Source organism: Sphaerodactylus townsendi, linkage group LG07, assembly GCF_021028975.2.
Source record: "Sphaerodactylus townsendi isolate TG3544 linkage group LG07, MPM_Stown_v2.3, whole genome shotgun sequence".
In the NCBI taxonomy this organism is placed as follows: Eukaryota; Metazoa; Chordata; class Lepidosauria; order Squamata; family Sphaerodactylidae; genus Sphaerodactylus; species Sphaerodactylus townsendi.
In genome coordinates this window covers 73,780,784-73,995,208 of record NC_059431.1, presented here as the reverse complement: position 1 = coordinate 73,995,208, position 214,425 = coordinate 73,780,784, and the positions used below count along the sequence as shown (strand labels likewise).

The 214,425-nt window shown below is 43.8% G+C and overlaps 1 protein-coding gene and 1 long non-coding RNA gene across 2 annotated transcripts; one reads left to right on the top strand and one right to left on the bottom strand.

Annotated features, from left to right (window-relative positions):
- Positions 1–54,929: 54,929 nt before the first annotated feature.
- LOC125437164 lies at positions 54,930–56,900 on the bottom strand. The gene is made up of 2 exons (XR_007245144.1): positions 56,163–56,900; positions 54,930–55,099 (listed from the first exon to the last, which is right to left on the bottom strand). It is a non-coding gene; the product is annotated as an uncharacterized LOC125437164 (long non-coding RNA).
- A 120-nt stretch (positions 56,901–57,020) lies between these two features.
- On the top strand, positions 57,021–208,756 carry VPS13A (vacuolar protein sorting 13 homolog A). Its single transcript, XM_048504374.1, has 69 exons — positions 57,021–57,253; positions 63,415–63,458; positions 66,014–66,056; positions 68,689–68,784; positions 69,503–69,604; positions 70,514–70,620; positions 71,430–71,489; positions 73,861–73,920; positions 76,164–76,244; positions 77,342–77,399; positions 78,618–78,745; positions 82,156–82,262; positions 82,707–82,878; positions 88,475–88,537; positions 89,031–89,160; positions 89,900–89,994; positions 92,976–93,118; positions 99,945–100,146; positions 100,272–100,386; positions 100,726–100,862; positions 101,407–101,539; positions 103,818–103,935; positions 105,453–105,588; positions 106,672–106,759; positions 109,509–109,678; positions 112,461–112,617; positions 114,181–114,260; positions 114,579–114,638; positions 114,726–114,876; positions 120,462–120,578; positions 120,675–120,778; positions 121,090–121,257; positions 122,481–122,788; positions 123,123–123,270; positions 125,812–125,962; positions 128,105–128,232; positions 129,376–129,545; positions 131,395–131,621; positions 132,769–133,001; positions 134,699–134,791; positions 136,196–136,552; positions 138,036–138,137; positions 141,278–141,436; positions 141,551–141,804; positions 143,915–144,083; positions 144,252–144,308; positions 156,081–156,176; positions 156,819–156,872; positions 159,163–159,293; positions 159,539–159,668; positions 160,683–160,915; positions 162,314–162,467; positions 163,879–164,025; positions 164,538–164,619; positions 166,280–166,349; positions 167,335–167,443; positions 168,804–168,917; positions 174,003–174,148; positions 174,556–174,637; positions 181,502–181,615; positions 182,553–182,628; positions 182,724–182,887; positions 183,750–183,795; positions 184,523–184,646; positions 184,957–185,071; positions 197,696–197,781; positions 202,271–202,394; positions 203,335–203,409; positions 207,203–208,756. Exons 1-69 carry the CDS (start codon positions 57,154–57,156, stop codon positions 207,248–207,250), a joined length of 8,601 nt encoding a protein of 2,866 aa, XP_048360331.1. The 5' UTR covers positions 57,021–57,153; the 3' UTR covers positions 207,251–208,756.
- Positions 208,757–214,425: the final 5,669 nt, after the last annotated feature.

Below are 214,425 nucleotides of genomic sequence, written 5' to 3'. Positions count from 1 at the left end.
ACTTAGGAGCAGACATCCCGGCCCTCCCACCTTGCAGAAGATTCGAATTTTCCGAAGGCATGAAAGACTGGGAAGCCCATGGCTTGTCACCCGCTCGGTCTCCGACGTCGCTTGCCCCAGAAGACGCCGGACTGACTGTTGTCGAACAAGACTTCGATCGGGCTGAAGACCGCGGCTCACAAGGCAACGTCCCTTGCAGCCTTCAATCCGGCAGCGAGTCCAAGAAACAGGACAGGAGGAGCCCCTCGGGGGTGTCTGCCTCCTCCCAGATATTCACAGCCATCTACACACACACACACACACACACACACACACACACACACACACACACACACACACACACACACAGAGAGAGAGAGAGTGTTACAATTCACATGGGGGTGGGGGGGCTGGCAAGCAGGATGCCGCCTGGTTGTACCGCTGACCTGTGATGGAGCCGTCTCGGCTTTCCCCTCCCTGCGGCTGCAAGTCGCTCCGCGCCGCCGTCTGCCGCCTGGTGGCCCCTAATCCCTGGCTTGGCCGGCCTCCCGACACACCAGCGCCCGAGCGCGCAGGATGCGCAGCCAGGACGGCACCACCAGAGAGCTGGGGCCGCCGCCCCCCCCCCCGACACGCGCAAGCCCCTCTGGCTCCAGGTGCGCGCCCAGGCACCCTGCGGGAGCTGCCAACCTGGCCCTTGGGGGAGGGGGGAGTTTCCCAGCCACCGCTGGGGCGGGAGACAGAGTTTTGCCCGGGGGCGCCGGGAGGGCAGGGAGGGGGATCGGGCGCTAACTGACCGAGGCCAGGAGGGGCACAGCCCATCTTTGGAGAAAGCCCTCTAAATTGGAGAAAGCCGTCTTTGGAGAAAGCCCTGACATCTGAAGCGGGATGCGGCTGATGCCAGCGGGAGAGGCTGGCCTGCCGAGTGGTTTCCTGGCGGGTTCCCGCCGCAGCCCAGACAGACCCCGCTCCCACAGACCTCCTCCGAGCGCCAGCCGCCAGCCCCGACCTCGCCTTCGCGGGGACGCACATTCAAACACCCGCCAGGACCACTAATGTGTGGTCATATTTACAGCACTTCGGACAAAACGCCGTGCAATGCAGGAGGTGTTTGAAGGGGGCAATCCTCGGAGAGCGAAACCGCCCATCTAGGGTTTGACATTGCATTAGCTGTTCAGGGAAAAAAACTGCCCAAGGTCATCGTGTGGGTCACTTTCGGTGTCGCGTCCTGTGTATGAACACGTTATTTATTTGACAGCACTAATGTCTCCTTTATGACTCTGCATAACTCTGCAGTGTCAGTCAGAAAGTGACCAAAGCTGTATAACTGCCTTGCGTGGTATTGTTTTTTTTAAATCTTAGACGTGCTTGCATACTAGTTTCATATTCTCCCCAAGTCTTTTGGGCTATATTCACTTCCTCGATTTCTTTATGATCTTTAAACAACTTGCCAGTGTGTCAGTAATGTCTCTCTTTCTCTCTCCCTCTGTTTCTCTCTGCCACCAAACCACGATAGATGATGTTTGAACCCGTTCGTTCTCTTTTGTGTAAAGGTTTGCAAAACCCAAGCACAACGCAGCGGAGCTTGGTCGCACAGGAACCGGATTCCGTCTAGGGAGTTTATGTTTATGAGCCCCAGTAGAATATTTTCAACTAGAAGTCAGAGAACTTATCCTGGGCTCATTCCGCACATGCAAAATAATGCACTTTCAAACTGCTTTCAGTGCTCTTTGAAGCTGTGCGGAATGGCAAAATCCACTTGCAAACAGTTGTGAAAGTGGTTTGAAAACGCATTATTTTGTGTGTGCAGAAGGGGCCCTGCTTTCAACGGGAGTTGCCTGCAATACCGTCTCTGGGTCAAATCAGCGGCTCACCTAGTACAACGATATATCCCAAGAAGACCTATTAAGAAGCAAAACTTTGCCCCTCCCCCCTCCCCAAGCACTGGCATTCAAAGAATTGCTGTCTCTGGAAATGGAGGTTCCATTTATTCACCCTGGCTAGCAGTCCCTAATCAGTCTGTCTGACGGTGATGGAAAGTGTCCTGAAGTCGCAGCCCACTTAGGGAGACCCCGTAGGGTTTTGCAGCCTGCAGGCAAGTGACGGACAGAGTTGGTTTTCACTTTTAAAACCATCTGAACCACTCCTACTCATCAAATCATGCAGACGATGAATTCCACAAGTTAATTGCTCTTTGCATCAAAAGGGCTCCCTCCCTTTGATCTGGTCTGTCCTGCATTTACTTGCCCTTCAATCACATTGTGGGTCAGTCAGGCCTAACCTTATGTGAGGGGAGGTTCTCTCTGGCCAGTTGACGCTCAACGCCTCACTGTGTAAAGCACTACCAAGTCCAGCTTCACGCTTCAGTCGTTTTTCTTCCAAAAGGAAAAGTAGACATACCTTAGCCTTCGGGAAGCTGCCCCCACCCCCACCCCCTTCGCCTTTTAGGTCGTTCCTTTCTGCGTCTTCTCCAGGGCTGCTTTCTCCTTCCGGCTTCCGGAGAAGGGATGCTCAAAACTGTAAGGATCCCTTACTAAGGGATATCCCAGGGGTCTGCAACCTGCGGCTCTCCAAATATTCATGGACCACAAATCCCATCAGCCCCTGCCAGCCCCTGCCAGGGGCTATGGGAATTGTAGTCCATGAACATCTGGAGAGCCGCAGGTTGCAGACCCCTGGGATATCCCAACACAAAACTTTGCAAAGGCAAGATGATGTTTGGAAATTCCATCCCTTTCCTTCTCACCTGGCTGTAGCCCAGTTGTTGCAAACCCACCAGGCTTTTAAATCGAACTATCCACCGGTCAGTTGGAGCCCTTCCTTCGCCCTTCGCATGCTGGGTGGTGCGTGGAAAGGGCGATCACCTCGCAACCGATTTAGGGCAATCCTGTAGATTTCCCGAAGCAAGAGACTAATCTTGCCTGCCTTTCCCGAGCGGCCCTGGATTTCCTTGGTGATGTCCCATCCCAAACACGACCCAGAGCCGACCCTGCTCAGCTTCTGAAACTGAAGGTCAGGCTAGCCTACTTGGGCCGATCACCCTGGAATCCCACCGCTCTGGGCGGGACGCATTGAACTGTTGATCCAGACAGGATCCGCCCGACACCTGGGGCTGGGCTCTTATAGGTCAAAGAATGCGCCAGGCTCGGTCTATCAGGAGATTGTCCCCCGTCTCAGCCATGAGTCTGACTCATTTCCCCCCCTCCCCTTCTACGCGAGAGCAAGAATCAACGCCTGGCCCTGGCCCGAGAGCGGGGGAAGAAACGGGTCCCAGGACAGCCAACACGAGCGCGCCCCGCTCCGCTTTGTGGCCATGACGGAGTGGCCGGCGGAGAAGAAGCGGGATTTAACCCCCGCCCCACTCCACCCCCGGCCTGCGAGTCTCACGCGGTGCTAAGAAGGGGGGGGGGGGGAGAGAGAGAGACTGGTCTCGCACAGCGAGGGTCACTTTCGCTGTCGGCTCCTCAGCGCGCAGCATCCCAGGCGCTCTTCTCAACGGCCGCATACAGGGGAAGGACGAAAGTGGGGAAAGGCCTGTGGGTAAGACTGCGGGTAAAGATCCGTGGATCCTATGAGCACAATGAACAGTTAATGAACAGTTATGTGATGGCAGAAGAACAGGTGGTCTGGCAGTGGTAGTACCCATTAGGGCCGTTAAGACAGCCCCCTTTGGGCTTCTGACAACGCTTCAGATGCTTTTCATAGTCTGTTTCAACAAGAGTGAAGACCAAGCTGCCTGATCAGTTATTGTGTGTGTAAAGTGCTGTCAAGTTGCAGCCTACCTATGACAGTCCTGCAGGGTTTCCAAGAGACTAAAGGAAGTGGTTTGCCATTGCCTTCCTCTGAATAGTGACCCTGGTCTCCCATCGAAGTACTAACCAGGGCCCAGTCTGCTTATCTTCCCAGATCTGACCACATCCAGCTAGCCTGGGCTGTTCAGTTCAGGGTGGTTAGTTATTAGAAGCCCATAAATACACATCCATTTGCCATCATTTACTGTGTAGATAAGATTGCATGGAACTGAATGCCCCCAAAGAATCTTGTTAGCCTAACTTTAAGCACAGCAGCTTCAAGTTTAGGTCTTTTTCATAGAAGCTCAGGATTAGACTTCAGTAATGCTTTACTAAAATTCTAGGTGGGTTTCAAAGCTATTTTTTAAAAATAAAAGATCACAATATTATGATAAAAATCAATACACGACAACAAGATCTGAAGCACAAAGCAACAGTTTAAAAGCATAAACAGTGGAGGGGAAACAATAGAGATCCAAGGTACCATGAAACAGCCCACACTATCAAAGGCTGGAAAACAAAATAAAGACTGAATTCAGCACTTGGCAATAAAATTCAGTAGCGTATGGATGGATTCAACCACTACTGGGAGCATTCTCCTCTGGAAGACTGAGAAGTGAAGGGACCCGGCAAACACCTTAGGGCAGAAGTGGTCTGTGGGCAAGGCAAGCAGTATTTAAAATTCTTTCTGAACTAAACCTGACTGAATATCATCATTGTTTCTTAAAATATTAGAGAGTGATAGTTCTATTTTTTCCAAAGATCAGGTAAAAATGCAGCATTGTCTAGGGAGAACATAGGCATTTTAATCTGATGAAGAGCATAGCAACAAAAGCTAAAAATGTGCTGCTTTTGCTGAATAATTCAATGAAAGTATGTAATAATTTTACTACGTACAGAGCCTGGTTCTCTTTCTGGTACACGTACTGCTATACTGAATAGTCCCAGAACCTTGAAGCAGCTAATAATATAGGTCACAAAATGTGAAAGAAGCAAATAGATTCACCAAAAAATGGAGTCTTACTCATTCCGCACATGCAGAATAATGCACTTTCAAACTGCTTTCAGTGCTCTTCAAAGCTGTGCAGAATGGCAAAATCCACTTGCAAACAGTTGTGAAAGTGGTTTGAAAACGCATTATTTTGCGTGTGCGGAAGGGGCCTTATACTACCTTAAAAGCTAAGAGATATAGTGGCACATACCCACCTCATCAAACATATTTTCAGTTGGCAGACACAGACCGCACAATTATAAAGAAAATATCAGAAGCTGGGTCAAATATCATGAAACACAAAAACTACCGGGTGCAACTTTCTTCTGTTAAACACAAGTGTATTTATAGTAAGCACAGTGACAATGGGAGAATGTTGATAGGTATTGGAGCGACTTGAACAGGAGTTTTCAGCACCCTGGTTCCCAACTATATCTCCAGTTATATCATTTACCACCACAGATGCATTTCTGACACATTTCAATGTTTTTCAACGTGCCACCAAGTTTGTGATACACATTTGTTTAACATTCTCTTGGCTTAAGATAACTATTAAACCTTACAAAACTCTATCATCAAAGTGCGACTTCCAGCCTGCTATATTCTGAACTGACTCTGTAACTTCATTAAACTTAAAGAGGTTTTTTTAGTTCTAAAATTTTAGCAAATATTAACCTTGTTTCATAATATTTCCTGGAAGAGGCAGGATTCATTCATTCAAGGATTCATGTAGTCCTAAACATGTTTTTATTAGGTAATAGATGCCATTGAATTCATTAGGATTTACAATCAAGGACACACTTTTGGGATCTGACAGAGAGGATAGTCAAACAGAACTATATTTTGGGACAAAAGTTAATAATGTTATTTAGATTTGTCTTGTTCTTCTCACCACTATCTTTTAGGTACTTTATACACACATATTATAATCTTCAATCTTAATTAATTGTGCCAATGAATATCTGTTGTGTTTCCTGACAAAGAGCTGGAGGCATGAGTTTTGTTTTGCTGTCAAGACACAGCTGACTTATGGTGACCACATTAGGTTTTCAAGGCAAGAGACTAATGGTTTGCCTTTGCCTGCCTCTGCATCATGACCCTGGCATTCCTTGGTGGTCTCCCATTCAAATACTGACCAAGGCTGACCCTGCTTAGCTTCCAAGATTTGTGATGATATGAGGCTAGCCTGAGCTATCCAGGTCAGAGCTGGGTATGAGTTTAGCTGATAGGATATATGAAAAAGCTCTCTCTTAATTTCCCTGAATGGCTACAATGAGCCATTTGTGATTTTTAATTGAAGAAGAAAAGTTTGGACATATCCCACTTTTCTCAACAGTAAGAAGTCCCTTTATCTCCCCACAACAGTCACTCTGTGTCAGGTAGGTAGAGCTGAGAGAGTTCTTAGAGAACTGTGACTAGCCCAAAGTCACCCAGCAGGCTTCATGTGGAGGAGTGGGGAAACAAACCTGGTTCACCAAATTACAGTCTGCCTCTCTTAACCACCATACCACACAGGTTCTGATTAATTCCCTTAATTCAGCCTGTCATCCCATTGTTAAACTCTAAAGACTACATTAGTAGGAAATACTACTAATCAGGAGTTTTCTCTTTCTCTCACTGGCTCTGCAGTTCAAAGCAGGAAATCATATCCAATGGCATTAAACTTGTCTGCCCTCAATAGCTACTGAATATTGTCCAAGGGAACTGTCTAGAAGTTGCTGATAGCTATCTCAGGTTCATCTGAGGAAAATGCATTCGGCATTTTCCTATGATGGAAGAAGTTGTCATTTCAGGACACAAGTAGAGATATGAAGGTTCCAGGACAAGAAGGGCTTTGTAAGTGATTGCCATTACCTTGAATTGAGCTCAGAAATTGATGGGCAGCCAATGGAGTGACTGCAGAATAGCTATTTTAGATGTACTTCCCCTAGTTTCCAATAATAACCAAGCAGCACTCTACACTGAGTCTCCAACTTCATTTTAAGCTGAGACCTTTGAGGGGAAAGTGCATTACAGTAGTTTCAGTTGCATAGATCCAGGTGGCCTCATTGGCTGAGTCCACATAACAGCCAGATTCTGACTAAAATAAAGATGTTTAGAAAGTCTTTTGCAGTATTTGGACTGAGGGATATAGCACAGTGATGACGATATCCAGGTCCAAAGCTAGGAATAATTTCTCCTAAAGACTTTATACCAAGGTTAAATAACCCCTACAGGACCTCTTCCACAATGAAGACAACAGGTTTCCAATGGCAACCCTTTGAGTCTGATCTTATTTAGCATTTGCTACAAAAAGTATACATTTTTGACAGTTTTGGATAGAAGATGGGAACGTAAAAGCAGCATGTACACAGGAGCTGCTGTGAGTTTGTGCTATAGCTCCTTGGCAGAATTTCCAAGAACAGCACTTTGTGAAAACTGTTAGGACCTGAATGGAAACAAAGGGTAGGGTGGGACCACCCAGGTCTCCAAAGGATTTTCAAGGGCCTTTTGCTAGATTAAAGTTGTTCCTCTTTAAAGACTTTCAGAAAACCTTCTATAAGTGCTTATCCAATGTCATCTAGTGACAAAATCCTCTTTCTCTAGTCTTTCAAAGTAGTTCAACGTAATTGCTTTGTGGTGTAAAAGTTCCAGCTCTCCCCTTAACCTTAAAAGAGAAAGAAAAGGAATCCTGCCTATATGATTAAGTTCACAAAACTGTTCAGTCATGGTGTTAAATCCATTAAAAAATTTCCTTTCACTGTTTGAGAAGTTTTTAGAATCAGAACAAATTCCTTATTTTTTATCACTCACACAAATGGAGGAAACATTATAATCACATTATGTGGTAATGAATTTATCAATATAACTGGTGGACTGGGTGCCAACAGCTCAGATTTTAATGTCACATGTTGAGAATGTCAATGTAACAATTACATTTTTCTCAAAAAAGCAAATCAAGCCAATTCAAATAAAGATTAGAATAAACACTATTCATAGCAGTGGTTTTTCATGACTTCAAACATGGACATTAATCAAGTTTTTATCTCCTTACATAATCCTGCCTTTGATGTCAATAGACTGAAGCCTCTCAGAATAAAATGAGAACACTATGAAAAGAAGCCAAGTTAATTTATACATTTAAGTACTGCTGTTCTAATTCGCCTGGGTAGCATTTTCATTGTTTTCTCCTTTGCACCCTAAACGCAGGCTTAGATCCAGCACTTTTGATTGGCCTCCTTGAACAAATAATTGAAATTCAGAAGTAGTGGGATATAGTTAAAAATATCAGAATTGGACGTGTGAGGTCAGACATAATCCCAGTGGCATTATGAATTGTAGAATATCCTTTTCCTTTGACCCAGAGTAGGTATATTTGTCTTGCATTAGCTTTATAGTAACAACCGATCAGCTAAGCTACATGATCAAGAGAGCAAGAACAGAGTATTATCATTTCTCTTCTTCCACACTGTCCCGTCTAAACACCCCAGGCCTATATCATCCTTGCATAAGAACTATGCAGAAAGTTATGTATAAGAGTATTTTTCACACTGGTAGATATTTGCAATATTTAATTAATGGTATGCTTACAAGATTCACTCCTGCTCAGCTTTTCCGTAGATATTTAGAGTTACAAATTACTTGAACCCAAAGTTGTGATGTAAGTATTTGTGAATGGGCTCAAATAGGAGGAAAGGAAGAAGCTATGTCATGGACTTGTGCAGAAAGAAAAAGTTGAAAGGAGGAAAAAAAATCAGAAGTAGAGTCTTTTGAAATTATATTTCACAGTTAAAATAATTTATTCTGCTGTTACGCAGTTGGCAAAAAACACAGTTAAACAATATTTTTTTCTGAGAAAGGAGGTTTTTAAAGAAAGTATTTATTGAACTACAGAAGCAGTAGGTTAGAGGCAGCCATCCAGGTTCTGCCACTCCCCCCCCCCCAGCACGTGTTATTTCAGAACCTGAAAGGAAGCAGACTTTTTGAAAAAACATGCGGCCAATCTGGAGCGGTGGGGAAGTTGGGGGGGGGGGTGAATCCAGATTTGGACTCCTGCCCTTGCGAGTGACGTGGAGCCTCCCATCCAATCAGGCCACGGCGGGCTGTGTGCGATGCGCACACAGCCCTTTAAAAAAATTTTCTCGGAACAAAGATCTATGTCGATCTGAAGCGACGTGGGGCCGGTTTCCTCACTAAAGAAATACACAGCAAGGCAGCAGTAAACCTTACATTTACTTTAAAACAAATCCACATGGCTACATTTCCCTGTTTCCACTCATGCAGGGAGACTTAAGTAGCATTTTTCCCAGATTAAGCCAGCAGTGCCTCTATGGCACAGTTGATTAAGTGTTCAGCTGCTGGGCAAAAGGTTGCTGGTTCAAATTCAGCATCGGACACATTGTTTTAATGAAATACATAGCAAATGAAATACACAGCAACACAGGGAGACTTAAGTAGCATTTTTCCCAGCCTTAAGCCAGCAGTGCCTCTATGGCATAGTTGAATGTGCATTCGGCTGCTGGGCAAAGGTTGCTGGTTCAAGTCCAGCTGGGGACAAGTTGTTTTAATGAAATGGGGAATCCGTGTATGCTTGTGTCTACCTTGCATTCACTGTCTTAAACGATTACAGACGAAGGCACGTCGAAACTGGGCTTTGTTCTAAATGCCCTTCCCTATGTAGCTGTTCTGTGCCTGCTCGCGGAGACGTGGATCCATCCATTCAAAGATTAAACAAATTCCCGCCCCAGCACAATGCAGCAGCCAATCAGGATAGCCCATGAGTGGATCGTGTGTTTGATTTGCCGGCAGTGGGGAATCCTGCGTGGCTGCCACGTTTCTAAAGCAAGGGGGTAGAAGCTGCAGTGGAGAGCATGAATCCGTGCTCAAAAGCTCCCGATTTTTTTCAAACCAGTTTGAATCAGGTTCCATTTTTGAAGTGGGGAATCAACCACTGTTTGCCTGCCTGCCTGCCTGTCTATTTGATTTGTATCACACTCTCCCTGCCAAGGCAGGCTCAGAGAGGATTCAAAACTGTTCTTTTGCCAATGCTATATGGAGTTGAATGCTATACAGAGCATTCTACTACTAGTCAAGGACAGCTGGGCACTTTTTGGGCCAGGGATCACCGGTAGGTTGTTGTTCACAAAGCATAGTGCTCTTTGAGGGCTATATTTTTTTTCAGTCCAGAGACAAGAAGTGTTTTGAGAGGTAACAAAGGCTGATTCTGTACAGCACAAATGAAATGTTTTCAGGATAGAAAAAAGTGTTTTGGGGAGAAACTCCACACAGTTTTTCTCTCAACATGTCTTGAAAACTGTCTATTTCAGGACCTTCCATGGAAAATTGCACTTTGAACAGATTAGCCTTTGGGAGCTCTCTGCAACACATTATTTGAAAGGAGCAATTGCTGGATAATTGCTGTCTTTAGGACAGACATTCTTACCCTCTCCAACAACTTCTGGGAACTGGTGAACTGGTTTGGGTCTTCTTTTTTTTACCCACTAGCTCTAATACAGCCCAGGATCAGTAATGTGTGTGTCAATCATTTGGCTTTTAGAAGCTGCCTTTCTGTTTTTTCACCCTCTGTTCCTAAGATTTTTACTTTCACTTTTTCTGGATGCTCTCTTTTTCGGATTTTTGTATTTTTATATTATCATTCTCTTTTTTGTTTTCTTTTTTTTCTACTCTCTGGTGCTATGTTGTTATGCTTTGTAAAAAATTATATATGTAAAAAGAAAATGGTCTAGCAACTTTTTTCACCAAGATGGTTTTAAGATGTCTCCTGCTTGCTGTGCAGAGAGCAGGAAATGTTTTATTTTTTCTTCCTGAGTTTAAAGTTTTTGTTTTCACGCGCACCTGCCCTTTTATGTCGCTTCAGAATTTTCCGTACTCTCTGACATTTACCGAATGTTTTCCATGGACCTTTTCTCAGCTGGCATTCTCAAATGGCTACCTGCCATTTCAGTGACTTAGCTACGTGACTAAACTCAGTATTGCCTGCTGATTACACAAACGTAACTTTTTACCTTTTTATTTTCTGTGAGCTATTTTTGAAGCTATGGAGACATAATGTGAGCATCAGTAATACACATAGATTTTAAGTCTTAATACCGCTGTAGCATCAAAGATACGTTACAGAAAATTAAAAAACCCAGAAAGAACCATTGTTAGAAATGCTTTATTTTACTGCACTATGTAGACAAAAAAGTCAACATGTTCTCATGATGTTTGCAAGACATTTTATTTTAAGACATTTTATTTGTGCTATGCAGCAAAAGTCAATATATTTATTTATATACATAAACATACTCAGCTTTTCTCTCAATGGGAATCTGGTGTAGCTTCCATCATTCTCCACTTATCTATTTTATACTCAGAACAACAATTCTATGAGGCAGGTTACGCTGAGAGACGGTGCCTGGCCCAAGTTACACCCAGCAAGCTTCCACAATAAAGTGGTGATTCAAACCAGAGATTCCCAAATCCTAGCGTAAAACTATGGTTCTTTTATATCTCACATATTTCTCCCATCAAGTTGTCAATTCTGTTGAATTTTTGTGGCAGTCATAGATTATTTAGTCAAATATTATTGATATTATGGTGATTATTTGCTAGATTAGAAATTAATGTGAAAATCACTGCACCTTACTTTTTACAGGGTTCTTCATAGATTAAAAATGATATGAGAAAGAAGGTTTATATTACACATTCTTTCCATTGCTTACAGGTTCTCCAATAGCTATATTTTTTTCATTTACAGAAATGAGCCACTTTTTCTTGCTCTCCAGTGGGAGATTAACAAACTTCTTGCTTTATGTTTAATAAATGTTAATATTCTTGATTGTATTCTTGGGAAAACATTGCTGGTTTCTAGGACTGGCCATAAAACAAATATTGAATAAAAGCAGCTGTCCATGAGTCATTGGAGTCTGAATTGTTACTGGTGTTCTGTCTTCTATATTTTATTGTTTGGCAGCCAACTGCCAACCCATCCTTTATGTGCCTTTGCACACACACATACTTTTTGCTCTCTTTCATGAATATGAAATTTGTATGGCAGATTAAAAACACACTCTACCTGTAACCATTGTATAAATAATTGTGCGGATGATACAGTCTTATTGATCCATCTGGAGCTTTCATTATTGGACTGAGGCAATACTTTTGGAGGATTTAGCATGAGTTGCAGGACATCTCTTGGGTGTTTTTTTCTAGTAAGGAAGTTCCAGAGCACAAGAGAGGTATTTCCAGGACCTTCTCTATAGTAAGCTGCATTTTATTCCCTGTTCAATATATATTGAAGCTCTAGCAAAGGAATTTGGTACAATAAACAATAGTGCCTGGTTTGAAAGGGACTCGTAGCTACAGTGGATTTAAATTCTATTTCTAAAGCTGAGGCAGTCTGTCCCTGACTGATGTCATTAATGTATAGCTGCACATATACTGCTTTGAGGTCTCCTTAAAGGAAAGGGATATAACTATAATCAAGTTATTAATAAATCTGATAATTTAACTGAGAGAATATCAAATCAAAACAGTTATCAGGTTCCTCAAGAAGGTAATGTCGTGACTTTGGACATAATCTGTAGGCTTTTCTTAGAAGAACTAGACACTGTCATAAATATGATAAAGGGTGACTCTCAAAAGGGCAGACCCATTAAGTCAGTGGCGGAGACTGCTGAATGAAATAACTTATAAGTGCCTCTTACACTCTTAAACATATGACCTTGAGTACCAATGGGAAATCATCATTAAAATGCACAATATGAAATCTTTCCCAAGATACAAAGAATGTTTATTTCATATTTAGGATAGATTTCAGTACTGAGTGCAATCTGTTACCAGTCATAATGAAAATCAAGAGAAAGAAGCTGGATTTTGAATTACAAAAATAATTAAAATATTTATTCTCATGAAAAGTTAACTGCATTATAAGAAATAATTTTGTAATTCTTTTAGGGAAAACTCTACATTTAGATAATTTTTCTTTACAAAAAAATCTGCTTGAACTATTAGTGTCAGAATCCGTATATATATATATATATATACACACACACACACACACACACACACGCATATATATACACATATGTATGTAATATTTTAGTAGATTTTGCAAATATTGAAGCAAATATGTACATTTTAAAATAACAACTTGATACAGCCTTTTCACTGACATTACTTTGAAAACAGCATTTACAAAAAAGAGAAAGTATTATAAAAATGAATGTTCTTATAAAGTTCAAGATTGGTGCACGGCTACCAAGGGAACATCTCAAGAATCATGTTGTGAGTCACTACTACTACTCTGCAGTAAGTTGCCAGTTTCCAGGTGGGTCCTGGGGATCTCCCAGAACTACAGCTGATCTCCAAACTGCAAAACATCAGTTCGCCAGGAGAAAAAGGCTACTGATAGACTCTACAGTATTATTTGCTACTGAGGTCCCTTCTCTCTCCTAATCCTGCCTTCCCCAGTTTTGTGATTGGCTGAACACACAGGAGTCTTTGGTTACAGTGGTTTGCTAAGAACAGGCAGAGAGTATAAAAAGCTCACTTTCACTTCTGGGGAAAGCAAGGGGTATATGTTGAGCAAAAACAGATTAATCCGGTCTGGGTCCACAAAGCCAAATCTTCAGTCCGAGAGCAGGCATTACAGAAACTAACAGGCTGTTTTACAAAGTTGCTCCTGCAATGCTTGCTGTTCGCAGCTGTTTCTTATATGCCTGCATATTTGCTCAGTCTGAGTCCTGTGCTAGCCAGGGGAACTGTCTGCCCCAACTTCTTGCTCTTGGCTTGGGCCAGCACTGTCCTCCACCTGTGTAACTGCTGGCTGCTCACAGGACTTAACCAACTGTGGCTCTGGATATTGAGACTCTGGATATTGAGACCAGTTGAGACTCTGATGGAGCTGGATCATCATGCCAGTATTCCTCATCTGAGGAATCTTGGCTGGCTGCTGGGGACTCCATGACACCCATGCTCCATGAATTCCCCAGCCCAGAGTTGCTCAAGGCAACTCTGCTCAAGGTACAGCATTCTTTACTTACAGTTCATGGTTGCACAAATTCTTGCTACACCATATCACTACGTATTGCTACATCATAATCTGAAATGTATTCATATGTGTTTCTGTAATAAAATTTGGTGTGTGAGTTATCTAGGTAAAATAAGACTAGAAAGGAATGTTAAACAAACAGTCCAGTCTAGACTCCTGGGGCAGCCAGGGATGACGCCACTGTGGTGCCGCCCTGTCGCCTCTATGGGGCTTTTTGGTGGTACAGAAAGGTAAAAAAGGGGGCTTCCTAGCTGCCAAAAGGCTACCCATTTGGTGGCCTTATGCCTTATGCCACCAAAAAGGGGGTAGAGGGCTATGGCCCAGACCACCACATGTGCAGAATGTCCTGTGGCACTCAGTGCCACATCAGGGGGTTCCAGGAGGCCACAACAGCCATCCACTGATGGATTTGCCCCTCCACAGGGATAAGTGAAAATGAGGGGTTTGATCCTTTTAAAAAAATTAACCATTATTATAGTGAGGATCTGCTTGTACAATTCCTATTTTTTCATTGTTGCAAAACTGCACTATCTATGGAAAGTAGTCATCAAATTGCTGAACTTTTTCTACTTTACAGGATATACAACTATAAGTTGTTGATGGGAATACAGAAGTTTCTACAGCATGTCATGAGTAAAATACACTTAAAACTTTTAAAATCAATGTTACAGTTTAAGAGCCTGTTAAATATGAATGTTCAAATGAATAAAATATATCACATCCATAAATCACCCTGTTTTTGTGAACTATGACTGTAAAATAGAAGTTTGCATTTGTTCTCAATAGGTGAATGGCGATGGAATTCAAGATAAGATATTAATCATAATTAGAGTGGCTATGACAGGTCTGCAGCAACAAATTCTTAACAATGAGAAATAATGCTAATCCATAATGAACTGCTTAATACATTAATTTCATCATTAAAATGGGCCCTGTTTTGATAGGTTCAAGACAAAGTTGATATAAGTATATATTTGTGTTCTGTATTTTTATCAGTTTCCACTTAAGTGATATGTTATTCAGAAAATTAAACAAATCATTAAAACATATAATGACATGTATATATTCATACAGTTAATTCCCCAAACAATTTTATAGTTATACATTGCCAGTATGCATATTAATTCATCATAGTGACTAAGCCATGTTCATTTATTTTGTAGTAGCCCTTGGAAAAACACATTTAAAAACACATGCTGCCCTTCTTTGAAAGTGCAAGAAGGGCAAGCAGAATATTCCAATTGGCTCCCTGCTGTTTATCAGGAGTTGAAAATTATTAATTACTGTTTTAAGTGACTTAATGTGTTTGTATGCATGACTATTTATGAATAATGTTAACTGCTTCATAAAATAATACTCTATATGACTAATTGGTTTGCATGTATAAAACAAAAATAAATAGAAATAGAAATATATATGTATATAGAAAAGGTTATTTATTGTTTTGGTTTAGGATAACTCATGCATATATGAGTACACTCATAACCTGCAACTAAATGTTTGAATTTCCATTAAAAAGTATTTGTAAGTGCCAACACAAAACAAGAAGGGAAGAATTTCCCCAATTTCTCCTTTCCATTGCAATTCCTGTGCCGTATCCTGTTCTGTTGTTGAGGACCCCCTGACCCTCTGGAGCTGCTGAGGTAAAGTGTGGAAAAAGGAATTGTCAAAGATCTTTTCCACAGATGCCATCCCTCTGTTAATTATTCACTGAATTCAGGCCATGTAGAGATACTATGCCAGCCCTGGCTGTCACAGGACCTGCCAACCCTGCTTATAACGTTTCCCAGCAGGCTGTTCCTCTGCAGCCCAGTCCCAGGTTGCAAGCTAGGAGGAGATTAGCGGCAAAGCTCCCAGGGGGCAGTGGGGTGCACCATGCACCAGGTGCACAGATTTGGGTCACGTGGGGTGCCAAATTCCCCCTGCCCCTCCCTCCGCGCGCCCCCCCACGGTGCCCCCCATACTTTCTTTAGGAAACCGAGCAGGCTAGAGAACAGGGCTTCCTGTTCTGGTGGGAACTGCATTTCCAAGGGTCTCCTGGGAAATGTAGTTCCCACCAGAACAGGAAGGTCTGTTCTCTAGCCTGCTCGGTTTTCTAAAGTAAGTGTGGGGAGGGGCGCTGTGGGGGGTGTGGGTGTGATTCCCCCCAGTGCCCCCTGCAGTGCCCCCCCACTCACTTTAGGAAACCCTGGGAAATGTAGTTCCCACCAGAACAGGAAGGCCTGTTCTCTAGCCTTCTCGGTTTCCTAAAGTAAGTGGGGGGTGCTGTGGGGGGGGTGCAGGCATGATTTCCCCCCATAGCGCCCCCCTGCAGTGCCCCCCCACTTACTTTAGGAAACCGAGCAGGCTAGAGTACAGGCCTTCCTGTTCTGGTAGGAACTACATTTCCCAGGAGACCCTGGGAAATGTAGTTCCCACCAGAACAGGAAGGCCTGTTCTGCAGTCTGCTCGGTTTCCTAAAGTAAGGGGGGTGCCGCAGATGGGGGGTGCCGCAGATGGGGGGTACCGCCGATTGGTGGGTGGGCATGATTTCCCCCTCACAGTGCCTCCCCTGCGGCACCCCCACACACACTTACTTTAGGAAACCGAGCAGACTGGAGAACAGGCCTGCCTGTGTGGGAAATGTAGTTCCCACCAGAACAGGCCTCCAGTCTGCTCGGTTTCCTAAAGTAAGTGGTGGGTGATGGTGGGGGGGGGGCGTCGTGGGAGAGGGGCGCGAAAAAGCCAGAGTGCACACCGGGCGCACTCTGGCCCAGCTACACCTCTGGAGGAGACTGAGGTCACCATTGGGTAGCCACTCCTAACATGGCAGCACCAGGGACAGATGAAGTTAGAGGTGGGGTAGCCATGGACATACAGCATAGCCTCAAGACATGGAGTGTTGGGGGCTATTTTGTAAGCAGTTGGACCCCTCTTCCCATTAAGGACTGCCATGGAGGAAGATGGTTGGTCACTGATCTTTTACCTTAGCCCTAAGACTGTCTGGCTGGACAATGGGGCTAGCTAATCCCACTGTGTCACCAGAAGGAGATTTAATCAGTGCTCCAAGCAGACCATTACTTATCCTACCTGCACCCATCTCAGCAATCAATCTGTATTCAAGAGAACAGCCCAGGCATGCTCTTGGGTCTTGAAGACTCATCAAGCCTCTCCTGAATTTTTGTTGAAGCCCTGGAAAGGCAACCAATTTTCTGACTTTGGCTTTCCTGCCAGCTTGCCTCCTACTGCCTCAGGAGCCATTTGAGCTATAAATATTGGTCCACTGATCATTTATAGTGTGTGTGGGGAGACCTGTGAATACACCCCCACTTTTGTGTAGACTCTTCCCTAGACTTCCCTTTCAAAACTGGTAACTATCACTCATCCCTGAAACCCTAGCTAATTTCCTTCCTTTACTCTTATAGAACAATCCTATGCAGACTTACTCCATTGTAAGACCACTGAAATGAATAGGCTTAGACTAGAATAACTCTCCTAAGGAGTGCGTGTTAGTCAGCTTTTGTATTTATTTATTTGTTTGTTTGTTTATTACATTTGTATACTGCCCTCCCCCGAAGGGCTCAGGGTGGTGAACACAGAGTATACAGTCAGAGCACAAAGTAAAATCAACAAACAACCAGGAATAATTAAATTATGGCTCTGTACATATTAAAACTAAACCCTGTTAAAACACAGTGTTCTAATTACAAACACAATAGATGGCATCCCACATCCTAAACACCTTAAGGGGGGGGGGGCGGCAGGGTCTACTGATGTTATGAAGAAGGGGGGGCAATCAGTGACCAGCCTCCCCAAAAGCCTGGTGGAACAGCTCAGTTTTACAGGCCCTGCGGAACTCACTAAGATCCCGCAGGGCCCGGACAGCTGGAGGAAGAAAGGCCCTGGCCAGAGTGGAGGTCAGCCGCATCATTGAGGGGGTGGGGACCACCCCCTCAATGCTTTGTATGTGTATTTACTACTTAAAATATATTTCTTGTTTTACTAATTTTTTGTTAATAAAAACCAGTTTTAATTATACAACTGCATGTGAGGTGCCTTCATGGGGATGGACCAGAAGTACTGCTGTTGCACTGACTTCTGGATGTCTCTTTCAAGGTAACTCTCAGGATTGGGCTTTTAGCAACTGTATTTCAGATCTACTGTTAATAATAATCAAACCATGTTTGCTAACATGAAATCTAGAATTAATTTTCTGAAACTGAGCACAGCAACTTTAAAGAAACAATTACTCACGATCCAGGAAATATTTGTAAAGCATAAACTGCTAAGAAATTAGCAAACAGATTCATAAGTTTTGAGTTTCACAATATGAAATGCAATTGCTTTTTTTTAAGCAATAGAACATTTTAGGCAATAGAACACTTTAGGCTAGGGTCCCTAGGACAAAATCTGCTTGTCAGAAACAAAACGCTCCACTATCTTGTCCAGGAGCTCCTACCACTGAATGTTAATTGGTGAGATATGCTCTGGTGTGGTTAGAGGCAAGGACACATAGTTTATAAATATCTCAGGTATTTTCTGTAAATTGAAGGTCATTGCCATAAGATGTTAAGATAATAAATCTAGCTTATCAACATATTCTCTTGGTACTAAGCACATAGCCTCCTGAGATCATTTGTCTCCAGTTCATTATCTTGTCTGCATTATTCAGCAGCCCCACTCATGCTCAATTGGGTTTGAATAGCTTTTAGCTGTTGAAGTCTTCTCCAATTTTGACATAATCTTTTACTTGTTCTTAAATAAGAAGTTGAGATGTACTTTAATCGCTATCTAGATAATTGAATGGATGTCAGTATTATTTGTTCCTTGCTTATGAATCCCCTGTGTCATTGTTAATCATTTCGTATTATCGGCAGGGTTCCAAACAAGTTTGCATTTAACTAGTATTACAGTTTATGTGTATACTAAAAATCATAAATGGTATCCTCTATAATTGAGGAAAAGGAGAATGATGGAAAGACAAAACTAGCCTACATAAAAGGTATGAACACTTGGAAGGTTCACCTACAAATAAGAAAGGAGAAAAGTTCAGCTGCAGAGCAATTCACTCCCTATTTTTCAAAACAGATTTTCAATAAATGCTGCACTGATAAGGCAGGGAGTATTGCTTTACTGGATGGGAGAAAATAACTGATTTCAGAAACATTTATAAATATTTGAGGAATTTTAACATTGATTCCACAAATATAAGGATCTAATTCTTCTGAATCTGGTCATTAGGAAGTTTTTCAAGTTTCTATGAACATAAATACTTTACCCTGAGATCCTCATTCCAAAGGAAGTCACAAGTTACTACTTTTTTCACTTTAGGAGGTGACTAGGTGTACACATATAAGGTGTACACATATAATGAAACATTTCTCCCAGAATATCAATATTAACAATTCTGATTAACAATCCTGATTTTAATGTTGGAGGAAGAAATACCACAACCCTTTGGAAAATGAACATCACTCTACTAAAAGTTTTTAAAGGTATTGAAACTTGCAAAAGTAATTTTTCTGGAAAAAATCCATTTTAAAATCTAAATTTCCCCTGATTTTGGAGAAATGAAAATGTATGATATTTTTAATGTCAAAAAATCTTTCAGTGAAAAAATGTGATAGAAGTTCATTGCTTCTCTCTGATGTTAAATGTATTCACCTTTATTGCAGTGGTAATGAATATCATGGACATTTGCAAAAAAAATTATTGGGATCTGCAGCTGCCAATGAAAATTAGCATCCGATCCCCAGTCATTTGGTCTGATGATGGCAAATCCTGTCTGTGACACCTTCTATGGCTGTCTGGTAGGTAGCTACATGCAAGAGAAGAGAGGACTAGAAGCATGTAATACCGTTGTTGCTCCACAATGTTTTTTCTTTCTCTGAAAGGGAGGAAAAGGTTACAATAATGGTCAACCCTGACTCCCATCAATGTCTCTGATGGCAGAAAGAAAATGTCTTTCAACATGCTATGACAATACAGAAACTCCAATTATGGCTAAGGTGATTAAGGGCAACAGGTAGTCAACAGTCAATTTTAATTAATTCTCACTTATAATGTAGATTTGTAGGCAGCCACAGTAAAACTAACTTGAGTAAATCTGATTTGGCAAAAATTGTGATTATCACTGATTATATCAATCTTTAGTACTGGAATATATCATATGGGGATTTTTTGTGTTGGTATGGGCACTGTGTACATCAATGTCCTGTTGATCTCCAGAATGAGGAAATGACTCAGTTACCATGATCACTCCTAGGAGACCAGGCAGCCCCTTCTGCTACAGAGGAGCTGTGGACAATGAAAAGACAATGGAGACAGCTGTGGAAAAAGGCTTGTGACGAATCTGATTTTAAACAGGTTAGAGCTTATTTGAAAGCCTGTTCCAGTGTTGACAGCAGCAAACAAACAATATTTCTGTGCCACCATTTGCATCTGCACAGTATAGAGCTGCAGAACTTTTTTGGGTGGCCATGTACCTTCTGGGAGGAAGTAGACTGCCTCACAGCCCAATAGCTTCACTATTTTGAACAATATTTTTCAGATAAAATCTACATTAGCAGTGTCAGGATCAAATGGTTCCTGAAAGTTGACTTATCAAGTTGTATGAAGTACCTCTCAGCTTCTTGAGTTTGAGGATGAAGACAGGATTTTTGGAAATTTGAGACCTATCACCTACTTGTTGGATCCTTGACCCTCCTGGCTACTTAAACCTGCTAGAGAAGGGGCTGACTAAGCTACGTTCAATTCCTGAGTCTTTCTCTCACTTCATCCAGCTCTAGTCTGTCCAATTATGCAATGCTCTCGGCTGCTTACTATACTATCCAGTTTAAAAGTGCATCAAGCCACAGTGATCACAGCTAGCAGTGACATCAAATAAGCATTACCATTTAACAAACAAAAAATGTGAGTGAAGGGAAAGCTCTTCTCTAGAATTTCTGCAAATCCCTTCTATCACCTCAAAACTGTATTATATTATACATCATTAAGAAGTTGCCCAGATGTTTTCACATTTTTGAAATTATCATTCTCAAGGTGTCTAACAGATTAAAAACATAAACAATGAAAACAGATAGTAAAAACCATTACAGCTAAACAAAAAGGCATAATTAAAACAATTAAAATTAAAGCTAAAAGACATACAAAAACATAAACAACAATTTAAATGTGGGGCATGGAGCAACACTCTTTAGCAAAATGAGCTTGTTTTAGGCTCTGCTTAGTTAATTCATAAACATTATTTTTGCAACACCGAAGTACCTCCTTTTTCTTAAGTAACACCAGCAATAGTTTTGCTTATAACAATGAAGAAAGTCCAAGCAGATGCACTGATAAAAATGCAATCACACAAAGCATTATTAGCTTTCTGAATTGAGGAGCCTTGACACTACTTGACATTCATTCTCAATTACCAAGTTCAGGTTTTACTTCTTCACTGAACAGCACTATAGACTACCTCAGAAAATGTGTGGTTACTATGCACTCATGAGAGCATAAGCAGCATGTTCCACTTCTTCGAAGAACTTGGGTCAGCTGATTGCAGAAAGGCTATTAGGAATGTAACTTGCTTTTTATTTTTTCAGATATTTATAATTACACAGCACACTCTTTTATCTCAATAAGAAAGTATTTTCTAATCATTTATTTTTATAAGACTCCTCTATTATATACAACAGAAGGGGACAGTGTGAGGGACGGACCTTCATAGTTCCCTGTTGCTACTGTGGCTGCCTATGGCTTCCACATGGCAAGTTTCCCCAAAGCCTCCCTGCCCAGCCCCCTTGCAGGAGCACCCACACGTTCTCCCTTGTGCCACCAGTTTTTTTAAAAATCAGAGCCTGACTAACAATATAAGAATCTATGCATGAGGTTCTATTTCATTTAAAGGAAAAGGTAAGTCTCTAGCTTCTTGTGTTGCCAAGATATGTCTTTCCTCTTATCACTCTCAAGTGAAAGAAGCTACAGACTTATTTTTTAAAAAAATGCATGATGGAAGTTCTGAGAAATTCTAACCCCCCTAACCCCTAACCAGATATACAGATATAGAATGATATTCAGTTGCTGATTTTAAAAAATCTAATGACAGGGGGAGGATCTGGACATTATGGGAGCAGGGACAAAAATAATGGCTGCTGTGTGGAAGGAAGCAGGATAATTCAATCTTTCCTGCCCACATAGTAGTAATCCAAACTTTTCTGTAATCTTTCCCAAAACCTCACAGCAAAGCAGGTTTGGGAAAGATCTCAGAAAACTGGGAGATACTGTTCCTTTTCAGGAACATAATTAGAGATAAATGATAAATATGGGACAGAATTAAACAACTTTCATTCACAAACTAGGTACTAATGTGGAGAATGAGAGCTATGCACAGTGCTGCATTGGTACATTTCACATTTGCTCATCTTGGAATAATCAATTACAGCATTAATATAATGGCAGCTGGGGAGGGGATGACAACTCTCCCTACTATTCAGGTATTCATAGCCATAGAAAAGTTGTACAAATGGGGGCTAACATGCTGGTGCAGTGGTTAATTTCTAAAACATTAAATTGTCATGCCCTGCTCATGTCTGGAACTTATAACATCTGTCCTGAGAACACAACCTTGCTTTCTGAGTTTATATGTGCTAAGATTGGTTGTATGACTTTATAACAGAATGAAACTATAGTCTACTGCAATGATTGTTTTAGGTATCATCTTGCTTTTACTGCATTACCTTTTACCTTGCAAGTCTCCTTCTGCTTCATTGATGGCAGGAGTCCCCAACCCTTTTGAGCCTGCAGACACTTTCAGAATTCTGACAAAGGGCAGTAAGGTACAACCACAAAATGCCATTGGCTGCCATAGGAGGTGGAGCCAGTCCCAAAATGTCAGGGTGTGAAGTTATGCATAACATTGACAGTCAGTCTTCAAAATTTCACTGACATAAATTCTGTTTAATTGGACAGTGTGAAACAAGGCTAAGCCTTATGCTGCGTGGATCCTGCTTGGTTTGCACAAAAGACACTCAAAGCCAGAAAAAATTATCATAAAAAGTCTTTTTTGTTTATTAAGAGGCAAATAGCCCTTAAAGACATCTATATTGGCATTTGCAAATGATACAGAAAAGAAGCTGGGTTAAAACCAAAACAAATATAAAATTAAAATCAAAATAATAAAATTCAAATAATCCATATTTTGTGTAGCCTTACATTTCGTGTAGCAAGCAAATCAGGAAAAATCATTCTCAGGTGCAAAAGCTAGCTGGCATGGAGTAGTTTCCAGAAAGATTAGGAAAAAGGGTTATTATTATTATTTATTAAATTTAATAGACTGCCCTACCCCCGAAGGGCTCAGGGCATTGTACAATAAAACCCAACAACAAACAAAATAAACATAATATAACAGTATAAATCAGAAGGTATGTTAAAATCCATTTAAATCAGTAGCAGTATCATAACTCACATAAGCCCATTTGTACAGAGGTGGCACCCAAACCCCAACTCTGTGCTCCATACCACCCCGGGAGAGGATCGACAGATCACCGTGAATGATATGCCCAGATGGTACATAGGGCATCAGGAGGAGGCAGCAAACGATCTGCAGCCAGCCTCCCCAAAGGCCCGGTGGAACAGCTCAGTTTTACAGTTTTACAGGCCCTGCGGAACTCACCAAGGTTGATTCATTACAATTATTAAAGACAGTTATAGAACAAGCTTACCATCAGGTGATAGCTACAAGCCAATGAAATCATTTTGCCAATTAGGTACAAACTTCAGACATTATCACTTAACAATTATCAGGTAGTAGAAGCTTCAAAGTATAGTGTAATGTGGCTGTTACAATTATCTCATTCTGCAGGGCAGAGTGACCTTGGCTAATAAGCAGAGTTCTCACAGCTGCAGAGGCTAAAGGAAAAAACAAAAAATTACAGATGTGTATTTTGAGAAGAAAGAGATCTCTCAGACATGGCTGCGGTTAGGCCAACATAGACAATTTTTCTACAGATAGCTTTAAAAAAATTAACACATTTTCTTGCATTTACACAAAATGTGTACATTTTCTTAGCTTTCTAAGAAACCTAATGCAGCAGTATCTGTCTTCATTTTGCAGATATGCAAAGGGCAAAGGAAAAATGCTTCTTTGCCTAGCTATCTGTTCACACAAGCCCAGCTGCTTTTAACTTACACTATTACTTGTAACAACAAAAGGTGGTGCTGAAGGGCTAGTTAATGCTCCTTACACAACAGTACAATGTGTCTGTGGTGCTGCAGGGGCAAATGTCTGCCACAGCAAGATTTCTTCCTCAAGTCTCACTTTCACTTTCCATTCTCTCCACTGCAAGCAACACTTCTAGCATGATTTTAACTTGCTTTGCTGCCAGAGCAAGGCAGATTTGCCAGTGAGCACAGCTTTGCCCCGGACATCTTCCTTCTGCCTACAGCCAGCCTACCTAGCTTCACCTTTCCTACTCCCTTGCACTACTATCCATGTCTTCCCCCTCACTCCCCCTTCCATATTGCCGGCTCATTCCTGCTTCCTACTCATTCTGCCGGCATCTTTTGGTAGCCAGCAAATGGAAGCCAAAGAAAAGAAGCTCAACCATAATAACAGGGAGTGTTTGTTTATTAAGAGGCAAATAACCCTTAAAGACATTAACCCTTAAATAACCCTTAACCCTCAACACACCCAATGTTCCTATGTACTCAGCCCCCCTCCCTTTTCCAAGGATGGCGTGAATCCTCCCCCATGCACTAGGGGGGTGGCAGGGAGCAAATATGGGTGTTTTACAGTGCTCATTTACATTCCAGGGACAAATTGGCATAAGCAGAGAGACTGGCTCCACCCCACCTCTTCTACTCTACTTACATCCTCTTTAAGAGGGCTCTTTAAAACTTTATTCCAACTTTAAGCATTTAGATTAGATCCATCGAAGTAATAATAGCAGTGTGTGATTCAGGGAACTGCTTTTCCTCTTTCATTTAGGGGGATTATTTTGGAAAGGGGCAATAATATTGATGTAATTTCAACAGCTGCAATATCGATATAACAGTTATATAAAAGTTTTTACAAAGCCAGCAATCTTGAGCCTATGATCAGATCTGTGCCTTTAAGAGTTAGTTGATGGTCGGAGTCAAGAGAACCAGGAAAAGTAGGTCCAGAAGAGTTCAGCAGACATTTTAGCAGACAAGAAATCCGAGGAGACCCCACTACAAGCCCACTGAACAATGACCAGCCCCGAGGTAAGCATTCTATGCATAACAGGTCTAAGAGAAAGATTCTGGCCAGATTTTGATAGGAACATAAATAATTTTTGAAAGTGAACAAAACTTGACATTACAAAAATACATAGGCTATTTATGCATGTACTACTTACCCCATAGCTGTTTGCTTTGCAGTAGGGTTTTCCGCTGTTTTTTGTTTGCACAAGGATTCTCCTCCTGCCAAGTGCTGCAAGCTAAGGTGATCTGACATTTCACTCATACCTCACTTCTTCGTTATTGCTGTGCAACCTCCATTTGGGGTAGTTGCCTCTTGCCTCCCCCACCCCGCCAATTGTCTTTAGTCTACATTAGTTCTCCAAATCATTTCAATTTCTTGTCAATTTCACTTCAGCATGAACATTTTTTAAAAGCCCTTCTGATTCTCTTGAAAAGGTAGCCTGAAGTGTGGATGAACTGCTGTGGTATGGGCAGGGAAAGGCCCTGCTTAGCCTTGACTGAGAAAACTTGAAGAATGAGGAGGACTGAGAAAACCTAAAGAAAGTTACAAGACATGCTCATCTCCTTCATTTTCCCTGTGAAGGGAGAGGAAAGGTCACACTTTCAGAGCTTTCAGAAACTGTGGGGAATTCTTGCTCTGAAAGTGGGGTGACTGCTGAAGAGGGGAAATATGGGCCATTATACTTTGCTGTCTTTAATACTTAACCCAGGGCTCTTTGCTGTGCACTGGAGTTGTACTGGGGTCTCCTCATGTTTCTCCATTTACATGCGAAGAGGCACTCCACTGCCTACTAGGCAGTATGCTTGCTGAGCTCTCTTGGCTAAGCAAGGCCTCTCCAAAGCTCTGCTTTTCCTGGATCTCCTAACTCCACCCATCAACTGATTCTTAAAGGCAAGATTGCCAGTTTTGTTAAAGCCCTTTAAATTGCTGTTATATCAATATTGTTGTTATTGCAGTTATATCGCTATTGTAGCCCTTTTTCAAAAATAATCCCACCCAAATGAAAGAGGCAAAGTAATTCCCTTGAACACACGCTGCTGAAGGGGCCATGTCCTAGAACTGATATTCTCTCCCCCCTACACACACACACGCTTACTACTGCTATTGATGATAAGGGAGGAGAGAGAGGCTTGTTATTTTGATATTCCTTGGTATTTTGATATTCCTGTATTAGATCTATCATTATTTTGATAGATCTAATCTGGCACAAATGCTTAGAGTTGAAATAACATTTTTCAAAGTCCTCCTGAGTGCACAGGAACATTGTGTGTATGGCTGGATCAAGCATTCCCCTTATTATTATATCCAGATATTGATATGTATCGAAGATATATATCTGATTACTTTAGTAGAAGTTCTTGTTAAATCCATTAAGCATTTTAATTGTGCAGTCCAATTGTGTTTAATACGAATCAAGCTCCAGTGTTTTTAGAATATCACTCTGCCATTGGCACAGATAGTGTACTGTGCTATACATAAGGCCACAGTCACTATACTATAAACATCAAAAAAGTCACAAGCACTATCTGGTCCTGCCCACTTTCTAGAAATACTTGGCAGGTGCCAGAGGGAGTTATGGCACCCATGGGCCATATGGTGTATAAATTATTGGGGTGGTGGGGGTGGGGGTGGGGGTGGTGTTATTTTGTAATCCTCCTTGATTTTCAAAGAGAAAGGCAGGCTATAAATAAAGAAAATATATAAAATTAGTAAGTTATTTTAAAATTAAAACTGATCATTTTTAAGATCAGTGCACAGACAACTGTAACTATTTTGACATGGTAGTAGTTACTATATGCTAAAATGCTCCTGTTGCCGTGGGTTACCATCCAGACTGAACACCATTATCCATGAGACTCACAAAGAACTACTATGTATTTTGTTACTTCTGCTTTCTGTCTTACAAAGGACTGATATGTTCTACACAGTGCTAGAGACAGGTGTGGATTACTGCTTGCTTTTACATTTTCAAAAGGTGAACATTCATTGCTTGATTTTCTGTTCCAGAGAATTGGAAACCCGTTTTGTACTTAGCACAATCTAACCTAATCAAGTCTGCATAACACTTACTGTTCTCCATTTCAGGACAATTAAAGTCAAATTGCATGCTATTGAGCTTTTCTTCTTTGCCACAACATTTCTTTTAGTTTCTTCGACACACTTAATTCTGTTCACTAAATATCTAGTCTAAAGAAGAGTTCTGGAAATCACAAAAGCTTGCTCACCATATTGCAATATTTTAGTTGGTCCCAGTAAAAGGTATTTATATTAATATTACTTATAGAAATTCTAGCTATCTGTGATGGCAAAGAAAATCACAAACCTACCCAGCATACATAGCCATCATGTGTCACAAATTAAACAGACTCCAAAGACTGTTATACTGGTGCCTGGATCATATTCATCCATTAATTGATTACAAATTTATAATAAGTTCCTGTGGTTTTGTATCACTTTGTTCATTCAGCTCTATTGACTGGCTCTACACTATTTAATGATGATAATTTTTGCAAAGGGATAAAAATGATCAGCCTTTCGTTTTTCTAGGTATGGATATTGCACTATTGATGCAAACTGAAACCACTTTTTTTGTTAATGTCAATATTCAAAACAATTGCTTGCATTTCAAAGGATAGTCTTTTGCTCTGATGGTGTGAAGTGTCTCAAAGATAAATACAATTCAACATTTACTGCCATCTCCTGGCTATATGAAAAAATACAAGTATTTATTTTTAAAATGTACAAACATATTTTCCTTAGAACACAATAGAATAGAATAGAATAACTTTAATGTCATTGTGCGCACACATTGTGCCTTGTGTCCACACAATGAAAACACAAAACAACGAAAATACAAAACATCCCCCGATAAACATCTCTGCAATCCGCACACCCCAACTTACAGCCATCCCTACACAGCCATCTCTACACAGCCACCATCACATCAACACATCGCCATGGAGCTTAACATAGCCACAGCTCTAGGATAGAAGCTGTCTCTGAGCCTAGTTGTCCTGGTTTTCATGATCCTGTATCGTCTGCCAGATGATAATAGTTCAAAAAAAGAATATGCAGGGTGAGACGGGTCCTTCAGAATATACTGAACATTTTTTAAGCAGCAAGAGTTATAAAGGTCTTCTAAAGAGTGGAGAGGGCATCTAATAATTCTCTGGGCAGTAGTAATCACCCAATGGAGTGCCTTCCTATCTGCCACTGTGCAACTGGCAAACCATGCACAGATGCAGTATGTCAGGACACTCTCTATAGCACAGCAGTAGAAGGTCACCAGCAGTTTTTCATGCAATTGTTGTTTTCTCAAAAGTCTCAAATAATACAATCTCTGCTGGGCCTTCTTAACCACCTTCTTAAACAAATTACTATGATAAATTAATAAAACTTATTGAAAATTCAGTTACAGCAAAAATTCTGTTGTGAAGTACCATAATTTCTTCTTTCATGAAGTTTTTGTCTGCTAATATAAATGAACAGAAGATTTTTTAACAGAAATAATAAGCTTTTTAAACTGGAACAACTTATACGACTGCTGCATTCTGTTTTGAAGCATGATGATCAAGTAACAGTCTACAGAAATATTGACTGCCTTTCATTATGTATTTATGCTTACCGCTATACCAGCAATTGTTTTTTAATTCTTTGTCATCCTTAAACCTGGTTTAGACTTCAACCCCAAAGACACATTCCTGGGTGTGTGTCCTATTGAATAACATGGGACTTCTGAATAGATCTGCTCAATATTGCTTCCTTATCCTCTAATTTCTCTCAGTTGAGGCACATGAGCATATATGAACTTAGACACAGACATTTAAAATAATATTTCTATAAACTGGTCATCATATTATAGTACAGTATAATATCAAGCAAGAATATAAATGAATGATCTGCTCAGTTTACTTACTGAATGTATTTATTATGAGATGTTTATACTGTCCTTCCCTTATTCAGGCCTCCAAAGTTCACACCACAATAACTCAACAGCTTCTGTTATTTACATACCCTAAGAGACAATTTATATCATCCCTTGTTATACCAACCCACACTTGTTTATCATTAGCAATATTGTGTTAGTAGGATGAAGATAATAATTGAGCTGTGATGTAGTAGTTAAGGTGCTGAACTGGGATCTGGGAAACCCAAGTTTAGATTCCAACTAGTGCTATGGAAGCTTGCTGGGTGAACTTAGGTTGGTTACAGAATCTCAGTACTGACCTTGGCTAGTATTTGGCTGGGAGATCTCCAAGGAATATTAAGGTCATGATCTGTCAGCAGTGAAAAAACAAGATATTCCCTGCAACCAGGTTATCTCCTAATGATGGCAGCTATCTAGGGAAAAGGGTTGGGAAAAACTGCTCAGTATAACAGGACCAGTCTGAATCCAGACAGTGCTTCTTCCCTCCACCAACTCCAGAATAATTAAATAATCAACAATTTGCTACCATTAAATGGCATTCCAAATCTGTCACTTGAACAGTCATATCACTTTTCACTATGGTTTCACAAGATGAACATAAGTATAATTCTGAAATGGAAACCAAAATCAATAACTTTAAGAATGCAATTGGGGGCAGGGTCTGAAGCCATATTGGAAGCAATGGGAGCCCTACACTGACGTCAGTGCCCACTGCACTGTACAAAGTAGTATGAATGCTGGCGCTAGGCTACTTACTTTAGCATTGGGCCACTGGGCAGATTCATGGCAGCCAAATTTAGAAGCTGGATTGTGGGCAGTGCACCTCCACCGCAACTGCCTATGTTGGTGTCATGGGAGGAGGTGGAGTCAGTGTTAGTCAGCTCCTAGTATACTTTCAGGCTGGGAACACCTCCTCCCAGCGGGGCAGAATAACACCACAAAAAGTGTGGAATAAGTCACCCTGGGCAATGGGCTTTCCTGGGGGAGAGGTTCTCCTTTCTCCCCTGGTGCCTGTGCAACTTTGGAGGCAGAACAACAGCACCATCCCTGGCCACCATTCTACTGCTCCCCCTCCTTTGGATTGGACTGTATGTTTTTGTTGTTATCCTTCAACATGCAAAAGCACCAGGGTGGGGGGAACAATTTTGGGAACAACATCCAGAGGGATAGCTATTTTAATTTCTTGATGGAAAAACAAACTTAGGAATGATTTGTTAGCAATAACAATTAACATTTTTTTCCTAGTGCCCAAGTTATTTTTCCCATAGATTCCAGTGGTCTTTAGTTCTCAGTAAAATGTTTTGATTTATTCTCTAAACAATACTCAGTTTATTTCCAATATCCAATAATCTCTGACATAGATATTGCAGAAATCTCCAGCAGTTTTGTGCAAGCTTGCATAAAAGGCATTACTTGCTGTCCAAGTTCAGAGAGAAAAATTCAAACAGGACTTGCATGTTATATGAGTTCGCATGAATTGGAATAAGTAAAACATTAAATGCTTTATTTTCCTCCAAGATAAATTAGTTCATTGGAGAGAATAATTATTGTAGCCAGTCTAGTATAAGCACCACTTTGTTTAAAGGGCGCAGGTGGTTTCAGAAACAAAAACAAGTGGCAAGGGACAATGCTCAGACAAGCTGTATGTCTAATCCTTGCTCCTTGTAGGTGGGTGGGCCTCTGTTGCACCATTTTCCTTCACTGCATTTCCCTCATGATCTTTAGCATCTTTCATCTTTCATATAAGTGATGACAGGCATCATGCCCCTTTGGTATTTATAACAATTTCTACCTACACTATTTCTTTTTAAAACTTCTTTGTATGTTGCTCTCACATGGGCTAAGTGTTTGTAATTATAATACAAGTCAGGTACACATTTATTTTAATACCTGTGCTAGTCATTTTAGGCAAGGTGAGTTGCTTTGCCATGTGGGTTTTAATTACACAGATCGATCACTTTATTGTACTGGGAAACAATTGCCCATCTGCTCTATTCCTGTGCTTGGCTGAGGAAATGAATGAATGAAAAAACTGTATTATCCTGTATTTTTCTGCCGTTTAACAATTTACCCTCAAATAGACTCAGTTACCTCTGGAATAACTAATGAGAAATAATGGTCTAATTTGTAATAATTTATTGATATAGGTACCCTGGAATAAGGAATGCATATATAACATTAAACAAATGCAGAAAGAATCTAGTTGATGCAAAAGCTTAGTTTCCACCTATGCCCATAGGCATTTAATGCTCTGCTCATACCAACATACCCATTAATTAATAAATTAATTTCTTGGACTTGTAGCTTGCTCTCTTCAGTCATGATAGTCTCAGTGTTGCTAACATCAACATTATCAAATTCCAATAAAATAAAACACATCAAGATAACAGTAAAAACCTGGTGTCTTAAAAATACAATATGCCACAAAGGAGGAACCACTACAATTACAGTGTTATCCCCATATTATCAATGATCAATCATTAACAATGATCAGTGATCAAACCCGGTTCTCCAGATTAGAGTGCACCTGCTCTTAACCACTACACCATGCTGAACTGACGATCAAAAAGAACACATATTAATGAACTGACAACAAAAAAGAACTGAAATAAAAAAGAACACATATTTCTTAAAAGTAAGGGAGAACAGATTACTATGGTTGTCTGCATACAAGTAGACCAAACCTGGAGAGGTAGTGTCAAGAAAGCTAAAGCTCAAAATAAGCCAAGGATGTTAAAAGCAACAAAAAAAAATGCCTGAAATCCCATCATATATATATATATACTAGCAGGGTATCCGCACTTCGCTATGGGGAGTGGGAAAAGTAGAACGCAGAAATGCAAATACTCCACCTGTAAGAAATGCAAAGAACTCCACCTGTAAGACGGTTGTGGCAAGTAATATCTTGGAGCGTCCTATTTATGGGCTCGAAACCTCATGTGTGAGCCATGGTGCAGTCATGGTACTGGGATCCCGCCATGAGGCTTCCTATCCTGTGATCACAGCGTCTGTATGAAGTTGTTGAGTCACCCTGTAGCGGGTGCCGCAGAAAGAACAGGTTGCTATGTGTTGAGGAGCGTGGTGTTGGATAGTAGGGCACCCGTGGCTCGGTACGTGTTGGTAAGCTTCTGGGTGAACTTCGGGGTGACAGTCTCTGTGAACTTTGGAGTGACAGTCAGCATACTTCTGTACAGGGTGGTTGTGAACTGAGGGTCACATGCAGAATATTTCCTCACAGCCTACCTGTGGAGTGACGGGGTGGGTTTTGCATATGTTGCAGCAGCTTCTTGGCGCTGTCTGTGTGTAATACAATGGGTAAGTTGATGTGTGTATGTAAGGCATGTTCTCCCTTTAGCAGTTTCAGTGGAAGGAACAGGTTCCTGTGTGCTGAGGAGCGCAGTGTTAGACAGGGCCCCTGTGATTCGCAACGTGTTGGTGATCACAGTGTCTGTATGAATTTGTTGAGTCACCCTGTAGCAGTTGCAGAAGAAGGAACAGGTTGCTGTGCATGGAGGAGCGTCGTGTCGGATAGCAGGGCATCCATGGTTCGCTATGTGTTGGTGAGAGCGGTGTCTATATGAATGTCAGGGTGACAGGCAGCATGCTTCTTTGCAGTGTGTTTGTGAACTGAGGGGTGACATGCAGCGTGTTTCCTCACAGCGTGCCTATGGTGTGGCAGGGTGGGTTTTGCATGGTTTGCAGCAGCTTTCTGGTGCTGTCTGTGTGTAATGCAATCTGTAAGTTGCTGTGTGTATGTAAGGCATCGCACCAGTGGATCAAGCATGTCTGTTGTTTGGTAGGCAGTACCACAGCTTGTCGATTTGGATAGTGGAGTTAGAGCAGCAATGTGGCCATCACTGAAAAGTCCTGTGACATGAAGTTGTATATGTAAATGCGGAATACCAATCACTGTTAGAGTGAGCGGCTCATCAAAGGAACTGGGAAGCTGTTCCATTGGTGGGTATTCTCAGTGGGTTGTACCATTCTTCAATTACCGGAGGCAGGAGGGAGAACCCTGGAAGGGACCCCTTCCTCCAGGAAATAATTCTGATTACCCCTGGGACATCCCTTTATAGACTTTCTTTGCAGTTGTCCAGTTGGATCCTCAGCGTCCACTGGATGCTGCAAATTTAATGCATTTATAGTTTTTGTAATTAGTAGAGATAAATCCTCCCCTTTAAAAAATCTGGGAGTCTGTTCTATGTCCTCTGTGAGTGGATCGTCTGTATCTGAAAATTGAGTTTCCTCCTGTAAGCATTCACCCTCACTTAGATCCTCTATACCAGGGGTAGGGAACCTGCGGTTCTCCAGATGTTCAGGAACTACAATTCCCATCCGCCCCTATCAGCATGGTCAATTGGCCATGCTGGCAGGGCTGATGGGAATTGTAGTTCCTGAACATCTGGAGAGCAGCAGGTTCCCTACCCCTGCTCTATACCCAAGGGACTGTGTTGAAAGAAGCTAAATGGTCCAGGATCTAATGGAACAGCTCCCTCTGCTGGCTGTTGTGGCCATTGTCTGGTATTCTGGGAAGGCTGAAGTGCTCAACTGTCATCCACGGAATGTTCGGGCAGATGGGCAGAGATTAATAGGAAAAACAGAAAATAGCTAATAACTCGAGTTGACTTTAATATTTTTGGAAATCCTTTCTTATTGAGTGCCTCGGGCACATGAGGAACCGGCGTGCCAAATTTCAAGTGTGTAGGTTGAAGCCCAGTTTCCTGAGTTTCGTTAGGCTAGTGCTTGGAGTCAGTGAGTGGAATTCGCTTGCATGCTATATATATATATATATATATATATATATATATATATATATATATATCTCTGATATATATATATATATACATATATGCTCTCTCTATATCACTCCTCTTTAGGAGTGACAGATATATATATATATATATATATATATATATATATATATATATATATATATATATATATATATATATATATATATATATATATATATATATATATATATATATATATATATATATATATATATATATATATATATATATATATATATATATATAGCTCTTAGCCTTCATAAAAGATGAACTTTGCTTTTAGAATGAAGGACAATTCTGTTCTGAATATGAATTTACCTTCATGAAACACACACAGCTTCTTTTAATCAGAGCTGCTACTTTCTCTCCATTTCTGACAGATATGAGTATAATTAAAAACTTTTCTCAAAGGGAGGGCGAAAGCATACTAAGGACTAACATTAGCTATCAAGTGAGGAATTCATGAGTGATAGAAGGACTAATTCAGGTATTTACTTAAAAAGAGACTTATGAGATAACAAGGCAAAGATAACAAGGAGCAGCTATTCCTTCTTCCAGGTTATCTTATAGATTGTTGGAAAAAATATTTCTTTATTGTTATTTTGGTTTGGAACTCCTTAAAATTACATCTATTAGCTATTGTATCTCAATATTTCATATATATAGAAGACATCATTAGGTGAAAAGATGATGGGTGTGGCTAATGGCTTCTCAATAACCTGATGACAGCTGTCATTCCTCTTCTTTTTCCTGCCCAGAGTTGAGGATGCCACAGCCTTTGTTTCCCCATCCATTTGGGTACTAAATGAATCCCTCAGACACCTCTTGTTAATTAACAGAATGTGAATGGCATAGTGTCAGAATCAGTGAAATGAACTATGCTGATAGTACAGGGCTCCAGGGCTGGGGGTGGACTCCTAAAAATGAGCAACTGTGAAATTTTTCCTAGCACAAGACACCACCCAAAGAACTTCCCATGATTTTTCTGCTGCACCAGGATTTCCAGCAGGAAGAAAGATTCTGAGATGAAAACTCAATCTGGACATAAAATCTACCCAAGGTTGGGCTGACAACTGAAGAATGAGGCAAACTGGCAGAGACAAGATGGTTTTTATGTTAAAACTGAACAGGATGCTTTTTCAAAAATTAAAAATTGAGGTAAATATAGGTTTTAAACACTTCATTCCAGGAAAAATAAACCTTTCCATGCAGACTTAACTTTTTCTTATACTCCATCTAAAATTACTATTCCATCATACCCAGGTGTAATTCAATAATTCCAGGACAGTTCTAGTTTCAGGACACTGTCCTTAGATTGCTATGTTATTCCATGAATTCTTTTACCAACTCCCTTTTCCATAACCCAGCTTCCAACTGACTAAAAAACCCCAACTGTTAATTTTTCCACTTCTTAGCTCCAGCTTCCATTTGTTGTTGGAGCCACTGTCTCCTTGGGTTCTCTTTGTTGCTGGTTCGTTTTTCTCCTCATTCTTTCCCTGGCTCCACCTTCCATCACTTGGAGCCAGTAGCATACTGCCCTAGGGACATGGGGGTCACCCATGTCCCCAACGCATGTCTTTCAGTCACATAAGGGGCACCGAGGAGATGGCTTGCAGGGAAGGAAGGGGCACAGGACTGCGCCCCTGTGCTTGGGGGTGTGGCTCAGGGGCACTGAGCCCCATCCCCCTACAGATCAGCTTTCAAAAGCCAGCCTGCACAGAGGCTGGGGATCGGCACCCCCAAGCCCCACCCAGTGCGGGGGCACAGCCCCGTCCTCAAGTCATGCCTCTGGCCTCAGTGCAGGCCAGGGCATGGCTTGACACCCCTGAGCCCCACCCCTGAGTCCTGCCCCCGAGCAGGGGGCACCTGGAGAAGGAGTTGCCCCGGGCATCAGTTCCCCACCATACACCTCTGCTTGGAGCGGCCTAATGTATTCTTCCATCCAATCCTATCGAATAGTCACTTGAAGGAAAAAGTGAAGAAAAGTATGAAAAGACAAACACCACTTTGACACAAATTTTAGAGCGGCACAAAGGCCCTGCTCTCCAAGAACAAAGAGCTAAAAAACCCTGAAAGGATTATTCATTGCAGAAGGGCTTCAACATAATTTAGCCCTGCTGCCTGTTCTGCTGCTTGCTGATTGACAATTGAACAAATTAGCAACTTCTATGTGGGAAGAAATGATTTCTGAGATACCCAATGTAAAGAATGTCTTATGTGAAAATAATGCTTCTGGAAAACTTCAATCAACAAAGGTCAAGAATAAATATCTTTAACAAATATTTGGAGCCCAAGAACAAGTAAAAGCCATAAGGGTAACTTTCACATCAGCACAACAAATTGTGTTTGTATGTTAAGTTCATTCAAGTCACTTCAGACTCATGGTGACCCTAGGAATTAATGTCCTCCAAAATGTTAACAGCCTTGCTCAGGCGCTGCAGACTGAGGGCTCTGGCTTCCTTTATAGAGTCAATCCATCTCATGTTGGAACTTTCTCTTTTCCTGCTGATGTCAATGTTTCCTTTCATTACTTTAGCTTTTAGGGAAAGTTCAGGCTTGATTTTATCTACAATCAATTGATTCATCTTCTTGGCAGTCCATGGTATCTGTAAATAAGAACATAAGAACATAAGAACAAGCCAGCTGGATCAGACCAAAGTCCATCTAGTCCAGCTCTCTGCTACTCGCAGTGGCCCACCAGGTGCCTTTGGGATCTCACATGCAGGATGTGAAAGCAATGTCCTTCTTCGGCTGTTGCTCCCGAGCACCTGGTCTGTTAAGGCATTTGCAATCTCAGATCAAAGAGGATCAAGATTGGTAGCCATAAATCGACTTCTCCTCCATAAATCTGTCCAAGCCCCTTTTAAAGCTATCCAGGTTAGTGGCCATCACCACCTCCTGTGGCAGCATATTCCAAACATCAATCACACGTTGCGTGAAGAAGTGTTTCCTTTTATTAGTCCTAATTCTTCCCCCCAGCATTTTCAATGAATGCCCCCTGGTTCTAGTATTGTGAGAAAGAGAGAAAAATTCTCTCTCTGTCCAGCGTTCTTCTACCCATGCATGTGGTGGCAGACTTCAATCATATCCCCCCTCAGCCGCCTCCTCTCCAGAACTAAAGGAGTCCCAAACGCTGCAGCCTCTCCTCCATATAGGGAAGGTGCTCCAGTCCCTCAATCATCCTTGTTGCCCTTCTCTGCACTTTTCTATCTCCTCAATATCCTTTTTTTTGAGATCGCGGCGACCAGGAACTGGACACAGTACTCCAAGTCACGGTCACACCACTGCTTTATATAAGGGCATGACAATCTTTGCAGTTTTATTCTCAATTCCTTTTCTAATGATCCCCCCCCAGCATAGAAGTTTGCCTTTTTCACGCGAAAGCTGCCATTGCCACATTGAGTTGGACATTCCCATGTGGAACTATCAACTTCAGACAGCCTAAATCCCTTTCCTGGTCTGTGACTGATAGCGCACTGACCCCTGTAGCCTGATGTGGCAATGTGAAGTTTGGATTTTTTGCCCTATGTGCATCACTTCACATTTTTTGTTACATTGAGACTGCATTTGCCATTTCTGAGCCCACTCACCCCTAATTTATCCAAGGTCCGGCTTGGAGCTCGCCTTCGCAATCCTTTGTGGTTCTCACCACCCTACATAATTTGGTTATCATCCTGCAAACTTGGCCACCACGCTACCCACCCCTACTTCCAGGTCATTTATGAATAGGTTAAAGAGCACTGGTCCCCAAAGCGGATCGCTTGGGGGACACCACTCCGACATCTCTCCATTGTGAGAACTTCCCATTTACACTTACTCTTTGTTTCCTGTTTCTCAACCGGTTTTTTGTAATCCATGGGAGGGACTTCCCCTCTTATTCCTAAACTTCATTGCTGGAGTTTTCTCCGAAAGCAGTCTCTGAGGTGAGGAACTTTGTCAAAAGCCTTTTAGGAAATCCAAAGTAGACAATGTCCACCCGGTTCACCCCTAATGTCCACATATGCCTGTTTACACCCTCAAAAGAACTCTAGTAAGTTTGTAAAGACAGGATTTGCCTCTGCACCAAAGCCATGCTGACTCTTTCTCAGCAGGTCTTGCTTTTTCTACATGTTTTTATAATTTTATCTTTAATGATAGATTCCTATTAATGAATTTACCAGGAACAGATGTCAAACTGGACTGGCCTGTAATTTCCGGGTCCCCCCCTAGATCCTTTCTTAAAAGATTGGTGGTGATATTGGCCATCTTCCAGTAACTTCAGGGGATGGAGCCTGATTTCAGGGATAAGTTGCATATTAAAGAGTGAGAAGATCAGCAATTTCATGCTTGAGCTCTTTAAGAACTCTTAAGGTGTGAATGCAATCTGGGCCAGGGGATTTGGTAACATGCCTAGATTTATCCAATGGCTGCATAGAACTTCTTCCTTGTCCTATCACTATCTTAAGCTAGTTCCTCGGTTCGCCTCCCTAAGAAGCTTGGTTCAGGTGCAGGAATGTTCCTCACCTCACCTCTTGGAGTGAAGACAGATGCAAAAGAATTCACATTCAGCTTCCTCTGCAATCTCCCTCGCCATCTTTTAGCATACACCCTTTGTTCCTTTGTCATCCTAACGGGCCTACTGGCTTCCCTTGCTTTGGCTTCCTGCTTTTGATGTACTTGAAAAGAGACTGTTTGTGTTGCTGGTCTTGATGTTCAAGGACCATCGTTCCCTCATAATCCTTTTTTGCCTCCCCTTACAGCTAACTTGCTTCCTCTTTTGCCACCATTTGTGTTCCCTCTCATATTCTTCATCCAGTCAAACTGGACTTCCATTTTCTAAAGAGACATTTTTTTTCTTTTTTCTGATAATGTTCCTCCAACCTCTCTTGGTATCCATGAGGTGAGCGCTTTCTTTTGGACTGGAGTGCGCCTTTTCTAACCTGTGGAACACATTCCAGCTGAGCTTTTATTACTGTGTTTTTTCAAATAAATAACCTCCAAGCATCCTGGACAGTTTGACTCTCTTGATTTGATTCTCCCTTTCAGCTTCCTAAGCACTATCCCCCCTCATCTTTGAAATTTCCCTTTCTAGGCCCGAATGTAACTACATTGAGTGGATTTGCCACTTGTTAGCATGCTGAGATCTACCCTGAATCTGACAGCAGCATTGTGGTAAGCTGTTCCCCTATCGGCTCAACAACACTTTTGACTTCACCTGCACCAGGTCCTGGGTCCCACATAGAATTAGATCTAGGATCACCTCTCCCCTGGTTGGTTCCACAACCATCTGCTCTAAGCCACAGTCATTTAGCATATCCAGGAATGCTCTCTCCTTACTATGACCTGAACATGCATTTTTCCAGTTTATATGGGGATAGTTAAAATCACCCATTACCACTACATTTTTGTTTTTGTTGGCCTCTCTAATTTCTTTTTCCATCTCAGCTCAGTAAAGTTCTCCTCCTACACCACATTTCAAAGGAATTTACTTTCTTCCTGTCAGCTTCCTTCTTTATCCAACTTTCATACCCATACATACCAATGGGGAATACTATGATATTATCTATATCTATACTATGATATAAAATAACTTGATCTTGGTTACCAGCAATACATCCTTACACTTAACAGTCTTTTCTAGTTTCTTCATAGTAGTCCCAGTATCATTTTCCTTATGATTTCTTGGTTGCAGTCTCCCTTTTGGTTAATGATGGAGCCAAGAAACAGAAAAGCTTAAACAATTTCTTTTTTTTTCACTGTAAGCCTTAAAGTTCTGTAATTTTTAAGTACTAATTACTTTTATCTTTTTGCTGTAATCCTGATTCGGCATTGTCTGTTTTAATCTTTATCAGCAGATGTTTTAAGTTTTTGCTATTTTCTGCCAGTAAGGTGTTGTCATCTGCATATCTCAAATTATCAACATTCCTTCCACCAGTTTGCATTCCGTCTTTATCTAAAGTTAATCCAGTTTTCCTTATATGTTCTACATACAGATTGAACAGACAGTGAGATAAAATACATCATTATCTGACATCTTTGACTTTTGGAAACCATTCTGTTTCTCCATATTCTGTACTAACAGTACCCTCTTGTCCAAAATACAGGTTGTGCATCAAAACAATCAGATATTGTGGCATACCCATTTCTGTTAAAACTATAGTTTTCTGTTAAAAATAGTTTTTCATGATTCACACAGTCAAAAGCTTTGCTGTAATCTATGAAGTCCAATCTGATTTTCTTCTGAAATTTTCTTATATGCTACAGTAACTACCATACATTTACAATATGAACGATAGTGTCTATTTCCTTCCTGAGACCAGTTTGAACACCTGGCATTTCTCATTCCATATATAGTAAAAGTCTGTTGTAACATTTTGAACTCACTTTACTTACATGATAAATTTGTGCAATGGTCTGATAATTGCAGCAGTCTTTGGCATCTCCTTTTTCAGAACTGGAATGTATGATTGTTTCCAGTCTGCGGGTGACTATTATGTTTTCCATATTCTTTGGCATATTTTTGTTACGATTCTGATAGACTCCAGTTCTGTGGCTTGGATTAGCTCTACTGATATCCCATTTTGTTGATGTGTTCCTCCCAGTTGATCTCAATGCTGTGATTCCCCATGGCATGTGCACTTTAAGCTTTGAAGATTTAATTCCCCCCTCAAAAAAATAAAAAAGAACAGACAAAATTAAGAGGTGAGACAATTGAGTGAGCTCAGAAAATGGTGTTGAGGAGGAATTCCAGGGACTGCAGACAGACATGGGAAATGTCTTAAAGAGATAGCACAGAAAAATAAAATGTTTTTGAAAATATTTTCAGCAGAAGAATTGAGAATGCATTTAAAACATTTTCAGGCTGGAAATAAAATGTTTTGGGTAAAAACTATGTGGAATTCCTCAGAGAAAATGTTTTATTTCCTGCCTCAACATTTTATTTTGGTTGTGTGGAAAGGGTCAACTATGGAGGGCAATCAAAATGGATGCTCTCTTTTGTCACTCTCCCAGTAAAGTTCATCAATAATAACAACTATTGCTGTTTCCATCCCAAATCCAGACCCAATCTGATTGCAAAGGGTCACGACTATCCATCTTTCCAGGGCTATTTTAAGTTATCTGGCCAGTACCCACACCAGTGCCCTCCACTACACAGTCATTATTTTGGTCATTGAAGTTCAGGGATGTCTTCACAGGAAGAGTCACATAACTAGCTCTTCAAAGCAGTTGAAACTACACCCACTACAATCTGACTTTTATCCATGAAATCATTATACAAAAATAAATATTTTTCTGTTTAAAGAAAATGGTGTGTAGTATGTCGTCAGTGCAGACATACATACCACACTGTTACCCCACTGGATGTCTTCTTTCTGCTTTTTTGGTTTATAGTTTTTCAGGAAAATCGGCACCAAGAATGGAACTGGAGGGAAGATGGAGGCGCCTCCCTGGGTCATGTGACAATTTGGGTGGAAAGGAACCATCACAGGCGATGCAGGGAGGAGAGCACCCCCTCCTGTTGCGAAAGGCTAAAAGAAATCTGCGAAGGCAGCTGACCTCTGCAGGCACAGTCCCCAGTGTGGGGCTGCACTGAAACCATGCATGAATCTTTTTATAACTGTTCAATTTCATGTACATGTGTAATATATGTAGAATGTGGAATTGGACAGTTGTCTTGTGGCCTTGTTTGGGATGGTGATGGGGCCCCCACACCTTCAGATAACTCACTCAGTTTGGTTGGTTATAATGTCTAATAAGGTAATACCACCAGAGTGTGGTTGGGTTTTGATGGACTGGCTTGCAGCTTTGTCTGAGCTGACAAAAGTGTCTATTTTGGTGTTCTAGTGATGTGTGTCTATGTTGTACTGTCTTTGGTTCTGTTAGACTTTGGTGGGTTCTGCACAGGCCAAAATCAGCAGTGTGAAGACAGTAAAAACACGGTTTGGAGGGAGGACTTCGCACAACTACCGCTGCTGAAGTGAAGCCACAATGTCCAATTTTCCCCAAACTGGCATATATCTGACTCACTAAATTAGTGAGTCTTTTCAAAAATGCCATTCTGCAACCGGCGCTGAGCAAACGGCTGGACAGGAGGTGCACAAGGTCGTATCCAGGTCTTGTCAGCATGGTTGCTTAGCAGGAATGGACACCCAAAAAAACCCCAAACCTGCCAAGCCTCTGTGCGAAGGCCCGCAACCCATCTGATTTGCATGCTGACCACGGGATGCCCGGCCCTGTAAATGCCCTGGGGCAGCTGCATTGCTGTTTATGCTGACTGCACTCCGCTGTTTTTGGCCCGTGCAGAATCCATTTTTGTAATGCAGTGGTTGGCAATGCATGCCATAGTTCTGTAAGTTTGGCTGCTTCTGATGTGTTTCTGCTGTGTTAGTGTTGATTAATGGGGTGGGGAGCATGAATCTGACATTGCCCACAGGACTGCCTCTTTGCTTTTCCCCAGGAGTTAAAAATGCTATTTCCCCCCTGCTCTTCCCCTGGAGAAAGAACATGCTACTTTTTTCCTTCATTGGAAACAGTGAGGTGATTGTGTGTGTGTGGGGGGGGGGGGTATTGTTTTGCTCCAAATGCTTTGTGCTGAAGATTTTGGAAGGGCTCCAAGGGGCTTTTATTCTATTTAGGGGCACCATATTTGTAGCATAGCTGCAGTGACTCTCCTTAGAAGAATCCCCAAGTTTGGTGACATTTGGTGTTTGCTTAAGGGGGTCTAATTTTATGGGCCCCCAAAGGGTGTGCCCCATCTTCCATTGTTTCCAAGGCAAGTAGAAGAGTAATGAGAATTGTAGTCAACCCATGGGTCATTAGCTAGGAATAGGCCCGAGACTAGCGGAGGAGGTTTCTCATCTGGCCGGAGAAGCGTCAACCCAACAGAGCCTTGAGTTGCATTGATCCTGACAACTCTCTGCCTGTGCTGTCTCTGCACAATAGGGTTTCATTGTGAAGTGTAAAGGGAGGTGGGTAGGAGATGAAGCGGGAGACGAGCCTGGAGATCATCATGTGATACATGATCTCACCCTAGCTTCTACGATGTGGAGTGGGCGTGGCGTCTGAGCCTAATCACCTGGGGGGCAAGACCATTGTCCCTAACGCTTCGGTGACTGAACAGTTCATGACCAGTGACTCAGGGGATGAGAGTGGGGGGGAGTGCGGTGCGACCAGCAAGGCCGTGGGTCGTTGGCGTCCCAACGTTCTACCCGCGGTGCTGCTGGGTCAGCAGTTGCATTACTACATCTCCTCCCTTGCACATTTTAGAAAAGGGGGGGACCGAGAAATGCTGGGGAAGCGATTTAAAGGGCGCTTGTCCTCATGCGTCTGGTCAAGCCCGGTAACGTGGCAACATTAGAACTTGGCTGCGGGTAAAGAAGAAGGGGAAATTCGAGAGAGCTTCTTGCACACGTTACAGGCAATATTAGACACACACATTGAGCGAAACAAGATCCGATCTTGAGGCGCACAATTGACAATGCCAGAGGCTGTACAATAGCACTCAACCATCCTACTCCCGGCGTAGCTCCAGAGGGCTGACTACCAATAGAGGCAAAACATCATACTTCAGATTAGATACAACTTCTTGCAGCTCCGTACTCATATGAATCAATTGGGAATTATCAGAAGATTAAACAACACATATTACATTCTCACAACCTTGGTGATGTAACAATAAGTAATCCAATGGCGGCTTTGCGATTGTCTAGAATTAAACAGCCCAGTTCCTGCTGCTGCGGAGACCCAGGCGTCCCAGAGCAGCGGAGGTAAGTGATGGGCTTAGCAGGGGGCACAGGCCAACCCGGCCAATAGTCTTAGTGTTACAGGAAACAAGTCCGGGCACAAAGGGGGATTCTGCAGGGGAGACAGGCTCCCGCCTTGGAGAGAGCCGACAGCGTGCGTTTAGAACAGGAGGGATCGAAGGCAAGGCCCGGGCGTCCGGGCTCAGGGTGGAGCCTGGGGTAGCAAGAGAGTTCCGGTGAGCAGACCTTGAAGTAGGAAATGCAGCAATAATAACAAATAACATAACTTCAAAAATTAGGGCATGCAATAGAAATTTAAACAATAAAACAGCTAAATATGATGATACATAGGCTGGATGATGGAAGGGGAAGGCAACCCGTGGTTGCATAATTGTCCAATGCATGGCTCTTGCTGTTTGACTAAGCTACAGAAAGCTGATGGCGTTAGAGTCCATGGATTTCTCCAAAGGCGGTAGGAGGCACTGATGATCTTGGTGCAGGTTCAGTGATTCTCCACGAGCAAGGTTGTGAAGCGTGTTCCAACAATATTCAATGACTGAGAACAGCGGAGGTTCAGGGTTAATCATAAGGAATGTTCCTGGCTGCAATTCAGTTTTGTAGGGGAGAGAATGGCGTAGATGAGAACAGCGACACACAGCGTCAGCCTTGAGCCATAGCTGGCCCAGGCTGCCATTCCCACAGGGCAGCGAGTTCCGTGGAGAATGGATATTACTGGTTCCAGAGGTCCCTCCCATCTTGGCCCAGGCTGGGGTGTCGGGCTCTCTCTCAACAGGCCAGTGGGATCCTCCAGGAGGCCCAGCTCCTTCTCAGGATAGGGCTGCTGGCATGGCAGGCTGGACTCCTGTATAGAAGAGAAAAGACAAATACTTGCTTTCCCAGGGTTTTAAGTGCTGGCTGAGTTGAATCCCTTATAGACTGACAATGGAGGCTCGAGCCCCTGAGTGGAAATGAACTTGGTACCGTAGAGAATAGAGAAGAGTACTTTTACAGATATATGGTCTGCTGGATGGAGACCTTGATTGGGTCAATGGAGACTACTCCCCTTTCTTTCGTTTGTTTAGCCAAACTTTAGTTAAGAGCAGTTGGCCCATTCCATTAGCGATCTTGCAACATTCAAAGGCGTTAAAGAGTACGAGCAGGGAATTGCGAGAGCTTAGGAGAAGGAGAGGTCACGCCAGGTGGATGTTTTGTTTGTAAAAACAATCCCAATCACACGTCTAAGGTGTGGGTTTTACAAAACAACTTGAGCAATTCACAATTATAGTCATATCGTATATAGCATCTATAGGAAAGATTTAGAAAGATGCAAAGAAAACAGTTCCTGGGCTTGAGGTTTGATCACAGGAGCAAATTGAGAGGGTTTGCAAAAAACCCTTTATCAGATCCTAGATCTAGGGTGGGGTCGTCAGCCCATTTAGAAAGAGGGAGAGGTGTGCAGAAGAAGGAGAGGAGGGGGGAAGGGTTTGGAAGTCAGCTCTCTACCTTCCCCTCCCGTCAAGAAGGTTTGGCGGTTGGGCGCTACCTTCCTGGCGGAGGCTGTGAATGGAGTGTGGCTGGGGAGCCCCCAGCACTGTGACTAGCCAGGGGCTCAGCAGAGAATGTGGGAACATGAAAAGTTTGCTTCATATGTAAACTTGCATGCATGTGTGGCAGTGTAGGCTCAGATGAATGAAGGAAAAAAGGTTCTCAAGGAGGTTTGAAGAAAAGTTTTTGAAGGTTTAAACTAAGATGGAAGTGACTTGACTGAGTCCATCGGTATCCTGAAATTACTTGCAGTATGTCCCGTTTAAAGCCGGATGCTGTATGACTAAGTGAAACACTGAGAACATTGTACATAATCCAGAAGGAAAAACTTTAATTGAAACACAAGAGCATAGCTTAGAAGCAATGGAAAAAAAATCCCCTATGAGAGAAAACTTTGAGGGTCTCTTAAGAAGGGGGCAAGACATACAGAACATACATGGGCATACAGGTATATAAAGTAGGGGATTGCAACTCTGATTTGAGATTTTGCTCTCTCTGAGGTGCTGACTGATTTTGCTGCACTGGGAGCTTTGAGCTTAGGGCTGCACAGGCTCAGAGGCTATGAGATCTGGTTTGAGCCTTTACAGCTGGAGAACAGGGGCCACCTTCCTGCAGAGAAAGGACTTTGGCTTAAGGCCATTGTCTTGAACATCTTCCCCTTTCAATACCTCATTGTCCCTGTAGATTGGCTATGGGGCATTCTGAGGAGAGCTCAAAGCGAGCAGTCCTCTTCATCCCAGCATTCCTTTCTGCTGCAATTCAGTGAGCTGTGGACTCTGCAGAGATTTTGAAATCACGTGCCATTCTGGGGTACTGGCTGGAGAGCATGGGCGACTTTGGAAGTAGAAGGGGTTATCAAAGCAGGAAGTATAGACGTAGGGGGGGGGGCAAGCTGGCAAGACCAGCCCAATGGTCTCAGTGGTGATGGGATCACTATACTGAGCTGGGGCAGCGAAGATCTCATGGGGAGCTCGGGGAGAGGTTGAGGTCTGCTTGGATGCCCAGTTCCGAACTGGGGAGATGCCGAGGCTGAACCCCTCCCAGCCAGACGTGGGGCGCCAGTCTTGGGCGACTTTCCCTGGGGGGTCTTAAGCCCTCTGAGAGAGAACCCTCTCCGTCAGGGTTGAAGCCCCCGCCCGGGCAGCCTACAATTCCTCCGAAATGTCCTAGCTTACCCATAGTGGGAACCTTTCGTCCTGGGGGCTGTCTCTTGGCAGCCAGTGGCGGCTAGAGAGCTGGCTTGATGGGTGAAAAGACCAGGCTCTCCCACAAGCTTTGAGCATGTCCCGGCTGGCTGAGGTTCCTTCCTGACCCTGTGATCACTGCGAGCACCTCCAGTGGAGGCGTTCTCCTTAGCTTAGGCGCTTAAGGAGTTAGCCTGGGCACTCGTTGTCATGCCACCTCTTGAGGGCCTCCTGGAACCCTGTTCACAAACTCAGCATAGAGGGCTCTGAGGCTTCTGCAGTGCTAGAAAAACTTTGGTTGGCTGTCCCGGTTGGGGACTTTCAAAAGCATGCTTGAGGCATTCAGAAGCGACCGTGGGAGTGGCCACCCGGCAGAACGATCTGGTTGTTGGGGTTACTGAAGGCATGAAGCCGTGAAAGCTGTCTGCCAGTGCGCCAGACTGCCCTGCTAAAACGTACTGGCGGAACTAGCTCTCCCCAGATCACAAATTGTGCAGGCTCAGGAGCATCACGGGAGAGGTGGTCTTGGTCGTCGGGAACCATTAAGTGATTCTCGCGACCGCCTCGCGTACCTCTCACATAGGGGCTGAGTGGCTCCCCCGTCCCACTTGTCGCTTTCTGAACTCAGTGAGGATGTGCATAGCTTAAGAGTGATTTTCGACAACCCGCCCGAGATAGCGCCATCCTCCCCTCGGTATCTATTATGGGCCGGAGCCTGTCACGAGAGCTCTCGGCATCGTCTTGCTTCCGTCAGGAGTTTCTTTCCTTGCAGATCGGTGGCTATCATCCCGCAGTTTCGAAACCAGCGCCATTCGTGGCTAATGAGGTCACAATTAGCCCGAGAAAATGAAGCCCGAAGACAAAGGGGGGGGCTGAGCGAAGAGTTTAGCGATAGGCGAAGAGCAAGGGGGCAGAAGGAGGGACAGTCCAATTGTGAGGATAGAAAATTCGGGGTTGAAATTGAAGGTGAAAGATCGAAGGAGGCTGACCTACAGCAAGGGAGCCATAGGTCTACGGAGCTGATGGCGACAAAACATTATCTCCACGTCAGTAGCAGTGACATGTGTAGAGCTCTGTCGCGAAAGTCTGCGCCGATGTTTTCCCAGTCAACAGATTCAATGTCCCCCCCTCTGGGTACCATGGACACTGACTTCAATCCTCCTCAACCAATTTGCGCAGCTCCCTTCTCTTCACGGGGACCCTGCCGCATTTAGCTAAGCTTTCAGTTGCGTCCAGCGTGCTTGTCATAAGCCCCTGCTGCAAGCTCCCCATACCAGTGTTCGTCCCGGACCCAGAGAGAGTGTCCCTAGGGCGTGTCTCTGGTCATGATCCAGCCGGACTGGTGCTCAGCCTCCAAACGGTGTGAGCAGATTGGAGGTTGAGGATTCCCGGGTTTTGACACCAGCTTGTAGTCAACCCGCAGGTCGTGCAGCTAGGAGTGGGGCCTTGAGGAGGTTCATCTGGTGAGGAGGCGTCAGCAACAGGGAGCCCAGCGGGTTCGTGATCCTGACAACTCTGCCCATGCTGGTCTCTTGCACCTTTATTAGGGTTTCATTGTGAGTGTAAAGGAGGTGGGTAGGGAGATGAGGCGGGAGACGGAGACCTGGAGATCATCATGCTGATGCATGATCTCACACCCACAGCTACGATCTTGCGGAGTGGGCGTAAGCGTCTGAGCTAATCCTCACCTGGGGGCAGACCATTGTCCTAAGCCCGGTGACTGAGCCAGACAGTTCATGACCCGTGACTCATAGGAGATGAGGAGTGGGGGGTCTTGATGCATTCAACAAGGCACATTATTAGGTCCAGGTTGGGCGTCCCAACGTTCTACCACGGTGCTGCTGGGTCAGCAGTGCATTACTACAGAGAATATATAATAGATGTTTTCTCTTCACTCTATTGAAGACAAAGATGTAAAAAAGTAGAAGATGCAGCATAATGATTTCGAACAGAGAAAACCTGTTTTCTTCCATGTAAAATATGAGACCCACCCTCTTAGTTCTGTATGAAACAAGAAGTTTCAGGGAATTATAGTAAGAGAATGAGCCATTGTGTGTAATGGCGAATGTGTACAATGGTTAAAGTCTCAATCTAGGATCTGGAAGACCCAAGTTTGAATCCCCAATCTAACATGGAAGCTTTCTGGGTGACTCTATGCCTATTCTTACCAGGTTTGCAACTTACTGCCCTTGCCTAGTGGAGAAGTGAGGGGAGCGGGAAAATCATATGGTGTTCTGGACATTCCCCTAATTTACGTGATTTTTGTCAGAGAGACTGGGGGGGGGGGGAGATGCCTAGAGTGTTAAGTAATGCAGTTTTCCCAACCTTCACCCCCAAATGCTCCCACCCCACCAATGTTCCTGGCTAGCAATCCTACGTTAGGCCAGTCATTTTCTCTCAGTCTAACCTACCAGACAGGGTGCTGTTGTAAGGATAAGAAAGAAGGTGGGTGGGGCATGACAATGCTGTAAGCTGCTTTGGAGAGAAAATGAAATATAATTCTCTAAATAAAAATGAGTTTAGACTAATATTGGTCACTAGTTTTAAGTATTTTGCTTTAACTAGATATCCATGGAAATACAGACTCAAATTGCTTGGTCCCTTATGAACAGGAAAATCTGGATCTAGTCCCTTTAAAAACTTTTCCACTTCTCTCTGCCAAACATAAAAATAGCACACAGAAAGCATAGGACATGGCTTCTCTAGAACTGGATATCATTGATTCTTTGAAAACTAAAAATAGGTACAGAATCATGGATTGTAAACATGAGTTTTATAAGAACGTCTACTTCTCCTGGAGTGAACATCAGTGTATATTCGGCCTTCTGAGCAGAACTATGCAACCAACCAGACTTTAGCAACTATGTTCTTTTAGGTCTTGTAAAGTACATAGGCATAAAAAACATTCAGTCATAATAGAAAACATACATGATTCTCCCTTTTTTCTTGTATTTTATCTGATACACAGCCTGACCTAGAGATCTTTGAGTGTGCTCAGATGCATATATAATTTCCTTATAATTGAATTATATGTAATTATATATAATTCATTAATTTCAAAGGAAGAAGTTGATACATGTATGAACTGATCCTTTCCATTGAAATTAATGAAGAAGATGATTTCAGCAGAAAATCTCCATGGGTTCTTATCACTCCCATCTGAGCAGTGGCATAACACCCATTGAGCAAAGTGGCCAGTGGCCCAGAGCGCCCCTTGTGGCGGGTGCCAAAAATGCAGGGTCTGTTTGTGGTTTTTTGGGTATTTTAGTGGGTTTTCCATTTTTGGCCTGCAGGGGTGCAGTTTCGGGAGACTCTCCTGATGCCATCACCCAGGTTTGGTGAGGTTTGGTTCAGGAAGTCCAAAGTTATGGACTCCCAAAAGGGGTGCCCCATCCCCCACTGTTTCCAATTGGAACTAATAGGAGATGGGGGATACACCTTTGAGGGTCCATAACTTTGGACCACCTGAACCAAACTTCACCAAACCTGGGTGGTATCATTAGGAGAGTCTCCTAAAGATACCCCTGAAAGTTTAGTGCTGCTAGCTTAACAATTGACAGCAGGCACCCCCCCAAATTTCCCCAGATTTTCCTTTTAAATCCCCCCCTTTTGGCAAGGATTTAAAGGGAGAATCTGAGGTCCCCAGTTTAAACTTTGAAAGTGATGCTGTTTCAGGGTGGGGGAGAATCAACCCCAAGATAGCATCACTTTCAATGTTGTTTAAACTGGGAACCCCAGATTCTCCCTTTAAGGTGGATTTAAAAGGAGAATCTGGGCTCCCTAGTTTAAACACCATTGAAAATGATGCTGTTTGGGGGTGGATTCCAGCATCACTTGTTTAAACTAGGGAGCCCAGATTCTCCTTTTAAGTCCACTTTAAAGGGAGAATCTGGGGTTCCCAGTTTAAATAACATTGAAAGTGATGCTGTTTCCCCCAATTGGAGGGACTGGATACAGCACCATAAAATGTTTTCATAACAGTAATAAAACGTTTTGAAAGCATTTTGAAAATGTTTTCAAAAATTATTTCTGCTGTGTGGCATGGCCTATTGCTGTGTTCAGATTTGTGAGTTGGGGTATGTTCTATAATGTGATGGTGACTTTGAAACGACCTGGTGAAAAAATCATTGTTTGGTCACGGTGGGGGAGGGCGGCTGCCCATGGGGGAAGTGCCAAACTCCAGTTTGCCTAGATACACCACTGGGTGTAGCTACAAGTGGGCCGGGGGTGGGTGCGTGTTGCACCAGGCACACGCAGGGTGGGGCGTCAAACTCAGGTTTTGCCCAGAGCTCCAGTTTGCCTAGTCACACTACTGCAGCTGAGATAAGTTTATCAGTCAAATCACAACATGTAACACGCTATCCCTCCAAACAGCCATATAAAATAAAATACAGCCCATGTATTTATTACACCATAGCATGTTTGTTCAAGGGAAGCTAGAATTTAGGCACTGCAAAATTACAAATATCTGCTTGTGAACATCCAAACATACAACCAGACCACGGTTACAGACCTACCTCACCCCACTCCCATGAACTCAGAAATACAGCATTACAGAAGTAACATGAAACAGCAGCATATGAGGACAGAAAAGTGAGTGGGCTGAGGGAGGGAAGAAAAAAGAGAGAGAAGCATTTTTAAATAAAAGTTCCTTAAAGGAATCAGTGCCATCAGTCTCTAAAGATCTAGGAAGTGTCCAGAAATCTCCTTCTATACATGTATGTATGTATGTATGTATGTATGTATGTATGTATGTATGTATGTATGTATGTATGTATGTATGTATATATGTATGTATGTAACTAACTAACTAACTAACTAACAAACTAACTAATTATTGGATTTCATAAACCACCTCATCCTCGAAGGGGTTATGAAAATCTATTTCTATTAAACCTACTTCTATGAACAAGGCAGAATCAGCACTGAATGTAAATAAAAAAAATCTTGTTCAATATTGTTTTTGTTGTGTTTAATTATTAGCATTTCAATATTTTTGAATGAACTTTTGCAATGCAACCAATATGAAAGTTGCGTTCATCATGTATCAGTAACGTTTTCCTGTTATTTAGAATCAGAGAAGTACAGTAACTCATTTATTACATTTTTACTCTGTTTTTATTGCAAAGTACCACCTTCGTAATTGCAAGTGATCTATGGACAAGTGGAAAGTAGGGGTGGGTAGCGTGGTGGCCAAGTTTACAGATGATTCCAAATTATGTAGGGTGGTGAGAACCGTAAAGGATTGTGAAGAGCTCCGAGCGGACCATGATAAATTAGGTGATTGGGCTAAGAAATGCCAAATGCAGTTCAATGTAGCAAAATGTAAAGTGATGCACATAGGGGCAAAAAATCCAAACTTCACATACACACTACAAGGGTCAGTGCTATCAGTCACAGACCAGGAAAGGGATTTGGGCATCTTAGTTGATAGTTCCATGAGAATGTCAACTCAATGCATGGCAGCTGTGAAAAAGGCAAACTCTATGCTGGGGATCATTAGAAAAGGAATTGAGAATAAAACTGCAAAGATTGTCATGCCCTTATATAAAGCAGTGGTGCGACCGCACTTGGAGTACTGTGTTTAGTTCTGGTCGCCACATCTCAAAAAGGATATTGAAGAGATAGAAAAAGTGCAGAGAAGGGCAACGAGGATGATTGAGGGACTGGAGCACTTTCCTTATGAGGAGAGGCTGCAGTGTTTGGGACTCTTTAGTTTGGAGAGGAGACGTCTGAGGCGGGATATGATTGAAGTCTATAAAATTATGCATGGGATAGAAAATGTTGACAGAGAGAAATTTTTCTCTCTTTCTCACAATACTAGAACCAGTGAGCATACATTGAAAATGCTGGGGGGAAGAATTAGGACTAATAAAAGGAAACACTTCTTCACGCAACGTGTGATTGGTGTTTGGAATATGCTGCCACAGGAGGTGATGGCCACTAACCTGGATAGCTTTAAAAGGAGCTTGGACAGATTTATGGAGGAGAAGTCAATTTATGGCTACCAATCTTGATCCTCTTTGATCTGAGATTGCAAATGCCTTAACAGACCAGGTGCTCGGGAGCAACAGCCGCAGAAGGCCATTGCTTTCACATCCTGCATGTGAGCTCCCAATGGTGAGCTCCCAATGGCACCTGGTGGGCCACTGCGAGTAGCAGAGAGCTGGACTAGATGGACTTTGGTCTGATCCAGCTGGCTTGTTCTTATGAAAGGACTGGACTGCCAAAGCCTCCTACTGTGTGCTAAAATTCATAGTGCAAACTGTGGATCATAACTTCTGTACTTGCTCTAGTGGTTCACTTGTTTCACAACAAAGCACAAATCTTCAGTATGAACCTTGACCTCTAAAATGTGGAATGCAGCAAGACATGGTTGGAAAGGTATGCATATGGCTGACTATTTCAAAAAAGTATTCTATCTTATGGCAAAAAGTGATCAAGAAGTCTTTAACATCCAAAATGTAAACAATTCACTATATCAGAAATTAACTATATTCAATAATTCACTATAATCAGAAAACAAAAATGTTAACCTTTAATATGAATAAACAAGATCTAGTGCAATTTGAAACAAAGACTGAATTTACAATTGAAAGAAAAATTAAATATTTGGGAATGGAAATGTCTAATAAAATAATACCCCAGTTAATAATAACTATTAAAAAATTGGAGTGATGAGGGCAAACAGGTGGAGCCAATTGCAGCTGTTTCTCTTGGGTAGAATTGCTGCAATAAAAATGAATGTCTTGCTTTTATTTCAATCAATACCTATAATAATCTCTGAGAAAATATTTGATTGGCAAAAGGAGTTAGCAAAATTCATATGGTAGGGAAGGAAACCAAGATTAAAACTTTGAAATTTACACGCTAGCGAGGAAAGAGGTGGTCTAAGGCTGCCTAATTTAGAATTATATTATGGCACCACTAGTTTAGTTTGGATTAAGGACTGGTAAACATTAAGACATATTTTAAATCTTGAAGGCAATGATGTTACATATGGCTGTCATGCATATTTATGGTACGGGAAAATTGGGGCACAACAAAAACATTATATAAGACTAACAGCAAAGCCCATTACAGGGGAGATGCCATGGGCCCTAGAAAGGGTGCAAGAGAGAGCATCTCCCCCTGCGGTGGATTTTAGTGGGGCTGTATGTTTAGGATGTATGCTGTACAGAGTGTGGATAAAATATAAAACTAAATTATGTCCTAGGATTCCAAAGTGGTTATCCCGTTGAAGCAATCGTGAATTTATGAGTGAAGCAATATACAATGATTATGTCAGATGTTGCATTGAAATGATTGTAAAAGCAATATTCTGTGACTATCAGTTACTTACTTTACTTATATGTTAATTCTGTTATTCTCTCCTTTTGATTAAATGAACTATGAGAACCAGTATGGTGAAGTGACTGAGAGCAGGTGGACTCTAATCTGGAGACCTGGGTTTGATTCCCCACTCTTCCACATGAGCGACAGAATCTAATTGGGTGAACTGGATTTGTTTTCCCGCTCCTACATATGAAGCTAGCTGGAGCACTTCAGCTAATCCCAGTTCTTCAGAACTCTCTTAGCCCCACCTACCTCACAAGGTGTCTGTTGTGGGGTGAGGAAAGGAATGAATTTGTAAGCCACTCCTTATGGTTGAAAAAAGTGGGGTATAAATCCAAAACTCTTCATCTAGGCAACACAATCACCTACTACCACTGCTCAAGGCACACTGGCAGTTGGCTGAATGATGACTCATCACTAGGGATTGCAAGCCACTTTTTATTGCACCCTTTGAAATTCCATCTCGCATCCTTTGCGGGGTGCGGACACCACAGGTTTGGATCCCCTGGTTTAATTTATGTCTTTAAACTAATCTACCAGTTACACATCAAAATGTAATGAACAAGAACTGGCTTCTCAGTTCCAGAACCAAGTACTATAAATGAAAATCAATCTTTTAATAATCTTAAAAGTATCTTAATAGAAACTTAATTTAGTTGGACTTTAAAGGTCTAGCTACAGATTTAAAATCAATGTCCAATAAAATTGACTTTTAAAAACAGTGTATCTTTTATCTTTTACTTTGGATACATTATAGTCATTTCAGTTTAGTCCTACTTTAATGATTTTGGCAAAATGCCTTTTTAAAATAGAGAACATGGAAACTTTAGTGCAGTATCAAGTGTGTCTTGATAAATTTCAGTCTTTTCCACAAGTGTCCCAGTTTCAATGCTACTGAGAATTTTTTTTCTGCTTCTCCAAAACATCATGTTTCTCTCACGTTATCCATGGTTTTTAACAGATCTTTTCCAAACTTGCTTTGTGACAGAGGCTCTTTGAAGCTGTGCGGAATAGCAAAATCCACTTGCAAACAGTTGTGAAAGTGGTTGCGTGTGCGGAAGGGGCCAAAGATTAAAGCAAAACTTGCATGGCTGCTGTGTGAGTAGAAATGTTCAGATTTTCCTGGCCCCACCCACACAACAGTCATTTTCCCTTCCATGTCAGTGTTCATTTGATGCCAATGAAGTTTTTTTGTGTTTTTTAATTGGCAATTGAATATTATCATAATACAGGGATGAGCTTGTAGGATTTCCTTGGTACTGGTATGGCTGCTAATATCAATGTCAATGAGTCTCCCACATGGCATGTTTTCCACAATTTTCCTGCATCAGTCCCTCTGCAGTACCCTCCTCCCCTCCTGGGGGCAATGGGCCTTCTCTATTTTTTTTTAAAAAAATAATGAATATTGTTATATCAGAAAAACACTCTAACAATATGTGTAACAGGTTCTCAAAATTCCCACTTTATTTTTTTTTAAGTCTGTAGTCCAGGATTTCACAACATAATGCTCTTGGGTGCCATGGAACTCACTCAGCTTTTCAGAAAGTGGGTGGAGCCATTGTAAGGCAGAACTTGCTATTAGCTTCATCATCCAGATTTAAAGGGTTATCTGTTGGAAAAGCAGGAGGATCAGTAAAAGTCTGGGATTTCTGTAATCTCTGTTTCTGCTTGCCTTTACAATTGCTTTACAATTTTATTCTTCTTGGGAAGTATATCATTTTGCTCTGCCTTTTGGGCTTGGTTCTCTCTCCTATGGTAACCATTTTGAGGTGTTGCTCTCTCACAATTCCAAAGATGCTTGCAGCATCAAAAGGAGACCCTTGTTTAAGGCCCTTTTCTTGCCTTTCTCCTTATATCTCAGTGACAAAAAGAGCTCAAATAACTTTTTAAATAGAATTAAAAATAGTATTATTACTTCTGCTATTAAAATGGAACCTAGTATTTTAAAGCAAGCAAACACATACACATAACTATCTAAAGATGCAGATGTCCACAAGACCTTGATTCTATAAAGTCTTCACTATACATTTTAAAAATTATGCAGTGACAAAATATTCAGTCATTCTTTTTTGCTTTTATGGTAATAATTTATGTTGGAAAATTCTCATTGAAAGCTATTCAGTCAACAGGCAAAGAACCAGAATATATTTAGTGTAAATTGTTTGAAATTGATAATACTGTAAACTACTTTTTTCATTATTTGGGTAATTATGGACATTTGACTAAATGATCCCACGATGGCCATTTTTACCTTTATAAACATATGGAAGCTAAAAGTACTGATCAAGTGAGATAGTGTTATTGAACAAATACGAGCATTCCAGATACAAATCTTTTTTACTGATAAAGGTTTAAAAGCAAAAATAATATTGATGACGTATCATAGTTATTTTGGCATCACTAAGTGTAAACTGAGTGGCATTTGTAAAGAACAATTGGATCAATAGTGGTACCTACATATTACCAGGCAGGGAGCCAAGGTGGCACCTTTCAATGAAAATTCCTTATTAAGGATTGTTTTCTCTTTACAGTTAAGAGCACCCACTAAAACCTAGGCAGCGTCCAGATATGATCCTACTTTGTACAAGACTTTAAGGGCAAGTGGTACCTGTGAATAATAAAACAAATAGATTCTCACATCAATTGAACAAACTGCTAAATTAAATACTTACAGAAAGCTATTCACGTCTCATTATTGTTCAAAATCTATGCCAGCACTAGTAGTTATTCCACAACTCTAGACACCCTTCTGAATTTTCCACTCACTTTGCACTGAAGTGTCACTGCAATTTTTTAAATCCCGAAAATGAAAGGATTATTATGGCGTTATGGGATCGCAGTGAATTCTCGCATGAATGGTAGGACACGAGCAGAGCAACTAAGACAACTCTGCTTTTATGCAGGGCGGTGTGTGTGTGTGTGTGTGTCTACCTGTGGGGTTTTCAGGGCAAGAGGCGTACACAGGCGGGTTTCGCCATTGCCTGGCTGTGTGCCGAGATCCTGGACTTCCCTGTTGGTCTCCGATTAAAACAGCGACCAGGGATGACTCTGCTTTTGCGTTCGGCAGTTTCCCTTATTTGTGGAGGCGTTACGTGGACAGCGACAATCCTGCTCCACGAAGAACTGAGCTGTAAGGCTAGAGATGTGTTCGTCGACTGGGACCCGCGCCTCACACTCTTGTACCAGCCAAGGAACTAGGCGACTTGTAGCCATTTTGAGATTAAGTCATGAGGCGGAAAGAAAGAGACTATGACACGCAAGGCTCGTGAGGAAAAAAACCCTCAGCCTCCTTCGAAAGCATGGCTGCCCTGTGGTGAAGTGACAGGAGGGACAGTTACACCGACGTTACAGTCTCGCGCGACGGAGAACACAGGCGCCGTCCCGTTCCAGCCCGCCCATCTAACGCCCTCTCTCGCCGCTCCCTTGCTGGGGACGAGGAAGAAACAGAAGAGAGCGGATTCGCTAGTCGAGGCTCCCCTTGTGCGCCTGCGCGAAAGGGAGGGCGCGTCTGAGTCTCACGCGCCGAGCCAGCGGGCGACCAGCCGTCACCACCCTGCTCAGCAAACGGTGGTGTGGCGGGGCGGGGGAGGTCCGGCGTCCCTTTGGGGAGCCTGGTGGCCGTAGGCGTCGCTGCCAGTCCGAGTGTGGAGAGACTCAGCGAGGATGGTGTTCGAGTCGGTGGTCGTGGACGTCCTGAATCGGTTTCTGGGAGATTATGTTGTGAATTTGGACAGTTCTCAGCTCTCTCTCGGCATCTGGGGAGGTAACGAGACGCCACAGGCAGTCTTGCTGTAACCCGCTTCACACGCACCCCCCCCCCCCGCGTTTTTGGAGGCGGCTGCCAGGCTCCTCCCTCTTGGCGTGTCACTGTCCGCCCGTGTGTCTGTGCGACGTGGGGAATATAAATGATCGTGCGTGAGAGAGGCTGAGTAGAGTAACCCTTTGCGCTGGTATATTTCAGGCGGGCGTGGGGACCTTCTGCCCTTCGCGGGCTGCCTTCCTCCCTTAGTGGGGCCCCTCTGCCCCAACCCACTCGCCGACTGGCTTGCACTTGGGTGTCCTCCTGCCCACACCCGGCCCTGTCACATGAGCAGCGCCTTGCATGCCTTCCCGTCTTACCTGCTCCCTTTGGAAGTCGCACTAGAACAAAATACTTCCCACTTGTAGGTCAAGTAGAAGCATTTTCCTTGCCCAGCTAACTCATTTATTCCCCACCGTCCTATCTCGTCAGAAGGAGTTCTGTTGTGAATGTATGTCTCTCCTCCTTAAACTTCAGGTCAGAGCACTCATTTTGTAGACTCAACTCATTGGGTTGGTGCAAAACACATTTTATTTATCTCACTCAGCCCCAGTCTTTTTCAATTTGGAATGCAATCCTAAAAACACTTTCCTGGGAACAAACCCCACCACTTAGACTTGAATAGGATTCTGAGTAGACCTGTTCTGGATTGTTCACTTAGTTATAAATGTTTTGACATTTATTTTGTGCATTAATGTAGCTTTTATTTTTTGGAGAACAATTGTTGTGGAGTTATTTGATGGCAGCCAGAGGTGTAATTTTATGTTGTTAATTCTGTATTAATTCAGTTGATTGAGAATGCCTCCGGTGAGTGACAGGGTTTGGTTGGGCCTTTGCTTTACTTCAGTTTTGTCTTTCTGGACCTAAAATTATTTACAGAAGGCTTATGACTATCTTAACAAATACACATAAAGTCTGTATTGTGTCTCCATCAAAAATATCACCTTTAATACAATTATGATTATATTTAACAACTGGATGTACACTAGACAGGTAGACAGGTATATGCCATTCAAATAAATATGTGCAGCTGCTTCAGATGTTGCAGTTTTAGTGGTTGTATGCTGCAGGTTTGATGCTCAAAGCAGGCTAGTGAATAGTGGAGCATAACACAGAATTTCTTTGTTCTCTCTCTATATTTCATCTTTATGTTTTTCACATGTAATTTGTTTTATTTAAAAATACTCCTTAGCACTGCTTAAAGAACTGGCAATTGTTGTGAAACAGAACTGCGTACATTAACAACGGTCCAAAACAGTTACAGCCTTGAAGTCAAAGGATTAGATGGGTGTAACTCTGTTTAGGATCACAAGGTTAATGTGTAAACCTAGAACAAATATTTATAACAGTTTTAAATATAGACTGCCTTAAGTATGTAGTCTGTGTCCAGTGGTTTTCCACAGAACTTGTTAGACAGTTGTGTGTGTTCAGGTGTTTGTAAAATTATGTTTGTGGAACTTATAATGAAAATAACCTTTCTGAGACCAGGAAAAAAGAACTATTGATGGAATGAAACTGATGACTCCGACCTCTCCTCACATTTCACAAGGAGACATTTGTGTTTTTCTGATATTCTGTTAAGTTTGAATGATAACAGCTTTATACCACCTCAAAAACATTGCCAACAAAGATGTCGGTTAATTGTTTCAGAATATAATGGTTAGAAGTTTTAGCTCTTACAGTTATTAGGAATATATTAAATGTCCTGTAGTAACTCTTTATATACACCACAGAGATTAGCCAAAGTAGTAAGGGGGGAAAAACTGGTGGAAAACATTTCTACTCTTGATAGGTTTGGAATTAAATTTAAACACTAAAAACAAAAAATCATTCTAAAAATTTTATACTCTTGTCTCTTATTCTACTACCCCTGTTTCCCCAAAAATAAGACATCCCCTGAAAATAAGACGTAGTAGAGGTTTTGCTGAAGTGCTAAATATAAAGCATTCCCCAAAAGTAAGACATAGCAAAGTTTTTCTTTGGAAGCATGCCCGTCGACCAGAACATGCAGCTGTGGAGCGGAAAAATAAGACATCCTCTGAAAATAAGACATAGCGCTTCTTTGGGAACAAAAAATAATATAAGACACTGGCTCATTCCGCACATGCAGAATAATGCACTTTCAAACTGCTTTCAGTGCTCTTTGAAGCTGTGCGGAATAGCAAAATCCACTTGCAAACAGTTGTCAAAGTGGTTTGAAAACGCATTATTTTGCGTGTGCGGAAGGGGCCACTGTCTTATTTTCGGGGAAACAGGGTATTGAAAGTTTGACTGCAGTAACTCATTGTCACTACTGATATTTTGGTATACTATATTATTAATTGTATTCATATTCCTTTATTCTTCCATCATAGAATTCACAGTGGTTACAACGGAGTCCCAAGAGGTCTCCCATCCAGGCTCTGATCAGAGTCTTACAACAATTTTGAAATGTACCTTTCAATCATACAGTTGGATTAACACTGTGAACCAAATGCCTTTTACTTTGTGATTGCTTTTTGTTTTAATTTGTGGAATATAAAAATTATTATCCATTTTAATTGCCATTTGACCTTGCCACCAATCTGCATTTTTTTGATTAACTCAAGAACACTGAGTACAGGCAAAACAATAAAAAACTAATTGTCCAGTATTATACATTTGTTAGTAATAGATAAGTTGAAGGAACAGACATTTACTGGTACAGGTTTCCCTATTGAGGAAGCAATAGTTACCAACATTCCCCCACCCACCACTCCAAAAAAGAACAATTCTCCAATGTGGGATAGATCTATAATCTATGATACTTGATACAGAATGAATTTTCTGTGATATCCTTTCAGACAAAGAGGAACCACAATGTTTTTTTACACAATTGGTCTATTAAATGTGCTCCTTTTTGCTCACCACATTTGGGCAAACCTTCTACTTCAAAAGAGTTTGTTGTGGCTTCAGTTTTGCTCATAAACCATTCCTGCATTCTCTTACATTTACTGGTATCTATGGAATACATTCTGTTATTATAGTTCAAAATTATTTTCAAATATCAGGGGGGAGTTTGAGCTTTACTCTCTTTCAATTTCCTTTTGACTAATCTCATTTTTGAAAAGTTTCTTCTTTTAAAATCAGATGCAGTAGTGTTGGATTAAGGGGGTGGGGGCAAACTTCCATTTACATTAATGCTGAACAAAATAGCATTGGTTTGCTGTTCTCAGCATTTTACCAGGTCCTGAGCAGAACTCAGGGTTAAGTCCTTCCTTCCTTCCTTCCTTCCTTCCTTCCTTCCTTCCTTCCTTCCTTCCTTCCTTCCTTCCTTCCTTCCTTCCTTCCTTCCTTCCTTCCTTCCTTCCTTCCTTCCTTCCTTCCTTCCTTCCTTCCTTCCTTCCTTCCTTCCTTCCTTCCTTCCTTCCTTCCTTCCCAATACCTAAAATAAGAGACTCGGTGCCAGGTGAACCTCAAGGAAAGGACATCCTATCTAGGCAGGGTGCCCCCAGTGAAAAAGCCCATTCTCTGGTCACTGTTCACCTCATCTCTGAAGGTAGGATCATGGAGAGAACAGGGCCTGTGAGAAAGATCTTAACTGACAGGTTGGACAGTACAAGAGCCTGTTTTCTAACTATCTAAAAATTTGTGTCGTTATCTAAACAAATTGGCCTACTTAGTGTGAGGTAGTTGAATAGCAGTCATTATTCCCTACCTGTTGTCTTTGTTGCAGAAACTGTTCTTAAAGTAAGAGATTGCACAGTGCTTATTGGCATCTAGGACCTGGATTGGTTATTTTAATTTATTTTTCTATATTTATTAATATTATTTATAGTCCACATTTATCACAGGGACTTGATGGATTACACAGTGTGAGTCAATACAGTCAACAAAATGGGACATTCGAAAAACAGTGCATTGGGATTGCAGAAGTCTGGAACCAACCAAAAATCTAAAAGATAGAACTGAAGCCTAGCATCAGTATTAATATGACATATTAAATAATGCAAAATTGACATAATAGGACCCTACTTATAATAAACTGTGTATAATTGTATAGCCTACTGTCCTAATAATTTATCCAAGAAATGTACTTTCAGAAATGTTGAGGAGAAGTGTGTGTGGACAATAGTCTCAAGTTTTTTGGCCTTTCCCTTGTTATGATTAAGAACATGCTATCAGGAAGTGTTGGGGATGATCAAGGGAAGGATAATACAGGTCTTGACAAATCCCAGGTACCTAGAAATTTCATTGCGGTGCTTGGTATTTTCAGCAATGATTTTATTATACCGTCTCAGCAGTTTTCAGTAGAAATATGAAAGGATAGATCCAAATAGTTTTTCACTGATGAAAAAGGGAAGACACCAAAAAGGCTATATTTAGGATCAGGGGACTATGTGGAATGGAAAAGGTAAAAAGGACAGTTTTGGACTGGGTTGTCATCAGTATGCAGATGACACAACACTGCATCTGCTGACTGACAGACAGCCAGGCACCATCCCAAATACATTGACCAGGTGTTCAGAGGGAGTGGTCAAGTTGTTCAAACAGAGTTAGCTGAAGCTGGATGTATTCAAGACAGAGGTTCTGTGACTAGGGGGATGGGATTCAGGTTTCAGGTTTGATTTTGGATGGTGAGCAGCTAACACCATATTCAACTGCTAGGATCCCGAGTGTGATCCTGGATGCCTCCCCCCCACCCCCAGTGGAGGCATAGGTCACAAATGTAGCCAGAGTGGCATTTTTCCTGATGCCCTACATGTCTTGCCTTGGCTTAGCCACGGTGATCTATGCAATGGTCACCTCCAGGTTAGACTACTGTAACTCACTCTGTGCAAGCCTACCTTTGAAGCTGCTCCAGAAACTTCAACTGGTCCAGAATGTGGCAGCACGATTCTTTATAGGAACTCATGGAAAGTACATATATGACCTGTGCTTTGCAGGCTGCACTGGCTACAGGGTGCACTGGATCAGGTTTAAGGTTTAGTACTAACCTTTAAAGTCCCAAATGGTCTGGGACTACTTTGGGACCACATCTCCCAATACACCTACCAAGGAGCACTACATTCAGCTGGCAACAACTTACTGATGGTCCCTGACCCTAGGAGTTTCTGACTGTTTGCTATCAGAGCCTTCTCAGCTCTGGCCCTGGCCTGGTGAAACTCTTTATCAAGTGAGACCCAGACTCTGCAGGGCCTTCTCAGTTCCACAGAGCCTGTAATACTGAGATGTTCTGGCACGTCTACAGTTGAGGACTGCTTCATTTTAGCTAGCCTTCCTACCCACAGCCCTTATCTTGCTCCTTGTTTCTTGTTTCTCTGTTTCTTTCCCTTTCCTATTTTATCTCCCCCATCCTTGACTGGTTCTCCACTTATTTTTATTAATGTTTAAGGGCAAATTATGTAATTTTAAGGTTAGCAAGGATTTTAAATATAATTTATATGTTACATATTATACTGTTTTAATCTGTGGTATTTTGGGTTGTTAACTGCGCTGAGCCTGACTTTGGTTGAGAAATGGCAGGATAGAAATTGAATCAATGAAATAGAATGAAATTGGCCAGGAGTGACCAAAAGGCTGGGTGGATTCATCCCAAAGCTCATAATAGGCAAAAGAGTGATCAACCTTTCATGATTATTGATGGTGATTAGGAGAAGGAAAGCTGCATTTTGAAAACCCTGTTAGAACCAATAAAACATGGCCCAGAAATTGTGTATGCATGTGTGCAAAAGTGCAGGAAATTGATACAGTTGAGTGGGAATCAGAAGACCCAGCTCAAGCTGCAAGAAATAAAATTTATTTTCCCCCTCACATAACTCATGAGATTTTATGTCTATCTGTTTGTGTATATATAGGATGAGCTTTTGTTTCTCTTGCAAATTTGTAACAGGGTGCTTGAAATTATGTGTGTCCCTTGGTTAGCTCAGCCTTGACTGCCAGTGTATTAAATCGAGTAAAACTTGTTCAAAAGAAAGATACAGAATGCATGCAAAAATCCTGTTACATATTTCTGTAACAATATATAGTTGAGTCTGGAAAATATCTGACTTTAAGCAGGTTTCTGTTTCAGACAGTTGCAAACACAATGTAGGAAGAATTCTTCTTTGAGGTTTGTGAATTAAAATTGTTATAATTGTAATTGTTAAATATCTTTTTCATAACAGGAGCTGTAGCACTTAAGAATCTTGAAATAAAGGAAAATGCGCTGGTAAGTTCAAAATAAGCAAAATAAAATGTAAATGTTGTCAAAATTTTATTGAGACACAAAATTTCATTGAGACACAAGGCTGATTAGAGTATAGAAAGATGTAATCATATATTAGAGTATAGAAAAATGTAATCATATATAGCACATTGAATAAATAATGCAATAGAACTAGGAATATAAAAATAAATGGCAGTGTAAACAACAAACTAGCACAGTGCAAGCAATGTGGAATGTATGATGTACAAAGGTACAAGGCAATGCAGTATGAACTCCAAAGTAAAAGAACTTACCCAATAAAACTGTGTTAAAGCAAGTCATCATATATATAATTCAGCATTTTGTAAAGTTTTCAGTTTGCCTTCCTTCAAACAAATCAACCAACAAAATAAAATATAATCTATAAGAATAGATCAGGGATTTGTAACTTCTGGAGAACCATGAGCAGGGCGTAAAACCAGGCCTCTATGTGGCAATCCTAGACTTCTTTGGTGGTCTCCTGTCTAATTCTAACCAGAGGTTATCCTGCTTAGCTTCCAAAACCTGACTAGGTTAGGCTAACTTGGGCTGTTTCAGACTAGTTGCTATAATAATGCTCAGTACTTGTGCATGTTCAGAGGTAGGTAGGAAAGGAAATAGCATGTATTTATAAGCATGGAATCAAAGTTGGCATTTGACCAGGAACTAATCTGGCAGATCTACAAATTGTTCTTTGGAGGGGGTCTCTAACTTTCATCAGATTATCAAAGGGGTCCATGACCCAACAGAGTCTCAGAACCTCAGATATAGATGAAATGTGTACCACAAGAACTAATATGAACTAAATAAGAATTTAAGAAAGATTGTAGTGGTACTTTTACAAATTATGTGTACCAAAACAAATTCATACTGTGTTTTAGCAAGAGCAAAAGCAAAACATACTTCCATGAAGAACAACTTTCTTTTCAAGATATCAATAAGTTTGATGTTCAGTTATTGATCTGATGCAGAACTGACGGATCTGATACAGAACTGACTGATACAGGAGGATCCCTGCCTACAGGCCTGTCTCCGTGACAGCCCCAGAAAAACTGATTCCTCCTCCTTTGTATATGTTCCACTAGGACTTTTCCTCCTTGCCTACCTTTGATAAGTCTGCTTTCTACCATTTGCCCACTTGTGTGAATAGCAATGGCAGTCAGAAAAAAATTGCAGTCAATCAAAGGGAGGTAGCAGCAACTTCTGGATACCATTGCCACTTACTTATTCATTCAGGTGGATGAGTGTTGACACAGCAATGGCTATAGCAGGTTCTTCCACTTATTGTCCAGTACAGAGGCATACAGCCTACAGGAACATGGGGTCCCCCTGCTCAGGAGCTGGCCTGTGGGGAGGCGGGGCCACCCCACAAGCCCAACTCCTCCCCAGGCCCTGCTGGCCTGCACAGAAGCTGGGGGTGGGGAGACTCGGCCTGCATGAAAGCAGGGGAAGGGGCTTAGGGTGGGCGGCCCCACCCCCCTGAGCTCCGCCCCTGGCCTCCCAGGACCTGCCGCCTGCATGGAGGCGGGGGGGGGGACCTTGGTGTGGAAACCTCTGCACACAATTTTAATTTTCCCATACATTTTAATTTAATCAATTTCATATAAGAATAGAAAATGTCCAGACAGTATCAGCCTTGCATTTCAAAGCTTTCAAACAAAACTTAACTATTCAACACTTACTTACATGATAATACACTTCTTTTAAACCTGTCACGTATACTTAGAACACAAACCAGAGGTAATGGGAAACCCACAGTGGAAAGATTTGATCCAGGTAATTAGAGGTTCTACAGCTGGTTTAGTGTATCTGAGAAACTTTTAACTTCTGAAGTATGTATTTTGTTCATTTATTTACAATTGTTATAGTTGGCTTTCTCCCGAATGAAACCCACAACATTTAAAACAATCATAATAAAAAGAACCCTCCCCCCACAAACACAGAAATAATCAAAGTTGCCCTGTTCATACTCAAAAAGCCCTCCTTTATGACTTTGTTTCAGCGGGCCACAAAGACATTCCAGATAATCTTAGAAAGGCCATTCCACAGCATTGCTGGAAGCTCTCACCAAAATACAGGGATTAAAGATGCCCAAATGACAAGAAAAGGTAGAACAGTCCTTTAGCTGAAACAAAGATATTATTTTAAAAGTATCTCCAAGGAGTCTGAACTGCTCTACATCTGGAATCTTTCTGTTTGACTACATCCCATAGCAAGGATTGCGAAGTCTGCTGCAAGCAATGTACATCATCCTAATATGGCAGTAAATCTCATTTCCAGCACAGATTATGACATGATGCTATGTGTACCTACAAGGCTCAGCATTAAAAGCTGAGTTCAATTCACCCACTATCAGAAATGTGTATTTTGCTTCTTTTAACTCTGTAGTGTTAGTTTCTTCTTTGTACAGAATTATAAAGTAGTATTTTCATGCTAAAATTAATAAGAATTAAGGTGTTTTGTGCACATGTAAAACTTTGTACAGAAATTTGTTACTAATTTATTGCTGAAATAACATTGAAATAACATTTTCTTTACAGTATCAGTTTGATGTACCATTCAAAGTTAAAGCTGGTCACATTGGTAAGGGTTTTTTTAACAATCTTTTATTACAACTTTTTCCTTGTATTCATATTTATTAAAATCTTGTTCTTAGTTCTTGGAGCTTGGTTGGTTCTGATTTCTCCTAATTTTATAATTCCATTTGATTGTGGGTTTTTTGCAGACTGTATATTTAATTCTATTTTATTGCAAGCAATAAGGTTTTCCAAAAGCCTTATTAGGATTTCAACATTTAGCTGATTAATCAGTTACATATTTGGTTAAAAATTACTCATAATCTATTCTGTAGTGTGGCAGCAGAAAAGGATTGCTTTTAATGGAAGTAAATAAACTGTAGATGGCAGATGTAGTTTTATAAGATAAATTTTCTCATGGAAAGAAACACCTCTTCTATTGTCTATGTCCCAGGGTGGGGAACCAATCAGTAAGTGTTCCCCACCCTGGGACATGGACAATATATATCCCACTAAAACATTCCCTTCTCACTGGACACAGTGTGTAACAGACTTCTTTCTGTGATACACCTCTGAAGATGCCAGCCACAGATGCAGGCGAAACGTAAGGAATAAGATCTACCAGACCATGGCCACACAGCCTGGAAAACCCACAACAACCACCTCTTCTAAAGTTACACCTGATACTACATCTGTAGGCATTATTTAAGATTAGTGTTCTTTTTATTTAGAATTTGTTCCTTGCACTGATTTAGGCAGTGTTAAATAAAACCAATATGTTTCTTTAACTGGATGACAACCCATAATCATCTCATCTTCTACTTAACTAACTGGTCTCTCTTTTTATCATGAAGGCTGCACAGTGAGGCCTTTCCCCACACAAGATTTCAATATTGCTTTCTAGCTTAGAATCATAGTGTTGGAAAGGGCCATACAGCCCATCTAGTTCAACCCCTTGTCTAATGCAGGATCATGCTGAAGTTGTACTTGTCTGACTGTTGCTTTCCAGTGAGGCAGCTGGTTCCACTTCTGAACCAATGTAATTTTTTCCTAATATCTAGCTTATACCTTTCTTCCATAATTTATGCCCATTATTGTGAGTCCTTTCCTTTGTTGCCAATAAAAACAGCTCCCTGCCCTCCTGTAAGTGACAGCCCTTTAAATACTTTAAGAGAGCAATGATGTCCCCCCCACCCCGCCCTCAACCTCCTCTTCTCCAGACTGAACATTCCCAAGTCCCTCAGCTTTTCCCCATAGGGCTTGATCTCCACACTCCTGATCTTTCTTATCTCTCTCCTCTTCACCTGCTTGTTCTCTCTATTAGTAATGTTTGTGGTTGAGTGTCTTGTCAGGAAGACAGTGAAGTGTGGCAAGTTGAAGACAAGGTAGGAATTTCTGGAGACGCTCCAGGAATATATAAAAATCCTACTTATTACAAATGGAACCATTCTGTCCTACGAGTGCCCTGATGAGAACTCTATGTGATTGTTCTATAGAGAACAGTCAAGAATCAATTGAAATGATGGGGGAGAGGGAAGAAAAGAAAATACATTGGGAATATTGCCTTGGGTGTATCCAGGACTATATTTTAGGGGGGTTTGGTTAAGATGAATTTCCCATTGTTTCTTGCCTTTTCCAGTGATCCCTCTTGACCTGTCAGCTCATAAACAGTTTATTGCAATTTTTGCATGCTGAGTAAGTTCAGCTCTTCATTTGTAGATGTATTAGATTAGCTAATAGCTCATTTTTTCCTTGTATTTTTATTAACATGACCATAGCCCTTGCACTCAAATTTTATTAGTGCTTAAAAGAATATTGCCTTCTCTTGCCAGCTTGGGAGATTACTTGTCTTGCCAACTAATTTATTTCATCAGGCCAAAATAACGAGACCTGATTGGTCACCTGCATGATCAAATCACTTTAGACTATGTCATGTTTATCTTTCTGGTGAAATTCAGAAGTTGTAGTATAGATCATACAGTGTTGTTCAGTACACTTACTGTTGAAATTGGGCACATGCATTAGTTTGCAACTTTGTTTGTGCCTTCCTAGAAACAGCTTTGTTAGCAAACATTGTTTATGTGGTAATGCCAGTTCCATCTGCCCTGTTATGAAAATCTGCCACTGTTTGACAGTTTCATTTGGTAGCAAAGACTGTTGAATGAAGATCTGTGTTTATTATCAACTTGTTTTGTAATATAAAGTTTGCTAATTGCTGTCATGTCCTTAGATAGACACAAATTGTTAGCTAATCTGTCTGTGGAATCAGCTTTTAGTGGGAATCTTGAATTTAATAATGTGGAGTTTGGAGACACTTCTGCACAAATGGTTACAAATTTACTTTGTCTGTGAAAGGAACTTTGTGGATGTGTCAGTGGCCTTAGCATTCTATGCCATGATTACATGCCTTCTTTTTAACTTGAATTACATCCAATATGTTGGTACCCCCACGATGGCTAAAACTGCAGCAGAAAAGAGAAGAGATTGAAGACCTGTCACTCTTGCCAGGCTCTGTTAATACTTTCTGCTTATTTTAATTCTGAAGATGAAAACAAATAAATTGTGAAATGAGTTTAATTAGAATAACTATTTAAATGTATTTTGGAAATATTTAAGTAAAAAATAGTTGACACAACAGGTTGTTAAATGTTTTCAGTATTTGCAAATATAATAGACTTGTCTTGAATCTGTATTTATAGGTCAGCTGAATTTGCAAATTCCTTGGCAAAACCTTTACACTCAACCAGTGGAAGCTGTTCTTGATGGTGTTTACTTGCTTATAGTGCCTACAGCCAGTAAGTGTGAATAAACCTCCCCTTCCCTCCCCTCCCTTGCATGCCACTCCTTCCTCCGCTCCCTCCCTCCCTCTCTCCCCTTCCCTTTCATGGTACCCCTCCTTCCCTCTTCCTCTGCTGGGCCATGTCCAGATGTCAGGCCCTTCCCCTTCTCCCCCCTCCCTTGCATGCCACCTCTCACTCACTCCCCTTCCCTTGCATGGCACCCCTCCCCCTCCCTCCTCTCCCCTCCCCCTCCCTCTGTTGGTCAAAGCGGAACTTTCTTTTTTCAATGGTGGCTGCAGCCTTTAATGTAATTCATAGTACAGAGTTATTCCCTTCTAATGCCATTGAAGATAACAGACTTAAAGGCTGTAACTCCACTGAATTCAGTGGACTTAAAAGCATGTAACTGGATTTAGGATTTAGGTAATTTGCAATTCTGAGAGACCTCCAGCCCCAACTGGAGGTGGGCAGCCCTACAAACAAAGAATAGTACAAAGTATATGTTCAGAATTAGTTCAGAAATATATTAAGTATATGCTTATTAAGAAATATTATTGTTCCAAACTCCTTATGGATACCTAAATATATGTTTAATTTCATTGCTTTCAAAGGCCTAACTCACACATATTGCTTTCATTGCTTTCAAAGGCAAAGCTCACACATATTTTTCCTGTTAACAGCTTGTCTTTAGTATGGTTTTCAGGTGATAATTGGTGTTAAAATCTTTTGTCAGGTATTGAATATGATGCTGAAAAAGAAGAAAAACAACAGTTGGAAGCAAAGCAGAGGGAACTTCAAAGGATAGAAGAGGCAAAGCAGAAGATTGCTGATCAAAGTAAATAAAAATCAAGCATTTTCTTTGTGGGAATAGAAGAGTTAAATCTATCAGAGTCACACTCAGTTTATCTTACAATGCAATTAAAGCAAAAAAAGTGTAAGATTGAGAGAAGACTGAATAAAAATTTGTTTTAGGCAACCTGCAGGGCCCTGGACCTTTCACTGTGATCTTCAGTATGTATGGCTGGTTGATGGTCCTCTTTTGAAGCGCGTATACTTTTTGAATTGGGTTGTTCATTGAGATTTGGATAATGAATGAAAAAAATGCTAACTAATAGACTTTAAAGAGCTGAAGGCTATAGGTGGCATCTTATGAATAGCTGGTTTTTATGGTTGCTTGCGGTTGTACATACTAAATTATAATATATTTTAGACTGTTTTCTGAGGGATTTCTAATGCACCATTTTTTAAAAACTGTGGTAGATGTATTTACCAAAGGCTAAATGTGCCATGTTTGGCCACTCATTGTTTAAGAGGTATGGTTTCCCACTTGGTCAATTATTTAGGAAGCCATAAACTCTGTGCTGCTGATGGCAATTCATCACTGACAAGCATAGTTCTGTTTTCCCATAAAAGGATTGAGTGATGAGAGAGATCTCAGAATCAGGAGAGTCAGAGTAAACATCCTTAATAGATAGACTAGTAGTTTCAGCATGTATCTGTCATAAGTTGGAATTGCTTTTCCAAAAGTGTATTTCTAAATCTTGATGTAGTTTATTACTTACTACGTGGTAAGCATGGTACAGAACAAAACCAGTCTGATTCAGTGTCTCTATATTCCTCATGCTAAGGTGTATAACATTACAACTGGTTAAGGTGTATAACATTCAACTGTTAAAGCTTGCTAACTAGACCCATTGTTTTAGAGTCTGTATGCTTAATAACATGGGATTGTACTTTAATTTAGATAAAACACAAGAGAAGCAAGACACTTTCGTAGAAAAGCTAGTAACTCAAGTCATCAAAAATCTTCAGCTAAAAATTTCCAACATTCATATTCGATATGAGGATGATGTGAGTATTTGAGTATGGAATGCTTTTAAACAGTTGTTGTAGGCAGAAACAATTTTTTGTTCACATTTTTTGCCTTATAAGGAAATTGAAAATATTGCTTCAGTGATTCAGGCTGTGATGTATTTATGTATGTTGTATGATTGCAGACTGAACTTTCTGTAAATAGTGGGATTTATGAATACTGGGTTTGATTTTCCTGTGTAGATTTTCATTTTTATCTTGTTTTTCAAATTCTGACTTTCTGCTGTGGAGCTTTCTGGGCAGAAAATTTAGAAGTTATCTCTCTGTTAACTCCAGGGCTTGTAGCTTAAGAAATGTAATTATTCTTTTCTGTAGCATTAATTAGTCTCTGTAAACCAGTTAAAATAAAGGCCCTTCTCTCGGGTCTGAAAGGCAGACGAGAGAAAAGGAAAGGCTTGGATCCCAGTGGAATGGGAATTCTTACCTCCTACCCAAAATGCTGCTGCTGGGCACATGGGACTCTTTAGTGTATCGGTGTGCAGTGGGAGGCAGGAATAGCTAAAAATCGCCCACACCCTTCCTTTAGGAGAAATGTATCACAGAGTTAAAGACAATAGATAATAGTGGAGAAGGGCGATGAATTTGACAGTGTGAAAATCTGCTGATATATAAACCAAACTGAGACTAGACATCACTTGGTATATAACCTCTGTGAAAGGGGCAGGACATTTTTATGCAGGACAGTTGGCAGCTATCTTATTTTTTAAAACTTATATATTCCATGGAGTGCAAAATTTTAACTACATTTGTAATTAATGTAATATTTTTGGTTGGCTTATTTTTTTCAGATAACTAACAAAGATATTCCATTGTCATTTGGTGTCTCACTCCAGAATCTTAGTTTACAGGTATTTCATTTTAAGCATTTATTTCATAATCCCATTTTTAATTTGAAAAAAAATCACTTTACAAACTTCATGTGGATTTTTCTGGGGGTTGGGAATGTATACAGAATTAAATTTGTAGCACACTTTACTGGAAAGACTGTAGCATGGAAACACTAAGTAGGAACAAGGAACCAGGGACGTAGGTATAGATTTTTTATGGGGGAGGTTCGGGGGTGGGGCCACATCCCCACCCGCCCCTAGGACATGGCCACACCTCCCCAAGCCACGCCCCTGGCCTAGCGCTTATAAAAGCAGCTCTCCGAGGTCGGGGATGGCAGACTGCCCTGCCCTGCCCTGCCCTCCCCTTCCCCTCCCCTCTGGGCAGAGGCATAGAGGGAAAATGGAGCCCGGTGCAAAATCTGAGTTTTGCCTTCCCCGCAGCAGCCGCTGTGATGCTGGAATCCACCCCCAAACAGCATCACTTTCAATGGTGTTTAAACTAAAGAGCCCAAATTCTCCTTTTAAATCCACCTTAAAGGGAGAATCTGGGGTCCCTAGTTAAATAATATTGAAAGTGATGCTGTTTTGGGGTGGATTATCCCCCACCGTGAAACAGCATCACTTTCAATGTGGCGTAGTGGTTAAGAGCAGGTGCATTCTAATCTGGAGGAACCGGGTTTGATTCCCTGCTCTGCCGCTTGAGCTGTGGAGGCTTATCTGGGGAATTCAGATTAGCCTGTGCACTCCCACACACGCCAGTTGAGTGACCTTGGGCTAGTCACAGCTTTTCGGAGCTCTCTCAGCCCCACCCACCTCACAGGGTGTTTGTTGTGAGGGAGCAAGGGCAAGGAGATTGTAAGGCCCTTTGAGTCTCCTACAGGAGAGAAAGAGGGGATGTAAATCCAAACTCTTCTTCTTCTTCTAAACTGAGGACCTCAGATTCTCCCTTTAAATCCACGCCGAAGGGGGTGGATTTAAAAGGAGAATCTGGGGAAATTTGGGAGGTGCCTGCTGTCAGGGGTGCAATGGTTAAGCTAGAAGCACCAAACTTTCAGGGTATCTTTAGGAGTCTCTCCTAATGATAGCACCCAGGTTTGGTGAAGTTTGGTTCAGGGGATCCAAAGTTATGGACCCTCAAAGGTGTAGCCCCCATCTCCTATTAGCTCCCATTGGAAACAATGGGGGATGGGGGCACCCCCTTTGGGAGTCCATAGCTTTGGACTCCCTGGACCAAACTTCAAAAAACCTGGGTGGTACCAATAAGAGACTCTCATGATAATACATCCCAGGTTTGGTGAAGTTTGGTTCAGGATGTCCAAAGTTATGGACCCTCAAAGATGTAGCCTTCATCTTCTATTAGCTCCCAGTGAAAACAATGGGGAATGGGGCACTCCCTTTGGGAGTCCATAGCTTTGGACCCCCTGGACCAAACTTCACAAAACCTGGGTGGTATCAATAAGAGACTATCCTGATGATATCACCCAGGTTTGGTGAAGTTTGGTTGAGGGGGTCCAAAGTTATGGACCCTCAAAGGTGTAGCCCCCATCTTCTGTTAGCTCCCATTGGAAACAATGGAGGATGGGGGCACCCCCTTTGGGAGTCCATAACTTTGAACCCCCTGAACCAAACGTGCAAACGGCAGCAGCTGGAAGGCGCCATCCCTCCCCCTGTGACCGGTCGACCTACTTACTCTGCAGCCATCCGGCGCGTTGCCGAGGCCTGGGGACATGCCCCCCCTGCCCTGCGACGCGCGCAGGGCAGGGGGGGCATGTCCCCTGGCCTCGGCAACGCGCTGGACGGTGCGGAAATGGCCTCAGATTATTCTTTTGGCATTTAAGTAGTGTTAGATTGAATCCAGTACACTAATCTCATGTAATTAAGTAATTTTGGTGTGGGAAATTGCCTTCTTATTACTTTGAACTTGTACCTTGAACTAAGTTGTACCTAGAACTAAGTTATTTTTTCTGAATACAACCATTTAAACTGGTCACAAAATATCATCCAGTGTGGTTGCAAGACATTGTTTAATTTGAAAGTTCTTCCCTGGAGATATAGTACAATGGGAGGATAATAAAGGAATCTGAAAAATGAGATTTCATTGTCTTCATAGTACTGACAGTTATGAGAATGGGGAGGGGAAGGGGTGGGTGTGTATCATTCTTTACCATGGGTTACATAGACAGTAGTGTTCACTATGTGCCTGTAACATTTGTGTAACCACAGGTGTAGTAGAATGGGGTGGGTAAGAGAAAATTTTGCTGTGAAAATTTCCAGTAGAGATAAACTTCAAACTATTTACCTGTCCTTTTGCTTTTGTGATATATTTATAGTAAAGATAAACTCAGGAGCTTATTCTATAGTTATGTTTTCAGATAATCTATTTTTCTTTCAGACTTCAGATCAAAACTGGAATCCATGTATTCAAAATGAAACTGCTAAGTTGTTTTACAAGGTAAAGTTCTAGATAGAATACTTGCTATATAAACTTTATTTTGGGAAGTTACCATGGTATCTACATGTAACAGTGGTTCCTGGTAATCATTCTATTTAAATATTATTGTTGGAATTGCATCTTTTTCTGTTCCACAAATGTTATTTTTTTCCTATCCTATACTTCTGTTACTCATGATTGATTGAGTGTTGGTTAAATACAAAGAGTGGCCTCAAGACCATTTTAGTTTAAAGGTTATCTCTTTATTTAAAGTGCTTTCCTGTGTGTTTCTTTTGAAACATCAGCTGGGGATCATAAATAAAAATATACAAACAAAACAGTACAAAAAGCTAAAAATTCAAAATATAACTTGCAGTCCTGAAGCTATGATTAACAATGACACATCAGAAACTCAGTACTAAAAGCCAATAAAACACTCATTGAAACAGTCAATTATTGAATCATTGGTGAAGAAAAAAAATGTTTCATTCCAGGGAATCCATTCAGTGGCCATCTTTTTTCAGAATATAAAAATTTGTATGAACTGATAGAAGGGAGGAACTAAGATTGGCGGGGGTGGTGGTGGTGGTCTGGAAGAGCGTTCCAAGTTCTTCATGCCACAGTTCAGAATGGCCTCTCCTTTGCCCTTGTTCAAAATATGGACGAGATGCACTCATGTATTCATTTTTCTACCTCCCCCCTTGACTCTCCCTTGTGAGTGAGCGAAGGTGTAGAATACATGAGAGTGGGGATGTTTTGACACCTTTAAAGAAAGCCTTCCCCACCCCACAAGCACCGTTCCACCGTTAGGCTGCCACCAACCAGAGCTTGTATTCCCCTCCCCAGCTCCCTGCATGCCTTTGTTTTTCACAGTGTGTGTGAGTGAACAAGAGCATGTACAAGGCCATACTCTGTCTGTCTGTTGACCCATACTGTCTTTCTGTTCTTGACTAGGTCTTGGTATTATTGAATGGAAAAGCAAGTAGGCAATTGGGATGAAACTAAAAGGCAGCCAGAGCCCAGCAAGGATCTGTAACATGGAAGATCTTTAACAATTACACATAAACAATGGCAACCAAAACACATATGCATAGAAATTAATAACAAAGTTAGATATATTGCAGATTACAGAAAGAAAGTATCATACGTCAGTATTTCTCTCCTGGAAAGTGACTGAAGGAAATCAGAGCTTCACCAAGACTGTTCTCTTGATCTTGACAGAGACTTCAGTCCTTGAACAGATGTTTCTCCCTTGCCACATGCTGCCAAAACAGACTGACAATTTTAACCCCTTGTCTCTACCCAAAGAATATCTGTAGCGACACATTTGGACTTTTTTGTGGGCTTGGCTAAACACTTCCCAGCAAGCCATTGTTGACTAATCATCTTAAAAACCACCCAGCTTGTTTCTTAAACAGTTTGACCAAAAAGTGAATTCAACATCCCAGAATCCATTCTCCCACCCCATCTGTCATTCAAACTGTCTGTCTCTCCCTCTCTGGCAGATTTCTTAATTGCCCCTCATCTCAAGGCATATTTTTCCCTCTTCAGATTCAACCAGGAGTGGCACTATATGACAACATTCTTTTTTTGTTTTTTAAAGAACTACATGTTACAGAAATCATTTCACAGTTGCTGTCATTTTGTAAATTAGTTGTGTTAGCACATAAATCACCTTTGCAGTGTCATTTTTTAAAAAAAGTGATGATAGGGTTGGATTTTGTGGGAAGAAGGAGCTCGTAAAGGTGGTTCTTTCCTTCCTCCAGTGCCCTGAACATTTTCTGCTGAAAATTTAGGGAGTCTTGCACAAGGAGCTGAATTGTGGAATATTTGGAGTATTTAATTTATTTTTATTATTATTTATACTGAGTAAGAAATAGTTTAGATTGTTGGTTCTATTAAAATGCCTTTACCATCCCAGCATATACCATCTTTTTCTTGTATTGGTTTATAAAAAATTAATATTGTGTTGACAATAGGAGTTTTAATAATCAAAATAAATGGGCATAGCTCTGTTTTTTGGGAGTACCAGTTTGTTCAGAGCTATAAACATGGGTGGATTTTGACCTTTAGGATTCTGTGGAAAAATGATATCCTGAGTTGAAGATATAACATTATATAAAATGTATAAACTAAACATAGTTTGCTGTATACTCACATCAGAGCTGTAGTATTGAAATGTATGCTTATTTAACAGCTAGGTATAATTGTAAGTATTGAAATATGGCAATGCAGTTGATTTCTATTTAATCTTTTGATTTTAGCTTGTTCGGTTGGACAACTTCTTTGCATACTGGAATGTGAAGTCTGAAATGTTTTATCATGGTGTTTGTAATGAATCTTTGGTGAGTGATGGCATACACCCAAAGTTTTTAAAAGAACTCTGATGTGAAATGGGTAATATTCAAGCCAAATATATGTAGCTTGTTTATAAAATTGTCCTCTATATTGTAATATTTAGTGTAACTTTTAATAAGCTATCCAGATAGATAGAGGATATTATAGAATGTCTGTTTTTGGTAATTTAGGCAAAATTGTTATTAGGCTGTTAACCACATGCAGGAACACATCATTCTGAGGAAAACAGTCACTGTGGCTTCTGCAAAGAGAAGTCCTGCCTCACCTGCCTTTTGGAGTCCTTTTAGAGTCCAAACTAACTGGAATTGTGTGTGAACAGTGTAGTAGCCAAGTTTGCAGATGGTACCAAATTATTCAGCATAGTGAAAATCAAACTGGGTGAGTGGACAAAATGTTTCAAAGTAAGATTAATGTTGATATGTGCAATGTGATGCACATTGGATGTACATTGCTTCTGTGAGTTCATGTCCTGGGACAAATGCCTTAACTGTCTGAACAGCGTTATATAAACTGGATCATTAAATGATCTTGACATGTCTGAGATTAGTCCAGACATCTAATTCTTCACTTCCATTTCTAATTCCAACATTTATTGGGGATTTTTCCTACCTAGATGACCATGTACTTCAAATGCATTCTTTATACCTGAACCAGAGGCAGAGGCAGAGCAAAAGGAAACTGCGCCTGGGGTGCGCACGCGCCCTGTGTCTGTGCCGCGGCATTGCCCACCCCGCCCTGCCCTGTAATGCCCCTGGAACACCCCCACCAACCCTCTTGACAGCCCGGCCACACTTCCACAACTGCTCTGCCTGGAGCGTCGCGCCCCCCCGTCCCATGGGCGCTACACCACTGACGAACATTTCTAACCTCATTGCAGTTTATCCATATACTTAAGCTAGCCTTTTCGTAGCTCATTTTGTATTAATATATCATTATAAAACTATTAATGGTGAATGCAGACCAATTTAAGAACATTGTTTCATTTTATCATCTCTTTTTTTCTCTTGTGTATATACTCTGTAAGTTAATCTGAAGTTTTAAAGGTTCATTTTTTTAAAAAACAAAACTTTATTTTCCCTAAAAGAATAACTTAAAGCATGGAGTTGCAGGCGCTAATGTGATCCCAGAAGGCTACGGTTTTGGTAAGCTCTAGATTACTTTTTCTCGAATGCTGGCTCTTGAAACATGACATAAAATGCTTTCTCCTTGCCATCGCTGGGAGACCCAAGTTTGAATTCCTGCTCTGCTGTGGAAGCTTGCTTGATACTGGGCCAGTTACATACTCTTAGCCTAATGCATGTCCCAAGGTTTTGTGAAGATAAAAGGAAGAAGAGGAGCCAATGTGGATTAGATGTAAATGATGCTGTAAATTTCTTTTTCTAAATTTGAAACTAAGTGGTTTCTTATGTACATTTTGTACCATTTTTTTCTACTTATATTTGGAAAATTTACAAATGTACAGAAAATTATAACCAAAGCAAAACACAAGAGTACTATAAAACTTTCAGCTCATTAAGTAATAATTTTAGACTATGCATGCCAAGTAGTGCCCTGAAATAAACATTTGCAATTAAAATTCAGAGTTGAACTTCAATTGTGGCTGAGTTCCTTTAGTGGACCATGATGTATAATTAATAGTTAAATAAAAGTTAAGGCCTTAATAGCACAGTCAAAGGCAAACCCAAGGTTACAGTCCAGGGTCAGGTTACAAATTCTAAAAGGAGAATCAAAAGTAATCCAAGCTCAGGTAACAGGAATAGATGGAAGGTAACTGTTGGAGTAGTCAGCAAGAGGTTATCCCTTTTATCATAAAAAAACTGCAGTACTGTTGGTTTAAGTTTAAAAATATGTGTCCAAGGTCCAAGATGATATCACCAAGCTTCCTCCATGAGTGAAATTGAAACTGTGCCTCCCTTGTGCATGTCCAAACCATAGGTGTCTGCTTCGGTTTAATAACAACTAACAGGCCCCAGCTAGGATGATTGTGGCTTGGATGTTTTGTCATTTTACAAGAGTGCATCAGACACAACCTCCTAAGTTCATTGCTGAAAGGATTATAGGAGAACCATGTTACCCTTGAGAGTGCTGTTGAAGTAGTCCACACTCACAGCACAACACTCTCTATAACTGGGCAAACAGTCATTGAGACCCAGCCTGCAGTCCACTGAGTGCTGGGGAATCCTGCCAGAAGGGAGGAGAAGATCACCAACTTTATCCATGGAATTGAAATTGTAATGGGAAGACGGGGTGCTGAACACTCAGCTAGTTGGGCTGTTCTTTTCTCATGTTTTCACAACACATTGAGGAAAAAAAGATTGACTTGTTCCTTGAATAATTTAGTCTAAAATTCTCTTTTCTAGTGTTCCGTCCAATTTCAGCTAAAGCCAAGCTCCGTATGAATCCACGATCTGATGTTGACTTTTCTGCACCAAAACTAGATCTCGATGTAAATCTTCAGGATATAGTCATAGAACTTAATAAACCTCAGGTAAATTTCTTACAGATACATAGAAATTCTGCTTATTTCATAAGCTTTTTTTGAAGGTTGACAGTCTGATACTTTTCCTGCTGTAGACCCACACTTTTCAGTCATCAGTGGAATAGTTTCCTCAGTGAGATTTGTCTCCCAGACAGTCCCTGCTTTCCCACATCACAATTTATTAATAAAAATGTCAATTTTCTACTTTCCTATTAATCATTATAATTGATTAATTGAGGAAATCTGTATTCCATCTGTCCAGAGATTTTCTTTCCTACCCATTTGTTTTAGAAGCTGACACAAAGAGTGAGATAAACACTTCCTGCCCAGGGAAATTACTGAGATTTTATTCTCATTCAGTTTGCAGGCTATTTTGTTTTTCAAGCTTTTCTCCACTTGAGGCAGGAGTGGGGGAGCACTAGTGTATTCCAACATTAGGAGTGGGGGAGCACTAGTTAATATTCCTACCTTTCTCCTGACAGTTCGAGACCTAAAGTGAGTATCAACAGAAATATAAGATACAGTAAAGCGTTTTCCATTCTAAGGCCCCTTCCGCACACGCAAAATAATGCCTTTTCAAACCACTTTCACAACTGTTTGCAAGTGGATTTTGCCATTCCGCACAGTTTCAAAGAGCACTGAAAGCAGTTTGAAAGTGCATTATTCTGCATGTGTGGAATGAGCCAAACATTACAAATACATTAAAATGATATTAAAATAACCAGTGTAAATCTGTTTTCATCTAGGAAAGCATCACCTTTTGCCCATACGAAGGGGGCGTATGACTCTGTTAATTTTCCTTGACCTCAGCAGCCTTTGATACCTCCATCACTGTGTCCTTCTGAACTGCCTTTTGAGGCTGGGACTCAGAGGCACTGTTTTATGGTGGCTTCAGTCCTACCTTGTATGGTTCTGGAGGACTGCGGCTGCACCCTTGGCCTTGAGCCTGCAGGGCCCCACGAGGGTTTCCCATACTTTGCAACATCTGTGTACAACTTCTGAGAGAAATCATGCAAAAATTTGGAATGAGTTGCTACCCATTATATATTTGACACTTAGCTCTATCGTGCGCTTCCAGCAAATCCTAGGAATGCTGTGGGAAACTGCTCAGATACCTAGTGTGGGATGAATGGCTAACATACTGAAACTTTATTGCAACCAAACAGAAGGTTTTCTGGTATGTGTGTGTATGGGGGGGGGGGGCATGGGTGGGTGGTGAGATTGAACCAGGAATTAGGATATCTCCTGTTCTGAATGGGGTTGCACTTCCCCTAAAAGAGCAGGTTCACAGCTTGGGAGTGCTGCTAGATCCGAGCCTTCTGCTGAATAAACAGGCAGCAGCAGTGGCCAGGGGTGCCTTTTACCATCTTTGGCCAGTGAGCCAACTTCAGAGCTTCCTGGGCAAGAAAGCTCTTGCTGCTGTGCCACATGCTCCTGTAATATATAGATTATGGCAATGCATTCTACATTGGACTGCCCTAGAAGGCTGTCCAGAAGCAGTAGATGGTACAGAATGCTGCAGCCAGAGTGTTGACTGGAGAGGGTTGTAGGGACCATATCACTCCTGTCTTGTTCCATCTACACTGGCTTCCAGCTTGTTTTTGGGTGCAATTCGAATGAACGCTGGCATTGACCTTTAAAGCCCTATGCAGCTTGGAGCCAGGATCACCTCCAATATGAATCTACTGTCCACTCGCATCATCACTAGAGGCACTGCTTTGGGTGCCCCATCATTTGATGGTAGATAGTGGGCAATTCGAGAAAGAACACTGTCTATGTTCCTAAAATTTTGAAACTCCCTCCCCAGTAAAATTAGTCTGGCTCCCTCTGTTGTTGTCTTCTGCCAACAGGTGAAGGCTTTTATGTTCGTTTAGGTGTACCCCCTGTAATTGTTGTTGCTCTCTTCCCTATTTGTGTAATGAGTGTTTTATTTGTTTTTAATGAATTGCTTGTTTTCCATGAACTTTATTTTAAACTATTTTAATATTCAAAGATTTTGATATTTGCCATCTTGGGGATCCTGTTTGGGTGGTAAGACAACATAGGAATTCTTTGAATAAAATAAATTCTGGAACAGTTTATTTGCAGTATATCATATGCTGGCCACTATTTAAGTGTCATTCTTGTACCTGAAAAAGCTGTTGTTCCTAAGACATGACAAAGATGACATATCTGGGTCTCCTATTATAGGCATTACTTTTGTGCTTGGCTGCAGTTTAATCCATTTGGAGATAAATATCACAGCAAAGTTTCTTTAGAATCTAGCACTTTTGTCATATATTCCTTGCTGGTCTCTAAGAAGTATTCTGCAAACTGTGGGTACACCACTTGCTGCAAAGGCATTTGCTAGATGAAATAAATACAAGCAGCTGTTCTCAAGATGAGTAGGATTCCTGTCATACATCATAAAGGCTGCTGAGGACTGCTGTTGTAAATGGGCAGAGTTTTCAAAGCCCACAGAAAAGATAAATGCACGCAAAGAATGAATGTTTAGGAAAATTGCCTGAGCTGCTTTTCTGAGCTAATTAAAACATCAGGAAAGAAGTTCACTCAGAAAATTAATTTCCTGGTTTTAGTGCTGTAATTGCAAAGAGTGCTTTGGACAAAGGCCCTGGCAGCTATAGTGAATTTTGTATCTTCTATGCTGATTAAGCAACCCTGTAACTAAACCCATGGTTTTGTTTTGAAAGTGTACACTGTGAGTTATGAAGAATTAATCCCCCCCCCATTTTTTTGTTCAAACTAATGTAGTTTCAGAGCAAATGCTCACCAAAGTTCTACTTCAATAGAATGTTACTGTTCAAAATAATCACGAGCTACTTCTGTTTTTCTTTTCTCACCTGAGCGCTCTAGAAAGAAGTGTCAAAATCTAAATTATAAGATTTGCATAAAGGTCAGAGAACATTCATATGCTAATTGACTACTGTTCCACTGCAGTATTAGTTGCATCAGTATTACATACTGCAGCATGAAAGGATATTTGCCATTATAAATTTCATTTATCTTTTAGAACAGAGTATTGCAACACATGTAGCCAGCTTACTCAGTCAAGAAGTTAAATTCGTTTTCTGAGACGAACACTGATCATTAACTTTCTAGTGTGTGGACCTTTGCTGAGTAAGAGAGAAATTGTTTTGCCCAGTCTTACTTATACAGTGGAAAGAATGTAGCTGGTCCCATCCAGTTGTCAGCTTGACATTAATTACTTGGGCTTTCCTGGGAATGTCCTAGCATTCTCCTCTTTACTCTGAGGAAATGTTATTTGCTATCTGAAGTATTGGATGGCAGTTATAGGCATAATAAAATGAAAGTTCTACAAGGTTTAATCTTTGGAGTAATGATAGTGTGATTTTTAAATCAGTTGAATTAATTTTGTTGTGTGTGACTGGTAAGAGTTCTTCTGTTGTGTTTTTTGATAGTATTTCAGTATTATGGAGCTCCTTGAGTCAATTGATATGATGACTAGAAATTTGCCATATAGGAAGTATAGACCTAATGTTCCTGTGCACAACAATGCCAAGGAATGGTAATGTACTGAATTATTTTAAAAATCTTACTAATTAAGATCTTGTGGGGGAATGTTTTGGTGTAACTGTCACTGAATTCCAGGGGAATAATTTACATTCAATTTTAGGACCGCTTTCCTGGGAATAATCACTGGACAGAATGAAACTTAATTTGTAGTAGACATGCATAGGATGAATTCTGTTATCAGATATTTTCTAGCAGATTGGGTATTTGAACTTAATGCTTCTATATTGATTGAAGAATCTTCAATCCTATGTATACATAGGATCCATTTTTAAAGTCAGTGATAGTGTTTGTATACAATCCAAAACATTTATTTTTTAGAAAAAAAGCTGTACAAATGATAAGCAGTAATACTGGGAAATAGTGCTTACCTGATAGTTATGGAATTGTTTGTTTACATTAAAAGAGCCCAAAATATTTTAATTTGTTTTTCTGTTAGGTGGGAGTATGCTATAAATGGCATTCTTGAAGTAAATGTTAAACCAAAGCAGCAAATGTGGTGTTGGGATCATATTTGTCACCATAGGAACAATGTGAAGAACTATAAAGATCTGTATAAAATAAAAATAACAACAAAGAAACCTGATGAGGAACTTTTGAAGAAGCTGGAGGTTAGTTGTTTTATTTATTTTGAACTTTTATTCCAGGTACTTAAAATAATGATTACTTCATAATGTTTTTCCAAAATATAGTTGTCCCAAGATGGCAGCCAGACCCACCACTTGGGATGACTCTGTGGCTCCTGGAAACATCCTAGGAATTCCCTCCTCTCCCGGAGTCAGTTGCAGGCACCATGCATCTCCCAAGAGCAGTGCCGTGCAACCTTTCCCCACTCCTGCACATCAGGGATGACTGGGTCTATTTACTGTGGAGTAACAGGGCAGCACGCAGAGCTGGTGGGTCAAGACGTCTGAGTTGGGGAAGCAGCTGCAGCCTGGCTGATGCTTGGAGGATGGGCCTCAGGAAAGGTATAGGATAGAGTGGACCCCAGCCCGGAGAGACAGGCAAGACAGCCCATAGGGCCAAGGAAGGGCGGGTTTGGCCCTGGCCCAGAGGCCTTGCTTGGAGGGATTGGCACTCAGGGTGAGAACCTCTATAAAAGTAGGGAGGAGCAGAGGCTAAGAAGGAAGCTGGGTGTTCCCATAGAGCTGGGGAACTGTCCAGACCATGAAGGAGAAGCAGCCAGTGAGTCCTCCTCTCTCATTTCTGAGGCCTCAGGGAATAAAAGGGAACTAGAAACTCTAGCCTCAGGAGAGGCTAACCAGGGGTCCCCAAGAACAGGAGGCACCACAGAAGTGTTGCATATTTCTTTAAGCAGTAGGAAATACTTGTTTGCACTCTGAGGCCTTTTCTGCACGGGCAGGAAAGAGCGCCCCAGGGACACTAAAAACAGCGTCCCTGGGGAGGGGTTCGCATGGCCGCCGCTGCTGCATTGCAGCAGCGCCGGCCTCACAACCCCCGAGCAGTGAAAAGACGCTGCTTCCAAACCTCGCTCCCTGAGCGAGGTTTTTCAGAAGCAGCGCCTTCCAACAGCTGCTGTGCAAACAGCAGCAGCTGGAAGGCGCCATTTCCCCCACACCGTCCCCAAACACCTACCTCGTCTCCTGGCTTCCGGCTCGTCGCAGAGGCCAGGGAAACCACTCCCCCCCCCAGCCTGCTACTCCAGAGCCATCGCTCCAGGCTGTGGGGGCGTGTCCCCTGGCCTCTGTGACGAGCCGGAAGCCAGGAGACAAAGTAGGCGTTCAGCGACGGTGCAGCCTGTGCGAAGGCTGTGCCGCCGCCTGCTGCCCTCCCGGGACTGTCCATGCGAACGGTCCCGGGGGGCATGTCAGCATTGTTTATGCCAATGCACCCCCGCACCATTGCGGTGCGGAAAGGGCCTTAGCTAGAATTGGAGATAAGCAATTAATGTTGAGCATATGTTCACTGAAATTTACTGGCTTGAATCCAAGATCTATTTTATGTGGATAACAAAAACTAGAGAGTTAGGGTTGCTACTTTGGAGTGGGACGAGACCTGGAGGCTGGAGCCTCAATTGATGCAGCTCCTTTCTAAAAGAGAGACATTGGGTTTTGTGGTGGATGGAAGCCGTCTCTCCATATGACAGTTCTTCAGAATTCATTTCTACAATTTTAGTTTCCATCCCCAAATGCTGTTTCTTTCCAGGATGTTCCTTTTCGGAAGTGATGCTGACCCCAAAAGCATCTAGTCCTTATGTTGTTTTGGATGCAAGGGGAAGGGCAGGGGGGTTGTTCGTTGTGAGAATTTGGATGGCAGCTTGAGGAAACAGGATAGTGGATTAGGTAGCCCTTTGATCTGATCTTGCAAGGTTGTGTTGCCTGTGCATGTCAGATGGAGAGGTGGTCTCTCAATATGCTGAGTAAAAATCAGCCTGGTTTTGGCTGGGAACCAAGCTGATGTTAAAATAATCTTGCAACTGTTATAGCAACGCAGCATGGTGAGGCGCCAGGAGGTGTGGAAAGAGAATCCTTAAGATATGAACTCTTGGTGTTTTTATTTAAATGTTTATTAATTCAAGAATAGTTTCCACAATATAAAGAGAATACAGGTTTGTGACTTTAGCTTTATTACAAGAGAAGTTATTTTGTAAACACTGAGTTCATGTTAGTGAGTTCCTTATATTGTCAGTATTAAAATTAAATGTGTGCAACTGCTGTGAAAAAACATGACTTCAAATTTGCCCCTGTCCTTTCCCTCCCTCTCTCCTTTCCTTCCTGGTTCTGTGCTGTGTTTCCAATCCTGGGGGGCAGTTGGGGATGCTGAATATAACACCATTAAATGTTTTCACAGCAGCAATAAAACATTTTGAAAGCATTTTAAGTCATGACACTTAAAACACTTTAAAGTGTTATAACAGTTGTTAAACATTTTGAAAGCATTTTGAATATGTTAAAAATTTATTTTCTGCTGTGTGGCATGGACCATTGTTGTGTTCAGATTTGTGAGTTGGGGCATGTTCTGTAATGTGCTGGTGACTTTGAGATGACCTGGTGCAAAAAATTGTTCTTTGGTCATAGTGGGGGAGACCAGCCTTCGGTCGTTGTGGGGAATGGCGGTTGCCCATGCAGGGTGTGGAGGAGCACAAAACTCAGATTTTGCCCCAGGCTCCATTTTTCCTAGCTATGCCTCTGTTACTAACTCACGGGGTGATGTCGCATCTCAACATTTACTAGGCAGTATGCTGTACTCATGACAAAAAGGTGCCTAATGCCAGTAGTCATCACTCAGCTCTTTCATCTATAGGCTATATGCAGGGGTCTTTAATATGGTTCTCATCAGGTGTTTTTAGAAAGTGAGTGGTGCCAGATGGGGATCTTGCCCATCAGACTTTCTGATTGGCCACTGGAGATCTGGCTAGTTGTGCAAATTATAATGTTGTTTTAGCAGTTTCTGCCACCACAATGGTGGTTTTATTTTCTTGCACTCAGTGTATTTTGTAAGTTACCCCACTTCTTCCCTGCACTGGGGCTTTCTCTGTGGATGTGGCTCTCCCTCCTGTGCCAGCCATTTTGTAGAGGGCTCCACCTTCTGCAGCAGCCATTTTATACTTGTGCTTCCACCCTGTTCAGAAATTCCAAGGCTGTCCACAGTCTTAAAATAGTTGGGGAACTCTTGGTTATGGAGACAGTCTCACTAGATCAGAGAGGCATGGGGAATGTATTTCTCAAACTTCCTAGTCTCCCAAGCAAAATGTTCGGCTTTTCCTGGTCTGACATGCTTAAGTTTGTCAAAAGCTTGGGTTTCCTCTTCTGCATCTTAAGTTCCACAGTGGCTATAAAACAACTGTCAGTTTATGGTACAAATATCTGATAAATGCTTGTCTTAATATGATAGTTTTATCATACAGGGTTTTTTTTCATCTCAGCAAACAGCATTATCATTATCTGGTGTTGGGCTCTGTATACCCAGAATGTACTTAGAATGTAGATTACAGCAGTGCTCTACTTCAGGAACAGATAATATGTATTTATATTATCGGAGTGATAATTGAGGTAGTGTCATGAGATAGAACCATATGCAGCACATGCATAACAATAGACTGTATCACTTGGCATGGCTTCTGATCAGTAAAGGTCTGCTCCAACCACTACCGTATAATATCTATGGGTGATACTGAATATGTTGGGACAGAAGAATGTCTGTAGAGGGAAACCAGACTGATAGTGTTAATATAACTGTATCAAAACAAAGGAGTTCAGTTCATATCAGGATTCTGTCCAGACTCCAAGGTTCCATAATTTTTAAGTACTGGTGTCATTCTCTGGGCACATTAGTGTTTCCCCTTCACATGATTGAAGACAACGCTATCACTTTGTTAGGATACTATATCATCTTGTTACCTCCTTGACCTGTTGAAATAATAAAAGGACAGCACCAAGTAGAACAAAATGGGATAAATTTGGCTTTGGGAGGGTCTGTATAGAGGGGCTTGGAGTCAGCCCAGGAAACTTAGATCCAACACATTTCACTTCATAAAGTTGTAACTTGATATGTTTACTGCTAGACAATAATAAAAATATTAAGAAATTCTTCAGCATACTTAGGGTTCCACTGGCAACATTTTTCTTATCTCATGAGTGACACAGGGGCTCCTTTGCATTTTTCATCTATTTCCAATTCTAGTAAGTTGGTTGAAGCTCCAAGAAGAACCATTGGTATTCCTCATAGGACCTCTTTGACTTTTCAGACCCTCATTTCCCAAAATATGAAATGAGATGCCTCTCAAGCTTTAGGCATTTCTGCATCTTCTAGTACAGTGATTAGCACTCCTCTTCAGTACTTCTGCGTTGAGTGTCTAGGGTTCTCTCACAACGTTTTCAGCATTTATGATAGATCTAAGCATGGTACTTACTTTAAAAACAGCAAAGACTAATAAACATATTGTGGCATTGGAAGTATCCTGACTGTTATGTCGTCTTTGGAACAAGCCACCATTAGATGGTATAATGCAAAGTGAAGCCCTTTTCCATTGTAAAAGAATCATAAGTTTTGTCCACTTAAAGATTGATGTCTGTATCAATCCTGTCTGATTAGTATATAAGCTCGAGATTGGGCTTTTCTCAATGTGAGCTTGAAACTTAAAGTAATTTCTGGGAGAGTGATTCTTCAAATGTAATTTGCCCTCATTTGGTCAGCATATACTGGAGAGCAATTGCAGTTTCTACCCCTTTCTAGGACATATGTTGTTTTATTTGTTGTTAATTGTAAAATAAATAGGCCAAAAGGCTTCCATAAATATTGGGTTTTTTACTTTGATATAATATTTGCCATAACCTACTCTTCCTTAGCATGTCACGTTCATTAAAGTGATTAAGTTGTAATGAAAATCCACCTGTTTCTCAGGTTTTCTTGAATGAACCATGCTTGATTCATCTTGACTTCAGCAGCTGTTTTTCTGTCTGGCCTTCCTGGATAATCCCTCAGTTCTTTCACTTCATCCGGAGCTTCAGTTCTCCTATCGTGTGGAATTTATGATGCCCTTTTCTGTTTCCTACAATATTTTGTCTACATCCAACACCAGCTCTTTTTCTTTCTCTTTATAGCTCTTTGCTGTTTTTCTGTTTTTCATAGCATCATTCCTCATGTCCTATCAGTTGCTCCTACTCTTCCTCCAGGAAACTTGCAGTGCCATTATGACTCTCCTAACTTCAATTTATTCTTGTCATAGTCCTGTGAGTAAATTAAGTTGAGGTGATGACAGGTTCACCCAGTGAGCTTTGTGATTGATAAGAGTTTTTAATACAGGTCTCTCTATCCACTGGGCTGACTCTTGAATCCTTACTACCTATTCTTATTCTAATATACTCAGTTGCCATTGGGTGTCCTGCTTTCCTTAACAATTCCACCCATTCTCCCTTTGTATCCTGTTAGACCTGAAACTACCTCTCAGAAAACCTTTCTGATTCCATTTATCTTTTCCTATAATTTCTCCCCTTTTATGTAAAGCCACTACATACCACAATACACAACCAGCCTTCATTCCACTCTGCAACAATGTCTGAGGACATGTAAAGCACATGTAACTTCCTTTCTTCTTTTTTCACCCTACTATCAAGTTTAGATTTTAAGTTTGCTATCATTTTGTTAAAACCCCTAAGATTAATAATAATGAATTGTAAGCATGAAAGCATTAACTTGATTCTGTGATATGTCGTGTGGCACAAACTATTTTACTTTCTCTTATAGAGAATAGAGAAGATCTTGGATGTATTCAACATTACTCTGGCAAGACAACAGGCAGAGGTTCAGGTAAATGTTTATATACAATGCAGCTGTTGTTTTGAATTTGCTTTTTTGGAATGCATGATTTTCTTTCACTTTTTTGTGTTAAAACCAAATCCTTACCCAAAACAACAACAAAGTCAAGCTTCAGTGCAATAATTTGCGAATACGCATTTAAAATGGTTTCACTGGGCATACAATTTATCAGTGTTGGCATATGACCTTGTCAAGTTTATTGTATTTAATGTCACCCATCATTTTTGCTGGTTTATAGAGTTTGCATTAAGTAGTGTAGCTAAGGTACCATTTTTATTGCACTGCTAGTCATTCTTCTACTTTTCAGCACAAATTTAGGCAGGAGTTATCTTGCTCCAGAAGTCCTGTACTCTGCTGGACTTCTCAGGCCTCACCCAATTTCTTTTTGCATTTGTTCTTCTTACACTTTCACATAACTTCTCTATTAAAACTAAATGCTAAATGTTGAAGAGTAATAATAATTGTATCTTGTTATTTTTAAAAGGCAGCTAAGGCTGGATTGAGAATATACCGGCCAGGGGCTAAACAAGATGAAGAGGAGTCTAAAGGCTGGTTTAGTTGGATGTGGGGTTGGACTGGTGGCAGCAGACCAAAAAAAGTACATGAACCAAAAGGTACAGATATATTTTTTGGCTTAGCATTATTTCAGGACTATACATTTTCTGGAAAAAAAACACCTTGTATGACACCTTGTATGTTATAACGGACAGTGCATTTGAGTTCATTTTCTCCTATTTGTGACTAACCAGATTCAGATAAAATAAACCATTTTCATAGATACAGAAAGTCAGTAGTAAGTTTTGTTCAATCAGTTTTTGTAATATTGGTTATGATTTCGCATACCTTATCTTTCAGATGCTTATGTGGAGCAGTTTGTTTCAATACAGTTACTGTATATATGGGGGGAAAGTTTATGTACGTACTCATAAAAATACCTGAATGGGTGATCAGCCAACAAAATATTTTCTCAAAATTCAGTGAGTGCAGTTCAGTCTTACCATACTAAAGTAACATGAACATAACAAGACACTGTTTTATAACAAGTCAAACCTTCAATTTACCTAGTCCTCTGTTATGTAACCTGAGCAGTAATAACTATAAAATCTCAGGAAGAGTTTTCTCTCTGTGATACACGTCTGAAGATGCCAGCCACAGATGCAGGCGAAACGTTAGGAACAAGATCCACCAGACCACAGCCACACAGCCCGGAAAACCCACCACAACCTGTCTTTAAATTGTATATAGAAAGTTATTGGGTGTGTATAATTGTGTAATTAATGTGATGGCTGGCAATATGACAGCCAAACTTTTGTTTTTAATTGAATTAAGTAATATTGATGGGTAATTTGGTAGGTCTTGAACAACTGATGACTCCACAGGAGAAGGATAAACTCTATGCAGCAATCGGTTATAGTGAAACAGCTGTTGATCCTACATTACCCAAAGCGGTGAGTGTGATTTGGTTTATAATACTAGTTTGTAGGTATTTGACTATATGCTGATGCCATACAATGGGAGGTGGAGTGATTCTCAATCATTTAGACTTGAATAATCCTTAATCCAGTTAAATATGACACATGAAGATATGTCTCCTCTTTACGGGATAATAATTAGCCATGTACACAGTCAGAAAACAAATGTAGTCCAATCTGTCTTTATATAGTTCTAAAAAAGACGCAAGTCATGCTCATGCCATGCTTCATGCATTGTTCAAAATGTTGCTTGAAAATGTTGCTGATTTTTGTATGAGTAGACCTGGCAATGACTGTCCCAATACAATAGATACAGGAGAGGAAGAAAATGAGAGCGACAACTTTGCCTTCATGAGAGTAAAGGAATTATGCTTGCTGACTGAGGGGAGGATGGGAGTCTTGGGCATGCAAATCAAAACAGTGGACAGCAGAATATGATAATAAAATTGGCTACAGTCTGATTTATATTGATTGTAGGCTAAGGAAGCCAGGGCTCAGCATAGGGGGCAGATCCCAACACAGGGCAGCACGCTTGCTAAACCCATGAAATGCCTTCCCGCAACCCAAGTACTGGGGGAACTAGAGCAGCAAATTGATCCTACCCATTTGGATGCTGATTGCTAGATGGATCCTCCCTTCTGCCTGAGGGTGCGGGCCATTTGACAGTCCACCACTTGGGCATATGGCAGTAAGATTCACCCCACCCCCCAAAGGCCCTTCAGGGGGCTCCTTGCCAATGGGGAGGCAGGCACGCAGCTCAGCCTCCCCAAGAAAGATCTATCCCTATGTACAACCCACCAAATGAGCAAGGACCTGCCCTGTCCTCCCCATACACCCAGTGGTTACCCACTCAATTGTCTGACAAGTCACTGAAGCCAAGGATCCTAACACTCCCTGTGTGATCAGCCACTGCTGGTGTGTGGACATCTGGTTCCTCAGCATCTGGCAAGCATTGTATGACTGGCTGAGGACTTAGGACATTTAGCCGGGAGCAAGCATCCACCCAAACATCCAATTTACAATGGAAACTGAAAAAGAAGGAAAACTGCCTTTTTAAGATGTCTTGGTCTTTTGCAGACCCAACCAGAACAAGCTCGTACGGCTGCCAGGCGCTTCCAGCCCTGCCACAAAGGCCCTTGAATGTGACCCCTAACAAACATTGCACACATATTTGAACCTGCATTTTGTCCTGCGACAACTGCCCTAATTAATCTCCCAACATACCTGCCTTGACCACTTCTGCCTGGTAGAAAACTGCTGCTTGTCAGGGCTGCCCTGTGACTTGGTATATGGGTGTACTATCACCATACATGTCTGATCATGGGTTAAGTACCAACAAGTCGTTTCCTTGTGGGAGGGGCTTTTCCTAAAGGTCTATTGTGGAGTAGCCATTAGCCTCCAGAGCCCAGTCTAGATGATTGATTTCATCAGGGAGGAGGTGAGGTCCACAAATTCGTTTTGCACGATCTGTCAGAGTTTTGATTATGCCCCTTTTCTGTTGTGGATAGTGATTGGAGTTTTTATGTAGATACCGGTCTGTGTGTGTTGGTTTTCTGTATACTGTGTGGCCCAATTGGTGGTTGGGTCTGCAAAGACCAAGACATCAAAAAAAGGCAGTTTTCCTTCTTTTTCAGTTTCCATGGTAAATTGGATGTTTGGGTAGATGCTGTTAAGGTGGTCCAGAAAGTTCAGCAGTTCCTCCTCACCATCGCTCCAGATTGTAAAAGTGTCATCCACAAATCGGAACCAAGTTGCGGGTTTCTTGGGTGCTGTTTTGAGGGCTTGTTTCTCAAAATGTTCCATGTAAAAATTGGATGACAATTCACACGTGTGCAATGGGCTGAGTGCTCACATCACCACAGGGTATGCTGTGCTGGTGTGAGCTCTCAGCCCATTGCACATATGTGAATTGAGATGTCATCTCTGGCCAGGGTACACTGCAGACACCAGGGCTAAGTATTTGCCAAACTCTTACAGCTGGTTATCCAAGGTGCACTCCACACCCCTTGCCCTGGAGTTTTTTTATAGAGGAGAGCTGCTTTTATAAACACTGGGGCTGGGGAAGGCGTGGCCCCGCCCCTGGGGCAGGTGGGGGTGTGCCCCCCAAACCCACTCCATAAAAAATCTATACCTATGTCACTGAACAGCCTGGTTGTCGGAGACCATGTGATTGGCACGGAGGATGGCCTCATCTCCCACCTCCTTCAGGCAACAATAGCAGAACTGGATGGGTCCTATGCCACTCTCTGAGTTTCACTGTTATAGTATCCCAAATAACAGAGTTGCATTTGATTTAAAAACCAGTAAAGAGTTATGGCTTAGCATGAGCACATAGGCTAATAATTGTGAACTGTTTACCAAGGTGCTTTAATTTTCAACCTTAGCAGAAGAAGCCCCATCCTAGAGAGAGTTTTTCATAGTTTGAATGTGGACTGACATTACAATCACATTTTAAATGGCAGAGGAGGAGCAAGAGGTAACTGCATCCAGGGCATGTGCGCGCCCTGAACCCCTGCCGCCGTTGCGCCAACCCTGGAACACCCCCGTCACGCCTCCTCCACGGCCCAGCCAAGCCTCAGCATCTTGCCCCCCTCACCCTATTGGCACTACGCCACCGTTAAATGGAGTTTATAAGAGTTTTCAAAGATCAAAAAGGTCCTCAAAGTACAGTTCTTCATCATGTTTGAAAGGTCAGATGAATTATCCTAAAAAAACACTTTCCTAGGAGTAAGACCCTTTAAGTAGATGTGAGAAGTCTTTTGAGAATACCTGCTTAGAATTGCTTTCTTAATGGATTATCAGAACTATTATCAGTCAAATAACAATATGGAATATTTTACGTATTGATCAGATAAATATTTCAGTTTACTCTGAACTTCACATTTTAAAAGTTGTAATTATTCAAGCATATATTTGTAAAAAAATTGAGCATTTTGACATGTTTTTAATTTATGCAGTATGAAGCCATGAAGCTATATGTAAAGCTGTTGAGCATGAAGGTGTCAATAAGAGAAAACATGGACAAGCCTGAGCTGATAAAACTTGCATTGCTTGATTTACGTACAACAGTAACTCAGCGACCTGGTGCTGAAGCAATAAGGTAATAAGCAATAAGGTTGAATCTAATGCTTGTTTCTTTGCACGCATGGGCATGTCTTTGCCACAGCTGTTTGCAGTCATTCTTGGAAAGTTCCTGAAGTGAATCTTCTACCCTGCAGCATGAGCTTTCTGAATATAGGAGTTCAGAATCTTTCCTACCATCTGTTCAGTTAAGTCAGGGGTCCCCATAATGGTGCCTGCTGAGCCCTTTTCTGGTACCTACCACGTGTTTTACAAGAGCCCTTTCCGCACACACAAAATAATGCGTTTTCAAACCACTTTCACAACTGTTTGCAAGTGGATTTTGCCATTCCGCACAGCTTCAAAGAGCCCTGAAAGCAGTTTGAAAGTGCATTATTCTGCATGTGCGGAATGAGCCAAAGTGAGTGGGTCAGGTGGGTTTCTGGTTGGCCATTGGAGATCTGATTGGCTGTGCAGATTTTTAAAACATTGCAGCTGCAGCAGTTGCTAGTATAAGGATCTTTATTGTGTAATTGAAAGTAAGTATTGTATATGTAAGAAGATATTTGAAACAAAATGTGTGATTTTAAAAGGCACCATATTACACAGAGCTTCTGCCTGAAATGTAGAAGGCAACTATAATTATGCATGATCTCACTCCCTCACAATTTGTGGTTGGCTCCACCACTTGTTGCAGCCATTGTGTGGTTGTTCCCACCACCCTATATTAGAATTCGAAAGATGTCCAGTCTCCATACGTTTGGGGACCTCTGACTTAAGTGATGAGTCATCCTCTCAGCTCATCCTTACATTTATTTGTGTGGATGTTCCATTCAAGGCCTCAGAAAAAGACCTGCATTTTTGAGAACAGAAATTTGCAGTCTAGATTTTCTCCTCCCATTATCCAGTCCAGATTTGCAGTCCAGATTTTCTCCGCACATTATCCTCACAGTTCAGGTTTCTTTAGTTAGAGTTTCATCAGCATTACTACTTTTAACTTCTATTAGTTCTGCATGGTAATTCATAGATTTCTGTACTGCCAATTGAAGGCTTAATCTTTTTCTTTTCTTTTTTGTTGATTGTACATGTGATAAGCTGGATGTAGTTTTGTTCTGAACAACTAGATTGTGTCTTGGAACTCTAGCTCAAAACTGAGTTTTCAGGCTTTAATTGCTATGTGTGTAGTGGAGTTGGAGTGTCATTGATGAGTACCAGGGGGTGGAGCCAATCAGCTTTTCTGTTGGAGAAATAGAAAGGGGAGGTTCTCTTTCACCATCAAAAAAGGTTATTCTGGAGATCATGGAATTTATGTTTACAAAAGCTATGGAGACTATCATAATGGGGCAGAAGGGTGAGATGGAAACTAATAACGAGGCCAAAATGATGACATTGAGTATAAAAAGCTGGCAGTATTCAACCTATTGCTTCTTATTTTTCTTGTTTCGGTGCTATTTTGAAGAGCCCTAGAAAAATCTCATTGTTTCAGTGTGTTGAAAAGACAACTCTGAAACTTTAGCTGACAAAAAGTATTTCTAACCTTTGTACTGGGCAGCTCAACTTGAGCATATACAACCTGCTTTGCAACAGTTACACTGGCTGGCAGTTTTTAATGGTCCTGATTCAAGATATAGATGTTAATTTTTTAAACCTTCCTTGAGTTGGAATGTACCTAGAGGCCTGCTTCTCCCATTATATGTCCACGTGCAAGCTAAATTTGTGTCTGCAAGCTTTTGCTGACTTACCCATCGGGTAAGATTAATAGCAGTGAGAGTTTGGGTCTTCTCCATTGTGATGCCTGCTGCTTCGAATTTTGTCCTGAAGGAAGTTGGAAAAACCATCTTTCCTTTTTGTCTTTTCAAAAGAGATGTTCATTTGGCTTTTGACTGATATGACTATTAAAAGATTGGTTGGTTATAACAAGTATTTCTGTGGTTCTTTAATGTAATTATGATGTAGCCCACATATGGCTTGTAGGATTTTGTTTGTTTTATTTTGTGGGATTTGTAAATTGCTTTTGAGCAAAGAGAAATATGACAAAATTATACACACTACAGTGCAGCTATCAATAAAGTTACTACTTTCTATGTCCATTAAAGTCAGTTGGTTTAGTGTAACTCTGCTGAGGGTTGCAGTGCTAGATGGGTTTATAGATCCTAGTCAAGTGACAATACTGCTGTTTATGTTGATAATAAAGGCCCAGTTACATTAGAACTATAAAAATTCCTTATGGTGACCAAGGGATTTACCCTCATTCTTCTGGCTCCTCTGTGTTAGGGAGGGCAAGGCAATAGAGCTGCCAGGATTTAAAACCAGTAAACAAAATATCTTGTTCTTCACTTGAGGATATTGTATTTCCCTTTTGTATTGTGACCATGTTCTCCTAGAGTTTGTTATACAGTGAAATGGGAATGCATGATGTTTCTTAAAAGTGATAAGAGTTTCTTAAAAGTGAGATCTTGAAGGCACAGTTTCATACAGTTCCAGTGAGGAGAAAAAATGGGAAGTGTCTAAGGAAACCAGGATGGATGTTTAAAGAACTTTCAACTGAACTGAGATTTAAAAGGGACTTGTACAAGAAATGGGAAAAGGGGAAATTACCAAAGAATTCAAACAAATAGCTAGGACACATATGGAGAAAGTCAGAAAAGTTAAAGCTCAGAATGAGCTCAGGCTTTCCAGAGAAGTTAAAAACAACAAAAAAAGGCTTTTCTGTTTATGTCCACAGCAAAAGAGGGGGAAAGGATGTGATAGGGTCACTGCATGGAGAAGATGGCAAAATGCTAACAGGGGACAAAGAAAAGGCAGAACTACTCAACACCTTCTTTACCTCGGTCTTCTCGCAAAATGAAAACCAAAAGGCGAAAATGGAACAGAAGATGCTGTAGGGGAAATTCAGCTCTGAATGAAGAGGAATGCCTGACTACTTAAGTAGTCAGGAATGCCTGACTCCTTTAAATGAATTCAAGTCCCAAGGGCCTGATGAACTACATCCCAGAGTATTAAAAGAACTGGCAGAAGTTATCTTAGAATCATTTTCTATAATCTTTGAGAACACCTGGAGAACAGGAGAAGTCCCAGCAGACTGGAGGTGGACCAATGTTGTCCCCATCTTCAAAAAGGGGAACTAAGAAGACCCAAACAGTTGCCGCCCAGTCAGCCTGACATCAAAACCAGGAAAGATTCAAGAGCAGATCATTAAATGACAGTCTCTAAGCACTTAGAAGGGAATACTATGATTGCTAAAAGTCAACATGGATTTCTCAAACACAAGTCATGCCAGACTAATCTTATCTCTTTTTTTGATAGAGTGACAAGCTTGGTAGACAGAGGGCATACCTTGATTTTAGTAAGATCTTTGACAAGGTGCCCCATGATATTCTTACAAGCAGGCTAGTAAAATGTGGGCTAGACAATGCTAATGTTAGATGGATTTGTAATTGGTTGACTGACTGAACCCAAAGGGTGCTCACCAAGGGCTCATCTTCATCCTGGAGAGAAGTGACTAGTGGGGGACCACAGGATTCTGTCCTGGGCCCAGTTCTATTCAAGATTTTTATCAAGGACTTGGATGATGGAATAGAGAACATGTTAATCAGATTTGCAGATGACACCAAAGTGATAGCCAGAGGATAGGGTCAGAATTCAAAATGACTTTGACAGATTGGAGAGCCATGTTTAATATTTGAAGGGATGTCATGCTGAAGAGGGAGCCAGGTTTTTTTTTTCTGCTTCTCCAAAGATTAGGACAGGAGTAATAGATTCAAGTTTCAGGAAGAGAGATTCCTCCTAAACGTTAGGAAGAACTTCTTGCTGTTCAACAGTGGAATACACTGCCTTGGAGTGTAGTAGAGTCTCCTTCTTTGGAAGTTTTTAAATAGAGGCTGGATGGCAATCTGTCAGGACTGCTTTGATTGCTTATTCCTACATGGCAAGGGTTTGGCTTGATTGCCCTTGTGGTCTCTTCCAATTCTATGATTCTAAACATGTACATCAAATGAGCAAGTTCAACACAACTCAGCTTTATTTCTTGTCAAGGTACACTCATTACATGCTTGTAAATGGAGATTGTGGATACTGTATTTCCATTTTGCATTGGAAGATTTTACAAGTAAAAATTAAATATGTAAGCACCAGCAGTAAGTTCCATCGTGCTGAACAATACAATGGATTCTACACAGCTATTGGTGGGTTAACAGCGCTCATCAGAGGGGCCAAATCTCACCTATCTTTCCTCCCTCTTGGCTACTTTTTTTGTCTTCTCTTCCCCTTCTTCTTTGCTGTCACACTCCATCCTGCTATCCTTCATAGGCACGCACACCCCTGCACACAAAGCTGGATCCCAGCTTTGGCAGGTGCAGGGAGGGGGAGCCAGCAGGGTGCTGCAAGCTGTGAGAATAGGGAGGGTTCTCTTCATCTCCATACCTCTGCCCTGTTTGCAAAGCTGGATCTTGGCTTTATAAAGGGGGGAGGGAAGGAGGCCACCTGGCCAGTGCACTTCTAACCTGCCCCAGAGTTGCACCGGTTCCTTGGTGTGTGTGCGTGTGCATATGTGCTTGCTTGCGTGTGTGATAAATTGGCAATCCGGTCAACAGGGTTCTGCAGCATTTCCCAGTCTTTGCCAGGGCATATAGCAGTTGTCACAATAAAAAGGAAAAAAATGAGGGCAACACAGAGGCTGTCCCTTTCCATACTCTCAAGCTTTTGTTCCTCATCCTTGGCAGCTCAAGTTAGCAAGCTGGTGGTTAGCAAACTACTTCCTTCCCTCTTTCCCTCTTTCCCTCATCCTCTTTCTCTCTCTGGTATGTAGAGGCCTTGCTCCACACCCTTATCCCCCCTGCCCCTGCATTTGCTGTCAGGAACACCCGGCCCTCCTCAGCAGAGTCCCACCTCCTTCCCCATGTACAGAACTGGTATTGTTCTGGGTGGCAGAGAGCGTAGAGGCCTGCCAGATGTTTCTTGTAACAACCTCTTTTCAAGAGTAACTGCCACATTCTGCTGCTTGTTTTGTGTTGTTTTTTACCAGTTTAGTGTAAACCCCATCCCCAAGCCATGTGTGTTTGCCGATTGGCTGGAAGTGAGTGAATTGTTTCCACCTTCTGGGCTTACTCAATTGTATATAGTGATTTACAGTCTTCAAAAGAACTTCTTCAGTTAACTCTGAGACTTATATTGGACCAGTATACTTTTGGATTAATGTTTCCAAAGTCTCATCATTACTTATCTGTAGTAATTTTATAGCAAATAATTTATTTAATTGTTTCAGGCATGCTGAGGTCCACTGAAGGAATTTTGAGATACTGAAACTTTCCAAACCAAACATTTTCCCAGTGGAAGAAACACTGATATGATAACTGGTGGCCAGAAAGTCCCAAATAGTCAAAGCCTACTGTGAATGTCCAGAACTGAGCAGACTGGTCAGCCCTAAGATCTTCAGGAATATGGCTGAATTGATTTCTGTTTGGAAGTTTACACTTTGCCAGGTCCAATTGGAAATTCCTAGGCCTTTTGATGGGAGCAGATTAGGTAATAAGGATGTGGGGCACATCTGGTTTGGATGATTGAATTACTTCAGTGGCACAACTGGTCAATTCCTATTAACACAGGCCAGTTGGTGGCTGGTGACCCTGTGTCCTGCTTATGATTATTTTTCCAGAGAAGTATGGTTTGTAAGGCAGATTCCTGGATTCCCCTTGAAGGCTATTGTTCTACAACCTTGAACATTACTCATGGAAGAAAGAAAGAAAGAAAGAAAGAAAGAAAGAAAGAAAGAAAGAAAGAAAGAAAGAAAGAAAGAAAGAAAGAAAAAAGAAAGAAAGAAAAAAGAAAGAAAGAAAGAAAGAAAGAAAGAACTTGTCCAGTTTTTCCTGATTTCAGCCAAACACTACACAATCAATATTTGGGGGGGTTTTTTCAGTTCAGTTAACGTTTAGTAGAATGTATCAGAATCGTGAGTTGAATTATTTCCTGGACATATAGGGTATTGCTTCATTATTAATAACATCTGAACCACTGGGTTGATATCAAATATGGTGGAGTAGTAATGTTGCTTACCTGTGATTTTGTCTCCTACTTGTTCATTGAGTAGATTCTCAGTCCCCTCTCTGACTCTGCTTTACTGACTCCTTGCTTTTCTCTGAATGAAATAATTGGCTTGGGAATTGCCTGTGATTTTCCTGATAGTTAGGAATCGATCTTTGTATGTGGTGTGTCATTGTATATCAGTGATAATAGGTTCCAGGTAGGAACCAAGAGGCGTCATTTATCATTTTCTTTGACTAGGTAGTTTTATAAAGACTTGGTGGATAGAATCAGTAATCCAATATTCGGAGTCCTAATTAGCAGACACATAGAAGGAAAACTCACTTGCAAACCAAATCTCCAATTTTAGGACTTAGGATTGATATACTGTTGACAGGAAGAAAGAGATAAATAAGCTTTTGGAGAGTAGACAGAGGACTCATGAGGAGCTGGTGAGGAGCCAGATTTTGCTTGCCAAAACTAGCCAGCCAGATTTTTGGCTTTAGGTTCTTACAGGATGTTTTTTTCCCCTATACTTTTTTCAACCTTAAATTTTGCCTCTTCTCTTTGTTAGCATTCCATGCAAGGAACTACTAGTATTTATACTGCTATATTGAAGATTCAATTGCAAATAGATGATTATTCCAAATGTTATGAGATTTGCCATATATGCTTTTATACGCCAAACTTTAATTAATATCACAAAAGTCAGAATTTTTTTTGCTTTAAATAGCAGTAGCTATTCATTAAATCATGTATGAATAGTAAAGAGTAAAAGTTGAGGGGGTGTTTTTGTAGTAAAATCAAGCACATAGGTTTTTATACTTTTTATTTTCCACTCTATACAGGTTTGAATCAAGTGTAAGTGCATTTGAAGTACTGGGAATGGCTCAAAGAAGAGTAATACCCTGTTTACTGTCTTCTCGAACAGTCCATTCAGAAAATAATACATCACTCTTCACCATAATGTTTGAGACCAATCCTTTAGATGAGAATGTAAATCAGAAGTTAAGAGTAGAATCACAGCCTTTGGAAATAATATATGATGCTGTAAGTAGAAACCTATTTTATTAGACTGTGTGTGTGTGTCTGTGTGTGTGAGAGAGAGAGTAAATGAGTGTATGTACTATGTTACATTGATTGTGTATGTACTTGTGCTTTTATACTAATTTCAGATGACTATAAATAGCTTAGTGGATTTTTTCCGACCCCCGAGTGATGTTCATTTAGAGCAATTAACCTCTGCAACTTTGTTGAAATTGGAAGAATTTCGTGAGAAGACAGCAACAGGTAAATATCTAGTTGTGAATTACATTCTAAAAATGAGTTAAAACAGTATAGTTATGGTATAGCAAATACTTGTGTTAAGTTTGTACATCAAAGCATTCATAGTTGTTTTGAACAAAAAACCCTGGTATCTTGGCTTGGAAAAATGATGTATTAAGTGGCCATAAAGAATACTCCTGCGTGTTGGCCATCCCATTTGAACAGGATTAATTAATTAAACAGTCTTGAATTGTATGTAGGGTCTTTGTTGTGCTGAACTTTTTTACTCAAAATTAAATTTAAACACTGTTTTGTGTCTTATTTGATTTTCAATGCAGTTTTTTAAATTTGACATTTTTCTAGGGTTGGTGTATATCATAGAAACACAGAAGGTTCTAGATTTAAAAATAAACCTCATGGCTTCCTATGTCATTATTCCCAAAAATGGATTCTATGAACCAAAGTGTGATAAATTACTCTTGGATCTTGGTCACTTGAAGGTAAAGCTTTCAAATACCAATATATTAGCTCTTATTTATTACTTTTGGTTTTTGCTTGCAATGTTCATTTTGAAGAACAATTTTTTTTATTTAGTTAGCAGTATTTTGGTTTTAAATACATTCTGCTAAAATGTTATTCTGTTGCTAAACATTTGCTTACATGATGAAACGTTTTAAAGAATAGGAAAGAAAGATTTGGAAAAAAGAAATCTTTAATACCATATATATTGATAGTAGATAGTAGGCAGACCAGAGCTACAGAGAAATACATTATTAATAGTTTATTGTTCCTCAAAACATTCCTTTGAACTATCCTATGCTGATAATTGTAGTATATCATATTAGAGCAATATATTTGGGAAGAATTTTTTTCATAAATATTTTATGGGTTAGTAAGATTAAATATTTAAAATCTGTGAACTTTTGAAGACTAACTGTTTTTTCTTAAGATGACTAGTTTTTTCTTAAGTTTTCTTAAGATGACTGTTTTTTCTTAAGATGACTAGTTTTCTAAGTTTTCTTAAGCTGACTGTTTTTTCTTAAGATGACTAGTAAAAGTCGGTCTAACATGTTAGATGTCAGAATCAAAGAGAACACTCTTGAAGAAATTATGGCAAGAGCATATGATAAATTTGATATTCAGCTCAGCAGCATACAGCTTCTTTATAGCAAACACGGTAAGCATTCATAAGTACTGGTTTAAAAAAAAGAATAGTGGTTAACAGGAATTGTCAAAAATCTGTTTCAGTAAAATTCACAGTGCATATCAATGGCTGAGTAGGATGTTACAATTACAGTCCTACTCAGCCTTTGATATATACTGAATTTTACTGAAACAAAGTAACAAAAAGAATTTTACTGAACATTTTTACTGAAAAAAAGTAACAAAAAGACTCAGACACTGAAGCATTTATGCAATAGAAGAGCCTGTTGGTCAAGTGAGTCAGTTATGAACCTTGTGTGCTATTACTTGCTGATAAAACAAAGAAGAAAATACTACTAGATGAGTTTGAACTCCATTCAACTCCCTGGTTGACACCTGGTACTAGAAGGGGTGGTCTACTCCCAAAAAACTGGGTGTAGGATCTTGGGGTCATCCTAGATCCGTGGTGGCGAACCTATGTTTATGGACTACAATTCCCATCAGCCCCCATCAGCATGGCTAATTGGCAGGGGCTGATGGGAATTGTAGTCCATGAACATCTGGAGTGCCATAGGTTCGCCACCACTGTCCTAGATGGTGTGCTGTCTCTGGAAACTCAAGTAGCAGCGACGACCAGGAGACCCTATCGACATTCCAGCTGGTGCACTAGCTTTTACTTTTTGGTGAAGCTACTTTTTCCTGGACTAGGATGACCTGCCACAGTTATCCATGCTTTGGTAACCACCAGATTTGGGTTTTGTAACATGCTTTACATGGGGCTGCCTTTAAGGATGGTCTGGAAGCTTGAGCTGGTGAGAATATGGCATCTTGTCTGGGATCACATCACTCCTATTCTGAGGAGTCTACACTGGCTTCCAATGTACTATCAGGCCCAATTCAGAGTGTTGGTACTAACCTATGAAGCCCTATACAGCTTCTGTCTTGGGTACCTGAGACAGCACATCCACCCACATATTCCTGCCAGGTCATTGAGATTGGAGGGGAAGGCCCGCTTGGCTATCCCACCCACTTCAGAGGTGAGAGGGGTGGGGTTGCCCAGAGGGACATGTCTACAGTGGCCCTTATACTGTGGAATGCCATCCCTGCAGAGCTTTACCAGTCACCTGTTCTCTTGGAGTTTCAGCACCTGGTGAAGACTGTCCTCATCACCTGGGGGTTTGGCTGACTCCCCCCACTGGGAGGAAGGCCTGAGGTGTCTGTATAGCCCTCCTTTTTGTGGGTGGGTGGGGGTTTGAGATTATTAGATTGTATGTGGTTTTAGGATGGGTTTTATTGTGATTTTACCATTTTTGGATGAGATTTTGTATGGTTTTATTGTAACTCGCCTTAAGACTGTGGGAAAGGACGGGGAATAAATGTAAATAAATAAATGTTAGGACATCAACTAACTTCTAATAGGGTACCCTATTTGAACAAAGATTTGAAAGGTAGCACTGTAGGCAACATTCTCTAACATTGTGTGAGATGAAACAGATAGGCAAGAAAGGACCTAGATAAAGAGAGTAGGATTTGGGGTTGGATAGATTGGAGATTGTACACTTTATCAGAACTTGAGATTCTCTCTCTCTCTCTCTCTCTCTCTGTGTGTGTGCGTGCGTGCGTGCGTGCGTGCGTGCGTGCGTGCATATAGCCTGAGGATGTATATATGCCAATAAAGGTATCTGTAACTTTGTCTGTATAGATGGGATTGGGAGGGGTGTATTACAGGTTTCTCCCAAGCCAGGGGATGTGATCCTTGGTCTCTGCATGCAAAAGCCTTTTTAACCGTATCTTCTCAAGTATAGGCATCATTGTAATTACTGTTGGTGGCATAATAGCCTTGAAAAGCTACAATTGTGTATCTAAAATTAGTGTGTATGCTGCTTCATGCAGCAGTCTAGATGCATCCATTCAATTTGGATTCCCATTTGTACTGTGACACCAGTATCTGTGAAGTGAGCCTTCAACTTTTAAAAGAAACAAGGACTTTAACAATTACAACCTCTTAAGAAAAACCTTCCCTGACTTGGTTGGCCCAGGCTAGCTCATCAGATCTTGGAACTTAAGCCAGGCGAGCCCATTAGTTTTTGGATGGGACACCAGCAAGGAAATCCAGGATTGCTACACAAAGGGAGGCAATGGCAAATCACCTTTGAACGTCTCTTGCCTTGAAAACCCTGTCAGGTCACTGTAAGTTGTCTGTGACTTGACAACACTTTCCATCACCATTAAAAGCTTAGAGCTGTACAGTTTGTACAAAACAGTTGTGTTGCACTGTCATATCAGAGTTTCTTGTAATGTCTTGTATTTAGATGAAAACTGGGAGGAGGCTCGTAATTTGCGATCTTCATCCCAACATATCTTGCAGCCTCTGGACGTGAAAATGGAACTGAGCAGAGCAATGGTTGTAACTGATACAAGGATGCCTAAGTATGAATTCTTATACTGTTTATGTGAATTATTAAATTACTGGGTCCTACATATGGTGGAGGGAAAAGATTTCAGCCTCTGACTCTGCCCACCTGGTGGGCCTGAGACTGTTGCTTATTCATCCATTGGCATAATAGTAAAATAGAAGACGTATGCATAAAATAAAATTCATGTATATATTGAGCATCAATTCTGTTGTTCAAGGCAACCAATACTGAATTTGACACATTTGTACCACTATATTACTGTGTTTGTGTGGGGGGGTGGGGTGGGCTAGGGGGGCAAACACCCAGGCACCATTCACCGAAGTCACATGGTGGGCATATTTTGTCTACCTACTTGTTCCCTTCCCCAGAGCCGCCCTGTCCAGGAAGTCTGGAAGGCTCCAACCATGCTTCTGCTGCTCTCCTCTACCAACCTGCCTGTCTCTTGATTGATGCAGCAGTGGTGGGTCAGGGGAGCAGGAGGGAAAGAGAATCACTCAGCTGGAGGAGGCACGAGCAGTCCAGATGAAGCTGCACCTTGACTGGCAGAAACCAGGTCCATAGGGTGTATGCTGCCGGCAGGCTGGGCATGGTCAAATCACAGTCCAAAGGGTCAAGGCAGGTGGCAGGCAAGGTGTAGTCAGGTCACAGTCCAATGGTCGTGGTACAGGAAAACCAATAAGCAGACTGGAGATCAATGATGAACCAGGCACACAGCAGCGACAGGTAACACAGTTGTGGCACCCAGGCAGAAGAAACTCACAGCAAGTCTTATATAGAGAGCCTTGTTCGAGGAGCGGAGATTCTGCAAGGAGTTAATCCTCATCAGATGCAGATACTTCTATTCTCCCAGATCTTGCTGCCAGACGAGCACTCCTTCTTTGCCTCTGCAGTAGCTGCCTCTGCTTCTGCCTCCTATGCACAGCTGACTAATTACTGAGTTCTCTAGGAGGATCTGCAGGCTCCTCCACCGGCATGTCATTGGGCAGGGCTGGGCATTGGCCCTGCTGCCAGGTCTTCCTCAGGAGTAGCAACCTCTGGCTGCACTGTGTCCTCAAGTTCTGCCTCAGAGTCCTCTGTGTCCTGGTAAGTACCCAGGGGCTGGCTCATGACAAGGTGCTTTCTCCAAAGCTCCTGAGAGCACATGCACTGGTCATCAGCAAACTGAGTTGGGAAAACCCCAAGTGCTTACAGGAAACCATCTCAATAGGCCCAGCATCCCTGTAGAGGAAAGAGGAAATAAGGAATCTGAACTCTATCAGGAAATTATTTGTCCATTACAAGGGAGAAAGCTTTAACCACTCCACTTCCTAAATGTATGCGGTCAGTAATTGGGAAAGGCTCGTGACTATTGGCATAGCATAATTGGTGTTTCTAAATTCTTCTTAAATATAAAGTCAAGTTTTTGTCTGTGTTGATTATACAATGTTCAGTGTGTTTCTAAATTTTACATGGATTAATGTTAATGTTGCCGTTTGCACTTTTTTGCATGACTATTTGTTTTTCTAATGGCTATTTGTCTTTGTGTAATAGATACAAAATGTTTGGTGAGCTGCCATTACTCTATTTCAACATCTCTGATGAGAAGCTTAAGTGTATTCTGAAGTTAATCGATAGCATTCCAAAACCAGAAGGTCCTCCTGACACCACTCCTCCACCAAGTTCCCAGGCAAGTATAAGAATTGGCTCCCTTTTCGGATGTCAGATAACTGATTTCATAGGGAAACAATCCCTTCATTAAATATGCATGGTTATTTTTTTGCTTCAACAATACTGTTTCTTATATAATTTCATCACAAGATTATTTTGGGCACTATTCTAGTTCCAGCTTGAGGATGTCAATGCTGAAAGGGTCTGTCTGGATAGGGTAATTTTCTGGGATTGAATGCACAAACTGCACAGTGCCAGGGCTTCCAAATGGTTTACCTGCCTAGACTGAAAAGAGCAATGGTGAGATTAGCAAGAACATGAGTTTACTGTTGGTACAGAAAAATATAGACTATGATATATTTCTCCTTTCAGGTACATTTTTTATTCTTCCTGTTCTAAACTATAGAAACTAATGGATATTCCCTAGCTTCTATTACACTGTTGGATTATCTCAGTTTTATCTCATGTGACTTTTCCTGTTGTTTTTTAGAATGGTCTTTCAGTTTGTATAGTGTCCTAATACTTCACATATATTGTATGGACTCACTTTTTTTCAGTGATAGTGAAGCAAGCTATTTTATATACTTACAGTTCGGTAATTCCATAATTTTGTGAAAAAAATTGGATTGTGGGGAATTCAATGAATGGTTGACAGCCTGTATCCAGATTTGCCAAAATTAGATCTAAATATGTCAATTTATATCCTCTCTTCCAACCTGAGTTAACAGATTTGATTAAAAAAATTTATCTTGCTGAATAACTCTGATTCTGTTTTTTGTGAAGAGGTTACAAGCTTTGTTTTGGAAATAATTCAGAATCAGTAACAATCAGTAACAATCTGTATTTATCTGTTGTCTTTTTTGCTTTTAAAATCCTATTGTTTGCTGTGGGGTTTTTTTGTTGTTCTGTTTATGCCAATAAAGGCTTTGATATACTAACAGTTCTAACTTTTTATGATTCTCTGATTTCATAGAAATCCAAAATGCCAAACACACCATAGAGTTAGCTAGTTGCATACAATGAAACTGCAGTCTGCAAAAATATATTAGCCAAACAAATTTATTAAGTTAAATAGTATAGTGTATTTTTCTTTCCATTTCAGCTACAATTATCTTCTCTGCTAACAACCCCACAAATGTCAACTACTTTGTTTCCAATTCTCGAACTTCATTCAGTAGCTGGATCAAGTGGTAAATATTGTCATATTTTGTCATCAGAATGTTTTGTTGTATGATATGAAAATAAATGTGCATGAAGTTGATATCATTGCTTATTTGTGTGTAAACTTAATTTTACACCATTCAGTAGTGGATGGATTCATTTTGTAAATAGTTTCCTAATATAGTAGCACCAATGTTCAGCTAAGTAGAGTGTCTGAAAGCGGTAATAGAATTCTGAAAATTGGACAAGATTTAGGCTCCTGATTGGGCACACTAGCTTTTCCATCATTTCTGTCACCTTCAGTAGGCTTAGTGGAGAAGACTATGGTCCTTCAATTCAGCTTCCATTTCTTTGGCTTTCAGAGATGCAACATGTAGTTTTTCTAGAAAATCTGGTATTTCACTAGAGACTATCTAGATGACATAATAATGTTACACAGTGTGGGGACTGTTGATATATGTTAGCATGTAGTCAAAGCCATCTTCATCAGATGTCTTATGAGGGCTGATAATAATCTGGGATGTGATCAGACACAAATCAGGCTCTTCTGGCATCAAAAACATCAGATTGTTCTCCCAGGCCACATTATACTCCTGAATGGACATATAACACTTTCAGTGTTTTGCATAGGAAGTGGGTTACCCAACAAACAACCTCTGATCCACTTTCCTAGTTGCAGTCAGTCATCTGTAGTCTAATGACTGTTGAGTCCCATTTCTATCTAGATCACTATCAAACTTTACTTTTAAAAAATGTCTGGGAGCTGGATCTCACTGACTCCTGAAGTGAGATACAGATGGGTCCTTCTACTTGAATAGCTCAGCAGTTCTTATGCCATTTTCCAATTCTGTTTCTCAGGATCAGAAGCTACATCTTTGTGAATCTTTGCTGATGTTTCTGATTCATCCCTTGTTAACCCAAAACAGCTTGGTCATTTCTTCCAAGTATTTCACCTATTCTGTGAAGCTTTTCAGTTCATCTTTGATCCTCTCCTATTGAGGTCTAAGCCTATTCTTTTGGAGTAAATATTTACATAGAGCTCTTCCATCTTCTTGGCATGTTAGATCCATTGGCTAGCATGAAGAGGCTCTTCTTTCTTTGGCATTTTTCAGTACCTTCCTATAATCAGGAAGGCAACTATAGATACCATCAAAGACTTTCTGTTTCATTCCAGCTCTAATTTCCCATCATAGTTGATGATGCACACAGTGTAATAGGAGCAAATAGTTCCTGCCTTGTCTCACCAGAGGTTCTATGTCTTTTCAGCATTATTGTTTTTGGCTACAATTTTTTATTCCTTGGCATAGTATAAGGGAAGCCACAACTATGAATATGTTTTTGTGCTCCTTTCCTTTCTGCATTTGAAATTTACAAATGTAGTACAGTTGGTACATTTAAGAATGCCACAGCATCATATAGAATTCAGCAGTCATATGTACCGGTATGTTAGGATCAAGTAATTTAGAGAAAAGATGTAGGCTGCTTTTAATGAGCATCTCCTATTTCAAAGTGGTCATACTACACAGGGATGTTGCAGTTACTGTAGCTACCTAGCAGCCAATTCACTATGGAATCCTTGTAAAAAGAAATAGTTGGGGATCATCAGTTTATTCATTTACATTTTCATACTATCTCCTTAGTAGTTTCATATGCACATTAATCAGAGAGATGGTGACAGGCAAAAAAGGCAAAATACTGCTGGAATTACATAAAGAAGGTCCAGAGGCGATTCAAAGCAACAACCCTTAAACTCATTTTGCAAACACATCACTATGAATAAATGGAACTGTTAAAGTAATTGTATGCATACTGCTCAGTTCCCGAAGTTCCATCATCAGTGACTATTTGCAATCATGTCAGTAGAACTAAAGAGCAGAGTAAGATGGGAAATGTGAAATTATCCTTTTCAGAAGTACAGCTGATTGTCATGATGGGGCGGGGGGGGGATTTGCTTTCGTTTATGCAGGTGCAGTGAGTGCAGTGTTATCATTTCTGACTGTGGCCTTGGAGTTCTGTGGCTGGGAAGAGACTCCAGGCCAGACAATGAGAACTGTCTGCTTCTCATGTGTGGGTGGGGATCTTACACTCATATTATCAAGAGTCCGGTGCGCTTTTTGCCAGAACCCTCTTTCTATGTCCCTGACATGTCTTCAATAAAAGCCTTGAACTAATCAAGTGAATTATTGTCTGAATGGGGAATCTGACACTGATTAGGAAACTATTGTCAATTTTTGATGATCACAACAATTTATAAATAACAACACTACTCAAGACCTGTGGAAGAGACAAACCATCTGTTCTGAGTAATCTCAGTGGCAGTATCTGGAGCAGCATTGTGTATGTGTATTTGTTACTTGATTTCCTGTTTGTCTCTAGTTGTCAAGGGAGATATTTACTGTTTTGCACAAGTTTTGCACAAGAAGAGTACAATGAACATCATGAGAATTATTAATAGGTGAAAGGTCAGCAGACTGGGACACTTTCTTGCAAATAGATATTCAGTTTGCCTCATGATACATTAACATTTTACTGAGAACAGAGGTACTTATAGGTAGCACAACATATAATTTTTTCTTTAATTACTTCTACAATAAAACCTGAAGTGAGGTGTTAATTGTTTCTGGTATAATTGGGGCTTATCCCAGGGAAAACAGAATGATACAGGCTCACTGTTAATTACATATGTGTAGTGACTTGATAGCCTACATAAATTATAATTGGTTGGAAAGGCAAGAGTTTTATAATCTAATAATTACTTGAACTTTGTGTAATCTTTAGAGTCAGAAGAGGAGTTCTATGATGCCCCAACCAGTCCTATTGAAGACTTGCCATTTTTTGAAGCACCTTTGGCGACCCTGAGGAGGGTTGGTAGTATGAAAAAAAAGCCACCAAAGAAAGAATCCGTGAGGAATATGACTGACTTCCAACTAAGATTTGAAATATCTGAGGTACTGTATATGTTTTATGTTCTATCATAGAAATCTTGTCTGCATTTCTGTTCATAAATGTACAATTAATTTGTTGGATGATTATTTCTAGCTGGTTTAGTAATATTTATTTAGGATTAACCTTTCATGTTTCCACATTTTTTAAAATCTAAGAATTTATGCTACAATCCATTCTAAAATGTTACTGCTCTATGAGGAAAGCCTTACTTGCCTATAACTTATTTTCTTTTTTAAAATGTGTGATCTCATAATAAAACTGGAGTTCATAATAAATACACAGTAGTTAAATGATAGCTGGTGACTATATAAACATCACACTCAGCAATAATATCTTGCTTTTAAATTCTAGGTCAGTTTCAGGCAAAACAAAAGGCATCCAAGACTTAATTCTGGATGGCAGAGCTGTCTAGCATGTATCCCTGAGTCCTAGCATGTATTACTGAGTCCAGCATAGGCCTGGGATACTCAGTAATACATCAACCTAGGCCTAGCATACTAGGAAGCTGTCGTCTATTGGGATTCTATTCTCTTGGTTCAGTGTTCTGTGCAGGATTCTGTTGGTTTTGGGAGAGTATATCTAGAGTTGAGAATGTAAACAGGATGGGACTCTTTTGATGTACCACCCAACCATCTTACTGCTTGAGCTGGTGGAGGTGGTCTTGGAAGTGGTGTTGAAGATTCTAATGCTGGTTGTTTTGGGGAACTTTAACATCCATATCAAGACCTTGTCAGAATTTCATGGTCTCCATGACAAGCAAGACCTGTCTCAAATAATAAGAGGCCTGTCTCAAATAATAAATCTCAAATACATAATTCGCAAAACACATGCAAATCAGGCTCTTGATCTGGTGTTCTGCTCTGAGCAGGAAGAAGGTGATCTGATGATGGAATTAAAGATGCCCCCCTGGTCATGGACAGATAACTACTTTAGTCTTACAGGGATACCAAGACTCACAGGGTTGTGGAGTCAATTAAGATGATCTACCCACATAGTCTGATGGATTCAACTGATTTTCAGATGTCAGTAAAGGATTTTCCTGCTGATATGATCATGCTCCTGTTGGTGCTCAGTTAATCTCTGGAATCAGGAAATGACCTCAATCACTCCTAGGAACTCTCTCTCAGGTCTAAGAGCCTGGGTAGCTCCTTAGTTTACTGAAGGGCTGCAGATGATGAGAAGACAAAGAAGACATTTGGAGAGACAGGAGAGAAAGACTCTGGGTGAATCCCAAAAGGCATGAACTAGAGTTCATTTTAAAACTTATTACATGATGGTGACGGCAGTAAAAAAACAATATTTCTCCACTACCTTTGCATCTGTATAATGTAGACCTGAGGATTTTTTTTCAGTAATCCAGAGTCTATTGTGTTCTGGTCTACAAGAAAAGGGTGATTGTTCTTCAGTTTTCTGCAATCATTTTGTCAATACTTTATGGAGAAAACTGTTTCATTTGCTCTGACTCGGATTCTATACTAGCAGTGACAGAATCAGATGGTCCCATTATGCCAGTTTGTTCAGTTTTATAGGATATCTTTCAAACTGAAGATGTAAACAGGATTATTAAATTCAGTCCTATAGTATGTAGTTTGTTTAGTAATTGCCTATTTCAGTGTTGTGTCAATTTTTATTTGGTTCACAAAATTCGAACCTGAGCTTAATCGGCTTACATTGTGGTCCTATGCAGAGTTACAGCCTTCTAAGTTAATTGACTTCAATACTGTTTAGGACTACAATGTAATGTGTTCATAAGATGCCTCAGTGTCATGTAGCTTACAGTATGCTAATAGAACTGAAGATTCTGAAATATGAGTTCACCACGTTTTAAACTGCATGCCTATTCTTCTTTACTGTTAGATATACCGTATATACTCCTGTATAAGTCAACCCGCATATAAGTCGAGGCACCTAATTTTACCGCAAAAAACTGGGAGAACTTATTGACTCGTGTATAAGTCGAGGGTGGGAAATGCAGCAGCTACTGGTAAATTTCAAAAATAAAAATAGATAACAATAAAATTACATTAATTGAGGCATCAGTAGGTTAAATGTTTTTGAATATTTATTTCAAAGAAAAACAGTAAACTAGCTCTGTAAGTGGAAAAGGGAGTCAACAAAAACAATACGGTCTCAACAGTAATTTTAAAAGTACAAAAACCTTAGCCCAACCAGAAACCAAGCTAAAACACAAGAGTTAAAATCCTTCAAAACTGGATTTTTGGTCAGGGGAGGAATGTTTATGTTAGCAGTACCAACATTTCAGAGTATCTTTAGGAGACCCTCCTGATGATACCACCCAGGCTTGGTGAAGTTTGGTTCAGGGGGTCCAAAGTTATGGACCCTCAAAATGTAGCCCCATCTACTATTAGCTTCCATTGGAAACAATGGCGGATGGGAGCACCCACTTTGGGGATTCATAACTTTGGACCCCCTAAACCAAACATCACCAAACCTGGCTGGTATCATCAGGAGTGTCACCTGATGATATCCTGAAATTTCTGTGCTGCTAGCCTAAAAACTGCTCCCCCTGGCAGCCGACAAACGAAAACCCCCCCCCCCAAATTAAAATACAGCTGACTTGTGTATAAGTCGAGGGGGGCTTTTGCAGCACAAAAAAATTGCTGAAAAACTTGACTTATACATGAGTATATACGGTATTCAACCTTACCATAGTGAAAAATGGTTTTATAGCTTTGCTGTCACTTTTTGCATTCAGAACAAGCTGTCTGCTCTTAGCAGGTCTGTAGATTTGATTGTCTATGCCAATATTATCTTTACATTTAGGTGTCACTTCAGGTGTGTCGTCTTGCTGGAGACATTGAAAAGCCAATCCTTCGTCTAGAAATTTTAAAATTAGGCACTGAACTTAAGCTAAGAACATATGACATGACTGCAACTGCTTTTCTTAGTGAGATTTGTTTAATATGTCCGGAGTACATAGGTAAGCATACATATATGTTTTAAAGCACAGTTGATTTATAAGCCCAGGGTATAATTTCAGGTTTACGTTGCAGGGGAAGACAATTATTGGGTGAAAGGTGATATTCACAGTAAAGTTCAAAGGACCACTTTTGAAAATATTCAGGTTAAAATTACAAAAAAGTGTATAGTTGGTTTACAGTTCTCATTTGGAGGAAAAGCACAAGCCAGAGTTTGTTGGGTCAGGTATAAAAGTGAACCATGGTTTGCTGAGAAGGGCCCAAAAGGAAAGAATGCATGATGTAGCATCAGACTAGTTTTGCATTTACTTAACTGGAACACTGCCTTCTTGGGTTATAACTGGCAAAGAAAAAAATGCCCTGTCTCTTTAAAAGAGGCTTCATGGGATGTTATTTGCATTTATGCCTTGAAAAGTTTTATCTGCCAAATTTCACATTCAGTCTCTGTGAATGAACCTTGTGTTGGATAAACCGGTGGTCTGGGAACACTTCTTACCAGCTACTTCTGGGGAATCAACTACAGCTGTTCATGGGCAGGAAAGATCTTGCCAAGGGGGACTGTAGAGTGCTGTGTCCAGAAGGTTGACTAAAGTGCATATATGGGAATTTGGTCAAGACGTTGCTGCTGAATGAGGCTTAGAGAGCCAGTGCCTGATGTAAACTGCCTGGGGAATGAGAGCACAGTAAAGCATAACGCTCATGGTGGCACCTTTGTGGGGGAAGACATCAAGCCATGGCAAACCTGTCCCTGGCATGTGCAGTGTGAAGTATTTCAGATTTTAGCTGCCTTCCTTATAAAATTTCACTGTTATGCATATGGGGTGGTCTCTTTGCCCCAGCTTCTGTGACATTTTATGTGGGCAGAGGCTGCTACGTGAATGTTTTCTAATGGTTGACTGTTGGATGGCCTCAGGTCATCAATGGGGTCAATACAGTTCCATTGTTCATGTATAAATCAAAGATTTTAACTGAAAGATGTATTCTAAAATAATGCTTAGTTTTGTAAATTGTCATTTGTCATCCTTGTTGTTATTGTTTTTATTAAAGTCTAATGGTTTCTATAATTTAAATACTTAATTGTTCTCAGACATGCAGCTGTTTTGGACTAGGGGCTGGATCAAAAGGCCAGCACAAGACACCTGTTAGCGGGGTGAGGGGTAAATTTCACTGACAACTCCCATCCTCTCCTTTGCCCCCCCCTGCCCCCCATGCTGTTCCTGAAGGTCTGCTATCTTCCAGGTACAGCATTTCAAGGAACTACAGTCAGTTGCAGCGGGAGAAGGAGGTGGAACAGTTCTGTTCCACCAACATTTGAAACAAAACACTTGCCAAAGTATAGGAGTTAATATTCATATTTCTTTATGATGTTTCTATTTTCCCTCTTCGGAGTCCTGCTTAAGGCTGCTTAAAATTAAAACATCCCAAGATAGACAATGTAGTACCTGTGTGTAATTTCACCCTATTTTTAATTCTTGTATATACCTAAGTATACAATCATTTTCTTAAAAAAACAAAACTGGAAGTGAATGTCATCAGATGATAACAAGTTTTTTTTAATTCATTAGATGATCAAAACAAGCCAGTTTATATCATTACAACACTGGATAATTCAACAGATGATCTTCTAGCAATTGAATATGTAAAGGTAAGAGAAAAAGAAACTTTTAAAAGAAAAATCATCCTGCCAATGTATTTTCCAGTTGCTTATAGTGTCTTGAAAATGTTTAGCTAAAGCTTATTGTCTAGAATTCTAATGTAACTCCAGCCATGCCCTTTGTTGATACTGATGTAGATATGCTGAAGATATGTTGAAGTGTAACTTGTGAAACAAGTGGTATAATATCCAAACAAATACTGAGGAACATGTTGTAGAATAATTTGTCTGTACATTTTTGATATGGCTATGTTATATAGTGTACTGCGTGTGCATAATTTAATATTTTTTTTGGCTGTCTGAGAACAGGCAGATATTAATGCCCCAGAACTGAAATCTACCTATAAGAATGTTCTACAGTTGATGAAGGTAATGGAGATTATCTTTTTCTGTATTACTTTTGTGTCCAAGAGGTACATATTAAACAAATTCTTACTAAAGTTATTTTCCCGTTAGGTGAATTTTTCTTCTTTAGATGTACATTTACATACAGAAGCACTCCTGAGCACTTTAAATTTTTTAAATAAACTTCTACCAAAACAAGAGGCAAGTACAACAGAGATCACTCAGGAAAAAGAAGAAAAGAGAGAAGTTCTTAAGAAATTAAGTAAGTTCTTTCAATCTTATATTCTTGTTTTGCTAACTTCATTTCAAACTCATTTTACATTATAGGCTCTCAAAAATGGCCCAGTAGTAGTCATTTCCAGACTGCTCAAGATAGTTGTACAAATGTTTCTACTAATATATAGAACTTGAGTAATTATCATATGCCCAAACTGTCATCTAAGAAATTAAGATTGTTGTGCACTCATAGCAGAAAAAGGAAAAGTCAATGGAATGCAAATATTGAAGCCCTTAATGAGTTATCCTGTGATTGATTGCACTGACATTGCTGGACGTTTCCCCACTTACCACGACCCACCCTATGCCGCACGCTGCCCTCAGTGTGCGTCATTTCTGAGTGTCGCCAGATTGTCCCCTGACCCAGCTCTCTTGTGAGGTCATCAAAAAACACCATTTACAAGAGCGCCAGGGATACCTTGGCAGCTGAGAGGTAGCGGCTGACGGCAATGTCGAGGCGGCATGCGTTATCGCCCGCCCGTGAGAAGTAGTGGGGAGTGCTGGGGGACCCCACGCTACTTGGGGAGAGTAGCGCAGGGCTTAAGGTAAGTGGGGAAAGGCCCGCTATTAATGGGACAGTAGATTACAGACATTTGGTGGGAGGGGATCATTTACAACTGCAAGTACATGTTGTATACTTTAAACTGCAATGTTATGAACTGTGATTTGTAAGTCAGCCTGAGCCTTGAGAAAAGCTGGGATATAAATGTTTTTAATTAATAAATAGGTATCAGGAGAAGTTGTCCTTGTGAAATTTTGTGGCAGCTATGAAACTTTTGCTGGTCCAATGATATATTTTGGCAAAAGCTAAGCTCTCTATCTTGCATTGGAATCCAACTATGAATAGAGAATTGGGTTAAGTCCTTTATGTTGGGTTTGATCCATCAGTAAATTTAAGCTATCGGAAAAAGTGAGGCTGAGTTTTTGTCAAATTCGATCTCACTGAATACTTTATTTATTTATTATGGGATTTATAAGCCGCCTCACCCCCGAAGGGCTCGAGACGGCTCACAGAATAGCTGCACGTTCAGCAACAATCAACAAAACATATCAAATACAAGAGTGCAGCTTAATTCATTAAAACTTAAACTTAAAACTTTAAAACTTAATAACAGTTTCAATTACATACCAGTTAAAACATCAAAGCGCCCGATCTACAGGCCAGCGGAGGGAGGGGATAGGTCGGGCCCAAGATGGAAACCAGGGCCCGGTCAGATAGAAGACGGCATCTTCAGTGGGGGGTAATAAAACCGCGGCCAGCCCCCCCAAAGGCCCGGTGGAATAGCTCAGTCTTACAGGCCCTGCGGAACTCACCAAGGTCCCGCAGGGCCCAGACAGCTGGAGGTAGAGCATTCCACCAGGCAGGGGCCAGGGCCGTAAAGGCCCTCGCCCGGGTCGAGGCCAGCCGCACCATCGCAGGGCCAGGGATCTCCAGTAGCTCTTCCGCCGCCAAACGCAGCGGCCTGTTTGGGACATAAGGGGTGATGCGGTCCCGCAGGTATGAGGGCTCCATGCCGCGTAAGGCCTTAAAGGTCATCACCAGCACCTTGAAAACGATCCGGAACTCCACTGGGAGCCAGTGCAGGCAGCGCAGCACAGGGGTGATGTGATCTGAATAACCACCACCTGTCAGAAGCCGGGCTGCCGCATTCTGGACCAGCTTCAACTTCCGGATCAGTCGCAAGGGAAGGCCCGCGTAGAGCGAGTTACAGTAATCCAACCTCGAGGTGACCGTCGCATGGATCACAGTGGCCAAGTCGGACTGGGAGAGATAGGGAGCCAGCCGCCGAGCCTGGCGGAGGTGAAAGAACGCAACCCGGGTAACATGGGCCACCTGGCCCTCCATCGATAGTGAAGAGTCCAGGCGGACCCCCAGGCTGCAGGCCAAAGATACCGGGGCCAACTCAACCCCCTCCAAGACCGGCGGCCGAAATTCCCCTGGTCTCTCCCCCCGGCCCAGCCAAAGGACCTCCGTCTTCGTTGGATTAAGTTTTAACCTGCTCTGCCTCAACCAACCAGCAACTGACTCCAAACAGTGCTGTAGAGCTACAGGGGCAGAGGCCGCCCCCCCCCCCTCCATCAACAGAATGAGCTGGGTGTCATCTGCATATTGGTGACAGACTTGCAATTTGTCTTTTAAGTTGCTCATTCCAAACCTGATCCAAGAGTTAGGATCAGAACATCCATTCAGAGAGGCCAGGGGGATATGGAAGATTTTTGTTTAGATTTGGGGAAGCGCCCAGGTTTACAGAAAAATCTGAAATGTTTAAAAAGAACCACATTAGGGAGTTAAAAGCCACTCATTTTACTTCCTTCTCACTTCCCCACAACTTCCCTGTGTTGTCTGTGCCATCAACCTGTCTTGCCCTGCTTCTTTTCCACTTCTGTTTTTATCTCCCATCCCTCCTTCTCTTCTCTTTCCCTACCTTAATTCTTTCTGTCCTCTTCCCTTATTTAAAAAAATGGCATGGAAGCCTGTTGCCTAGCAACTCTAAAAATATCTTATTATGCAATCCCATGAGATCTCTGTAGAATTCTTGGTAAATTACAGATGCTGCTTCTGTGACCATGAGTGGCTTTAACTCCCTAATGTTCTTTTTTTTAAAAATCAGATTTTTCTATAAACCTGGGCGCTTCCCCAAATCAATACAAAAATCTTCCATATCACCCTGCCCCCTCTGTGTGGATGTTATCTTCAGGAGGCATGGGATTGGATGCCACCAATATGTTTGAGTGGAAGGGACCTGCACAGAAGACCATAGGGCCAGTTAATTTTAATAGACCTAAAGTTCTGTTGCCTTCTTGTGTTTAATTGGATTTAATTATCGATATCTCGTATTATTGTATTTTACATATGGGTAGATTATTTTATGCTGTTTGTATTCTGTCCTGAACATGACTTCGATCGGAGAGTGCAGGATATAAATTTAATAAATAAGCAAGTACAAGTTGCTGCTGGATCTCTCAGCAGCCTTTGATTCTGTCAGTCCATGAATCCTACTGAGCTGCCATTCAGCACAGGAGTATGGGGCACCACATTACAGTAGTTTGAGTTCCATCTTGGTGGGAGAGGGTTCAATCTAAGAAGGTGGTGTTGGGGGATTCCTTCTCTTCCTCATGACTATTGATGTATAGGGTGCCGCAAGATTCCATTTTAACCCCCATGCTGTTTCATGCCTATATAAAGCCACTGGGGAGAGATCTTCAGAAGGCATGGGGTGTGATTATACCAGGGGTAGGGAACCTGCGGCTCTCCCAGATGTTCAGGAACTACAATTCCCATCAGTCTCTGTCAGCATGGCCAATTGGCCATGCTGGTAGGGGCTGATGGGAATTGTAGTTCCTGAACATCTGGAGAGCAGCAGGTTCCCTACCCCTGGATTATACCAATATGTGGGTGATACCCAGCTCTGCCTTTCTCTTCTATCAAATTCCAAGGATGCTGTTGATGTTCAGAACTGGTGTTTGGAGTCATTAATGGGCAGAATGAGGTTGAACAAGTTGAAACTTAATGATGATAAGGTAGATGTTCCCTGGATTAGTAGAAAAGCAGAGGAGGGACTTCAGATCTCTCATGACTTTGATAGGGTTATGTTCCCCTTGAAAAACCATATTAAAACTTGGGAATGCTGCTTGACACAGCAGTCACCTTACAACCAGGTGACTATGGCCGTTTCCGCACGGAGGCGGAAGGGGTCGGGTCGGCGTAGTCCACGCCAACCCGATCCCTCTGGGACTGTTCGCATGAATGGTCCCAGAATCGGCCGAGACAACAGCGCAGAGTTGCGCCATCGTCAGATCAACTTACCGGTCCTGCGGCCCTCCGGCACGTCGCCGAGGCCAGGGGACACGCCCCCCTGCCCTGCGCGACCGCTCCGGAGTCGCAGGGCAAAGGGGGCATGTCCCCAGGCCTCGGCAACGTGCCGGAGGGCCGCAGGACAGGTAAGTCACCCGGTCGTGGGGGAAGGGAAGGCGCTTGGAAGCCGCTGCCGTTCGCACAGCAGCGGCTCCAAGCCGCCTTTTCCCATAAACCTCGCTTGCCAAGTGAGGTTGGGAAACGGCGGCTTTGCGCCGGTTGGGCGGCGCGAGGGCGGCGCGGCTGCGAAGCAGCTGCGCCCCCTGTGCGAATGGCTCCCTGGGGACGGCGTTTTTGCCGTCCCCAGGGCGCCATAACCTGCCCGTGTGGAAAGGGCCTATAATAATTCAGACTGTTTTTTCTCAACTTTGACTGGTGTGTCAGCTGTGCCTGTTCCTAGTTCAGCCAACTCTAATAATCTATGCCTTAGTTACATCTAGACTGGTCTATTTCAATGCCGACTACTTGAGGCTACCCTTAAAGAGTGCTCAGGAGGTGCAGCTAGCACAGAATGCTGCAGCTAGACTTCTGGTTGGGGCCACAATTAGGAGTATATGTCCCCATTATTACAGCAATTACACTGGCAATTGATCCACTTGAGAGCTTAATTCAAGGTATTGGTTTTCTCTTTAAAGCACTTGTCAGCTTGGGGCTGGGGGGCTATCTGAAGATTCATCTTCTCCCATAAATTCCTGCTGGATATTTAAGATCATGGGGAAACACTGTCCTGACCTGACTGTCTCACCTATTAATGGTGCTCATTTGATGGGTATATGGAAGAGAGCCTTTTCCATGGCAGCCCCACAATTACGGTACAGTAGGGGTGGGCAACCTATGGTGCTCCAGATGTTCATGGACTACAATTCCCATCAGCCCCTGCCAGCATGGCCAATTGTAGTCCATGAACATCTGGAGCATCATAGGTTGCCCACCCCTATGGTACAGCCTGCCTTGGGAGGTTTGCCTAGCCCAGGGGTCTGCAACCTGCGGCTCTCCAATTGGCCATGCTGGCAGGGGCTGATGGGAATTATAGTCCATGAAAATCTGGAGAGCTGCAGGTTGCAGACCTCTGGCCTAGCCCCCTCATTATTGATCTTCAGGGGAGACTTGAAGACTGTTTTATTTAGGACTGTATTTTTATTGGTTCTGGCTTTTATGGGCAGCCCTGTTTAGATTTTTTAAACTGTTATTTCTATCAGTATTTAATTGTTGTTTTAAAATGTTTAAAGGGAGAAAGAAAATGTTTTATATAAACAAACAAGCATACATACATTGCAAAGTGCATCTGAAAACAAGATCCAGACAAAATGTTCCACTTTTGTGGACCTCTCCAAATTGTTGATGAGTTAACAAAGTAGAATTTAAAAATGTACATAAATCTACAGAGGCATACTTTTTGTAGCGAACAGACCTTTCCCAGTCCCTACTTCATCCATCTCTGATTAATTCTCATTCAGCAGCCTCTTTGGCAATTATTTCTTCATGACAACTAGCCCAGAGTTTCTTAATTCTACTGCTGCCCTATGAGTAGAATTAGATTGAAAAAAGATAACAGATATTTTGAGATAAATAAAAAAAATTGTAAAAAGATTACTTCCTGTTTTGTTGGTTCCTTTGTATTTAACAGTTGTTCTATGTCTTTATGTAAATGTTTATCACACTGGAAATCAGATCACTTACTGAAAGCCATTTTGTCATGTTTGTTTTTCCCTTAGCTTCAAAAAAGACCAAATATGATGAAGTCTGTGATCTCCACATTTGTGCAGTGTTGTCCTCTTTGCGTATTTTTATACGAGAACAAAAACGCTGGATATGTGAAATTTGTGTTGAAGGTAAGAATAACATTAAGTGTTGAGGTTTCAAGACCTGTGAGAATGTATCTTGGAGACTGAGCCATATTCAGTATACTGACTTATTGTTATGTTTAGGTCTTGATAGTCAAGTGATGATGAAGAAAGCAACAACTGAAATATCAGCCAAGTTAAAGAATATAACTATTATGGATCGTGATGAGGCAGCCCTTTATACAAAGGTATAACGAATGCTCAATTTAAAGTGTTCATGTCTGTTAGCCAGCAGTGCCATCTGTGTGCTGGGCGCAAAGTACACAGAAATCTGTGCACTTAAATAGAAGACCTTTGCCTTATGTAAGTCATCTCACTCTTAGTGGATATACCAAAGAGTGAGTGATAAAATCCCATTAGTGTCAGCCCTTATATGCAGCGTTTGTGTGATTGTACCCTGCACTATGGGGAAATAAGAGTACAAAGACATAGCTTTAACTTTTGTCAAAAACGTTTTAAAATATAATGGAAATAGTGAACACTTTTTTCCAATTTCAAGGCTCTCTATATCACTGGAAAAGAAGTCTTCAGTTTCAGACTGTTGTCTTATGTGGATGCCACAGATGGTGTCGCTTACACCAATATGAATGCTGTTGACAGCAGAGTATATTTAACAGTTGGCTGTATTCAAATAGTTTTTGTCAACAGATTTGTTTCTGCTGTTTTGGTAAGTTAAAAATGTAATTTCCTTTTTTCACCTTAGCAGTTGGAAATATATCTCAGTGACTTACAAGTAAAACCATATCAAACTGTTTTAGGAGATTAGCAGAATAACATTATGGAAAGGTTTCTTCACTCTAAGCTGTTTTAAATCAACTAATTTAACTGGAATAACTCTTGTAGAAACGGTTGTACTGGAGAAAAAGCTTCAACATGGATGGTGCATTTTCATTTCTGCCGCCCATGCTCTGAAGCTGAACTCTGTTACTAAACTGTATATGGATAAATCCTGAGCCGGTCTACTCAGCATCCCCTAAGGCAGTGGTTCTCAACCTTCCTAATGCCGCAACCCTTTAATACAGTTCCTCATGTTGTGGTGACCCCCAACCCTAACATTTATCCATTTTATAGATGGAGAACACTGATGCAGAGAGTCTTAGGCAACCCCTGTGAAAGGGTCATTCGACCCCCAAAGGAGTCGCGACCCACAGGTTGAGAACCGCTGCCCTAAGGTGTTTACTCCCAGGAAATTGCTTTTAAGATCATGCTGATAGCTGTCATTTATTATTGTTTATTGCAACTTTGGCATTAGTCAAACAGGATTGCAATTTGAAAATTATGCATAAGTTCTGTGTTTTTTTGAAGTACATTGTTAGACCTCAAAGCTTTATAATGTTAAAATCCAGATTATGGTAGGGTATGCTTTCCCATTTCTTGTGTGCTGATTGTCTAATATTGAATTTGCAAAATCATGCTGAGTTAGTTCATTTCAAGTCAATGATTGTTTTGTAAATTAAGCTACAGGGACAAGAGTAGGAAGAGCTAACTCCAAAATTATAATTTAGAAGTCAGCCACCAACGCTAACATTTGATGCTTACACATGTTATAGATTTAGATTAATCTTCTACATGACAGAGGTTGTGCAGAATTAACACAATGCTAAATTTCTTGGTTCTAACAACAGATTGTTAGAAATCTGGATAATCTGGTGTTTCTAATTTCCTCTATCATGTACTTTGTATGAATGTTACTAGTTTCTTTTTTTCTAAATTGAACAGTCCAGTTCTGCATCTGGTGGTTCACTTTCTAGATTATCATGAAAGCATCTTGTGCCCTTGATGTGTTTGTGAGAAAAAAAATACACTGAAAATTCAGAATATGTTAATTTGAACATTGGTAGATAAATGAAACTTGACACTATTGCTGAAGTGTTTTTGTCTTTTGTCTAGGCTTTTATAAACAATTTTCAAACAGCAAAGGAAGCAATTACTGAAGCCACTGTTCAGGCTGCAGAAAAAGCAGCTACTGGTGTAAAGGAATTGGCTCAACAGAGTTCACGAATGGCACTGAATGTCAATATTAAAGCACCAGTTGTCATAATACCGCAGTCAGCCATATCTGCAGATGTTCTTGTTGCTGATTTTGGTTTGATCACTATAAAAAATGAATTTTCACTTGTTAAAGTTAAAGGTCGATATAATCTTCCACCTGTCCTTGACTGTATTCATGTGAAACTGAGTGAACTGAAATTATACAGGTGATTTAAGATAATTTATAGTTAATTATTCAAAGTGGAATTGTCAAAATGAATAATTAATATAAAGCCTTAAGCAAAATATTGCTAGGATGCACTGTATTTTACAAATAAACCAAACATAAAATTAGGGTTACCGGTACTTACAAATGTTTAAAAAGAAAAAGAAAACTGTTCCTACTTCCTTGTTCTTTACTTAACTCCAAATATTTTTAAAAGATTATTCTGGAAAGTCTTTTCCTTTCTGTGAATTCTAAATTAATTAAAGCTGCAGTCATGAATACGTGCTCTGCAATCCTAAGTAAACTGTTGCTCAGTTATTAATTTCTATTTACAGATCAAGCATTGTAAGAAACTCACTGCAAAAGGAAATACAGCTGCTACAACCGTTAAATCTTGAAGTAACAGTTGAACGGAATTTAGCTGCTATCTGGTATCATGATATTCCTGATATTAAAATATTTGGACATCTCAAACCAATGAATGTAAGATTTTCATTTAGAAATCTGTGTTTTGCATTAACCTAAGTAACTAAACATACCAAAAATTATAGTTACTTTTGTTTAGGGTGGTGTGGTGATTGCTTCTAGATTCTAGAACGGAAAAGTTATAAATGATCTATCTTTTTTTCTTTTTAATATTTTTGGGGGGACGAGTGGTTTGTAGTTCCATTCTCCAGACATCACAACCAGTCCCTGATCTCAGGATGCATATGCAGATGAGGCTTGGTGATTCAGTAAACTCAAATCACAGACACACACACACCCCAGCTCTATCATCTTTTTTTGTGTTTTTCTTTTACTGATTAAAAAAATCAGATGCATATGAAAAGCTGAATACACCTGGTGCTTTCAGCTTTTTAAATGCCACCCCCACCCCCAAGTTCAAGGCAGCATGGATATCTCTTCCCTACCCATGCTTTTCAAGCCATCCTAGGTGTGTAAAGCATGGACGGAATGAGAGGCAGACAGATCTCCGTGCTGCAATACGTAGTGCACCTTTAAAGTTTTAAACCACTTACAATTGATGGCTGTAATCTAGATTCCTGTGAAAACAAATTGTGGAGTGTATAAAATCCAATATGTAATTTTTGTGAATTATTTCCATGCAACCTTTGGAACTTTATGTTCTGTCCTCCACTTCCCTTACTGCAAAAGTGAATAGTGGTTTCTGGTAGTGATGCTCAAGCACCCACCAGTTTGACTCACGCTCTGATCATCAATCTCAATCAGAAGCAGATTGATTGGCAGCCTATCCATTCCTATTTATTGCAAACAGGAGCCTTTTCTCTGTATCCCAGCCTTCAGATACGCAAGGAGAATTTTGTAGGGGGTGGTCAGAAGCCTCCTTTCAGCAGGTTGGAGGATGAGCTGAGAACTGCCTTCTGATTTTCCCTCACTGCTGAAATTTCACAACTTCTTCTCTACAAGATGCTGCAAAATTACCCAGGGCTGGACACAAAAGCCAGTCAGGTTCTCATCTCTTGTTTTGGGAAGCTTGACTGCATCCCAGCCATACAGGGATACAGCAGTTTCTAGGGTGGTGAGGCAGGCATCTTGCTGGAACAGAAGCCAACTCTCAATTAATTAGGAGATCAGGCTTCAATTCATCCCTCTTGAGATGTCACAAAGTTCCTAGACCTTGAAATCAGATGTTTATGCACACACAAGAAAACTTTACTGCATCCCTGCCTCGGGTATTAGAGTACCATCTGAGAGTCAGCATCTAATATTGCCTTGGAAGCTTTACTGTGAAGATTCTTTGGAGTGAAGATCAGAATGGTCTTCTGCACTGGAAACTTTGCTGTGTCCCAGCTTTGGAGAAATGAGCCCTGTCCCAGTTTCCTGAAGGAAATTAGAAGCCAACTCTCAGCTGATCCTGCTCCATCAAGCCAGCAAATGATTTTTGAAGTTAGAAGAAGAAGAAGAAGAGTTTGGATTTATATCCCCCCTTTTCTCTCCTGCAGGAGACTCAAAGGGGTTTACAATCTCCTTGCACTTCCCCACTCACAACAAACACCCTGTGAGGTAGGTGGGGCTGAGAGAGCTCCGAGAAGCTGTGACTAGCCCAAGGTCACCCAGCTGGCGTGTGTGGGAGTGTACAGGCTAATCTGAATTCCCCAGATAAGCCTCCACAGCTCAGGCGACAGAGCTGAGAATCAAACCCGGTTCCTCCATATTAGATACACAAGCTCTTAGCCTCCTACGCCACTGCTGCTCCAGTTAGCAACAATAGGGCATCCTCATACGTGTTTAGGAGCTGCTCAATTTGAATGATGTAAATTTCAGAGATCTGGAGCTTGATTGAAGTTGTAAATACATTGGGCTTGTGAACATGATTATGATAAAATTCTCACCATTCCTGTGGAGCTGGGTAGAACATATGTTAAAATCAATGTTAGATCTCTCTATTATGTCAAAGTGCCTTCTTTACTTGAGAAGAAATTGTGGGTGAGAAGAACATGCAAGTTCAATACTTATTCTTCCTCCTTCGTCTCCTATTGGTTGTTCTTCCTCTTTTAGAATTCAGAAGAAACTATGAGCAGGCCAGCAAAAAAGAGATTCCATTGTGTTTAAAACACTGAATTTTCATGGCCTTATAAGAGGGATTTCAGAAAGAAGGGAGTTTTGCACACAAAATAATGGGTCAGAGTTACATACACTGTGAAATTTCTTGCAATGTTATTAAGGAGCCAGCATGGTGTAGTGGTTAAGAGCAGGTGGACTCTAATCTGGTGAACTGGATTTATTTCCATGCTCCTACTCATGAAGCCTGCTAGGTGGCCTTGGGCTAGTCACAGTTGTCTCAGAACTCTCTCAGCCCCATCAACCTCACAAAGTGTCTGTTATGGGGAGAGGAAGGGAAAAGGAGTTTGTAAACTGCCTTGAGACCTCTTACAGGTGTGAATGGCAGGGTATACGTCCAAACTCTTCTTCTCTTCGTAAACAAATTTTAATGGCAGAAATCCCACTGTTTTTCATGCACTACCTAAATGAAACTTAGAAATCTCTCTTTTTTTTCCAAAGTTGATTCTGAGCCAGGAGGATGTAACCACTATCTTAAGGACCCTGAATGAAAATTTAGGAGAGAGCTCAAGCTCTGCAGCTACTGTACCAGAGCTCAAAGAACCTGGAAGCAGCCACAGTGAAGTAATGACTACTTCAATGTATTCTGGAGGTATGTTTGGCTACAAAAATTATTTAAATTAGGTTATTAGAAATCAGGGGCTCACAGGATGGAACTGAAATCTCATCCCCTGTTCTAGTCCCTGCTCTCTTTTTGTTACCAGCTCTTTCTTCATCACGAGCTTAGTTTCCACTTTCTTTCCCATCCCCCCTTCTTTTCTTCTCAAACTGGTTGCAATCTCCCTCCCCAGCTTCTTCCACTGATGCTTTTTCCACTTTATTGTTTGTCTCTCTTCCAGTTGTCAACCTGCTGGTGGGGTGTGTGGTTAGGACATTTCCATCCAGCCCCTACCAAATGGGTTTATAGTGGCAGAGACTTGGGCCATTTCCACGACGCTGGGACCGTTCGCATGGACGGTCCCAGAAAGAGCCGAGACGACGGCGCCGCAGAGCGCCATCGCCCAGCCGACCCGGCATGTCCCCGGGCCTCCGGCACGTCGCTGAGGCCTGAGGACACGCCCCCCCCGGCCCTGCGCGCCTGCTCCAGCGTCGCAGGGCAGGGGGGCATGTCCCCAGGCCTCAGCGACGCGCCGGAGGCCCGGGGACAAGGTAAGTGCAGGGAGGGAGTGGGGGGGGGAGGCGCCTTGAAGCCGCTGCCGTTCGCACGGCAGCAGCTTCAAGCCGGCGTTCCCGGGAAAGTGCGCTTCCCAGCATACTCCGGAAACGCCAGCTTGGCACCGGTTGGGCGGCGCGATGCAGCTGCGCCCCCTGTGCGAATGGCAGCCTGGGGACGGCCTTTTTTCCGTCCCCAGGCCCCCATATTCTGCCCGTGCGGAAACGGCCTTTGAGAAACTTGTGGTGGACATCACATCCTCTGCAGGTTCCGGCTTCTTCATGTAGCTTTCTTCTCCCTTGTGCTTCCTCTTTTTCCCTCCCACTACCTCCTCTTCCCTCTTTCCTTTCCTACCATAACTACTTTCCTTGCTCACTTCCACTCCTTACAGTTTCTGTCATTGCCTTGCTCACCAGCACTACTACCTGCCTACCTACCTTTCTGCCTACCTTGCTTGTGTCACTGTCTGCCCACCCACTGCCCACCCACTTGCTGAATCTGCCTTCTCATGCTTCTGTCATCTATTTATTGTGTTGCTATAACAACTCTTAAAATAGCAACCATGATCATTTTTGTTCAGTAAGTGTGGGTTTTCAGAATTCTTCAAAGGCCCCTCCCCCCAACTTTTGAACTTTTATGTATCCCCTCCCCCAACCATCAGATCAGGACCCCATTGTGTCAATTTTTTGATGCATACTCTGAGGCTAGAGATATACTGATAAAAATTGTTGTGTAAAGATGCATAGGTACAGGTAATAAACATGTGATGCCCTGGAGGGTGGTATGAATAAGGGAAATCTTAGAAATAATTAAAAATTGAACATATAAAGTTATACTGAATTGGACTGTTAGTCCATTCAGACTCAGTATAATTTGCTCTGACGGGGGCTCAGACTGAGGTCTTTCACATCACTTGCAACTTGATCCCTTTTAACTGGATATGAGTTGTAAAATGTTTTACAACAATTTTTTTTAACAGCATACCCATGAGCCTTTGCTAAATATGCATATTTAGCAAAGGCTCATGGGTATGCTGTTACAAAATATTTTAAATTCATTTTTATTTTTAGTTTTATATCCTGCCCATCCCAGAAGGGCTCAGGGCGGCAACAATATGTTTAACCTACATTACAGTTAAAAATCATAATTTTAAAAATGCTCGCCATAACTTAAAAGATAGTCCAAAGGCAGAACCGTGCCTGCTAAAAGATGAGCTTTTTAACACACAGAGCCTGCGGGCCTATGTGTAGCCTGGGCGTCTGAGGCACTTGTGCCTGGCTTGGCAGGGGGCGTGGTCTCTCGGGGGAGCACAACAGACAGGCCTGAGCGCCATTTTGCCCTGGGCTCTGTTTCCCCTCACTACACCCCTGGGGTTAAAAAAATAAGACATCCCCTGAAAATAAGCCAACACATCTTTTGGAGCAAAATTAATATAAGAACCCATCTTATTTTGCGGGGAACATGGTAAGAAATTGTAGCCCCATATTGATCATATGCACTTGTATTAGAAAATGTGTCATTTTGTCTTTTGCTGTAGATATAGTATTTGCAACTAATGTTAATGGCTGTACATTTTTTAAGGTGGAATGAAAGTGGTAACATCCGCTGTAGTGGAAACACGCTCTTCTGCTAAAGTTAAAACAACACTAAAATTGGACTTCCAGTTTGATTCACTCACTTTGGTTTTATACAGTCCAAACTCCAATCAGGTGAGCAAATAAATCCTTTCTAGGTACTGTATATCCCTCTGTATTTCAGTGAGCTTAGACCAGAGAAACTGCACATAGGATGAGTTCGTAGCTATTAGCAGGCAGAGAGTGCAATTTTGTTCCAGTATTAATCATGTGGCTAGCCAATTGAACAGATGAGACTTAGAGAGCCTTGGTATGTGAGGAACTTCCTGTTACATTTAATATTTTTTATATTTTTAATTTTAAAAATATTTTTTCATAAGACTAAATTTTGTGACATTTTATGACACTTTCTAGGGTACGTCTTTACATAGTGACATAATAGAGAAACACAGCTTTATATATTAAGTAGTTCTCATTTGCTTTCTCAGCACTTCACTCAGACATAATGGTTTCTTCCTTTCAAGAATGGCTGAAGTCCTTTGGTTTACATACATTCCCTTCTCATGAGTGGCTCAGCTTTTTGAAGGTTTTTGAGATATTAGACATGATCTTCTGTATCTAAGCAACCAGAGAAAGCAATTGAGCTAGAAAGCATCTGAGGGTAGTTTATCTGAATTCTAGCCCCAAACTCTTCATGTTGTCAGTGTTTTTCAATCTTCCGCATCATTGCACTGCTGAACTAAGAATGGCAGTTCTCAAACAAAGAAATTTCAAAGGAAATTGCAATGTGAGATTGCTGAAACTGAGTTAATTCACAAGTTTAGAACAGTGGACTCCTGAGGGGTGAATAGGGACATGGGATTTTTATTTCACTATAGATGCTAATTTTCTGCCTCCAAGCGTTTCTCCTTTGCTTTAATCAAGCGGATCACAATATGCCTGGTACCTTTGCATCCTTTACAGGCATTCTTTACAACATTCTTCCCACCTTCTGACCAGGATTAGGATAAAAGGATTCAGATCTTGACTTCTCTATTATGTCTGATGAAGGGCTCTTTGATCTCAAAAGCTTATACCCCAAAACTCTTTTTGGTCTCTAAGGTGGTACTGAACTTGAATCTAACAATTTGCTTTGTTATCAGTAGACTTTAAGTTAACTTTCAGTTCTCTATCTTGTATGATTTTCTAATTGAGTTTAGGAATCTGATCACAGCGATAGCATTAATGTTTGCAGAATATTATACTTAATTCAGATTTTTCATTTTCTTTTCATAACAGAGTTCAGTTCTTGATCAACGAGATAATGCTCTGAAACTTGCTGAATTTAAATTGGTGTTAATATCAGCTGCTGTCAAAATGTTGTCAGATGAGTCAATGAATGCTTCTGTCAAGTTAACAAACTGCACTTTAGATGATAAACGGCAGACAGTTCAGAAGGCTACACCAAGGTAGTAATTTCATTAAAAGGAAAAAAATTATTATATTGTTGACAGCACTGCTTCCTTTGCTGGTAGATACTGAATACAATCCAAGGTATGCTGTAAGTGTATTTAGAACTTTCCTTGCAGTTCTCACAATTAGGAGATAGTAGGTAAGCCAAGCACCTATGCAAAATTGTCTTATAAGCCGGATTAGTGAAAACTGACAAACATGTAACTACACACTTGGTTGCCTTGAAACATATGTGTATCCATGTGGATCTAATCAATAGCTCAATTTAGAATGCTGCTCTTATTTGCACAGACAAGTTTAGGTCATGGAGTATGAAACTGCATATTTTTACAATTGTTACTGAGTTTTAAATGCTTGTATATAAGTTATTGGAAAACAAGTACTATTGTGTATATGAAAGACCATTACTTATGTAAATTAATTCATCAAAATATCTTTTTTTCCTTCAGTGTTTCAACAAATTGCTGAGAGTAGTTGAAAGTATACTCTTAGGATTGTTTTTGTATGAGATCTTAGTTTGAGAAAGGCAGCCATATTTGTGATCGCAGCAATCTACAATTTTCGAATATGTATTTCCATTCCTCATCCTTCTTAATTCCCTCTGTTTGCCTTCTATTATTCTGTCTTTTACGCTTTCTGTTCTTGATTCTGTTTGAGAAAATTTCAGTTCCATTGACAGAGATTATGATTTTTTGACTCATTAATGTGTTTTGTGTGTGTATGTGTATAAAACAGGATTTGCTATTTTATTTTTGCATTTTGCTGGGGATGTTTTTAACTGTCATTACAAGCTATGTTGAACCACAAGGAAAGGCAGGATGTAAATGTTTTGATAATAAATAAATAAAACATGAAATTTAATAGCCAAAGGTGGACCTATAGATGGTTGCCAGGAAACAGTAGAGCAACAATATTTTGAGACAAAAATATGTACAGGCATACAATAAATGCTTTATTAACTGGCATCTGCAGGGAATGGAGTTGCCGGTTAACCCAGTAATCCAGTTTACAAACCTCTTTCAATGGGGCAGTTAAGTGGGCAGTAGCCATGAATGGACTAGGTAGGGATGTGTTTCCTGTTCCTTGGCCACTTGTTCAGACTTGAGAGCAGGTAGTGGAGGGCATCCCTGCCAGCTTTTGGTCATGGGCAGAGGTGGGATCCAACCAGTTCTCACCACTTCTCTAGAAGTGGTTACTAATTTTTTCTGAGTGCCGAGAAGGGGTTACTAAAGCAACCTCCCTACCCAATAGGGACTGGAGGTGCGTGTGTGCGGTGGCATCACTGATTGAATCCCACCACCGTCGGAACCTGTTATTAAAATGTTTGGATCCCACCACTGGTCATGGGTGTTACTAATGCAGCACCAGCATGAATGGGTAGCAGTTATGGTCAGAAAGGACTCCCTGCTCATCTTCTGTTTGGTTTCATGACAGATTAAGTGGCAGAGCAGCAAGAAGCACTTCTTGGGCAGCTCTCAGCCATGGCGTTCATGCTTCATCCAGGCTCTGTGCTGGCTGAAAACAAGCTGAATTTTTGCCTTTAATGTTCAGGAGGACATTTTTTAATAAAGAAAATAGGACTACATGATAGATTGGTCCAGGAAAATGCACTGTTTCTGCTGATCTGATACCATCTTCTGCATTGTCAATAGGTCTTGTATAATAGTTATGCTTTGTTTGGAAAACAGCTTCATTTAAAAATTCTGTAATTCCTAGTCCTATTACATTGCTTGTTTGATGTATTATCTTATTGATTTCACTGATTTAAACTGTGTGATCTGCCTTAAGTTTCAGTGAGAAAAACAGACTATAAATAACATAAATGTTCCACTAATTGTTTTTCAGAATGGTGGAAATGAAATATGGATCAGAAAAGAAAGTCATGGTGGATATAAGCTATAAGCAAAGTAGAGATGGCACCACAGTCATTGACACAGTTGTTCAGGAAACGCATCTCTGTGCCAGCATAGAGTTTTTATTAACTGTGGCAGATGTATTTCTAAAGGCAACTGCTGAAAGTACTGCTGCACAAAAAAACTTCAAGCAACAAACTTTAGCTGTGAAGGAACAAGGTCAGTTCAGTATATATGTACTCAGTGTATATGTGGCGGGGGGTATCGTAACAGAACCCATTACTTGTCTAATATCATGACAACTTAAGATCAGCCTTTACAGCCATTCACTTTCAAATCATGCAGTCTGCCTTGTTAACAGCACATTATTCTTGCAGATAGATGTCGTGTCCCTGGACAATTGAATAATGAGATTTTGTGTTCAAACAATTTCCTTTATTGAAAACAGCATCAGGCTATAGCATTTAGACTTCCATTGACAGTCTGAGAATCAGGTGCCAAAACAGCTTCCATTATACCCTCATTCCGTTCCCCCCTCTCCACGTCGCTTGACACCGTCTTCCACTGCCAGTTCCCAGGAAGGTGAAGGCACAGCCTTCACCAAGGCAAAACAATCCATGTTCCCCAATGCTTTGAAATGTAGATTCAAGCAGGTAAGCGCAACTAATGAACAAGCAAGAGACAGCAGTTACAGACAGGGGATCCCACCTCCTTTTCGAGAGACTTCATGGGATCAGGCTAGAACAAAGCCAGTTCGTGACAATAGATTACTCAGCATATTTGTTTCTGTGATATGGTTGAGGTTGAGGATCTTCACTTACTACATTCTGTGCTGACCTCCATATTGGGAGCTTAGATATATATTTTTGATGGTTGCTTTAGCCAATCTGACTACATGCACAGCTGATGAGAAAATACTGTTTCTTGTGACTAATCCCATATCCTACATACCTGTCAGCACTGTAAACTCTAGCTGCTAAGAAAATATGTGCAAAAGTGAAGTCTGAAACTTAAAATCTGTAGTTTTGTAATCTTCGTCTGATGGCTGGCATCTTATCCGATTGGTTTTATCTTTCCTTTTGGAATTTCTCTTTTATTTAGAACAATGTTGTAATAGATTTTGGCCACAAGCAGTAAACATTAATGACTGCTATATAATTCACATACTGTGTACATGTATCCATGTGGTTCCACAGGCTCACTAGCTGTGCCAGCTGCTCCCAACCCACCAGGAACAATGTCAGGCAGTAGTCCATCCAGGAAAGGGAAGGAGGGATGGCACCTTTGGCCACTCCCGCCCAGGCAGAGAGGACTCTCCACAAAATTGCATTCATTTCTTATTGATTGTTAAACGTTACATTTTTAGCTCCTGTACAACCAGTATCTACAGTGGAAATCAATGTTGTTGTTAAAAATCCTGAGATTGTGTTTGTTGCTGATTTAACAAGAAGAGATGCTCCTGCACTAGTAGTTACAGCACAGTTTGAAGTCTGCATGAAAAATGGTCCTGAGATGTCTAAAATGACAGCTGCTGTTAAACACTTAACAATGCAAGCATGCCCATTTCTTCCAGAAATGAGAAAAGACAATATTACCATGGTAAGATCTTAAGATATAATCTAGAGCTGTATAAGTGAAAATATTGAGACTTGCAGTATGTAAAAAGTCAGTATGTGTATTAGATGTATGTTTAGGTCTTCAGATTTCTGTTAATAGAGATATGAATTAATAATTAGTAATATGACTAATGGTGAAGTGTTGTTGTATGTTCTTGGTTAAATCCCTGGCATTTGTGTGTAAAATAATCAGGTTGTAGGTAATATGAAAGATTTCCACCCAGTGGCGTACCTAGGCAAACTGGAGCCCTGGGCGAAACCTGAGTTTGATCTCCCACCCCCACCCCCACCCCCCGGGCAGCCACTCTTCCCCACCGTGACCAAACAATGATTTTTTCCACCAGGTCGTTTCAAAGTCATCATCACATTATAGAACATACCCCAACTCACAAATCTGAACGCAGCAATGGGCCAGTGCCACACAGCAGAAATAAAAAATGTTGAAAACATTTTCAAAATGCTTTCAAAATGTTTTATTACTATTATGAAAACATTTTATGGTGTTGTCTCCAGTCCCCCCAGTTGAGGGAAACAGCATCACTTTCAATGTTATTTAAACTGGGGACCCCAAATTCTCCCTTTAAGGTGGATTTAAAAGGAGAATCTGAACTCCCTAGTATAAACGATGCCCTAACCCAAACAGCATCATTTTCAATAGTGTTTAAACTAGGGAGCCCAGATTCTCCTTTTAAATCCACCTTAAAGGTAGAATCTGAGGTCCCCAGTAAACAACATTGAAAGTGATGCTGTTTTGGGGTGGATTCTCCCCCACCCTGAAACAGCATCACTTTCAATGTTTAAACTGGGGACCTCAGATTCTCCCTTTAAATTCATGCCAAAGGGGGTGGATTTAATAACAACAACAACAACAACAACAACAACCTTTATTAGGCATTGAGAGAATAAAAGAAAGAAAACAAGCATTGGCAGGAAGGGGGTAGATTTAAAAGGAGAATCTGTGGAAATTTAGGGAGTGCCTGCTGTCAGGAGTGCAATTATTAAGATAGCAGCACCAAAATTTCAGAGTATCTTTGTGAGCCCCTACTGATGATACCACCCAGGTTTGGTGAAGTTTGGTTAAGGGAGTCCAAAGTTATGGACCCTCAAATGTCTAACCCCCATCTCCTATTAGCTCCCATTGGAAACAATGGGGGATGGGGGCACCCCCTTTGGGAGTTCATAACTTTGGACTCCCTAAACCAAACCTCACCAAACCTGGGTGATATCATCAGGAGGGTCTCCTGAAAATTCTCTGAAATTTCTGTGCTGCTAGCCTAAAAACTGCTCCCCCTGCAGGCCAAAAATGGAAAAAAACACTGAAATTACAAAAAATCCCACAAACAAACCTGTATTTTTGGCGCCCACCACAAGGGGGCGCACTAGGCAACTGCCCACTTTGCCCAATAGGAGGAAGGCCTCTGTTTCCACCTGAGACCTTAAGGAATTTTTGCCAGTCACGTTTCTGATCTTGATAGACTAATGGTCTATCACGTGTACTTTATGTATGTTCCTTGCTTCCAGGAAAAAGGTGTGTATAACATTTTACTACTTAGGAAAGCAGCATTTGTTGTTTAGCTTTATTCATACCAAATGTGCCTCTATTCTAGTTAAGTGTTCAGCTGATTTTTGCTGTATGTTCAGAGCATGTCTTATATTCAATTAATCATTATTTGTACCCAGATATTGCAGCCCTGTGATCTCTTCTTTGAAATGATCCAATCAGGTGCAGATCCACAGAAAGCTGATCTATCTGTTAAATCTATAATACTTAAGGTAGGTTAAAAGTTTGTTTGTACTGGAGTTAATTGGGGTTGTAGTTTTAGTTCTGTGGTTCAGTTTTAATGAATTATATATGTCTATTTTATATCCCCCCTTTCTGTCCTGTAGGAGACTCAAAGGGGCTTACAATCTTCTCGCCCTTCCCCCCTCACAACAAACACCCTGTGAGGTGGGTGGGGCTGAGAAAGCTCCGAAAAGCTGTGACTAGCCCAAGGTCACCCAGCTGGCGTGTGTGGGAGTGCACAGGCTAACCTGAATTCCCCAGATAAGCCTCCACAGCTGCAGCAGCAGAACGGGGAATCAAACCCGGCTTCTTCAGATTAGTATGCACCTGCTCTTAACCACTACACCACTGCTGCTCCTATTACCTATCTAAATTCCCATAAAGACCCTAAAAATCTATACAGTGGGGGCTTCTGCAACCTGGGTCATCTCTCAAATCTGCCAAAAACAAACACACAACTACAAAAAGGAACACGAGTTCATATGCACATATGTTTGTACTGGAGTTAATTGGGGTTGTAGTTTTAGTTCTGTGGTTCAGTTTTAATGAATTATATATGTCTATTTTATAGTGTTAAACAGTATTAAAATATTCGAATAAAGTTTATTAAATATGCAAAACAAAGAGGTAATATATAACTTATATTTTGTATGCCATTAGAAGAAGAAGATGAGTTTGGATTTATATCCCTCCCTTTCTGTCCTGTAGGAGACTCAAAGAGTTTTCTAATGGCAAACTCATCTTCTTCTTCTAATGGCATACAATGGAGACTCTAATGGAGACTCAAAGTATGCCTGTGCATATGAAGACACCATCAGAAAAAGACATGTAGGCAGTATCTGAGATTGTGGTATCAATCCAAAATGGTGCCAAGCATTCTGTGTCCCCATTCCAGAGATAATGGGAGGCTAAGCCTAGCAGAGAAGAAGGGAGGCAGGAAGAAGGGGAGATGAGCAAGAGACAAGGAAAGAGAATGGAGAGAATAGAAGCTGCAGGGGAGGAGTGAAAAATGAGCTTGAAGGGGAGGGGCAAGCGATAGCAGCAAGATGGGGATGGAACTGAAGTAAATGAGGAACTGGAGACTAGGAAACAACATGGAGGGCAACAATCAATAAAATAAAGGGGTGCAGGAGTGGAGTTCATAACAGTCCTTTCAACATCTTGAAGGAATTTTCCAGCATAGTTTGTTCCCCAACGGTCTGCAGGCTTTAGTTACAACTGTTAAACAGGAGTTACTGGCACAAAATCCAGGTAAACTTTGTTATGTCCATGCAGGGTCAGCTTGACAGTTCCTCAATTGTCTTTTCTTGTCTTCCTCACTTGTCTTTTTTAGATATAATAATTTGTTGATTGAAATGTTAATAGTAATCTCTGGTATATATTTTTTTATTCAGGTATCTCCAATTATCTTAAATACAGTGATTACAATCACATCAGCACTTTTCCCAACAAAGGAGACTGAAGAAAAAGATATTAGTCCTATACCTCCAGATCTGTGGGATCAGAAGGATATTAAAAAGTTAAACATGTGGTTTCTTGAAGAGTCAGATGAAAATCAAACTCCTATTTCTGAAACTGAATTGGTTCCCACAGGAGAAACATTGCAAATGAAAGTTGATGCAGTTGTTATAACTCTTGAAGCTGGTGTGGGACACAGAACAGTGCCAATGCTGCTAGCAAAGTCATCATTTTCCGGAGTGGTTAGAAACTGGAGTACTCTGATCCATCTGTCCTCTCGGCTAGAACTTGAGGTAATATAGAATTCTGTTACTAGCATAGACTTCTGCTTTGTAAATGATGGCCACTTCATGGAAGTTGCTGAAATGTTGGCTGCAATTGTTGTCTAACAGACCTGAGAATGCAGTGAATTGTTTTGTTCAAAGTTCCAACTTCAGTGAAGTATACAGTTGCCAACACAATAATTTGCAGTAGTAAACCTCAGATTTCAGAAGGCTGCACTTCATATTCAACATTTGGCATCTTTACTCCTCTCTACAGTAAAAAAAGTATGAGAGGCAAGCACATGTTCAATTTTGTGATTCAGGATCATTCTTTAACTACATTTGTTTCTTTGTTTATATCCTGACCTTTCCCATTGGCATTAGGCTGGCAGGGAGATCACAGTTACTGTATTTTATATCTCTCCCAGTCATCTGGGCAATGAGTGAGGGAAGGCAACCGTGTTTGACTGTGAACCTGAAATTTAAAATGTGTCGTGAGCATGAATACTACCCTTCAGTCCAGTAGCTCAATCTCCAAGTTAAATAATATATGTTGCAGTATCTCCCATGGAAAATAAGGCTCAGCTGTTGCTTGAGAATTATGTACAGACATACCAATTTTCACTCCAAAATCTAAAATACTATGTATTTTGCATCCTCCTCTCCGTCTTTCACGGTTCCCTTGAAATGGACACAGAAGTCATGTTTGAATTCAATCTAGAAATACGGAGTAGTGTCCTAAGCATGTATACTTAGTTCCATTCCAATATTGTAGCATTAGCAATAAAGCCTGCTGTGCCAAATAGTACAACCAACTCTAGACAACTGTTAGAGGTAGGCAGCAGTGAGGCAGGATCTGTTCAAATCAGTAGTGAACATTGTAAGATTTTTTTGTATACAGTGTTTTTTGTGAATATTTTGTTAGAATGAGGTAGTAATGTGCCTTGTTCTGGTCCATGGACAATTGGCACTTTTATATCAGCAAAGCCTTGAATTCTTGACAACGCAACATAAAGTTATCCATGTCTGAAGACTGGTTCTAGTAGGTGGACACCAATTTTCTGCAGCGTTTGACCTTGAGATTTATTAATGGTCATAACAAAGGCCAGTTTAAAGCTTAACTGTCCAGGCCCTTTAGTAACAAAACAACTTATATTATCTTCATGGTATGAAATGCAGATCTTGTGATTTATTAACCAACAGATATTGAACAACCTATGTTTATCTGAAATGCTGGCAGAAGAGTGAGACTAAATTAAGAGAAAATAGCAGCAATGAAGAGATCCTGGGTAGACCAAAATCTAATATAAACTCAAGTCACCTAGACACCAAGCACCCATTCAAATGTTTTCATAGGGACATCATGCTCAGATTACATTTTAAGCTGAATAATACAATGATTGAAGTTAGTATGCTAGTTTAATTATAAGAGTGGTGCACTTCTTTTGGTAACTATCTCCCTTTTTGTTGCTTACACAGATTGTACAATTTATATAATATTTTGAATTTTTAGGTGCATTATTACAATGAGATGTTTGGTGTGTGGGAACCCTTGCTTGAACCACTGGAAGTTGAAAACACTGATGAATTTAGACCGTGGGTTCTAGGAATGAAGGTATGATGGCTTCATTTAATTATAGGACAGATGACTTTATTGATTTAATTTGTTTTTCTATACATTTTTAATATGTTATTTCACCTAAAACTGTGTTCAGATGTTTTGAACTTAGTCTCATTGTTACTATGGCAATCTCTATCCTTGCTGGAGCAAGTGAGCAGGAAAGAAATAGCAATCTGAGTTACACAGATGATACCATATTACTGGCAGAAAAGAGTGAAGACCTGAAACAGCTACTGATGAAAATTTAAAGGAGAAAGTGCCAAAACAAGATGATAGCTGAATATCAAGGCAAAAGTAATGGCTGTTGAAAAATTACACAGCTTTAAGACTGACAATGAAGATATTTCAATTGTTAAAGATTTTCTATTCCTTGGCTCCACCATCAATCAATAGGGAGACTGCAACGAAGAAATCAGGAGACTACAAGTTGGAGAGATAGATTTGAAGGAATGAGCAAAGATCCTTAAGTGTAGAGAAGTGTTGTTAAAGACTTAGATCAAGATATTTGGTATTCCCATTATTATATACTAGCAGTGAAGCCCACTGTAGGGTAAAAAACACAGTAGGCCTGGATAGTGTGGGGCTTGAGGGCAGGCCCTTTGTGGGGGAGAAGCAATGGGCCCTAGCAAAGAGTCAAAGACTCCCTCTGCAATGTGTATTAGTGGGGCTGTAGGTGGGCAGAGGAATGGGAAGGCAGGTGGCAGGCTCACCAGGACAACTAGAAGCCACATGTTGCTGGCCCACCAGTCCACTTTGTCTTTGTGGGGTGGGTGAGGTTGGGCAGAGGAGTGGTTACTGTGGGTGGGGGGAGGCAGGAGGGGCTTGTTTGGAGGCGGGGTGGTTGGTGTTTGGGGGAGAGGACATGGAGGATTTTTTGGGTTCGGGAGGGTTTCTTGGAGGGTGGGAGGCTGGAAGAGCTTGTTGGGGCCAGGGAGGATTGTGGGGGGAGGCTGGAAAGTCTTGTGTGGGGCCAGGGAGGGTTCCTGGGGTGGGAGGAAGCCAGGAGGGCTTGTTTGGGGCCAGGGAGGATTGGGGGTGGGTGGGGGGAAAGTCATGAGAGCTTGTTTGGCTGTAGATCTTTGGAGTGGGAGTGGGCGGAAGTGTAGGAGAGCTTGTTTGGCTGTAGATTTTTGGATCTGTGGGCCAGGGAGGGTTGCTGGGAGTGGGGGGAGTGCAGGAGGGGGAGGGAGGCTTGTTAGTAGGAGCCTTGCTTGCTAGAGAATTAGGATAGGAAGGCGGTAGGCTTCTGGAGGGCCCGAACTTAGAGAGCACAAAAGGATTACGCTGTCCCAGAGGCAGGAAAGGAAGGAAAGGAACCTAGAAAAGAGGAAATTATGGGGAGAGACAGAAGTAGAGGGCTTCTGGAGCCCCAGAAGAGGGGCAGCAAGGCGGGCAGGGATGGTTAAAGGAGGGTTGGTGGAGGGTTCGTCATCGGACATTCCCTCCCTTAGCACTTTATTATTGATAAGATGGATATAGAAGCTGGACAATACAGAAAGCTTACAGGAAGATGGATTCAGCTGAAATGTGGTGTTGGAGGAGAGTTTTACAGACACCGTGGACCTCAAAAAGACAAGTGGATTCTAGATCACATCAAGCCTGAATTCTCACTGAAAGCTGAAAAGACTGACCTGTTGCTTTCATACTTTGGTCACATCATGAGAACATAAGACTCAAAAAGTTGATGGCAGTGAACAGTTAAAATATAAAATCAGCCCTAAAACAATAAATATATGTAAAACAAACTGGAATGGGGGTGGTCCATAAGGAAACACCAAACAGAAAACAATACCGTTGGCAGAAAACAATGATCTAGAGAGACAGATGAATTTCCATGGGGAGGAAATACCAAAGTTTGGGTGCCATCACCAAGAAGGTCTCTTCTTGTATTCACCTGTCTAGCCTCGGATTAATGGAGCACACAAAGTAAGTCCTCTGAAGATGACTGATGGTTGGATAGGTTCATGTGGGAGTAGACTGTCTTTAAGATGTGGTTGTCCCAAACTATATAGGTCTTCATAGATCAATGCACGCACCTTGAATTGAACCCAGAAGTAAATTTGAAATCAGTTCAGATGGAACAATACCTGAGTGATGTGATCCCTCCTCCAAATTCGTTCAGCCTGCATTCTTTCTATAGTTTTCGTTACCAGTAGATGCCAGCTCCGTATATTTCATTGTAGTGGCAAGATTTTTTATCTAGGAAAGGCTGTAGCTGGCTCACTAGCCAGAGGTGTTGGAAGTTGTTTCTGGTCACTGCTGCCATCCACTAACCCAAAAGGGAAGCAGCACTCCCATCTATGAACCTTCTCTTTTAGAAGGAGGGTGGCCTCATCCAGAACAGGAGATGTCTCAATTTGCAAAAATGTTCTTCCATTATCAGTAGTACCTCCATCTTGTCTGGATTAAATTTAAGTCCTTTGGTCCTCATCCATCATAAAACTGTTAGGACTTGACAATTAGATCAGCAAAATCTACTTGACAGCTTGGCTGTTGCAATCCTCTACCTTTCACCTAGTTTAAGGTGGGTGATGCAACCATGACTAAGCACATCTAGTGTGATTGCATCACTACTCCCTGATTGGTTGTATATCTGTATATATATGCACAGAACAGTTTGCTCTGCGCGTGCTTTGTTTATCCAGTTGCTGTGCTGCACTCTGTCAGACTGTTTTGTGATTTTGGAAACAAGGAATAAAACCCTTCTGTTCTTTGAAGTGAACAATGCCTGGGTTCCTGCGTTTTCTTTTCCTTAACTGCTTCTGCTGTTACCACGACCGCTGCTGAGTGGATCCTTCTCAAAAACTGCATCTTGGCACCTGGTGCATATCTCACCCATCATAATGATTTGCTTAGAAATAATGCACTAGTGCCAACTATTAAAAACCAAACTGTCATTTTTAAAAGTATTTTCTTCCTTATGAGGCTCTCCTTTTTACTGTTTGTGGTTATAATGATGATAATGGTTATATTTTAGTCTTTAGGATATTTCAAAATCCTTTTTGAAAAACTATACTGATATTCCAGATATTTTCTACTATAGCCAGTATATATCTCTGTTCCAGTAACAACTTTCCTCTTTTGGTGTTAATTAACCCTTCTCCCTGTCACTCCATCCCACTTCCCTTTTAAAGATGAAAAAGAAGACCAAAAAATCTCTGGCTGAATCAGTTACTGAAGAAGAACACTACAAAGTGCCAGAGTACAAAACAGTAATAAATATTTATTCGGAAGAGCAACTGAACATTACATTATCCAAATGTGGTCTGCTAATGTTGAGTAATCTTGGCACGGTAAGAAATACCATAAGAATTTAGTTTGGGTCTTAAAATTGAATTTCAACCCCATGTTTTCACTTAGGAACTACTCAGTTACTACTTGTTAATCCATTATTTTATCATTTTTAGGCATTTGCTGAAGCAGCTACACAGACATCAGAAATCTATAAGAAAGATAAGGCACCATTTGTATTGATAAATTCCTTAGGTGTGTCTGTTGTTGTATTGCCTAGTAATGCCTTCAGTGTCTTGAATGTTGAATCAAGGTCAGAATCATTTCATCTTGAAAACGGGCAAAGCCTAAGCATGGAATATATCAAAACTAAGAGTGAATATGACCAGTTCACAGCTATGACTACCCTGAGCAGCAAAGTATTCTACATATGGCAGAAGTAAGTAAGCTGGTGTTTCTTTGTAAGCTTTCAGCTTTCTACTCAGCAGTTGTACATGAAAGTAGAAACAACATATTTCCACAACAAAAAGGGCTAGAATCTTTTTTTTTTCACAAAATGAAACCAGAAAATTCAGAGGAACTGTTAGATGATGGCAATAGAGTTTAAAATTTATTGCAGTTTAGCTGTTACTGATTTTAAGAATTGATTTTGAAAACCAGAAATAACAGGGATGATAGTGGCTGCAGACGCTGTAGCACGGGATATGGTGTCTCACCTTCGTCCTCCCATTGCAACCCATTATGTCCACGTAAAGTCAATCTTGAGAGCTGAAGAACCCTTGGGAACAATGCAGGATGCAAATGCACGGAAATTCAACAAGAAGGAGAACAGTATCAAACACTCCTCCCACACATATACTTTTGTCTGAGCTTTTGTACTGTTTGTAGCACTTGCTTCATGTGTATGACAGTGGGTGTGGCAGATTTTTTTTCTGCTGATTTCCTGAGGCTTTAACTCCAGCACCATGTCCCATGCAGACGCCATGTTTTCTCAGGGAAAGATTTTGTGCCAAGAATACCAAAGGGAGCCAGTGACCACCTGCCTATCTGGAAGCCACCTGCAGGCTCACGTGAGGAGGCACGTCACCCACACACACTGGAAGCCTTCACCAGCCTGTGGGCCTGCTAGAGCTTGCCAGCCCCAGCCCCACAGGAGGAAGAGGCCGAAGAGAAGGCAGGGAGGCAGCCAGCTACAGGTGCGGACCCTCTGGCAGCTGCTGCTGCCCACAACCCCCGGCTCAACCTTCATCAATGCCTAGAGCCGCCCACCTCCCTGCTGCCTTGTCTTTGACCTCTTCCTCTTGCGGGGCTGGGTGGAGGGGCAGGGAGGCAGCCAGCCACAGACATGCAGCTCAAGGGGGGGCTCCGCTGGCTGAAAGATCAGCCTGGTGGGGCCGGGCCAAGGGGTGGCCCGCAGCAGGTTCATGGCCCAGCTGCTCTGGCTCACCGAGCGCCCCTCGGCCCAGCCACACCAGGCCCCACCCTGCCAGGCTGCCCGGGACCACTGCCGCTGGAGCAGCTGCCGGCTAAGGTAAGTGGGGCATGGGGGGTGGGGACCTGGAACACCTGAAACAGGTGTTGCCCCCAGGCACCATTTTTCCTCCGTACGCCTCTGCAAGAGGCTGCACTGAAAAGTGCAAGATGGCAAAAGTCCCTTCCCCAAACACAATCTGCTCATGGCAGGTTTGAATTGAACTCACTGTTAATGTGTGTTCTTTTTATCTAATGTTCAGAACAGCCTCTGCAGAACTAATTTTGCTTCTCACTATAATTAATTCATAAAGAAAAACTGTCATTATATTAATAATAAAAACTGTCATTTTAAACAGGTTGAATCTGGTTGAAGCAGCAAGTTCTACTACATATTAATATTAATATTAATAAAATTTGTGTAAAATGTGTGTTTGTGTATATATGTCAATTTATGAATCCTTATTTACCTGTATACAAAAATTGATCATATCAAAATGAAGAAAAGATTAGACATCCCTAAAGAAAAAAAATTATGTTAGCCATACTGTGGACCTCCTCTTTTTCTTGAAACGTAATGAAGATCAGACGACAGCATTTAAACTGGTGCACACTCCAGATTTCTTTCTCTGCAGCTAGAATTTTTAGCTCCCTTTCCCAGTATGGGGTTGGAACCTGTACTGCTGAAAAGCAGAAGTATTTTTTTAGATCTTAAAAGGTAGTGAATAAATGCAGAATTACTAGTTTCCTACCATAGTGCCTCATCTTTACATGGATCATTTGACATTTTTTTAATCGGCTTTTTGAAGAAAGTGCACTCTTATCTCCAGTGCTGCAGTGAAGTATAAACTCTCCTTCAGTTTGAAAAAAAAAAAAAGAATAGGAATGCAGCGTGCTCATGAAGTCAGTATGTCAGCTTGTTGACACTTATTCCACTATGGTGTGAATTTAGTAGTAAGCAGGGGGCCCCCTCCATTTTAAAAAAGTCTGGAGCCATTAATTTAATATTTCTCTGTCCTTTTTGTAGTCCTTTATGTAGTTATTTCCTGTAATTCAGTCTGTTTTCTCCAAATTTTAGCACCTGAAAACCACTCCACTACCGATAAGATTCCACTGACAAAAGTGGGACGAAGTCTTTATAGAGTAAGACATAATGACTCAGGTGTTGTACGATCTATAGTTTGTCAAATTGATACCATCGAAGGAAGTAAGACAATAACCGTACACTCACCTATTCAGGTAATATATTTTCCTAAAATTATTGTTGATTGATCAGTTGCCTTATTGCTTTGTTCATTTGAGGAATGTAGAAGATGTAAATAAGAGTAACATCAATTTTACTGAGGATGATAATTTAACAGGAAGTCTTCTCTACTGAGACATCATGGTTATTATTCCTTTTCCTAGATTGGCAAGAGTTCAATTTTCATATGCGTTATTAGCTACAGTAGAGATACCTTGCGTGTGTGGAAAGAGATTTAATGTGGAAGGGATTTCCATCAATCAAGTCTACAGAGCAAATTGAATATGGCATACCGGGCCACAGGAAGGCTGTGCCCTATGCCAATTTGGTGAGGTCAGTTTAGTTGTGTTGGTGAAAGCATTGGACTAGTGTGTTGGTTAAAGCATCAGACTAGTCCTGGGAGACTGTCAAGCCTGTGCTATGCTTGGCCTGGCAGCTAGCATGTCCAAGGCCACAGCTGGCCCAGCCCTTATCTCCACCCGAGGCTGAGAAGGTTTCTATTCTTCTGCATGTAACTAGTGAATAGTGCTTAAATGGTCCCCTTTATCTGCCATTTCCCGTAAGGGGGAAGCGACTGTCTCATAATAATGCCTCTGTTCTCACCATCCTTTCTTATGCACTGTTTTGGGAATGCGAGGGAGGGGGGAATCATGGGGTTGCAACTTACAGGTATAAACTGGGGTTCAGAGAGCAAAGTGGTAGCTTTAGCTTTCTGAACTTCAGGCTGACACAGTTCCAATAAAGTTCTTGAAACTTTCCTGAGTCTTGTTTGCTGACTGGAGTAACAGATCCTCACAAAGACCTTGGGTCAAATCTCTACTTGGCCATGAAGTGTCCTGGGTGACCTTAAGTTAGTTAACTCTTTCTCAGACTAACCTTCTTCATAGGATTATTGTGAGCATAAAATGGGTTAGGGAAAATGACATATGCCACTCTGAGCTTCTTGGAGGAAGAGGATTATAATGTATTAGACCAGGGGTAGGGAACCTGCGGCTCTCCAGATGTTCAGGAACTACAATTCCCATCAGCCTCTGTCAGCATGGCCAATTGGTCCCCCCCCCCCCCCCACCCCCCCCCCCCCCCACCCCCCCCCCCCCCCACCCCCCCCCCCCCCCACCCCCCCCCCCCCCCACCCCCCCCCCCCCCCACCCCCCCCCCCCCCCACCCCCCCCCCCCCCCACCCCCCCCCCCCCCCACCCCCCCCCCCCCCCACCCCCCCCCCCCCCCACCCCCCCCCCCCCCCACCCCCCCCCCCCCCCACCCCCCCCCCCCCCCACCCCCCCCCCCCCCCACCCCCCCCCCCCCCCACCCCCCCCCCCCCCCACCCCCCCCCCCCCCCACCCCCCCCCCCCCCCACCCCCCCCCCCCCCCACCCCCCCCCCCCCCCACCCCCCCCCCCCCCCACCCCCCCCCCCCCCCACCCCCCCCCCCCCCCACCCCCCCCCCCCCCCACCCCCCCCCCCCCCCACCCCCCCCCCCCCCCACCCCCCCCCCCCCCCACCCCCCCCCCCCCCCACCCCCCCCCCCCCCCACCCCCCCCCCCCCCCACCCCCCCCCCCCCCCACCCCCCCCCCCCCCCACCCCCCCCCCCCCCCACCCCCCCCCCCCCCCACCCCCCCCCCCCCCCACCCCCCCCCCCCCCCACCCCCCCCCCCCCCCACCCCCCCCCCCCCCCACCCCCCCCCCCCCCCACCCCCCCCCCCCCCCACCCCCCCCCCCCCCCACCCCCCCCCCCCCCCACCCCCCCCCCCCCCCACCCCCCCCCCCCCCCACCCCCCCCCCCCCCCACCCCCCCCCCCCCCCACCCCCCCCCCCCCCCACCCCCCCCCCCCCCCACCCCCCCCCCCCCCCACCCCCCCCCCCCCCCACCCCCCCCCCCCCCCACCCCCCCCCCCCCCCACCCCCCCCCCCCCCCACCCCCCCCCCCCCCCACCCCCCCCCCCCCCCACCCCCCCCCCCCCCCACCCCCCCCCCCCCCCACCCCCCCCCCCCCCCACCCCCCCCCCCCCCCACCCCCCCCCCCCCCCACCCCCCCCCCCCCCCACCCCCCCCCCCCCCCACCCCCCCCCCCCCCCACCCCCCCCCCCCCCCACCCCCCCCCCCCCCCACCCCCCCCCCCCCCCACCCCCCCCCCCCCCCACCCCCCCCCCCCCCCACCCCCCCCCCCCCCCACCCCCCCCCCCCCCCACCCCCCCCCCCCCCCACCCCCCCCCCCCCCCACCCCCCCCCCCCCCCACCCCCCCCCCCCCCCACCCCCCCCCCCCCCCACCCCCCCCCCCCCCCACCCCCCCCCCCCCCCACCCCCCCCCCCCCCCACCCCCCCCCCCCCCCACCCCCCCCCCCCCCCACCCCCCCCCCCCCCCACCCCCCCCCCCCCCCACCCCCCCCCCCCCCCACCCCCCCCCCCCCCCACCCCCCCCCCCCCCCACCCCCCCCCCCCCCCACCCCCCCCCCCCCCCACCCCCCCCCCCCCCCACCCCCCCCCCCCCCCACCCCCCCCCCCCCCCACCCCCCCCCCCCCCCACCCCCCCCCCCCCCCACCCCCCCCCCCCCCCACCCCCCCCCCCCCCCACCCCCCCCCCCCCCCACCCCCCCCCCCCCCCACCCCCCCCCCCCCCCACCCCCCCCCCCCCCCACCCCCCCCCCCCCCCACCCCCCCCCCCCCCCACCCCCCCCCCCCCCCACCCCCCCCCCCCCCCACCCCCCCCCCCCCCCACCCCCCCCCCCCCCCACCCCCCCCCCCCCCCACCCCCCCCCCCCCCCACCCCCCCCCCCCCCCACCCCCCCCCCCCCCCACCCCCCCCCCCCCCCACCCCCCCCCCCCCCCACCCCCCCCCCCCCCCACCCCCCCCCCCCCCCACCCCCCCCCCCCCCCACCCCCCCCCCCCCCCACCCCCCCCCCCCCCCACCCCCCCCCCCCCCCACCCCCCCCCCCCCCCACCCCCCCCCCCCCCCACCCCCCCCCCCCCCCACCCCCCCCCCCCCCCACCCCCCCCCCCCCCCACCCCCCCCCCCCCCCACCCCCCCCCCCCCCCACCCCCCCCCCCCCCCACCCCCCCCCCCCCCCACCCCCCCCCCCCCCCACCCCCCCCCCCCCCCACCCCCCCCCCCCCCCACCCCCCCCCCCCCCCACCCCCCCCCCCCCCCACCCCCCCCCCCCCCCACCCCCCCCCCCCCCCACCCCCCCCCCCCCCCACCCCCCCCCCCCCCCACCCCCCCCCCCCCCCACCCCCCCCCCCCCCCACCCCCCCCCCCCCCCACCCCCCCCCCCCCCCACCCCCCCCCCCCCCCACCCCCCCCCCCCCCCACCCCCCCCCCCCCCCACCCCCCCCCCCCCCCACCCCCCCCCCCCCCCACCCCCCCCCCCCCCCACCCCCCCCCCCCCCCACCCCCCCCCCCCCCCACCCCCCCCCCCCCCCACCCCCCCCCCCCCCCACCCCCCCCCCCCCCCACCCCCCCCCCCCCCCACCCCCCCCCCCCCCCACCCCCCCCCCCCCCCACCCCCCCCCCCCCCCACCCCCCCCCCCCCCCACCCCCCCCCCCCCCCACCCCCCCCCCCCCCCACCCCCCCCCCCCCCCACCCCCCCCCCCCCCCACCCCCCCCCCCCCCCACCCCCCCCCCCCCCCACCCCCCCCCCCCCCCACCCCCCCCCCCCCCCACCCCCCCCCCCCCCCACCCCCCCCCCCCCCCACCCCCCCCCCCCCCCACCCCCCCCCCCCCCCACCCCCCCCCCCCCCCACCCCCCCCCCCCCCCACCCCCCCCCCCCCCCACCCCCCCCCCCCCCCACCCCCCCCCCCCCCCACCCCCCCCCCCCCCCACCCCCCCCCCCCCCCACCCCCCCCCCCCCCCACCCCCCCCCCCCCCCACCCCCCCCCCCCCCCACCCCCCCCCCCCCCCACCCCCCCCCCCCCCCACCCCCCCCCCCCCCCACCCCCCCCCCCCCCCACCCCCCCCCCCCCCCACCCCCCCCCCCCCCCACCCCCCCCCCCCCCCACCCCCCCCCCCCCCCACCCCCCCCCCCCCCCACCCCCCCCCCCCCCCACCCCCCCCCCCCCCCACCCCCCCCCCCCCCCACCCCCCCCCCCCCCCACCCCCCCCCCCCCCCACCCCCCCCCCCCCCCACCCCCCCCCCCCCCCACCCCCCCCCCCCCCCACCCCCCCCCCCCCCCACCCCCCCCCCCCCCCACCCCCCCCCCCCCCCACCCCCCCCCCCCCCCACCCCCCCCCCCCCCCACCCCCCCCCCCCCCCACCCCCCCCCCCCCCCACCCCCCCCCCCCCCCACCCCCCCCCCCCCCCACCCCCCCCCCCCCCCACCCCCCCCCCCCCCCACCCCCCCCCCCCCCCACCCCCCCCCCCCCCCACCCCCCCCCCCCCCCACCCCCCCCCCCCCCCACCCCCCCCCCCCCCCACCCCCCCCCCCCCCCACCCCCCCCCCCCCCCACCCCCCCCCCCCCCCACCCCCCCCCCCCCCCACCCCCCCCCCCCCCCACCCCCCCCCCCCCCCACCCCCCCCCCCCCCCACCCCCCCCCCCCCCCACCCCCCCCCCCCCCCACCCCCCCCCCCCCCCACCCCCCCCCCCCCCCACCCCCCCCCCCCCCCACCCCCCCCCCCCCCCACCCCCCCCCCCCCCCACCCCCCCCCCCCCCCACCCCCCCCCCCCCCCACCCCCCCCCCCCCCCACCCCCCCCCCCCCCCACCCCCCCCCCCCCCCACCCCCCCCCCCCCCCACCCCCCCCCCCCCCCACCCCCCCCCCCCCCCACCCCCCCCCCCCCCCACCCCCCCCCCCCCCCACCCCCCCCCCCCCCCACCCCCCCCCCCCCCCACCCCCCCCCCCCCCCACCCCCCCCCCCCCCCACCCCCCCCCCCCCCCACCCCCCCCCCCCCCCACCCCCCCCCCCCCCCACCCCCCCCCCCCCCCACCCCCCCCCCCCCCCACCCCCCCCCCCCCCCACCCCCCCCCCCCCCCACCCCCCCCCCCCCCCACCCCCCCCCCCCCCCACCCCCCCCCCCCCCCACCCCCCCCCCCCCCCACCCCCCCCCCCCCCCACCCCCCCCCCCCCCCACCCCCCCCCCCCCCCACCCCCCCCCCCCCCCACCCCCCCCCCCCCCCACCCCCCCCCCCCCCCACCCCCCCCCCCCCCCACCCCCCCCCCCCCCCACCCCCCCCCCCCCCCACCCCCCCCCCCCCCCACCCCCCCCCCCCCCCACCCCCCCCCCCCCCCACCCCCCCCCCCCCCCACCCCCCCCCCCCCCCACCCCCCCCCCCCCCCACCCCCCCCCCCCCCCACCCCCCCCCCCCCCCACCCCCCCCCCCCCCCACCCCCCCCCCCCCCCACCCCCCCCCCCCCCCACCCCCCCCCCCCCCCACCCCCCCCCCCCCCCACCCCCCCCCCCCCCCACCCCCCCCCCCCCCCACCCCCCCCCCCCCCCACCCCCCCCCCCCCCCACCCCCCCCCCCCCCCACCCCCCCCCCCCCCCACCCCCCCCCCCCCCCACCCCCCCCCCCCCCCACCCCCCCCCCCCCCCACCCCCCCCCCCCCCCACCCCCCCCCCCCCCCACCCCCCCCCCCCCCCACCCCCCCCCCCCCCCACCCCCCCCCCCCCCCACCCCCCCCCCCCCCCACCCCCCCCCCCCCCCACCCCCCCCCCCCCCCACCCCCCCCCCCCCCCACCCCCCCCCCCCCCCACCCCCCCCCCCCCCCACCCCCCCCCCCCCCCACCCCCCCCCCCCCCCACCCCCCCCCCCCCCCACCCCCCCCCCCCCCCACCCCCCCCCCCCCCCACCCCCCCCCCCCCCCACCCCCCCCCCCCCCCACCCCCCCCCCCCCCCACCCCCCCCCCCCCCCACCCCCCCCCCCCCCCACCCCCCCCCCCCCCCACCCCCCCCCCCCCCCACCCCCCCCCCCCCCCACCCCCCCCCCCCCCCACCCCCCCCCCCCCCCACCCCCCCCCCCCCCCACCCCCCCCCCCCCCCACCCCCCCCCCCCCCCACCCCCCCCCCCCCCCACCCCCCCCCCCCCCCACCCCCCCCCCCCCCCACCCCCCCCCCCCCCCACCCCCCCCCCCCCCCACCCCCCCCCCCCCCCACCCCCCCCCCCCCCCACCCCCCCCCCCCCCCACCCCCCCCCCCCCCCACCCCCCCCCCCCCCCACCCCCCCCCCCCCCCACCCCCCCCCCCCCCCACCCCCCCCCCCCCCCACCCCCCCCCCCCCCCACCCCCCCCCCCCCCCACCCCCCCCCCCCCCCACCCCCCCCCCCCCCCACCCCCCCCCCCCCCCACCCCCCCCCCCCCCCACCCCCCCCCCCCCCCACCCCCCCCCCCCCCCACCCCCCCCCCCCCCCACCCCCCCCCCCCCCCACCCCCCCCCCCCCCCACCCCCCCCCCCCCCCACCCCCCCCCCCCCCCACCCCCCCCCCCCCCCACCCCCCCCCCCCCCCACCCCCCCCCCCCCCCACCCCCCCCCCCCCCCACCCCCCCCCCCCCCCACCCCCCCCCCCCCCCACCCCCCCCCCCCCCCACCCCCCCCCCCCCCCACCCCCCCCCCCCCCCACCCCCCCCCCCCCCCACCCCCCCCCCCCCCCACCCCCCCCCCCCCCCACCCCCCCCCCCCCCCACCCCCCCCCCCCCCCACCCCCCCCCCCCCCCACCCCCCCCCCCCCCCACCCCCCCCCCCCCCCACCCCCCCCCCCCCCCACCCCCCCCCCCCCCCACCCCCCCCCCCCCCCACCCCCCCCCCCCCCCACCCCCCCCCCCCCCCACCCCCCCCCCCCCCCACCCCCCCCCCCCCCCACCCCCCCCCCCCCCCACCCCCCCCCCCCCCCACCCCCCCCCCCCCCCACCCCCCCCCCCCCCCACCCCCCCCCCCCCCCACCCCCCCCCCCCCCCACCCCCCCCCCCCCCCACCCCCCCCCCCCCCCACCCCCCCCCCCCCCCACCCCCCCCCCCCCCCACCCCCCCCCCCCCCCACCCCCCCCCCCCCCCACCCCCCCCCCCCCCCACCCCCCCCCCCCCCCACCCCCCCCCCCCCCCACCCCCCCCCCCCCCCACCCCCCCCCCCCCCCACCCCCCCCCCCCCCCACCCCCCCCCCCCCCCACCCCCCCCCCCCCCCACCCCCCCCCCCCCCCACCCCCCCCCCCCCCCACCCCCCCCCCCCCCCACCCCCCCCCCCCCCCACCCCCCCCCCCCCCCACCCCCCCCCCCCCCCACCCCCCCCCCCCCCCACCCCCCCCCCCCCCCACCCCCCCCCCCCCCCACCCCCCCCCCCCCCCACCCCCCCCCCCCCCCACCCCCCCCCCCCCCCACCCCCCCCCCCCCCCACCCCCCCCCCCCCCCACCCCCCCCCCCCCCCACCCCCCCCCCCCCCCACCCCCCCCCCCCCCCACCCCCCCCCCCCCCCACCCCCCCCCCCCCCCACCCCCCCCCCCCCCCACCCCCCCCCCCCCCCACCCCCCCCCCCCCCCACCCCCCCCCCCCCCCACCCCCCCCCCCCCCCACCCCCCCCCCCCCCCACCCCCCCCCCCCCCCACCCCCCCCCCCCCCCACCCCCCCCCCCCCCCACCCCCCCCCCCCCCCACCCCCCCCCCCCCCCACCCCCCCCCCCCCCCACCCCCCCCCCCCCCCACCCCCCCCCCCCCCCACCCCCCCCCCCCCCCACCCCCCCCCCCCCCCACCCCCCCCCCCCCCCACCCCCCCCCCCCCCCACCCCCCCCCCCCCCCACCCCCCCCCCCCCCCACCCCCCCCCCCCCCCACCCCCCCCCCCCCCCACCCCCCCCCCCCCCCACCCCCCCCCCCCCCCACCCCCCCCCCCCCCCACCCCCCCCCCCCCCCACCCCCCCCCCCCCCCACCCCCCCCCCCCCCCACCCCCCCCCCCCCCCACCCCCCCCCCCCCCCACCCCCCCCCCCCCCCACCCCCCCCCCCCCCCACCCCCCCCCCCCCCCACCCCCCCCCCCCCCCACCCCCCCCCCCCCCCACCCCCCCCCCCCCCCACCCCCCCCCCCCCCCACCCCCCCCCCCCCCCACCCCCCCCCCCCCCCACCCCCCCCCCCCCCCACCCCCCCCCCCCCCCACCCCCCCCCCCCCCCACCCCCCCCCCCCCCCACCCCCCCCCCCCCCCACCCCCCCCCCCCCCCACCCCCCCCCCCCCCCACCCCCCCCCCCCCCCACCCCCCCCCCCCCCCACCCCCCCCCCCCCCCACCCCCCCCCCCCCCCACCCCCCCCCCCCCCCACCCCCCCCCCCCCCCACCCCCCCCCCCCCCCACCCCCCCCCCCCCCCACCCCCCCCCCCCCCCACCCCCCCCCCCCCCCACCCCCCCCCCCCCCCACCCCCCCCCCCCCCCACCCCCCCCCCCCCCCACCCCCCCCCCCCCCCACCCCCCCCCCCCCCCACCCCCCCCCCCCCCCACCCCCCCCCCCCCCCACCCCCCCCCCCCCCCACCCCCCCCCCCCCCCACCCCCCCCCCCCCCCACCCCCCCCCCCCCCCACCCCCCCCCCCCCCCACCCCCCCCCCCCCCCACCCCCCCCCCCCCCCACCCCCCCCCCCCCCCACCCCCCCCCCCCCCCACCCCCCCCCCCCCCCACCCCCCCCCCCCCCCACCCCCCCCCCCCCCCACCCCCCCCCCCCCCCACCCCCCCCCCCCCCCACCCCCCCCCCCCCCCACCCCCCCCCCCCCCCACCCCCCCCCCCCCCCACCCCCCCCCCCCCCCACCCCCCCCCCCCCCCACCCCCCCCCCCCCCCACCCCCCCCCCCCCCCACCCCCCCCCCCCCCCACCCCCCCCCCCCCCCACCCCCCCCCCCCCCCACCCCCCCCCCCCCCCACCCCCCCCCCCCCCCACCCCCCCCCCCCCCCACCCCCCCCCCCCCCCACCCCCCCCCCCCCCCACCCCCCCCCCCCCCCACCCCCCCCCCCCCCCACCCCCCCCCCCCCCCACCCCCCCCCCCCCCCACCCCCCCCCCCCCCCACCCCCCCCCCCCCCCACCCCCCCCCCCCCCCACCCCCCCCCCCCCCCACCCCCCCCCCCCCCCACCCCCCCCCCCCCCCACCCCCCCCCCCCCCCACCCCCCCCCCCCCCCACCCCCCCCCCCCCCCACCCCCCCCCCCCCCCACCCCCCCCCCCCCCCACCCCCCCCCCCCCCCACCCCCCCCCCCCCCCACCCCCCCCCCCCCCCACCCCCCCCCCCCCCCACCCCCCCCCCCCCCCACCCCCCCCCCCCCCCACCCCCCCCCCCCCCCACCCCCCCCCCCCCCCACCCCCCCCCCCCCCCACCCCCCCCCCCCCCCACCCCCCCCCCCCCCCACCCCCCCCCCCCCCCACCCCCCCCCCCCCCCACCCCCCCCCCCCCCCACCCCCCCCCCCCCCCACCCCCCCCCCCCCCCACCCCCCCCCCCCCCCACCCCCCCCCCCCCCCACCCCCCCCCCCCCCCACCCCCCCCCCCCCCCACCCCCCCCCCCCCCCACCCCCCCCCCCCCCCACCCCCCCCCCCCCCCACCCCCCCCCCCCCCCACCCCCCCCCCCCCCCACCCCCCCCCCCCCCCACCCCCCCCCCCCCCCACCCCCCCCCCCCCCCACCCCCCCCCCCCCCCACCCCCCCCCCCCCCCACCCCCCCCCCCCCCCACCCCCCCCCCCCCCCACCCCCCCCCCCCCCCACCCCCCCCCCCCCCCACCCCCCCCCCCCCCCACCCCCCCCCCCCCCCACCCCCCCCCCCCCCCACCCCCCCCCCCCCCCACCCCCCCCCCCCCCCACCCCCCCCCCCCCCCACCCCCCCCCCCCCCCACCCCCCCCCCCCCCCACCCCCCCCCCCCCCCACCCCCCCCCCCCCCCACCCCCCCCCCCCCCCACCCCCCCCCCCCCCCACCCCCCCCCCCCCCCACCCCCCCCCCCCCCCACCCCCCCCCCCCCCCACCCCCCCCCCCCCCCACCCCCCCCCCCCCCCACCCCCCCCCCCCCCCACCCCCCCCCCCCCCCACCCCCCCCCCCCCCCACCCCCCCCCCCCCCCACCCCCCCCCCCCCCCACCCCCCCCCCCCCCCACCCCCCCCCCCCCCCACCCCCCCCCCCCCCCACCCCCCCCCCCCCCCACCCCCCCCCCCCCCCACCCCCCCCCCCCCCCACCCCCCCCCCCCCCCACCCCCCCCCCCCCCCACCCCCCCCCCCCCCCACCCCCCCCCCCCCCCACCCCCCCCCCCCCCCACCCCCCCCCCCCCCCACCCCCCCCCCCCCCCACCCCCCCCCCCCCCCACCCCCCCCCCCCCCCACCCCCCCCCCCCCCCACCCCCCCCCCCCCCCACCCCCCCCCCCCCCCACCCCCCCCCCCCCCCACCCCCCCCCCCCCCCACCCCCCCCCCCCCCCACCCCCCCCCCCCCCCACCCCCCCCCCCCCCCACCCCCCCCCCCCCCCACCCCCCCCCCCCCCCACCCCCCCCCCCCCCCACCCCCCCCCCCCCCCACCCCCCCCCCCCCCCACCCCCCCCCCCCCCCACCCCCCCCCCCCCCCACCCCCCCCCCCCCCCACCCCCCCCCCCCCCCACCCCCCCCCCCCCCCACCCCCCCCCCCCCCCACCCCCCCCCCCCCCCACCCCCCCCCCCCCCCACCCCCCCCCCCCCCCACCCCCCCCCCCCCCCACCCCCCCCCCCCCCCACCCCCCCCCCCCCCCACCCCCCCCCCCCCCCACCCCCCCCCCCCCCCACCCCCCCCCCCCCCCACCCCCCCCCCCCCCCACCCCCCCCCCCCCCCACCCCCCCCCCCCCCCACCCCCCCCCCCCCCCACCCCCCCCCCCCCCCACCCCCCCCCCCCCCCACCCCCCCCCCCCCCCACCCCCCCCCCCCCCCACCCCCCCCCCCCCCCACCCCCCCCCCCCCCCACCCCCCCCCCCCCCCACCCCCCCCCCCCCCCACCCCCCCCCCCCCCCACCCCCCCCCCCCCCCACCCCCCCCCCCCCCCACCCCCCCCCCCCCCCACCCCCCCCCCCCCCCACCCCCCCCCCCCCCCACCCCCCCCCCCCCCCACCCCCCCCCCCCCCCACCCCCCCCCCCCCCCACCATCAGCCTCTGTCAGTATGGCCAATTGGCCATGCTGACAGAGTGCAATACGGAACCAGTTCCTGAACATCTGGAGAGCCGCAGGTTCCCTACCCCTGGTATATTGCCTTGTATCTCTGGTATATAAACTGTATTTGCAAAAGGATAGAAAAGTAGCATATCCCTGGTGCTCCTGCTCAGTCTGTGGCCGTTTCCGCATGGCCACGCTGTGTGGGGGTGTCGGCATAAACAACGCCGACGCACCCCCCCGGGACCATTTGCACAGATGGTCAGGTAGTGGTGGGGAAGACGGCACAGCCTGCACAGAGGCTGCACCGTCCCCCGAAGGCCTTACCGTCCCCTCCGGCCTTCCAGCGCGTTGCACAGGCCATGGGACATGCCCCCCTGCCCTGCGCGACAGCTCTGGAGTCGCAGGACAGGGGGGTGTCCCCTGGCCTGTGCAACGCGCCGGAAGGCCAGAGGGGACGGTAAGGCATTCAGGAAACGGGGGGGGGGGGGGGGGCGCCTTCCAGCCGCTGCCGTTCACACGGCAGTGGTTGGAAGACACTGCTTCTAAAGCAGCATCTTCGCGCCGCTGGGGGGAGCGAGGGCGGTGCTGCTGCAATGCAGCAGCACCTCCCATGCGAACAGCTCCCTAGGGACAGCGTTTTTGCCATCCCTAGGATGCCGTTTATGGCCCGTGTGGAAAGGGCCCATCTGTAGTCTCCAGTAGTTTTGAACCAACCTCAAAGGTAGGTTTCAGCGTGTGATGCTGGTGGATTGCTGCTCTTCCTCTTGGTTTTTGGTTTGTGAGATCCCACAAGATTCCACCTTTGTCCTTACGCTCTTTAGCATCAATATGAAACCACTGTGTGAGGCCATCTGGAGGTTTGGTCTGGATTATCACCAATGTGCGGCTGATGCTCATCTCTATATTACATTTCCATCTGATCCCACAAAGGCTGTTGAAACCCCGAACTGGTACCTGAAAGCAGTTTTAGAGTGGATGCGGGCTAATAAACTGAAGCTTAATCCCAACAAGATAGTGGTGCTACTGGTGAGCAGAAAACCTGACCAAGAGGTTTCACCTATTCTGGATGGGGTTACAGTCTCCTTGAAGGAACTATCCTGTTGGACCTGTTGGTGGATCATCAGGTGGAAATTGTGAGCAGAAAGGCCTTTTACCAGTTTCAAACTGGTTATCCAATTGAGGTCTTTCTTGGTCCAAAAATATTCCCACTGTGATGCTCTTGTTACATCTGGATTACTGCAATGCACTTGACATGGGACTGTCCTTGAGAACTATTCAGAAACATCAGTTGGTACACAGTGGTGTAGCCAGGATGTAAACTGGAGTGGGTCAGAGGGACCATATCATTCTAGTATCGGGTCATCTGCAGTGGCTCCCAATCTGTTTCTGGGCACACTTCAAGGTGCTGGTACTGATATTTAAATCCCTCTATGATTTTGGATTTGAAGGACTGCTTATGGCCTTAAGAACCTACTCCACCTTCTGCAGTCTTCTTTCAAGATCCTGCTCAGATGCCTTGCCTTCTGAGCTGAGACAGATAGTAACACAGGACTGTGTCAAACAAAACAAAAAATGTCTTCTCTCACTGGCAGAAGACACTGATAGAGGGAGACAGATAAATCTCCTGTTGAATGGAGTTCCAAAGATTTGGTGCCACAACTTTCTCAGGTTACCAACCAGAGCAAACAGGCCATGGCCTCTGAAAATGACCAGATTGAGCAGGTATGTTCATATGGGTGAAGGTTGTCCTTAAGGTATGTTGATCCCAGGCTGTACAGGACTTTAAATTGAACCTTGAATTGAGCCTGGAAGCAAATACGAAGCCATTGTAGATAAAACAAGACTATGGTCTTTACAGCCCACTCTAGTCAACACTCTGACATCAGCATTCTGTACCAACTGCAGCTTCTGGACAGCCTTTGAAAGTAGCCCCATCATGGACGTAGGTAAGGGGGGGGGTTTCTCGGGTTTGAAAAAAAAAACCCATTCATGTCTGAAGCTCCGCCACTTCGTTTGTGGGTTTTTAAAACATTTTAGTGTTTTTTGGTTTTTGGCCTGCAGGGGGTGCATTGTGTGGGCTATCAGCACCAAACTTTCAGGGATTGTTTGGAGACTCTCCTGATGTTACTACCCAGGTTTGGTGAGGTTTGGTTCAGGGGGTCCAAAGTTATGAACTCCCAAAGGGGGGGCCCCCATCCTCCATTGTTTCCAATGGGGGCTAATAGAAGATGGGGGCTACACCTTTGAGGGTCCATAACTTTGGACCCCCTGAACCAAACTTCACCAAACCTGGGATGTACTACCAGGAGAGTCTCTTATTGATACCACCCAGGTTTTGTGAAGTTTGGTCCAGGGAGTCCAAATCTATTGACTCCCAAAGGGGGTGGCCCATCCCCCATTGTTTCCAATGGGAGATAATAGGAGATGGGGCTACACCCTTGAGGGTCCATAACTTTGGGCCCCCTGAACCAAACTTCACCAAACCTGGGTGCTATCATTAGGAGAGACTCCTAAAGATACCCTGAAAGTTTGGTGCTTCTAGCTTAACCATTGCACCCCTGACAGCAGGCAGCCCCCAAATTTCCCCAGATTCTCCTTTTAAATCCACCCCCTTCGGCATGGATTTAAAGGGAGAATCTGAGGTCCTCAGTTTAGAAGAAGAAGAAGAGTTTGGATTTATATCCCCCCTTTCTCTCCTGTAGGAGACTCAAAGGGGCTTACAACCTCCTTGCCCTTGCTCCCTCACAACAAACACCCTGTGAGGTGGGTGGGGCTGAGAGAGCAACGAAAAGCTGTGACTAGCCCAAGGTCACCCAGCTGGCGTGTGTGGGAGTACACAGGCTAATCTGAATTCCCCAAATAAGCCTCCACAGCTCAAGCAGCAGAGCAGGGAATCAAACCCGGTTCCTCCAGATTAGAATGCACCTGCTCTTAACCACTACGCCACATTGAAAGTGATGCTGTTTCAGGGTGGGGGATAATCCACCCCAAAACAGCATCACTTTCAATGTTGTTTAACTAGGCACCCCAGATTCTCCCTTTTATGTGGATTTAAAAGGAGAATTTGGGCTCTCTAGTTTAAACACCATTGAAAGTGATGCTGTTTGGGGATGGATTCCAGCATCGTAGCGGCTGCCCGGGGGAGGGGCGCAAAACTCAGATTTTGCACCAGGCTCCATTTTCCCTCCATGCCTCTGCCCAGAGGGGAGGGGCAGGGGAGGGCATGGCAGGGCAGGGCAGGGCAGGGGAGTCTGCCATTCCCGACCTCAGAGAGCTGCTTTTATAAGCGCTAGGCCAGGGGCGGGGCGGGGCTTGGGGACAACCGAACCCCCCCCCCATAAAAAATCTATACCTACGTCCCTGAGCCCCATGCAGAGCACATTTCAGCAATCTAATCTAGATATTAATAGGGCATGCACCACAGCAGAGATGTTTTCTTCCCAGGAAGGGCCACAGCTGGCTCACTAGCCAAAGCTGGTGAAAGGCATCCTTGGTCACTACTGTCATCTTTTTATCCTACAAGAGGCCTGGTTCCAGGAACACCCCCAAGCTAAGAATCTGTTCTTTTAGGGGGAATGGAACCCCATCCAGGATAGAGAATAACCTATTTCCTGAATCATACCTTCTGCACAACAGTTAGCTTTTCTGATTTGTTGCGGTTAAGTCCCAATTTGTGATACCCTTTTCAACAAAAAGAACTAAGTAGAATTTTAACATCATTTGCGATTAGCAGAGCTGGACTAGATGGACTCTGGTCTGATCCAGCTGGCTTGTTCTTATGTTCTTATGTACTGGACCGTTTTGTTTTATAATTGTGTGCTTGGGTATACCTCTCATCCATTGTAAAACTGCCTCCAGGGACCTGTTTACAGTTTCCAAAGATATCAAGTGAATATTTTTAAATGTTTAAAATGTTATATCAAAACAATTAAGCATTCCATTTTTATGATAGTAGCATTGGTCTAATGAATGATCAAAATCAAATGTAATATGCTTGTTTTATATCTGATAGCTTGGAGGCATTACAGTGGATATTACATTATCTGACCATTCAACATCAATTACATTTAGTGATTATCATGATGGTGCAGCTCCTTTCCTGATAATTAACCATACTAGAGAAATGATTGAATATGGACAAAGGTATGTATACAGCATTTTTTAAAAAAAACTTCTGATGAATAATTATAGAATTCAGTGATAGGAGTATACCTAGATATTGAGTATGCAAGCATATTCTTTATATATCTTATGGTTGCTTCACTGCTGAATGGTGGTGAGTTTGGGCTCATTAGGCATAACTAGATGAAACTGAAAATAGAGATGAAACTGAAAAAATTGTTACATGTTTCGTATTTACTAATTTTTATCCTTATTTTTGTTTGCAGCTCTTTGTCTGTAATGGAAGATTCTCTGGCACCAAATAAAGCAGTGTTATACACATGGGCTCACCCAATAGGATCTAGAAAATTAAAATGGAAGTGTGGAAAAAGTAGTAGAGAAGTAACTCAGAAAGATGTATGTATGCTACTTTTAATAAAATCAGATCATTTAAGTTATTCTTTGCCAAAATAATCTGATATGGTACTTAATTAATAAGCTTGAAAATATTGTTAGAATTAGTACTCTAGTAAAAAAAATCAACATACAAACAGCCAGAATCATGAACAAAAGAAATGGATGTCAGAGACCAGATAAAACATTAAGCCTAGGCAAAAGAGAACAAAAATATTTAAATTACTATAAGTCAATTGTCAGTGGTGCAGTTCAGATATAACTGTATAGCATATCACTATATAAGCCTGGGGATCTTCAGAACTGAATGGTTTGGGCCTTGCCCACATGAAGGAGTGCTTGCGCCCATATGTACATGCCTGGGCGCTGAGGTCACAGGCGGAGGCACTCCTGGTGGTACCTCCCCCTGCCTAGGTGCAGTGGGTGGGGGCATGCAGGAGGACTTTTACCACAATTGTCCTTGGAGATTCACCATGCGTTTACTTGTTATGAGTTTAGCCGCATGGCAAACACCTTCCATTACACCCAGGTTAGCCTTCCTGGTAACCCCCTCTATAGCTGCTGGTCTGGTGGGGGTGGAGATTATTTTAATGTGATTTTTATTGTTGTTTTAATTTGATATTTTATTCAAGCTGTTTTTATTGTGGTTTTAATTTTTTTAACCTCAAGCCACCTAGAGATGCTAGTATGAACAGGGTACAAATATTATACATACATACATACATAACACAACATAACATTACAACATGACATAGCAAAGTTGTGAAAGCATAAAAGCATAGATGTTCATTAGTAAATAAAAGTAACACAGAGGGTGAAAATGTAGCCTAATCTGTTAAAACATGTAACTTTAGGCTGTTACGATTCAAACTTTAAGTTGCAGTTCTATCTACCTTATTTGTAAAAAAAATTAACCATAGAACATGCTTCTGGTTAAATGTTAAATTGGTCTGTAAGTTTGATTAGGATTTGAGTCTTCTAGCTGGAAAGTGAATTTCTGCTTTATTTCTGTTATAGGACTTGATGACACCCATCCAAGTAGGAAACAAAGAAATTTATGTAGTTTCATTTTTTGAAGGCTTGCAGCGAATTATCCTATTCACAGAAGATGAAAAGGTTTTCAGAGTGGCCTATGAAAGTGAAAAAGTTGAACTGGCAGAACAAGAAATAATTGTCTCATTACAAGATGTTGGGATTTCTTTAGTTAACAACTATTCAAAGCAGGAAGTAGCTTACATTGGAATCACAAGGTAGGATTGCTATGGTTAAAATATCATAAGTTGTATGCTAGCATTCAGCTCAGAGCAGCCAGTTCTACTAGTTCAGTCCACATTGTGCCAATTTAAGAGGCTCCAGGAGCTGCTTGTGCCAGTGCCATGCTTGATCTAATGTTTTACACTTTGCTACATAAGTATGAAATGGTAGGATGCAAATGTAACCATTTCTAGGTGATTTAATTCTATTACGTTTTATTTAAAAAATTCTGCTTGAGATAGAAGTTTATTTCCTGAAGTAGTCTTTTTGGAGTGTGTACAAAAAAATAAAAGTTAAATACTTTTTACACCCATTCTTTTCAGTGGGGAAGTGTTATGTATGAACTGAATTTTCTTTTCGAAGTATCTTAAAGGTACCTTAACTATAGCTAAATCTTCCCGATAATTCTGTACATTTATTTATTTATTTACTTACTTACTTTTTTATAGTACTTACTTACTTATTTACTTACTTACTTACTTACTTACATAAATATGGTATAATATTTACAAGAGTGGAACACACGAGGACACGTGGGAGGCATCACTATTTCCTTTTTCCTGTCCCTGAAAGCCCCCATAGCTCTCTGCTTTTCCTGCTTGCTTCTGTTTTTCCCATCCACCAGTAAGCTATCATTATCTGTAGCTATGTCTTCAGCTTTAACTCCTTCTCTCCTGTTGGCAGTCATGGGGAGAGAGGAAGAGAGAGGAAGGCACCTTGCCTAAACAGTTGTCTGGGTACTGCTTTCTTCATATTTCATAAGGCTCAGGCCGGCTGGGTTCAGCCCTTCTTCACACAACTAGACTGGTCAGGTGTGGGTGAGGCCATCAGCCTGCTGCTCTTAATGGTCAGTCCTCACCTACCTTTGTGGAAAATTAGACTGATAGACAGGCCTGGATGAATCATGGAGATTGGGTGGAAGTAAGCCACTTGAGTCCACCCTCAAAGCATAAAGTTGAAGTATCCTCAGTTTGGGCCAGGTTGAGAATTAGATGTATTATTGATGATGATGATGATGATGACGACGACGACGACGATATACATAAATAAATGGACCAGTTCTTCACTTGAAATGTACCAGTACTTCACTGAGATCTAAGCCATTAATCTTAGTGGAATGAAGACTGTCAAATTGTGTTCTGTGCTTAATGGAGATTAGAAACTTTTACTTTCAAAATCAAAGGTTTCATTTAATACGAACTACTGAAATTTAAAAGGGAAAATAAGCCTCAAGGATATCAGAAAACTGAACTGTACATTAGTTTGTGACATATTCACTCTGAGAATTCGTGAACAAAATATTTTGAATTTGTTAAAGAGAATATATTTTAATTTGATAAAGGAAGTTTCTTCTTGGATTCTTTTCTGTTAACTTTTTAATTTTTGTTTCCAAGTTCTGATGTAGTCTGGGAGACGAAACCCAAGAAAAAATTAAGATGGAAGCCTCTTAGTGTGAAGCAAACGGACAAGCTGGAGAAAGAATTTAATGACTACTGTGGCCACTCACCAACAGAAAATAAAATAATCGAGTTGGATAATAATATCCCGGTAATGCCAAGAAAGTAGTTTTAAAGATTAAATTGTAACTTAAGCCTTAATTTTATAGGTTTCTCTCATTAATTGATGGACAGCAGATAATATTTTGACTATTTTTCTTTCACTCTTCTTCCCTCTTCTCTAGTATGTCTTCTTCCTGGCTCTTGTACTACTACAAAGGCCTACAGCCCAAGCCAGTTAATTCTCAGAAGCCACTCGGTAACTGTACATAAGATGGTAACCTTTGCCCACCCTATACTCTGGGTGCAAAAGACAAACCATGCTATGTTATCTCTTTCTTCTGCTGGGGTTCCCAATCTCCAGGCAGGACCTGAAAATTTTCCACTATTACAACTGATCTCCAGACTGCAAAGATCAGTTCCCCTGCTTTTGAGAATTTACTTTATGGCATTGGATCCTGCTGAGGCCTCTCCCATCCCCATACCCTGCACTTCCCAGAGTGATCCCCAAATCTTCATGTATTTCCCAGGCCAGAGCTGGCACCCCTGTCCCTCAGCCCCTTTCCTTTACAAAGCATTTCAAGTTGTCTGTGCAAACAAGTTGTTTATATAAAATTTCTCATAATTTTAAGTGATTGTTTTGTTCCACTATTTTTCCTTTAACCTCTCAAGATTGCCTTTTAACTGAAAACTCTGCTTCATGCAAAATTTATGATAATTTCCAGTTATTTCCACAAATGACAAGGGGGAACTTTAGCAGACCAATCCAGGAGTGGGGAATTGGAGTTATAGACGTGATGTGCGTGCCCACCCCACTGGCATAAGAGGCAAGGTGGAGAGAGCACCCACATCAACAGGTGGGTGCTGTGCAGCACCTAAACCCAGAAGAGCTTGCTGCCTCTTCCTTAGAAGGCTTTCACCAGGCTTTCAGTCTGGAAACGCTCTCCTCTCCAGGCACAGACTTACATAACCCAAAAGTGTGACATGTCCTTTTTTGGAATGGGTGACTTTAGGTGATCAGGGGTCACTTTCTTTTTTCCTCCCTCTTTCCTGTACTGCCTGAAAGCCCCTTGGGGGTGGAGCGGCAATGGTGCCATGTTTGGCCACCAACGTTTTTTATAATACTTCTCAATAAGGAAAAAATATGCAAAAAACTTTGGAAGTTTTCTGAAGAATGTATTGTTTATTTACAGAAATTGTATTTATTTCACTGATTGCACAGTAAACTGATATTACTCTAAATAACCAGCCTATTTTAAAAGTTAATCTAAAGTTTTAAAGTCATCTAAATTTTAAAGTAATCTAAACGTAAGCAGTCTTGAGACAAATTGGTTTCAAGAAGAAGGTTAAGCATAAGTTTAAATGTCTCCTGTTGAAATCAGAGGAACTTAAGGCTGAATTGTCTCTTGTTCTTTATTTGAAGTATTTTTCAGCATTAACATGAGGACCTTTATTTTTAATAGGTCTGTTTGACTCCTACTGGTAATAACATGAAAATACTTCAACCAAATGAAATTCCTGTTAGAAGAAGCTTTTTACCAGCGTTGAAAGTACAGTATAGTACATCTGAACATCAGTCATCCTTCAGAGTCCAGATTTATAGGATTCAGGTATGTTTGAGAAGTTACTGATAGTGAGTGCTCAAAAACCTTTGGGATGACACCAAATCATGGCAAGAGATATAACAAAGTCCAGCCTTTTTTAAAAAAGCATTTCATTTAAACGTTGCAATTATAATTTTAAGCCTTTCTTGACAATATAATATAATACTTCAGTAACTGTATTTATTGGAAGTATTTTTAAATTGTTATCTTATTATTAAATGACAAAACCAATAATTGTTTTATATAAATTTTATATGTATCAGCATTTGGCATAATGAATGTTAAATTAATTTTAAAGGTGTGCTGGGTGTTCAGGATGCAATCTTTTTTAAATAGGAGAGCTTAGATACTCCATTCAGTAGTATAAAAGATTGGGTTTTTTGTTTGTTTCATTTAAAGTTATAATTTGTAAGACAGCAATATCTGTGATTTAGGACATTTGTTAAATCTTTGATACAAAAACATTTGCAAATGAACATCTAACATGCACTATATTGTCCTGTTATTGTCCCTATCAGATACAAAACCAGATTCCTGGAGCCATATTTCCCTTTGTGTTTTATCCTATTAAACCTCCCAAGTCCGTCACTTTGGATTCAGGTTTGTTAATAACATTTAATGCATTTTGTTTTCTGTGTATTTTAAAATAATTTAGAATAAAATAATAAAGATCCTCTATTTAAATAATCATTCATAAAGGATTAACAAATAAATTGGATTTAGTCAACATGTTTGTATCTTCATTCTCCAATGTTGTAGAACTTGCAATGTCTGAAAATATATTGGACCAACATGTAACTTTTCTGTTTCATTTGAATAAACTGTTTGTCCAAGCATGACTAGCTAGACATCAGCTTCCTATTGAAGTATAGAGATCTGTAGTCCACACTTGGAATAATCTGAGACAAAAAGCAGAGCCCCTGCTTTTTGTTTTCCACAGAATTGGTCTAACAAAAGTAACCCAAACTTTCTTCCATCCTGTTAGATACAACTCACATTTGCAGACAGTTTAAGTTTCTAAAGAAAGAATAGAGGAAGGGTCCTCAAGAGTAATCTAGTCCAACCCCATGTGCAACACAGGAAATTCACAAACACCTCCCCCCCAACTCCCCAGTGACCCCTATTCCATGCCCAAAGAAAGGTTAAAAAACCTCCCTGGCCAATCTAGCTTAGAGGAAAATTCCTTCCTGACTCACAAGTGGCAATCATGTTTCCTTGGGTATGCAATAAAGGGCCATGAGAGCCAAGCACTGCCTCATTCTTTTCTTCCTTCCCTCTCATTCTTAAATTCACAGAATCAGCAGTACTATCAGATAACCATGTAGCCTCTTCTTAAAAACTTCCAAAGAAGGAGAGCTCACCACTTCCCGAGGAACCCTGTTCCACTAGGAACCACTGTGTCAGGAAGTTCTTCCTAAAGTTTAGCTGAAAACTCTTGATTTAATTTCAATCGTTGGTTCTGGTTCAGCCTTCTGGGGCAGCAGCAAATATTCTGCACAGTCCTCGATATGGCAACCCTTCAAATACTTGAAAATGGGTATCACATCACTTCTCAGTTGTGTTCTTTCCAGGCTACATAATACCTATCTCTTTCAACCTTTCCTCAAAGGACTTGGTCTACAGACCTCTCACTGTCTTTTTTGCCCTCTTCTGGACATGTTCCAACTTGTCTTCTTAAACTAAACTGAACACAGTACTTACTCCAAGTGAAGTCTAACCAGAGCTGAATAAAGTGATACCATCATTTGATGTGATCTGGATATTTCTGTTGATGCAGCCCAAAATCATATTTGCCTTAAATGATCCAGCTGAAGTTAAGCAACTTTGAGATTCAGTGATTTCATGTGAAAGGTTAAGCACAAGCTTAAACATCTCCTATAGAAATCAAAGGGACTTAAAGGCTTTCATTTTTGACTGAATTGTTCCCTGTGTTTTATTTGAAAATGTGTTTTGGCAGAATAGGATTGAAATCTGAAACTAATTTATCTATTGGACAGACAGCACCTGTGACATCACTGAACTGTCCAATCAGTGCACATCTGCTAAATTCAGTTTTGAAGGTATTTTTGAATGTGCATTCATCATTTTAGTTATTAGCTTCATTTCTTCCCATATGCCTCTATCCCACTGGACCTTTGGTTTGTCAAACCTTTACATTATATCCTTTGCAAATGTTTATGGTTCACACACTGTATCTTATATTTCAAGAGAAGTTGTATCCTGCCTTTGTGTTAATTCTGTTTGTTTGGAATTTGAATAGAACCCAAGCCATTTACAGATGTCAGTATTGTTATGAGAACTGCAGGACATTCTCAAATAACACGTATAAAGTAGGTACATATTCTTTTTCCATTATTAAATTACTTTTCTAATCATCCAATCATATACTTTCTCCCTTAGAAGTAAAGCATATTGAAATAAATGTTATTTTCCTTTAAAGTGATTGAAATCATCCTGTAAATTATAGGAAGTCAAATGGTTCCTTCCAGTGTTTGAGTCTCAAGGGGGGTCCGGATGCATTCAAATGTGATGTTTGGTTTGCATTGTCATTCCAAGCTGTGTATTTTGTCTGATCCTCCTCTGAGACTGCTAAAGCATATTTTGGTGGTGAAAAAGATGTGCATTGAATAATAAAGGGACTGCTGCCTGCAATATTGGAAGATGCATTAACAAAATAATTTGCCAAAGAATTAATCTTAAGAGTTTGAGAAGCTTTTATCTTACAAGGCCAAGTAACTGAAAGGAGAATTTTACTATGGGGCTGAAAAGAAATATTGTTATTACATTGTAATGGGAAGAAAACAGAACTGTGTTGGGAACTGATTTGGTCCTTCCTTAACAGCAATCTATGATCCAAAGAATTTTCTAATGCCAGCAAAAGCTATTATAGCAAGACTAACAGCCCCATCCACAGCCTAAAGCGCCAAGACGTGGTGCTTAGAAGGCTCAGGAGGGAACTGGCTATCATTGACTCCTCTCTTGGCAATGCCCTGGTCCACCCCCACCCCACCCCACAACTCCTGCACTGACATTTGCCTGCCTCCCAGGTTGCCCACCCTGCCTGAGGATGTTAATTGCCCATTTTGGATGAGCAAGTTGTTTGTCAGAATGTTTTCATTCCTTTAACATATACCTTATGTTGACTACATGACTTAACATTTTCTTTAGTTAGGAAACAGGGCTTTTTATAGCCACAAAGAAAGCCTTTGTCTAATTTAATTTTTAGTGGGGTGCATGTATTTGATATATTTTGGCTGTTTTTACTTATTGCAAAAATAGATTAATCCAAATCACAGTTTTCTATTCTTTTTGCAGGTATTTTATGGTCTTGATTCAGGAGATGGATCTCAGATTAGATCTTGGGTTTCTTTATGCATTAGCTGATTTCTTTACATTTTCTGGTGAAGTACCCAAAGACCAAGAGGTAGAAACTCTTGATACGTGAAACATATATTCAGAAGTGTAAAAATGCCTTTGTTATATTTCTTAAAACACTATATTAAGTATTTAGTAGCAAGTGAAGGTTAAATTGAAGTGTGGCACAGTTGCTCCTGAATGCATAAAATGAGGCTGTTAAAAACTTTTAATATAATTACATAACAGGACATAAGATATTTGTACACCTTCACATGAGACTTACAGTACAATCATAAGAACAGTTCAATTCAATTCAATTCAAATACCTTTAATGGCATATAATAAGAACAGTTCACTGGAAGTAAATCCCATTGAATAGATCTAAGTAGTCAGGTGTCTCCTTAGAAATGCAGAATTTCCAGAAATTTTAAGCCATGGAGAACATATCTCCCCACCCACCCCCCAAAAAGATACCGTAGGGGAGAAAGATTAAAGAGACTCTTACTTACTTTCCTATCAAACCTAAAATTATTCTGCATCTTGAAGAACATACAATGCATAATTTATAATTTAGTTATCTTATAAAAGTGTACTAATTGGCATTTTTATGTCATTTAAAAGTATAAACGGCTTAGTTTTGTGCTAGCAAAATTTCAAATATAGCCAATCCGAGAGAGAGAGAGAGAGAGAGAGATGCAAAATCCTGCAATTCATTCTGTCTTTTGATTTTTAGGAAAAAATAAAAGTTGAAATTAGAAAGCTAGTCTTGTAGTAAAGAAAAGCAAGTGTATTATTTGGACAAAACAGTCTCGTGAACTCCCTGCCTACAACACGCTTCCTCCCCATCACAAGCTTACCTTGTTTTTCTTATTTGAATGTTTCTCCTGTGGTTGGCAAACCCCAATTGGGGCCTGGAGATCTTCTAGAATTACAGCTGATTTCCAGATACATTATAGCATATTAACTGTTGCTAACATAATTCACATTTAAACTATTAAGAGATCCTTGAAACATATTGTATATGAATACAGTATACATAACATGTATACAGTATTCATTATCTGATGTAAACTTTTATATGCTGTACATTTCAAGTCAGTAAAACATTATATTAAAACAATTTCATTAATCATAAAACAAAAAAATATACTGTCCTTGGGGGTCTTTTCAGGGTTCCTCAAAATTTTTCCCTTTTTTCCATCAGAAAAAAATGGGTGGGGAGGGGCTATCATTGGAAGATTTTTTTTCCAAATGTGTTCAGTTTTTTCCTAGGCCTTTACATTTCTATTTGGGTTAGATTACATTCTTCAAATGACATATTGTACAACATAAATGAGATTGAGTTTCTAGTTGCCACAAAAACAGTGGCGTCATTATTATATATTTTAATTTTAACCATTTCTTGTTGAATTTTAAAATATTTACAGCTAAAACTCTTCAAAAAAGATGTCGAAGCTGTACAGGAAGAATTGAAGAATGTATCATCAACTGATACGTCACAAATCAGCTTGTATGAATATTTTCATATTTCTCCAATCAAGGTATGTTTATGTCATAAATGTAATATTTTGATATTGAAAAATACAGACAAGAACAAGTTTGAATTATGATGAGATCTGTTAGCTTTTTGTTCTTCTCAGTACCTCCAAACTAAGCAGCAGATATCTGCTAAAATTCTGACAATTGGTTAAATCCACTAGGCAGGGAAGGAAAATAAATAGTATAAAAGATCCAGTCTACTACTTAGCAACAGGTTTTAGGCAAGAGGTTGTGGCTTTGTGTTCTGTGTTGTAAACAGCCATATTAGGCCATTCAAAATCCAGAATAAAAACAAAATTCATGCAATAATTTGGGCTATACAACATGACACAAAACAGTATGCAAAGTTTTAAGTTCACTGGAACTCTTCCATTTGTCCAAATGCTACAAATTAAAAAAAATTAAAGGAGATCAAGAAAGCAGGTCAAGATCTTAAAGCCAGGTCTTGTCATCATGTGGGAGATGCTACAGGCTTGTGGTGTTAGATTACAGCAGTTGCAGTCTATTCCAGTGACAAAAGAAGGTCAACTTCTTTGGGGAAGGTCGCTCCGCCAGGACCTTCCGGCCACCTTAACTACAATGAGCGAACTGGAGGCTCCCTTGCCGTCTTCAGGCCCTAGTTTGGCCCAGTTTTCCCTGCTCTCTGAAGCCGCTGTTGACAGGGCCCTGGCTGCTGTTAGACCTACTACCTGTCCTCTGGATCCGTGCCCTTCCTGGCTGATTAAATCGTGCCGGGAGGAGCTACGACCCCATCTGTTGAAGATCATCAATGACTCCCTTGAGCAAGGAGTCTTTCCAGATGGGTTGAAGGAGGCGGTGGTCCGCCCGCTCTTGAAAAGACCATCCTTAGATCCTGGAGATCTGGCCAATTACCGCCCGTCTCGAATCTTTCGTTTCTGGGGAAGGTAATTGAGAGAGTGGTGTTGGAGCAGCTTCAGGGCTTTCTGGATGACACATCGGCCTTCGATCCCTTCCAGTCCGGCTTCCGTGCTGGGCATGGGACGGAGACGGTTCTCCTCGCTGTCACAGATACGCTCTGTATGCAGCTAGACCGAGAGCGGATCGGCGCTGCTGGTGTTGTTAGATCTCACCGCTAGCGTTTGATATGGCTTCGATCACGGACCTTTTGGCCCACCGCCTGGCCGCTTCCGGGGTCCGGGGCATTGTCCTTCAATGGATTGTCTCGTTCCTCCCGGGGGCGGAGTCAGCAAGTGTGGTGTGGGGACCAAGCTTCCCGGAGGTGCCCGCTTCATTGTGGTGTGCCTCAGGGCGCTTTGTTATCCCCACTGTTATTTAACATCTATATGCGACCCCTTGCTCAGCTGGTACGGAGCTTTGGGCTGATCTGCCATCAGTACGCTGATGACACTCAGCTCATTCTGTTGATGGAGGGGGGAGCTGCCGCCGCCCCTGCAGCTCTACAGCAATGTTTGGAGGCGGTCGCTGGTTGGTTACAACAGAGCAGGTTAAAACTTAATCCATCGAAGACGGAGATCCTTTGGCTTGGTCGTGGGGGAGAGATTGGGGATTTCCAGCCGTGTGGGAGGGGGCCATATTGGCACCGACTCCGTTCGCGAGCCTGGGGTCAACCTGGATTCGTCTCTTTCAATGGAGACCCAGGTGGCCCATATACCCCGGGTTGCGTTTTTCCATCTTCGACAGGCCCGACGGCTGGCCCCCTTTCTCTCCAACACTGACCTAGCCACTGTGATCCATGCAACGGTCACCTCTAGACTGGACTATTGTAACTTGCTCTACGCGGGCCTTCCCTTGCGCCTGATCCGGAAACTGAAATTGGTCCAACATGCGGTGGCCCGGTTGCTCACAGGGGGTGCCTTTCGTGAACATATCTCCCCTGTGTTGCGCCGCCTGCATTGGTTACCTATCGAATTCCGAAATGTTCAAGGTGTGGGTGTTGACCTTTAAGGCCTTACACGGCCCGGGACCCTCGTACCTTCGGGACCGCATTACCCCATATGTCCCGGCTCGTCCTCTGCGATCAGCAGAGGCGAATCTACTGGAGATCCCTGGCCCCTCGATGACGCGGCTGGCCTCCACATGGGCCAGGGCCTTTACAGCCCTGGCACCGGCCTGGTGGAACACATTACCACCAGCTATTCGGGCCCTGCGGGACCTTGGAGAGTTCCGCAGGGCCTGTAAAACCGAATTATTCCACCGGGCCTTTGGAGAGTCCAGCCGCCGATAATGCCCCTGTTAGTAGGGGCCCCTAACATCATTGGGACCCCCCTCATTTTTGGAAGAGGGTGGTATATGGGTCTCGCGGGCCCTATTGTAGAATGTACCTGTTTTAAGATTTTTATGTTTTTTGTATGACTTTATGTTGTTCACCGCCCTGAGCCCTCCGGGGATAGGGCGGTATAGCAAGTTTAATAAATAATAATAATAATAATAACTTGGTGAGGCAAGCTCTGACTACTGACAGGGTTAGCTTGGGAAGAGCCTAAGCTGCCCTAGTGCCCTTCCAGTGCAAACAATACTGGTACTCAGCTGCCCCAAGATAATTTGTTGGGGATGGACATTTCTGGGACAAGTGTCATGGTGCAATAAGGTCTAGTAGTTATCAAAGACACCTCCAATGAAGAATCAGCCGGTGACCCTGGCTCTTAGCTACAGCCAGTGTCGGAAGTATCACAGGAAGAATCAGCTCGATGGTGCCAGACTGAAACTCACAGCCAGCAACCAGTGCATTGACCCCCTCAGTCCACCAGCTCTGAGCCAGCTATGGAAAGCTAGTTGCCAGGCTGTTCATTATCCTCATCACTAGAGCCTCAGGAACGGTTCAGGAGGAAAACATGCAGGATACTACAAATTAGGAGGCAAATTGCACACCTGGCAGTCCAACACAGGCCCCGTGTTGATAGTGAGGATAAGTGTTTGCAGGAACAGGTCAGAGGCAGCCTGCAGATGCACTGCCTCACACGTCACCAAATAACATTGTGTTTATAAGCTGCTGGAAAGAGTATAGCTGCATGGAAACAATGAGCCTGTTTACTACCAACCTTAATGTTCCTGCTCTGAAATGACTGATCGTTTTGATCTTGGCTTGGCTCTCTGGACTTATGGATTTCCCACTGTGAATTTTTTGAACTTTTTGTGCTTGATCCGTGGAATTGGACCTTGACAACTGAAATTGGACTGGGTCTGTGCGTGCATGCGTGCGTGCGTGCGTGTGTGTGTGTACGTACACATGTGCCTGGGAAACACAACAGGAGCCCTCAGGGGGAGGGCGATATATAAAACGAATAATAAATAAAAATTAAAAAAAATACCTGGGCTCCTTCCCAGCCCAAACATCTCTGGCACTGAACGTCCACCATCTGTGACCACCCTCTTCTTTCTCTCCTGGCAGCTAGAAGGAAGTGGTAGGAAGGATTGGTGGAGCAAGGGAGGCAGTGACAATAGCCCAAAACACTGCAGTTCTCCCAGTGGCAGGAGGGCATCTTGTGTATAGTTGATTACGACCCCATTTCTCACGGAGGCAGGATCAAATTCTTCACTTCATGTCTCCTTGCTGTGGGGATCATCCACTTCTAGTTTCTAGTTTCTTTCCTTTCTCAAGCAGGGAGAGCATTGCCGAAGGCTTTCACAGCTGGAATCACTGGAGTGTTCCGGGCTGTATGGCCATGTTCTAGTAGCATTTTCCCTGACATTTCACCTGCATCTGTGGCTGGCATCTTCAGAGGATCAGATGGTAGTAAAGCAAGTGTAGTATATATACCTGTGGAATGTCCAGGGTAGGAGAAAGACCTATTTGCCTGTTAACAAGTGTAAAGGCTGCAATTAGCAATCTTGATTTGCATGTGTTGGGTGGGATCCACCCATTTAGCATGTGAGTAACCATGAAGATAATCAATTAGTGAGGGCATCTGTATTGTAGTAGCCTAGCCTTTTGATCCCTTTGATTGTTTACTGCCTAAAATGGTGGTGTTCTGGGTGGTGTTCACTAGCCCTTTGACTGCTTACTGCCTGGAGACATTCTTTGTCTGGGTGGTGTCCATTAGTAACTGTCTTGATTCTAGTGTTTTTCAGTACTGGTAGCCAAATTTTGTTCATTTCCATGGTTTCTTCCTTTCTGTTGAAATTGTCCATGTGCTTGTGGATTTCAGTGGCTTCTCTGTGTAGTCTGACATAGTGGTTGTCAGAGTGGTCCAAAATTTCTGTGTTTTCAAATAATATTCTGTGCCCAGATTGGTTTAGCATGTGTTCTGCTGTTGCTGATTTTTCTGGCTGAATTAGTCTGAAGTGCCTTTAATTTCTTTAATTCGCATCTGGGCACTGTGTTTGGTGGTCCCTACGTAGACTTGTCCACAACTGCATTGTATGCGGTAGACTCCTGCAGAAGTTAGAGGATCCCTCTTAACCTTTTGCTGAACGTAGCATTTGTTGAACTTTCTTTAGTGGGTCTGTAGATTGTTTCAAGGTTATGTTTCTTCATGAGTTTCCCTACACGATCAGTGATTCCCTTGATGTATGATAAGAATACTTTCCGGGGGCGGGGGGCGGGATTTGTCTGGTGGTTTTTTTGTTATTTAAAGCTGTTTGCTGCTGAATCCCGAATATATACAAGCTGATCCAAACACTTTGCATTCGGATTGGCTCATATTCGGGCATATTGTATTCGGGTCGTATAAGCCACGATTCGGCCATTTTGGGTGATTCTGGATACCCAAATTGCCCAGCCTATTATACACTTCTTCTATCTTTCATGTGACATTACATATAGTATTGAAATGATTTAGGAGTCTGGGTTGGGCTGCATGTGTGATCAGTTGTTAACTTTAGTTTTTAAGGATTATCCAGTTACTTTTGGCAATCTTATTCTATTTTCTGCCACAACCACACACATATTCAGTTCAGAATGCACAAATTCAGACACCCACTCATGGATTAGCGACAGAATTAGATCATGGTCTGTATGTTTATACTTCGTTAGGGAGACATATTCAGTTTACTGAAGTAAGGCGATATGATTTGCCAGCCAAACAGTAATTACCATAGCTATAAAAGTTTTTATGAGTGCTGGGATAATATTTAAGACACTCTGAATATTTTCCATTTTCTTTTAGTTACATTTAAGTTTTTCACTGAGCACTGGAGGAGAAGATAGCAACAAGGAAGAGAAACGCAAGGAGTTGATTCCAGTTCAGTCCTTAAATCTCTTGCTAAAGAGTATTGGGACCACACTCACTGATGTTCAGGACGTTGTTCTCAAGTATGTAGAATGTATTGGTTTAATTTATTTAATAAATTATGTAATATTAGAATATGTAATTATTATGTAATTATTAAAATAAATTATGTAATACTGGAATAAATATTACCCAGTTTATATTTAGTTTATATTTGTAAACAAAATGGAACTGTGGACTAGTTGCTGTATTTATTATCTTCCTTCTACTGCATTGTCTTCTATGTACAGAATATAATTTTCTTCATCATTTAACATGTCTAATACTTTTTGCTTTGTTTTGAAGTTCTGTAATTCTACTGCAGTTGCATTGCTTATTAGATGTCACATTTTATACATGCCACTTACATGACTTATGCTGTGTAATCAGCCTTTAGTCTCTGTTGGAAAACCAGACGATAAATAAATATTATGTGATTTGCTTGTTCTAGGTTGGCATACTTTGAGCTCAACTATCACTTCTGTACAACACAAGGACTACAGTGGACAGTTATTATGCATTATTCAAAACAGGTTAGTGGAAACTGATATGAATGTATCTCTTCATCCGTCCATCTCCAGTTCAGTTCAGTCGAGTCCAGAACCTTTAATAGGCATATAATCAAGAATATGACAAACATTTCCAGATACTTTAAAAAAATCACTCATTGTGACATTGTAAAACACACCTTAAAAATATGGCAACTGCTTCCAAAATTTCTACATTGGAACTATTCAGGAGCTTAAACATTTTTCTTTTATCGGAGAATAGTGTGACTCCTGTTGGTAGCAGTGCCCACAAGTCAGTCCTAAAGCTGTTAAGCTTTGAACAGTGCAGCAAAATATGAGAAATTGAGTCCGACGTATAGGGACAGTACCAGCAGCAACGTTCGTTGTATGGAATATTAAAAAGCGTCCTTGGAGGTAAACTGAGGGAAAAGAGTTGCATCTTGTTCTGGTTATGACCCATCTACTCTTGTGATCAACTAGTTGTTCCAAATATACAGCCAAGCTTGTTTTCTGGGGAATGATCCCAAGGTATGGCAGGGAGCAAGAGCTTTGTGCTGTGCTCAAAAGAGATTGATATTCCAGATCATATAGTCTGGTCTTTAGATGGTGATAGATGTCTGTGGCGGTAAGCATATTCAGAGACTCCCATGAAAAACCTAAGGAGAATATTTTTTTCTCAATATGCAACCACCATTTCGAAAGCTGGAGCTCCCTCATTTCTAGCAAGGTTAAACTTTCCAGATCTGAACAGAAACAGAAACGCCACCCAAACTTGAATGTTATAGCCCATGCCCTAGTTTCTAGTAAATGCTGTCCTGATTCCAAGCAAAGAACACTGTAAGGGACACAACATGGGGTGCCAAATATATAGGAAGTTTGATTGAACACGTTCCAAATTCTGGTGCCAAGCTTGGATCCAGACGGGGATACCATACAGAAGGTACTGAACCACTTTAGAATTAAGTACCTTCAGTCCTGCTGGGATGAACCTACTACCATGGATGTTGAAAAATTTCAATCTGTCCATCTACAGAACTGGAACAGTGTACTGGTCTGTTCTGTATACATACTGTTTATTAAGGGTTTGGAAATACAGTTTCAGTTGCATTGGTTGAATATGATATGTGGCTATATTGGACTTAAGTACAGAGCAAAGACTGTACTGTCACTTTTAAAAATTGGCAATGGTACTTTACATTCTAGTCATGTTTCTAGTCAATTGGTTATGAAAACAGCTCCTTGAGCCTTTTTGACAACTAAAATGGTAATCTTTAGTTGGTTTATTCAGAACCTGCTCAGGTGTATTCAAGGAGACTTAGTCCCAGGGAAGTATTCTTAAGTTTGCATTTATATCTTAAGTTTTGCACTTATTCTTAAGTTTGCACTTATTTTGCACTTAAAAATCTTATTTTAAAGGGGTTAATCTCATGAAGAGAGGCAATAAAAGTGTGCTTGTATGCCAGAAGAATATAAACAGCTTGTTTATAAAGAATATAAACAGCTATATTCACAGACAACGTTTACCATGTGGTAGGATTTTCTGCCACATACTTGCTTTCTTCCACATACTTGTATTATTATTGTACTGGCGACAAGTTCTCATAAAGTGTGAATTGGCGGAGTTGGGGGGATTTTTGCCACATGGTAAACCTTTCAACTTTTTCCACATATTAATGCCCCTTGGGGATAGGGCGGTATAGAAAACTAAGAAATAAATAAATTCAGTTATCTGTGTTCAATCACAGTTTGTAATTTTTTTCTGAGTGTATTTTAATAAGAGACTGAATATTTCCCATCCCCAACCCAGTACTTCAGATGGCTAGATCAGCATGTCAGATGTAAAGTGATCCGCTAATTTTGTACAATTTTTATTCAGCTATGAGATTCTTTAAAATGGATATAAAGAATACTTTTTACATCTCTTAGCAATAGATTCACTGTTTCCAAGCAAATTGTTAAATTGTTGCCTGTCTTAATATTGTAGCCAGAATTTCAGACTATTTCACAGGTTAGAAAATTAGAGAGTCAAAGTTGGTAAGACAACCTCAAGAAATGTCTCTTTTCCGATAGTAGTATCTTGTACAAATCACTCTATTGTTCTAGGAAACCACCTAAGTAAAGTCTAAATAGATAGTCTTTATAATCCAGTATTAAGCCTGGACTGCTTGAAAATGCTTGACAGTAAATGTTCACCAAATGTTCATGCTAGGCCTCTCCTTGTTAAATTCTGGTGCCACTCATGAGGCTGGCCACATTTTGGATTTGGTCTTTGGGTCAGGAGTGGATATGGTTGTATCCTCTGTTAGCAGAGTGCCATGGTCCAACAATTTTGCCTTGAAGGTTCGGGTGGATGCACCGTGCCAACCCAGTCTAGGCGATGGACTAATTTATGTCCGCCCGCGGAGACTTATGGAGCCTATTGGTCTCCTGAATGCTCTGCAGGACCCTGAGCCCCCTGGCACCCTTGATGAGCAGGTGGAGGACTGAAATTCCAGGCTCTCTGATGCCATCGAGGTCCTTGGTGTCATCTTCACCCCCATCTGCGGCGGGCTCCCCGGTATACCACGGAGCTGCGCCAAATGAAGCAGGAGCTTTGACGACTAGAGTGAGCGTGGAGGAAGTCTCGCAACGGAGCTTCGCGAACAACCTATAGGACGTTTATGAAAGCCTGTGAGTTGGCAAAGAAGGGGGCGAAGAGAGAGCACTTCTCGTCCTCTTAGCTCATGGTGCTGTAAAGTTGGTGGAGGCTAGTGGCAGTGGCCCCCTTCGATTTGAATTGCTCCTGGGTCGGCCTGGAGACGTGAAGTGGGAGACGTGAGTGCGAGGCTTGAGATTGTTGTAGGAGAGGTCGTTTGAAGGGGTAGCTGCCTGCAGCGGTGGAAAGTTATAGGGGTGAGGAAGGAACTAGCCCCCAGTGGAATAAGTGGGCTGTGATATCTAAGCCCTTTATGTGGGATACAGTGACGGGAAGAGTGCAATCTGGACGCCGCCTCTTGTTCAGCGACTATGGACCAGGGCGATGCTAGGCCTCTCCTAAATTCTGGCGCCACTCATGAGGCTGGCCACACCTTGGATTTGGTCTTTGGGTCATGAGTGGATATGGTCGTATCCTCTGTTAGCAGAGTGCCATTTTGCCTTGAAGGTCCAGGTGGATGCGCCGTGCCAACCCCATCTAGGCGACGGACTAATTTAAGTCCACCCGCGGAGACTTAGGAGCCTATTGGTCTCCTGAATGCTCTGGGGGACCCTGAGCCCCCTGGCACCCTCGATGAGCAGGTGGAGGACTGGAATTTCAGGCTCTCCAATGCCATTGAGGTGATTGCTCCCCAGCGTCCTCTACACCCCCATCTCTGGCAGGCTCCCTGGTATACTGCAGAGCTGCACCAAATGAAGCGGGAGCTTAGACGACTAGAGCGAGTGTGGAGGAAGTTTCGCAACGGAGCTTCGCGAACAACCTATAGGATGTTTATGAAAGCCTATGAGTTGGCGACGAAGGGGGCGAAGAGAGAGCATTTCTCGTCCTCTCTCGCATCTGCTAGCTCCCGCCCGGCACAACTGTATCGGATTTTTCGGTCCCTCACTTCATTGACAGAGAGTTCCACAAATTCTCAATTGGCTATTGGCTGTGAGGCATTCATGAGCTTTTTTGCAGATAAAGTCACGTCACCTTCCAGCCACCTTTGATACAGTTAGGGAACTTGAGACCCCGTCGCCGTCTTCAGGTCCTTGTATGGACTGGTTTTCCCTGCTCGCTGAGTCCGATGTCAACAGGGTTCTAGCCGCTGTTAGACCTACTATCTGTCCTCTGGATCCATGCCCCTCCTGGCTGATAAAAGCTTGCCGGGAGGAGTTACAATCCCACCTGTTGAATATCATCAACGGCTCCCTTGAGCAAGGAGTGTTTCTGGGTGGGTTGAAGGAGGCAGTGGTCCACCCACTCTTGAAAAGACCATCCTTAGATCCCAGTGATCTGGCCAATTACCGCTCCGTTTTGAATCTTTCGTTTCTGGGGAAGGTAATTGAGAGAGTGGTATTGGAGCAGCTTCAGGGCTTTCTGGAGGACACATTGGTACTCGATTCCTTCCAGTCTGGCTTCTGCGCTGGGCATGGGACGGAGACCATCCTTGTCTCTATCACAGATACGCTCCACATGCAGCTGGACCAAGGCGGATCGGCGCTGCTAATATTGCTCGATCTTACTGCAGCGTTTGATGTAGTCGACCACGACCTTTTGACCCACCACCTGGCTGCTTCCGGGGTGCGGGGCACTGTTCTTCAGTGGATTGCCTCATTTCTCCAGGATAGGGGTCAGCAGGTGTGGTGTGGGGACCAGGCCTCCCAACAGCACCCGCTTCAGTGTGGGGTGCCACAGGGGGCCTTGTTATCCCCGCTCTTATTTAATACCTACATGCGACCCCTTGCCCAGTTGGTGTGGAGCTTTAGGCTGGGTTATCACCAATATGCTGATGACACCCAGCTCATTTATTTATTTATTATTGCATTTAAAAACCACCCCATCCCCTAAGGGCTCTGGGCTCCATTCTGTTGATGGAGGGGGCGGCCTCTGCCACTGTGGCTCTACAGCATTGTTTGGAGTTGGTTGCTAGTTGGTTGAGGCAGAGCAGGTTAAAACTCAATCCATCGAAGACGGAGGTCCTTTGGCTGGGCCGTGGTGAGAGGCCTAGGGATTTTCAGCTGCCGGTTTTGGAAGGGATCACGTTGGCCCTGACCTCCCTGGCCTGTAGCCTGGGGGTCCGCCTGAATTCCTTCCTTTCTATGGAGGGCCAGGTGGCCCATGTTACCCAAGTAGCTTTTCTTCATCTTCGCCAGGCCAGGCGGCTGGCCCCCTACCTCTCCCAGGCTGACCTGGCCAATGTGATCCATTCGACGGTCACCTCGAGGTTGGACTACTGTAACTCGCTCTACGCGGGCCTTCCCTTGAGATTGACCCAGAAGTTGAAGCTGGTCCAGAATGCAGCGGGGCTTCTTACGGGGGGTACTTATCAAGATCATATTACCCCCATGCTGCGCCGTCTGCACTGGCTTCCAGTGGAATTCTGGATCATCTTCAAGATGCTGGTATTAACCTTCAAGGCCCTTTGCGGCTCGGGGCCCTCATACCTGCGGGACCGTCTTACCCCGTATGTCCCAAATGGGCCCCTGCGTTCTGCAACAGCAGAGTTGCTGGAAGTCCCCGGCCTTTCGATGATGAGGCTAGCCTCTACCCTTTACAGCACTGGCCCCTGCCTGGTGGAACGCTCTTCCCTTAGCTGTCCAGACCCTGCGGGACCTTGGTGAGTTCCACAGGACCTGTAAGACCGAGCTGTTCCACCAGGCTTTTGGTGAGGCTGGCCGCGGATTGGCTGCCCCCTTGTGAGGCCCTGCCATGGTTTTGTCATCTCTGGCAGTGCCCCCGCTGGTTTCATCTTGGGCGCTGCCAGCCCCTCCCAGCCTTAAGGCCGGTCTTAAGACCAGGTGCCACCGATATGATGCTGCATACTGAACTTCAAATGTTTTAAATGTTTTAATTAATGTATTGGGTTTTATTGCATTGTGAACCGCCTAGAGCCCTTTGTGGATTAGGCGGTCTATAAAATCTAATAAACAAACAAACAAACAAACAAACAAATAAATAAATGAATGAATGAATGAATGCTTCATGAAAACATTTTGTAGGCAAAACATTGGGGGAAGGCTTCCCAATCAACCCTACCTTTACCCTTTATTTTGAAACTGGTTGTAAAGCCCCATTTCAGTTCAGCTCTATTAAAGAATGGACTTGGAATGCAGTTTAAAGAAATGGTTATACGTTACCTTAATATGTCTCTTGTACATCTTGTATCATTCGAGCATTCACAGAAATCATACGACAAGTAAACAAATTGTTCATTCACATTAGCAACAGGATCTTCTATAATTTATGATGCTCAAAATTATATCCAAATTATCAGAGTTTCTGCAGAATTCATAGTTCCTGGTAGCTGCAGTATCTAGATTACTAACTAACTAACTAACTATTGTATTTTAATAACCCATATGTGATGTCCATACATTAAGTATGACGCAGCATAAACTCGAAATGCAGCCATGTTTGCTGCATCTGGTTGATTAATTTATAACTCCATGTTATGTTACTTAGGCTGTTTCCGCATGAGTGGAATACAGCGCCCCAGGGACGCTAAAAACTGCGTCCCTGGGGAGGGGTTCACACAGCCAGCGCTGCTGCATCGCATCAGAACCGACCTCGTCACCCCCAAGCGGCGCGAAGACGCTGCTTCCGAACCTCGCTCCACGGCAGCGGCTGGAAGGCGTCATTCCCCCCCCACCGTCCCTGAACACCATACCTCATCTCTTGGCTTCCGGTGCATCACAGAGGCCAGGGGACACGCCCCCCCCGGCCTGCGACTCCAGAGCCACTGCTCCAGCCTGCGGGGGGGTGTCCCCTGGTCTCTGCGATGTGCCAGAAGCCAGGAGACAAGGTACGGCGTTCAGCGACAGCGCAGCCTGTGCGAAGGCTGTGCTGCCGCCTGCAGCCCTACCGGGACCGTCCGTGCGAACAGTCCCGGGGGGGGGGGCGGCATTGTTTATGGCAATGCACCCCTGCACAGTGCCTGTGCAGAAATGGCCAGAGATTTGTTTACTATGCAGCTTGGTGAACAATACTTGTCTTGTTTTTAACTTTAAATTATAAATGCAGTGAATAACTGTAAAAACAGTAATAACTATTAAAAACAATAAAATAACTATAAAAACTGTAAAAAAAACTATAAAAACAGATGTGAACTGTTAAGAATTGATCCTAAGAATCTCTAAATTGCATGCCATTTTGTTAATTATACTTGCAATATTAGTATAGTTATTTTTATTTTAAAATTGTGTTTTTTTTAGGCAATTAAACAAATGTATGTTCTTATTCTTGGCCTTGATGTTTTGGGCAATCCATTTGGATTCATAAGAGATTTGTCTGTGGGAGTTGAAGCATTCTTCTATGAACCTTACCAGGTGAGCTCATCTTCTGGCTTTCAGTTAGCCCAGCCTTAGGGATTGGCTTATTACAAAATTAGCTGTAAGCCATTGCACATGAAATTATGTAAGCAGTACAGATGGGTATTGAGTTGTCAGAGATCCAAACCACTACAGAGAGAAGAGAATTTGTGGCAGCTTTTCCCTTGGAATATTTCTGCTTTGCTTAGTCAAATGGAAATATTTGTCCAGCCCTTGAGGGCTGATATTGCTGTAATAGCTATAGAGCACCAACAAAAACTTGGGAGATCTGTGTTCAAATCCTAGTTGTTCTATGCCATGTACCGGGTGATCTCAAATCCATCTATCTAACCTACATAGCAATCTTGTTATGTATAGAGCTGTGCATCCAGATAAAGCCAAATCAAAAATAAAACTGGAAAAAGCAGTTTTGGCTCTTTGGGGTTTATTTTTAGGCAGAAAAAATGGCTATGATTTAAGGGAGCAAAAAAGCGGATCCCGAAAAATGCTGTATTTTTCTAGCATTCTTCAGGTTGTTTCAGGCCTGCTACCATTTTAAAAATGAGGGGAACCCTTCCTACCCCCTCTTTTGTCCACTGACCTGCTATTTGCCACCTCCATAATCTACATGGTCTTAGAAACGTCAGGTAGCAGAGAGCTGAATGCTGGGCTCACCCTGGCTGGTTAATATGCTACTTACCCTGTTTTTAGCCTGATAGTTTTGTTGCTTTAAGTGCACATTTAAGACATCTTTTAAAATTCATTGAAAGTTCAGGAAATAAATAATACATGCAGGTGTTTGCTCCAGAAAAGAGACTAACAAGTAAGAAACCATTTTGTGTTCATGAGACTATCGACCTATTAAAAGGGAAGTTAGAAATCTCACCAATAAGTACACTGTTTTATGTTATCTCTCAGGTTTGTTTGTTTTTTAAAGTTTGCTTTTTGCCTTCAGGGAGCCATCCAAGGTCCAGAAGAATTCGTTGAGGGAATGGCACTGGGACTTAAAGCCCTAGTTGGTGGTGCTGTTGGTAAGTCATTATTAGATTTCAGCTTGGATAAAATTTACCAAGTAGTTTTCCCAGGATTATTTGAATGCTTGAAATAAAATTTCTTATGGTTATAGGGGGACTGGCTGGTGCTGCATCAAGAATAACTGGTGCTATGGCTAAAGGTGTAGCAGCAATAACCATGGATGAAGACTATCAGCAGAAGAGAAGGGAAACCATGAATAGGCAACCAGCTGGCCTTAAAGAGGGTATCACACGAGGAGGAAAAGGCTTGATGTCTGTAAGAGACACCAAACATTAAAATTTAATGTTTAAATGTTGATCCGTCTTGAGTACTAGATGTATGCACTAACTACAAAAGTTTTTTTTTTCAAATTTCATTCATTTTTGTTATAACTGGAAAGCATAATATTTTATGCATGAGTATAAGTAAAATTACTCCTACTTGTTTTATATGGGAAAGTTTTCGTTTTTAGTTTTAGATCAGTGATGGCGAACCTATGGCACGGGTGCCAGAGGTGGCACTCGGAGCCCTCTCTGTGGGCACGCGCACACAGAGTTCGGCATGTGGGGGGCGGAAAATCACCCCCCCACACACACACATCTAGGCTGGCCTGGGCCACTGAGCACGACATGCACACACTGCAGTGAGGAAGGAGGACTCGGCTGGCGGGCCTGGTGCCTGTGCTCTGGGTGGCTGCTGTCCGAGGGGCGGGGGGAAGGCAGAGGAGGCAGAGATGCTAGAGAGGCACAGAGTGGTGCACGCGGGACTTTCTGGAGGCTAGAGCAGGCTGGCCCCTGCTCGAGCTGGTGGGGCGGAGGAAGAGGGAACCAACCGGGTTTTTCCAAACTAAAACCTCAGCATTCAGGTTAAATTGCCGGGTTGGCACTTTGCGATAAATAAGTGGGGTTTGGGTTGCAATTTGGGCACTCGGTCTCAAAAAGGTTCGCCATCACTGTTTTAGATTATTAGGTTTATAGTATTTAAAAATCCTTTCTGTTGTTTGTTTACTTTTTGTAATTTGGAACCATTTTGTTTTTGTAAGCTGCTTTGGGTCTCTCTGGGAAGCAAAGCAATGCTCAAATAAATACATAAACTTCATTTGAGAAATAAAATTGATATTTCTGTTTTTAACTCACAGGGTTTTGTTAGTGGAATAACAGGGATTGTAACAAAACCAATACGAGGTATGTTAATTTTTTCCTCTAGTTCTTGCTGTGTGTTTAAACTGTTTGCTGGAAGATGATTTTTAAAATGAAATCAAATAAACTCTGCATATGTGGAGCAATAAATCCATAGGTTAGGCTCGAGTACAGAAAAGGGAAAACTTTCTATAAACTTTGCGGGGGGGGGGGTGTCCAGGTTTCCAAAAAAAGTTTTAAATATCCTTACTTAAAACCTCAGTTGACTTCTCACGTTATGTCCATCATTTTGAGAGCTTCTTAGCAACCTATAATCAGCAGCTGGCCACAGTAAAGAGAAGCAGGCACTGATGCTGCATAAATTAGGAAAGCAAGTGAAAGACAGATGGACAAAACATGGTGAACAAGATGATGAGGATGGAAGGAGCAGGGAAGACAACTGCCAGGTGAGTGGCAGCAAGAGACTAAGCAGTTCAAATGAGTAAGTCAGGCAGTAGGGATAGATTGAGGGGACCGGCACCAGGAAGAGTAGAGGTAGAGAAAGGTGGTGAGGGGGGAAAAAGCAGGAATCAATTATGTGATTTCTCAAAGGTTCCCACTTATACAGGTAAATATGGACATGCCACCCTCCCAGAGATTAAAGACTTCCTAAGCAACGAAGTCTAGCTGAGGAAATCTTCAAACTAGATGAAATCCATTGTGATGTCTAAATTGGAATGCCATAGCAAATTGTTTTGTTCATGGATGTGTGCTGTGGTTCTCCCTTACACAGGAGCTCAAAAAGAAGGTGCAGCAGGCTTTTTCAAAGGTGTTGGCAAAGGTTTAGTGGGAGCAGTGGCAAGACCCACTGGGGGAATAATAGACATGGCCAGCAGCACTCTTCAGGTAATTAAAAGGTAAGAATGTATTGAGTATAAAAACCTGTACTCTTATGAAAAGTGAAGGCTCTGTATCTATCTTCAGTAATGCAAATTCAGCATATGTCTAACTGTTCTTCTTTATATTCTTTGTGAGCAAGAAAAGCCTTCCCAATGAAAATACAATAGCATGCTTCTCTTGGAAGATAGACTAGAGAAAAATTCATTCACTCTTGTTTTTATAGAAGCTTATTTAAAACTTTAATTTAGAACTTTAAATATTTAAAATTTCATAATATGCATGTTTAATCCTATCCCTACTTAATGCAAAGGTTTACCTTTTTTTCAGAGCTACAAATTCCTCTGAAGATATCATAAGTCTGCGTCCTCCCCGCTTTTTCAATGAAGATGGAGTTATTCGACCATACAGATTAAGAGATGGGGCTGGAAGTCAAATGTTACAGGTGAAGGAAGTAATTTCTTAAGAACAAATGATCTAATAATCATCAGTCATTTATTTGAATAGATCTATATTTCTGTGTAGTTTGGTAGAATTGTTCCTGTATAAGTTTTCTAGAATGTTTTAATACTTAGTTGTAATGTCTTTTGCATTCCTGGGGTCCCATGCACCCCAGCAATATTATGGGGGCATTTGGGGCTATAGTAGAACAGAAGACCAGGAAGTCCCAAGATTTACCATGGGAACCAAGCCCATGTTTTTAGCTTTGATCACTTATGAAAACTTTTAATCACCAGTGAACTATTATTTGAAATTAAATAAGATTTCTTCAATCTTAGGAATGATCTACTGTTATCTCTCTCCTCCCCCAACCAGTGCATCTCGCCTGCTCCACCCTGCGCAGGCTGATCCAAATCAAGGATTTCTTCTTGCTAGTCCAAATCCCACTTGAAAAAAAAGAACACAACTACATGGTTCTGCACATAACAGTGTATACATTTTTGCAACCTAGAGTCAGGCTGAATTATTTCTTTAATGTTTATGTTGGAAGTGTGGGCCAAATAAAAGATCTGTTTCAAATCTATTGAAAATTCTTAGTATTTCAAGGAGTAAGAAATGCAGCTTTGTGTGCATACAAATATATTTAGTATTATTTAGCTAAGGTAGCTTCTTTTCATTTTGAAGGTATATAAAATATTTCAGCATTGTTTCTGATTTCACCTGTGTGTGGAATTTTCAATATAGACTGCATTCAGTCTTAAACTTTGTATTTCAAGATCATTTAAACATGCCTTCAGTTATGTATGAAGCATCTAGGGTTTTTTACTGAAATGTGTATTGTTTCGTTAAAAACATATACTTGAGAAAAAGCCACAATTGGGGGTGGAAGTAGGCCAATAGATATTAGGTTTTTTTAATCTGAAGTAAAAAGCAATGACAAACTTATATGAGTAGGTTTTCTAATGCCTTAACTGTATGACAGACCAAAAAAAGGAAAAAAGCCTTCATAAGCAAATAATTTTATGGATGAAAAGAGGTTTGCTTAAACCATACTTTTTCAAATCCTTTTATATTAATAAAGGTTTTTAATTTAAAAATTAATGTTCAGATATTTTTTAGTTTTCATCATTTAGATTTCTGTATTGTTGACTAGTATTTATCTGAAACCAGTTTACAAACAACAATTCCAAATTGAACATCTACTTTATCATGTGCCAAGAAAAGAACAAATCAGAGTAGACATAAGTTATGTTACTAAATAGAACTGGTTGCAGTAATAATTTTTAGAGTACTGGGTTAAGCAGTTTATGCTTAGAGAGAGATTTCTGTGAGAAAATCTAATGTAGTTGGGTGCAGCCAAACGTTAGACAGGAAAAATGCATCTAAGAATTGACTTGTGATATTTAAACAGGCAGTGATGAGTATAAAAATGTATTTTCAGTGTAGTCTCTCAATCAGTTCAATAGAGCTGGGGAAGGGGGCACTTGGACTTAGTCTTGGCAACTCTGTCGGTAGACTTGTGATCAAAACTAGAAGAGGCTTCTGCTCTTGGGTGGCTAGAGTTGACTTTTTAGATAATAGTATTCTTTACCTCTATGAACTTTCTATCAGTTGGAGATCTGGTATAGACTATAGAGCAGCCTTCACTATTTCCCTTGTAACATATCTAGTTGGTCACAGATGCACATTAAAATAGGCTTGCCAAATGCTTGGATGCTAGAGACATCCACCTCATGATACAATATATGCATAATATATTCCATGTCCTGTGTAGTAATCATAGAAAATTCAAAATGAATGGAGTACATGAGCTAGCAGATGGTAGTTTTCTGCTGTGCTGATTGTCTGGATTGAGACCAGGGGCAAACCAAGACCACAGGGACAGGAGGGGGAAGACCATGGGGACAGGGGGGCAAATGATTCCGGGTGCACCAGTGAGGGGTGTAAAATTACCCCCTCCTCACCCGCACCAACCCGGGGGCAGTACACAGCACCCGTCTGAGCTGCCTCCTTCCCTCCCCAGGCCCTCGGTGTGTGGGGGCGGAGGTGGCTCAGACGGGCACCACAGCAGCAGGCTGCCTCCTCGGCCGCCCACTGTGGCACCCTGCCCTCCCCTACGCCTCCGTGCAGGCCAGCTTTTGCTCTCCCCAGGGCCTGGATAGGGCAGGTGACAGTGGGGCAGCTTGGACAGGTGCTGTGACAGCAGGCCGGCCCAGGAGCTGGCCTGCCTCTGCAGTGCCCATCTGAGCCACTCCCAAACCTCAAGCGTGAGGGTGGGTGGAACCGGGGGGCACCAGGAGCAGGTATTGTCCCCGGGCGCCATTTCCCTCTAATATGCCTCTGATCAAGACCATAGATTTTCCATTATGAAGGGGCAATTTTTTAATGCCTTTATGACCCCCGGATATGTTCACTGGAGTCCTTAAGATTGATGGACATGGCTAGGTTTGTGGACATTTGACTCAGAAGAATATCCTACCACCCCTATTATTGTAGAAAAAAAATTCAAATATTACTTATGCAGATTGAGCCATTGAGAATCTGGAACTGTTTTAAATGTAAAGCGATCAGTCACATAGAAAAAAGGTTCATGAATAAATTACCCCATTCTAGTGGGATATTGATGACTCCATTCTACTAACATTGGAGCTTTTGGCAGAAGTCTGCTTGAGCCAGAGAAAGAAAGAGCCTTGGCATATAAGACTTGAGGAGTCTTGAGCCAGAACATAAGGAGTCTTGGGATACAGCCATGCTATTTTCAGAAACCTGTTCTCCATATGTCTGCATCATTATCCTAGAACAAATTTAACAAATTTCATGCACTTTGTACATTCATACTTATCACTTCATACATTCATACTTATCATTTCATACATTCTTATAACTTCCAAAGTTGAAAAGAAATTGTTTTGCACTTCACACACAATCTTAGGTTCAGATGTATTTACAAATTTGATATTGATAGTGTCCATTTGGCATTGTAGCCACACAATTTATGATAAGTGAAATTCAGTTTGTGACATTCTTTGGCTTCCAAAGTGGAATGTCAAACTGTTTGGTTCAGAAACATGGTTTCTTTTTTCACATTTATCGTAATATTTCTTAAATTAATTTATAGTTGGTCTAAAATAAGGACATGCAATTACTGTAAAACACTATCCAGTGTTTTCAGTACCTCTGATTTTTAACTTACATTAAAATTAGAGGGGTTTGAACAAATATATGGGCAGGGATACAGAACAAATAAATCTCAAACAATGTTGGTGTGTGTTGTAATGCAGGATTATAATTGCACTAACTGGAGTTCTGCATACTAAAATTCAAATGTTACTTTTTATCTTTCATGTTCAGTTTCTGTTTGCATTTTTTAAAGAAAACCTAACTAAATTTGCCAGCTTCAACTAACCCTTCTGCTTCTTTCTTCTCTTACCATGCTTGCAGAAAAGACAGGCCTACAGAAAATGGACCATGTGTCATATTAGTGGTAGTGATGATGAAAGTTAGATTAATTTGTGCTTTCTGTGTTTAATTATCAACAGCTGAATGTTGCTGCCACTTTGTGAGTGTGACAGGCACACCAAAGTTAAAATTATCGTAACTGTTATAAAATGGTGTTTTTAAATATAGGTTTTAAATTATATATCAATGAAATTTAAGCACAAATACAAATAAATTTGTTATTTAAATTGTTTTTGATGGAATAGTACTGTATTGTATGGTCATAATCTTGTGAAAATTACTTTTCAGTCAGATTTCTATGTTTATAAATAATATATTTTTGTTTACATTATTTTAACTTTATTATTTGCATTTAATATCGCTTGTATACTTTTATAGACAAGATCTCTTTTAGATGTAAATACATGTACAGTGTTGCCTTATCTGTAGGTTGTATTTATTAATGTTAAATTTTAGATTCCTTTTAGGTGTTCGAAATTATTGTCTGCATTTTCTGTAATAACAATAAATGAGTCTGTATAAGAAAATATTGATCTGTTCAAATATGCCATCATTTCTTATATAATTTTCCCAGATCATCCTTTTAAAAGGTTTGTTTTATGAACATTTATTTTTAAAAAAGTATTCATGTTTTGAATCATTTCATCCCTGATGGCATAGTTTTTATTATATTATTTGATCTAAATATCTTGTGAAAATATCTCTAGTTCAGTGGAAATCCCTAGTACTTCATATGTAGCTTGTCTTTTGAGTTCTAGAGGAAGTGGGTGCAACTGGTTATTGGTTTATTGGTTTTATATACGGGATTTTATGCTGTTTTATGATTATGTGCGCCACCCTGAGCCCTTCGGGAGAGGGCGGCATATAAATATAAAGAAATAAATAAACTGTTAGGATTCCTGCAGGTTGGGATATTTGTTCTGTAGACTAGAGCTGAACCTCTAGAATCTTGAGTAAAAATGTTTGGATGGTCAAGAGGTTCTGACATATTTGACTGAGTTCAGGAAATTTGCGTTAGTAAATGACCTGGGCTGATTCCACACGGGCCAAAAACAGTGGTGTGAAAACTGTGTGAAAACAGTATAAACTCTTTTACAGCGTTTTAAACCCTTTTACACCATTTTTACACTGCTGTTTTTGGCCCATGCGGAATCAGCCCTGGATAGTCCCAGGCTAACCTGAAGCTGAGCAAGGTTGGTCATGGCAACTATTTGGATGGGAGATCTCCAAGGAATAGAAGGATTGTGATGCAGATCAAGGCAATGCAAACCATCTCTGAACATCTCTTGCCTTAAAAGCTTTATGGGGTTGCAGCTCATTATAAGTCAGCTGTGACACTGCTCTCATTCCTGCAGGAATTTTCATACTCAGTAATAAGGCTCAAAGAGTGCAGTTAGAAAGCTAAGGGTAATTTTAACAAGTCTCCTGTTCATACATTCATTGGCCACTGACACTCCAAGATCATCAGTATTTCATAAGGTCCTTCCTTTGTACTATTTCTCACCAGAGGCATAGCAAAGGGGAAAGCACCTGGTGCACCGGTGTGTCCTCCGCCCCGTCCCACCTTGGAACGCCTTCGCCGCACCCCCACAGGGGTGCACACCCGGTGTGTCGCGCATTCCCCCCCGAGCTACGCCTCTGTTTCTCACACTGAGAAATAGTATGGTTTATGATTACATAGGAATCTGCCGGCCTGAAAGATTGACATGTTACAACATTCTCCATCATTTGAGCATAATAAAAGTTACTCAAGCTAGCGAGAAATAAACTAACTGGTAATTTTCTGGTTTAAAAGTACCAGATCTGCAATCAGGTAGTTTGTTCCCCTATCCTTTCGTGAACTTTCCCACTCTTTGCTTTCCCTCTTCCTCTGATGTGGAACCCTAGGTTTTGGGGGATGGGGAGCAGACTCTTCATTAACAGTTTCAGAGTTTTCTGATTGCCCAGTTGGATGGATAGCTACCTCTTTTAAGATTGGCTATCCCCAGTTATTAGATCCTATCTGCTGACCAGAAGGATGGTCATTGTCCAGTTTGCTAATCTTCTCCTTTTTAGCAAGAGAAATTACTATAATGGTAAGTATAGAAGACTTTGTGGTTCCACTTTGCCAGGTTACCCTTACAGTAAAGAGTGACAGATGGCCTTTACTTCCATGGTCAGTCAAAGAAATTCATTATTACAAAACAATCAGCAAACTACTCAAAGGCAATTTTGAGGGAATGAAAGCAAAGCCCTATCCGTGAACTGTAAATCAAAGACCCTTTCCACACGGGCCATTTATAGCGGCCCAGGGACAGCAAAAACGCCGTCCCTGGGCAGCCATTCCCACAGGCAGCGCTGCTGCAATGCAGCAGTGCCGTCCTGTGCAGCCCCGAGGGAGGTTTTTGGAAAGCGCCGCCTTCCCATCGGAAGGTTTTTGGAAAGTGCCTTCCCATTGGAGGTTTTTGGAAGACGCCGCCTTCCTATCAGCGCGGTATGAACTGCACCTCGCCGAAGGTGCCGCTTTCCCATCCCCCCTCCCACTCACCTCGTCCTCCAGTGTCGGTCTGGAGGGCTTCTGAGACCCGCGCATGCTGCCCTCCGACCCCTGGAGGGTAGTGCGGAGCCGCCTCTTCTGTGCTGGCCTCTGCGGAGGCCACTTGCATGCTCCCGTGCAAACAGCCCCCTCCACCGGCATATTTTCTGCCAGTGGAGCAGCGCCCTTTCTGCTGTGCGGAAAGGGCCAAAGATTAGAGAGCTACAACAGTTGCTGTTGCATGGACCAGAAAGGCAATTTACTGCAGAGATCGAAGATGCCATGGCTTGGCACTAGAGCATGTGCATAAAGATGCATGCAGAAGGTTGGAAGTTTAATTTTCAGTATCTCCATTTATAAGAATCTGGTAGTAGGTGATTTGGAAAACCTCTACTTGGGGCCCTGGGAGAGCTGCTGGCAGGCAGAATAGACTGTACTAGCCTTGATAGACCAATAGTTTGACTCATTGTTAGGCCAATTCATGTAGTCAGGAGAGGCACTATACCAAAAAAAATTGGGAGGGGGTTGGACCTCACCACCCAAGGATTGTTTATGTTCCCAGCTCTTAAAGTTAAACTTTTCAAAAAGGGAAGCATTGAAGGTTCTCCTCACAATTATGTGGAAAAAATAAATACAATAGGAACAATGAATAGCCCTTATTCCAGAAAATGGGGTAACTGTTCATATGCTTCAAGACTATGGTAGGAACAATTCAGCAAACAAATGGTAACCTTTATTGGCCTTAAGGCAAGCTCCAGACTTCTAAACCATCAGCTATGGTTGGAAATGGCAAATAATCTTTGGGTAGCGTGTGAAAACAAGACTCATTCTGCACTAGATTTTTCTGACAGAGAAATATATTGCCACTCATGTTAATTTGGAAGTTAACATCGTGTAGGCCTGCACTTAGCTTGCTTTCTCTTGGACCATAGGGTGGTTGGCAGCTATTTTCCTTAGGAAGGTGGATGACTGCATGGAGATAGGTCATAGAGATAGGAGGCTTTAGCCGGACAAGTATTCCATTATTAAGATTTTTACTTGAAATCCACTTGTTAATTTTTATGGTATCTATCAAACTTTTTATCTTTGTCTGCTCTGGGTATCTAGTTGATGCCAGCTACAGACTTCAGTTTGCCATCTACTCATTGTTCCCCCCATTTAGACAGCCTGCCTGTTATGAATTCCAGCCTGTGCATTTTCTTTAGTAGCTTCCACCTGTGGAACAGGCTGTCCGAGGAAGTGAAAGTGTATCGTCGTCAGAAGTTGTTACATGGCACTGCAAAGCTATTTTGTTTGCAAGGATTTTTAATTGGCTGTCAAGTTGGTATGTCCTGGGGAGGAAGGGTTAACTGGGATTTCACTGTACTTTGTTTTTAAATTTGTAATTGAAACGTCCCATGAATCATAAATATTTCATTCAGTAAATAATTAAATGAGTAGGACTAGTACTATAACTAAACATTTCTTTAATTCCATCACTTTACAGAATAGAAGAGATGGAGATCCTGTAGAGGTTTTATAATCCAGGTTAGGGAATAGTTGTGTTAAGCTGCAAGGACTGCTGCTAATAATATGGTAGCTCAAACTAACTGTAGTGAATACAAAGGTCCACCTTCATTCTTCTGAAGGAGTCCTGTCATGTGCTATACTTCCATGCTGTCTTCATTCAAGAGAACTATATGATGAGATGTTGGTGGCCATTAGGGGGGGATTGCTAAACAATCTCCAGCTCCAAACTCTAAATATTCCAGGCCTCAGTGTTAAAGGGGTGGGGGTAGGAGAGAAAGAATTAAAAAAAATAAAAGGATGAAGGGAAAGTAAAGCTGGTGGGAGGGGGAGGTGAAAGTTTAAAAACAGAAAGCCGAGACCAAGGAAGAAAGGCAGCTGGGGGAAGAGCAGAAAATGTGGGTGGGAGAGAAGGAAATAGGAGAGTCTACAGTCACTTCCAGGAGAAGGCAAAGACAGAAAGCAAAAAGGAGGGAATGGAAGTGATAAGATTTTTTCCAGCACATCCTCACAGGTCCCCCATTTGTGCATCATACATACATATAAATACATATGTGTAACTGTGCTACTAATGTTTCCTAATAACTACAAGGAGTGGCTGATAGTAATGCCAATCAGAATGGGGCTATATTAACTTCCTGTTGCTTTTTGCTTTGGGAAGAAATATGTGAAAATGTCTGTCTTTGTTAGGGTCGACAATTGTTCTTATTTGCTTGAAGAGAACAACAAAGAAAATTGGCAAGTCGTAGCAGGACAAGGAAGGCTAATGAGAGAGAAATAGGGCACATTGTAGCAATACAACACTGGAACCCAGTGAAAATAGTTGGGATATAATAACAGTATAATAATATACATTGGAACATTTGTAAATAAATTATGTGAATGAAGAATGTATTTAATCAGCAGTAAAGAGCAGGTTGTACAATATGTGTCTGGATATAATAGGACTAAATCAAGGTCTGGAACCCCGCAGCTCCGGAGCCGCATGCGGCTCTTTCGCCCTTGCACTGCGGCTCCGTGTGGCTTGGGTCCTCTCAGCCTCCTTCGGAGAGATGACCTAAGGGTTAATGGGAAAGAGTCACCATTCCTAGAGAGGCACAGCTCAAAGCTATCCCAAGCCACTTCCGGCTTCCCTATCCCAGCTGCCTGGTTGGCTGATGCCGGTGATGATGGCGCAGGGCGGGAGCGGAGCATTGCTGGTGGATCCTCTTGAACTGGTGAGCGGCGAAGGGCGGGGAACGGGAGGGAGTTGCAGGAGCACAGATTTTCAGCGTAACCCTAACCTCAGTCCGCCCCCATTGAATGGTGGCCAGGGGTCGACCCTGCTTTGTGTGGCCTCATTTCCCCCTCCTCCAGGTCCTTCTTGGGGGACGGGACCACATGGGGGACCCCAGCAGTGCCATCCTTAGCCATGGTTGTTGTGGGTTGCCAACTGGCGGGCAACTCCCAGGACATTTGGGCGTCAATTCTCAGAAGCTGTGGTTTTGGGGACCAGGGTGGAAGCCATGCTCAGTGAGGAATATGGCTGTTGAGTCCACCCTCCATGGCAGAATTTTTCTGGGGGGAGTTCAGCCCCCCCCCCCCCGGGAGTTGACAACCCCATTAAAGGCACCAATTTTGATCCACCATCCATGTGGAATTGCAGGGGGTTCTTTGGGGGGTCATAATCAGTGTCTTTCAACACAAGAAAAGAGAAATGTGTGAAATGGGGGTTCTATTGCTGGTCATTTGAATCATGTACAAAAACAACAGACTTTTTAACCCCCCCCCCTTTTTTTTGCTTTGATGGGTAAAATGGGCCCCAAAGAAGGGAACTTCTCCCTGCATGAGAATATATACAGTGTTATCTTCATTTTAGATGTCAAAAAGTATTTGCAGCTCCAAGTGTTTTCTTTTCCATGGGTCCAAATGGCTCTTTGGGTGTTAAAGGTTGCCAACCCCTGGGCTAAGTGGTGAAATATAACTACTTATAACTGCACCCAGTAACATCAAGATACACTTTTCTTCCTGTCCTCAATATACCATTGAGTTGGTGAGTAGAGATGGGTCATCTAAGGTCCCTCGTCCAATCCAGTGGAAAGGTTTCCTAGTGTTCATGGGAGAGAGTTAAAAGGAAAATAGTTGAAAGGATGCTCAGTACAATTTTCCTATGCCACTAAAACTAATAACTCTCTCTGTCTTTTATCTTGTTCTGAATCTTACAATCTCTTAAGACAAAAACTTTTGCAGAGGGAATGGACTGAATTGATCAATTCTGCTAAAAAGACCTGTTCACCTTTTTTTACAATTCCTTTCCAACAAAACAGGACAGCTCATTATCTGTACTTGTTAACTAATCCTAACCTGAGATGAGCTCTTACACTTTCTCGATTCAATGTTTTCTTGTCTGCAGTTCTATGTGGCAGATTCAATAATATAGAAATGAGCAAAAGTTTATGTTCCTTCAAAGATTGGCAAATTGAAACCTTGTTTCACCACCTATTTTGTTGCTCTAAGACAGAAAAAATTAGACAAATATTTTTGTCTTCCTTCACTGATACCAAATGAAATCTCTGATATATGTAGACTTCTGTTTCTGCTGGATAACTCTTTTTTAAAAAAATATTCTTTATTAAGAATTTTTAAAAAAGGAAAACAGAAATAAAAAAGAACTAAATTACATCCGTTTCATTTCTTGAATTGTTGACAATAATACTACTATAGAAAGAGAAAAGAAAGAAAACAACGAGTATTTCTGCTGGATAACTCTGATACTAAAATTTGCAAATTGTTTATTAGAAGTTCTACATAATTAATATCTTATAATTTTATCATTATCTTTCCACTCGATTTTTTAAAATATTTGTCTTTTATTATTGGAATAGTTGTATATTTTTATATGGCAATTTTATCTTACTCTATGCCTAATAAAGGCTAATAATAATTTAAAAAATAACTTTAGGTTGTCTTGAGTACAAGAACCATTTTAACATGAATATGCTCTTGGGGACACGTGCTATTAAAAATAATATCAGCACTACATAGGGAACAAAGCCTGTGATTTAATGAATTCACCACAGCTATGAACTCACCGTGGCTTTAGTCAAGACACTACCTCCATCAAAACTGTACCATGTGTAATATGAAAGTCCCTGACCTTGAAGGTTTATGCTGAGGATTATTTAGGGTGTGTATATGAAGCAGTGAGAACAGTAAAATATAATTGGTAATATTACTTTGAATTTACATAGTGGAGTCTTGTAAGGCAAAAAAAAAATTGCTATCCTTTCCTGTAAAATGCTTGATATAATTCAATACTTGAAATTTATAATATCTGATCGTTTGGAGTATTCTGAATGATTTTTCATGTTTAAATGGAAATCAGCATTTTTATTAACTTAATTTTTTCATCTCAGGAATAATCTTTTTTAATGAGGCATTTCCACAAACTTGATTTACTTAGTCTTTTTACAAGGTTTTCAAATGTTGTTTCCATTAAATGTGTACTTATACTCATTTAAAATTTAAACTTTCCCTTTCTTTAAAATATAATAGCTCTATCTTAAAATCGCCAGTTTTCTATGTGATGTGAGTAGATTGCTACAGTTGAATGTTTATACAAGGTAAACAATTATGGACTGAGTATGTGGTAGTAGATGTTCTATTTTTAAAAATATCTGAGTTTTTGTATTTGGTACCACTTACTGGTGTTTGTGCAGGAGCTGACAGTTTATCAATTTATTTAATAGTGAGATAGATAAAGGCAATGTATTTGTATCAACTTAATTTTTAGATATAACTATTCTCATCTCCCTTTGTGAAGAAAGTAGCCAATAGGCTGGGAGAGATTTATGTGATCATGTTAGCTCTAAGGCTGTATTGTTTTTAAAGCCTTATTTTTTCTGGAATCAGGAATTTTGGCTGCAACTTAGTGAGTTGCAATTAAGTGAATTCCCTCCACAGGAAAGGAATGATTGCTCAAGAGCCTGAGATGTTTCCAATGCTATGTTGGATCCATATTGTTGTACTGCTGGATGATACTCCCTTATGTGGTCTACTCATATGAGCAGGGTAATTTGGAACAGCAAACTTGCTTAGGAAGGGATCATCATTTTGATCCCATCCATGAATGGGAGGTCTACAACTTTCAGTTATTTAGTGGGCAGAAGGGAAGTAGCAAAGTCATAAGTTCACTTCTGCTACATCACACTGCTTTCATGATTACACTCCTTGCAGGTTGGCATTCATGCACAAGTGAGTCACTGATAGTTTGTCAGAACTGGCTCCAAAGTTCATGCCAGATTTAGAACCTGTTGTAAAGAAATGGATCAATGATAGAACAAACATTCCCTGGCCTCTGCTGTATGATCAGCACCTGTGACTAGTTGTGAAATTGTCTGGATTTGGGGGGGAGGGGGTAGTTCTTTGGTCTTACAGTATCTCCACTGATTAAGCAAATTACTTATGCTAATGGCAAGATGGGAAGCCAGGCCACAGGTGTTTCAGCAAAAGCAAAAAGCTTATTATTCTACAGCTATACCACAATCCAGGGCTAGCCACAAATGCAGCTTGCTTTTAAAAGCTTGCTGCATGTGTCCCTTAATGCTAACACTTTGCTTATTAGCAAACATGGCTGCCCTCTAGTGGTCCTTTAGGCTTCTGGACACTTTAGCTTATCCTTGCCATAAAGCTTTCCTTTCCACAATACCTGTACCATTTAAATGCTTGAAAAGGATAATGGTACAAAAGCACAAGTAGCTACATCAGAGCAGGATCCTAGCCCAGGGGAGATGAAGGGTGCCCCATTGTTTGGACGCTGTACTAATCATCCTAGATCATATTAAGTTTTGCTAGAAATCTAAAACATTATCTGTGCTGAATTTTGTTGACATTTTAAATTAAATTAATATGTATAAACCACTGCTTAAAACCAAGGAATTTTCTTAATATGAAACATCGTAGATCTCAGAGCAGCTATTGTAATGAAGGTATGAGGACAGTGAGTTGCTGATGAGTGTAGTATATATGTAAAACAGATTTTTTTTGACAAAAATCTATCCATGTGGGTTTTTTAAGTTCTCATAAAAAGTTGAAATCAATAATGTTGTCTAATCTAGAATAAATTACCCTTCTCTAGGCCATTGTATACATGTTTCTTTTTCTTTTTAGAATATTGAAAATGGAAGATTTGCAAAACTGAGATACTTTACTCATGCCATGATTAATAATACAGATTTGCTGATGGTAACAAAAAGGTACGGTTTTTCTTTTGTCTAAACTGCATACCCGGCTTCACTTTTAGCACATATGAGGATCAGATGGATCATTTTCATATTTCCCAGTAAGTGCTAAATCAAGAAGGTACTTGCATCTACGAAAGTATAGATTCTTCAGTTGAATATAATGGATTGGTTCTGCTGACTGTGGAACCTTTGTCCTGTGGAAGCAGCCTTTATCCAGCATAAGAGATGTGTTCCATTGATAAAAGGATCCCTGCCCCAGAGGAGAACTCCACCAGTGGAGAAAACAGAATTTTTGAATCCAAACCTATATATTTTAAAAGTGTGAAAAAGTAGTGGCCAGTTTTCCCCTTTCTTCAACACACTCCTTTAGCAGCTTTGCTATAATTAAGGTTGCAAGAGGAGTTGAGAATGTTAGTGTGGAAGTCTGAAACTGAATACATGAGAGTTCAAATATCATATCAGCGACTTGTCTGAGTCTTTGAATATACTTAAAACAGCTATTGAATACCAGCCATAACACTGAATGACAAACTCATGGTGCAAGCCTTCATTTTAGAAAATTCAAAGTTTTTATTTATTTTTTACTTATTATTGAGTTTTATATACTGCCCTACGCCCGAAGGGCTCTGGGCGGTGTACAGCATAACTTCATGACAAATACAAGCAAAACAGATGGAGCAAATAACAATTACAAGATATAATAAATAACACAGGCTCCATTAACTATAAGAGACTAAAAACCCAATTAAAATACAGCGGTCAGTACATTAAAGCAACGTCCAGCGATAAAAGCCTCATTAAAACCTTGCCAAGGAGGAGGGGGGAACAGTGGGCCCCATTGATGTCAAAGGGACCCCAGATCTAAGGAGAATGAAAGGGGGCACTCCAATCATTGGCTGGTCACTCCAAAGGCCCAGTGGAACAACTCAGTCTTGCCGTAAAGGCCCTGGCCCGAGTGGAGGCCAGCCGCATCATTGAGGGGCCGGGAACCACCAGCAAATTGGCCTCTGCCAAGCACAGAGGTCGAGCAGGGTCATATGGGGTAAGTTGTTTTTATAAAGTTGTGTTTCTAACAGGTTATAGAATCAAGCAGTTACAAAACTCAACTTTTTTGCAGAATTAAAACATTAGCACTTTACTAAAAAAAATCATGCTCACTTTTATGCTTTGGTTGCTGTTGGGTTTTTCAATATATAAAATAATGTAGAATTACTTCTTCACAGTCGCTATCCTTCAATTAAATGCAAAAATCTTCCTGCAGAGAAGAACAATTTTTCCTCAAAGCTAATGTGTTCTTTCAAAATGTTGTTAATTTTTATAATGTACTAGCTGGCCCGGCCATGCTTCACAGTGGCTCCCCGTGGGGGGGTTAGGAAGGGCGGCAAGGCTCGCTGGACAGCTGGGGCACAGGTCGAGGGCGTGCACAAGACCCGTTGGGGCTTGCTGCTGGCACGCACCGGGAGGCTCCTGTCCAAGGCCCAGCATCTGGTGGGAAACAATCAAAGCGACCCCCACGGCGGCGCCCCCCACCAGAGTTGTCTTGCTGCGTGGTTCGCTGTGGCTTGGGGGGGTTAGGAATTGAAGGGAGGAGGAAGGGGAGAGGCGTACCGGTTGTGTGCTGCACCGTGGCTGCGAACACTCCTCCTTCCTCTTCCTGTGTCTGGAGCAGGCGGTTTCGCACGGCGTGAATGCGCACGCCACGCATAAAGTGGGCAATCCATGCCCCCAGGCCCAGCGGGCTCTCATTGGTCCGCCAGGGGTTTGGGGAAGGTGCGTTTTACTGGGCTCAAGAGTGACCTCAGAGCCCAGTGAAGCTGCCGAAACATGCCAGGGAACGGACGTCGTGGGCAAATTTGGGAGGATTCAGTCCAGCAGTTCCTGCATTAGGGCGTGAGTAAAAAACTCATGGTTAGCTTTTTATATATATATAGATGTAGTGCTCCGCCTTCACTACCTGCCATCCGAACGCTCCCTTGTCTCATTGACACTACAGGACACGCAGGCTAACCCCTGGTTTTCTCTAATCGAGAGAAAGATTATTTCCATCAGCCTGCCTATTGAATCACTCTACCTAATGTCCTACTCAGAAGCGTACAATAGGCTCAGAGATCAGCTTTTAGATCTAGAATTTGCAAATTTGCATCTAACAGCCAAACAAACCTGCTCTCCAACACAACTCTTAATTCCATTTGAGCAGAGACCTATGGCCTATTACCTCCATACCTTAACGAACCCACGAGCAAGGAGAGCCCTCACCATTGCGCGTTTTAACATTATGTCCTCTGCCCTATTAAAGGGTAGTTTCAGCAATTTAGATAAATCCGCAAGGTTATGCAGTTGCAAACTCAATGTGGTTGAAACCCTGACTCACCAACTCTTGCACTGCACCAGATTTGATAACATCAGATCTAAATATACCAACCTACATTTTTTTCTTTCAATCTGGGCTGCCTGATCTGACTAGGTTATCTCTAATGTTAAACAACTCGGACCCTGGTCTTTGTGAAGAGATCGCCAATTTCATTGCGGAGATAGTTGAGAGTTCCCAGTAGAACGTATTTGTTGTGCTCCCCGTAGGGCCTTTTATCTATCATGTATCCATGCAATTGTTCCCGATTCATGTAACTTTTTTCTGAATATGCCAATAAAGGCTTATGTATGTATGTATATATAGATGTAGTTAGGTTTAGTAAAACAGTGTTTCCTCTTTATGGTCTTTCTGTGCTTCCACACAGAGATGACTGACAAGCTTGTACTGGAGTTCCTACAGATCAGAGCATACCTCCCCTTCCTCCTCAAAGTCAAATGCAGCAAAAGCCCTCATGACTTCTGAGGAGACCGCTAATCTCTCTAACACTGGAAAATCTGCCTCCTGTTCAGATTGGCAGTTCTCCAGAAGACTTGGAAAGTCTTGCCTGGAAAGGTTTCATCAAAGACAACTTAGAAATGGAATTGATTCCAATCACCAGTTGAAGTCCATCAGGAGGGGGTGGGGGAGAGAATTCACTATCAGCCACAGTTAACAGTTTCAAAACCAACTAAGCACAATTTTGATACTATACCAGGAAATGTTCTCTTCAGGAACAGGGTGTTGCCGTTCAGCCTTTCCGCTATGCCCAGGGTTTTCACCAAGCACACGGCAGTCAAAGGATAACAGCCTTCCTACATAGACCATGAAGGAGTGAAGTCTGAATGTTTACCCATAATTGTTGTCTTCAGGTGGCCACTTGTGCATTCACACAACCCAGCCACCTTCCCTACATCTACCTTCAACTTGCTGCAATGTCATCTTATCATTTTGGAAAGAAGTGAGCAGGAAGGAGTTACGCCTGTACTCTGATTGTGCACAGTCTAAAACTGCATGCCAGAGGGAAAGTAACTCTCTTGCCAGAATGCTAGCTCTAGATTTTTCTAAATCATTGTCTCTGGGTAGGCACGAAGCCAGACAGTGTGAATGCACAAATGACCACTTGAAGAATCACTGTTACAACTAAGTGGCCTATCTTTATTAATCATTATGCAAATTGTTCTTTATTTTATGTTACCTTTAATATTCAGTTGACTAATCTTTTAAAAAAGAAAAAAGAATTAAGTTTAGCAAGTCTTCTTGAGCAAATTGTCAGTTGTGTGTAGATATCATTCCAGCACTGAAAGAATTTAAAACTGAGTAAAGAGTAGTGAAGCTGGGGCAATAATCCCACCATAATGCTCATGAGTGTCGTAATAATCACCCATGTGCATCCCAGTTTCTTCTTCCCCAAAGCAAAGGGACATTCCTGGTTTTACTGCACTCCAGTGGATTGTCAGATTCTTCAAAAATGTTCAGAATGCATGATCCCTGTATCTATAGGAAGCACCATTTCGAAACAGCTACCTGTATCATAGAAGGGTGCTTAATTCTGGACCATTCTTTCATTTTTACTGAATCTCTCCCTATGTTGTGATTAGATGCATACCCCATGGCAGCTGTTTGGTTGCATTGCCCACTGATTGTTCTTAAAATTCCAAAAATGCCCACAGGTCGTACAAGGTTAGGGTACAGCACATTCCTGCCTGGAAATTAAGATCACAGGGAAAGGCCCTCCTGACTGTCCACCAATCAGATAAAGTTGTCTGATAGCCACCTGAGAGAGAACCTTTCAGTGGCAGATTTATGATTATGGAATGACCTCTCAGGGAGTGAGCCTGGCCCTCTCACTTTTGATCTTCAGGATGCAACCGAAGTCAGTTTTATTTAGAACTTCACTTGACTACTTTTGTTGTTAATTTTTGGTAATCCTTATTGAGATTTTAAACTTTGGTCTCTTATGTGTTTTTTATCATTGGTTTATTTACATTGTAAGCTGCCTTGAGTTCCACACAGTAGAAAGATGGCTAAACAAACTCGGAACAAACTAGAAACAAACTAGGGGCTACTTAAAACTTTTTTTAAAAAAAATCAAGGGTTATGCTATGGTTGTATTTCTTGTACAGATCTAACATTTTCTTCTCCTGTGTTTAGTGGAATATTGTTTGTGACAAAAGGCACATTTGGACAGTTAACATGTGAATGGCAGTATTCATATGATGAATTTACCAAAGAGCCATTCATTGTTGATGGACGGAGATTGCGCATTGAAGCAAAGGTATGATTATGTGAAAAATGATTTAGTGAAAAATGTTACTTTTTATTAAATAATATTTTAATGGGCAAATCCCCATCCCCAGAACATTCCAAAATTTAAATGAGGCAAAAAAATACTTCTTTCGTATGATGGCATTAAACAGCAGCCAGTGTCCCAAGCTAAATGAATAATTACCAAAATTATAAAACTAGTAAAAAGGCAGGGGCTTGTGAAAAGCCACAGTTAAGTAAATATGGGACATTATTCTTCTGCGTCCTGTATCCACTTCATGCTGTCATTGCCTTCACCTTCCTCTGTGACCTCTGGAGAGTCTTCTTTGAGATGTCAACGTATATTTTGTAGGGCTACAGTATCTTGTCCAATCTTTTGGCACTTGAACAGTTTAAGATGTGGCGTGGAAATGAAATTCTTTGTAAGACTTTCCAAATACTTAGTTTTCCTTCAGCTAGGAGTATTCCCCAAGTACTTTAATTATGTTTCTGTGGCAATTATGATTCTGTGTGCAATTACAATTAGCTTCCTTTCCTCGCCCTGCCCCCCTTTTTGTCATTATAGAGCATTTAGAGGCATTACTCACATTTCTGGTTTAAATCTAAATTTATAACTCAGTATAAATATCATTTTATTATAAATTTTGTACCAAAATTTCTTTGCCACCTTCTCCTAGGTAGGTAGGTATCTTTGAAGAGTTTCAGTTGGAAAGTAGGATAAGAAATTTTAAAAATAAATTATTTTCAAGTGATGTAATATGGAATGGATGGAAAGTAAGAATGAACATAAATTATTCATAGTGTTGTTAGCCAAGAGAAAATGTTTTTAAATAAACTTTTAAAAAAGAAACCTTGGGTCATAGTATGAACTTTTGTCACAGTAAATCAAAAGACTGATGCTTGCTTTGAAAAGTTGATTTCCAGTTGTAATGATCAACTTTATTTTGTAGGAACGAGTTAAATCCGTATTCCATGCCAAAGAATTTGGAAAAATAATTAATTTTAGAACATCAGAAGATGCCAAGGTGTGTAGCACAGACCACAGATACTGATATATTACTATCACAATTGACACATGTTTGTTTGGATGTCATAAACAATCACAGTCCTGCATCATGCTTTCTGTTTGCATGCTGGTACATTGTCTCTTTTGAAAGGTGAGAGTTGAGAGAGCTGCCCTAGTTTGTAATTGGTTGAATACCGTCTAGTTAGTGCAGTTGTAATGTAGTCATTATAGCTACTTAAAGTATAAAATAAACTGTTCCTTGGACTCCCTGGTAGACCAGACTTCATATCAACTGTCTGGAGCTCTGAACCAATTTCCTGACAATTCAGTTATTCGAGGAGCAGAGCATGTGTTGTCATGTCCCTATCTGCCTGAAGAACATGGCAATGAAGATATATCTCAAGAAACAGAGAGATTTGAGATCATTGGCCCTGCATCAAGAGACATCCAAGATACTTAGTGGGCAGAGACACGTCTTCTGTCCTTGAAAGTAGAACATGTCAAAGGAAAGCTGTGCATAGAGGATGATTGGCTCAGCCCTCAGGACCTTCAGGAAGGAGAGTGGTCACTGGAAAAAGTGGTGTTTTGGAGCATCACCCACAAGATGGGATTGTCAAAGGTGGACCTGTTTACATCACCCCAAAATCACCAACTTCCAAGATTTTTCATGAGATCCCACCTGCTGAAAGCAGAAGCAACAGATGCACTGACATCAAACTGGCCCAAGGGATTAATATATACCTTCCTGCCAGAAAAGTCTGGGAACAGCAAGCAGAGGTGCTGTTGGTGGCCCCCTTTTGGTCAAGGAGGTCTTGGTTTTTGACATTACAAAAACTGGCCTCGAAACCGTCCTTCAGACTTCCTCATCATTGGAATCTCCTTCAACAGGCATCTCTCCTGCACCCCAACCTAGACAAGTGGCAGCTAGCCATCTGGAACAGTGCATTTTCTCAAACCTAGGTTACACTTCACAGGTGACAGAGACCATCCTTGCCTCCAGGAAAAAGGCTTCCCATATGATTACACTTAGAAAGTGTTGGTACGATGGTGCAGAAGGAAGGGTCACCCATACTTCCCCAAGTGGCCAACATTCTTCAGTTCCTACAGGATTACATTCTAGTTGGATTGAGATCTTCCTCCTTCACAGACAAGTGACAGTGAATGCATTGGTGGTCTCACTCCTAAAAAGTCATTCAATGTCAAAAGTCATTCAATGTCAAAAGTCATTCAATGTCCTCATGTGGCTAGATTCCTTAAAGGAGTGGTGACCAATGATACTCCACAAATGCACTGTTTTCCTACTTGGAGATTAAATACACTGCTCACTTTATTAACCAGATCTCCATTTGAACCAGCAAAGGACGTCCATCTGAAATTTTTCAGAATGAATGTCACATTCCTAGTAGCGGTTATGTCCACAAGACAAGTATCAGAATGGGGGCTCTTTCCAAAAAACCAAAATTGTGTTTTTTCCACCAGGATAAGGTAGTGCTCCAAACTGACATGCTGTTCCATCCTAAGGTAGATTTCAGATTCCACCATCAACTGAAGATTTTCTTACCTACCTTCTGGCTGGATCCCAAACATCCGAAGGAAACACTGTGGCACAACCTAGATGTCCATAGGGCACTGAAAGCCTACATTATCAGAACACAGAATTTTAAGAAAACTGATCCATTATTTGTGTCCATTTCTGCCCCAGCAAAGGATTTAAAATTTCTGCACCTACAATTAGTAAATGTATAAGGGAATACATAGCAGGAAGCATACAGAGGCAGTAAAATAGAGCCACCTGCTAAAATTATGGAATACTCTGTGAAGCACAGCTGCGAATGTTGCCCTGATCATGAATGCTTCTATGGAATGCTTTTCCATAGAACCTGCAAGGCAGCAACATGGTCAATTGTGTCCACCTTCATTCAGCTACAAGATCAATGCATATAGTTAATTTGTTTATTTGATCTTTGATCATTGCGTCCTGCAACCTGTGTTGGGAGTAGACAATGATAGTCCACCCAATAAAAATTGGAACAGCTCTGGGAGGCCCCAGAAAGATGTCCTCTGTGATGCATACAGAAACTTAGGCAGCTTCAAGAAATAGAATGTTGAGAGCCCAAAGAGTTAACATGGAACTCCATATGATTGGCTAGACAGCTGCAGAGCATTATTAGCCAGAGCACTGAGAGCTTTGAGGAGAACTGAATTGAATGCCAGAGGGAACAGGTGTTCTGTTAGAGCCCCATTCTGTCGTGGCTGAGGACTAGTTCTAAGTGAGCTGAGCTACTCTAATTGTCAGGAAGGACAGAGTCTGTGCCAAGGTCCCGGAGTTAACCACAACACAGTGACATTGATTAATCACATTGGTGGCTTGATTCATTTATCTGAGGAGAACTCAGATAAATATCTGTCCCAGATATGGGACAGTGAAGCTCCTGAGGGTGGTAGAGTTTTGAAGGAGAGAAAGAATTGGGTTTTCTGGGGGAAAGGCACAAGTCCTGCTCTGAGAAGCACTGTGTGAGAGACACACTCTAGAAGAGAGACTGTCTTTGAGTTAGTGGGTAGAAGTAAAGGTTTAGCACATAAACTAGAAAGCCTAACAGAAACCTATACTAGTGGGTTCATATTCTGCGTGTACTTAAAGTGACAGTAACAACTTGAAGGCACTGAAGTTAATTTATATCAACTGTAAAAAGATACTGAAATAACTTGTATATAGTAACCCCTTAAAATCAGCTTCTTGTATATGTGTGTGTATTTATATACATATCTTTTTATCCTTTGCGAGAAAAACTTTCTGGTTCAGTTCTTGTAAATGATTCTTTGTTTAACTTTATAAGCCTCTGGAGCCAGTTTATTATTATTTTATTTTCTGACTTTAAGGAAAAGGTTATTTATGTGTCTCTGCAGAGCTGTTAACCTTCCTGTCTGCAAAGTGCCCAAGCTGAACAGCTAAAGAACACTCTTATTGTTTGATTTAATTTGTAGAAGTGGGAAAACACAAAGTGTATACAAAAATTCTAAATCACCACATGCACGCTACTGCATAGTGATAGTGACAGACAAAAGGGTTGCTCAGTCAAGGTATAACTGACCATTAGAATTTTGGAGGGAAAAAATCCTCAGGGCACAAGGCAGTGGGAAGACTTAAGAGCACCAACAACCCTCCCTTTGTCATATCCTGCAGCTCAGGGGGAAAATGACCATTGGTCCTTTCCTATAAAGGGTTCTTCTTCCCTGAGCATCTGCGGACATGTCCTCCCTCAATCATCACTGTTAAGACAAGCAACTATTTTGACTAACCTTTCACTGTTGTGAGTTCTTTTTCCTGTTTTTTTTAGTCACTTTTATGTGGACTCTATTTGTTAAAACTTCTGACATTACTTAAGGGTTAGTACAGCTTTTTGGGTGCCAGAACTGGGGAATTCTGGGTAAATGCCACTGAACACAGGAAACAGAAAGATCCTGTTCCTGCCTCTCTGGTGAATTGGGGAAATTACCTAAAAAGATGGCCTCCAACACTCAGAGAAGGACCCTTCACACATAAGGACCAATGGTCATTCTGAGGACATGAGAAGACAAAGGTCTCCATGTGAAATGAACAACTTGCTGAGTTTATTTTGAAAATGGGCTGGCTTGCACATGGCAAGCACAAGAGAGGGAAGGTTTTAGGGGTCCATGAGAAATGTTAAATCAAAATGGAGTTGCTTAAGTCTGAGAAGTGCTGTCAATATAATGATTTGTTCAGCAATGTTTCTGTGTTAAACATATAAAGAATATACTTTAAAAACAATTTTCCACCTGGTTTTCTACAGTGGATCCTGTCTAAGCTGGAAGAAGTAAGAGAAAGCCACAGTCAATGATGGCCACCTGTTCAAGATCTGAAGATTCACAGAAAAATGGATTGCACAATTCAAAATATTTACATTTTAATTGCTGCTTGGAATTTGATGCTATTTTGAATACAAAGAATATGAAACTTTTGAATGATCAAAACTGACATTGAATCTTCCACACCGATTGAGCGAAAATGGCTACCTTGGTCAGTGTAGTGCAAGCTATTCTACAGCTGAAACTCTGCCAAATTTTGGCTTGTTCAACTTTTACTTATAAAAAACCTCAAGTATTTAAAACTAGAGTATAAAAATTATTTTTTCCCCTTGTTTATTGTGCCAAGATCTATACAGACTAAAGTGTAAAGCAATCTTGTGATTTTATGTGGTAATAGTTTCGGTTTCTAAAGTCTACACTTTAGTTCTATCCATTTTTTTAAACTTGCTACCATTGGTATATCACACACTAATACTTACTGAAATTCAGTTAAATTCTTCAGGGAATGACTGATTTAACCAGCACTGCTCTTATAGTTTGAATGACTTTGCTGACCAGCTAACTCAAAAGAAATCTTTTTGTTTACTACTATATATCATGAGGTTATTAGTTTTTTTATAAGAATAAACCGTTTTTGGTACTGTACTATCATTTTTAGCATTCACTTTTTATATGATACAAAAAATTAGTGAGGGGTTCTAGTACCTCATGGGTGTAAATGTACACATACAAAGATGTGTACTTATTTTATGTTTACTTATAACCTGACTAGAGAGATGTGCCTTTGCAGTAGTGCTTTGATTGGCATGATCTTTACTTTCTCATGATCCACAGAGTGACAAAAATCATGTTAAAATAGCATGTTCCGCAATAGTACTTTAGCAGTTTTCTTTGGATTTATACTATTATAAGCCAATTCAGCTTAAATTCCAGGACCATGCTAATTGCATCATCTTCAATAGAAAATACCATAGAGATTCTTCATTAACACTTGATTTCAGCTTAAATGCTAAACAATTTGTAACTTTTTTTAATAGAGACCTGTTAAAAAATCTGAACAATTACTGAACTTTGGGGGAGAGGGGTGCACAAAAAAACGCCATGTTTTTTAAATGATTATGTTAGGCTATATTGTAATGCCTATGAACCTGTCTGGATGAGCTGATTGGTGAAAGGGAAAAGGAAATCAAATGTATGTAAATGTATTGCCTAATTTAGATTTGAAGAACCTGGATGGTTTGATGCATGCAGTAAGTATCTATTGCCAAAATATTCTTTCTGAACTGTAGGGGGATATGTTGTTAGTGCAGTTGGTCCTCCTGAAATTGCTGGTGGTGCTTGAGCTACCCAAACTGTAGCTTTGTTGTAAAAGCTAAAATATAAATGGCATGCTGAACTTTAATTGTATGTATTTATTTATACATAGTCTCATTTGCACCATTAGTTAACCCTTCCACTGGTTATAGTAATACATTGCAGTTTCCCCCTTAACGCATTACTCTTTTCTATACCATCTGTAAATTAAATGAATCATTGGAGCGTTGTGTGGTTTCCGGGTTGTATGGCCTTGTTCGCCTGTATCTGTGGCTGCCATCTTCAGAGGATCTGATGGTAGTAAAGCAAGTGGAGTATATATACCTGTGGAATGTTCAGGGGGGAGAAAGAATCATTTGCCTGTTAACAAGTGTAAAGGGTGCAATTAGCAAGTTTGATTTGCAACCCTTTACATTGATTTGCACCCTTTACATTGCACCTAATTGCACTTGAGTGTAAATGCTCAGCTGTGATAGGATATCCAGATGAAGCTAGGCAGATTTCCCATTGTTAAGTTACACAGGCCAGCTTCCACTTGGCACTTTCAGTAATGATTCATTTATTGTCGAAGGCTTTCATGGCCGGAATCACTAGGGTGTTTGTGGTTTCTGGGCTGTATGGCCGTGGTCCAGTAGCATTTTCTCCTGATGTTTTGCCTGCATCTTCAGAGGATCTGATAGTAGTAAAGCAAGTGGAATATGTATACCTGTGGAATGTCCAGGGTGGGAGAAAACCATTTGTATTGGTTAAGAAGTGTTAAGAGTGCAATTAGCAAGTGTGATTTGCTGGTGCTGTTCATACCGCACCGGCGGGAAGACGGCGCTTTGCAAAAAACCTCACTTGTTGAGTGAGGTTAAAAGCGACGCCTTCACTCCCCTCCCAGGTGGCCAGGACGGCGCTGCTGCGATGCAGCAGCACCTCCTGTGTGAACAGCAGCCCTGGGATGGTGTTTTTTGCCGTCCCTGGGTCGCTGTATTTCGCCCGTGCAGAAAGAACCAACTCTGCTTGCCCCTTCTCTCACTTCTAGACTCCAGGCAGGCAGCCAGTGTAATGTAATGATCAAGAGTGTCAAAGTAGTATTGGGAGAGCCAGGTTCAAATCCCCACTTGTGCCATGAAAGCTCATTAGGTGACCTTGGATCAGTCTCATTTTTTTAGCCTTATATACCTCACTAGGTAGAATCCCCTTTGGGGAGAAAGGTGGAGTATAAATAAATAAATAAATAAATCTCTGAATAATAAGGCAGCAGGCAGTTCTCTCGAAGCCAGCCATTTAGGGCTTTAAAATTAAAAACCAGTACTATGATTTGTACCCATAAATAAACTGGCAACCAGCACAGAACTTTCAATAGCCCAGTTGCTGCATTTTGTATGGGCTGAAGATTTGGGACCATTTTCAAACGCAGCCCCACATACAGTTCATTACAGGACTCTAACCTGGATACAATCAGGGCATGGATCACTATGCCCAGACCAAGCTTTTTCAGAAACACTCAAGCAACCATATCAGACAAAACCAATAAAATGCACTAAATGCCACAAAGGACAAACTGAGCTCCCAGCCAGGATCCAGGCCAGGATCCAGTAGCACCCTCAAACTATGAACCTGCTCTTTCAGAGAGAGTGCAATGCCTTCCATGAAATGCTGTTCCCAAGCTGCTTCTCCGCTAGCCAACAGCCTCTCAGTCTTGCTTGGGCTGAACTTTAGTTTATTGGCCTACATCAATTCCATTTCTGTCCCCAGGCACCTGTTCAGGATTTCCAAAGTCCCACCTGACTCAGCTGGTAACAAGGAGAGTCGACTTTCATCTGTATACTGGTGGTCCCTCACTCCAGATGACCTCTCCCAATGATTTCATGGAGATATTAAATAGCTTTTACTTTAGCGGCAGCTCAGCAACAAACACAAAGCAAAATGTCTTGATAAAATTCCAAAGAACACCAATATACCACCATTAAGTGCAACAAGATTATTGCAATTAAGCACGGTTACAATTGTGGTAACTGGGAGGGTTTTTACTGGACAAGATCCCAAAAGCTCTAGGGCATTAGAAATATTGCTGGAGGTCAAAGCCCTGGATGCTTAGCATTGTACTTACTGGATCTAAAAAAACCTTTTACACAAAACCTCTGAGAGGAATGAATGGAGATTGGCCTAAAGATATAATATCAATGGAGCTAGTTCAAACTAAGCATCTAAATCTGCCTTTTGCCTCCAAGGAAACATATTGGGAGTTATCAGTACAAAAGACTGCTGTTGCCATGGTAACACAGCACTATCTAGCTCCCAGTTGCAATCATCCAATAACTCTCAATAGCTGAGCTACAGCAGAATAGTTGTTTTGATTACAGCATTTACATTCTACTTTTTGAAGTCCACCACCTCTTCCAACAGGGTCTAAAATGCTCCCCTTCAGGATTGCAATGTAGATCTTTAAATACATTAGTATCAAGCACACAACTAAGTGAGCAAGAAAAAAATTGTTTTGTTCACTAAGCATACTCTGACAAAATTGGGACCAATTATGCACAGCAAGTTTCTGTGACTTCAAAGTGAATTGGTTGGGGAGTCTTTGTTTTGGGGCATGTTTGGCATTATTACTACTGCCCTGTTTACAGAGGAGCAGGCATTACCAATCACCTATTTCAGTCATCGGTGAGAGGTTGTGGTGGAGCATCAAGACTTTATTTGCGAAGACGCTTGCAAAACCCTCCCAAGCCAGGTGCCAAATCATTAATTTTAGGTCCTGTAAACAGGGGCCCAGAGATCAAATCACAAATAATTGTGCTGGGCGAGAGCTGTGGATGCAACGGAGGATGCATAGGACCTTTTCTTTTCCACTTTCACTGCCATCCCATAGGCTTTCATTAGACAAGATATTGAAATTTGGCATGGATTCTTAAATCCAGTCTGCGTGTCTTCAAAGACAGCTCATCTAAAAAATACCCAAACCTGATTGTGGTCCCAATTTTAGGGACCCAGTCCCGCCCCTGTGCTTATAAAAGCAAAGGCGATGAGGACGGAGCCTCAGTTGCTTCTGCTCTCCCCAGAGAGGAGGGCAGAAGGGGCTGCCGGCTGGGAGCCAGGAGGGGGGGGGCGAGGCTTGGGGGGCAGTGTCCTCAAATTTCCTTGGCCCTGCCCACGATGATGACATGGGCAGGGCCAAGGGGGCTAAAGACAATGAGGCATCAGGAAGTCCTTGCCGTCTTCCTGGTCACATGGGGGGCCAAATTTTGTGCCCCCCAGGGGCCAAATTAGTGGCGCCTAGGGACAGAGGGTACTCCCTGTCCCTAGGGCCTTACGCCACTGACTGGAAGTGGGTCATTGACATTTTTATAGGGTACATGAAACTTCCTAACCACAATTCTGATCTCTTAGGAGGGACAGAATTATTTCCACAGTGGATCAGGGATTTAAGTTGTGTTACAACTGTTTGATTTTTTTAAAAAAACTCTCCCTTGATATTATAAATAAGCTATGGAAGTGCAGTGGGGACTTTTCTGGTAGAACTATGCTAGCCTATGCTGCTACAATCCTTTTTTTAAGTACTAATTCCACATAGTTTACCTTACTGTTATATTTTCAGACTTGGTGATAAATAAATACCAATGAGAATAAATCAGGTTATGAGTTGGGAAAAAATCCTACTTTGTTCTGCTTAGATGAATATTGTATATTTAAAGTGTCCATGACTCTGACCATGGTTTGTATAGCAGTAAATATGTTTTGATAAACCAATTTTGCAAAGCCTTTCCAGTCATCTGCTATATAGCCAGACCCATGTATTATCCTCATTTGTTTAATAAATGTACTCTTTCCGCTTCCCCCTGTACCTGCAAGAAAACACAGGAAATAGGAAAGGTGACTAGTCAAACCACAAAAAAGTATCAGTCATTCATTCATTATGATACAAAGAATAACCAAATTATCTTTGAGGTTACTGAATCAACTGATTTTCCACATATTCCCACAGAATGGTCTGCGCACTCGCAAAATAGTAAACATGGTATGGACCCAAGAGTGCTGAAAGAATTATCTAGAGAGTTTGCTGAGCCTTTGTCCATCATCTTCCTGACCACTTGGCAGAAGGGAGACATGCACAAGACTGCAGGAGAGCAATTGTTTTCCTCGTTTTCAAACAAAAGGAGAGATAATCCAGGAAACTACAGACCAGTCAGTGTGATTTCTATTCCAAGAAACATATTGAAGCCGATTATAAAGGAATCGATTGGCAAGCATCTGAAGAACAACATGGTGATCCGCGGAAGTCAGCATGGATTTTCGCCCAACAGGTCCAACCAGACAGGCGTACCATTTAAAACAGCACCCCCAACACACACAATGCAAGCATCTGGTCAGTGAGCTGACAGTTGAGCGGCCAGCCTGCTTGTTCTTACTTACTGGCTGCACCTCTGAGGTGCAGGCAGCCAGGGCTCTCTGCATGCCAGCTTGCAAATGCACAGAGAGAGAGAAAAGGGGCAAAGTGGTCTGTCAGCCAGGCAGGCTGCCTGGGCCAGGCAGCAGCTGGGGAAGAGACAGGCCAGCAGGTGGGCAGAAGAGGCATGCAGGTGAGTGGCAAGTGGGGGGCAGAAGGAGCAGTGAGCAGATGGCAAATGAGCAGGCGGGTGAGATGCTGCTTGCTCCTGGGGGGGGAACCAGCCCAATGTGCCCAACACGTGACACCTGGGTCATCTGCCCCCTTTGGTCTACCCTAGTTCCACTACTGCTGCCAGACCAACCTTGTTTAATTCTTGAATCAAGTGATGAGCTTACTGGATCAAGGGAATGCTATCAATGTTATTTGCTTAGATTTCAGTAAAGTTTTTGACAGGGTTTCCCATGATGTCCTGTTGAGTAAACAAAAGGACTGTGAACTAGACTCTAGGATAGTTAGGCGGATAGGGAACTGTTGGAGAACCACATTCAAAGGGTAGTTGTCAATGGCATTTCATCAGAATGGAGGTAAGTGTCTAGCAGAGTGACACAGGACTCATTTTTGGGCCCAGTGCTTTTCAATATTTTTCTAAATGATCTGGATGAGAGCGTAGAGGGACTACTAATTAAATTTGCAGATGATACCAAATTGGGAGAAGCAGTGAACATACCTGAAGATAAAATTCAAAGAGAACTGAACACACTGGAAAAGTGAACAGATGTGAACAAGATGCAATTCAACAAGGAAAAGTGCTGAATTCTACATCTGGGTTAGAAAAATTAGGAATACACATACTGGATGGGGGGATACACTACTGAGAACTGAGTGTGTGTAAACAAGATCTTGAGATACAGATGGACAGTAAGGTAAATATGAGCAGCCAGAGTGATATAGTATCAAAAAAAGGCTAATGCAATCTTGGGGTGCATCAACAGAGGCGTAACATCCAAATCATGAGATTTCATAGTCCTGCTGTACACTGCATTGTCAGGCCTCATCTAAAGTATCGTGTACAGTTGTGGAGGCCTCACTTTTAAAAGATGTGAACAGAATTGAGAGGAGCAAATGAGCATAACAATGATGATCAGGGGCCCAGAGACCAAGCCCTATGAGGAAAGGGCTTGGGAATGTTTAGTCTGGAGAATAGGAGATTGAATGGGGATGGTTGCTCTCTTTAAGCATTTGAAGGACTGTCTGAGGAGGACAGGGAGCTGTTCCTGTAGGCAGCAAAGGATAGGACTTCCATTCATGGGTTTAAATTACAGACGGAAAGATTTTGACTGGATATTAGGGGGAAAATACAGTAAGAGTTTGTAGTAGTGAAATTAGCTACTAGGAAGGTGGTGAGCTCCTCCTCACTGGCAATTTTTAAGCAGTGACTGGGGAAACATTTGTCTGGGATGCTCTAGGCTGATCCTACATGGAGCAGTGGGTTGGACTAGATGGTCTGAATGGCAC

Excerpts from the sequence above, each read along its gene's own strand:
- VPS13A (XM_048504374.1), top strand. The coding sequence starts at position 57,154 with ATGGTGTTCGAGTCGGTGGTCGTGGACGTCCTGAATCGGTTTCTGGGA. Across the intron at positions 112,618-114,180 it reads AATATGTCCGGAGTACATAG|ATGATCAAAACAAGCCAGTT; the intron begins GTAAGCATACAT and ends TTAATTCATTAG. Across the intron at positions 164,026-164,537 it reads TCCAGATTTATAGGATTCAG|ATACAAAACCAGATTCCTGG; the intron begins GTATGTTTGAGA and ends TGTCCCTATCAG.